The sequence below is a fragment of the Pogoniulus pusillus genome, chromosome 6 (genome assembly GCF_015220805.1).
Source record: "Pogoniulus pusillus isolate bPogPus1 chromosome 6, bPogPus1.pri, whole genome shotgun sequence".
In the NCBI taxonomy this organism is placed as follows: Eukaryota; Metazoa; Chordata; class Aves; order Piciformes; family Lybiidae; genus Pogoniulus; species Pogoniulus pusillus.
Window position 1 is genome coordinate 24,239,924 of NC_087269.1, and position 280,498 is coordinate 24,520,421.

The 280,498-nt window shown below is 53.2% G+C and overlaps 4 protein-coding genes across 9 annotated transcripts; 3 read left to right on the top strand and 1 right to left on the bottom strand.

Moving 5' to 3' along the window:
• Positions 1–20,446: 20,446 nt before the first annotated feature.
• MINPP1 (multiple inositol-polyphosphate phosphatase 1) lies at positions 20,447–50,643 on the bottom strand. Its single transcript, XM_064144993.1, has 5 exons — positions 49,950–50,643; positions 49,460–49,648; positions 49,082–49,179; positions 45,501–45,634; positions 20,447–24,464 (listed from the first exon to the last, which is right to left on the bottom strand). The coding sequence occupies exons 1-5, from the start codon at positions 50,554–50,556 to the stop codon at positions 24,065–24,067; spliced, it is 1,428 nt and encodes a 475-aa protein (XP_064001063.1). The 5' UTR covers positions 50,557–50,643; the 3' UTR covers positions 20,447–24,064.
• Positions 50,644–78,831: 28,188 nt separating this feature from the next.
• SGMS1 (sphingomyelin synthase 1) lies at positions 78,832–213,383 on the top strand. 6 transcript variants are annotated; one of them, XM_064144994.1, is made up of 7 exons: positions 78,832–79,009; positions 113,960–114,076; positions 186,920–187,746; positions 199,642–199,759; positions 205,231–205,384; positions 207,908–208,074; positions 209,747–213,383. In XM_064144994.1, exons 3-7 carry the CDS (start codon positions 187,133–187,135, stop codon positions 209,924–209,926), a joined length of 1,233 nt encoding a protein of 410 aa, XP_064001064.1. In that variant the 5' UTR covers positions 78,832–79,009; positions 113,960–114,076; positions 186,920–187,132; the 3' UTR covers positions 209,927–213,383. The 6 variants fall into 6 exon arrangements, with proteins under 6 accessions (XP_064001064.1, XP_064001065.1, XP_064001068.1 ...); XM_064144995.1 differs by having other exon boundaries at positions 113,963–114,076; XM_064144996.1 differs by lacking the exon at positions 78,832–79,009 and adding an exon at positions 111,054–111,144.
• An 8,596-nt stretch (positions 213,384–221,979) lies between these two features.
• LOC135176416 (acrosin-like) lies at positions 221,980–226,114 on the top strand. Its single transcript, XM_064145568.1, has 5 exons — positions 221,980–222,038; positions 223,197–223,394; positions 223,786–224,072; positions 224,692–224,837; positions 225,599–226,114. The coding sequence occupies exons 1-5, from the start codon at positions 221,980–221,982 to the stop codon at positions 225,932–225,934; spliced, it is 1,026 nt and encodes a 341-aa protein (XP_064001638.1). The 3' UTR covers positions 225,935–226,114.
• Positions 226,115–238,066: 11,952 nt separating this feature from the next.
• Positions 238,067–270,645, top strand: LOC135176507 (putative neutral ceramidase C). The gene is made up of 20 exons (XM_064145646.1): positions 238,067–238,202; positions 240,945–241,024; positions 242,136–242,285; positions 242,795–242,971; positions 244,797–244,924; positions 245,729–245,806; positions 249,197–249,317; positions 251,128–251,253; positions 252,556–252,642; positions 256,945–257,049; positions 257,192–257,273; positions 257,719–257,834; positions 258,677–258,771; positions 260,503–260,542; positions 261,663–261,758; positions 262,488–262,583; positions 266,864–267,013; positions 268,161–268,220; positions 269,766–269,854; positions 270,433–270,645. The coding sequence occupies exons 1-20, from the start codon at positions 238,067–238,069 to the stop codon at positions 270,620–270,622; spliced, it is 2,202 nt and encodes a 733-aa protein (XP_064001716.1). The 3' UTR covers positions 270,623–270,645.
• The last annotated feature ends 9,853 nt before the right edge of the window (positions 270,646–280,498 follow it).

The window sequence follows — 280,498 nt, forward strand, 5'->3', positions numbered from 1 at the left end:
GCAGCAAGTTCTGCATGGGCCAGCAATGTGCCCTTGTGGACAAGAGAGCCAATGGCATCCTGGGGGGGGGGGGGTGGGGGAGGGGGAGGGCATCAGCAAAAGTGTGGCCAGCAGGGCTAGAGAGGTTCTTCTTCTCTGCTCTGCTGAGACCACACCTGGAGTATTGGGTCCAGTTTTGGGCTCCCCAATTGAAGAGGGACAGAGACCTGCTGGAGAGAGTCCAACGGAGAGCCAGAGGATGGCTGGGAAACTTGAGCATCTCCCCTGTGAAGAGAGATTGAGAGCCCTGGAGCTGTTTAGTCTGGACAAGAGAAGGCTGAGAGGGCACCTGATCAATATCTATCAATACCTGAGGGGTGGGTGTCAAGTGGAGAGGGCCAAGCTCTTGTCAGTAGTGCAAAGCAATAAGGACCAATGGATATCAACCTGAACACAGAAGGTTTCACCTCCACATGAGGAGAAACTTCTTTACAGTGAGGGAGACAGAGCCCTGGAGCAGGCTGCTCAGGGGGGTTGTGGAGTCTCCTTCTCTGGAGACTTTCCAAACCCACCTGGATGCCTTCCTGTGTGGACCACCTTGGGTGGTCCTGCTTTGGCAGGGGGGTTGGACTCGATCTCTGGAGGTCCCTTCCAGCCTCTGACATTCTGTGGTTCTGTGAACATTGCTGAACTAGAGGATAGGTGACATCTTGGTGCAGGGAAACCACAGCAGTTCCTTGGGGTGGCCTATGAGCCTGTGATGGAGGAAGAAACGCTCTTTGTTGGGATGCAGTTCTGCACCTGGGGATGCATCACCTGATCCAACTTGTCCTCTGATCCCTACCCATCCAGGGCTGTGAGGACAGCTATGCAAACAGTGCTGCCTCTCCTCTTGGAGAGAAGAATTCTCTTCTAATCTTGCCCAGAAAAGCATTTTAGGCCCAACATGCAGAGCCTGCTTTGGATATGGGAGTTGTGGGCATCTCCTGGTAGCTGCTTATCACACAGGCAACAGCGGCCATGCATGTCCACCACCTGCCAGGGACAGAGAAGGCCTTAGGGGTGGTAGTGGGAGAGAAGCTGGGCAGGAGCCAGCACTGGGCACTGGCAGCCCAGAAGGGCAGTGGCAGCCTGGGCTGCATCCAAAGCAGTGTGGGCAGAGATGGAGAGAGGAGATCCTGCCCCTCTGCTCTGGGCAGACCTCCCCTGCACTGCTGTGTCCAGAAATGGAGCCCTCAACACAGGAAGGACTTGGACCTGATGGAGAGAGTCCAGAGGAGGGCCACAAAAATGATCAGAGGGCTGAAGAACCTCTGCTATGAAGAAGAGCTGAGAGAGTTGACATTTTTCAGCCTGGAGAAGAGTCTACGGAGACCTCAGAGCAGCCTCCCAGTACCTGAAATGGGCTACAGAAGAGCTGGGGAGGGACTTTATACAAGTGCTGGGAGTGACAAGAGGAGGGGCAATGGTTTTAAATTGGAGCAGGGTAGATTTAGGTTGGGCATCAGGAGGAAGTTCTGCACAGTGAGGGTGGTGGAACACTGGAACAGGTTACCAAGGGCGGTGGTGGAATCTCCATCCCTGGAAACCTACACATCTTTTCCCCCCTTGCCATAGAATCACAGAATGGTCTGTGTTGGAAGGTACCTCCAAAGGTTATCCACTCCAACTCCTCTGCAGTCAGCAGGGACATCCTCCACTAGATCTGGCTGCCCAGAGCCCTGTTGAGCCTCGCCTTGAATATCTCCAGGGCTGGGACCCCAACCATCTCCTTAGGCAATATTACTTTCTGTGTGTCTTCAGTAAAGCAAAAGGGTTGTGAATGTGCCCCACAGCCCAAAGCAAGCAAGGAAATGCATTTAGTGCAGGATACTTTCAGAGGAAACCCAATTCCTTCTTCTCCCGAATGAAGAGCAGAAAGGTCAGTGGGAAGGCAGGGAAGTTGTACTGCTATGTAACAGAAAATATCCCAGCATGGAGAGGGTGCAACAGCTCCATGCTTCCCCGAGATACCTATCTCTATCAGTGAGACAGAGAGCAAGGCAACATTATCTTCAGTTGTTGCATCATTCTTCATGTCTTACTTCATCCAAGTTCTCTCCCTTCTAGGAATCAGGTTGGCTGTTCCTATGCTACCTGAGCATTTGAGGCAAGAAGAAACATTTTGTGGATAAAAGATGAAATTTGTTTTGTTTCATTTTTCTCCTGCCCTATTTTCCCAAGCAGGGTGCAGAAAATGGCACCAACTTCTGTAACATTCCCTTGAAATCACAGAACATGAGGGGTTGGAAGGGACCTCCAAAGCTCATCCAGCCCAACCCCCTGCACTCAGCAGGGACATGCTCCACCAGCGCAGGTTGCCCACAGCCCTGTCCTGCCTCACCTGGAATATCTCCAGAGCTGTGGCCTCAACCACCTCCCTGGGCAACCTGTTGCAGTGTTTCAGCAGCCTCCTGGCAAAGAACTTGTTCCTCACATCCAATCCAATCTGCTCTGCTCTAATTTGAAACCATTGCCCCTGGTCTTGTCTATCTGGGACAGGCCTTTGGAAACAGTCCCTCTGCAGTCGTCAGGTAGTGGAAAGCTGCTCCAAGGTCGCTCTGGAGCCTTCTCTTCTCCAGGCTGAACAATCTCAGCTGCCTGAGCCTGTCCTTGTAGCAGCCACCCTGCTTGGTGAGAAGAGGCTTCACAAGTGACTTGGCAGCTGTTGGCCCCTGTTGCACAGCACATTTCAGAGCATGGGTTTATTTGGAAGTTGTTAGCAGAGAGAGTGATTGGCATTGGAATGGGCTGCCCAGGGAAATGGTGGAGTCACTGTCCTTGGAGGTATTCAAAAAAGCCTGGATGAGGCACTTAATGCCATGGTCTGGTTGATTGACTAGGGCTGGGTGCTAGGTTGAACTAGATGAGCTTGGAGGTCTCTTCCAGCCTGGCTGTTTCTATGATTCTATGATTTGTGGGTGCCCTCGCTCTGCTCACAGGATGGGAGACTTTTGTTCCTCTGCTTGCTCTGAAGAACAGGTCAGAGCTGTGCTCTGGCTACCTGCCCTGCTGCATGCAGGGCAGGAATTATCCAGAACTTCCTTGGAAGCCTGTGCAGCCCTGATACCCAAATCTTAGAGAGGCCAAAAGCTGTCTCCAGAGAGAGCATGTCACAGTGGCAGGAGCCATGGTCAGCCAGACCTGTAAGCACAGAGGCCCAGTCAGCAGCTGCTCAGGAGGCACTTGCTGCAGCCCAGTGCAGAACCCTTGGCAGCACCTTCTTCATCCAAAATCCTATCCCATGGGCACTCTGCTCTGGGCCTCCAGTACCCTCACACCAAACAGTGTTGAGGTAGAACTTCTTGTGTTCCAGTTTCAACCCAGTGCTCCTTGTCCTATCCCTAGGAAGCACTGTCAAAGGGCCTAGCCCCTTCGTCCTGACACACACTCCTCAGACATTTATAGACATTGCTCAGATCCCCTCTGGGGCTGCTCTTCTCCAAGCTCAACAGCGCTCAGCCTTCACTCATAGGAGAGATGATCAAGCGCAAGAACCCAGACCCCACCCCAAAGCACCAAGGCTCACATCAACACTCACAAGCAAGGGGTGCCCGCTGGTTCCCTCAGCATGCACCACAACGTGCCTGAGGTCACCACCAACAAAATGCCACTCACAGACCTCCCTGCTCACCTGCAAGGTGCTGGAGAAGGAAATTAAAATGGGCCACAGCCTTTTTAATCCTCAATCCCAGAAGTACTGTGGCCTCTGGGCAAATGCCATGGAAGGAGAGGGGTATCCCTTGCTCTGTTTTCTCACAGGAAAGCTCTTCCAACCATTCCTTGCCAAGGCTGGGGCTAAGCCATGGCCCTCAGCACCACGTCCCTGCCTTTGTGAAACACCTCCAGGGACTGAGACTCAACCACCTCCCTAAGGAGCCTATAGCAGTGTCTAAGAATCCTTTCAGGGAAGAAGTTTCCTCTTATGTCCAACCTAAACCTCCCCTGGTACAACTTGAGGCCACTTCCTCTTGTCCTATCAGTTGTTCCTTGGGAGCAGAACCCAGCCCCCAGCTCACTGCAGCCTCCTCTCAGGGAGCTGCAGAGAGCAATGAGCTCTGCCCTCAGCCTCCTCTTCTCCACACTGCACACCCTCAGCTGCTCCTCCCCAGCCCTCTTCTCCAGACCTTTCCCCAGCTTTGTTGCCGTTGGACTTGCTCCAGCCCTTCAATGTCCTTCTTGAAGTGAGAACCCCAAAACTGAGCCCAACACTCAAGCTGTGTCCTGACCAGTGCTGAAGGGGAGCTCAGTATCCCAAACTTTCTACTATGCACGGTTCAACCCTTGCACTAGGTCCCTTTCCTTGCTTTTCCAGCTGGAAAAACATTGTCCAAAGTAACATCAGAGCCTCCAGAGATGGAGCCCCAAGACCAGCTGCAATGTCACCAGTGACACCATTCTTGCTGCAGCTCCCACCTGCTCCATGTCATGCATTTATTAAAGCAGGAGCAGAGGCTGGAGGAAGCAGGCAGGGTGGCCAGCCCTAAGTGTGGGTGCCATGGCAGCTAAGCTCTCCCACCTGAGAGCACTGCCTCTGCTCCATCTGCTTTCCTAGCCTTGGGAAGCCTGCCAAGTCACCTTCAGCCTTGTTTGGTTTACCAAGTCACAAATGTGCCATTGGCACCACTGTTTCTTCGGAGCTTCTCCAGCTTTTTTCAGGTGGTCCTCTCCTACAAGGTCAGCAAAGCACCTGCACTTTCCAGGCTCCCCCAGGACACAGCCAACACAGCATCACTTTTTGAGTTCACTCAGCACACAAAGAACCAGAGAACTGCTGGGGATGGAAGAGACCTTTGGGATCATCACATCCAACCACTTAACCTAGAGCTCACAATCCCATCACTGCTGCTAAGCTACTGCCCCTGAAACATGGCCCTCAGCACCACACTCAGGTGTCTTAAATACTCCCAGGGATGGGAACTCCACCACCTGCCTGGGCAGCCTGTGCCAGTGCCTGAGAGCCTTTTCTGGGAAGAAATTTTTCCTAATATCCAACCTTAACCTCCCCTGGCACAACTTGCAGACATTTCCTCTTGTCCTCTCACTTATTCCTAGGGAGCAGAACCCAACCCCCAGCTCACTGCAGCCTCCTCTCAGGGAGCTGTAGAGAGCAATGAGCTCTGCCCTCAGCCTCCTCTTCTCCACACTGCACACCCCCAGCTCCCTCAGCTGCTCCTCCCCAGCCCTCTTCTCCAGACCCTTCCCCACCTTTGTTGCCCTTCTCTGCACCTGCTCTAGCCCTTCAATGTCCTTCTTGGAGTGAGGGCCCTAAAACTGACCCCAGGGCTCAAGGTGTGACCTCCCCAGCACTAGGCAGAAAGTAAACGGCCTGCAGACAGCTTTAGAAAGGAGACAACAGGGGAGGTCAAGTGCCCAGCAGCAGGTCACACACAGGCAGCAAAGTCCCAGGACAGGCTGTTATTCCAGTTCATGAAGCACTCCTCAGTCACCAGGGGACTAACAGAACCTGCTCATCAAACTCTGATCACATAAAGACCTCTTCAAATCAAATATCCTACCAGTTTACACACCTAACAGCTTTGGCATTAGCAGAGCTACCAGGAAGATCCCCTGCTGAACTGCCCCAACAAGCAGTCTCAGCTTATCTGCCTCACCTTTCACCCATTGCTCTTCACAAAGAACTTGGAATCCCCTGCCTAAGCCAAGCCCAGATCTGCAGTTCTAAAACCTCTCTGGTGAGGCATGGAACTGAGAATGAAGGACAGGAACAAAGCAGAGGATGTTGGAAGGCACCAGAGATACCAGCTGGTGCCATAGGCAATGAGGGCAGGAAAGAGCATCTTTTCCTCTCCTTGTTCCGTAATTCAAACGTGTGGGATCAGCCTCAGCTTCCAGAAAGTTACTGGAGATAAACAAAAGATCCAGAAGTGACAAGAAGTTAGCTGCAGAGCTCTCCAGCCTTGGCAACACCCACTGCTTGCCAGCCACTGCTGCAACCAGGCAGAAAATAAGTTCAAAACCAGTTTGCCAAGATTTCACAAGAGGAGAAAGCAGCAGAGGCCAGGAACAAGCTGTGCAGCTACCATGGCTCTCTCTGTTTAAACCACCAGAGATTCACGGGATGCCACCTTGGGTTGGAAGGGAACTGAAAGATCACCTGTTTCCAGCCCCCTGCCATGGGCAGGGACACCTCTCACCCGTACAGCTTCCTCAAGGCCTCCTCCAGCCTGGCCTTCAACACCTCCAGGGAGGGAGCAGCCACAGCTTTCCTGGGCAACCTGTGCCAGTGTCTCCCCAACCTCACTCTCAACAGTTTCTTCCTCATCTCCAGTCTCACTCTCCCCTCTCTCAGCTCAAAGCCATTGTCTCTCGCCCTGGCATTCCCAGCCCTTGTCCAAAGTTCCTTCCCAGTTCTCCTGGAGCCTCTTCAAGTACTGGAAGGCTGCTCTAAGGTCTCACTGGTATCTTCTCCAGGCTCCAGCTCTCTGAGCATATTGGTGGCTCTGGACCTTCTCAGCAGCTCCAGGTTCTTATTGTGCTGGGGGGCCCAGAGCTGGAGGCAGTACTGCAGGTGAGGTCTGAGCTGAGCAGAGCAGAGCAGAGCAGAGGGGCAGAATCCCCTCCCTGTGCTGCTGCTCTCCCTGCTCTGGCTGCAGCCAGTGCATGGCTGCTTTTGACACACACTAGATCTCTCATCAGCACAACCTCTTTTCACTGTCTCAAGTGAGTGACAGGTAGGTTTCTTTTCATCACACAATTACTAATGTTCCACATCAAGCTCTCACTTTCCCACACACCCTCTGGTCTTTAACTAACAGTTCTAAAGGAGCCCACTGCAACTGGTGCAGCCCCTGGTGAGGCATCCCCATACAGCTAGCTCACAGGGAGCAGATCCCCAGAATCTCAGGGCAATAGCAATCATGAAAAGCATGCAGTGGCAGAGCTGCTGCTGCCAGTCACCTTTCAGTGCGGGACAAACTTGCCCTGTCCTCTGCCCTAAACACCCAAATCACAGAAACAACAAATGCTGTAGGTTGGAGGGGACCTTTAAAGCTGATCCAGTCCAACCCTCTGCACTCAGCAGGGCCATCCCCAACCAGAGCAGGACCTGCAATGGTGCCAGCCATGGGGCAGCTCCCACCTCTCTGGGCAGCCTGAGCCAGGCACTCCCCACCCTCAGTGTCCAATATTTCTGCCTTCTCTCCACTCTCAATCTCCCTCTTTCAGTCCAAACCATCCCACCTTGTCCTGCCACAGCAGGTCCCTGCTCAAAACTGTCCCTAGCTTTCTGCTGGGCCCCTTGAAGCACTGCAAGGCCTCCGAAAGCTCTGCCTCCTCTGCAGGCTGAACAAGCCCAACTCTGCCAGCCTGGCCTCACAGCAGAGCCCTGCCAGCCCTCCGCCCTACTCCAGAGTAGGCTGATGACTCCAGAGTGCAGCAGAGGGGCAGAATCCCCTCCCTGCCCCTGCTGCCAAAGCTGTGTCTCTAAGCTAAGTCTCTCAACAGAGCTCTCAGATCTCTAAACTGGCAGGGGCCCTGGATTCCTCTTGTTAACTTCTTCATTCTTACCTTTTCCCCCCTTTCAAAGCCTACAATGCCTCACAGACTCCTCTAGAGTCTCGGGTCCCTTCTGCAACCACACTGGGCACCCTCCTGGCATTTGTACACCACAGCTGCAGAGCAGCAATAGGTGAACCAACCAGGAGCAGGCCATTTCAAGTGTGCTCCAGAGAGAACCCCAGAATCCCAGCATGGTGAGGGCTGGAAGGGACCTCTGGAGATTATCCAGCTAAAGCAGGGCATCCACATCAGCTTGCCTAGGAACACAATGGCTGTGGGGGTGTGGAATTTCTGCAGAGAAGGAGGCTCCACAGCCTGCCTGGGCAGTCTTTCACAGCAGAAGTGCTACTGTTCCTCTCAAGATGGCTGAAGCATTGAAGATGCAATGCAGTGATGGTGCAGGTGATGGTGCAGCAAGCAGCATGAGACCTGAAGGGGCTTTTACTTGCCTAAAGGCCACTGCCTCATGCTTAAGTTGGATCTCAGCAAGACAAATATTCTTCTCTCTAGGCTGGAAAGATAAGGATTTGATGGGTGGAGTGTCCAGTGGATAAGGAATGGGTTGGATGCTCATATCCAAAGGGTAGTAGTCAATGGCTCCGTGTTCAGAAGGAGACAGGTGACAAGAGCTGTCCCTCAAGGGTCTGTGCAGATCACCTCTGGAGATGATCCAGCCCAATCTCCCTTCTAAAGCAGGGCACCCACAGCAGCTTACCCAGAAGCACAATGACCAGGGGGGGTTGGAAGCTCTCCAGACAAGGAGACTCCACAACCTCTCTGGGCAGCCTGCTCCAGGCCTCCAGCACCCTCACAACAAACAACTTTCTTCTCCTGCTGACATGGAACCTCCTGGTTTCCACTTTGTGCCCACTGCCTCTTGGCCTGGCCCTGGGCACCATTGGAGTAGATGACCTCTGAGGTTCCTTCCAACCTGAGCCATTCTAGGATAAGATTCTGTGAAGTTTCTCTCAGGTTTGTGATTTCACAATGAAGTGAAGAAGTCTTTTCAGCCTTCTGCTTGAAAAGCCACCCTTTACCAAGCACATCAGTTTCACACTTGAGAAACCTTCTGGGTGCTTTACCCAGCAGCACTGATTTTCTACATCAGAAGCAGCCATGTCTCTGAGAACTCAAGCTGCACACCAGGAATTACCAGAACATGATGCTTCTTCTTTGCCTTTTCCTTCAAGTCACCAAGGAAATGTCCAAGCCCATGCCAGGAGTCCCTTGGCAAAGGGACAGCAAATGATATCTCCTGCCATGAACCTCTAACACCAGCTGAAGCACAGGAACACAGCAGCAACAAGCAAAGAGAACATCTTAGCATTTGCAACACAGTGGAGCTAACCCAACCACCACGCAGCAAAACCATGGTTCACAGATTCACAGATTGCACTGGATTGGAAAGAACCTTCAAAGAGTATCTTGTCCAGCTCCCTGCAGGCAGCAGGGACACCTCTAACCAGAGCAGGCTGCACAGGGACACATCCAGGCTGACCTTGAATATCTCCAGGGATGGCCTCAAGCACAGCCCTGGGCAGACTGTGCCAGTCTCTCCCCACTCTCACTGGACACAACTCCCTTCTGATGTCCAACCTACATCTGCTCTGCTCCACTTCCAAACCATTGCCCCTCATTCTATCCCACAGGCCCTTCTGGAGGTCCCCTTCAGATATTGAAATGCATCTCTAAGTTCTCCCTGGAGCCTTCTCTTCTCCAGGCCGGAACAATCCCAACTCTCCCAGCCTGTCCTCATCCTTCATCCTCCCAAGACACTCCAAAAAGCACCACAAGTACATCTGGACACGACTGTCTGCTCTCTTAGCCCACCCTAGATGGCAGGCAGATGGAACCAGCAGGTCCATGCCTCAGCACAGATCAACCTCCTAAGCAGCGCATAGCCAGGTGGTGGAGGGCCCTGCAGTGCTAAGCTTGAGCAGTGCCTCCTCTCAAGGACCCACTCCCCTCCCTGAAGCCATTCCTAGCTAAAGCAACACAAGGCACTTAACTCCAGCAGCAACTGCAGGCCACCCTCTGCTTGCTGAAAGGAAACTGACTGAAAGCTCAAGAGCTGTTCAGCTCCAGCCAGGCTGCAGCTGAGCACTGCACCTGGAGTTACCCTGCTGCCCCCACCGGTCCCCGCCCCGTTCTCAGGAGGTAAAAGGGGCTGGAGAATGCTGTTTATCTGCTCACCCTCCTTTCTTAGAACAATGACTTTCCTCCCTTCCCTGTCGTTCCACCCAGGTTTCCACAGGCATTGGTGCAGATGTTGTCCCATCTAGGGCAATGAGTAGTGCAGACCACAGTGGACACTTCCATAGTCCTCCCACAAAGACCACTCTATGCTCAGCTTTTATGAAGCTACATTCATTTAACCACTCTACCATGAGGCTTCCCTGACCTGAAGGAAAACCTTTCACATCCCCTCCAGGAACCTTCTTTCTCCCCAAGTCCAACACCCTGGGAATCTGCCCAACAGAACAAGACCTAGGAGTGCTGCTCAACAGCTGGCAGTGTGAGTGCAGGTGGCAAAGAAGGTAAACAAGCACCCTGGCCCGCATCAGCAGTGGGGCACTGGATCAGTGCCGTAGGGCACTCTGAACCCCCTTCCCCACGTTCCCTCTGTGGGAGGTTTGAATGGGAGAAGACAAAGGTGTGAAATTACTACCACCTCCTCACCACCCCTCCGCGGGCTGGAAGAGGCAAAGGTAAAAGGCCTTTTTCTGCCGACGGTAGCTAAGGTCCTGGACCTGTACTCACTGCTGGGAAAGCCTGCACTGGGCTCTGGGATGGTGCAGGCCTGGGTGGGGCCTTTGCTCCCACTGTGTATTGGCACCAGGCACCTTGTCTCGTGAGGATTTGAAACAGAGTGACCAGGACACAGCTGGCTTGCCAGAGGGCAGGGATCCATCCAGAGGGACCTGGACAGGCTGCAGACGTGTGCCCAGGCCAACCTCATGACATTCAACAAGGCCAAGTCCTGCACCTGGATGGGTGCAATCCCAAGCACAACTCCAGGCTGGGTGGGGAATGGCTGAGAGCAGCCCTGAGGAACAGGACCTCGGGGTCTGGGGTGATGAAAAGCTCAACATGAGCCTGCAGTGTGAGTGCAACCCAGACAGCAGCCCTGTGCTGGGCTGCAGCAAGAGCAGTGTGGGCAGCAGGGCAAGGGAGGGGACTCTGCCCCTTTGCTCTGCTCTCCTCAGACCCCACCTGGAGTCCTGTGTGCAGCTCTGGAGTCACCAGCACAAGAAGGACATGGAACTGTTTGAGCCAGTCCAGAGGAGGCCATGAAGATACTCAGAGGGCTGCAGCCGATCTGCTATGAGGACAGGCTGAGAGAGGCTCTGCAGCCTGGAGAGGAGAATGTTTCCAGGAGACCTTGGAGTGGCCTTCCAGGATCTGAAGTGGGCTTGTCAAGGTCTTGTAATGACAGGACAAGGAGGAATGGGTTTAAACTGGCAGAAGGGAGATTTAAAGTGGATATCAGGAAGAAGTTATTTGCAGTGAGGGTGGTGAGACATTGGCACAGGTTGCTCAGTGAGGTTGTGGCTGCTCCCTCCTGGGCAGCGCAGGACAAAGCACACTGCTGGCCTCTGCCAGGGCACAGCAGGAGCTTATGGCAGGGGCAGGCTCGCTGCAGCTCGGAGACAGGGAGCGGGACGCCAGGGGATGCAGGTTCAAGGAGCAGCCAGGGCCAGGTGCTGCAAGCAGATCTCTCCAGTCCAAATGGATCTACGTGGATCCACCTGCGCTTTATCATAGAATCATAGAATGGTTTAGATTGGAAGGGACCTCAAAGCTCATACAGTTCCAACCCCCTGCCATTGGCAGGGACACCTCCCACTAGAACAGGTCACTCAAGGCCTCATGCAACCTGGCAGTACGAGATCTGCCTGGTGGGAGCTGTGTCTGCAGACACTTTGACAGTGGTGGCTTGCATTGCCATCGGATTGATGTCACGTGGCTCACAAATTGGATCACAGGATCACAGATCACCGGCTCACAGGATGTCAGGGGTTAGAAGGGACACAAATCATAGAATCAGACAGGTTGGAAGAGACCTCCAAGCTCATCCAGCCCAACCTAGCACCCAGCCCTGCCCAATCAACCAGACCATGGCACTAAGTGCCCCAGCCAGGCTTTGCTTGAGCACCTCCAGGCACAGCCACTCCACCACCTCCCTGGGCAGCCCATTCCAATGCCAATCACTCTCTCTGACAACAACTTCCTCCTCACATCCAGCCTAGACCTGCCCTGGCACAGCTTAAGGCTGTGTCCCCTTCTTCTGTTGCTGGGTGCCTGGCAGCAGAGCCCAACCCCACCTGGCTACAGCCTCCCTTCAGGGAGCTGCAGACAGCAATGAGCTCTGCCCTGAGCCTCCTCTTCTGCAGGCTGCACACCCCCAGCTCCCTCAGCCTCTCCTCATAGGGTTTGTGTTCCAGGCCCCTCACCACCTTCACTGACCTTCTCTGGACACCTTCCAGCACCTCAACATCTCTCTTGAATTGAGGAGCCCACAACTGGACACAGCACTCAAGGTGTGGCCTGACCAGTGCTGAGTCCAACCCCCCTGCCAGAGTGGGACCATATACTCTGGCTCAGGTCAGAAAGGAACACATCCAGACAGGCCTTGAAAGTCTCCACAGAAGGAGACTTGTAGTTTGCAGAGGCTGCCCTGAAGGAGATGCAGGGACCCTCTCCAAATTCCTACTCTGCCCTCCTGAGTAAATCCAACGGTCTCTCGGCTGCTCCCTAGGGCCCTGGTTGGAATCTAAGTAGAGCAAAGCTATTTTCTGGCTTAGCCATTTCCATTTGCTGTATTGTCTAAGTTGTCAAAAATTCTCCCAGATGCATCTTTGTGGAATTCCTGGCTGAAGTTGAACCTGTAACTAAAATTTAACTAGTTCTGGATATAGTTGTCATAGAATCACAGAATATATCAGGGTTGGAAGGGACCACAAGGATCAGCCAGTTCCAACCCCCCTGCCATGCCCAGAGACACCTTATCCTAGAGCAGGCTGCACACAGCCTCAGCCAGCCTGGCCTGAAACACCTCCAGCCATGGGGCCTCAACCACCTCCCTGGGCAACCCATTCCAGCCTCTCACCACTCTCATGCTCAACAACTTCCTCCTCACCTCCAGGCTGACTCTCCCCACCTCCAGCTTTGCTCCATTCCCTCCAGTCCTGTCACTCCCTGACAGCCCCTCCCCAGCTTTTTTGTAGGCCCCTTCAGACCCTGGAAGGCCACAATGACTCTATTTTTGTAATTCCTGCCTCGTCAAATTAAGTCCCAATCAGCAGAAGCAGCAAAGTGATTGTCCTCCTGTGCTGGTCAGGTTACACCTTCAGTGCTGGGTTCAGCTTTGGGGCCCTGTCTTCAAGAGGGACATTGAGAAGCTGGAGGGTGCCCAGAGAAGGGCAAGAAAGGTGGGGAAGGGTCTGGAGAAGAGGGCTAGGGAGGAGCAGCTGAGAGAGCTGGGGATGTGCGGTGTGGAAAAGAGGAGGCTGAGAGCAGAGCTCATTGCTCTCTACAGCTTGCTGAGAGGAGGATACAATGATCTGGGGGTTGGGCTCTGCTACCTAGGAATAAGTGACAGGACAAGGGGAAATGGCCTCAAGTTATGCCAGGGGAAGTTTAAGTTGGATGTTCACTGAAAGGATTCTCAGGCACTGACACAGGCTGCCCAGGGAGGTGGTTGCCCATAGAGGTGTTTGAAAGAGGCAGAGATGTGGCACTGAGGGCCATGGCTTAGCCCCAGCCTTGATAAGAGCTGGAGAATGGTTGGACTGGATAAGCTGAAAGGGCTTTTCCAGTCCAAGTGATTCCATGATTTCTATCATCCTGCACAGCCACTAGGCTTTCACAGCAAGCCAGATGAGGTCTTGTGCCGGCTGAGAGAATGGCGTCTGACTCACTGGTGGGCACCTGGCAGCAAGCAGAGAACCTGCTCAGACAGACTGAGCTGCTTGGGAAGAGAGAGTTTGCAAAGGCTTGCAGGGAAAGCTTTCACAAGCTTTCAGGAAAGCTCCAGCAGGGAGCTTTCACAAGCATGGAGATGGAGAAAATGCACTTCTGCTACAGAGCCAGGCAGACATACCCAGCTCAGCTGACCTCAGCCCCAGGAGAAGAACAGTAAAGAGGGAACCTTGTCCTGAGGCAGTGGATGATGGATCCCTGAGGAGCTCAGCCGGCAGGGTGAGGGCACAGCCTGCACTCCCTCTGTTCTTTGCCACAGTATGCCTACAAGGGCTGAGGAACAGTCCTGGGTTGCATGAAAGGAGATCTGAATCCCAGAGGGCCACCTGCAAAGCCCAGACACAGCAGCACCTAGTGCACATTTCGTGCTTGAGAGGACTCGAAACACAAGGTCCCAGGCTCTGGGTTGTACCCAGCAGCACTGGATCTCAAGAGCAGCAGGTGTGCAGGGCACTGAAGGAATGGAGAACATCATTAGTGATGCTCCTGAGGTCAATAAATGGGTCAGGAGCAAATCCAGGCACAAGTGCTCTGAGCCACCTTCTGAGAGCATTGTGCAGCAGAAGTGGGGAGTCAGAATACAAAACCAGAAAAAGAAAAGCCCTCAGCCAGCCAAATAAGCATAAAACCTTCCCCTGCATAATGATTAACCTTCCTGAGGGGGCAGGCAGAAGTGCCACTGCCAGCCAGTCCTCTGCAAGCTCTCCTCTGGGCAACAGAGGCCAACTGTGGCCATTCACCTTCAGAAGAACTAAGGGGAAAGAAGAGCAGGTGAGGAGGAGATTAAAAGGAATCGGTGATCAGATCTGGCAAAGCAAAGACTGAGAGGCAGATGGTAGCTCCGAAGGCACTGGGTGGGTCAGTGAGCAGGAGCTGGATGGGACACAAAGTCCAAAGTGAGAGGCTGGAGATCAGAAGACAAAGGCCTTGGAATCCCTCTCTTGGCAGGCATACCAGGAAGCAGCTGTGGAGGGTTTGGGCTGGAAATCAATAGGTGGATGCAGTTGTGAAAGACATCCTGGAGCACACGTCAGAGCCTAGGCTACCTCCTCCCCTGCAGAGCAGGAGCTTGCAGGGCCTCCCAGAGTGCCTGGGCCTGCTGACTGAGAGTCACCCCTGCAGCTGGGGCACACCTCCTCAAAAGCACTGCCAGCCACTGCCAGGGGCTCAGGCTCTGGCAGATCCGAGCACAGACATGCTGCTTGCCGGCGGTAGCCAGAGGAACGCCAGCTTAGTGACAATGCTCTCTGCAGGCATGTGGGAGACAGCACCCAGAGGAGCAACAGCTTGCAACGGCTGCCGGGTGCCAAGCACATTCCACAGGAGCCAGTTCTGCTCTGCAGAGCTGAGCGCTGGATGCCAGAATGCCGCAAGAGCTGGAAAAGGCTTGGGCAAGTGTCAAGTTCTGCATCTGGGGAAGAACAACCCCATGCAGCAGTACAGCTTGGGGGCTGGCCCCTTGGAGAGCAGCTCTGAGGAAAAGCACCTGGGGGATGTGGCAGAGGACAGGATGCCCATGAGGCAGCAGTGTGCCCTCACAGCCAAGAAGGCAAATGGCATTCTGGGGTGCAGCAAGAGGAATGGGGCCAGCAGCTCAGAGGAGGTTCTTCTTGAGCTGGGGCAGCAGCATCTCTCATCTGAGGAGAGGCTGAGCCCTGGGGCTGGTTAGCTTGAAGAGAAGGAGCCTGAGGGGGATCTACTCAGTGCTTGCAAATATCTGAGGGGTGGGTATCAGGAGGATGGGGCCAGGCTCTTGTCAGTGGTGCCCAGGGACAGCACAAGAGGCACTGGGCATAAAGTTGAACACAGAAGTTCCGCATGAGGAGGAACTTCTTGACTGTGAGGGGGCTGGAGGCCTGGAGCAGTCTGCCCAGAGAAGTTGTGGAGTCTCCTTCTCTGGAGACATTCAATGCACACCTGAATGTGTTCCTGTGTGACCTCTAGGTGAACCTACCTTGGAAAGATGTTGGACTGGATGATCTCCAGAGGTTACTTCCAAGTCCTACCATTCTGTGATGCTGTTCAGATGTCACAGGTAGTGATGCCCACACTCAGAAAAGGCAAAGAAATGCAGATATTAACCATGGGAAACCAGATGTGGAGGGGAGTTCACCCTCAAGCTGGAGAAAAGGGATCCACCAGAGTCCTAGAAGAGTCAGTTCTGAGCCAGCACTGTTCCACACATGAGGAATGAGAGAAAAGTCAGTGCTTGCTGGATTTGCATATGAGGAACCAGAGGTGAGGGCAGCAAATACTCTTGACAAACCAGCAGCAGGGCAGGGAGGACACCACAGAGGGCAGGGAGGACACCACAGAGGGCATCTCCACAACTCCTTTCTACCTCCTTGTCTCATTATCCCATGCTTGAAGCCATTCCCTCCTACCCTTCATCTCTTCTGAATGTATTGAAATGAATGGATTTGTCATTAAAAGTGCCCATAATTAAGAGCACAGAATAGCATGGATTCATCCCCAAGTTCTTCCCATGGCACAAATGCTCAGAGCGCAGCCAATAGCCTCTAAAAGCAAGAAGCAGCACATCACACATGCAGGGCAGTGCTGGCTTCTAGACACATCCACAGAACATCCTTTGCTGATGTAACAGGATCATACAGGTTGGAGCTCAACCATTGCCCCAGCACTGTCAGAGCACCACAAAACCATGCCCCTCAGCACCACAGTGGCACCATTTCCAGGGAAGGGGATTCCACCACCTCCCCAGGCAGCCTGTTCCACTGGTGAAGAACCCTTTCAGGGAAGAAAATGCCTACAAGATCAGCAGTCCAACCATTCAGCCAGCATTGCCAAGGCCACCACTAAACCATGTCCCGCAGCACCACCTCTTCATGGTTTCAAAAGCCCTCCAGTGCCAAGGAGAACACTCACAGCTGCTGGTGCTCCGTGAGGCACAGGAGTGGAACGAGCCCTTTGTCACACACATCACCTGAGCTGCTGCAGCACATGGGCTAAGCTCCACCATGTGCAGAGGGAAACCAGCTCTGCTCACAGACTATGAGGAAAAGCTGCGGCTGGTGCTCTATCACAGCTCCTGGAGAGGTGGCAGGATTGCCAACCCAGCAGGTAGAGTAAGAGAGCCCTGCAGAGGGACCCTGCCAGGTGGATAGGTGGACAGAGGCCAATGGGATGAGATTTAACAAGGCCAAGTGCAGGGTTCTACACTTTGGCCACAACCCCAAGCAGCACTACAGGCTGGGGACAGAGTGGCCGAGAGCAGCCAGGCAGAGAGGCAGCTGGGGGTGCTGGTAGAGAGTGGCTGAATATGAGCCAGCAGTGTGCTGTACTCAGCACTGGTCAGGCTACACCTTGAGTGCTGTATCCAGTTATGGACTCCTCAATTCAAGAGAGAGGTTGAGGTACTGGAAGGTGTCCAAAGAAGGGCAGCAAGGGTGGGGAGGGGCCTGGAGCACAGCCCTGTGAGGAGAGGCTGAGGGAGCTGGGGGTGTGCAGCCTGCAGAAGAGGAGGCTCAGGGCAGAGCTCATTGCTGCCTACAATTACCTGAAGGGAGGCTGTAGCCAGGTGGGGTTGGGCTCTGCTGCCAGGCAAGCAGCAACAGAAGGGGACACAGCCTCAAGCTATGCCAGGGCAGGTCTAAGCTGGATGTGAGGAGGAAGCTGTTGGCAAAGAGAGTGATTGGCATTGAAATGGGCTGCCCAGGGAGGTGGTGGAGTCGCTGTGCCTGGAGGTGTTGAAGCCAAGCCTGGCTGGGGCACTTAGTGCCATGGTCTGGTTGATTGGGCAGGGCTGGGTGCTAGGTTGGGCTGGATGAGATTGGAAATCTCTCCCAACCTGGCTGATTCTATGAGCTATTCGAGGTGGCAGGGCCAAAACAAGTGGTAGAAGCTGTACGCTCATGATTGTCCCTCTGTACTCAGCACTATGGAGGCTGCACCTTGAATACTGGGTTCAGATTTGGATTCTTCACTCCAACGGGCTGGAGGGTGTCCAGAGAAGGGCACCAAAGCTGGGGAAAAGTCTGGAGAATGGGGCTGGGGAGAGGCAGCTGAGGGAGCTGGTAGTGTTCAGTGTGAAGAGGAGACTGAGGGGAGACCTCATGGCTCTCTACAGCTGCCTGAGAGGAGGCTGCAGTGAGCTGAGGCTTGGGCTGTTATCCCTAGTAATGCGTGACAGGACAAGTAGAAATGGTCTTGAGCTGTGCCACAGCAAATTCAGATTGGACATTAAGGTGGATTTCTTCACTGAGGTGGTGGTTGAGACCTGGAATGGGCTGCCCAGGTAAGTGGTGGAGTCACTGTCCCTGCAAAGATTTGAGAGCTGTGGAGGTGTGGTACTGAGGAGCATGGCTTAGTAGTGACCTGGCAGTGCTTGGCCCTAATGACCTCAGAGGCATTGTCCAAGGCAGATCATTTTATGATTCATGAATTCTACAGCAGAGCTTTAGCATCCACTACACTACACAGCCAGGCAGGCCTAAAGCTTTGGGGTCAGGCAGCAGCAGAAGAGCTGTACACAAAGCTAAATACAAACCAACTATCCTCAGCTCAAGAGAAGCCTGTAGCCACAAACACCCAGCAATCAGGAGTGTCTGATAGGACCAGAGAGTGGCAGGACTTGGAAGCAACCTCTGAAGATCATCAAGTTAAACTTCCCTGACAAAGCAAGGGCACCCAGGGCAGGTCACACAGGAACACATCTAGATGGGGTTTGGAAGCTCTCCAAAGAAGACTCCACAAGCTCTCTGGGCAGCCTGCTCCAGGCCTCCAGCACCCTCACAACAAACAACTTTCTCCTCCTGCTGACATGGAAACTCCTGGCTTCCACTTTGTGCCCACTGCCCCTTCTCCTGTCCCTGAGCCATCACTGGCAAGAGCCTGGCCTCATCCTTGCTCCCCACCTTTCAGATATTTCTGAACATTAATGATACACCCTCTGGGTCTGCTCTTCTCCAGGCCAAACAGCCCCATGGCTCTCAGCCTTTCCTCAGCACACTTCCCAGTCCCTTTAGCATCCTCATAGCTTCTGTTGGGCACTCTCTAGTCAATCTCTGTCCCTCTTGAACTGAGTAGCCCAGAACAATCCTCCAGAGATGGCCTCATTAGGTCAGAGTAGAGGTGGAAAAGAATCACCCTTGGCCTGCCAGCCAGAGTCTTCTTGAGGCACATATCTGGGGAGTAGTTGCTCTATCCCTAGATGGTCTCTTACATAACAATGTCATCATCATCATCATCATCCCTATGTGTCAATAACAACAATAATAACAGTAATAATAATGCTGCAGCTCTTTCCATCTTAATTGCTCCTCTGAAGACCATTCTTGTTAAATAAAGCTAGGCAGAGCTGTGCTCAAACCTTTGAAGAGAATAGCAGAAAGGTGCTGCTTGCTTAAAGCCCTTTTCAAAGGAACTGGTGAATGCCAAAGCAGAGGCACCCAGGGCAGGTTACACAGGGACACATCCAGACAGGGCTTGAATGTCTCTAGAGGATTTTCTCCTGCTCAGCTGGAAATTCCTGGCTTCCACTTTGTGCCCACTGCCCCTTGGCCTGGCCCTGGGCACCACTGACAACAGCCTGGCCCCAGCCTCTTGCCCCCCACAACTCCTTTAGCTCTTGCTGAGCTTGCTCAGATCCCCTCTAGGTCTGTTCTTCTTCTTGTCCCTGCCCATGGCAGAGGGGTTGGAACTAGATGATCCTTGTGGTCCCTTCCAACCCTGACTGATTCTATGATTCTCCAGGCTATCAGCCTTTGCTGCTCACAGAGCTGCTCCAGGCTCCTCAGCAGCTTCGCAGCCTGCCCTGGACTCTCTCCAGCAGTTCCCCGTCTCACTGGAACTGGGGAGCACAGAACTGACCAAGCTTAATTTTTCTATACAGGTCATCAGAGAACTATTTAAAGAGCTAAAGGCTCCTCAATTCGATGCCTTAAACAACCTTGTCCAGTGGGAAGGGTCCCTCTTCGTGGCAGGGAGTTGGACTCAAATGGTCCTTAGTTCCTTCCAACCTAACCCACTCTAGGCTTTTGATTCCACGGTCTACTGCTAAATACCTACAAGGAATGACAGGCTCAAAAGGTGTTTTCAATCCCTGTCCAAATCAAACTTTCAGTCTCTCAGCAAAAGAATCCAGGTTTTCAGGAATCTAGTGCAGCAGATCCTGGACTGCCCAAAAAAAAAGATATGTGGAACTCCCAGTCCACTGCAAAACACTCAACCTGCAGCTGCAAGACCCTTGTCAGGCAAAAAGCAGGGCTCGTGGAAACATGGAGTAAATTTTCACTCACCTCAAAATATGAAAAGGGCCCTGGAGATCTTGGTGGACAAGCAGCTCATCATGAGTGAACAGTGAGCTGCAAGCAAAGCAAGCCAACAGAATGCTGGGTTGCATCACCAGCAGGGATAGAGGTTATCCCACAGTGCTGGCCAGGCCACACCAAGAGCTCTGCCTGCACTTTTGGTCCCTGCTGTACAGAAGAGATAAGTACAGGCTGAAGAGTGTCCAGAAAAGGGCCAGGAGAATCCTCAGAGGCCTGGAAGCCCTCTGCCAGGATAGGGTAGGCTGAGAGCTGAGGTTATTCAGCATGGAGAAGTCTGAGGGCAGACCTCATCACCATGGACCAGCAGATCAAGGGTAACTACCAGGAGGATGAAGGCTCCCTTTGCACAAGCAGTGCCAGGAAGAAGAAAAGGGGTGCTGGGAACAAGTTTCTGCTGGGGACATTCCCATTGGGCTCCAGAGGGAAATGTTTCCCCATCAGCACAGCTGGACTCTGGAATCCTCTCCCAAGGGAAGCAGTGGAGTGCCCTGCACTGGGCACTTGGGAGGCTCAGCCTGGCAGGGTGCTGGGCCAGCTCCTTCCAGCTGCACTGGCACCTGGAGAGCTGGCAGCAGAGGAGCCTGGGGGGACTTCCCAACCTGGAATTCTGTAAAAAAGGAAGAATCAAAGGCTAATGAAGGCATTTTAGCTTCATCACCACCCCATATGAGGACTGTAAATAACCAGGGACACCAAGAGCAGCAGCATGCCAAGTGTACTTGTAAGCAGGAGAGAGCCATGGTGCCACAGCTGGTGGTGTCACTGCTGGCAGAACACCAGGGATTGAGAGGGTGCAGCTCTATTTCACAGCACTACAAACCCAAACCAAAGTCTCAGAGTCATACAGTTAGCATCACATTGACACAAACTCACTCAGTGGAGAGGCTGCTGCTAAACTCAATTATAGCAGCACTTAATAGAAAGAAAAAAATAATTAGCCATGAAAATTAATTAACCTTGAGCTGCTTAACAAAGCAAACCACACTTTGAAGGTGGGTGAGGCCAGCCCCCCAAGAACACTGTTGCTGGTTTTTAGCAGCAAAAGCTTCCAGCTTGAGAAGGGTTGCAAAAACAGTTCTGGATGGGTGGCTGAGGAGTTCTGTCCAGAACGGAAGGCAAAGCAGGGCTTTTCTTGCAGGACTTCTTCAGGCTGTTCTGAGCTGCAAAGCCATGAGATGTGGCAGCTTGTTCTTCAACCACTGCTCACTGAGCTGAGGGCCAGTTTCATTGGATCCATTTGGATATCTGGATCCATTTCACTTCTCCTCCTTGGCACATAACAAAAATAATTATCTGTTTACTAGAGAAGCCATCTTTCAGTCACCTTTGTCATTGTAAGAACCAGAGCCTGGAACAAGTGCCAGAATATGAGGCAGCGGTGCCCAGGTGGCCAAGGCCACCAGCATCCTGGCCTGGATCAGCAATGGCGTACCCAGCAGGAGCAGGGAGTGTGCCTCCATGATGGGCTCTGGAAAGGCACCAGCTTGAGCCCTGGGCTCAGTTTTGGGCTACTCATTCCAAAAAGATATTGAGGGTCTGGAGCAGGTGCAGAGAACGGCAACAAAGCTGGGAAAGGGTCTGGAGAAGAGGGCTGGGGAGGAGCATCTGAGGGAGCTGGGGGTGTGCAGTGTGGAGGAGGCTGAGGGCAGAGCTCATTGCTCTCTACAGCTCCCTGAGAGGAGGCTGCAGTGAGGCAGGGGTTGGGCTCTGCTCCCTACCAACAAGGGACAGGAGAAGGGGAATGGGGGAGGTTTAGATTGGATGTTAGGAAAGATTTTTTCAGTGAAAGGCTTGTCAAGCCCTGGAATAGGCTGTCCTTAGCTCTAGAGGTGTTCAGAAAATGTGTGGCTGTGGTGCTGAGTGGTGAATGTGGCAGTGCTGGGTGAATGGTTGGACCTGAGCTTGGAGGTCTTTTTCCATTAGGGAGTTCCATGATGCTTCAGTGTAGAAGGAATGTTTTGGTTCCTCCACCTCCTCTGGCACATGATCAGGAAAGCAGTCAAGTGCACCATCCTCCTCCTCCCAAAGGAAGGAGGCCACATTGCCGAACAACCACCATGGCTCAAAGTCAGCCTTGCTGCCCTGGCAAAGCAAAATCCTCCATCTCCAGCAGCCAGGCCTCCATCCCTTCTGTGCACATCAGGAATCATCACAGGATGACTGAATCACAGTGAAAATATTTGTTCAAGTGTGGCTTTTCTCTCTCTTGGATCAGCTGTTTACCAAACAAGCCTTCAGACAAAGCTTCCCTTCTTTGTAGCTCACCCCAAACGTTACAATAATGCTGGCAGTAGGCATCTGTGGTGGTGATGATGATGATCCATTGCCTGTGGGCAACATCACATGGAGGAGGCAGCACGCAAGGATGGCAAAGGCACGTGCTGGGGCTGACAATTATCCTGACCTATATTCCTACCTCAGTTTCAGCAGCCATGCTCCTCCCTGCCTCCTTCGCCAGGAGCAGAGCTGGGATGTTAACATTCAGTACCCACTGAAGTTCGCTGGCACCTCCAGCAACCAGAACCTGCACTAACCAAACTGTGGCTCAATGCAGGGAGAAGTCCTTGGCTCAGTATACAACAGCAAAGCCACCCCAGGTTTGCATTGTTCCCTAGCTCAGAGAGATGTAAACTTGAAGCGACTTCCACATAAAATCTTCAAGCAAAACAAAGGAAGGACAAAGTTTAACTCCTCAGCTCTGAGCCACTTCTTGTCTTCAAGTTCCCAGCTGTGTGGGGGAGCCTGCCAAAGCAGCCACCCCACGGGATGTGAGGGTAGAAATATTTACGGTGCTCCGTGGCAATGCTTCCTCCAACCTTTCACCCTCTCCCAGTGCACACATCAAGCTGCACCTCACTTTACAGGCTGAGCTCTGCAACATTCATTATGGGCTGTGAGCTCACACTTAAAATGCTACCATGAATCCCCACCCTCACCTGCTCTAGAGTGACAAAGCCATTCTTTTCTGGGATATGAAGCCATTTTCACCTGACTTGCTTTGAGTTAGACATTTCTGGATGGTTCTCTTCACTTCTGCTTTTCCTGCCACATCACACAGCTCTACAACACCTCCCCACTTTCAGCAGCCACTCAATTTACTCCAAGTGCAGTTGCTTGTATGCATTCATTTCTTTACCATCATCTCTGGCACTGCAGGTGTTGAAAGCTAGGATGAATGAGGCCTTGAGGAGCCTGGGCTAGTGGGAGATGCCCTACCCATGGCAAGGAGTTGGAACTAGGGGTCTTTAAGGTCCCTTCCAATCCAAACCATTCCATGAATCTCTGAACAAGGTGGCACAAACATAGAAGGCCAAAAGTGACACCATGTTCACTGCCCTAAAACCATCAGAGCTCAAGTCTCAGACAGATTTTTTTCACAGCCCCAAACCTGCCTGGATTTAGGGTTAGCCACAACCTCATTGCAAGTAGGAAGCTGGAGAGATCCCTTCCAGCTGTTAGGGCCTCTCCAGCACCTGGAGAGGACCATGATGTCCATAGCTGTAGCAGAGCCTAGCCTAGGTGCCCTAGCCAAGCCTTTACCAAATAGAACTGATGGTGCCAAGTGACAGGACACACCAGCCTGGTTAAGAGAACCCTTGCTGCATCTCCCAGAGCACTTCAGGACAACAGTGGCTACTTTCCACTCCTTCACACTTTTCTTTACTACTCTTTACAGCTCACTTACCCTGGAGACTACCTTGCTTCATGATGACTTTAAGTCACGGACTCAGATAACGTGCAAGAACACTGCAGCTTCTCCTGCTTTAAAGGCCCAAGGAAGAGCTGTTCCTGTGGTACTGTTCAGGCAGAAGTTGGGCAGCTGTGGAAAATGACTCCCTTCCCTCCTAGAAGCTGGGGAAAAGGAATGAACAAAGCTCACAGTGTTGAAATATTTCATGCTTGCTATTGGAAGAGAGAAGCTAAGCAAAAGAGGCAGCACAAAGGAGGTCCCAGCACCTCTAGCTCTGAGAAAACAGAATCTGCCTCAGCCCTTAAATCCATCAAAGAGGAATGGCCAATGAAAGGACTTCTTTGTACCACAAACACACAGCTAGGCTGCCTCCTGCACTGGGTGGTCGCTGCAAACACCCAGCCAGACTCCTCTCAGATCCCTCTGAGCTAACACAGACAACTTAGCACACCTCCAAGGTCAGAAAGCCAAGACAGCAGCAGCAAATCACCCCAAGTGCTTGTTGGCAGTGTGTCTAACAGAAGTGAGATGGGCTGGCAGAGGCTGGGTGGGTGCCATCCCCTCACAGCTCATCACCAGTGGTCATGTTCATTCTGGGTAGCTCGCACTCCTCTTGGAAGTGGCAGTTTTCCAGGAGGTCCTTGTAATGCTCCTTGAGAGCAGTGTAAGTGGAGATGGTTTCATTGGAATGGTGGAACACCATCAGTTTCTCGTTGAGCAGCATCTGCACTTGGTACTCCTGCTCAGGGGTCTTGACCTGCTCGCAGTGGTAGAGCACGAAGAGCAGGTTGGCAGCATAAGGCACGATGCGGCCACTGCGGAACTTGCGCTGCATCTGCCTCACGTAGTTGTTGGCCTTCAGAGGTTCAGCATCTTTGAAGAAACCCATAAGAGCAAGCAGTGGCTGGAGGGTCTCTGCGTGTCCAACTTGCACAATCAGAGGGGAAGAGATGGGTTTGGAACTGAAAGACAGAAGCAAGGATAGTAGGTTAGCAAGAGCCCTTGCTCCGAGACACACAGTGACCAAGTGTACCACTGCTGGCAGCCAAGGCCTCAAGCAGCACACCTGCAGCTTGCTTCACTCTAGGGAAGAATCTCCCACTTTGGGAATTTCAGTGCATGAGGCTTCCTTTGAAACATCCTAACTTCCTCAGGTTAGTCTCCACTTAAGACGTTGGCTCCGACAGCAACTGCGAGGAACTGCACTAAGTGAGGCTAGCCTGGAGCTGGAGCCCAACATAAGCAGGGCAAACAAGAAAGACTCAGGAATGTGTCTGTGTACATTGCAGGAGCTGTGGGACCGGCAGTCACAGGCCCCCAGCATGGTGGGGTTGGAAGAGACCTCTGCAGATCATCCAGCCCAAGACCACTGCTACTGCAGGGCACCCACAGCAGCTTGCCCAGGAGCACAATGCCCAGGAGCAGTTGGAAGTTCTCCACAACCTCTCTGGGCAGCCTGCTCCAGGCCTCCAGCACCTTCACAACAAACAACTTTCTCTTCCTGCTCACATGGAACCTCCTGGCTTCCACTTTGTGCCCACTACCCTTTGGCCTGGCACTGGGCACCACTGACAAGAGCCTGGCCCCAGCCTCTTGCCCCCCACAGCTCATTTAGCTCTTGCTGAGCATTGCTCAGCTGCCCTCTGGGGCTGCTCTTCTGCAGGCTCTCAGCCCCAGGGCTCCTCACAGAGCTGCTCCAGGCCCCTCAGCAGCTTTGCAGCCTGTCCTGGATTCTCTCCAGCAGTTCTCTCTCTCTCTGCAACTGGGAAGCCTAGAACTGGGCATAGGACCCCATCTGTGTCCTGACTAGAGCAGAGTAAAGGGGGAAGAGACCCTCCCATGCCCCGCTGGCTCCTCTCTTCTCCATGCACCCCAGCACCCCATTGGCCTTCTTTCCACAAGGGCACATTGCTGGCTCATGGTCATCCTCTTGTCCCCCAGCACTCCCAGGTCCTTCTCCATGGAGCTGCTTCCCAGCAGCACTCCCTTCAGCTGTCCTGCTGCAGGAGGTTGTTCCTCCCCAGAGGCAGAATCCTACCCTTGCCCTTTTTGATCTCCATGAGGTTGCCTGTGCCCAGCTCTGCAGCCTGTCCAGGTCTGGCTGGATTGCAGGACAGCCTGAGGGGTGTCAGGCTCTGCTCCCAGTGCTGTGCCAGCAGAGAACTGGGGGAGAGTTCCACTGCCAGGTATGGTGAGATCCATACATTTGTGCTGCATTAAATATCAGAACCATCAGGAACTGGAGAAGAGGGCAGGAGCTGACCAAGCCAGCTGCAAGGCACTGGTAACACCACCCCCCTTGCACCTCAAGGCCTTCATCAGGTATGACCCAGGCCCTTTCTGACTGGGCAGTTTTCAGGATTAATTTTGCTAGATTTGAGAATCCAAAGCTTTTGCCAGCAGCTGTAATAAGGGACAAGTGACAATTCAGGGTCGAGATGAAAATTGGGTCACCTACAAGCTCACTGTCACATGAGGGAACTGCAGCAAGCCCCCACTGCCCTCTGTCCTCACTACAGACGCAAAGCTCTGCTTTAACACAGTTAAACCACGGACTGCTTTGGCTTGGAAGAGACCTTTAGAGAGCATCTGCACTCAGCAGGGACACCTGCAACTAGAGCAGGCTGCTCACAGCTCCAAACAACCTGACTTGCAATGACGCCAGCCATGGGGCAGCTCTCATCTCCCTCTCTGGCCAGCCTGGGCCAGGCTCTCCCTGCCCTCAGTGTCAAACACTTCTCCCGTCTCTCCACTCTCAGCCTCCCTCTTTTGGTTCAAACCATAGCTCTTGTCCTGCCACAGCAGGCCCTGCTCAAAACTCTGTCCCCAGCTTTTGTCTGAGTCTCCTTCAGGCCTGGGAAGGTTGCAATAAAGTCTCCATGCCCCTCAAAGCACTTCCCTCTCTGGTGCAGCACCAGCCTGCAGGGTTTCCAGGAGTGTTCCTTGCCTACCTGAGTGTCCCTGCCCACAGCTGCTTTTAACTGCTAGAACAAGAACTGTCATTCAACAGCCAAACACTGCCCATTATTTCACCCCTCTACTGCAGCTCAGCTGTTTGAAAGATGCCTTGGTGCTTAGGAATGCCTGGCCTGAAGACAGCAATTCAGTGCTTGGGGAAGAGCTGTTACATTCCCTCAGCACACAGCTCAGCACAGCACACCACAGACAAACCATACAATGAAGACCCTTTATGCAACAGCAAGTTAGACATTATCCAACTAACAGTTGGCTGCTGCAGGAGGACACTGCAACCAAGGTGAGAATATGTCTCTTGGTCCCAAAGTTCCATCTCTGGAGCATCTCTCTAAAAGTGGAGCTCAGAAGCTACAGATGGCTTGGTGCAGCATCTGCAAAACCACCCTTAGCTTCCATGAGACAGGAGGTGTTGTTTGACTGCTGCAGCTTCCAGCCAAGTCCACCCACAGAGAAGCCACATCTCCATTGGCCTGAAGAAGAGGTGTTTCTCCTGCTCTAATCTACAGCCTGAAGCAAATGGTTAACTAGGGGGACCTGTATGTGGTTTGGAAGCTTGGTTAAGTAAGGTCAGGCAGAGGCTGGGCTCTGTACCACCAGCCTGAGGTACATCTTGCATGCTTCTGCTGCCCAGTGAATGTCCAGTTCTCTGGACTGTGCTCCTCAGACGTTTACACACACACAAGGACATGCTCTTTGGTGGTTGCACTCAAAGATCTTCGAGGACTCTCCCAACCAAAATAATTCTGTGGTTCTCCCCTCAAGCTTCCTGTCCAGAAGAGACTTTAAACACACAGAGGTTCTGCATCCAGGAGCTCACATCTACTCCCACCTCTGCCTTTACTGCACCAAGACACAGTTGTCTTTTAAGTCCCTTGACCCCTTCTCTTTAATTCCCTGCACATTCAGTTCTCTCCTGATACTCACTTAACCAGTTCCTTGATGTCCTCCTCTTCTACATGTCTTCAAGCAACCAGCCTTAGGTTTGAGAACACATTGCCACCAGTCAACAACCAGCAGCAGCTGCAAACCGCTCATCTTTACAGAGGGTTGTTCCTTAGAGCTGCTGTAACAGATGTGCCTTCAAGGGAAACCCAGACTGGTTTGGGTTGGAAGTGACCTATAAAGCTCATCCAGTCCAATCCCCTGCACTCAGCAGGGACGTCTCCAGCCAGAGCAGGTTGCTCACAGCCCCACACAACCTGACCTGCAATGGTGCTGCCCATGGGGCAGCTCCAACTATGGGCAAACTGGGCCAGGCTCTCCCCACTCTCAGTGTCCAACATTTCCGCCTTCTCTCCACTCAATCTCCTCCTTTCAGTTCAAACCATCTCCCCTTGTCCTGCCACAGCAGGCCCTGCTCAAAACTCTGTCCCCAGCTTCTGCTGGGCCCCTTGAAGCACTGCAAGGCCACCAGAAGCTCTCCCTGGAGCCTTCTCTTCTGTAAGCTAAACAAGCAGAACTCTGACAGCTTGGCCTCACAGCAGAGGACCTTTAGCCCTTCCAGCATTGCTGTGGCCTCCTCTGGCCTTGTTCCATCAGGTCCCTATCTGTGCTGAGGACTCCAGAACTGCAGCAGGGCAGGGGCCGGGGAGATGGAGGCCTGGCTGCTGGAGATGGAGGATTTTGCTTTGCCAGGGCAGCAAGGCTGACTTTGAGCCATGGTGGTTGTTCAGCGATGTGGCCTCCTTCCTTTGGGAGGAGGAGGATGGTGCACTTGACTGCTTTCCTGATCATGTGCCAGAGGAGGTGGAGGAACCAAAACATTCCTTCTACACTGAAGCACCATGGAACTCCCTAATGGAAAAAGACCTCCAAGCTCAGGTCCAACCATTCACCCAGTGCTGCCACTTTCACTACTCAGCACCACAGCCACACATTTTCTGAACACCTCTAGAGATGAGGACACCTCCACTGCCCAGGGCAGCCTATTCCAGGGCTTGACAAGCCTTGCACTGAAAAAATCTTTCCTAACATCCAACCTAAACCTCCCCAGCACAACTCCAAGCCAGTTTCCCTTGTCCTGCCACTTGCTGCATTTGAGCAGAGCCCAACCCCCAGCTCACCACAGCCTCCTCTCAGGGAGCTGTAGAGGGCAATGAGCTCTGCCCTCAGCCTCCTCCACACTGCACACCCCCAGCTCCCTCAGATGCTCCTCCCCAGCCCTCTTCTTCAGACCCTTTCCCAGCTTTGTTGCCCTTCTCTGCCCCTCAATGTCTTTCCTGTAGTGGGGAGCCCAAAACTGACCCCAGGGCTCAAGCTGGGGCCTCACCAGTGCCCATCATAGGGGCACAATCCCTGCCCTGCTCCTGCTGGCCATGCCATTGCTGATCCAGGCCAGGATAATGGTGGCCTTGGCCACCTGGGCACACTGCTGATTCATCATCAGCCAATTAACAACCAACAACCTCAAGTCATTTTTACCAGGCAGTTTCCAGCCACTCTGCCCCAAGTCTGGAGCATTCACGGAATTGTTGCGACCCAAGCACAGGACCTGGCATATGACCTTGCTGATCCTCACCCTGCTGGCCTGAGGCCACTCTCCCTGTTCCCACAGCAGGCAGTCAATAGCCTGGCCTGCACACATAAAGAAGGTTTAAAGAGCATGGAAAGAAATCTGATGAAGACACAGCAAGGTGCTCACTCTCACTGTAACCTGAGATTCTCTTTCACCTGCTTTAGTCCCTTGCTGACAGGGCACTGAGCCATGGCAAGCAAACCAGAGCTCCCCCACTTCCAGCTCTCCCACTATCAGGTTGCTAAAGCAGGATTAAAGCTGTCTGCAGCCCCTCTAGCAGGCTTGCATTCTCAGCAGCACTTGCTATCAGAGCTCTAAGAGGTCCAAAGCACTCCCTGCTCAGTCTCTGGTGTCATGACTCCAGTCCAGATGTCATTTCCTATCACTTAGTAACGATCATAAAAGCCACCATGGAGGCTAAAGCAGCAGAAGCAGCATTTTGAAGGAGGAGGAAATGATGGTAGGCTGCCCCTTGGGAGCATGTGTACAGCACAAAGGTTGCTGCTACTGCCCTGAGTTGCTGATAAAGCCAAGATAGGAGTGTGAAGCACTGGCACCGAGGCCCCAGTAAACCGCAAACAGTAGCAAATCTACAGCAGGAGGCCTAAGGTGTCCAGACTCAATCTCTGGGATCACTTAATGACTGCACCACACAAACTCTGGACAAAGTTCTCACCTCTAGACCCTGCCAACTGCCACTGATGTCTCACTTCTCCTTTTTATTCTGGGAAAGAACAGATTGCACTCAGCTGGAAAGGAACCTCAGTGGGCATCTTGGCCAGCTTCCCTGCAGACAGCAGGGACACCAACTAGAGCAGGCTGCACAGGGACACATCTCAAATGTCTCCAGGGACAAGCACAGCCCTGGGCAGCCTGTGCCAGTCTCTCCCCACCCTAACTGGGCACAATTCCCTCCTGATGTCCAGCCAACATCTGCCCTGCTCTGCTTTCAAACCATTGCCCTCAGCCTATGCCCTTCTGAACAGTCCCTCCCCAGCTCTCTTCAGGTACTGCAAGGCTGCTCTAAGGTCTCACCAGAGTCTTCTCTGGGTCGAATAGCCCAAACTCTCCCAGCCTGTCCCCATAGCAGAGGTCCTCCAGCCCTCTCACCATCTTTATGGCCTCCTCTGGACCTGCTCAATCAGGTCCATGATCTTCTTATGCTGGGAGTCCCATAGCTAGACACAACACTGCAGGTGAGGTCTCAGCAGCACAGAGGGCAGAACCCCTTCTCTCCAGCTCTGGGCACGCTGCTTTGGGTGGCACAGATTCAGGTTTAAACCAGCATCCCAGCATGGTGGAGTTGGAAGGGATCTCTGTAGAGCATCCAGCTCAACGCTCATGCTAAAGCAGGGCACCCACAGCAGCTTGCCCAGGGGCAGTGGGAAGCTCTCCAGAGAAGAAGACTCCACAACCTCTCTGGGCAGCCTGCTCCAGGCCTCCAGCACCTTCACAACAAACAACTTTCTCCTCCTGCTCACATGGAACCTCCTGGATGCCACTTTGTGCCCACTGCCCCTTGGCCTGGCCCCAGCCTCTTGCCGCCCACAGCTCCTTTGGCTCTTCCTGAGCATTGCTCAGCTGCCCTCTGGGGCTGCTCTTCTGCAGGCTCTCAGCCCCAGGGCTCTCAGCTGTTGCTGCTCACAGAGCTGCTCCAGGCCCCTCAGCAGCTTTGCAGCCTGTCCTGGACTCACTCCAGCAGTTCCCTGTCTCTCTGGAACTGGGAAGCCTCGAACTGGACCCAGGACTTCTGCTATGACCTAAGGCAGATAATGTTCTGTTTCTGTTCACCCATCCTCAACAGCTCTTCCCATGCTCACTAACATAGCAGTTTAGATAGGGAAGAAGTGAACCTTGACTCATCTGAAGTTTGTTTCCTAAGCACCAATCTGACTTTCAGCAGGAGATAACCCAAACTCCAGCAGATACTGGGATAAGAAGGAACAAAAAGCAAAGCTTAACTGGCCAACCTTCAAACCTCACATAAAAATCCCTCCAATGACTTCAAAGAAGCTTAGACTTCTGTCCTTGTTCTCCCCACTATGAAGTCCAGGGGATTCCAAGACCTTTATTTTCACCTATGGAAAGACCTCTCCATCTCTCCCATCTGCCCTGTGATTTATACCTGGGACAAAGAGGAACCCTAAATGGTACACAAACAGCAGAGATCGATGAACATAGTGGCAAGGCTCAGAAGGCCTCTTCACAGTCTTGTTGCTCTGAGTGTTGTCATCAGTGGGAAAAACAACAAGACAAAAATCAAACCACCTGATAAAGAACAGCCCTCAAGAGTCAAAATCTCCACCTGGAACAGCATAACATGAGAGTTATGCTACCGCATTTCCAGTCAGTGCCAACACCATGGAGTGCCATCACAGACAGAAGGCAGAACTTCACTGCTCTCCAACAAAGACACACCTCAGCTCAATCAGTGGAGCTTGAAATGCTCATGTGAATCCAGGACTGGTTTGGAGTGGCCCTGAGGAAAGAGACTTAGGAGTGTTGGGTGCTGAGCAGCTCCCCAGGAGCCATCAGTGGCCTCCTACAGCCCAAAGGCAGCCGTGTGCTGGGCTGCAGCCAGAGCAGTGTGGGCAGCAGGGCATGAGAGGGGATTCTGCCCCTCGGCTCTGCTCAGACCTCACCTCCAATCCTGCCTCCAGCTCTGCTGTTCCCAGCACAGGAAGGACACAGAGATGCTGGAGTGAGGTCAGAGGAGGCCACAAAGGTGATTGAAGGGCTGGAGCAGCTCTGCTGTGAGGACAAGCTGAGGGAGTTGGGGGTGTGCAGCATGGAGAGGAGAAGACCCTCAAGGAGACCTTAGAGCTGCCTGACAGTGGCTGAAAGGATCCTGCAGGAAGGCTGCAGAGGGACTTGTCCTGAGGGCATCTAGAGGCAGGGCAAGGGTTTGAAGCTGAGAGAGAGCAGAGTTAGACTGGAGCTGAGGAAGAAGTTCCTCAGGGTGGTGGACTCTGGAATAGGCTATCCAGGGAGGTTGGGGATGCCTCCTGCCTGGAGGTGTTCAAGGCCAGGCTGAATGAGGCCTTGAGCAACCTGGGCTAGCGAGAAGTGTCTCTGCCCATGGCAGGGGGTTGGAGTAATGATCTCTAAGGTCCTTTCCAACCAAAGCCATTCTGTGATTTTATGAACCACCTGAAGAATCAGAGTCGTTTCACGTGGAAAACATCTTTAAGATCCAACCATTCTGTAAGCCCACCAAGGCTGGGGCAAACCCATGGCCCTCAGCACCACAGCTCTGCCACTCTGAGCGCCTCTGGGATGGGGATTCAACTACCTGCCTGGGCAGCCTGTGCCAGGGCTTGAGAACCCTTTTGGGAAGAAGCTTCTTCTAATGTCTAACTCCAACCTCTCTGGCAAGGCTGAGGCTGTTTCCTCTCCTCTTGTCTTTTGCTGTGTGTGAGAAGAGCCTGATCCCCACCTGGCTCCTAGCTCCTGCCACGTGTACAGCCCTTCCTCGCCAGGGTGGATACTGGTGAGATCAGCTGAGGTGGGTGTGAATTTGACCAGGCACTGCTCTGCTTGTTTTTTTATTTAATTCCTTAGATAAAAGGATATGAGTCTATAAAAGCTGCTGGGATATCTCTCCAGAGGAGTCATGAGCAAGCAAGTCTGAGGTAATTAATGGGAGATTAAGCATGCTCGGGGAGGTTGGAAAGGCACAAGCAACACTTGAAAGACCTACTTCTGAGCAAGTGGCAAGACATCCCCAGGGGAGGTTCCCTGCACCGTGCAGGTGTCTGACAAGTTGCACACTGCAGAAATGCAGACACAGGTCTTCATGGAGAGCAGTCTGGCTCCGTTCTCCTGACAACCACCTATTGACCAGCACTGCTCAAATCCCCACTGGGGCTGCTCCTCTCCAGGCTCTCAGCCTTTGCTGCTCACAGAGCTGCTCCGGCCCTTCAGCAGCTTTGCAGCTTCCCCTGGACTCTAACCAGTACCTCCCTGTGTCTTCCACAGGGGAGTCCACAACTGGAGCCAGAACTCCAGATGTTGCCTTCACAGGGCAGAGCAGAAGAATCCATCCTTTTTTTAAGTGCATCCCAGATGCCATTGGCATTCTTGGCCACAAAGGGACACTGTTGGCCCATGGCCAGCTCATTGTTCAGCAGCACTCCTGGGTCCCTTTCCACAGAGCTGCTCTTCAGCAGGCCAGCCCCCAACCTATACTGATACACCCATGCAAAGCCCCATGGAGCCACCCACGTCTCCATGCCCTCCAAGGGGATGAAAATACTCTTGATCTGGCTCTGCAATGGCCACCTCATACCTCATGGGAAGCCCATGTAGAAGACACCTGGCTAATTCACTGCGAATTAGAGGTCTAAGTGTCCCTGTCCTCGTAATCAAACACACTGCTTTACAGCTCCCAGCCAGGGATGAAGGACAGCCTGAACATACTGCTGCACCTGGAGAGCCAAGACTGTGGAAATGCAGGATCCAGAGGCAACCAAGAATAAAGGACTGAAAACTTCTGATTTGAGCAAAATGGAGGTTTTAAAGATGCAACTCTATAATTTCTGCTGCACATTGAAAGGTTTGGCCCTGCTTCTTTTGCTTGCACTGTGAACAAGCAGCTCTGAGCAGCTGATTGGTTTTAGATCATCTGTTGAGTTCCAAGCTGTGACTCAGTGAAAAGGAAGGCTGCAATCAGGGCCAGTAGGAAACGATTGCAGAAACCTCTCCTGAGAGCTGCCCTGCAAAGAGGAAGGCAGAAAGCAGCAGATAGTGAAAGGCACCAACAAATGGACGAATGGGGCTGTGCGCCTCAGAGCTCAGCCTGCTGTAACTACACAGACCACCTTCACTTCACCTTCAACCAGGCTCACAGATTGCACTGCCTTGGAAGGGACCCTCTCAAAGGGCATCTTAGCCAACCCCCCTGCAGGAAGCAGGGACACCTCCAGCCAGAGCAAGGTGCACAGGGACACGTCCAGGCTGACCTTGAATGTCTCCAGCATATCCTTGGGCAGCCTGTGCCAGTCTCCCCCACCCTCACTGGGCACAACTCCCTCCTGATGTCCAACCTACATCTGCCCTGCTCCAGTTTCAGACCACTGCCACTAACCCTGGCACTCCACCCTTGGCAACAGTCCCTCCCCAGCTCTCCTGGAGTCTCCTTTGGGTACTGGAAGGCTGCTCTAATGTCTACTTGGAGTGTTCTCCTCCCCAGCCTCAACAGCCCCAACTCTCCCAGCCTGTCCCTGTAGCAGAGGTTCTCCAGCCCTCTGATCATCTTTGTGGCCTACGCTGGACCCCCTCCATCAGGTCCAGGTCCAAGTCCTTCCTGTGTTGGGGGCTCCATTTCTGGACACAGCAGTGCAGCAGAGGTCTGCCCAGAGCAGAGCAGAGGGGCAGGATCTCCTCTCTCCATCTCTGCCCACGCTGCTTTGGATGCAGCCCGGGCTGCCACTGCCCTTCTGGGCTGCCACTGCCCTTCTGGGCTGCCACTGCCCTTCTGGGCTGCCACTGCCCTTCTGGGCTGCCACTGCCCTTCTGGGCTGCCACTGCCCTTCTGGGCTGCCACTGCCCTTCTGGGCTGCCACTGCCCTTCTGGGCTGCCACTGCCCTTCTGGGCTGCCACTGCCCTTCTGGGCTGCCACTGCCCTTCTGGGCTGCCACTGCCCTTCTGGGCTGCCACTGCCCTTCTGGGCTGCCACTGCCCTTCTGGGCTGCCACTGCCCTTCTGGGCTGCCACTGCCCTTCTGGGCTGCCACTGCCCTTCTGGGCTGCCACTGCCCTTCTGGGCTGCCACTGCCCTTCTGGGCTGCCACTGCCCTTCTGGGCTGCCACTGCCCTTCTGGGCTGCCACTGCCCTTCTGGGCTGCCACTGCCCTTCTGGGCTGCCACTGCCCTTCTGGGCTGCCACTGCCCTTCTGGGCTGCCACTGTCCAGTGCTGGCTCTTGCCCAGCTTCTCCCCCACCAACACCCCCACGGCCTTCTCTGCAGGGCTGCTCTCAATCTCATCACCCCCAGCCTGGATTGATACCAAGGCTTGCCCAGACCTAGGTGCAGGACCTTGCCCTTGGCCTTCCTGCACCTCCTGAGGCTGTCCTCAGCCCAGCTCTGCAGCCTGTCCAGGTCCCTCTGGATGCCATCCCAGCCTTCAGTCTTACCAACCACACCACTCAGCCTGCTGTCACCCACAGAGCTGCTGAGGGTGCCTCAGTCCCCCTGTCTGTGTCACTGCTGAAGGTACTGAAGGACACTGGTCCCAGTACAGACCCTTGTGGGACAGCTCTTGTCACTTGACTGCTACCCTTTTGACGTTAGCATCCAACCCATTCCTTATCCACTGGACACTCCACCATCAAATCCTTATCTCTCCAGCTGAGAGAGAAGGATATTGTGGGGGACTGGGTCAAAAGCTCTGCAGAAGTCCAGATTCAAATTCAAGTTAGTCTTTGTTGGATAGTACAAGCAGCAAGACTCCCCCATGGTCTCACCCAGAAGAGAGTAAGGCAGCCTGGATAATTATTTCAAGCTAAAAGACAGTAGCTGCTCTCCTTGAGTTGTGCCACTACAGCAGCCCATGCAGCCTTCTGAGCAGGGATAGGGCTCCATCAGCTCTGACATTATTCCTAGCACCAGCACCACAAGACTGTGGAATCACTTAGGATTTAAAAGCCCTTCAGGGTGGTAGAGTCCAAATGTTAGCCCAGCACTGTCAAGTGCACCACTAAACCACACAGCTGTGAGGCTGGAAGAGATCTGAGACTGTCAAGTCCAACTGTTAACTTCTAGGCAAAGACCTCTCCCAATTCCACCATTGCGGCTCAGCCACTGAGCCAGGGCCCTCAGCACCACATGACCTGACTTCTAAGCACCTCCAGGGATGGCAACTCCACCACCTGCCTGGGCAGCCTGTTTCAGTTCTTCATAACCCATTCTATGTAGAAATCATAGGATCAACCAGGTTGGAAGAGACCTCCAAGCTCATCCAGTCCAACCTAGCACCCAGCCCTATTCAGTCAACTAGACCATGGCACTAAGTGCCTCAGCCAGACTTTTCTTGAACACCTCCAGGGATGGTGCCTCCATCACCTCCCTGGGCAGCCCATTCCAATGCCAATCACTCTGTCTTTGAAGAACTTCCTCCTAACATCCAGCACAACTCCAGGCCAGTTCCCTTTGTCCTGCCACCCGCTGCATTTGAGCAGAGCCCAACCCCCAGCTCACTGCAGCCTCCTCTCAGGGAGCTGTAGAGAGCAATGAGCTCTGCCCTCAGCCTCCTCCACAATGCACACCTCCAGCTCCCTCAGCTGCTCCTCCCCAGCCCTCTTCTCCAGACCTTTCTCCACCTTTGTTGCCCTTCTCTACACGTGCTCCAGACCCTCAATGTCCTTCTTGGAGTGAGGAGCCCAAAACTGAACCCAGTCTGTGAGATGCAGCCTCACCAGTGCTAAGTACAGGGCTTCTCCAGGGTAGACTAATCAACAGAAGATCTATCTCCAAGGAGAAAGAAAACTGAACTTTAACAAGGCAAGGAAGTTCCAGGATTCTGTGAATCTTCACTGCTCCCCACATGGGTTGGAAGGGACCTCCATCCAGTTCCAACCCCCTGACACAGGCAGGAACATCTCCCACCAGCCCAGTTTGCTCAAGGCCTCATCCAGCCTGGCCTTCAACACCTCCAGGCAGGGAGCAGCCACAGTCTCCCTGGGCAACCTGTGCCAGTGTCTTCTCACCCTCACTCTCAACAATTTCTTCCTCATCTCCACTGTCAATCTGCCTTCCTCAAGCTTCAATCCATTCCCTCTGCTGTCACTGCAAGCCCTTGTAAGGCCAAGACTCACTTCATGAAATAGTTGGACTTTCTCTTCTTAATTCATTTGAGAGTGGGGATGCAAAGAAGCCTAAGCTTACAGAAAATCAGCACTGCCAACACTCCTACAGTGCCAAACCTGGAGCAGAGGAGGTAATTCACATCCCTCTGCTTTGGCTGCTCTTTCTACTTTTGGACTGCCCAGTCTAAGTTTTCCAGAAAGAGAGAAATTGCAGCAAAGGTAAGACTCTGGAAGGAAACTTGTTATTCTGAAGGGAAACTTATCTGTGTCTACAGATAACCTGAAGGGTGACTGCCAGGAGACTGCAGCCAGCATCTTTTCAGTGGTGACCAAGATAGGATGGAAAATGGACATCAATTCACAGGAAATTCCTTCTCACCTTCTTTGATGTGAGGTTGTTTGAGCCCTAGAGCGGGCTGCCCAGAGAGGCTGTGGAGCGTCCTTCTCTGGAGATATTCCAAACCCCCCTGGATGTGTTCCTGTGTAGCCTGCCCTGGGTGCCCCTGCTATGGGAGGGGGGTTGGACTGGATGACATCTGGAGGTCCCTTCCAACCCCTACCATTCTGTGAGCCTGTGAGCCTGTCAGTTGCAAGTCAACATTAAAGATGGCTAAAGTCAGATGACACCCCCTAGAAGGCATTTCACCATCACAGAGGTTCACCTGCAGAGCACTGAACTGCTGCAGAAGCATTCAACCCACTGAGGAGTTGCATAACATCATGAAGTGCAGAACATCTGTTATTACTGAACCAGTCATGGCTCTTTGCTTTCTTGTTTGCACTGGGGCACAGGTGACAACAAAAGCTGGGTAAATCTCTCTATATAGATGAAAAAAACGCCAGTTTCACCTCCACTCTTCAGCTGCCAAGGGACATGGAGCTGCTACAAGACACAAGTAGGGCCAATTTCCACCCATACCGAGGTGCAGAGGCAGACTTCGAGCCTTCAGTGTTCCAAGACTGCCACCTTATGTCATGGGATGGAGCCACACGCTCCTGCCGTACTCTCAGGGCTCATCTCGGACAAAGTCAGCTCACTCAGCTCTGAATTCACATGGATTCTTCCCACACACTCTTACACTCACTGCCTGCTGCCCTCTGGGGTAGCAACACACCGTGAGAGCCCAGAGACCGAATCGATCTTCTGCAGCCAAATCAGAAAGTCACTATGAAGTTATCATGTTAAGGGTTGAGCCGGAAGGGACCTTAAAGATCATCTAGGTCCAGCCTCCTGCCATGAGCAGGGACACCTCCCACCAGCACAGCTTGCAAAAGGCCTGATCCAGCCTGGACTTCAACACCTCCATGCAGGGGACAGTCACAGCCTCCCTGGGCAACCTGTGCCAGTGTCTCCCCACCCTCACTCTCAACAATTTCTTCATCTCCACTCTCAGTCTCCCCTCTCCCAGCTCAAAGCCATTCTCCCTTGTCCTGGCACTTCCAGCCCTCATCCAAAGTCCCTCCCCAGCTCTCCTGTAGCCCCCTGGTACTGGAAGGCTGCTTTAAGGTCTGCCTGGAGCCTTCTCTTCTCCAGCCCCAACTCTCCCAGCCTGTCCCCACAGGGGAGCTTCTCCAGCCCTCTCATCATCTCCACAGCCTCCTCTGGAGCCTCTCCAGCAGCTCCAGGTCCTTCTTGTGCTGGGGGCCCCAGAGCTGTCTGCAGTGCTGCAGCTGGAGTCTGAGCAGAGCAGAGGGGCAGAATCCCCTCCCTGTGCTGCTGCTCTCCCTGCTCTGGCTGCACCCAGCACACAGCTGGCTCTGGGCTGCCAGCCACCAGTGCTGGCTCCTGGGCAGGTGGTCACCAACTGACACCCCCAAGACCTTCTCCTCCAGCCTGCTCTCAGCCACTCCTCATCCAGCCTGCATTGTGCTTGGCATTGCCCTGACCCAGCTACAGCACCTGCACTTGGCCTTATTGACCTTCATGAGGTTGGCTTGGGCTCACCTCTGCAGCCTGTCCAAGCCCCTCTGCATGGATCCTTCCCTCCAGCCTGTCAACCACACCACACAGCCTGGTGTCACCTGAAAAGCAGTGCCCATGTAATTGATAAAGGTGTTAACCAGTACTGGTCCCAGGCCAGACCTCTGAGGGACACCACTTGTCACTGTTCTCTGTTGAGACACTGAGCCATTGATCACAACTCTGAGTGCAGCCTGCCAGCCAATTCCTTATCCAGAAGTGGCCACCCCTCAAGTCCATGCTTTGCCCATCTGGTGACCAGGATGTCACATGGGCCAGTGTCGAATGCTTTGCACAAGTCCTGGTAGATGCCATCAGTTGCTCCTGCCTTATTGACTGATGCTGTAACTCCATCCCCAAGGCCACCAGCTCATAGAATCATAGAATCATAGAATCAACCAGGTTGGAAGAGACCTCCAAGATCATAGAGTCCAACCCATCACCCAGCCCCAGCCAGTCAACTAGACCATGGCACTGAGTGCCTCATCCAGTCCCCTCCTGAAGACCCCCAGGGACGGTGCCTCCACCACCTCCCTGGGCAGCCCATTCCAATGCCAATCACTCTCTCTGTGAAGAACTTCTTCCTAACATCCAGCCTATACCTACCCTGGCACAACTTGAGACTGTGTCCCCTTGTTCTATTGCTGGTCACCTGGGAGAAGAGGCCACCCCCCGCCTGGCTACAATGCCCCTTCAGGTAGTTGTAGCCAGCAATAAGATCACCCCTGAGCCTCCTCTTCTCCAGGCTAAACAGGCCCAGTTCCCTCAACCTCTCCTCATAGGATTTGTGTTCCAGGCCCCTCACCAGCTTTGTTGCCCTTCTCTGGACACGTTCCAGCACCTCAACATCTTTCTTGAATTGAGGGGCCCAGAACTGGACACAGTACTCAAGGTGTGGCCTGACCAGTGCTGAGTACAGGGGAAGAATAACCTCCCTTGTCCTACTGGCCACACTGTTCCTGATGCAGGCCAGGATGCCATTGGCTCTCTTGGCCACCTGGGCACACTGCTGGCTCATCTTCAGCTTACTATCTATCAGTACCCCCAGGTCCCTTTCCTCCTGGCTGCTCTCCAGCCACTCAGTCCCCAGCCTATAGCGCTGCTTGGGGTTGTTGTGGCCAAAGTGCAGAACCCTGCACTTGGCCTTGTTAAATCTCATCCCATTGGCCTCTGCCCACCCATCCAGCCTGGCCAGGTCCCTCTGCAGGGCTCTCCTACCTTCCAACAGATCAACACCTGCTCCTAGCTTGGTGTCATCTGCAAACTTACTGATGCTGGACTCAATGCCCTCGTCCAGATCATCAATAAAGATATTGAACAGGACTGGGCCCAGCACTGATCCTTGGGGAACACCACTTGTGACTGGCTGCCAACTGGATGTGGCACCATTCACCACCACTCTCTGAGCTCTGCCATCCAGCCAGTTCTTGATCCAGCACAGAGTGAATCTGTCCAAACCATGAGCTGCCAGCTTGGCTAGGAGCTTCTTGTGGCAGACAGTGTCAAAGGCTTTGCTGAAGTCCAAGTAGACTACATCCACAGCCTTCCCCACATTCACCAGGCGGGTAACCTGATCATAAAAGGAGATCAGGTTGGTGAGGCAGGACCTGCCCTTCCTAAACCCATGCTGGCTGGGCCTGATCCCTTGGCTATCCTGTAGGTGCTTTGTGATGGCACCCAAGATGACCTGTTCCATGACCTTGCCTGGCACTGAGGTCAGGCTCACAGATCAGTAGTTTTCTGGCTCCTCCTTACAACCCTTCTTGTGTATGGGAATCACATTGGCCAGCTTCCAGTCTTCTGGGACCTCTCCAGTGAGCCAGGACTGCTGATAAATGATGGAGAGTGGCTTGGCCAGCTCAGCTGCCAGCTCTCTCAGCACCCTAGGGTGGATCCCATCCGGTCCCATGGACTTGTGAGGATCCAAGTGACTTAGCAGATCCCTTACTGCTTCCTCATGGATTAGAGGGGGACTGTACTGGTCCCTGACTCCATCCACCACTGCAGGAGTCCAGCTGTCCTGGAGACAACCTGTCCCACTAGTGAAGATTGAGGCAAAGAAGGTGTTAAGCACCTCAGCCTTTTCCTCATCCTTTGTCACTATGTTCCCATCTCTATCTAGTAAGGACTGGAGGTTGTCCTTGGCCCTTCTCTTGCCATTCATATATTTAAAGAAACACTTTTTATTTTCCTTGGCAGCCATGGCCAGCCTGAGCTCCAAGTGGGCTTTTGCCTCTCTAATTTTTCCTCTACAAGACCTAGCAACCTCCTTGAACCTCTCCTGGGACACCTCCCCTCTTTTCCAAAGGTGATACACTCTCTTTTTAATCTTTAATTCCTTCAGCAGCTCCCTGCCCATCCAGCCTGGCTGCCTCCCTCGTCGGCTCATCTTCCGGCTCAGTGGCACTGCCTGCTCCTGTGCCTTCAGGAGTTCTTTCTTGAAGTAGGTCCAACCTTCCTGGACCCCTTTGTTTCTAAGGGCTATTTCCCAAGGAACTTTCTGAATTAGTTCCTTAAATAGGCTGAAGTCTGCCCTTCGGAAGTCCAGTGTGGAGGTTCTGTTGATGCCCCTCCTGGTTTCTCCATGTATTGAAAGCTCTTTAATTTCATGGTCACTGGACCCCAGGCAGCCTCCAACCACCACATCCCCTACCAGCCCCTCTCTATTTGTGAGCAGCAGGTCAAGCAGGGCTGCCCCCCTGGTAGGCTCACGTAACAGCTGGGATAGGAAGTTGTCTTCCACACATTGCAGAAACCTTCTAGACTGCTTCTTCTCTGCAGTGTTTAAGTCCCAGCAGATGTCTGGTAGGTTAAAGTCGCCCACCAGAACAAGGGCAGGTGATCTTGAGGCAGCCTCCAGTTGCTTAAAGAGTAATAAATCAACCTCTTCTTCCTGGTTGGGTGGTCTGTAACAGAATCCAACCAGGATATCAGCCTTGTTGGCCTTCGCCTTAAGTCTCACCCATAATGACTCAACTTGAACATCTTTGATTTCTACCTCCACGACATCCAGAGCATCCCTAATATACAGAGCCATCAGGCAGGACTTGCCCATGTTGAAGCCATGGTGGCTACTATCAATCATGTCTCCTCATGTGGTGCTCTGCTACCCAGAACACAAGGCGAAGCTGGGCACTTGGGGAATGCTGACCTAGCTCTCAAGAGCTCAGTACAGACGGAAATGGCTTTCATGGGGGACTTCTCACACACACAGTGCAGGTAACTTGAGGGCTGAGATGCTGTCACTGCTCATAGTAACCCCCCCAAAAGGAGGCAGAACTGATCTGTCCCAAGGTGAGCCAGGCTGTTCATGAACTTTTGTTCAGCCTGCAGAAGGCCATAAAGCACCTGTGATTTCCTGCACACCTGCACTTCTCCCTGAGCTACTCACTCCCAGCTCTGCCTTTCTTCAGACTCAACACATGCAAGTGGCGATCACAGCAACCTGCTTGCTGGCTGGCAGCACCTTGAGCCCTGCAGCGTAACCACAGCTTGGACTGCACCACTACCAGATCCAGAACTATCACCCAGCCCCACACACACCTTCAACTGCTGTGGCACTCAGAGCTGCAGTGAGGAGCAGAGGAGCATTTTCCATATCTCACATCAAAAGGACAACGAAGAAGCCAGGGGCTGGCAGGATTGCTGCTAGTGACTTTCACTGCAAGGGATGCTGAGGGCCTGGAGCAGTTCTGTGAGCAGCAAAGGCTGAGAGCCTGTAGAAGTGCAGCCCCAGAGGGCAGCTGAGCAATGCTCAGCAAGAGCTAAAGGAGCTGTGGAGGGCAAGAGGCTGGGGCCAGGCTATTGTCAGTGGTGCCCAGGGCCAGGCCAAGGGGCAGTGGGCACAAAGTCAAGAAGTTCCATGTGAGCAGTAGGAGAAAGTTTGTTGTGAGAGTGCTGGAGGCCTGGAGCAGGCCTCCTCTGGAAAGATTCCAAAACCACCTGGAAGTTGTGCTCCTGGGCAAGCTGCTGTGGATGCCTCAGCTTTAGCAGGGGAGTTGGGCTGGGCTATCTGCAGAGGTCCCCTTCCAAAACCACCATGCTGGGATTCTGAGATTCTTCTACCACTGTTAATGCTCATCCTGTATCCTCAGACAGCAGACTCTTAAACAATAAAAACTTCCTTGCTGTCTTCTCTACTCAAATATGGTTATAAACACAGAATGGGTTGGAAGGGACCGAGAGGACACAGCCTCAGGCTGTGCCAGGGGAAATTTAGGCTGGAGGTGAGGAGAAAGTTCTTCACTGAGAGAGTCACTGGACACTGGAATGGGCTGCCCGGGGAGGTGGTGGAGTCGCCGTCCCTGGGGCAGTTCAAGGCAGGATTGGACGTGGCACTTGGTGCCATGGTCTAGCCTTGAGCTCTGTGGTAAAGGGTTGGACTTGATGATCTGTGAGGTCTCTTCCAACCTTGGTGATACTGTGAAATATCATCTAGTTCCAACCCCCTGCAATGGGCAGGGACACCATTGACTATAAAAATTAAGTCCCACCAGTGTCTGGAACACAAGAACATCCACCAAGGCCTTGTTTGGTGGCTGCAGGTCCTTATCAGCTGGTTTCTATCAATTAAGTAACTGCAATATTGATATGAGCTTAGGAACCTACCCTTGATACTGTCTCTTTTACAACCATTTCCACATGTATCTGCTGAGGTATTAACTCATGGGACAGGTCACTGAGTTATGGACACACATAGAGTGACAGAACCATAGAGTGGTAGGAGTTGGAAGGGACTTCTGGATATCAAGTCCAACCCCCCTGCAGACGAGGATCCCCGAGTACAGGTCATACAGGAACACATCCAGGTGGGTTTTCAAAGTCTCCAGACAAGGAGACTCCATAACCTCTCTGGGCAGCCTGCTCCAGGCCTCCAGCACCCTCACAACAAAGAAGTTTCTCCTCATGTTGACTTAGAACTTCCTGAGCTCCAGTTTGCTCCTTGTCCTATTACCAGGCACCACCAGAAAGAGCCTGGCACCTCCATCCTAACACTGGCCCCTCACAGTTACAGACAGTGATCAGATTTCCTCTCGGCCTCCTTCAAGCTCAGCAGCCCCAGGGCTTTCAGCCTTTCCTCATCACAGAGCTGTACCAGTCCCTTCAACATCCTCCTAGTCTTTGTTGCACTCTCTCCAGTAGTTTCCTGTCCCTCCTCAACTGGGGAGCCCAGAACAGTATTTAATGGGTGGCCTCAGCAAGGCAGAGTAGATGAGGAGAAGAACCTTCCTAGATCTGCTGGACACCGGAGGCATCTCAGGACACCATTGGTCTTGGTTACAAGGACACACTGATGTCCCATGGAGAATTTGCTGTCCAGTAAGCCTCTAATGTCTTTCTCCATGCAGCAAAGATGAGGACAGGGTGTCAATCAATTCTCCTATGAATTTCAGCCTAAAGCAGCCCTCAAATCAAACAGATCACCAGCAGGTGCAAGCAAACACAGGTCATTGTGTGCCAAAGCAACCCTCAAGCTCAAATTGAAGGCTTTGTTTTCCCCACACCACATCCCAGTTTCACTGCTGTTTTACTTCTCCCATCACACCAACTCAAGGATCAACAGCACATAGCCACTCAATCACCACTGCTGATACCCGTTCACAGTAACAACACAGACATACCATAGGCAGCTCAGCTCTCTGAAGGGTGTACAGGGGTGGTTAACTCCATGACACTACAGAGGAGGTGCAGAGTCAAGAAATGGTTTTAGTTGGAAATGCCCTTTAAGACCACAGAGTCAAACCAGTCTCTAACTCTGCCAAGGCACTCAGCACCACAACTCTGTCTCTGTGAATTACCTCAGGGATGGAGACTCCACCACTTCCCTAGGCAGCCTATGCCAGTGGCTGAGAAACCTTTCAGGGAAGAAGCAAATCCCTCAGCTTCAAACCATTCCCACTGTCCTGTCTCCAGACACCCTCAGGACAAGTCCCTTTGCAGCCTTCCTGCAGAATCCCTTCAGTCACTGGCAGCAGCTCTAAGGTCCCCCTGGAGCCTTCTCCTCTCCATGCTGCACACCCCCAGCTCGTGCTCACAGCAGAGCTGCTCCAGCCCTTCAGTCACCTTCATGGCCTCCTCTGACCTCACTCCAGCAGCTCTGTGTCCTTCCTGTGCTGGAGACAGGATTGGAGGTGAGGTTTGAGCAGAGCAAAGCCAAGGGACAGAATCTCTTCTCTATTGCCCTGCTGCCCATACTCCTCTGGCTGCAACCTAGCACACAGCTGCCTTTGAGCTGCAGGAGGCCACTGCTAGCTCCTTGCGAGCTGCTCAGCACCCAACACTCCTAAGTCTCTTTCCTCAGGACCACTCCCAACCCACTCTGCACCCAGCCTAGGATTATGGGGATGCCTTCAACCCACAGGCTTCTATTTTCACAGATGATTTTTACCAAGAACATTTCAAAACAGAGCTCATTGTTCTAACTCTTCTCAAACTCCACAGGAAGAGAACACTTTCAGCAGGCAGAGCTGCTGGCTGTCCCTTGAAGGTCTGCATGGAGCAGTTAAATTAAAAGATGGAAATACATTAGGTAGACACAAGAGCATCATCAGAGTTATGTATATATACACACACCCACAGTCTTTCCATTAATACTGCTCTATAGAAGTCCTATTCTCTCCGCTAAAATCCTCCTAGCTCAAACTCTGCTCCTGCTGCCCTCTTTGGAAGTACTCAATTTTTAATTACATTAAATCCACCTCAGAAAACTTGCAGCCAAGGCACAGAAGCCTTTTTACTTACCTTCTGCTCTCTTCCACTGCTTTGTCCAGGTGCTGGAAGATATCTTGGAACAGGATGCAGCTGGAGCGACTGTTGATGTCGTAGCCATATCCTCTCTTCCAGTACTGCTTCAGGTCATTCAAGTACTCCAGCACCTGCAGGCAGACCTCACAAGCATTTGTTACTGCACTCAAGTTCAATAAAACCCCCACAGACCTGGAGCACTCATGGCAAGAAATCAACAAGCCTTGACCCCACAACCTAAATGTCAAGGCTCCAGCTGAAGCTACTTCAGAAGAGAGCCAGAATAAGGAGACACCAGGTGCAGCACAAAGTCCATAACCATTCTCATCACCAGGCCTAGAGACAGCAGCAGGCACATGCAAGAGTCACAGCATGGTGAGCCTGGAAGAGACCTTGGCACATGATCCAGCTCACTTCCTCTGCTAAAGCAGAGGCATCCAGAGCAGCTTGCCCAGGAGCACGATGGCATGAGGGGTTTGGAGACAGAGACTCCACAACCTCTCTGGGCAGCCTGCTCTAGGGCTCCAGCACCTTCACATCAAACAACTTTCTCCTCCTGCTCACATGGAACCTCCTGGATGCCACTTTGTGCCCACTTCTCCTGTCCATGGGCACCACTGACAAGAGCCTGTCCCTAGCCTCTTGCCCCCCACAGCTCCTTTATCTCTTGCTGAGCATTGCTCAAATCCCCTCTGGGGCTGCTCTTCTGCAGGCTCTCAGCCTTTGCTGCTCACAGAGCTGCTCCAGGCTCCTCAGCAGCTTTGCAGCCTGCCCTGGACTCTATCCAGCAGTTCTGGGTCTCTCTTGGTCTGCGGAGCCAGGAAGTGCACCCAGAGCTCCAGATGTGGCCTCACCAGGGCAAGAGCAGAGGGGGAAAAGTATCTCACTTGCCCTGCTGGCCACACTCTTGCTGCACCCTGGCACCCCAACGGCCTTCTTGGCCACCAGGGCACATTGCTGTCTGATGGGGAACTTGTTCCCCAACACTCCCAGGTCTCTCTCCATGGAGCTGCTTCCCAGCAACTGTCCGGCTGCAGGAGGTTGTCCCTCCTCAGGGGCAGGATCCTACCCTTGCCCTTGCTCAACTCCATGAGGTTGCCTGTGCCCAGCTCCTGTCCAGGTCTGACTGGATGGCAGCACACCTTGAGGGGTGTCAGGCACTTCTCCCAGTACTGTGTTAGCAGTGAACTGGGGGAGGGCCCACTCTGTTTCTTTATCCAGGTTGTGGAAAACCATGTGCAGCCCTGGTCCCTGGGACACACCATGAGCTCCAGGCCTCCAACTAGACTCTGTACCAATGAGCATAACCCTCTGAGCTCTGTCCTAACAGCCAGTTCTTAATCTACCAAGACCAATCTGCAGATTCAGCAGCCTTCAGTGGATACTCTCCTGCAAAGCCCCCTCCTGATCATACCAAGCTTCAGCCTTAGTAGTACTCTGCAGCTTGGCTACACAGAGTGTCAAAGCCTCCAGCCTGTCAGGAACCTGACTACTTCAGTTGCTCCCTGGGAGGTATCAAACCAGTCAAAGACTTAGCTAATCAGTCACCTCTCAGATGGAAGCCATCCTCCTCCTTCACTGAGTCTATTTCTGCATACACCTCAGGAAGAACTGCACCCTGGATCTGTGCTGGAGGACACAATGCTCTTCTCTGTTCCTCTCCTCACAATTCCTACCATCAAAATTGGGATTTTACTGCAGCTGAGCCAAGACTTTCACGGATGTACACCACCAAAAGCTCACTTCTCAGTGGCAAAATGGACCTGAGAGTTGGCCACTTTGTATGATGCTTCACCTTCTCAACAATAGCTGCTACTATGCCTCTGTGTATTTCACCTTCTCAAGGCCCCCCAGCAAAGCCTCTCCAACCCATCTTCTTACCTCCTCAAGCAATTCCAGACAATGGAGAAGCTGCCCACCTCACTGCTAAGTGATTCTCTCTCGAAAGGCACAGGGCTCAGCAGAAGTCCCCAGCTCTGCACTCTGACCCTGCTCCTCTTTGAAAGGACAGCATTTACTCCTAACTCCAATCTACTAGCACAAAGTCGCCTCCAATCGCCACGGGGTACTTAATGAACATCAAAAGGTACAACAGGTACTCTGTGAAAGAAGAGGAGCCAACCTCTAATTTATCCAGGTTCTATTAGTCTTATTAACAGGTGTGAGGTTTAGAGATCTGACAGTCCCCCAAACCATACAAGAAGCCCCTTAGGACCTAGAACACCTCATGTGATGTACTCTGGAACCAAGGTGTTTGATTGTATGGTTGTCATAATTCCTGTGAGACCTACTCTGAAGTACTGAGCCCAGCTCTGGAGCCCCCAACATAAGTAAGACATGGAATACTTGAGTATCAGGAAGACAATCAGAGGGCTGAAGAACCTCTTCTTTTGGGACAGGCTCAGAGACCTGGGGGCCAGTCAGCCTGCAGAAGGCTCCAGGAAGAACTAAGAGCAGCTTTCCAGTACCTGAAGTGGTCTACAAGAGAGCTGGGGAGAGACTTCTGAAAAAGGCATGAAGTGACAGGATAAAGGGTGATGGCTTCAAACTGGAAGAAGGTGGATTTAGATTGCACATTAGGGAGAAATTCTTCCCCATGAGGCTGGTGAGACATTGGAACAGGTTGCTCAGCAAAGTTGCGGAGGCTTCAACTCTGGCAGTGTTCAAGGCCAGGTTGGATGACGCCTTGAGTGGGCTGGGCTAGTGGGAATTGTCCCTGTCCATGGCAGTGAACTGGAAGGTCTTTAAGGTCCTTTCCAACCCAAACCAGTCTAGGATTCTGTGATTACCATACACCAAACAAAGCTGTCTATAACATTCCAGGGGAATAAAATGCTTATACTATCTGCTTTAGCAGGTTAGTTGGACTGGATGATATCCAAGGTCCCTTCCAAACCTTGTCATGCTGGGATTCTGGGATATGAATTAAGCACAGCAGGAAAAGAATTTCAAGTCAGGATAACCCACAACTGCACCAGCACTCAAGTCTGGATAAAAAAAGATATTTCAGCCTCATGGCTTGATTAATCCAGAGCTCTCTGGAGACCAAAGGAGGGATCCATTAGACTGAAGAACGTGGGGCAAAAAACAGACTGTGCAAAGAGCTCTACCTGGACACTAAGGAATTACAGAATTTCTTGGATTGGCAAAGCCCTTCAAGCTCATTGAGTCCAATCATTAGTTTCACACTGACAAGTCTTTGACTAACCCAAACCCCTCAGCACAACATCTAATCACTATGAATCGCTATGGTTGGAAAGGACTACCAGGAGCATCCAGTCCAACCTTCATCCCAGCAGCCTTCATCACTAGACCACAGCCTCAAGCGCCATGTCCACCCTCCTTTTAAACACCTCCAGGGATGGCAACTCCACCACCTCCCTGGGCAGCCTGTTCCAGTGCCTGACCACCCACTCAGGAAACAACTTCCTCCCAACAGCCAACCTAAACCTCCCCTGACACAACTTGAGGCCATTTCCTCTTGCCCTATCATTAGTAATTTGGGAGAAGAGACCAGCTCCAGCCTCATCACAACCTCTCCAGAGGCTTTTCAAGTATCTCTCCTACTGAGCACATACCTTGGCATCTTCTTCACTGAAGAGTGAACACCACGGGGAGGTAACATTTTTTATAGCCAACTCATAGGAGCAGGTAAGAAAAGCCACTTGAACAAGATCTGCAACAAACAAAAGGTAAAACCCACCAACTTCCTCTCCACTTGCCTCTAAAAATCAAATGCAATCACACTTTAGCAGGTTACCCAGGAAATAAACTGCCAGCTCAAAGGCTGAGCAGCAAAACTCACACTTCTTGCCCATCGAGATTCGTTTACAGCCTGACACATTCCATCAGAGGCTGTCACCGACTGGCATCAGGCTTTAAAATTACCTCCTCTGCAATGCTGCACCTCATGGCAGCTGCTGTCAATCAGGCACCCGCAGCAGACATCTCGTTACCTGCGTTCAGCTCCTCTACCGGCAAGCACAAAGCGCTCGCCACCTTCTCCAAGACCTTCCTCATCTCCGGCCCCTCTTTGAAGGCATCCACTTGGCACATGGCCGCGTCGTTCTCTTCCACCAAGGCTACGAACTTGGCGCAGTGATCGAAAAACCGCATCAATGAATCATTAACTTCGACCTCCACCTCTGAAAAGCAAACGCGGGGCTCAAGGACAGCCCAGGGAAAGCACCGCCGGCCTCTGGGGTACCGGGCCCCGGCCACCGGGACACCCTCCCGTGAACAGTCACCCCAGCCCGGCGGTGTCCCCGGAGGCGCACAGTCCTCCTCAGCCTAAGGAGAGCGAACGCGGGGCCGGGGTCACGACCTTCCTCTGCCCCGCAGCAGTGTGGACTTCGTGGGGCACTCCAAGCCCCTCAACACCACCCTGAAGTAGAACTAAGGGTCCCTCAGTGTGTGCGTTTACGAGGGGAGGGTGCCCGGGCTCACCGTCGCTGCCGAGGCTGAGGGATGGCCCCAGCCCCTTGCGGAAAGCGGCCCCGCTCTGCAGGCAGCGGTGCTTGGAGCTGCTGGCCAGCTCCAACCGGCGGCGGGCGGCGAAGAGGGCAGGGAAGCGGGCGGCCAAACGGCGGGCCAGCAGCTCCATGTCGCGCCGGCCCTGTGGCGCCAGCCGCCCGTCGAGGCTTTCCTCGTACCACATCTGCCAGGCGGCCAGGTCGGCGGCAGCGGGGCAGGCGGCTTCTGCGGAGGAGGAAGAAGAAGAGGAGGACGACGAAGAGGAGGAGGAGGCGGGACGGCGGCGCAGCAGGCGGGAGTGCAGGTCGCCCAGCCGGCGGATCTGGCCGGCCGTGGGGTAGCGGGTGCCGTGGCGGAGCACGGCGCGGAGCTGCAGCGGCGTGCAGGCAGCGGGCAGGCGCGACGAGGCGGCCGAGGGACCCAGCGACAGCGGGTCGCGTATCAGGTGTGGGTTCACCTCCTCGTAGCGAGACTTAGTGCCGAAGTAGCCGCTCAAGCCTGCGCTGGCCAGCGCCAGCAGCAGCGGCGGGAGGAGAAGGAGGGAGCGGCGCAGCGCAGCGCCCGCCCGGCTCGGCGCCATAGCTGCAAGTGCGCGGCTGCCGCAGGAAGAGGCGGAGCGAAGCGACCTGCTCTCGCCGGCCCCTCGCCTCGGGAGCCGCGCCCAGGCCCGGGCTCCGCCGCCCCCAGCGTTCTTTCTCGGGCTCAGATGGGGCTTCTTATGTGCTAGGTTGTGCCCTTAGTCGTACGTTCGTAGAACGGCCTGGGCTAGAAGGGCCTTCAATGCCCATCCAGTCCCAACCCCCTGCCATGGGCAGGGACGGCTCCCACCAGCCCAGCTTGCTCAAGGCCTCATCCAGCCTGGCCTCCAACACTTCCAGAGAGGGGGCAGCCACAGCCTCCCTGTGCCAGTGTCTCGCCAGCCTCACTGAGACAGAAGAGCCTTAAGCCTGTGTCCAAGGCCCAGGTCTCATTGTTTCCACAGAACACACATTTGGAGCCCAAGCTTCAATGTCCTCAGTATTTACCCACAAGCAGCAGCTTGCTGTCCGTGGAGCTGCAGGCCTGAAGGCTGAATTGGCCGCATGTAAGATCAGCGAGAGGTGGAGGCCACTCTTCAGGGGCTGAGGCTCGACCTTGGCTTTGCAAAAGGCTTTTCTTGGCAGTGCAACGATTCTGCACAGCTGTGCAGGCTCTCCTCTGGTGCAAATCGAGCTGCTACTACTACTGCTTGAATGACCTTTACAATGCCAGTCCTGGCAAGCAGCAGCCAAGGATGAACGTGCTGGGATCATTATTGTTCACCTCAGCATACTGTTCTAGGTATGTTTCTTTCACAGCTGGACTGTATGTGCCAGGATCAACCCCATCATTCTCTATAAGTCTTTCAAATGACAATACAAGAACTGGGGGAGGGGGATGGGGTCTGACACCCCTCAGGCTGTGCTGCCATCCAGTCAGACCTACACAGGCTGAGAGCTAGGTGTAGGCAAACCTCATGAAGCTCAATAAGGACAAGTGCAGCATCCTGCTTGTGCTGCTGGAGCGCAGCTCTGTGCAGAAAGACCTTGGGAATGCTGGTGGGCAGCAAGTTCTGCATGGGCCAGCAATGTGCCCTTGTGGACAAGAGAGCCAATGGCATCCTGGGGGGGGGGATCAAGCAAAAGTGTGGCCAGCAGGGCTAGAGAGGTTCTTCTCCTCTGCTCTGCTGAGACCACACCTGGAGTATTGGGTCCAGTTTTGGGCTCCCCAATTGAAGAGGGACAGAGACCTGCTGGAGAGAGTCCAACAGAGAGCCAGAGGATGACTGGGAAACTTGAGCATCTCCCCTGTGAAGAGAGATTGAGAGCCCTGGAGCTGTTTAGTCTGGACAAGAGAAGGCTGAGAGGGCACCTGATCAATATCTATCAATACCTGAGGGGTGGGTGTCAAGTGGAGAGGGCCAAGCTCTTGTCAGTAGTGCAAAGCAATAAGGACCAATGGATATCAACCTGAACACAGAAGGTTTCACCTCCACATGAGGAGAAACTTCTTTACAGTGAGGGAGACAGAGCCCTGGAGCAGGCTGCTCAGGGGGGTTGTGGAGTCTCCTTCTCTGGAGACTTTCCAAACCCACCTGGATGCCTTCCTGCGTGGACTGCCTTGGGTGGTCCTGCTTTGGCAGGGGGGTTGGACTCGATCTCTGGAGGTCCTTTCCAGCCTCTGACATTCTGTGGTTCTGTGGAATGGAAATCTTCCTCTGTTCAGCTTTCTGTTGGTTTTCTCTCCTGCATGTTGGCAATGGAGGACCCGTGGCAATTTGAGGGTCATTATTTCCCTTTGCCCAGCCATCTGGATGGTAACTTGGAGTAAAAGGGCATGTAAGCTGCCATTCTTAAAGCTCAGCACATTCTCCCCTGCAATAGGAAGTGGAGTTGTTTAGCTTCTGGTAAATGTTGGTCAAAGAAAACACCATGAAAACTGTTCCTGCTTTTGTAGGGCTCAGCCCCCAACATGTACCTTCTCCATACCAGCCAATGCATTGGGTAAACAAAGCAAAGAAGTGGCTTTCAAGAGTGCTTTTGGCTCTTCCCCCCCCCAAGCTGTTGAAATCTCCTTAAAAGTTTAAAAGTACTGTCAGCATTGCTGAGAGGGGAACTGTGGGGTGCTGCTGACCACTCACATCCAAGGGCATTGAGGGGTTTTAATCCACTTGCTGCATTCCCAGAATAAAAGAGCCAAGGAGTCGTGTGCAGCTTTGTAAAAGTCAGATGAGAGTGAGCATGAAGCTTGCAGCTGGGGACACTTCCAAGCAGGAGCAGTGTCCAAAGAGCCACCAGCATTGCTTGTAATCCTGACCTCCTGCTGGCATTGCTGGTGACATGGCAGGACAGCATTGTGGTGACCTGTCCAGAAAAGCTTAGAAAGGCTTAGCAAGGCAAAGGATGAAAAGAGGCATCCTGTGGAAAAGCCTGGTGATGCATCTGCTTATACAACAGCTGGGGCAGAAGCTGAGCAACAACATCCCCATTGCTGAGCAGAGAATCACACAATGCCCTGGGCTAGAAGAGACCTCCAAAGCTCATCCAGTCCAAACCACTGCACTCAGCAGGGACATCCTCCACTAGAGCAGGTTGCCCACAGCCCTGTCCAGCCTCCCCTTGGATATCTCCAGGGCTTGGGCCTCAACCACCTCCCTGGGTAACCCGTTGCAGTGTTCCAGCAGCCTCCTGGTTCTTTACTATGGGTTCTTAGGATTGCATTTCTGATTTAAAATATTTAGTACCAGACTTGGTAGAGTTAGATAATGGTTGGACCCAGTGGTCTTAAATGTCTTCTCCAAACAAAACCACTGTATGATTCTACTTCAGAGTGGCTTTATGCACACCGTGACTGCACACCACTGTTCTTGATGGCACATTGTGTCACTGCCTGTATCACCAAGCCCCTACTCCTGTCTTTAGGCTACACTAAAGGATCTGAAAGATGGGTGAACAATTACAGACTCACAGATTCAGCTTCAAAGATTGCATCAGGTTGGAAGGGACCCTCAAAAGGCATCTCATTCAGACCCCTACAATCAGCAGCAACACCTCCAAGTAGAGCAGGCTGCACAGGGACACACCCAGGCTGATCTTCAATGCCTCCAGGGATGGCCTGAAGCACAGCTCTGGGTGGCCCGTGCCAGTCTCTCCCCACCCTCACTAGGCCTCCTGCTGTCCAACCTACATCTGCCCTGCTCCACTTCCAAACCATTGCCCCTCAGCCTATCCACACAGGCCTTTCTGAACAGTCCCTCCCCAGTCTGCCTGCAGGTCCCCTCCACATACTGAAATGCAACTCTAAGGTCTCCCTGCAGCCTTCTCCTCTCCAGACTGAACAGCCAAAATTCTTTCTGCCTGTCTTCATAGGAGAGGTTCTCCAGCTACCTGATTATCTTGATGGCCTTCTCTAGACCCTCTCCATCAGGTCATAGAATCATAGAATGGTCTGGGTTGGAAGGGACCTTCAAAGCTCATCCAGTCCAACCCCACCCCCTCAGTCACCAGGGACATCCTCAACTAGATCAGGCTGCCCAGAGCCCTGTTGAGCCTCACCTTGAATATCTCCACAGATGGGGCCTCAACCACCTCCCTGGGCAACCTGTTGCAGTGTTCCACCACTCTCATAGCAAACAACCTGCTCCTAACATCCAATCTAAACCTGCTCTTCTCTAGTTTGATTCCATGTCTCACTTTGAATTCTCCACAGGAGCTGCCAAATGGCCCAGAGCAGCCCCAAAAGAACACAAATGGTTGCCCAAGCTGAGATCTGTGGGCACTGGGATTGGCAGAACCCTCAGTGACACTCAGAGCTAGGGGGTGGGGGGGTTAAGTGCAGTGCCAGGTTTGGAATATCTGAGATCAAAAAAAAGCAAAAGAAAGATAAGGAAAGTAATTGGAGCTCCACAACTTAGGCTTGGTGTGGGAAGATCCAAGGAGGAGTTAACCACTTGGACTGGCAACATCCCGGTATTATTTTATTTTTGAGGGCATGGAGTCAGTCATCAGCAAGTTTGCAGATGACACCAAGCTGGGGGCAGATGTGACTGAGTTGGAGGGCAGAAGGGCTCTGCAGCGGGACCTTGACCACCTGGACAGATGGGCAGAGTCCAATGGGATGGGGTTCAATAGCTCCAAGTGCAGGGTGTTGCACTTTGGCCACAACAACCCCATGCAGAGATACAGGCTGAGGTCGGAGTGGCTGGAGAGCAGCCAGACAGAGAGGGATCTGGGGGTGCTGATTGATACCTGCCTGAACATGAGCCAGCAGTGTGCCCAGGTGGCCAAGAGAGCCAGTGACATCCTGGCCTGCATCAGGAATGGTGTGGTCAGCAGGAGCAGGGAGGTCATTCTGCCCCTGTACTCTGCACTGGTTAGACCACACCTTGAGGACTGTGTTCAGTTCTGGGCCCCCCAGTTTAGGAGGGACATTGAGATGCTTGAGCATGTCCAGAGAAGGGCGACAAGGCTGGTGAGAGGCCTTGAGCACAGCCCTACGAGGAGAGGCTGAGGGAGCTGGGATTGTTTAGCCTGGAGAAGAGGAGGCTCAGGGCAGACCTTATTGCTGTCTACAACTACCTGAAGGGTGGTTGTGGCCAGGACGAGGTTGCTCTCTTCTCTCAGGTGCACAGCGCCAGAACAAGAGGGCACAGCCTCAGGCTGCGCCAGGGGAGATTTAGGCTCGAGGTGAGGAGAAAGTTCTTCACTGAGAGAGTCATTGGACACTGGAATGGGCTGCCCGGGGAGGTGGTGGAGTTGCTGTCCCTGGGGCAGTTCAAGGCAAGGTTGGACGTGGCACTTGGTGCCATGGTCTAGCCTTGAGCTCTGTGGTAAAGGGTTGGACTTGATGATCTGTGAGGTCTCTTCCAACCCTGATGATACTGTGATACTGTGATACTTCTGTTGAGGGCTCCATATCTGGACACAGCCCTGCAGGTGAGGTCTCACCATAGCAGAGGGGCAGGATCTCCTCTCTCCATTTCTGGTTGCAACCCAGGCTGCTATTGACCTTCTGGGCTGCAACAGCACTAGTCACAAATCAGGCCCTTGAGGGACACCACTACCTTTTGGGTGCAACCCATCCCACCACGATTCAGCAAACAATCTCCTTGGCGGAGACGTGGATTCTCTGCTGCACTTCATTTTAACCGCTAGCATATTGTGCTAGTTTGAAGCTAGCTAAAATGTTTTAGTGAGAAGAGCTAGATTACAGGCCATGAAAGGGAAACAATGGTGATGTCTACTTCACTCACAGGCTTGCTGAGAGGTATAAGAGCAAGAATCCAAACACAGATAAGGGAGTTGTTGCTCTCTGTCTGGGCTTTGAGCTGCATTTTTTTCTCTCTAACCTAACCTGATTAATCCACCTGCTTCCTAACCCCTCTGGCCAACCCTCCATTCTTCCTTGGGCACAAGGCAACGTCTGGGGTAAGGTAGAGGGGTGGGAGAAGGCGGAAGGGTGGTTGGAGGCCCCTCCTGGGGACTCAGGTTTCTGGGAGGGCTGTTGTGTTTCTGTATTACCTTTTACCTTGTATATTTCTGTATATAACTGTATATACTGTAAATATCTGCTTGTATATTGTGCTAGCTGTAAATATAAGCTTCACTCATATTTCCAGAGCTGGCTGAGTCTAGTCTGGGTGATTTAAAAAGTATGGGGGGACAGAGAACACCCAAACCATCACACACATTAAGCAGCTAAACAAACCATGACTGCATGGAGCTGTGCTGGGAAGGGCTCAGGTTGAACATGAAGAAGACAACGTTGTGTGAAATGTGAGGCTAAAACGAGTTGCTGTTGTTAACCGCTGTCATAAAAAGGGGACTGTCTGCTATAAACCAGTGGCAGTTCAATAAGAGCGAGCCAAAAGTGTTTTGATTCTTTGTCTGGTGCAGTTCTTTTAGATATAAATATTTCGTCAGAAAGAATCCCTTGGAGCTTTGTAGTGACACAGAGAGATGGCCTGAATTTGTAAGTAAGCCTTTCAAGGCCAGTGTGGCTCAGTAATGTGGATTTTAGTTTGAAGAGAGGTCCAGAGGGGAACAAATGCAAATGCTCCATCATCATTTTATGTAATCTTCCTTAGTTTATGCTAGGCATATCTAACAAAAAGCCATTGATAGCATGTCATCCTTCATAACAAGCCCAGCGTGAAACTCCCCACAGTGCAGATTCCAGAAAGCCCTCTCTTGTTTTGAAAACCACTGTGGGGGAAGAGGTTCAACAGGGGCAAGGGAGAAACCTGCACCTGGGCAGGAATAACCCCCTGCAGCAGTACACTTGAGGGACTAACCTGCTGGAAAGAAGCTCCAAGAAGGACCAGGGAGTGCTGGTGGACAAAGAAGCTGCCTGTGAGACAGGAGATGGAGAGAGGGGATCCTGCCCCTCTGCTTTGCACCTGCACTGCTGTGTCCAGCTATGGGATGTCCAACACAGGAAAGACATGGACCTGATGGAGAGGGTCCAGAGGAGACCACAAAAATTATCAGGGAATTGGAGAACCTCTCTTGTGAAAGATGCTGAAGGAGCTGGGATTGTTTGGCCTGCATAAGAGAAGGCTCCAGGGAAACCTAATAGGTACTTTTCAGTACCTGAAGGGGCTCTGCCAGGAGGCTGCAGAGAGACTGTTTGCAAAGGACAGGGGCAGGTTGAGGGGCAGTGGTTTGAAATGAGAACAGAGCAGTTTAAATTGGATGTGAGGAACGAATTCTGAACCATGAGGGTGCTGGAACATTGTAACAGGTTGCTCAGGGAAGTGGTTGAGGCGCCAGCCCTGGCGATATTCCAGGGGGAGGCTCAGCAAGGCTGTGATCACCTGCTCTAGTGGGGGATGTCCCTGCTGAGTGCAGAGGGATTTGGACTGGATGAGCTTTGGAGGTCCCTTCCAACCCAGACCATTCTGTGATTCTGTAACTTGGGAGTGCTAGGGGACAATGTGCTAGTTTGAGCCTAGCTGGAATATTTTGGTGAGAATAATTAGGTTACAGGATGTGAAAAGGAAGCAATGGTGATGTGTACTGCACTCATAGGCTTGCTGAGATGGATAAAAACAAGAACACAAACGTAGATAACAGAGTTGCTCTCTGGCTCTGGCTGCCTCTCTTTTCTCCCTAACCTGCTGTTGGTGTCACTAATCCCTCTGCTTCCTAACCCCCCTGGCCAATTCTCCAAACTCACCTTGCACATTAGGCAAAGTCTGGGATGAGGTAGAGGGGTGGAAGGGAGGTGGAAGGGTGGTTGGTAGCCCCTCCTGGGGACTCAGGTTTCTGGGAGGGCTGCTGTATGTCTGTATTCCCTTTGTCTATTTCTGTCTATTGTAAATACCTGCTTGGATATTGTGCTAAGCTGTGAATATAAAGCTCCATTCCTTAACTTCCAGCCACTGAGTCTAGTCTGGGTGATTTTCTTAAGTGTGTAGGGGCAGGGAACACCCATACCATCACAGACAAAAAGCTCACCATGGGCCAGCAATGTGTCCTCGTGGCCAAGGCCAATGTGCTCCTGTGGTGCACTGAGAGTGTGATCAGTTGGTAGAGGGAGATTCTCCTCTCCCTCCACTCTGCCCTAGTGATAGAATCATAAAATAATGGACAACATGTGTTGCTGATAAGCACATGGTGTCCAGAGCAGGCACAGGGGCTAGGTGGAAACCTGGTGCCCTCTCCTGCCATGGCACTGGGCAGAATGGCAGGGGCAAGGCAGAAACCCAGCACTCTCTTCTGCCACTTATCACCTGCATGTGATGCTGAGGGAGGAATGGAAGCACAACCCAAGAAATGTCTTGTGCAAGTGATAAAGAGACAACTGGCTGGCAGCAGTGATGGCTTGGCTGCACTCCCACCCTCACCCTCTGCAGAGTTCTAGATACTGAGGAATAATCATTGCCCCAGTTAGATATCTCACTGGCAGGGCAGAAGGAGCTGAATGCCAAAGGGTCAGGACAGATGGATTTGCCCCCCTCATGTATGAGTGCAGTCCTAGCTTGGTTCTGCAGGGCCACTCTGCAGCTCAGTGTGGGTGATGGTTTGGGTGTTCCCTGCCCTCCCCCCTTATGAAATCACCCAGACTAGACTCAGCTGAGCTGGAAATTAAAGAATGAAGCTTTATATTTACAGCTTAGCACAAGATACAAGCAGGTATTTACAACAGCTACAGAAATACGCAAGTTAAAAAGTAATACAGACACACAACAGCCCTCCCAGAAACCAGAGTCCCCAGGCAGGACAGCTGCAGGGGGACCTGCTTGGAAGCAGATCCAAGGAGAGGGACCTGGGGGTGCTGGGGGACAGAAAATTCCCCATGAGCCAGCAATGTGCCCTGGTGGCCAAGAAGACCAATGGGGTGCTGGGGTGCAGCAAGAGTGTGGCCAGCAGGGCAAGGGAGATCCTCTTCCCCCTCTGCTCTGCCCTGGTGAGCCACATCTGGAGCTCTGGGTGCACTTCCTGGCTCTGCAGACCAAGAGACAAGGAATGGCTGGAAAGTGTCCAGGGCAGGCTGCAAAGCTGCTGAGGAGCTTGGAGCAGCTCTGTGAGCAGCAAAGGCTGAGAGCCCTTGGGCTGAGAGCCTGCAGAAGAGCAGCCCCAGAGGGCAGCTGAGCAATGCTCAGCAAGAGCTAAAGGAGCTGTGGGGGGCAAGAGGCTGTGGCCAGGCTCTTGTCAGTGGTGCCCAGGGCCAGGCCAAGGGGCAGTGGGCACAAAGTGGCAGCCAGGAGGTTCCATGTGAGCAGGAGGAGAAAGTTGTTTGGTGTGAGGGTGCTGGAGGCTTGGAGAAGAGGGCTGAGGAGGAGTAGCTGAGGGAGCTGGGGGTGTGCAGTGTGGAGAAGAGGAGGCTGAGGGCAGAGCTCCTTGCTCTCTACAGCTCCCTGACAAGAGGCTGCAGTGAGCTGGGGGTTGGGCTCTGCTCCCTAGGCTAAGGTGAGAGAAGGAGAGGAAATGGCCTGAAATTGTGCCAGAGCAGGATTAGGTTGGATCTTAGGAACAATTTCTTTGCTTCAAGAGTGTTCAGGGACTGGAAGAGGCTGCTTAGAGAAGTGGTGGAGTCCCCGTGCCTGCAGGTGTTCATGAAAGGTGTGGCCATGGCACTTGGAGCCATGGTTTAGTGGCCATGTGCCAGTGGAGCACCTGGGTGAAATGACTCTTTGTTCACCAGTATGGTTAGATGGTCATAATCCCCCTTTATTTCCATTTTACAGAGACTTATATGCTTTCTTGCAAGAGGCGTGCACAACTAAGACTGGTGCATGTGGAGGGTACAGGGTTACATGCATGGCATGGATAGGGTAATGTACAATAACATTCTACAGGGGTCAGCCCCCAGGCTGGCCAACCCAGCCCTCCTGGGCTGGCTAACTCTGCCCACATGCAGCTGGCACTCCACCCCCCTGCAGCTGCATGTGGGAGGTGCTGCCCAGCGCCTGGTATCTTATGTCCCAAGATGGACTCAAGGACACTTCCCAGCATGAGTTGCTCATGTTTATCATTTCATGTCCTGTTAGCAAAAATCTCTCCACAGCCATGGTGGAGTTGGGCTGGGTGAGCTTGGAGGGCTCTTCCAACCCAAACAATTCTATCATTCCAATGCAACCTACTTCAGCTTCAAAGCTGGAGCAGGCTGCCCAGGGAGGCTGTCTCCTTCTCTGGAGACATTCAATGCCACCTGGATGTGTTCCTGGGTGGCCTGCCCTGGGTGGCCCTGCTGTGGTAGGGGGGTTGGGCTGGGTGGTCTCTGGAGGTCCCTTCCAACTCCTAACATTCTGTGATTCCTGAGGCTTTACTGGCACTTGGCTGTGGCAGCAGCTGAGTCCCGTTGCCTACGGTCTGAAGAAGAGCTCATTCATTAACTGGAATCCTTTCAAAGTGCCAGGGAAGGTCACCCTTGGTGGCCCTGATGAGGCAGCTCCTCATCTTGCAGGGCCTCAGAGCAGGCTACTTTTAGATGAAAGGATTCCTGGGAGGATTTAGAAACCAACAACTCAAAAGAGGTGTGTCTGGAGTGTGGAAGGAGACATCAGGAGTCAGCAAAATTGCTGCAGCTCTCTGCTATCTGTGGAGATGGACACTGCTTGGACCTGCTCCTGGGCTCTAAAGGGAAGAGGAAAAAGAGAAGGGAAAATTCTTCACTTAGAGGCTGCTGAAGGCCTCTCTGGAGCAGGCTGCCCAGAGAGGTTGTGGAGTCTCTTCCTCTGGAAAGCTTCCAACCCCCTCATGCCATTGTGCTCTTGGGCAGGCTCCGGTGGATGCCCTGCTTTAGCAGGGGGTTGAGCTGGATGATCTCCCAAGGTCCCTCCCAACCCAACCCCACCCCACCATGCTGGGCTTGTGCAAGGAAAGAATCTATTCTGAGCTGCTGTCTAATGGTTATTTATATAGGAAGTGTGTGGGAGAGCCCAGAAATAGCTGAGGGTGGCTGTAGAGCCAGGATGACAGAGCTGGTGCTGGAGTCCTTGACTGAAATCAAAGCAGAGGAAACCTTTAAAACATGTGGCCATGGCCACAAGAAAGATTCCAAGGAGGGCCCTCTTACTCTAAGGAGATGATGCTGAGGCTCAGCTGAGAGGCAGCAATATGGCTGGGAGGCCTTGCAGGAGTGCCTGGCTGGGCATGAAGGCAATAGGAGTGGACATGGACACACCAGCATTCCCAAATCAACGCTCAGGACAGTAAAGAGATTGATGCCCAGGTGTTTGGTCTGAGAAGAGGGAGAGCAAAAAGGAGAGATAACATCATGCCAGGCGCCAGCGCCACACAGCAAGGTCTCTGATCCAAGGTCCCAAGGTGGTTGGTGCCAGCCTGGCCTGGCTCAGGTCCCCTGGGTCCTGCCCTTGGGTGCAGTTTGCTGGGCATGTGCCCTGCCTTGCTTGGAAGGCTTCTGAAAAGGGCCTGGGATGTAGGGGGTCTCAGGGATCAGTTCCTGCTCCTGCTCCAGTGACCTTTCTGCACATACCTGCATCCTTCACCCTGGGCTGAGGCAGGGCAGTAGCCCAGGAAAGGCCCCATCCACCTCCACAGGCTGTGCCTGCCTTCCCTTCTCCCCAGATGGCAAAAGCAGCCCAGTAAGGGCTCTGTCTTAGGTGACAGCTGTGGCAGGTCCTCCAGGTGAGGATGAGCTTATCCCAGACTCAGCACTGAGAATTTTGCCTGGAGATGCCTGGATAATGCCCTCAGTTTGGGAAGTGAGGGAGGAGAGAAGCTGATGCCAAAGATCTCCTTTTGGTAACTTGAAGATTTACAACCAAAATTGAAGAGCAGCTGACTCAAAAGGACTGGAAAGTTAAGGAAACCTGTCAAGAGTTGGGGCTGGGCAGGCCACCAGCCCAGTGCCAGAGGCTCTTCATGAAGCTCTCTGCTGCCCAAAGAGGAGAGAAAGGACAGAAGGGAGAGAGACTGATGAGGTGGGGAGGAACTAACCCAGATGGGGTGGGAAGAAGAACAATGCCATGGGAGAAAGACACAGAGACACAAAGCAACAGGGAACCCAAGCCCTGATGGCACTGATGGCACCATTGGCACCACTGCTGCTGGAGGCAGGCACTGGGCAAGTCCCAGCCTGGGCTCAGCAGCAGATGGGAAGCGGCTTCAGGAGCTGGGTTCAGGAGCACAGGGATGGGGATGGAAGGCAGAAGGGACAGAGTCCTCCTGGGACACAGGCTAGGGCAGGAAAAGCTTGACTCTGGGCATCCCTCAGCTTGCTCCTGATGATGCCATCCATGGGCTGCAATCCCTTGGTGGGCAGTGCAGGGTCACCTGTCCTGGCTGCTTCTCCTGCAGGTGCCACCTCTGCCTTGCTTCCCCCCTTGGTGTGCAGCCCAGCCCCTGGCAGTGACTCTGCCCATCAGCTTCTCCCTGCTAGAAGCAGCCCCTGGCTGTGCCAGGCTGCCCTGAGCTGCAGGAAGTGGCTCAGTGAGCAGAGCCTGGTCTGGGAAGTCACAGCCCTGAGCACAACAAGCTCTGCCCTGGCTCTGCCTCCTGTCATGTAACTGCCTGACTGCTGCCAAGCCTGGGAGAAGCCCAAGCCTTCTTGGTGTTTGCAACCTGCACCCATGTGAAAATATGCAGTGCCCATGGCCCCCACTGAAGAGAGAGCAGTCTGCAGCAAAGCACAATTGTCCTACAGGAGGCTCAGGTCTTTCTACAGCTCAGCTCTCCTTCAGAGGAGCTGATGGCAGAGGCTGTGCAGGAAGAAGCTGGGGAGTGGAGTAGTTCCATCAGATCTCACAGGAGTTTTGTCTTGCAGCACTGGGCAGATGTGTCAGCCCTACCGGCAGCATGGCACAAGGGTTGAAGGCTGAATGGGTTTACCCTGCAAGTTGGACTGGTGGTGTGAAGACCACCAAAGAGGACCCATAACATGTCTGGCCTCTTGCTGCTGAGATCAACTGCCTTGAAGTTCCCTTAGCTCAGATCCAATTCTAGGCTTACTTACAGCCAATGATCAATGACTTCCGTGTCATTGGTCATGCCTACCACCTCTGTGCACTGAATGCATCAGAAATCTTTGCTCTTGCCTGGAAATTAACCAGCTGGACACTAATAAATTCCAACCCCCCTTGAGTCAGCCAAGATGTGGGCTTGATCCTGAAAGCAGCTGTGACACCTAGGGGCTTGGTAGCCAGCAAAGTGAGAGGCTATGCTGGGCTTTGGGATAAGAATGAGAATTATGGAAATGGCACCAGGAGAGGTCATCTTGCACTGCTTTGCTTAGGTGAGACCTCACCTGCAGTATTGTGACCAGCTCTGGAGTGCTCAGCACGGCACAGACAGGGACCTGTTGAAGCAGGGCCAGAGGAGGCCACAGCAATGCTGGCAGGGCTGGCAGGGCTCTGCTGTGAGGCCAGGCTGGCAGAGCTGGGCTTGTTCAGCCTGCAGAGGAGAAGGCTCCAGACAGAGCATCTGGAGGCCTTGCAGTGCTTCAAGGGGCCCAGCAGAAAGCTGGGGACAGAGTTTTGAGCAGAGCCTGCTGGGGCAGGACAAGGGGGGATGGTTCGGACTGAAAGAGAGAGACTGATGGTGGAGAGAAGGCAGAGATTTTGGACACTGAGGGTGGGGAGAGTCTGGCCCAGGCTGCCCAGAGAGGTAGGAGCTGCCCCATGGCTGGCACCATTGCAGGTCAGGTTGTGTGGGGCTGTGAGCAACCTGCACATCAAGAGTGGCTGCCAGGAGGATGGAGACTCCCTTTGCACAAGCAGTGCCAGGGACAAGACAAGGGGTGCTGGGGACAAGTTCCTGCTGGGGACATTCCCATTGAGCTCCAGAGGGAAATGTTTCCCCATCAGTGCAGCTGGACCCTGGAATCATCTCCCAAGGGAAGCAGTGGAGTCCCTTACACTGGGCAGCTGGAAGGCACTAGCACCTTGAAAGGACCCAGGCAGCCCTTCCAACCTGGCATTCAGCCACTTGGACACCATGAAGATGACACTGTCCAGAGTTCAGTGGCCTAGAGCAGGTGACAGCCTCATAGCTGTGCACAGCTTCACTCTGGACAAGTCTTTGAGGGTTTCCAGATGAGAAGACTTGAAGCTCTTGAGGCACCACCATGGTTTTAAACCAGGCACATGGTGGAGAGCAGGTTAGGGAGGGAGCATGCTTTTCTGCTTTGCATCTGAGGCCTGCCACCAGCTGGGAGCGCCAAGGGACCTCCAAAGCAGTGAGCACTGGTGGCACACAAGGAGATGCTGGAGAAGCTGGGCTTGCTCATCTGGAGAGAAAGGAGCATCTCCCCCTGCCCAAAGGGGTCCTGGAGATGCTGGGGCCAGCTCGGCTCTGAGGGGAGCAAGCTGCAGCAGGGGAAGCAACAGCCAGCCCCATAGAATCAGTCAGGAACATCCTTTCCTCTTGTAAGTGCTGAAGCCTATCCCTAGGGATGTGCTGACTCACCGGGACACAGACCCCCCCCTGAACTAGTGCAGTGGTGGCATCAGCTCTGCCAGCAGTGGGCTTGGGCCAGGGATCCCCACTCCAGCATAGCTCCAGCCTGTGACCATGGGAGGCAGAGGTGACCATCTCCAGGGCCTGCTGGCAGGGAAGTTCTCCTGGCAGACAAGTGCAGGCATTACTGAGTGGCCACGGCAGGAGGGAGCAGGGACATCACTGCTGCCACACCTCTGAAGGCCTCAGTCTCCATTTCTTTTCCTCAGGGTCACTTGCACTGCTTTGCCCCAAGGAATCTGCCTCTGCCCAGCCTCTGCCAGCCTGCAAATTCACACTGCAAAGCCACTGCCTCCTGTACCCCAGGACTTGGGGCCCAAGGCAGAACAAACTTGGTCAGGAACAGCAGTCGCATCTGCTCCCCTTCAGAAAGCTGGGAGCTGGGGGGGCTCTCGAGTCACAGCCAAGGCACAGCTGCATGGCTGCCCTGTTCAAGCCCCACCTTGGTGCTGCTGATTGTGCAAAGCAATGTGTTCTTATTCCACCAGCCTGGATCAGCACTGGCGTGGCCAGCAGGAGCAGGACAGGGGTTGTCCTCTTGGGTTGGGGACTGGTGAGGCCATACCTTGAGTGCTGCCTTCAGGTTTGGGCTCCTTACTCCTAGGACATTGAAGGTCTGGAGCAGGTGCAAAAAAGGCCAAAAAAGGTGGGGAAGGGTCAGGAGAAGAGGGCTGAGGAGGAGCAGTTGAGGGAGCTGAGGGTGTGCAGTGTGAGAAGAGAAGGCTGAGGGCAGAGCTCATTGCTCTCTGCAGCTCCCTGAGAGGAGGCTGCAAGGAGCTGGGAGTTGGGCTCTGCTCCCAAGGAACAGTTGGTAAGACGATAGGAAATGCCCTCAAGCTGCAACCAGCAGGACAAGGAAGGTGATTCTGCCCCTCTGCTCTGCTCTGCTCAGACCCCACCTGCAGCACTGCAAACAGCTCTGGGGCCCCCAACACAAGAAGGATCTGGAGCTTATGGAGAGGCTCCAGAGGAGGCTACGGAGATGATGAGAGGGCTGTAGGAGCTCCCCTGTGGGGACAGGCTGGGAGAGTTGGGACTGTTGAGGCTGGGGAAGAGCAGGCTCCAAGCAGACCTTAGAGCAGCCTTCCAGTACCTGAAAGGGCTCCAGGAGATCTGGGGAGGGACTTCTCACAAGGGCTGGGAGTGCCAGGATGAGGGACAATGACTTTGAGCTGGGAGAGGGGAGACTGAGAGTGGAGATGAGGAGGAAATTATTGTTTTGAGTGAGGGTGAGGAGACATTGACATAGGCTGTCCAGGGAGGCTGTGACTGCTCCCTGTCTGGAGGTGTTGAAGGCCAGGCTGGATGAGGCCTTGAGCAAGCTGTGCTGGTGGGAGGTGTCCCTGCCCATGGCAGGGGGGTGGAGCTGGACGGGCTTTGAGGTCCCTTCCAATCCAACCCATTCTGTGAATCTCTGAATGTCTAAGTAGCACCTGTGGAGGCTGAGGTTGAATATCAGAAGAACTTCCCTCAAAGAGTTCTCAGCCACCGGGCCAAGCTGCTGTCCTGGTAGGGCATAAATCCTTCCAGGCAGGTTTAACCTTTGCTCTCCTCCTTCTGTTATGCTGGGGTCCAGGAGTGAGTAGATGAACAAACAATATGGGTTTGTCCCCAGCAAAGCCTTGAGGGCTAGGGGAGGTTAGCACCTTGTGTCAGGTGTCCTGTGCTGTCCTCACTCTGCCTACATGGTCAAAGGAGGCACCAAGCTTTGACTTCACTGGCCAGAACAATGGTGCTAATGCCTATTGGCCAGTTGGATTTCAAAATTGAGTATATAAAGGGGATGATTTAGAAACCATCTTTCTGTAATTAGCCTTCCTGCACTGTGCCTTTGTCTGCAAGGAGCCTCTGCTTGCTCGCAGCTGGTTAACAGGCAGCCAGGTGCTGCAGCTCATACCAGTGGCTTAGCAGCATTTCTTCCCTCTGCCTGAAGTATTTGTATTTTGCCCTGGGATCCTGGGGAGTTTGAAAGTGTCTTTCAATCACAGCCTTTCATACAGCTAGGCAAGCGAATCCCACCCAACCAAACGGCATCCCTTACACTGACACGACTCAGTGGTCTTCACTCGGATCTTCGCACGCAGAATTATGGGCAACTTGCTGCAGTCTCTCAGGTTGCTCTCAAAAACTCTCAACAATTCTTTGCTTGCTTCGCATTAGTCGTGATGGTTTTGATCCCAGTCTAGTCAAGGCAGGAGCCACTTAAATAAAGTGGGGCACACCTCTCCTTACCTCATTCAGAATCTGGGGTTCAAGACCGCCCTGGGTTTCAGCACCAAATTGGTGTAATTGATGGACTCAAAATGAATTAAGAAAAGTTTTATTCAGGTGATAAGAAGCAAGCAAAGAAGCAAGTGTTGGGTGCTGTGGGGAGAAATCTCCACCTGCAAGCACGAGTTTGTTTCTTAGTGCAAAGCTATATACTTCTATATACATGTGCATTAGCTATTCTAAGACAAGCATATATATTGGTTAACTATTCCAAGAAAGGGCAGTCTTATGCTAATTATTTCTTGGAATGGGTGAAAATTCGGGGGTCTCTTCTATCCCTTTGTTGGTTCTTTTGAAGATACAAAGCCCGAGTCATCCTTCTGTATACATCTTTAATATCCCCTTTGTTCTTGTGGTGTAAGTTCAGCATTCCTTGTTACAGTTTTGTTACACAGTTAGCGTTACATGGTCAGCAGGCCTACACAGTCTCAGTTTCTGATTATCTACTAGTTTGTTCTATTACTGATTCTCAACAAGCATCCCTTGTCTTTTCACAGGTTTCTGTGAAGGCTCTTTGTTGTGTAAAGAGAACTCTTCGCAAGTTCCTGCGAAAGCATCTCACAAGTTTCTGGATTCACAGCAGTTAGGCTTTTTCATTGTCCTTTATTTTCTCACTGATAGGAATCTAGTCCCAGTTTATCACACTCAGGGAACAAAACGTGGTGAGTAAGTCTGCTGGAGTGAGTGCCCAGACTCCGTAAGCGTAGTTAGGATTGTTCCTGTTCTCGTCTTGTTATTTTCCAAGTTGTGATTGTTTAAAGTGTTTAATCCTCTGCAATTGCTTCCTGTCGACCGAAAATCCAAAGAACCTCTGGGAATTTTTCTGGCTTTTTAATATTAATTTTAAAATTGATGTTAGTAATTAATAGTCGTAATTCATAAATATTATTAATTTCTGCTACAGCTGCTCAAGGAGGTCATTAAATCCCCATCCCCAGAGGTGTTTCAGAGGTGCAGAGATAGAGGTCCATTGCCCAGTGCTCTTTGGGCTCTGCCATCCAGCCAGTGTGTGTCCCTGCAAATGCCCACCCATCCAAGGCACCAGCAGCCAGTACAGAACAGACACAACCAGGTAGCAGGCAGTGTCCACCTCCTTGGATCTCTTGCCAGCCCTCAACTTGCAGAGGGTGGCAAGGTGCTTCCCATCAGCCCTGCTACTCCCGTGGGCCTCGATGAAAGGGGTGAAAAGCCACAGTGGTGGTGGTGCTTAAATCCTCTTGATCTTGCAGCTGCTGAGAAGAGTCCTGAGGAGCAGGAGCTCATTCCTTGAAAAAGGAGGCAGCACAGGATGTGGGAGCCAAAGGTGATGAAGAAAAAGGGGGTGAGGGACAGGGAAAGCCTGGGAGCTGCCATTCTTAGGAAACTATGTCTCCTTTTTTACCTCCTGAGTAGTAAAGCCAACAGGTGATGGACTTCAGGAGAAGACCACCTCTTTGAGCATGGGGATTCCTCAGGATGCAAGTTAGACAGGTGCTGCTGGCTAAAGGGGCCAGGAGCAGAAATATCTGTGGTAGGAGGCATGGAACCTATGGAACGTGGAAATAGAAGCACAGATCTGCCCCACCTCTAGCCCGAAGGCTACTCATCATCTCCTGCTCATGTCTGCATGGTGGTATTCTGAGCTGCAGCTTGCATTCCTCTGCCATCTGAATGGGAGCCTCAGTCACTCCTTTCATTATCCCATGGGAAATGCCTGTCATGGTGCTACAAGGGTATGAGGGGACAAAGGCTGCCCAGAAAGGTTGTGGAGTCTTCCTCTCTGGAGAGATTCCCAACCCACACAGTCACAGGTTGCACTGGCTTGGAAGGGACCCTCCAAGGGCATCTTGTCCAACCCCCCTGCAGGCAGCAGGGACACCTCCAACCAGAGCAGGGTGCCCAAAGATACATCCAGGCTGATCTTGGATGTCTCCAGGGATGGCCTCAAGCACAGCCCTGAGCAGCCAGTTCTGGTGTTCTCACTGCCTTCACTGTGCCCAGCCTCCTCCCAATGTCCAGCATAACCTGGATGGGCAAGTTGATGTGGGTGCACCTGCTTTAGCAGGGGAGGTGGACTGGATGATCCCCACAGATCCCTTCCAGGCCTCAGGATGCTGGGATTCTGGTACTCTGTGCAATGATAGCTTTCCTGTGTCAGCTCCTGAAGCCCATGGACACTTCCAGTCCCCATGAACTGTGGGGAGCAGTGGCCCTGTCCTGCCAGGACCCTGCACTTGCAGATAGATGTGCTGTGCCCTCCAACTAACCCCACAGGTCCCCTCTTGCTGACTGCTGCCTCGTATCCTTTCTTCCTCTGGCTGCCCTTCAGAGCTCCTTCTCTCCTGGCTCGTCTTTCTCTCCCTCTGTTGGGTGTTTCTCCTTTCATTTCCACCTCTGATGCACTCCCCCCACAACAGCCCAGGCTGTCCTCAGCAGCAGCACTCAGCTATTAACCCAGAATAATTAAACAAATGAGTGCAGGCATTTTTCTTACCATGGAATCATAGAATGGGCTGCACTGGAAGGGACCTCCAAAGCTCATCCAGTACAAGTGATCTGAAACAGGAGGACAATCTCCCATGTCTAATGCAACAGGCACTAGGTAACATCTCTGACCTGAGGAGATGACAGCATCTCACCATTGCCTGAATAATTAGAGAATCAAGAGAATCATTACAGTTGAAAAAGACCTTCAGGTTCATCAAGTCCCATCCTTAGCCCGGCACTGCCAGGCCACTGCTAACCTATGGCCCTCAGCACCACATATCCATGGCTTTGAAATCTCTCCAGGGATGGGGATTCCACGACTGTCCTGGGCAGCCTGGGCCAGGCCTTGACATTTCTGGGGAAGAAATTCTTTCTCATGTCCAACCTAAACCTCCCCTGATACAGCTTGAGGCCTTTTACTCTTGTCTTGTCACTTGAACCTTGGGAGAAATCCCAACCCTCAGCCCACTGCAGCCTCCTCTCAGGGAGCTGCAGAGAGCAATGAGCTCTGCCCTCAGCCTCCTCTTCTCCACGCTGCACACCCCCAGCTCCCTCAGCTGCTCCTCCCCAGCCCTCTTCTCCAGACCCTTCCCTAGCTTCCTTGCCCTTCACTAAACCTGATCCAGCCCCTCCTTGGAGTGAGTGGCTCAAAACTGGGCTCAGTGCTCAAGGTATGGCCTCACCAGTGCCCAGCACAGGGGCACGATTACTGCCCTGCTTCTGCTGGCCACACCATTGCCACCTGGGCACACCCTGGCTCATCTACAGCCAGTTGTTGATCAACACCCCCAAGTTTTTCTCTGCTGAGCAGTTTCCAGCCACTCTGCTCCAAGCCTGGAGCCTTCGTAGTGGTGTTGTGACCCAAGTGCAGGACCTGACACTTGGTTTGTTGAACCTCATCCCATTGGCCTCAGCCCACGGATCCAGCCTGGCCAGGTGCCTCTGCAGACCCTCCCTACCCTGCAGCAGACCGACATTGCCAGCCAATTCAGTGTCATCACACTCCCTGAGGGTGCCTCAATGCCCTTGTGCAGACCACTGCTAAATCTGTTCGGTAGAACTGGCTCTAGAACTGAGCCCTGGGGCACACTAGTTGTGACCTGCCACCATTTGGAGCTAACTGGGCTGGAATCTGCTGCAGCCTTTGGAAAGGAGACTTTGGTCACTTGTGCCACTGGTGTTGCTGTTCACAGCCCTGGTCTGTGTTTTCTTTGGCTGCAAGATTGATTGTCTCCATCCACAGTGGATTTATTCCTCTTCTGCTGTCCTTAACACTGCCAGCAGAGGACAGGGACAAAGTCCTGTTGGTGATGCAGCAGACAAATTTGGAGCAAGGAGGACTACCTGCTGCTCCTGTTTCCGAGGCTGGTAGCACCATTCTGCTCAGTGGTGGGATGATGCTGAATAATGTTAAACGGTGTCATGGAAAAAGCTCACTGAATCGGTGAAGGAGCAGGTGCAGGTGATGGGATGTCATGGGCACCACTGACCTATGGAATGAAACCCCAAACTCGGAGAGCTCTGAAGTAGATATGTTTATTACAGGGCGGGGGGATCGCTCCACCAACCCTGCACGCCCTATGCCGGCACAAGCCATTATTGATGTTACAAAAGCAAACATATTCATGATAAATCGACATTGTCTACCACAGCATCCTTCTGGCTAAACTGAGGCACTGTGGTCTGCATGATCAGGTAGTGAGGTGGATTGGGAACTGGTTGAAGGAAAGAAGCCACAGAGTTGTGGTCAGTGGGATGGAGTCCAGTTGGAGGCCTGTGACTAGTGGAGTCCCACAGGAGTCAGTACTGGGACCAGTTCTGTTCAATGTATTCATCAATGACCTGGATGAGGGCACAGAGTGCACTGTCAGCAAGTTTGCTGATGACAACAAACTGGGTGGAGTGGCTGCCACACCAGAAGGCTGTGCTGCCACTCAGCGAGACTTAGACAGGCTGGAGGGGTGGCCAGGAAGAAACTGAATGAAATTCAACAAGGGCAAGTGTAGAGCCTTGCATATGGGAAAGAACAACCCCAGGGATGAGTATAGGTTGGGAAGGCAGTGAAGGGGAAAAGGATCAGGGGGTCCTGGTGGATGGGAGGTTGAGCATGAGCCAGCAATGTGCTCTGGTGGCCAGGAGGGCAAATGCCATTCTGTGGTGAATTGGAAAGGCTGTGGTTAGTAGGTCGAGAGAGGTTTTCCTGCACACTGCTCTCCCCTGGTGAGGCCACATCTGGAGTATTGTGTCCAGTTCTGGGCCCCCCAGTTCAAGAGGAACATAGAACTGCTTGAGAGCCCAGCACAGATCCACAAAGATGCTGAAGGGAATGGAGCAGCTGTGTGAGGAGGAGAGCCTGAGGGAGCTGGGGCTGTGCTGCTGGGAGAGGAGGAGATCGAGAGGGGACCTCATCAATGGTTATAAAGATGCAAAGGGTGAGTGCCAGGAGGTTGGAGCCAGGTTCTGCTAGGTGATGCCCAGTGACAAGACAAGGGGCAATGGGTGGAAGCTGAGGCATAGGAAGTTCCATGGAAATGTGAGGTGGAATCTTTTCCCTGTCAGGGTGACAGAACCCTAGAACAGGCTGCCCAGGGGGGTTGTGGAGTCTCCCTATCTGGAGATATTCCAAACCTACCTGGATGTGTTCCTGCGTGACCTGGTCCAGATGATCCTACTTTGGTTGGACTGGATGAGCTTTGGAGGTCCTTTCCAGCCCCTGCCATTCTGTGAGTCCATGATAAGAGGTAGAGTTATCACAATTATTTCTTAGAATAACTGTGATTATTAAAACTAGTTCTTGGAGCTCATTAGCAGAGCTGTCCTGCCATTCTCCCTCCTGTTCCACCCTCTCCCTGGTCTTCTGGGATGAAGGCCAGCAGTCTTCCTCACAGTGTACTTTTCACCCTCAGTCACATTTTACAGCTGGCTTCCCTGAATTGCTTCATTAGTTTGTAGATAGGATGCTTTGCCTCCTCCCGCCCTCCCCGCCCCCGCTTATCTCTATCCTTCTCTCTTTAGCCAAAAAAATGGAAACCTGGACTTTTCAAGATTACATATTACAGCTCTCCAACTAACTGCTACAAAGCTTGGTATTTGTGGTTCCAGGTGCATCTGGGCTGTGAGGCCCTCTAAGGGCCCTTTCACCAATATTCTTTGGTTTTATACTTTTCCTTCATCACCACCAGGCAGTGAATGATAGCAGATGATGGCAAGGGATGGGGAAATGGGAACTGCTGTACTCAAAGATGGACCTGTGGTGGCCACGGTAAGGTGAAGAAGCTGCCAAGGGCAGGCCACCAGCTAAGTGCCAAAGGCTCTCCATGAAGCCCTCTGCTGCCCCAAAGGGAGAAAAAGGACAGAAGGGAGAGAGACTGATGGGGTGGGGAAGAAACTAACCCAGCTGGGGTGGGAAGAAGAACAATGCCATGGGAGAAAGACACAGAGACACAAAGCAACAAAGAATGCAACCCCTGATGGCACTGATGGCACCATTGGCACCACTGCTGCTGGGGGCAGGCACTGGGCAAGTCCCAGCCTGGGCTCAGCAGCAGATGGAAAACGGCTTCAGGAGCTGGGTTCTGCAGCTGGATTCAGGAGCACAGGGATGGGGATGGAAGGCAGAAGGGACAGAGTCCTCCTGGGACACAGGCTAGGGCAGAAAAAGCTTGACTCTGGAGATCCCTCAGCTTGCTCCTGATGATGCCATCCATGGGCTGCAATCCCTTGGTGGGCAGTGCAGGGTCACCTGTCCTGGCTGCTCCTCCTGCAGGTGCCACCTCTGCCTTGCTGCCCCCCAAGGTGGGGCCCAGGCTGTGGCAGTGCCCTTGGTGTGCAGCCCAGCTCTTGGCAGTGACTCTGCCCATCAGCTTCTCCCTGCTAGAAGCAGCCCCTGGCTGTGCCAGGCTGCCCTGAGCTGCAGGAAGTGGCTCAGTGAGCAGAGCCTGGGCTGGGAAGCCACAGCTGCCTTGGCCCACAGCAGAACAGAAGATGACCAAACTGTTATTTCAGTTAGTTTAGTACTAGCTGATGAATAAATTATCAGTGTGCTAATACTAAGTGTACTTGACCAAATACATAAATCTTTTCATACTGAATGTTGTTAATTCGTTAATTATTGAGCAATGCCTAACGATTATTAATAGCTGTGATATATTACCATCTTACTGTCCTTGTGGGCATCAGCTTTGATCAGTCAGTTCAGCCCTGGTGCTGAGGGCCATGGGTTAGCCCCATCCTTGGCAGAGCTAGAGACTGGTTGGCCTGGATGCTCTGAAAGGGCTTTTCCAACCAAGATGATTCTGTGATCCCATGAATAAAACACCAGCAGGACCTGGGGCACTCCCACCCACTCCCATATCAGGAGTAGTTCCCTAAGATGATGTTACCCAGTGCCAGAAGACCACCTCAGAGTGTCCTGAACCCTTAGCCCCCGGGCCTGGCTGCAGCCCCTCAGCAGAGACCGTTTTCAGCACATAAGTGGCTCAGCAGGATTAAGCCCTGCCTGGGGACAGCTGTTTGTAAGCCTCGGGCAGGGCCCTTTGTCATCCCCAACAGGGAGGTCAGGCTCCGTGGGAATCAATTTGCATAGTCTTCAGGTTCCCATTATTTGCTGGAAAGTGTTCATATTATGGGAACAACCTCGGGAAAGGGGGAATTGATGACACGAGTGGCCCGAGGGGAAGTGTCAGCAGCTTTAATCCTGTTAGGGTATTAGCAGGACAGGAGGGCACAGTGAGAGCCAGGAAGGAAAATGTGCAACGGGAGCCTCTTTGAGGAACAGCTCTGGATTGAAAGCATCACACAAGGGATACAGACAGAAGGATCAAATTTGGCGGGAGCTGGCAAGACCTCACAGGTTCCACTGCCCCAATGGTGGCCATGGTGAAGCCTGGGACCGCTTCTAGCAGGTGCCCTCCATCTTAGAATCACATTCTTCTCACTAAAATATCCCATCTAGGCTCAAATTAGCACATTTTCCCCCAGCACTCCCGAGTCACAGAATCACAGAATGGTCTGGGCTGGAAGGGACTGCTTTGGAGGGGGATTCTCAGTACCTACGCCTATTTGGCTGAGGTGAGAAATGAATTGGGGTGATATAAAATTTTATATAAAAATACAGATTTATTAAATTCAATATTCTGAACTCTGCCACCCCCAACCACTGTATATTAATATTCAGTTCAGTACACGGTCATGAAAACAATTTAGGATAAAATATGTACAGGGATTTGGTTATTTAACTAGCAAACATTCAAACTATAAACAGAGAGGAGTTTCCCTGCGGCTTAATGCCGCTTGGGATCTTTATGCTATTTGCCCAGCAGAGTGGGCTGAAACTCTTTCTGCTCTATGGCAGAGACAACTTACATTACAGAGGTATCAAAGCTTTTACTCACAAGTGTTATTAATTATTAATCATCCTCTGGGGCTGCGTCACAGCCTGTGCCTAGTGTCCAATTCTCCAGGGTCTCTGCCTGTGGACTCTTTGAGGCTGGAATCTTCCTGGCTTAAGGGGAGATAGATGAATCTTCCCAGTTTCTGGGGAAATATTGGTTGTCTCTAACCTTTTGTTCTCCTGGCGAGGGACGATCTCTGCCTCGGTGCTGCTGACTTCTTCTGGATGCTGTGTCCAGGGACTCTGAGCTGGCAGGATTTCAGGAGCAGGAGAATAACTGTGCTGTCTCTGGCACGGTTCTTCATGGCTTCAGGCCGTGTGTGTGGCTGCTAGGAGTCTGAGCTCCGTAGGTAAAGCAATGCAGGATCCGGTCCTGGTAGCAATATAGCTTGCAAATGTGCACAGCTGGCTGAGGAGGCTATAGGCTCCTTATATACATAAATGTGCAGGCTTAAATGAGCTCTGCATCTAAGATACGCAGGCAGGTAAGCTGCGAATAAATCAAAGCATGGGGTCCGAGCCTCTGAGCATCGGAGCTATGCAATGGCATCCGAGCGTGGGGGTCTGAGCAGCTGAGCGCTGCAGGTGAAGGTCAGAGCTGTGTCTGAGCCTTGCAGGTGAGTCAGAGCAGCAGGGCGCTGCAGTGTGGTCCGAGCTGAGCTGCGGGTAGGGTCAGAGCAGCTGTGGGTAGGGCCAGAGCACGTTGCTCACCTGTGCACCCCTATTTATTGAATGTGGGCCGAGATTAATGGTCACCAGAGTGACCAATCAGGTTGGCAGTAAGCCAAACCTTACCATAATAGGCAGAAGCTACTTGCCTGGACTTTCCCAAATATGGGGATCACATGGATTTGCCCCAGGGAGACACGAACTGGGTGTGTGGGGACTTACACAACTTGTTTACAACTAGGGGTCCTGGCAGAAAAACATGTCCAGGCAAGGCCCTCCATGACAGGGACCTCCAAAGCTCATCCAGTCCAGCCCCCCTGCACTCAGCAGGGACATCCTCCACTACAGCAGGTTGCCCACAGCCCTGTCCAGCCTCACCTAGAGTATCTCCAGGGCTGGTGGGGCCTCAACCACCTTCCTGGGCAACCTGTTGCAATGTTCCAGCATCCTCTTGGTGCAGAACTTGTTCCTCACCTCAAATCTAAATCTGCCCTGCTCTAGTTTGAAGATCTTCACTGTCAGCTTTTCTGTCTTCCAGGAAGCAATGAGGCAAGGAGGGGTAAACAGGCTCAGTTCCCTACTCCTGAACCTTTCCTGGTATAACCATGCTCATGTAAGACAGCCTTGTGAAGCCTTGGCAACAACTGTATTTTAAGCCTGTCAGCTTGGGAAAGACTAAAACCAAGCTAAATCACTCCTCATGTGTGAGAGATCTGAAGCCATGGATGTCTTCAGCCACAGACTAGAAAAACGATTCATAGAATCACAGAACAGTTGGGATTGGAAGGGACCTTAAAGATCATCCAGTTCCGACTCCCTGCCACAGGCAGGGACACCTCCCAGTAGCTCAGGTTGCTCAAGGCCTCATCCGACCTGGCCTGGAACACCTCCAGGGAGGGGACATTGACAGGCTCCCTTGGCAACCTGTGCCAGTGTCTGCCCACAGTCACTGCCCTTCTCAAGCTTCAATCCATTCTTTCCCTACTGTCACTCCCAGCCCCTGTCAAAACTCCCTTCTTGGCTTTCTTGTAGACCCCTTTCAGGTACTGGAAGGCTGCTGTAAGGTCTTTCCAAAACAACTGAATTAAAACACAAGTGGTGGAAAGAAGAGCGAGGAGTGGGGGAAAGAGCCCACCTGGAAGGAGGCAGCAGGGGGGAAGTACTTTGCAAGCTGCACAGGTGATACATGTGGGGTTTGGCTTCTCTGAATACTTGTGTGTTAGCTCAGAGGGCCTGCAAGGTGCTTTCTTGCTCTGCAGGAGAAGACCACGAAGTTCTGGCTCAGATCTTGGAGGACTTTGCTCCTGTTCATCCAACTGGAGGAAATGTCCTCCGCCTGCCTGACTTGGCTCAGCACTGCCAAAGTGTTGGGTGACCCAACACAACAACTCCATGCCTCCCTCAGGGCCAGGAAGGATTCCAGAACACAGCAAGCAAAGAGTGGCAGGTGATGGCAGAACTCAAAGGCTGACTTCCACCTTGGCTCTAAACTTGTGTTTTATTAGGCAGAGACTCCTCTTTTGGAAGGACCTGCAGCCTCTGGTAAGTCTTCACAGAGGATCAGTGTTCCACCAGTCCCTCTGCAGAAGTCACTCTTGATCCAAGCTTTGTCTGCACTTTGCCTGGGGACTGTGTGCAGCCACTCATCTATCAGATTGAGCCCCGAGGCTCTTGGGTTAGGTTGCTACACGCTGAGGTGCCCCAACCAGCACATCCTGCCTCTCACTTGCTGTTCCTGTCACACACTGACACAGCCAGCCTCTCCCATGCCTTTCCCTCCTCCTCCTGCCTAGCAGGGGGGTAGCTGGATGTGGTGAGGCTCCTCTATCTCCATAATTTGCTGGCTAGCAACCAGCTTGGAGAGATAAGGAACGCCAGCAAGCCAGGAAAAGCTTTCACCAGATCTTGCAGGTCTTCCCATGCTGGGGGAAGAGACCCACAGAAACCCAGGCTCTGTGGCCTTGTGGACACCACGATATCCTCCAGCCCCTTTCAGGTAGGAAAAAAAAGGCACCTGTTTTTTGGGGGATGGACAAGGTAGAGTTTATGGAGTGCAAGCACTGAGACATGTGAGGAGTTGGCATTCTTGGAACTAGAGATTAGCCTCTTTCCAGATGGGGAGAAGATGACCCCCAGAGGTCTCTCCCCAGAGAAACTGTGCCGTGCTTTCACTTTAGCGTTTCTGGACAACAACTCACTTCTCACCTCTCCAGAGCTCTTGATCATACCACAAGGAGGGTGAGCAGAAGCCAAACGGTGGGGAACGGTACCAGGAAACTGAAATAAAAGCAGACAGGGGAGTTTGCTCCTACACTGTAGCCTTTGCTCTTGCAGCTCTCAAGGCAGGACACGCTCGTCCTGGCCCTGAAATGCATTTTCCCTGCAGAAAGGGAACAGTTCCCCAATTCAAGCACACTGTAGCTTCAGTACTGAGTCATAGAATCATTTTGGTTGCAAGAGCCCTTCCAGAGCATCCAGTCCAACCATTCTAACCATACCAGGGCAGGGGCTAACCCGTGGCCCTCAACACCACATCTCTGAAGCTTTGAAACACCTCCAGGGATGGGGATTCAACCACCAACCTGGGAAGCTTGGGCCAGTGGTTGAGAACCCTTTCAGGAAACGAGATTCTTCTGATGTCCAGCCTAAACCCTCCCTGGTGCCACTTGAGGCCATTTCCTCTCGTCCTGTCACTTGTTACCTGTGAGAATCTCCTTTCAGGGAGCTGCAGAGAGCAATGAGGGCTCCTCACAGCCTCCTCCACACTAAACACCCTTCAGCTGTTCCTCCCCAGCCCTCTTTTCCCGCCCTGCCCCAGCTTTGTTGTCCTTCTCTGCATCTGCTCCAGCTCCTCAATGGAGTGAGCTCTTGGGAGTTGAGGGGCACCGAGCTGAACCCACTACTCATAGCACCAAATCCAGGCAGACAACCCCTACCCTGCTCCTGCTGGCCACACTATTCTTACATAGAACACCTCGGGTCGGAAGGGACCCTCAAAGCTCATCTTGTCCAAGCTCTCTGCACTCAGCAGGGACACCCCCAAGCAGAGCATGCTGCGTTCTGCCTTGAATGTCTCCAGGGATGGGGCCTCCACCGCCTCTCTGGGCAGGCCGTTTCAAGTGTTTCATCAAGCTCACTGTAACGAATCCCCCCGGGATGTCTCGGTGTCCAGCACACAGCCTCTGAAGGCCGAGCCCGATGCCTGGCTGCCAGGCAGCTTCTGCCCGAACGCCTCACAGCAGCTGCCAGCTACCGCCGGCCGCTAACGGGTCCGCCGGCCGCTAACGGGTCCGCTGGCCACACGCACTCGGGAAGCTTCCAGGCAGCAGGTCTCAGCGCTTCTGGCGGCCGTAAAATACGGAAAGGCGCAGCCGGGCCCTGGCGAGCCGCCGGCAGGACCCCGACCGCCGCCGGCAGGACCCGACCGCCGCTGGCCGCCGCGCACAAGATGGCGGCGCGGGGTGCCACGGCGGTCACGTGAGGAGCGCGGCAGCCCGCCCCGCCCGCCGCCGCCGCCGCACGGACACGGGGCCGCCGCACGGACACGGGGCCGCCGCACGGACACGGGGCCGCCGCACGGACACGGGGCCGCCGCACGGACACGGGGCCGCCGCACGGACACGGGGCCGCCGCACGGACACGGGGCCGCCGCACGGACACGGGGCCGCCGCACGGACACGGGGCCGCCGCACGGACACGGGGCCGCCGCACGGACACGGGGCCGCCGCGAAGGGGAGCCGCCCGGCGCACCAACCCGACTCGCTGCCGCCCGCCGTGGGGCTCCGCACCGCACGGTGAGCAGCCAGTGGCGCTGTTACGGCCGCCGCCACCGCCGCCGCATCGGCGTGGGGTCGGACGGCGGGGGCGGCCTCAAGCCCCAAGGGGTGGAGGCGGTGGCGGCGGCGGCGACGGTGGGACGGGCCGGTGGGTGACGGCGGGGACGGGGCCGCCGCCACCCTGCGGGGTGGGGTTGTGTAGCGGCGGGGCAGAGCTGCGGATCGGGGGGCCCGGGTGTTCAGGTCAGTTGGCTGCCCCTGCAGCCCCGCTGGAGCCGCGGAGGGTGTCCAGGCCCCCAGGGAGGACTCTGCTCCCCTCAACTCGGGCGGCTGCAGACCCCTCAGCCGCGGAGGCCTTAGGGAGCCCTACTTCTCTCAGCTCGGGAGTGTGTGGGACCCTGAGGCCCGGGGGCACGGGGTGAACAGCGGCTGCTTCAGCTCCGAGCAGTTCTGATCCCCCAAGTTGTAGCGCTGCAGTCCCCTCAGCCCGGAGACCCTGGTGGCACTGGTACCCTGAGCTGGGGAGTGCAGACCCCTCAGCCCTGGGATGCTGATGGGCACTGGTACCCTGAGCTGGGGAGTGCAGTCCCCTCAGCCCTGGGATGCTGATGGGCACTGGTACCTTGAGCTGGAGAGTGCAGACCCCTCAGCCCTGGGATGCTGATGGGCACTGGTACCCTGAGCTGGAGAGTGCAGTCCCCTCAGCCCTGGGATGCTGATGGGCACTGGTACCCTGAGCTGGGGAGTGCAGTCCCCTCAGCCCTGGGATGCTGATGGGCACTGGTACCCTGAGCTGGGGAGTGCAGACCCCTCAGCCTTGGGATGCTGATGGGCACTGGTACCTTGAGCTGGGGAGTGCAGTCCCCTCAGCCCTGGGATGCTGATGGGCACTGGTGCCCTGAGCTGGGGAGTGCAGACCCCTGAGCCTCGGGATGCTGATGGGCACTGGTGCCCTGAGCTGGGGAGTGCAGACTCCCTAGCCCTAGGATCTGTTCCACTTAGCTTGAGGTGCTCCCTGCTAAGATCTGTTGCCCTGCTCTGGGAGGGCCTGGTCCCCTCTGCCTCAGAGAGTCTAGGGGGCATATGGTCCCTTAAGCACAGGTAGGATGTGGGGGTGAGCCCAGTGCTCTCAGCCTGGGGCTCTGGTCCCCTTAGCTTGTAGCTGTGCTGAGGCAAGCTGCTTCCTGCTCCAAAAGAAGCCATGGAAACAGGGAGCATCCTGATGACTTTGGGGGGGCATTTGGGCTGCACTGCTTCCCTGGCTCTGAATTTTGCTGGCTGACAGCAACTTGCAGGTCTCAGGGAGCAAGAGGCTGGAAGGCAGGAGGAGGAGAGGCCTCCCTAGCACTGGCACCATTGGTGACCTGGCAGGCTGGTGTGCTCCCTGTTGGCTTGCTGATTGTTGGGCTGCGTTACTTGGCTCTTTCTTTGGGTGCGTGAAGCATGGATCTGTTTTTTTTCCCTCTGTTCCTGCTGGAGGCCCTGTTTTGATCAAGGTTTCTAATTTATTCTGCCTGTGTGAAAACCTCATTAAAGAAGGCCTCTGAGCCTCCAGGCGCTGTAAATGCACGAAGCAAGGGTGTAAAGAGAGAAAAGAGGAGCTCTGCTTAAAAACAGAGGAGCTCTGCCATATTGCCATGGTGCTGATCAAGCTGCCTGATGATGCTGGCAGCCTCTCTTAGCAGAGCTTCACAGGGGATGTCACAGAAGACCCTTGTGTCCCTTTGGCTGGTGATGGCATTGGTGTGTCCTGCTGCAGTAGCAGATTTGGGAGGGATTCCTTCAGACTCTGTCCTGCCACTTTGGCTCCACGTGGTTGGAACTGATTCTTGGTGGCTTTCGTGCCTGTTTGTGAAGGGGAATGATCACAGAATGCCAGACGGAGTCAGCAGAAGCTGTGCTCTTGAGCTTGGAGGATTTGGGCTTGGCTGCCTTTGTTTGAAGAGATGTTGCATTGGAGTCATGAGAGAATCTGAGAATGGCTTGGATTGGAAAGGACCCTAAAGCTCATCTAGCTCCAACCTCCCCTGCCACGAGCAGAGACATCTACTAGTGCACCAGGCTGCTGAAGGCCCCATCCAATCTGACTTTGAACAGTTTCAGGCATGGCTCCATCACAACTCCTCTAGACAGCCTGTTACAGTGCCTCACTGTCCCCATGGGGAAGAATTTCTACTTCATGTCTAACCTCGGTCAAGCTTCTTCCAGTTTGAAGCCATCAACCCTTGTCATGTCACTACCTGCTGTTTTGGTTTGTGCAGTGTATTGGTGGGCATTGGAATTGCTTCAGCTTTGTGCAGGTGTTTAGAGCTTGGAAAGGGAATGCCATCAGGCGTGGTTGTTGGCAGAGAAAAGAGAAAGGCTACTTTTGCAGTCACGATGCCCAAAGACCTTTAGATCCAGACAGATTGCCTTGGTTTGCTACGTTTGGGCCTGTGGAGCAGCATTAATTCAGCTGGGGTGCCTTGCAACTGGGATCTGTGCAACAAACTCTGATTTCCAAATAATTTCTCAGGCTGCTGCGAGTCGTTCGCTGTCAAACTCAGAGCCAGCATGTCTTCACATGTCCCATGAGCTGCTAATGAAAACCTGCAACAGCTCTCAATTTCACCAAGTACCTGGAAGATTTGCAAGGCTTGGAGGTATTCCTGAGGAATATTTGAACATTCAGAGTTAACAATGTCCTTAAGACAGTGGCTTCTTAATAGCACCTTCTGACTGCTTGTTCTCCATGTGGGTTTTTGCTTCTCCCACCACTCAATCAAGCTTGGCCAGGTGCTGCTTTTAGTAAGTTATTGAGCTCTCTTGAGCTGAGTGTGTGCTGGAAGAGCACAGCTGCTGTGGTTCATAGAATCATAGAACGGTTTAGGTTGGAAGGGATCTCAAAGCCCATCCAGCTCCAACCCCCTGCCATGGGCAGGGACACCTCCCACCAGCACAGCTTGCTCAGGGCCTCATCCAGCCTGGCCTTCAACACTTCCAGGGAGGGGACAGCCACAGCCTGCCTGGGCAACCTGTGCCAGTGTCTCCCCACCCTCACTCTCAACAATTTCTTCCTCATCTCCGCTCTCACTCTCCCCTCTCCCAGCTCAAAGCCTTTGTCCCTCATCCTGGCACTTCCAGCCCTTGTCCAGAGTCCCACCTCAGCTCTCCTGGAGCCTCTTCAAGTGCTGGAAGGCTGCTCTAAGGTCTCCCTGGAGCCTTCTCCAGGCTGAGCAGCCCCAACTCTCCCAGCCTGTCCCCACATGGGTGGTTCTCCTGACCTCTGATCATCTTGTTGGCCTCCTCTGGAGCCTCTCCATGAGCTCCATGGCTTCCTGTGCTGGGGGTGATTTAAGCATTCTCCCTCTCATCGGGTTGCTGCACTGCTTAACTGAGGTACTTAATATGGGTGGCCTAAGACTTGCTCAGGTTTAACAGCAATTTGAGTCTGGCCTTGCCGAATGGCTGCAGAATTAAAGGTGTTTTAATTGGGGCAGAAGGACACCTTGGGAAGGAAAAAAATGCTCAGACAAAAATAATCCAGACTCTCTTTCTCTGCTGGGTCATTAAAAATCTGTATAACCTTTTCAGGAGCAGATTGAGGAGGCCTGGCTGTGGCTGCAAATGCAGATTGAGGTAAATGTGCCATGAGGTCCTCCCTCACGATGTGGATCCCAGAGTCCTTGTTGTGTGGGAAGGCTTCTGAAGGCTTTGCAGAGAGCTGAGTCCAGGCTGTTCTGCACAGACTCATCTGTGTGTGGAAACAAGTCATAGAATGGTCTGGGTTGGAAGTGACCTCCAAGGGTCATCCAGTTCAACCCCCTCTGCACTCATCAGAGACATCCTCCACTAGAGCAGGTTGCCCAAAGCTCTGTCCAGCCTCACCTGGAATTTCTCCAGAGCTGGGTCCTCAACCACCTCCCTGGGCAACCTGTTGCAGTGTTTCAGCAGCTTCATGGCAAAGAACTTGTTCCTCACATCCAATCTCAATCTGCTCTGCTCTCATTTCAAACCCTTGTCCCTTGTCCTGTCCCTGCAGGCCTTTGGGAACAGTCCCTCTGCAGCACCCCTGTAGCCTCTTCAGGTACTGGAAGTCTGCTTTCCAGGAGATGGGGTCCTTGAGATCACCTCCAAAACCTGGCTTTTCAGAGGGGTGTTTTAGAACCTGAGGGTCTTGAGCTGCTGTGTGCTGCCAGTGTTGGAGGCTTTTTGCACACAGACAGGGCCAAACAGACCTCCAAAGGCCAAAGTTCATGGAATGCTGAAGTAGGATCACTCATAGAATGCTCTGTGCTGGAGGCTACCTTTAAAGGTCCTCTTTCCCAACATCCCTGCATTCAGCAGGGACATGCCCACCTAGATGAGGCTGCTTATGGCCCCATCAAGCTGGACCTTGGATGACTCCAGAGATGGGGCCTCCACCACCTCCCTGGACAACAGGTTCCAGTGTTCCACCACCCTCATAGTAAAGAGCTTCTTCCTAATACCTCAACTAAATCTGTCCTGCTGTAGTTTCATGCCATTGCCCCTGCTTAGGATGCAGCCCAGGCTGCCACTGCCCTTCTGGGCTGCCAGTGCCCATTGCTGGATCCTGCCCAGATTCTCCCCAACCAGCACTCTCAAGGCCTTCTCCGCAGGGCTGCTCTCAATCTCATCACCCCCAGCCTAATCCCCTAGGCTTGCCCAGACCTAGGTGCAGGACCTTGCCCTTGGCTGTCCTGCACCTCCTGAGGCTGTCCTCAACCCAGCTCTGCAGCCTGTCCAGGTCCCTGTGGATGCCATCCCATCCTTCAGTCTTACCAACCACACCACTCAGCCTGCTGTCACCTGCAGAGCTGCTGAGGGTGCCTCAGTCTCCCTCTTCATGTCATTGCTGAAGATATTGAACAGCACTAGGTCCCAACACAGACCAGTCTACTGTCACCCATCTCCATCTGGACACTGATCTGTTGACCCTCTGTCTGTGATCATCCAACCAATTCCTTGTCCCCTGCACACTGCACCCACCAGATCCATGTCTCTCTGGTTTAGAGAGAAGGCTGTTGTGGGGCCTGTTAGAGGCCTTGCAGAAGCCCAGCCAGATGACACCTGCTGCCTTTCCCTTGTCCTCTGATGCAGTCACTCTCCTGCAGAAAGCCTCCAGGTGGTCAGGCAGGACTTGCCCTTGGTGAGGCCATGCTGGCTGTGCTCCATGGGGCTGAGCAGAGCCTCTGGGCAGATCTGCTCCATGATCTTCTCAGGCACAGAGGTAATGCTGCCAGGTTTGTAGTTCACAGGGGCCTCCTTTCTGACCTTGTTAAAAGTGGCTGTGATATTTCCCTCTTCCCAGCCTCCAGGGCCCTGACTGTCAGGACATCACAATTATCCTGAAGAGTGGCTCTTTGACTCCACTGGCCAGTTCCTTCAGGACTCTGCCCTAATGGTGTCTCGCCAGGTTCCATAGACTTGTGTACGTTGGAAAGACAAGTAGGAAGGAGTGGAAAAAAGACCAGCAACAACATGAGTGTGGCAAACAGGTTGAGGGAAGTTTTCCTCCCTCTCTGCTCTGCCCTGATGAGGCCACATCTGGAGTGCTCTGCCCAGTTCTGGGCTCTCTGGTCCAAGAAGGACAGAGATTTGCTGGAGAAGGCACAGCAAGTGAAGCTTGCTGAGAGGCCTGGAGCAGCTCTGTGAGGATGAAAGGCTAAGAGCCTTAGAGGGGATCTGAGCAATGCTGATCAATACTTCAAGGTTGGGTGTCAGAAGGGTGGCACCAAGCTTTGGTCAGTGGTGCCCAGTGACAGGGCTAGGGATATTTGGCACAAACTGGAACACCAGAAGTAATTTAATGCTGCTGGAGCCCTGGAGTAGGCTGCATAGGGAGGTTGTGGAGTCTCCATCTCTGGAGAAATTCCAAGGCTATGTGTATGTATATCTCTGTTCACCTTCTCTAGGTGAACCTGCCTTGGCAGTGTAGATTCTGGCAGAGTCTGGATGATCTCCAAAGGTCCCTTCCAACCTTACCATTCTGTGTGGTACTGTAAAAGATGAGATTGTAATTCCCTAGCAGCCCCTTCAAACTGCAGCAGTGTGGAAGGAGATCTTGCTGAGCCGGTTTCCTTCTTGACTCTTGTACCATGTGTGGCAGTAGCTGTGTGGTGATAAAATAAGAGCTTCTGCAGCCTTGCTATATCCAGGAAAAGGCCTTGGGGTGTCAGTTGGTGACAAACTGCCTAGGAGCCAGCACTGGTGGCTGGCAGCCCAGAGCCAACTGTGTGCTGGCTGCAGCCAGAGCAGGGAGAGGAGCAGCACAGGGAGGGGATTCTGCTCCTCTGCTCTGCTCAGACCCCACCTGCAGCACTGCAAACAGCTCTGGGGCCCCCAGCACAAGAAGGACCTGGAGCTGCTGGAGAAGCTCCAGAGGAGGCTGTGGAGATGATGAGAGGGCAGGAGAAGCTCCCCTGTGGGGACAGGCTAGGGCTGCTGAGACTGGGGAATGCTCCAAGTAGACCTCAGAGTAGCCATCCAGTACCTGAAGGGGCTGCAGGAGAGCTGGGGAGGGACTTTGGACAAGGGGTGAGAGTGCCAGGATGAGGGAGAATGGTTTTGAGCTGGGAAAGGGGAGACTGAGAGTGGAGATGAGGAAGAAATTGTTTTGAGTGAGGGTGGGGAGACACTGGCACAGGTTGCCCAGGGAGGCTGTGGCTGCCACTTCCCTGAAGGTGTTCAGGAACAGGCTGGATGAGGCCTTGAGCAAGCTGTGCTGGTGGGAGGTGACTCTGCCCATGGCAGGGGGTCGGAGCTGGATGAGCTTTAAGATCTCTTTGAACTTAAAGCATTCTGAGAGTCTGTGAATCCATCTGAGGAGAAGAGCTTTAGCAGCCTTGCTTCAGGAAGGATGCTTAATAGCTGTCATCTCTCCAGGTCCAGCACAACCTACACCCTTATTTTCCTTGACTGACAAAGAGTTTCCTGTCTTGGAGTGTCTTCCATTTTCCCCTGCTGGTCCAATAGTGTATTAGCTGTGTGTGTCTCCAATGACATTACATGTCACTTGCCAGTGTAAGTGCTGAGCTTTGTGCTAATGGCATGGGAATTGTCACCCTTGTCTGGGTTCAGGTGGCAGCTGCAGTGCTTTGGTGGCAGAGGGCAAGTTTGTGTGGAGACAGAGGCAGGCTGAGCACACAGCTCAGTTTCAGTGGGGCTTTGCTGTCTCCTTATTTATTTTGCTGTGCTGACAGCTGGTGAAGTCCAGCACATTGAAAGACTTTGTGCTTGGCATCTCTGCAGAGTCAGTGGTGGCACTGGCTGAACCTTCCAGACTTGTCTAAGTAGAGAATATGAGCAGTTGTCTCAGTCGAACTTGGCCTTCTCCTGCAGCACAGGTGGAGAAAGGGTTAAAGTTTGGACCTCTGTTTTGCTTTCTTTAGCTGGCCAGCTCTGACTTCCAGGTCTGTCTGGAGAGATTCCAAACCTACCTGAACACATCCCTGTGCAGCCTGCTGTGGGTGACCCTGTGTTAGAGGATTTGTTTTATTGTGACCTTCTAGTATATGAAGGGGGCTGCAGTAAAGCTGGGAAGGGACTTTTTATGGTGTCAGGTAGTGATAGGACCAAGGCGAATGGAGCAAAACTAGAAGTAAGTAGATTCAGATTGAATGTTAGGAAGAAGTTCTTCACCATGAGGGTGGTGAGACACTTGAAAAGGTTGCTCAGGGAAGTGGTGGAAGCCTCATCTCTGGAGGTCTTTAAGGTCAGGCTGGATGTGGTTCTGAGCAACCTGACGTAGTGTGACGTGTCTCTGCCATTGGCAGGGGAGTTGGAGCTTGAGGTCAATTCTATGATTCTATGATCTCTAGAGGTCCCTTCCAAGCCCCAGCATGCTGGGACTCTTTTGTTGTCACTTATGGGATGGTTTTTGTGGAGTTTGTTTTCTGTAGAGGACAGTCTACACAAAACCTCTGGTGTTTAACACATCCTCTTATTCTTAACTTCAGCAAACAGGGACAGAACTCTCACCACCTTCAGAAGACCCTGCAGCTTCTGAAGTGGACTGTTAAAGGTATTGTCTTTGACTGGAAAGAGTCACAAAGTCTGTTGCTGAGCATTCCTCGTGGTGGAAATCTGTGCCTTCCTAGACAGCAGAGTGCTTTTAAGGAGGATCTCTTGAAACGCGTCCATAAAATCTCTTGGTGCCATATTTTGACCTCCTGCCACCCAGTTGGCATCTCAGGCTTCTGGCATGAGCTCTCCTTCCACTTTCAACTAAAAATTTACCAGGCATTGAAAAGTTTGACTCTGAAGTGGAGCACTGTGCCAAGTGCCCTGTTTGTACACAGTGGGGATGTTTGCTTGCTAGGAAGGCTTTGGGACGTGCCTAGGAGCAGCTGGGGATTCTGTAGTGGGCTGAAGAACTTCTCCCCTACTATTGAAATTCATCAGACCAGTTCAGACAACTTGGAAGATAAAGCTCTGTTTACTGCAAAGATGAATTTGCAAGCATATATACACAATCAACATGAGGAGGAAATTCTTCTCTATGAGAGTGGTGAGACCCTGGAATGGGTTGCCCAGGGAGGTGGTTGAGGCCCCTGGGAGAGTTTAAGTCCAGGCTGGATGGGGCTCTGGCCAGCCTGATCTAGGGTAGGGTGTCCCTGCCCATGGCAGGGGAGTTGGAACTAGATAATCCTTGTGGTCCCTTCCAATCCTGATTCTATGATTCTAATGTATTTACAAGGACTTACAATTATATATGAGGTAAAAATTATACAGAAATCCAAATTCCCTCCTGGACAAAGGAAACAAGCCCAGCAGGGGCAAACACCACCTTCTCTCTCTCCCTTTCTTTCCCAACCAGCAAAGCTTTCTTGTCTGTTAGTAGAAATATTACATCAGAGAAGTGAAGGGAGCAAACGCTCCGAGGTAAGAGGGACAAATTGCTTATACTTTGGCTTTGTATCAGTTTATATGTTTATACTTTTGGCTTTTAGCAAACCAACAAACGATATAGACTTTAGCATTGCTTTCTTTCTACAACCAGTGATCTAATTTGTCTTACTACAATACTCCAATCAGCCTCCAACCAGTACAATCCACTCCTCTATATCATAGAATCAACCAGGTTGGAAGAGACCTCCAAGATCATCCAGTCCAACCTTTCACCCAGCCCTATCCAGTCAACTAGACCATGGCACTAAGTGCCTCATCCAGGCTTTTCTTGAAGACCCCCAGGGACGGTGCTTCCACCACCTCCCTGGGCAGCCCATTCCAATGGGAAATCACTCTCTCTCTGAAGAACTTCCTCCTAACATCTAGCCTATACCTACCCTGGCACAACTTGAGACTGTGTCCCCTTGTTCTATTGCTGGTTGCCTGGGAGAAGAGGCTACCCCCCATCTGGCTACAACGTCCCTTCAGGTAGTTGTGGACAGTAATAAGATCACCCCTGAGCCTCTTCTTCTCCAGGCTATCGTTCCTTGTTTTGTGTGAAATTATCTGTCCCATCTAAAACAGTATGTACAACAGTGAATAGTAAAGTCCACATTTTCAGTTCATTCCTCCTTCTGGCTATCTCAGATGAAGGTGATTCAAAAGCTTGGAAAACAGGAAACAGTTTCTCTCTTCACAAATGAGATGAAGACAGGGAGTCCCAGATGACTTAGGGTTTGTGCTGGTGTACCCGAGATTCCTCATAGCCTCTTCCTTTGACTGCCATGTTGTACCTGAAACACAAACTCCAAACAGCTTGTATTATACGCTCTGAATTTAAACTCTCTCAGCTAAGGTTATAGTTTTCTGTGGCACTCACTGGATTTCACCATTCTCCTGCTTTATCCAGTAGGCCTGACCAAGCCCTACAGCAGACACCACCCCTCAGACAGGTTTCCCTTCACCCGAAGGAGAAAATACCCAAACAGTTTTCCTAGCAGATTGTTTTCACCTACAGCAGGAACTTTATCACCACCTACTGTTTGGACCAAATCTGTTTGTACCAAGCCTGTCCTGCTCTGTTTAGAGAACCCCGACTATTTACCTACTGGGTTGCTTGTGCTAAATGCTTGCCCCAGTTTCCCAAAGTTCCACCCCCCATGGCTTTTAGAGTGGTTTTCAGCAAACCGCTGTAGTGCTCAGCATTCCCTGCAGCTGGAGCATAGTAGGGCATGTGATAGATCCACTCAATGCCATGCTCTTTGGCCCAGTTCTTCACAAGATTGTTCTTGAAATGAGTGCCATTGTCTGACTCGATTCTCTCTGGAGTTCCATGTCTCCACATGATCTGTCTCTCCAAGCCAACAATGGTGTTACGTGCAGTAGCATGTGGAACTGGATAGGTTTCCAGCCATTCAGTGCTGGCCTCTACCATCGTTAGCACATACTGCTTGCCAGAACGAGATCGAGGTAAAGTGATGTAGTCAATTTGCCAGGCTTCACCATACTTGTACTTTGACCATCTCTCACCACACCATAGAATAGAACCAACCTGTGATGGTTTGGGGGTTACCCCGCCCCCCCACACTTTTGTATTTGCCCCAGCTAACTCAGACGGACCCTGGGAATATAGATGAAGCAATTTATTTACAGCTAGCAGAATTTACAAGCAGCTATTTACAATATATACAGTTATATACAATTATATACAGAAATATACAAAGGATAAACAATACAAAAGCACAACTCCCCTCCCAGAAACCTGAGTCCCCAGGAGGGGCTCTCAAACCACCCCAACACCTCCCCCCGGCCCTCTCAACCTTACCCCAGTTCTCAGGAAGAAAAGAGGTGCAGCCAAGAGGTTAGGGAGCAAGGTTAGTAGGAGCAGGGTTAATGAGATGTGACCAGGTCTAAGGCAAAAGCAAGAGTGAGAAACAAAATGGAGAAAAAGTCTTTCTTCTTCCCAGAGTTCTCAGCGTAACTGTGAGAGAAGTTGACATCAATTGTTTTGATTTCACTGCCTGTTATCTAGTTCTGTTACCAAAACATTCTAGCTTGCTTCAAACTAGCACAATCCACCCCTGTCTACTTCGCTCAGAGTATCGCTGAGAATTATCCAATCTAATTCAAACCAATATTTACACTAAAACAATATATACAAGTTCAGTTCACACTTCAATCAGATGTAGGTGATTCAAAAGCTCAGAACAGGGACTCCCAGGTGATGTTGGGTTCGTGCTCACGTACTGTAGATTCTATTGTAGATTCTCTCAGTGTTGGGCGCCGATGTTACCTAGAACAGAAAACTCCTAACAGCTTGGATTTAAACTCTCTCAGCTAAGGTTAGATTTCTCTGTGGAATACACTGGATTTCACCATTCTCCTGCATTACCCAGTATGTATGACCAGGACCTTCAGCAGATACCACCCCTCGGACAGGTTTCCCTTCGCCCGAAGGAGAAAATACCCAAACAGTTTTCCCTAACAGATTCTTCTCACGTACAACAGGAACTTTATCACCGTCTACTGTTTGGACCAAATCTGATTGTGCAGGTCCTGCTCTGTTTACTGAACCTCTACTATTTACCAACCAGGTAGCTTGTGCTAAATGTTTGTCCCAGTTTTTCAGAGTTCCACCCCCCATGGCTTTTAGGGTGGTTTTCAGCAAACCGTTGTAGCGCTCAATCTTCCCTGAAGCTGGTGCATAGTAGGGTATATGATAGATCCATTCAATACCATGCTCTTTGGCCCAGTTTTTTACAAGATTGTTCTTGAAATGAGTACCATTGTCTGACTCAATTCTCTCTGGAGTTCCATGTCTCCACAAGATTTGTCTCTCCAAACCAACAATGGTGTTACGTGCAGTAGCATGTGGAACTGGATAGGTTTCCAACCATCCAGTGCTGGCTTCTACCATCGTCAGCACATACTGCTTGCCAGAACGAGATCGAGGTAAAGTGATGTAGTCAATCTGCCAGGCTTCACCATACTTGTACTTTGACCATCTATCACCATACCATAAGGGCTTGATTCGCTTAGCCTGCTTAATAGCAGCACAAATGTCACAGTCATAGATGACTTGGGTGATAGCGTCCATGGACAAGTCAATTGACCTATCACGAGCCCATCGGTATGTTCCATCTCTGCCTTGATGTCCAGATGAATCATGGGCCCACCGAGCTAAGAACAGTTCACCTCGGTGTTTCCAATCAAGGTCAATGTCAAGTTCAGAGTTGGTATCAACTTGAGCAATCTTAGCAGCTTGATCTGCCTTCTGATTGTGTTGATGTTCCTCAGTGGCTCTGCTCTTAGGCATGTGTGCGTCTACGTGCCGCACCTTCACTGGAATTTTCTCCAGCCGTGCATCAATGTCCTGCCATAGATCAGCACACCAAATAGGCTTTCCTTTCCTCTGCCAACCATTCTTCTTCCAGTCCTTCAGCCAACCCCATAGAGCATTGGCTACCATCCACGAGTCGGTGTAGAGGTAAAGGATAGGCCAATTCTCACGTTCAGCCACATCAAGAGCGAGTTGAACAGCTTTTACCTCAGCAAACTGACTGGATTCTCCTTCGCCATCTTTCGTTTCGGTAACTCTCCTGGTAGGACTCCAAACTGCTGACTTCCATATTCGCTTGTTCCCAACAAGACGACAGGAACCATCTGTGAACAAAGCATAGTTCTTTTCCTGATCAGAGAGATCACCATAGGGAGGAGCTTCCTCAGCACGAGTTATTTTCTCCTCCGGAGGTTTGGAACAGTCTGTGCCTTCCGGCCAGTTGGTGATCACCTCCACCAGACCAGGTCGGTCAAGATTACCCATTCGTGCTCGTTGGGTTATCAAAGCCATCCATTTAGACCAGGTTGCATCTGTGGCATGATGTGGTGATGAACCTTTGCCCTTGAACATCCAGTTAAGAACTGGCAGTCTAGGAGCTAAAAGCAATTGTGACTCAGTTCCAATCACTTCAGAAGCTGCTTTCACTCCCTCATAGGCTGCTAGAATCTCTTTCTCAGTTGCAGTGTAATTTGTCTCTGAACCTCTGTAACAACGTCCCCAGAAACCAAGAGGACGACCACGTGTCTCATTTGGAGCTCTCTGCCAAAGACTCCAAGTTGGACCATTGTCACTGGCAGCCGTGTACAGAATGTTTTTAATGTCCGGGCCAGATCTCACAGGTCCTAAGCCCACTGCATGGACTACTTCTCGCTTAATTTGATCAAAGGCTGCTTGTTGTTCAGGTCCCCACTCGAAATTGTTTCTCTTACGAGTCACATCATGCAGAGGTTTGACAATCTGACTGAAACCAGGAATGTGTAGTCTCCAAAATCCCACCACACCAAGGAAAGAAAGTGTGTCCTTCTTACTGGTGGGAACTGCCATGGTAGAGACTTTGTTAATCACATCCTGAGGAATGTAACGGCGACCATCCTGCCACCGCACTCCCAGAAACTGAATTTCTCTGGCAGGTCCTTTGACCTTGTCTCTCTTTATGGCAAAACCTGCTTGCAGCAGAATGTCAATGATTTTGTTACCTTTCTCGAAGACTTCCTCAGCAGTTTGGCCCCACACAATGATGTCGTCGATGTACTGGATGTGCTCTGGAGCTTTACCTTTCTCCAGTGCATTGTGGATGACTGAATGACAGATGGTTGAGCTGTGTTTCCACCCCTGAGGCAAACGATTGAACTGGTACTGGATTCCTCTCCAGGTGAATGCAAACTGAGGCCTGCACTCCTTTGCTATAGGAATAGAGAAGAAAGCATTAGCAATGTCTATGGTTGCATACCATTTAGCCTCCTTCGATTCCAGCTCGTACTGGAGTTCCAGCATGTCCGGCACAGCTGCACTCATGGGTGGCGTCACCTCATTGAGGGCACGAAAGTCAACTGTGAGTCTCCAGTCGCCCGTAGGTTTACGCACAGGCCAGATGGGACTGTTGAAAGGTGAATGAGCTTTCTCGATGACAGCCTGACTCTCCAATTGACGAATCAGCTGATGAATGGGCAACAAAGAGTCACGGTTAGTTCTGTACTGTCTGTGATGAACAGTTTGAGTTGCAACTGGCACTTCCAGGTCCTCTATGTCATGATGTCCCACAACTGCAGATTCATCAGAAAGTTCAGGTCTAATAGACAATTTCAATTTATCATCCTCAATCTCTACAGATGCTATACCAAAAGCCCATTTGTGACCCTTAGGATCTTTGAAACAACCTTGTCTCAAAAAGTCAATTCCCAAAATGCAAGGCGCATCAGGACCAGTTACCATAGTATGTGTCTTCCACTCTTTACCAGTTAAACTGATCTCAGCCTGTATCTTAGTTAACTCTTGAGATCCACCAGTGATTCCAAAAATAGAAATGGACTCTGTCCCTTTGCAATTTGATGGCAATAAAGTACACTGAGCACCTGTGTCAACTAAAGCCCTGTATTTCCGAACTCTTGAACTGCCAGGCCACCTAATGAATACATTCCAATAGATTCGGTTCTCTCCACTATCCCTTTCCTCCTCCTGGCTGGAGGCAGGGCACCCCTAATGCTGAACATGGCATGTAGGGTGTACACAATGATTAGTGTTGTTGTGAGAGGAACTGCAACTGTTGGAACAATTGCAGTTGCTCTCGGGAGCTGAAGAAGTGACAGCTACTTTCCTGGCATTGCTGCCTCTGTTTCTGCCACTCTGCAGTTCCCTGACCCTCTTTGAAAGAGCTGAAGTAGGTTTACCATCCCATTTGTTCATGTTCTCACCGTATGTGTCACGCAGAAGTATCCACAGTGACGCACGTGATTGCTGCTGTCTAGGTGGAATTTGTCTCCTCCTAGGCTGGAATTGCCTTGCAGGAGGTGGGCGTCTGTTCCTGACTGCAGAAACATGCACCCATTCAGATGATGCAGGAATGGTATCCTTTACCAGATTGGAAATTGAGGTTGTAAGGTCCTCCTTCAGTTCTTTCATGGTATTCTTAATCTCTGTGGTCATAGTTTGTATGGCAGAGACTAAACCAGAATGTGACAAGCTGTCCTCAATCTGCCTGAGCTGGTCAGTGAATTCACCAACAGTGAAAGATCTTCCATTATCACTCCTTGCTAGGAATTTACTGGCCAAGATGTTAGCATAGGATGAAGGAGCAAGCTTAATAAGCTTCTTCATGAGACCTGTTCCCAAAGGAATATCGTCAGGCTCATGAGTACCATGATCTCCATAAAGCACTTCCTTCACAGCAAACTCCTTCAGAAGCTTAATTCCCTGCTCAACGGTGTTCCACTTCTTGGCAGCCCATGGCAAATCATCTCGGGAAGGATATCTCATAGCCACAGCCAACAGAAGGCGTGTCCACAAGCTAACCCTACCAAGAGGACTTGCTAGGTGTTTGTCCACTCCACTCTCCTTAGTGAGTGGTCCCAGCTGCTTGGCAGACTTGTCTCCTACCTGCAGAGCATTAGCACCAATGCCACGGCATCTCACTAACCAGCTTAAGATTGGCTCACCTGATTCCCTTGTGTATTCCTTCCTAACTTCCCTGACCTCTCTGAGTGGATCCTTGGAACCTTGGATGTCATCTTCCTCCTCCTCTTCCTGTTGTTCTGGTGGTGCCGGGCCTAACACAATCTTCCTCATAGCATTCCTAAACTCATTGGAACCATCCTCTCTCCTGGCAGCTAACCTCACAGCACTCCTCTCACTTGAGTATTGTTGTCTCAGCACATCTACAAGGTCTCGTAGACTAACTGCCTCCTCTTCCTCCTCTTGCTGCTGATCACCAGAGGTCCCCTGTCTTACATCCTCCTGTGAACCACTCTTTGTCTTAGCTTTTGCCTTAGCAGGTGCCAGAAGGGCCTGAGCAGCAACAGACTTGGATGTGTCTGCTGGAGGGTTTGAATCCTTAGGGGTCTGACCTGGAGCATTTGAATTATTGGAGGTCTGACTTGGAGCTTGTGAGTTCAAATCTGCCTTGCTTTTAACAGGAGGATTTTGGTTCTGGTCTGCTGGCTGGGGGTTTGAATTGGCTGAGCTGGTGTCAGTAGGATTTGGACTGACTGGGCTAGCGTTACTAGCACTAGCAGTGTTATTATTTGCCTGTCCTCCTGGGATGCCTGCCAACCCTGACTTGTTTTCATTTTTACTAGGAACATTCTGATTTTGGGTACCTGCCTGTCCTCCTGAGGCTCCTGCTAAACTCTGTGGCTTGTTTTGGTTATCCTTATCATTGTTTACGTTAGTGGCAGGAACACTGGCTGTGTTCCCAGAACCTATAGAGGAGGGTGGAGAGGCTGGCATGGGGGAAGCCGATAACTGTGTTCCCTTGTTTTGCTGTGAAAGAGACTGCTTCTGAGACACAGAATTTTTCCTAGCTCTTACAGAAGCTGGTTTTGAATTTTTCACACATAATGCCAAAATTAATATGAAATTTAAAACTACAAGAGCCAGTATAATGCCCAGCATCCCTGCCATGCTCTGTTTCGAGTAGAAATCCTTGCATGGATTTGGCATTTCAGTTTGGGGCTGGATGACCCTCATGAGAGCAGTAGATAAAGCAGACTCTCGATTGATTGTAACATTATTGACAAAAACTCTTGTAATATCACTAGTAATATTCTCAGTGACACTAAAACCAGCATAACCAAGAATGAAATCACCCCAGCTCCAGAACATGTTTGAAAGCTTAACTTTAGCCTTCTTAAAAACTACATGAAGCAAGAAATAACCAATTTGATCTTTGATCCAGTTGTACACAAAAAACCAGAAAACAGGCCACACAGCAATCCCCACCAAGTACAATAGCTGCTTGATTAGCTTCATCTTAATTCCCAGAGCTAATTTTCCAGTCACTCAAATAACTAGCCCCACGTTGGGAAAGCCAATTGAAAAATGTGATGGTTTGGGGGTTACCCCGCCCCCCCACACTTTTGTATTTGCCCCAGCTAACTCAGACGGACCCTGGGAATATAGATGAAGCAATTTATTTACAGCTAGCAGAATTTACAAGCAGCTATTTACAATATATACAGTTATATACAATTATATACAGAAATATACAAAGGATAAACAATACAAAAGCACAACTCCCCTCCCAGAAACCTGAGTCCCCAGGAGGGGCTCTCAAACCACCCCAACACCTCCCCCCGGCCCTCTCAACCTTACCCCAGTTCTCAGGAAGAAAAGAGGTGCAGCCAAGAGGTTAGGGAGCAAGGTTAGTAGGAGCAGGGTTAATGAGATGTGACCAGGTCTAAGGCAAAAGCAAGAGTGAGAAACAAAATGGAGAAAAAGTCTTTCTTCTTCCCAGAGTTCTCAGCGTAACTGTGAGAGAAGTTGACATCAATTGTTTTGATTTCACTGCCTGTTATCTAGTTCTGTTACCAAAACATTCTAGCTTGCTTCAAACTAGCACACAACCAGGTTGGAGGAGACCTCCAAGCTCATACAGTCCAACCTAGTACTCAGCCCTGTCCAGTCACCCAGACCAGGGCACTAAGTGCCACATCCAGTCTTTTCTTGAACACCTCTAGGCATGGTGACTCCCACCTTCCTGGGCAGCTCATTCCAATGCCAATCGCTCTCTCTGCCAACAACTTCTTCCTAACATCCAGCCTAGGCCTGCCCTGGCACAACTTGAGACTGTGTCCCCTTGTTCTGTTGCTGGGTGCCTGGCAGCGGAGCCCAACCCCACCTGGCTACAGCCTCCCTTCATGTAGTTGTAGACCGCAACGAGGTCTGCCCTGAGCCTTCTGCAGGCTGCACACCCTCAGCTCCCTCAGCCTCTCCTCACAGGGCTCTGTTCCAAGCCTCTCACCAGCCTTGCTGTCCTTCTCTGGAACATTCCAGCACCTCAACATCTCTCTTGAATTGAGGAGCCCAGAAGATAAGGGCTTGATTCACTTAGCCTGCTTAATAGCAGCACAAATGTCACAGTCATAGATGACTTGGGTGATAGCATCCATGGACAAGTCAATTGACCTATCACGAGCCCATCGGTATGTTCCATCTCTGCCTTGATGTCCAGATGAGTCATGGGCCCACCGAGCTAGGAACAGCTCACCTCGGTGTTTCCAGTCAAGGTCAAGATCAGAGTTGGTATCAACTTGAGACATCTTAGCAGCTTGGTCTGCCTGCTGGTTGTGTTGGTGTTCCTCAGTGGCTCTGCTCTTAGGCATGTGTGCGTCTACGTGCCGCACCTTCACTGGAGTTCTCTCCAGCTGTGCATCAATGTCCTGCCATAGATCAGCACACCAAATAGGCTTTCCTTTCCTCTGCCAGCCATGCTTCTTCCAGTCCTTTAGCCAACCCCATAGAGCATTGGCTACCATCCATGAGTCGGTGTAGAGGTAAAGGATAGGCCAATTCTCACGTTCAGCCACATCAAGAGCAAGTTGAACAGCTTTTACCTCAGCGAACTGACTGGATTCTCCTTCTCCATCTCTCGCTTCCGTAACTCTCCTGGTTGGACTCCAGGCTGCTGACTTCCATATTCGCTTGTTCCCAACAAGACGACAGGAACCATCTGTGAACAAAGCATAGTTCTTTTCCTGATCAGAGAGATCACCATAGGGAGGAGCTGCCTCAGCATGAGTTACTCTCTCCTCTGGAAGTTTTGTACAGCCTGTGCTACTTGTTGCTCAGGTCCCCACTCAAAATTTTTTTCTTGCAAAGGTTTAACATTCTGACTGAATGCAGGCATGTGTAGTCTCCAAAAGCCCACTGCACCCAAGAAAGAGATCCTTCTTACTGGTGGGAATTCTCAGGGTAGAGACTTTGTTTATCACATCCTGTGGAAGGTAATGGTGATCATCTTGCCATTGCACTCCCAGAAATTGGATTTCTCTAGCAGATCCTTTTACTTTGTCTTTCTTTATGGCAAAAGCTGCAACAGAGGGATGAAACATCTTCAGCTAAAGCCAACTGTCCTGTCCTTTCCCTCTCAGGTCTCTGCCCCTGCTTTTCTGCAGAGTTCGCTATTGTGACACTATGTGGGTGGATGCTTCCTTGGGTAAAACACTGCCTGGCTGGGCCCAAAAACACTCTAGGAAGGCCCTTACAGAGGGACCTTTCCAGGCTGGATTAGTGGGCTAAGGTCCGCAGGATGAGGTTCAACAAGGCCAGATGCCAAGTGCTGCAGTCACCTATTGTGACCTGAGTCACAACAACTCCACAAAGGCTCCAGGCTTGGGAACAGAGTGGCTGGAAACTGCCTGGTGATAAAGGACCTGGGGGTGTTGGTGGACAGCCAGATGAAGATGAGCCAGCATTGTGTACCCAAGTGGCCAAGAAGGCCACCAGCATCCTGGCCTGGATCAGTAATGGTGTGGCCAGCAGGAGCAGGGCAGGGATTGTGCCCCTGGACTGGGCACTGCTGAGGCCACAGCTTGAGTGCTGGGCTCAGTTTTGGGCCACTCACACTGAGAAGGGCATTGAGAGTCTGGAACAGGTCTAGAGAAGGGCACCAAAGGTGGGGAAGGGTCTGGAGAAGAGGGCTGAGGAGGAACAGGTGAGGAAGCTGGGGGTGTGCAGTGTGGAGAAGAGGAGGCTGAGGGCCTCCCTGAGAGGAGGCTTCAGTGAGCTGGGGGCTGGGCTCTTTTTCCTAGTAATGAGTGACAGGACAAGAGGAAATGGCCACTAGTTGTCGCAGGGGAGGTTTAGGCTGGACATTAGAAGGAACTTCTTCCACTAAAGGGTTGTCAAGGTCTGGCCCAGGCTGCCCGGGGCAGTGGTGGAGTTACCATCCCTGGTCCTCATACCCAGAGCTGGTGGTTTATGGTTGGCTTGTGGCAGGTGGAAGCTTCCCGGCCTGGGCACACAGGTGAGATGTGAGTGCCTTGGAGGTGTGAGCTCTGAGTTCTGGGAGCTTAGATTCCCACAGGAATCCCATGGGGCTGGCTGTGCGGAGGCAGCTTGCTGGCTGGAGCAATGGCAATGGCTTCAAACTAGAGCAGAGCAGATTGAGACTGGATGTGAGGAGCAAGTTCTTTGTCATGAGGCTGCTGGAACACTGCAACAGGTTGCCCAGGGAGGTGGTTGAGGCCCCAGCCCTGGAGATAGTCCAGGTGAGGCTGGACAGGGCTTTGAGCAACCTGCTCTAGTGGAGGATGTCCCTGAAGAGTGAGGGGGGTTTGAACTGGATGAGCTTTGGAGGTCCCTTCCAGCCCAGCCCATTCTCTGATAATTTCTGACTGCCGCAGGACTGACTTCCACCTCCACCCCCTCCTCATCTGTTCACGGGATGATCCCCAGAGCCCTTCTGTGGTGGGATGCTGTAGTTCTGTGTCTCCCCAGCTTGCAGTGTTAAAGGGTGTCCTAAGAGGGTTTGGAGAAGTGCACTGTAGTTTACCTGGCAGTGGGGACCTTAACAAAAGGGCAGTAGCAGCAGAGAGCCTGTGTTGTAGTAACAAACTTTTTTCCAGGCTTGTGCTGTGCAATGCAGGCACCCCCATCCTGTGTGCTGCTAGAGAGCAGCGAACTGCACAGTGCCAGTGCCAACTGTGCCAGCGCTTCACTTCTGCCCAAGGTGCTGCTGCTCTCTGTGACGGGTTCTGGTGACTGTAGGAACACACTGGGAGAGGCAGTTGTGGCTCTGGTGCAGACCAAACTCAGGCAGCTGCTTTGTCAGAGGGTCAGCTAAGCACTTGCTAGAGCAGTGACAGGACCTGTGAAGTGCTCAGATGTGCTCGTTTGAAAGACTCCTAGAGAATGGGTTGGGTTGGAAGGCACCTCAAATGTCATCAAGTTCCATCCCCCTGCCATGGAGCCCAGCTTGCTCAGGACCTCATCCAGCCTGGCCTTCAACACCTCCAGGGAGGGGGCAGCCACAGCCTCCCTGGGCAACCTGTGCCAGTGTCTTCCCCATCCTCAATACAAAGAATTTCTTCCTCCTCTCCAGTCTCAGTCTCCTCTCTCCCAGCTCAAAACCATTGTCCCTCCTGGTACCACAAGCCCTTGTCAAAAGTGTTTCCCGGTAGTTGCCTGAATCAGGATAACTGGGATAGAGCCCAGTGCAGCCTTGCATGCTAGAGGGGTGCGTTCTGGTGCAGCTCTCATCTAGCTGACTAGCCCGTGTTCATCCAGAGCACCTGACCACCAGAAAGAAACCTTTGAATGGTCCTGGCCTGGGCTTGATGGGCTTTGGGGTCTTGTGGTAAGAGCCTGGAATGGGTTGCCCAGGGAGGTGGTTGAGGCCCCATCTCTGGAGGTGTTTAAGGCCAGGCTGGCTGAGGCTGTGTGCAGCCTGCTCTAGGGTAGGGTGTCCCTGGGCATGGCGGGGGGGTTGGAACTGGCTGATCCTTGTGGTCCCTTCCAACCCTGACTGGTTCTAGGATTCTGTATTCTGTGAATTTTAGTGCTGCAATGAGGCACAGGATGGTTTAGGTTGGGAAAGCCCTTGCAGATCATCCTGTCCAACCGTTCTCTGTCTCTGCCAAGGCTGGGTCTAACCCACGGCCCTCATCGCCACGTCTCTGCCTCTCGGAAACATCTGCGGTGATGAGAATTCAGCCCCGCCCCGGGCAGCCTGTGCTGGCGGCTGAAAAGCCCTTTCAGGGAAGATCAGAGGATTTGTTTCCTTTCAAGGACTTCTTAAAACTATTTCCTTTTTGTTGTTGTGTAGAAGAGATGAGCTGCTCTGTGGTCACTTGCGTGAGGTGACTTGCTGTTCACTTTATGGTAACCCACACCTTTCAGGCGTGCCGGACCCTTCTGCTTGAAAACGCAGGCGTGGAGTCAGCCGCTGGGGAAGCAGCTTGCCTGGAGCACAGCGCCGTGGGTTGCCTTCAGTTAAGGATGGGCGTTGCTTTCGTTTCCAACAGCAGGCTGAGGGCAGCAGTGTTCCTCTAGTGGCATAGACGTGTGTTGAAGTTAACTTTGCTAGGAGGAGGAGGCTGTTCCCTTAGCTGGAGCCCTTCCTAGGTCCTTTCAGAGCTGCGCACGAAACTGTTGCCTGCAGTGTGGGCGCTGATCCGCAGTGTCCGTTCAGCAGAGCCACAGGTTTAAGCACAGCATTTCCTGCAGCTCACCTTGGCATGGCTTTGCAAGCATTCCCAAATCATACACAGCATGGTAGATACTGCAAGGGATTCCTGGAGGTCACACAGTCCAAGCCTCTTGCTCAAGCAGGGCACCCACAGCAGCTTGCCCAGGAGCACAATGTCCAGGGAGTGTTGAAAGCTCTCCAGATATGGAGACTCCACAGCCTCTCTGGGCAGCCTGCTCCAAGCCTCCAGCACCCTCACAACAAACGATTTTCTCCTCCTGCTCAGAGGGAACCTCCTGGCTGCCACTTTGTGCCCACTGCCCCTTGGTCTAACCTTGAGCACCACTGACAAGAGCCTGACCCCAACCTCTTGCCCCCCACAGCTCCTTTAGCTCTTGCTGAGCATTGCTCAGCTGCCCCCTGGGGCTGCTCTTCTGCAGGCTCTCAGCCCCAAGGCTCTCAGTCTTTGCTGCTCCCAGAGCTGCTCCAGGCCCCTCTGCAGCCTTGAGGGCTCCCTATGACTCTCTCTAGCAGTCATCTGTCTCTCTGGAACTAGGGGGGCCCAGAACTGGCTCTGATACTCCAGATGTGGCCTCAGGACAGCACAGAGGCAGAGGAAAGCCTCCCTTGCCTTGCTGGTCACACTCTTTTTCATGCACCCCAGCACCCCATTGACCTTATTATCCATGAGGGCACATTGCTGGTTCATTGAGAAATTGCTGTACCCCAGCACCCCCAGATCCTTGTTGGAGCTGCTGGCCAGCAGGCTAACTCCTGACCTCTCCTAGTCCAAATTAAACCCAGCAGTTGTGGTATTTCTTGTTATCAGCGAATGGAGATTAGCAGAATGCTCAGAAATGAAGCTCAAATCATCCACTTTCAAATGGCTCCACAGAACCGTTCTCTCCTGCCTGGCCTTTCTGCTGTTCCTCCATGGTCTTCCCCTCCTCTTTTCCCCTCTCTGAAGGCCCTGTCGTGTCCTGTGAGGTCTCTGCTGCCATCCCCTTCTCCCTGGGCTTACAGACTTCCTTTATCTGCAGGGTTAAAGGGAAGGAAAGAGACACAAGGTCTCTCCGTTGGCATCAGAAAGAGCAGAGACAGCAGCAGGGTGCCAGGGGTGGTCTCCCAGCTGAGTGCTGACCGCAGCACTGAGTGCCAGCCCAGCTCCTGCTGCCCGGGCTCCTGCTCTGGCAGGCTGAGCACACGGTGGAGGTACCGCTGAGTCCTGCCTTGCTGCCAGGGCTCCTGCCCCAGTTTGAGGCTTCTGATAGTTAAGCATCTGACTTTGCTACACCATCTCCACTACATTTTGACTCCACCAACCTATGGTTGCTGTGTGGTTTTTCTGGACTAAAAATGTAGGAGTATCTTTCTAGTAGGTGCCTGCAGTTAATCAAGTGAGAACTGAGGGCTGGTGAAGCAGGGAACAAAGCCTGCCTTGCTAAGGTCAGCACCAGCAACTTGAGTTATGTGCTGCTCTTTATTGTGTTGTGTACAGAGTAGGTTGCCTTTTGTTTCTTCAACGAAGCTGGTTTTGCAGTGTGTGAATCCATCTCTAATCCCACACAGAACTCCTGGATGTGTACCTGGTGTGAGCAGAATCTGCTCCTGCTTTCGGGACTTCAGGTCCCTGTTTTGCAGCTCCCAGCTTCAGCAGGTAAGCCTCTTACAGAAAAGCTTTTAGGTGGTTTCTCAGCCTTCCTCCAGTCCAAGCTGTTTAGCAAACACCCCTGCAAGTGTAGGGCTGTGGAGGACGCAGGAGGAGGCTTTGCATTGCCTTTAACAAACGCCTTGCAGAGGAGGAAGGATCCTCAAGCTTGCTTGTTGCACGTTTGGATTCTCACCAAGCTGTCAGCCAGGAGCCAGAACAAAACGTCACAAGCCCAAAGCATCCCAGTTATGCTCCCACCCAGGTCATACGTGCCACTGGGTTGTGCTTGCTCTCTGCAAGAGGTCAAACCTGTGAGTTTACATCCAGGACTGCAAGCAGCACCAGAGCTGATGGGTGCCGAGGAGGTCTGCTTTGCCCAGTAGATGTGGCAGTGAAACCGGAGTCTTGGAGAAACATCCCCCTGAGGGTAGGGCTGGGGAGCTGCCTCCCTCCCTGTTCCCCTTTCAGCAATTAAGGGGAATTAGCAGCTCCAAGCCTTTGCAAATGGTTTTAGGGACATGGAAGAGATTCCTGCTTCTGACTCTGAGGCATGTCTTATTTTGGGGCCTGTGGTTGGGGGAAGGTGAATCCACACCCATGCATTTGCCAGATCCCAGGCCAGCTGGCTTGCCAAATCTGCTGTGTAAAGGTGAAGTCTGTGGTATTGCTGAGCGAGCTGGGCTTCTTCAGCGTGGAGAAGGCTTCAGGCAGTCCTGAGAGCAGCCTTCCAGTGCCTGAAGGGCTTCCAGGAGAACTGGGAAGAGACTTGACAAGTCCCCTGGGAGAGGGGAGATTGAAAGTGGAGATGAGGAATAAATTGTTTTGAGTGAGGGTGGGGAGATAGTGGTGCAGGTTGCCCAGGGAGGCTGTGGTTGCCCTTTCCCTGGAGGTGTCCAACCTAAACCTCCCCTAGCACAACTTGAGGCTATTTCCTCTTGTCCTGCTCTGGCAAGGGGTTGGACTTGAAGCATGCTGGAGGTCCATTTCAATCTCTTATGTTCTGTGGTTGTATGTGATTGCTAGCAGCTGTTCCTTGGGAGAAGAGACCAATCTCCCCAACACACCTGGCCCCAACCAGGCCTGCTCTCAGCCTCTTTTTCCTCAGGCTAAGCACCCCCACTTCTCTCAGCTGCTCCTCACCCTCATCCCCCAAAGCCAGAAGTCTGTTAAGACCATGTTAATACTGACGAGACTCTGGCATGGCAGTATCTCTGTGCTGAAGGCCTGGCTGTGCCCATCAGACCCGTGACTGCACCTTTCCAACCCCACACCTTTGGTTTATGTAGCCACAATCAGAACTCTTGTGTGCCTTCTCTGTGGAAGAGCATGCTGAAGGGCCTGGAACAGCTGTCTGGTGAGGAAGGGCTAAGAGCCCTGGGGCTGTTGGGCCTGGAGAAGAGCAACCCCAGAGGGCAGCTGAGCAATGCTCAGCAAGAGCTAAAGGAGCTGTGGGGGGCAAGAGGCTGGGGCCAGGCCAAGGGGCAGTGGGCACAAAGTGGCATCCAGGAGGTTCCATGTGAGCAGGAGGAGAAAGTTGTTTGTTGTGAGGGTGCTGGAGGCCTGGAGCAGGCTGCCCAGAGAGGTTGTGCAGTCTCCTCTGGAGGCTTTAAGTTGTGGGCAGCTGACCCTCTTCCAGCACACTGTTAGCAGAGCCTCCTCTTGCTCAGCCTCTGCAGACCCACAAAGTGCATGGTTTGGGAAACTTGGGAGCAGGCTGCACCTCAGCTGGGCTACCAAGCTCCTTTGCAGACCCAGCCAGGGAGTTACATCCTCCCAGAGGGCAAGCGTGCATTGAGTTTCTGTGCTGCCAGCTGCATCAGGCTGCTCTGCAGAGCCTTCCAGCCTCCTCCAGCTGCCCATGGCTACTGGTAGCACCCGAAGAATTAATAACAAAGAACACAAAAGGCAGTTTTGGTGTAGTAGTAGATGTGCTCTCTCAATTCAGCCCTACTCAACCCATGACTTCAAGAGGGTGTGGGAGATATGTGGGGTGTGCTTGGTAAGAAAAAGCCTTGCTATGAAAGTGAGCCCTGGAGCAGGCTGCCCAGAGAGGCTGTAGAGTCTCCTCTGGATGGCTTCCAACCCCCCTGGCCACAGGAAGAGGTGTGCTTGAGAGTGGCCAGTATTCTTCTGTTTCCTTCACTTTGCTTTCCTCCCTGAAGCAGCACTTGCAGCCCAAGCCTGCAGCTCTGCTTCTTTGATGCATGCCTGTGGTGGACATTGGCTGTGACGTGAGAATAAAGCTCCTTCAGTGCAGGGAAGCTTTATCTGCAAGAAAGGAGCAGGAGGACTTTTTTGTCCAGGCATCTAAACACTGTGTGAGCTTGATCAACGATCTGTTCTGTGCTGCATGCTTCCTGCCCTTCTCCTTCTGACCTTTGCATTCTCTCCAGAGATGAATTTTGGCACTATTGTTGACTCAACCTGTAGTTGTGAAAGAGAATCCCAGACTGCCAGGCTGGGAGGTCCCCTCAGGCTCCTCTGCTGCCAGTTCTCCAGGTGCCAGTGCAGCTGGAAGGAGCTGGCCCAGCACTGTGTCAGGCTGAGCCTCCCAACTGCCCAGTGCAGGGGACTCCACTGCTTCCCTTGGGAGATGATTCCGGGGTCCAAGTGTGCTATTGGGGAAACATTTCCCTCTGGAGCCCAATGGGAATGTCCCTAGCAGGAACTTGCCCCCAGCACCCCTTGTCTTGTCCCTGACACTGCTTGTGCAAAGGGAGTCTCCATCCTATTTTATGTGCTGCTGGTCCCTGGTGATGAGGTGTGTCCTCAGCCTGCTGTCCTCAAGGCTGAACAAAACCATCTCTCTTGGCTACTCAGAAGCTCTTTTACAGCTGCACTAACTTTTAAACTCTCATCCTGGAGATTTTCTTGCTGCACCACCACTCAGGAGTCAGCTGTTCCATGCTTGGAACTGGATCTTTAAGATCCCTTCCAATCCAAGCCATTCTGTGACGCCCTGTGCCTTCCTCCTCTCTACCTGATCCAGCTTGTTCAGTCTTGTTTCTCTGTTAAGCAAGAGTCCTGATGTAGTTCACAGGGTCTGGTGGCAGGTTCTTTGTGAGCAGCTTGTGACTGGGGGAAGTCACATGTGAAGGTGACATCAGTGTGGCAATGTAAATCTTGCCACCCTGGCTCCAGAGGTGCTGGCTGTGAGTTGGAGATGTGGCTGGTGGAAGTGAAAGTGCAATAGAAATGTTTTGTTGGTGTCACTAGGTTTGGGGTCACCAGATTTGTCCAGAGAGATTGTAGGTGCCCACTCTCTGGAGGTGTTCAAGGTCAGGTTGGGTGAGGCCTTGAGCCACCTGGGCTAGTGGAGAGGTGTCCCTGCCCATGGCAGGGAGAGGCCATAGGAGCTGGGGGTGTGCAGCCTGCAGAATAGGAGACTCAGGGCAGAGCTCATTGCACTCTACAACTACCTGAAGGGAGGCTGCAGCCAGGTGGGGTTGGGCTCTTCTGCCAGGCAAGCAGCAACAGAACAAGGGCACACAGTCTCAAGCTGTGCCAGGGCAGGTCTAGGCTGGATGTGAGGAGGAAGTTGTTGTCAGAGAGAGTGATTGGCATTGGAATGGGCTGCCCAGGGAGGTGGTGGAGTGGCTGTGCCTGGAGGTGTTGAAGCCAAGGCTGGCTGGGGCACTTAGTGCCATGGTCTGGTTGATTGGGCAGGGCTGGGTGCTAGGTTGGGCTGGCTGAGCTTGGAGGTCTCTTCCAACCTGCTTGATTCTGTGATCTCTAAGGTCTCTTTCAGCCTAAGCCATTCTCTGATTCTATGCCTGAGCCCAGCCTTCCGTCCCCTCCTGCTGCAGATGCTACAGCCTCATGAGCATTGTGCAGAGGAACAAGGTAGCAGAGTGGATGTCCAGCAGGCCTAGAGAGGTTCTCCTTCCTCCTCTACTCTGCTGTGGTGAGACCACACATGGAATATTGTGTCCAGTTCTGAGCGCTCCATTTTGAGTGAATCAGGGATCTGCTGGAGAGAGTCCAATGGAGGCTACGAGGAGGAAGGGACTGGAACATCTCATGAGGAAACATGAGGAAAGGCTGTGAGAGCCCCGGGGCTGTTGAGCCTGGAGAGGAGAAGGCAGAGAGGGCATCTTATCATTGTCCATACATATCTGAGGGGTGGATGTCAGTATGAAGGTGCCAGGTGATGCCCAGTGACAGGACAAGGAACAAGAGGGGGAAGCCAGGAAGTTCCAGCTGGGCAGGAGGAGAAAGTTGTTTGGTGTGAGAGTGTTGGAGGCCTGGAGCAGGCCTCTTCTGTGGGGTCAAAAAGAAGAGTCTGTTCTCAGGCTGCCTGTAACGACTCTTTATAGTGTTGTATTAAGAGCTTTACATGGAGGTGTTCAAGGCCAGGCTGGATGATGCCTTGAACAATCAGAACTAGTGAGAGGTGTCTCTGCCATGGCACAGGGATTGGAACTGGGTAATCTTTAAGGCCCCTTCCAACCCCATCCATTTTGTGATTCCCTGCTTTTATGATACGGGCACTTCCAAGGGCCTTTGCTGCTGGCACTTCAGTGCCTTGCTTACATCTGGAACTGAATGTGCGCAGCTCCAGGGACAGAGCAGGACTCACAAGTTGGTGCCATGTTGTGAGTTTTAGTTGTTGTTTTTCATGGTACCAGTGGTCTTTTTGGTGTGACCTTATTGTTATCCCTCTAGACCAAGCCAGCAGTGGGCACTGACAGCCCAGAAGGCCAATTGCTGCCTGGGCTGCATCCAAAGCAGTGTGGGCAGAGGTGGACAGAGGGGATCCTGCCCCTCTGCTCTGGGCAGATTTCCTTTGAACTGCTGTGACCAAATATGGAGCCCTCAGCACAAGACAGACATGGATCTGCTGGAGAGGCTGTAGAGGAGGCCAACAAGATGATGGGAGGCTGGAGAACCTCCGCTGTGAGGACAGGCTGGAGAAGAGAAGGCTCCTGAGAGACCTCAGAGCAGCCTTCCAGTACCTGAAGGGGCTGCAGGAGATCCGGGGAGGGACTTTGGACAAGGTCTGGGAGCACCAGAATGAGGGATGATGAATAGCTTTGAGCTGGGAGAGGAAAGACTGAGAGTGGAGAGGAGAAAGAAATTGTTGAGAGTGAGGGTGGGGAGACGTTGGCACAGGTTGCCCAGGGAGGCTGTGGCTGTCCCCTCCCTGGAGGTGTTGAAGGCCAGGCTGGATGAGGCCTTGAGCAAGCTGTGCTGGTGGGAGGTGTCCCTGCCCATGGCAGACGATTGGGGCTGGATGATCTCGAAGGTTCCTTCCAGCCCATTCTAAGGTTCTATGGTTTTGCTTTTTGTGTGTGCTTGAGCAAAAGAGGCTCTTCCAGCTTGAGGAAGAACCTTTCTGGCAACATCTGTAGCAGTTGCAGCTCTTTTCTGTGCTGAAATCTGTGCCTTGCTGTCCTGTGTCTCAGAGCTAAGTATTTTCAGACAAACAAAGCACTTGCCAGGGCGTGTGAAGTGCTTACAGACAACCTCTCTGCTCCAAGTGAATTGCAGTCAGTGCTAACAAGGGCTGCTAGCACATCTGGGTGACAGGAGCAGGCTGTAAGAGGCCCTCTCTCAGTGTGAATTTTGGGCAGCAAACTGCAGCCCAAGCCAGGTATTCCCTGAGAGCTTGCTGGCATGCCTAGCAAGGAGAATGTTTGTTTATGGAACAGTTTTCAGCAGCCTTTCTCCCCCACACGGCCTCTGGGTAGCAAGGAGGAGCAGCTAGATGTGTGCTTGAGGAGTGCTGGCTGAACACCAGCCTCAGGAGGTTCCTCTGTTTGAAAATAGCCCTAGAGTGATGGCAGAAGCATGTTGGGAAGTGGATCTGGTAGCTGTGCTCCAGTACTCACCCCAGCGGATGGGAGGTTGAGCATGAGCCTGCAATGTGCTCTGGTGGCCAGGAGAGCCAATGCCATTCTGGGATGGATTAGAAGGGCTGTGGTTAGTAGGTCGAGAGAGGCTCTCCTGCCCCTCTGCTCTGCCCTGCTGAGGCCACATCTGGAGTACTCTGGCCGGTTCTGGGTTCCCCAGTTCAAGAGGGACATAGAACTGCTTGAGAGAGTCCAGCACAGATCCACAAAGATGCTGAAGGGAATGGAACAGCTGTGTGAGGAGGAGAGCCTGAGGGAGCTGGGGCTGTGCTGCTGGGAGAGGAGAAGACCGAGAGGGGACCTCATCAATGGTTATAAAGAAGTGCAGGTGAGTGCCAGGAGACCCTTGGCAGTGACTCTGCCCATCAGCTTCTCCCCGCTAGAAGTGGCCCCTGGCTGTGTCAAGCTGCCCTGAGCTGTAGGCAGTGCCTCAGTGAGCAGAGCCTGAGCTGGGAAGTCACAGCCCTGAGCAGAACCAGGTCTGCCCTGGCTCATAACAGGACACCAGGGAAGGCTGCCTGGGCACATTTTGAGTGCATTTGGCAGGTAAGCAGACAATGTGCTGAGGTTTTTTCTGTGTTTCTTCTCTTCCTGACTCAGGTTCTTGGTGTATTCCATCAAGCAGGTCACTTTAGCTTGCTTGAGAAGCAGTAAACACAAAACTTGTCAGCACCTCTTTCCAGCTGTTCTTTTGAGTACCCCCTGAGCTCCATGCCCAGGAGAGCCCTGGGCACCCCCTGCTACCTCTGGAGTGTGACGCACTCCACAGAGTGTCCTAGGGTCCTCAGAGGAACATCCAGGCAGGGTGCTGCTGTGTGCCCTTGCAACAGGGCAGCGGCTAAGGAGCCTTCAGCCACCAGTTCCAGAGGTAAATCTGAGCTGCTGCTCTTAGCCTTGCTGGGACTGGGAAACACCCAGCAGCTCTGAGCTCTTGTGCCCTGCCTCCTTGCCTTCAGCTCTCCACTCTGCACAGTCTCTATGTAGCAGCATAGAGTGGTTTGGATGGGAAGGGACCTCCAGAGGTTACTTAGTCTAACCACCTGGGGTCAGCAGGGCCATCAGGGCCATCTCATATAGACTGTATTCTCACCCTGAAAGATTGCACTGGATGATCCTTGAGGTCCCTTCCAATCTGCTATTCCATGAATCTATGAATTCTTCACTAGGGCAGATTACCCACAGCCCTGTCCAGCTTCACCTGGAATGTCTCCAAGGATCTCCCTGAGCAACTTGTTGCAGTGTTCCAGCAGCCTCGTGGTAAAGAACTTGTTCCTCACATCCAATCTCAATCTGCTCTGCTGTAGTTGGAAGCCACTGCCCTTGTCCTGTCGCTGCAGGGCTTTGGGAACAGTCCCTCTGCAGCCTTCTTGTAGCCCCCTTCAGGTACTGGAAGGCTGCTCTGAGGTCTGCCTGGAACCTTCTCTTCTCTGGGCTGAGCAGCCCCAGCTCCCTCAGCTTGTCCCTGTAGAAGAGGTTCTCCAGTGCCATGATCACCTTTGTGACCTGCTTATGTCCTTCTTGTGTTGCCTTTGTCCTCCCACTGAGGTTTGGGAGCCTACCCAGCGTCCATCCTGGTCTCCCCTTCTTCCCATGTCATCACCATCAGTGCCCTGCAGGGTCCCTGCTGCAGCTAGTGAGGACTTGTAGCCATTGTTCTCACACTGAAAGCTGAAGCGTGTGAGCTGTGAGAAACACCGACTCTCAGCTCTGGACAGTGAAGGCTGCAGCTGCTTTGCCACAGCAGTTCCTGGGAGAGCAGTGCTGGCTGTTCCCTTGTGCAGATGCTTGCAGAGGTGAACTGTCAGCATCACACTACCCTTTATGCTCTCAAGTACCTTAAAGATCATTGAGTCCAACCATTAACCCAACTCTACCAAGTCCACTGATAAACCCTGTCCCTCAGTGCCACATCTGCAGGCATAGGGACTCCATCACTACCCTAAGCAGCCTCCTTCAGGCCTCGACAACACTCCTGGGGAAGAAATTGCTCCTTCTGTCCAACCTAAGCCTCCCCTGGTGCAACTTGAGGCCTTTTATCCTATCAGTCGATATTATTGAGAAGAGCCCAACCTCCACCTCACTGCAGCCTCCTCTCAGGGAGCTGTGGAGTGCAGTGACATTTCCCCTCAGCCTCCTCCACACTAGACACTCTCAGCTCCCTCAGCGGCTCTTCCCCAACCCTCTTCTCTGGACCTTTCTCCAGCTTTATTGCCCATCTAGAGCTCCACTCCAGCCCCTCAATATCCTTCTGGGAGTGTGCATCCCAAAACAACCCAGCACTGAAGCTGTGACCTCACCAGTGCCCAGTGCAAGTGGCACAGTCACTGCCCTGTTCCTGCTGACCACAGCAGTGCCAATCCAGGCCTTTTATTTTCTGGAAGGTATCTCTTTAAGAAAGCCTTGGGAAATGCCCTGCAGTTCTCAGTGACACTTGGGAAGGACACTAAGCTCTCTCTCGAGGTGAATTGCTTCTGCTGACCTCTCAGTGGCTCACTGCTGTCTCTGTGGCACAAAAAGTGTCCTCACGGTGGCTTCGTGGCTTCAGAGCAGAGGGCGAGCGGCTACAGCTGGCAGGGAACACCTCGGCAGGGCTGGTGGTGCTCAGCAGTTGTTGCTGAGTCATGACTTAGTCATCAAAACTGTTTATGCCGAGCAGCAGTTGGTGCTTCACCACCTCTTGGAGCTGGGGTTGTGGGGAGCCATCCCTCCTGAAAAAGGCACCTCTGGGAGTGTGCAGCTCTCCTTCTAGAGGTGCTTTCAGCAGAGCAAAGGCTGTGGGCACCTCACAAGCAGTGGCAAGTGAGTGAGTGAGTGCAGTGTGGTTGGCAGGGTAGCTGCTGTTAGGAGTGCAGTGTCTCATGGAAATGAGGTCTGTTTCCTGGCTGGAGGTTGCTGCTGGGTACCCAGAGGGAGATTGGTGAACATCATCTCATTACTACAATTGAGCAGGACAGCAGAGCACTTCCCCAGCAGCTCTGCCAGGTAACCAGAGCCATTTGACTGCCAGCTTGTTACAGAAGAACCTTCTGGCTGCTGGGCTGCTGAGTGTTCAGGGTGGGTGTTTAGAGAGGGTGTGCCTGCCTGCACCTTCCGTAAAGCCCTTTGGCAGATTTAATTTGAGGATAAGGCACAAATACAGCAGGAAGCTCCAGGCTGAATTTCTTGGTACCCCAAAACACAGCTAGAAAGGGCTCCAAGAGAGCAAAACTGCTGAGTGGAATCTGTTGGCTTCCCCCAGACACAGATTTGGGGTCAGTTCTACTTCAGCAAACAGAACCTGACAAAGGGACAGAGTGGAGCTTCCCCCAGTTCACTTCTGGCACAGCATGGGAGCAGAGCCTGACACCCCTCAGGATGTGCTGCCATCCAGCCAGATCTGGATAGGCTGCAGAGCTGGGCACAGGCAACCTCATGCTGTTCAGCAAGGGCAAGGGTAGGACCCTGCCCCCAAGGAGGGACAACGTCCTGCAGCAGGACATCTGAGGGAGGGGGGCTGCTGAGAAGGTTTCCTCTGCCTCTGTGCTGTCCTGAGGCCACATCTGGCGTACCAGGGCCAGTTCTGCGCTCCCCGGTTGCAGAGAGACGGAGCTGCTGGAGAGTCCAAGGGAGGCTGCAAAGCTGCTGAGGGGCCTGGAGCAGCAATGTGAGGAGCAAAGGCTGAGAGCCCTGGGGCTGAGAGCCTGCAGAAGAGCAGCCCCAGAGGGCAGCTGAGCAATGCTCAGGAAGAGCCAAAGGAGCTGTGGGCGGCAAGAGGCTGGGGCCAGGCCAAGGGGCAGTGGGCACAAAGTGGCATCCAGGAGGTTCCATGTGACCAGGAGGAGAAAGTTGTTTGTTGTGAGAGTGCAGGAGGCCTGGAGCAGGCTGCCCAGAGAGGTTATGGAGTCTCCATATCTGGAGAGCTTCCAACTGCTCCTGGGCATTGTGCTCCTGGGCAAACTGCTGTGGGTGCCGTCCTTTAAAAGGGAGATTAGGCTGGATGATCTCCAGAGGTGATCTGCACAGGTCCCTTGCAGCTCCACCAAGGTGGGATGCACCACATGTAAACCTGTTCTGTGTTCTTCTGGCTGATAACTGTGTGGGTTCAACTCCCTCCAAAGAAAACATCAAGATTTCTGGCTTTAGTTTTTGCTTCTTCTGGGAGTACATGTCCCAGGAGCTGTTCTGCCTGATAATTCTTTCAGGTACAGGAAAAGGTGCTCCAGTTGGCAACAGAACTGGAAGAGTGGGACACTGAGATTCTCGTTGCATTGAGAGTACACAGTGCCTGGTTGGTGATGGCCCTGGACCAAACATCTCCCAAGAGAGATGTTGAGGTTCTGGAAGATGCCCAGAGAAGGGCAGCAAGGCTGGTGAGAGGCCTAGGGCACAGCCCTGTGAGGAGAGGCTATAGGAGCTGGGGGTGTGCAGCCTGCAGAAGAGGAGACTCAGGGCAGAGCTCATTGCTGTCTACAACTACCTGAAAGGAGGCTGTAGCCAGGTGGGGTTGGGCTCTGCTGCCAGGCACCCAGCAGCAGAACAAGGGGACACAGTCTCAAGCTGTGCCAGGGCAGGTCTAGGCTGGATGTGAGGAGGAAGTTGTTGTCAGAGAGAGTGATTGGCATTGGAATGGGCTGCCCAGGGAGGTGGTGGAGTGGCTGTGCCTGGAGGTGTTGAAGCCAAGGCTGGCTGGGGCACTTAGTGCCATGGTCTGGTTGATTGGGCAGGGCTGGGTGCTAGGTTGGACTGGCTGAGTTTGGAGGTCGCTTCCAACCTGCTTGATTCTATGAAACCAGGTGGTCAGTGGCCCATTTCTGGCAGTTTTCTTTGCCATGCTGGTCTGGATGTTGGAATCTCATCTAAACTGCTTTTGCTCTGTATGGCATGGTGCAAGGTTCATGAAGAAACAGCCTTCAGCAGCATCCAATGAGAGCTGCCTGTTGGCCTTACCTGGCCACAGGGGTCTTCTTTCTTTCTGCACCTTCAGGGAAATACTGGTTTGGAGATGCAGCTGTGTGTGTTAGCATGGACTTTACTGTAGATTCCAGCTCTGCTGAGTCCCCACCTGCAGCTCTGCCTCCAGCTCTGGGCCCCTCAGCACAAAGACATGGAGCTGCTGGAGAGGGTCCAGAAGAGGCCATAAAGATGATCAGAGAGTTGCAGAATTCCCCTTTGGGAGAATTGGAGCTGATCAGGATGGAGAAAAGGCTCCAGGCAGACTTTAGAGCAGCCTTCCAGTGACTGAAGTGGGTCCAGGAGAGCTGGGGAGGGACTCTGAACAAGGGCTGGGAGTGCCAGGACAAGGGAGAATGGCTTTGAGCTGGGAAAGGGGAGACTGAGAGTGGAGATGAGGAAGAAATTGTTTTGAGTGAGGGTGGGGAGACACTGGCACAGGTTGCCCAGGGAGGCTGTGGCTGCTCCCTGCCTGGAGGTGTTGTCAGCCAGGCTGGATGAGGCCTTGAGCAAGCTGTGCTGATGGGAGGTGTCCCTGCCCATGGCAGGGGCCTGGAACAACACGTTCTTTAAGGTCCCATCCATCCTATGACTGCATATTTTCCCAGAAGGCTTCTACGCCTGCTTCTGCAGAAGTACTCCATGGCAGTAATTAATGCTAATTGGTTTTGTGGGTTTTTTTCAGTAGTGACTCTTGACTGGGTGAGGAGTGGCCAGCAGCACGTCTTCTGAGCTCTGATTCCACTCATCCTGAGCTTCTAACCTGATGAGTCAAGGGCTGTGGGCAGCAGAGCAGGTTTGGGTAAGTCCATGAATTTTGCACCCTCAAGCATCTGTGTTTTGGGGTGCTCCTTCAACACTCTTTTAACTCTACCTGCTATGAAATGTACCCTGAAGTGGGACAGGTTCTCCTTTGTGGCCTTGCACAGGCAGATGTCCATTTTGCTTTGAGTTAATCATGGTGTTGGGTGGTGTCAGTGGCAGTGAGCAGCACAGGCAGCACTCAGTGTTCCTCGCCTTGTGTGCTTGTGTTCTCTGACCTGCTGTCCTGCAGCTGTGGGCACTGTTTCTTCCGACAGCTGGGAAAGAAGCTGGCAGGTTTCTTTCAGGGAAGTTTGAATTGCAGAGCTTCGTAGTGATTCTGCTGGCTCCTTCCATTGGCTGTTAGCTCAGGCCCTGCTCCTGCCAGCCTCTCTCCAGGAGAAACTGCTCACAGCCATCTAACTGCAGCGTTCAGTGGGAGAATCTGAGATGGATAGAATCACAGAATGGATTGGGCTGGAAGGGACCTCAAAGCCCATCCAGCTCCAACCCCCTGCCATGGGCAGGGACACCTCCCACCAGCGCAGCTTGCTCAAGGCCTCATCCAGCCTGGCCTTCAACACCTCCAGGGAGGGGACAGCCACAGCCTCCCTGGGCAACCTATGCCAGTGTCTTCCCACCCTCAAAATAATTTCTTCCTCCTCTCCACTCTCAGTCTCCCCTCTCCCAGCTCAAAGTCATTGTCCCTCATCCTGGCACTCCCAGCCCTTGTCCAAAGTCCCTCCCCAGCTCTCCTGCATCCCCTTCAGGTACTGGAAGGCTGCTCTGAGGTCTCTCAGGAGCCTTTCCTTCTCCAGTCTCAACAGCCCCAGCCTGTCCCCACAGGGGAGCTTCTCCAGCTCTTTGAGAGTCATCTTGTTGGCCTCCTCTGGACCCTCTCCAACAGTGTCATCAAGTTTTTTTCCCTGTTCCTAGGGATAGGTGACTAAGAGCAAAGCCTGTGTGGATGGAGGCTGTGTGTGCTCCTCAAATCCCTGCTTAAGAGGAAATCTTTGCTCAGAAGATTCCTTCTTTCTGTTTTGAAAGCAGAACTTCTTTCAGCAGAAGGCAATTGAGACTGGAGTGATGTTTTGGGTGTGCAGCCATGCTGGTGGCTCTAATATCTGCTTTGTGTTCCCACTTCAGGCTTGGACATAGATGAATCACAGAATGCTTCGGGTTGGAAAGGACCTCTCAAACTCCTCCAGTCCAACCCCCTGCACTCAACAGGGACATTCCCAACCAGAGCAGGTTGCTCATAGTCCCAGACAACCTGACCTGCAATGGTGCCAGCCATGGGGCAGCTCTCACCACTCTGGGCAGCCTGGGCCAGGCTCTCCTCACCCTCAGTGTCCAGCATTTCTGCCTTCTCTCCACTCTCAATCTCCCTTTTTCAGTGCAAACTATCCCTCCTTGTCCTGCCACAGCAGGCCCTGCTCAAACTCTGTTCCCAGCTTTCTGCTGGGCCCCTTGAAGCCCTGCAAGCCCTTGTAAGCCCTTCCAACCCCCACCCTTCTGAGCTTCTGTGCTGTTAAGAGAGGAGGACCCTTTTAGCAGACACCAGCTGCTGATGTCACTGTGTTGATTCCTCTTGTGTTTCCCACAGGTCCACCAGGCAGGCCTCATGAATATCACAATAATTTCTTGCCTCAAGTTTGGTTCAGGTTTGACAGGGGTTGAACTTGAACAAGTAGAGAGCAAGAGGTGCAAGGATGCACTGTTCTGTGCTCAGTGAAGAGGATTCAAAGCATAATGTTGTGTGTGGGGCAAAGGGCTCTGCAGCGGGACCTCGACCGCCTGGACAGATGGGCAGAGTCCAATGGGATGGGGTTCAATAGCTCCAAGTGCAGGGTGCTGCACTTTGGCCACAACAACCCCATGCAGAGATACAGGCTGAGGTCGGAGTGGCTGGAGAGCAGCCAGACAGAGAGGGATCTGGGTGTGCTGATTGATACCCTGAACATGAGCCAGCAGTGTGCCCAGGTGGCCAAGAGAGCCAGTGGCATCCTGGCCTGCATCAGGAATGGTGTGGTCAGCAGGAGCAGGGAGGTCATTCTGCCCCTGTACTCTGCACTGGTTAGACCACACCTTGAGGACTGTGTTCAGTTCTGGGCCCCCCAGTTTAGGAGGGACATTGAGATGCTTGAGCGTGTCCAGAGAAGGGCGACGAGGCTGGTGAGAGGCCTTGAGCGCAGCCCTATGAGGAGAGGCTGAGGGAGCTGGGGTTGTTTAGCCTGGAGAAGAGGAGGCTCAGGGGTGACCTTATTGCTGTCTATACCTACCTGAGGGGTGGTTGTGGCCAGGAGGAGGTTGCTCTCTTCTCTCAGGTGGCCAGCACCAGAACAAGAGGACACAGCCTCAGGCTGCGCCAGGGGCGATTTCGGCTCGAGGTGAGGAGAAAGTTCTTCACTGAGAGAGTCATTGGGCACTGGAATGGGCTGCCTGGGGAGGTGGTGGAGTCGCCATCCCTGGGGCTGTTCAAGGCAAGGTTGGATGTGGCACTTGGTGCCATGGTCTAGCCTTGAACTCTGTGGTAAAGGGTTGGACTTGATGATCTGTGAGGTTTCTTCCAACCTTGGTGATACTGTGATACTGTGACATGTGACAGGAACCTGTGTTTCCTGTGTTTTTCATGCATTATTCCCCATGAGGGTGGCAAGGCACTGGGATAGGTTGCCTGGGGAGATTCTGAAGGCTCAAAGGCTGGAATTGTTCAAGGCCGTGTTGGATGGGGCCTTGAGCAGCCTGGTCTTCTAGTACCATGGTCTTCCGGTGCCTGAAGGGACTGCAGGAGCGCTGGGGAGGGACTTTGGACAAGGGCTGTGAGTGCCAGGATGAGGGACAATGGCTTTGAGCTAGAAAAGAGGAGACTGAGAGTGGAGGTGAGAAAGAAATTGTTGAGAGTGAGGGTGGGGAGACACTGGAGACACTGGCACAGGTTGCCCAAGGAGGCTGTGGCTGTCCCCTGCCTAGAGGTGTTGAAGGCCAGGCTGGATGAGGCCTTGAGCAAGCTGTGCTGGTGGGAGGTGTCCTTGCCCATGGCAAGGGTTTGGGGCTGGATGAGCTTTGAGGTCCCTTCCAACCCAACCCATTCTGCCATGCTGTGATTGTCTCAGTTGATGGGAGTGTGTGTTGCAAACCCCTGGGGTCACAAAGCACCTGGATTCCTCTTGCCTGCCCTCCAGAGCTCTGATACCCTGCAGAGTTAAACTTCTGCTGCCTCTTCAATGGTTTGGTATTTTTTGCTCCTTGGCAGAAGGCATTTGTTTTGCACCAAGGCAGAACATCTCTTTCATCAATCGTTGGCTTTGCAGAACCTGAGCCTTAAAGTAACCCAGGGATCCTTTTGTTCCATAGCTGCCTTCATCCTCCAGCATGGGAGTGGATGGAGCTGCTTGCTGAAGTCTCTTGCCATTGAAGCTTGAGTGGCTTCCAGGGAGTACCTCGGCTGCTAGTCTTCTGCAGTTGTGTTTGTGACCCCCGCAGCTCAGAGAACCAAGCACATACGCAGCTGGCCGGACAGGGACGGTGTGACAGTGGCTGTCAGAGCAGACAGCACAGGGGGTTGTCTGCAGCTGGTGCCCAGCCTCCTGTTTAGGCTTGGGAGTGTCAGCCATGCTCAGGGCCACCAGAGCCGCTGCAGGGAGACGAGCCTGGGCGCACCCCCTGCCTTGTGGCAGGGCTTGTGCTGAATCTGCTCGTTCGCAGGCACAGCAGCGAGGGAAAGTCAGCTCCATCCCGGGCTACTGCTCTGCTTGACAAGGTCTTTGGGCCGGCAGATTGCCCAGTGGAATGGGCAGGAGCTGCCTGGAACAGGTGGTAAAAAGACTCCAGCCCACAACAAACCCCTGTGAAGTGCCAAATGGAAGGTGTGACAGCTTTCTGGCTGCTCTACACGTAAAGTCACCTTTGTGGGACTGCAGAGTTGTGGCAGACTGTAAATGTGGAGGTTCTCTCTGTCCTCTGCAGGACATGCATTCATGGTGACTTTGACTTGTTAAGCCATAGCAACACCCACCAGCTGCTACAGCTTTTGCCCTCAGTCCCTGGGACACTGGGCTGCCTTCTCAGCTCCTGCCTGAATCCTCTGCTGACCTCCTGCACAACCTCTGCCAGCTGCACAGAAGCTGTACCCACCAAAACCAGCAGCTGGAGGGAGGGGATTCTGCCCCTCTGCTGGGCTCTGCTGAGACCCCCCCTTCAGTGCTGGGGCCAGCTGTGGAGTCCTCAGCACAGCACAGACAGGGACCTGTTGGAGCAGGGCCAGAGGAGGCTGCAGCAATGCTGGCAGGCTGGCAAGGCTCTGCTGTGAGGCCAGGCTGGCAGAGTTGGGTTTGTTCAGCCTGCAGAGGAGAAGGCTGCAGGGAGCCCAAAAAGGCCAGTGGTGTGCTTGGATACAGGAAGAAGACCATGTTCAGCAGGTCAAGGGAGGTTCTCACTCTTTGCTCTGCTCTAATTGGGTCACATCTGGAATCCTGGGTCTAGTTCTGGGCTCCCCAGTTCAAGAGAAACACGGAACTGCTTTGGAGAGTCCAGGGGGGCTACAGAGATGGGGCTGGCTTCCCAGAGAGGTTGTGGAGTCTCCTTCTCTGGAGAGATTCAAAACCTGCCTGGCTGTGTTCCTGCATGAGCTGCTCCAGGTGACCCTGCTGTGGCAAGGAGGGTTGGACTGGAGGATCTCTGGAGGTGGCTTCCAACCCCTAACATTTCTGATATTCTCTGGAGAACTTCCAACCTCCCCAGCCACTGTGATCCTGGGCAAGGTCCCGCTGCTGGAGCAGTTGGGGCTGGACTGGGTGGTCTGCACTGTGTGTGAACTGGCTGCAGTAATGAAGAATGGGCCCTGCCTCCTGCTGAGTCATTGCTAGTCCAAAGAGGGAATTTTCCTGCTCACTGAATGAGCAGATGATTCTTTGTTTGTCCTGGGGCTGGCTCTGATTCATGGCTTACAGGAACAGGGTTTCCCCTAAGGGCATGCTCACCACTTCTGCTCCGGGAGCAAGCATGCTTCCTGTCGTGCTTTGCCTCCTTTTCATTTGAGCTTCATTTATAGGACTTGGCTGTCGGTGCATCAGATTTCAGCTGGGGTTTGTCGGCTAAGGCCATCCCATCTCCCTTCAAGTGCCTTATCATCTACCCGAGATGCTTGGAGATATGACAGGGCACCTAGGAAACGCTGAAGAAGGGTGCTCCACTTGGGTTCAAGTGCTTGAAGAGGGAAGGCAAACAGGGTTAATGTTTATCTGGGAGACTCTCACTGCTTTGAAGTGCAGCAGGGCTCTTTTGCAACATTTCTCACTTCATCTGAGGGCCAGCAGCTGATGTTGAACTCGGGGCTGCTGTCCCCAATTCTTTCCCTAGCTCTTAAAACTGAATCAACTCTTCTGCTGAAGTGCAGATGTTCTTTTGGGCTGAAGTCATGCTGGAGAGGGTTCCAACCCTTTCCTGAGTTTGGATTCACTGTCTGGCTGCTCCCTAACCTTCTGCTTTCCAGCTCTGCTCTTTGCCTTCAGAAAACCTCTCCTCAGAGGATTCTGAAGCACTTCAGCAATCTGGGTAACATCTTAGTCTGCAGCCCAGGAGGCACGGATCCTGGTAGTGACACTTCCGTGGTCTGTGCTTTGTGGCAAGCTGCAGCTGGTGGCTGGTCACAAGAAGTGTCCTACAAGGCTTAGTGCTGGGGCCAGTACCGTTCAGTGTCCTTACCTGGGTGAGGGGATTGAGGCACCCTAGGTGAGTTTGCAGTTGACACTAAATTAGGTGACAGTCGTGATCTGCTGGAGGGTAGGGAGGCTCTACAGAGGGGCCTGGCCAGGCTGCATCCATGGGCTGAGGTCAGTCAGATGAGGTTTAACAAACCGATGGTTGGGTCCTGCTCTTGGGTCACAACAATCCCCTGACGGCTCCAGGCTTAGGGCAGAGTGACTGGATACTGCCCAGCAGAAAAGGCTCCAGGGGTGATGATTTGCAGCAACTGAAGATGAGCCAGGGTGTGCCCAGGTGGACAAGAAGGACACCAGCATCCTGGCCTGGATCAGCAATGGTGTGGCCAGCAGGAGCAGGGCAGAGAATGTGCCCTGTGCCCAGCACTTGTGAAGCCACCCCTAGGCTCCTGGGTTCAGTTTGGAGTGCAACAGGGTCTGGAGCAGGTCCAGAGAAGGGCAACAAAGCTGGTGAGGTGTCATATGAGGAGCAGCTGAGGGAGGTGGGGGTGTGCAGTGTGGAGAAGAGGAGGCTGTGGGCAGAACTCATTGCTCTCTACAGCTCCTTGAGAGGAGGCTGCAGTGAGGTGGGGTTGGGCTCTTTTCACTAGTTTCAGGTGAGAGAAGGAGAGGAAATAGCCTGAAATTGTGCCTGGGGAGGGTTAGGTTGGAGAGGAGGAATTGGTCAGGGATTGGCAGAGGCTGCCCAGGGAGGTGATGGAGTCCCCATGCCTGGAGGTGCTCAAGAAGCTCTGGATGTGGTGCTCATGATAGTGGTCGTGTGTTCAGTGGTCATAGTAGTTGGGTTATGGTTGGGCTTAATGATCTTGAAGTTCTTTTCCAGCTGTAATGGTTCCATGATTCTCTGGTTATTAGTTCCTTGCTTTTCCCCCAGCCTCAGTTGTTAGGTAGAACACAGCATCACAGCATGGAAGAAACCTCTGGAGAGCATCCGGTCCAACTCCTCTGCCAGAGCAGGGTCACCTAGGGCAGGTCACACAGGAACACATTCAGATGGTTCCTGACAGTTGCTGGAGAAGGAGACTCCTCAGGCTCTCTGGATCCATCCAGCAGGCTGTGTTTCTGGTGGAGTCAGAGCTCTACCAGCTCTACCTTGCTAGCTGGGGCTTGATTTAAAGACAGTTGTAGCCATTCAACCTCAAGGGAGGTTCTTCTCTGCCCCTGGTGAGATCACACCTGCAATATTGTGTCCAGTTCTGAGCTCCCCAGTTCAAGAGAGACAGGGATCTGCTGTAGAGAGTCCAGCGGAGGCTACGAGGATGGTGAAGAGACTGGAACCTCTCTGCTGTGGAGAAAGGCTGAGAGCCCTGGGGCTGTTTAGTCTGGAGAAGAGGCTGGGAGGGGACCTGATCAATGATCTATAAGTATCTGGGGGTGGGTGTCTGGGAGAATGTGCCAGGCTCTTGTCAGTGGTGCCTTGTGACAGACCAAGGGGCAATGGACACAAACTGGAACCCAGGAGGCTCCACCTTACCATGAGGAGAAAGTTGTTTGGTGTGAGGGTGCTGGAGGCCTGGAGCAGGCTGCCCAGAGAGATTGCGGAGTCTTCTTCTCTTGAGATGTTCAAGCTCCACCTGGATGTGTCAGTGTGTGACCTACCCTGAGTTCCCCTGCTTCATCAGGGGGTTGGGCTGGATGATCTCTAGAGGTCTCTTCCAACCCCTGTCACTCTGTGACTCTGTGACTTCAATAACATCCTGTCCAGAGCATGCTGCTACCTTTAGATTACTCCTTGCCCTTTTCTGTGTTGTGGGCTTCATTGCTGCTGTCTCCAGACACTGAGGAATGGCTGAATTCCCCAAGCTTTACTAAGCTCTTACTGAAAGCTGCTGTAACTGGAGCCCTGGGAGCTCCCTGAGCTGTGCACGCCCTGCAAGGTGAGTGGCAGAAAAGATAAGGGCCAAGCTTTGCACAAATGCTGTTTGATGATTAGGGTAAGTTAACTGAGCTTGCAGGGCTGTGCAGACCCATCTGTGTGTGGAAACAAATCATAGAATCACAAAATGATCTGTCTTGGAAGGAACCTCCAAAGCTCATCCAGTACAAATGTTCTGAAACAAGAGGACAATCTCCCATGCGTAATGCAACAGGCACTAGGTAACATCTCTGACCTGAGGAGGTGACAGTGTCCAAAGAGCCACCAGCATTGCTTGTCATCCTGACCTCCTGCTGGCATTGCTGGTGACATGGCAGGACAGCGTTGTGGTGACCTGTCCAGAAAAGCTTAGAAAGGCTTAGCAAGGCAAAGGATGAAAAGAGGCATCCTGTGGAAAAGCCTGGTGATGCATCTGCTTATACAACAGCTGGGGCAGAAGCCGAGCAACAACATCCCCATTGCTGAGCAGAGAATCACACAATGCCCTGTGGGCTAGAAGAGACCTCCAAAGCTCATCCAGTCCAAACCACTGCACTCAGCAGGGACATCCTCCACTAGAGCAGGTTGCCCACAGCCCTGTCCAGCCTTCCCTTGGATATCTCCGGGGCTGGGGCCTCAACCACCTCCCTGGGTAACCTGTTGCAGTGTTCCAGCAGCCTCCTGGCAAAGAATTTTTTTTTTTTTTTTTTTTTTCCCCCTTCTCTTTCCGACTGTCAGTATCACTGTGCACTATGCCTGTCACTCGTGCTACAAAGGGCAGGAGGAGCGTGTGCACACAGACTGACGTGACCTGGGAAAGCACAGGAGTCCAGGCCACTGGATGCAGGGAGTGCTACAGCCTCTCACTTGCTACTGAAGGGGAAGGGGAGAACAATTGCACCAGGTGTGAGCAGGTGAACTTCCTTCTCACCTTGGTGGCGGAATTGAAAGATGAAGTGGCCGAGCTGAAGGACGAAGTGTCCAGGCTCAGGTCAATAAGGGAGAATGAAAGGGAGCTGGATCTGTGGGTGCAGGCTCTGCAGATCCCCCCTGCTAAGGAATCTGCCCCTAGAAACAGTGAGGGATGGGTGCAGATCCCTGTCAGGGGTAGTAAGGGAAATCCTCCCCGGCCCTCTCCTTCTCCTCCTCTGCCCTTGCGCAACAAGTATGAGGCGCTGCATGCAGAGGGTACAGAGGGTGAGAGCAATGAGGAGCCCCCAACTGAGATATTGCCTATGGTGGAGCAGTCACCACCAACTGTGGTGACTAGCTCCACAAAAAACAAGAAAAAGAGAAGAGTTGTAGTTGTCGGGGACTCCATCTTGAGGGGGACAGAGGGACCCATTTGTCGTCCCGACCCGTCTCACAGGGAGGTCTGCTCCCTTCCCGGTGCCCGGGTTAGGGACATCACCAGGAGAATCCCTGACCTAATCCATTCCTCTGATTATTACCCCTTGTTGGTAATACAGGCTGGCAGCGACGAAATTGAAAAGAAGGGGACCAGGGCAATTAAAAAGGAATTTAAAGCCCTGGGGAAATTGATAGATGGGGCGGGAGCGCAGGTGGTGTTCTGCTCAGTTCCCTCTGTGGCAAGGGAGTTCACAGAGAGGAACAGCAGAACCTACGATATCAACAACTGGCTGAAGGGATGGTGCCAGCGGCGGCGTTTTGGGTTCTTTGACCATGGGGGAACTTTTACTGCGCCAGACCTGCTGGCTTGTGATGGGGTGCAGTTATCTAGGAAGGGCAGGAGAGTCCTGGCAATGGAGTTGGCAGGGCTCATTAGGCGGGCTTTAAACTAGGTCTGAAGGGGGTGGGTGAGGGAATTACTCTCTCTGAGAAGGAGAGAGATGGAAGGAAACTAAGGACAATTGAATCGAGAGCCCAGCTGAAGTGTATCTACACCAATGCACGCAGCTTGGGTAACAAACAGGAGGAATTGGAAGTCCTGGTCCACCAGGGGGACTACGATGTAGTTGCCATTTCAGAAACTTGGTGGGATGACAGGCGTGACTGGGCTGTTATACTGGAGGGATATAACCTTTTCAGGAGAGATAGGCAAGGGAGAAGAGGAGGAGGGGTGGCCCTGTATATTAGGGAGTCACTCCATGCCATTGAGCTTGAGGTGAGGGATGAAGGGGTAGAGACCTTGTGGGTTAAAATCAGAGGTAGGACTAATAAATCTGACATCCTGGTTGGAGTCTGTTACAGACCACCCAACCAGGATGAGGGAACAGATGAGATATTTTACAAACAGTTGGAGGCTGTCTCAAGATCTTCAGATCTTGTCCTTGTGGGTGACTTTAACCTGCCAGATATCTGCTGGGAACTTAATTCAGCAGAGAGGAGGCAGTCCAGGAGATTTCTGGAGTGCATGGAGGACAGCTTCATGACCCAACTGTTAAGCGAGCTTACTAGGGGTCAAGCTCAGCTTGACCTGCTGCTCTCCAACAGAGAAGGGCTGGTAGGAGATGTGATAGTGGGAGGCTGCCTGGGGTGTAGTGATCACGAGTTAGTAGAGTTTTCAATATACAGGGAGGTAGGGAGGCACTTCAACAAAACCTACACCTTGGACTTTAGGAGGGCAAACTTCAATTTGCTCAAGGAACTTATTTCCAATGTCCCCTGGGCAGCAGTCCTCGAGAACAAAGGGGTCCAGGATGGTTGGACTTACTTTAAACAGGAGCTCTTGAAGGCACAGGAACTGGCAGTTCCCACGTGCCGAAAGATGAGCCGCAGGGGGAGGCGACCAGCCTGGATGAGCAAAGAGGTCCTGAAGGAAGTGGGGGAGAAAAAGAGAGTGTATCGCCTCTGGAAGGAGGGGAAGGCTTCTCCTGATGTGTTTAAGGAGGTAGCCAGACTATGTAGGAGAAAAATTAGAGAGGCTAAGGCTCAGCTAGAACTTAGGCTGGCCACTTCCGTGAAAGTTAACAAAAAACACTTTTATAAATGTATCAATGCTAAAAGGAAGGGCAAGAAGAGCCTCCACTCCTTACTGGACCAGGAGGGGAACACTATAACTGATGATGAAGCAAAGGCAGAGGTCCTGAATGCCTTCTTCGCCTCAGTTTTCAACAGCAAGGAGGGAGGAGTTCAGGGCAAGTGGCCTCTTGAACTGGGGGATGGGGTTGGGGAGCGATGTGTTCCCCTGGAAATTCATGAAGAATTAGTTCAGGACCTGCTGAGCCATCTGGACACCCACAAGTCCATGGGACCAGATGGGATCCATCCCAGGGTGCTGAGAGAGCTGGCAGCTGAGCTGGCCAAGCCGCTCTCCATCATTTTCCAGCAGTCCTGGCTCACCGGAGAGGTCCCAGGAGACTGGAAAATGGCCAACGTGGTCCCCATCCACAAGAAGGGTCGGATGGAGGAACCTGGGAACTACAGACCTGTCAGCCTGACCTCAGTGCCAGGGAAACTGATGGAGCAGGTTCTCTTGGGGCCAATAACTGCGCACCTGAGGGATGGCAAAGATCTCAGGTCCAGCCAGCATGGGTTTAGGAAGGGCAGATCCTGCCTTTCTAACCTGATCTCCTTCTATGATCAGGTGACCCGCTTGGTGGATGTGGGGAGGCCTGTGGATGTGGTCTATCTGGACTTCAGCAAGGCCTTTGACACTGTCCCCCACAGCAAACTGCTGGCTAAGCTGTCAGCCCATGGCTTGGATGGTAACACTCTGTGCTGGGTTAGGAACTGGCTGGAGGGCCGGATCCAGAGAGTGGTGGTGAATGGTGCCACATCCAGCTGGCGGCTGTCACTAGCAGTGTCCCTCAGGGATCTGTGCTGGGCCCCATCCTCTTTAACATCTTCATAGATGATCTGGATGAGGGCATGGAGTCAGTCATCAGCAAGTTTGCAGATGACACTAAGCTGGGGGCAGATGTGACTGAGTTGGAGGGCAGAAGGGCTCTGCAGTGGGACCTTGACCGCCTGCACAGATGGGCAGAGGCCAATGGGATGGCATTCAATAGCTCCAAGTGCAGGGTGCTGCACTTTGGCCACAACAACCCCATGCAGAGATACAGGCTGGGGTCGGAGTGGCTGGAGAGCAGCCAGACAGAGAGGGATCTGGGGGTACTGATTGATACCCGCCTGAACATGAGCCAGCAGTGTGCCCAGGTGGCCAAGAGAGCCAGTGGCATCCTGGCCTGCATCAGGAATGGTGTGGTCAGCAGGAGCAGGGAGGTCATTCTGCCCCTGTACTCTGCACTGGTCAGACCACACCTCGAGTACTGCGTTCAGTTCTGGACCCCCCAGTTTAGGAAGGACACTGAGATGCTCGAGCATGTCCAGAGAAGGGCAACGAGGCTGGTGAGAGGCCTTGAGCACAAGCCCTACGAGGAGAGGCTGAGGGAGCTGGGATTGTTTAGCCTGGAGAAGAGGAGGCTCAGGGGTGACCTTATTGCTGTCTACAACTACCTGAAGGGTGGTTGTGGCCAGGGGGAGGTTGCTCTCTTCTCTCAGGTGGCCAGCTCCAGAACAAGAGGACACAGCCTCAGGCTGCGCCAGGGGAAATTTCGGCTCGAGGTGAGGAGAAAGTTCTTCACTGAGAGAGTCATTGGGCACTGGAATGGGCTGCCCGGGGGGGTGGTGGAGTCGTCGTCCCTGGGGCAGTTCAAGGCAAGGTTGGATGTGGCACTTGGTGCCATGGTCTAGCCTTGGGCACTGTGGTAAAGGGTTGGACTTGATGATCTGTGAGGTCTCTTCCAACCTTGGTGATACTGTGATACTGTGATACTGTAATTTGTTCCTCACATCCAATCTCAATCTGCTCTGCTCTACTTTGAAACCATTGCCCCTTGTCCTGTTGCTGCAGGCTTTTGCAAACAGTCCCTCTGCAGCCTTCTTGTAGGCCCCTGATGTGCTGGGAATGCTGTCACTGAAGCCCTCTTCAGTTCCACGCAGTTACTTCTGTCTGCTTCACATCTACCAGCATGACCTACTTCATCAAACTCCATCTGCTCTAAAGCTACCAGCCTTGCGTGGACAACATGGAAGGGAAGGCAGTGGCAGACATGAAATGGAGCACTGTGGATGAGGCAGAGATAGACTAACAGGGCTGGGCATGCCAGGCATTGCTAGACTGTGTCCTGAGAAGGGCAGTGATCCTGCCTTGGATCAGTAATGGTGTGGCCAGCAGGACCAGGGCAGGGACTGGGCACTGGTGAGGCCACACCTTGAGTTCTGTTGCAGTTTGTGCAAGCTGGAGTGGAGAAGGTTCCACATCAGCATGAGGAAAAACTGTGTCACTTTGAGGGTGCTGCAGCAATGGAGCAGGCTGCCTCGAGAGGCTGTGGAGTCTCCTTCTCTGGTGACATTCAGCACCTTCCTGGATGTGTTTCTGAGCGACCCTGCCCCTTGGTGGGATTATTAGTGGCACAGGAAGTGTTGGGCCCTGTGGAGTGTGGCAAGGGAGGTGGTGGAGTCACCGTGCCTGGAGCTGTTGAAGCCAAGCCTGGATGGGGCACTTAGTGCCATGGTGTGGTTGATTGGACAGGGCTGGGTGCTAGGTTGGGCTGGATGAGCTTGGAGGTCTCTTCCAACCTGCTTGATTCTATGAACCCATGGCCCTCCCTCAGCACCACATCTCTTTGGATCACCTCCAGGGAAGGGAATTCAACCACCTCCCAAAGCAGCCTGTTCAGAACCCTTTCAGTGCAGAACCTAAACCACCCGTGGTGCAACTTGAGGTTGTTTCCTATTGTCCTAGAGGTGCTTCCCAGGCTGTGCCTGAGTTGCAGAAGGCAAGTGTGCTGTCAGAGGAAAGTGAGGAATGGCGGAAAGCTGCTTCATGCCCAGATAGGGATGTGATTATCTCCTTGCTCTGCTGCTCTGCTTTAAAGAGCCTTGCAGTTTCCAGGCCCTTTTGTGTCTCTGAAAGCTTAGGATTGTTCATGCAGTGCTGGCATGATGCAGAACTGTTTGATTTGTGGTGTTTTTTATTGGTCAGAATTGGGAGGTCCAAGTGCTGGAAGTAGCAGTCAAGCCTAAGCAGTAAATGAGTGAATTTAATTAGTGAAGGTCAGAGAATAATACAAAAAGCTATAGGAAAACAAAACCCCACCCACAAAGCCTCTTTCTCTGTTATTGTATCTTGAAGACTGGCTGCTCCTCCAGCTCCAAAAGGAAGGTTCAGCAAAGGATGATGAAGGTGAAGGAAGGCAAGGAGCAGCTGCTCTATAAATGGAGGTCAGTAAACTTTGACAACTCAATGTGGAGAAGAAACTATGGAGAGCAGCAGAGGAAGTGGGAAGAGAAATATTCTGCAGAGCCTGAGCAGAAGATGGCTGTACCCCAGCCCCTGATGGCTGGGTACCATTGGCATCACTGCTGCTGGGAGCAGACCCTGGGAAAGTCCCAGCCTGAGCTCAGCAGCAGATGGGAAGTGACTTCAGGAGCTGGGTTCTGGAGCTGGATTCAGGAGCACAGGGATGGGGATGGAAGGCAGAAGGGACAGAGTCCTTCTGGGACACCGGCCAGGGCTGAAGAGGCTCAGCTCTGGTGATGTTCAAGCAGCAGCTCCATGCTGTGGCTTATGAGGATACACAAGAAGCTCCTAGCCAAGCTGGCACCTTATGGTTTGGACAGATTCACTCTGTGCTGGATCAAGAACTGGCTGGATGGCAGAACCCAGAGAGTGGTGGTGAATGGTGCCACATCCAGTTGGCAGCTGTCACTAGTGGTGTCCCCCAAGGATCAGTGCTGGGCCCAGTCCTGTTCAATATCTTTATTGATGATCTGGATGAGGGGATTGAGTCCAGCATCAGTGAGCTTGCAGATGACACCAAGCTAGGAGCAGGTGTGGAGCTGTTAGAGGGTAGGAGAGCCCTGCAGAGGGACCTGGCCAGACTGGATGGGTGGACAGAGGCCAATGGGATGAGACTGAACAAGGCCAAGTGCAGGGTTCTGCACTTTGGCCACAACAACCACAAGCAGCACTACAGGCTGGGGACTGAGTGGCTGAGAGCAGCCAGGAGGAAAGGGACCTGGGGGTACTGATAGATAGTAAGCTGAAGATGAGCCAGCAGTGTGCCCAGGTGGCCAAGAGAGCCTATGGCATCCTGGCTTGCATCAGGAACAGTGTGGCCAGTAGGACAAGGGAGGTTATTCTTCCCCTGTACTCAGCACTGGTCAGGCCACACCTTGAGTACTGTGTCCAGTTCTGGGCCCCTCAATTCAAGAGAGATGTTGAGGTGCTGGAAGGTGTCCAGAGAAGGGCGACAAAGCTGGTGAGAGGCCTGGAACACAAACCTTATGAGGAGAGGCTGAGGGAGCTGGGGTTGTTTAGGCTAGAGAAGAGGAGGCTCAGGGATGACCTCGTTGCTGTCTACAACTACCTGAAGGGACATTGTAGCCAGGTGGGGTTGGTCTCTTCTCCCAGACAACCAGCAATAGAACAAGGGGACATAGTTTCAAGTTGTGCCAGGGAAAGTATAGGCTGGATGTTAGGAGGAAGTTCTTCACAGAGAGAGTGATTGGCATTGGAATGGGCTGCCCAGGGAGGTGGTGGAGTTGCCATCTCTGGAGGTATTCAAGAAAAGCCTGGATGAGGCACTTAGTGCCATGGTCTAGTTGACTGGATAGGGCTGGGTGCTAGGTTGGACTGGATGATCTTGGAGGTCTCTTCCAACCTGGTTGATTCTATGATTCTGTGGCTGCTGAAGAAAGCATCTTCTGGCCCAAGGATCAGTTATTAAAGTGAGATTTAGAAGGAGATGCCAGCATCTGTGTTAGAGTCACTGCAGGAACATGAAACAGGGCAGGGAGGCACTAGGACAAGCTACCCAGGGAGACTGTGGATGTCCCCTCACTGGAGGTGTTGAAGGCCAGGCTGGATGAGGCCTTGAGGAAGCTGGGCTGGTGGGAGGCGTCCCTGCCCATGGCAGAGGATTGGAGATGGATTCTCTTTGAGGTCTCTTCCAACCCATTCTGTGGCTCTGTGGCTGCTGTCGATGCTGTGCCCTCCACGGAGCTGTGAGAAGTAGGTCAGATGTGGCACTTCTTGGCTTTCACATTAGTTCATTTTGTTGGTAGTTGCTGGGAAACACACAGTGGCAATTGATGTAGGTGATCAGGAGTTCATGCCTGAGAGCAGATGACAGCAGCAGTTGTTGGGTGATTTGCTATGTGGGCACCAGAGTTTTGCAGCCTGAAGCTATCAGGAGAGTGCTGGCAGCTGGGTAGGTTGGACTGGCAGCTTGCCAAACTGGTGCCTAGGGTGAAGATCAGGCTGTGGTGATGCATTCTCTCGGGGTGGTGGTGGAGTCCCCATCCCTGGAGCTGTTCAAGAAAGGTGTGGCCGTGGCACTTGGGGCCATGGTTTAGTGGCCATGGTGGTTGATGGTTGGACTGTATGGTCTTAGAGGGCCTTTCAACCCAAACAACTCTGTGATGGAAGATAGACAGGTCTCAGTGTTTTCCCTACAGAGGCTCCTTTGCAGCATGACCTCACAAACTGAAACCATGAGTATGCAGCATTGATGCCAGCAGGACAGCTCAGGAGGTGAAGGCTTCTCACATGGTATGTTGCCTGTTACTACACAGAGGTGCTGTGCTTGCTGCTGTGTGAGGAAAGACCACATTTCCCTGGAGATGCTGGTGTTGGGCAGCACATGGGTGGTTCTGGGAGGTGGAGGAGGATAGAGGTGGAGTAATGTCCTTTGAGTCAGAGCTGGTTTGACAGACGAGGAAGAAATTGGCAGCTGTGAAAGAGGCGCTAAAATAAGCCAAGCAGTGAAGCACTCCATGGTTTTTGTGTAGAAAATAATGGCTTGGAACAGGAGATGCTTGAAGATTCATACTGGGCTTAACCAACATATGCCCAGCTGGCCAAAAAGGCCACCAGCTTCCTGGCCTGGATCAGCAGTGATGTGGCCAGCAGGACAGCAAAGTGGTTGTGCCCCTGTACTGGGGAGGCTAGCTACACTATGAATCCTGGGTGCACTTCTGGGCCTTCGCTCCAAGAAGGACCCTGAGGGGCTGGAGCAGGTGCAGAGAAGGACAATAAACTGGGAAGGTGTCTGGAGAAGAGGGCTGGGAAGGAGCAGCTGAGGGAGCTGGGGGTGTGCAGTGTGGAGAAGAGGAGGCTGAAGGCAGAGCTCATTGCTTTCTACAGCTCCCTGAGAGGAGAGTGCAGCAAGGTGGGGGTTGGGCTCTGCTCCCTAGGCTCAGGTGAGGAGAGGAAATGGCCTGAAATTATGCCAGGAGAGAGTTAGGTTGGACACTAGATAGAACTTCCCTGAAAGATTTCTCAACCACTGACACAGGCTGCCCAGGGAGGTGGTTGAATGCCCATCCCTGGAGGTGTTTGAAAGAGGTAGAGCTGTGGTGCTGAGAGCCATGGGTTAGCCCCAGCCTTGGCAGAGTTAGAGACTGGTTGGACTGGGTACTCTGGAGAGTCTCTTTTGAGTGAGAGGGTTCTCTGAGTGAGGTGAAAACCAAAGCCTGGATAAGCACGTGGTGGGCTCAGCTCACAAGCTGCCCGTGCAGTTGTGCAGCAGCTCTTGTCTCTCTTGAGCTCTGAGCACTCCCCTCCGTTGCTGTGAGGTGGCTGCTGCTATGTTTACAAACTTCTGCCCTGCCTAGCTGCCTTTGGCAGGCGTCTGATGGTTCTCTGAGCGTGGCAAGGGCAGGATCTTGGAGCCTGCTGGGGCTAAATTTAGCAGAAGGCACTGCAAGCAGCAGCTGGGCAGTGCTGGGAAGGAAATGTGTATCCGTGGCAGTGGATATATATAGGCAGACAGCTCGGCCTACAGATCAGTATTGTTTGCTGTCCTCCTGGCACCAGAAGCTGGTACCAAATTGGATCAGAAAGCCTAAACCTCAGTAGAATGCAGAGACCTTTGGAGATCTTTGGGGTCTTTTCTGTGCCATCTGCTGAGCCCTTCCCTCACGTGGCAGGCAGGGAACAAAGAGAAGTGACGCATCCTGGGCTCCCATGGTAACTCTGCTTCATCTGGCGCTCCCTTCCTCTGCTGCCAGCTAGAATAACCCCGACTGTGGGACTGGCTTGGCTTTGCTCAGTAGTCGGTGTAGGCTCATCTGCAGCATCTGCAGGCTCGGGCAATATTGAAATGAAACCAAGTAACAGATCAATCACAGCAAGGAACAAGCAAACAGGCCTCACTACAAGCCCTGAGACCCAGAAGCTCCCCACTTTCACTTCCCCAGAGGCAGGAAGCTTTGCTCAGGCCTTTGCTTTCTGTCTACAGTGCTGAGGCTCACGTGAGAAGCCCCTGCAAGCCACAGGGAGACAGTCTGCAAGCAGCTGCTGGGCTGGGGGCTGAAGCCCTCACCCAGGCTAAATCTGCGGGGTTTTCCCAGGCTTTGCTGTTACAAGCTTCTTAGATGGTGCTTGCTGTTGTTCTCCCTATCTTCCCCTGTCCCTGCCAGCTGCCTGTTAACCTCTCATTATTATATGCAATTCCTGGCTGCATCTCAAGTCATCAGACCTGACCTAGCTTCCAAGGGCAGCTGTGGCTTTAGCTGCAGATGTGCTGATAGTCTTTAGAGTTCTCAGTCCTTCTTCAGAAGCAGTTCCACTCACTTCAAGCCATTTTTTACCTTCTACTCCTCAACACCCACAGATGATTTTTTGTATAAACCAGAACCATTTGGGTTGGGAAAGGCCTTCCAGAGCATCCAGTCCAATCCAGCTGGTCTCTGCCAAGGCTGGGGCTAGCCCATGGCCCTCAGCATCACAGCTCTGCCTCTGGGAAACACCTCCAGGGATGCGGGGATTCAGCCACCTCCCTGGGCAGCCTGTGCCAGGTTTTGAGAACCCTTTCGGGGAAGAGGTTTCTTTTAATGTCCAACCTAAATGTTCCTGGCAAACTTGAGGCTATTTCCTTTCATCCTGCCACTTGTTACTAGTTAAAACAGACCAACCCCCATTTCACTCTGGAGCTATAGAGTGCAATGAGCTCTGCCCTCAGCCTCCTGTTCTCCACACTACACACCCCAAGCTCCCTCAGCTGCTCCTCCCCAGCCCTGTTCTCCAGACCCTTCCCCAGCTTCCTTGCCCTTCTCTGGACCTGCTCCATCCCCTCAGTGTCCATCTTGGAGTCAGGGCCCCAAAACTGAACCCAGCACTCAAGCTGTGGTCTCACCTGTGCTGAGCACAGGAGCACAATCCCTGCCTTGCTCCTGCTGGCCACATCATTTCTGATCCAGGCCAGGACGCTGATATCCTTTTTTGCCACCTGGGTACACTGCTGGCTCATCTTCAGCTGTCTCTTGACCAACACCCCCAGGTTTTTCTCTGCTGAGCAGTTTCCAGCCACTCTGTTCCTAAGCCCATAGTCTTCATGGGGCTGTTGTGGCACTTGGCCTTGTTGAACCTCATACCATTGACCTCAGCCTGTGGATCCAGCCTGGCATGTCCCTCTGCAGAGCCTCCCTACCCTCCAGCAGGTGAATGATCTCACTCAATTTGGTGTCCTCTGCAAACTCACTGAGGGTGCTTCCATCTTCTCACCCAGATCACTGATCAAGATGTTAAACAGAACTGGCCCCAGTACTGAGCTCTGGGAGCACCACCAGTGTTCAGATGCCAGTGGAGTTAACTCCATTCCCCACCACTCTTTGGGCTTGACCATCAGCCAGTCTTTTTACTCAGTCAGTAAGCTACCCACCCAAGCCATGAGCAGCCAGATGCTCTGATTTGGTCAGCCTGGAACTCAGGGCTGCAGATGCAGAAGCTGCTCCTCACCTGCACTGAACAGTAGGTATAGTCTTGGTAGTAGTGTGGGAGAGATCTTCAGCTTCTGTCTGCTGTCTCCAAACTCTTCTGGGCTCTTTTGGTAGGTGCCATCAAGCATAACTAGTGCAAATGGTCAGGCCCTGGAACAGGCTGCCCAGGGAGGTAGTGGAGTCCCCATCCCTGGGGGTGTGCAAAACGTGTGGCCATGGCACCTGGGGCCATGGTTTAGTGACTGTGGTGCTGCTGGGTCGGTGGCTGGACTGGATGACCATGGAGGGCTTTTCCAACCCAAACAAGTCCATGATTCCATGAATCCTGCTAAAGCAATCAAAGCCTGGCTAAATTTGCCCCTGCCAGTTTGATTTGTTGCTTTGGGGGTGGGAAGAGCTTTCAGAGACCCAGTTTATTCCTGGGAGGGGAGGGAGGAACCTGGTTTTGTTCTTGTGCAGCTCACATGCTGGAAGAGACTGTGGTCAAGCGTGGTAGGATTTTGCATTTGCTGTTGCCACAGCTACAAGCCAGCTTCTGGCATTTCAGCTTCTTCAGCAGAAGGATGGAGCAGGAGTTCCCAGAGCTAAGGTACTAGCAGCCAGCAGTGACCTGTTCTGGTGCGTCCAACTGGGCTGGGATCAGTTTCTGAGTCAGAGAGGCTGTGACTGTGTGGGGAGGCACAAGAGATTTGGTCTTAAGCAGTTTTCGACTTCCTGGATTCAAGGCAGTTGATCGTCTTCATGATGTTTGCTCTTGGCAAGCTGCTGCCATCAGATGCACAATGTTCTTGCAGGCACCTGTGTGTCTGGAGGCACTGTGACACTTGGGTGGTATCCATGGGCATTGCCACTGCCAGCTGTGCAAGAGCAGGATACCTATGAGCTGCATCTGCTCCAAACAGGTACTGACACCAAGCTGGCTGCTTCTGGGGGCACTTCTGTTCCCTGTGGGGTGAGGGACAGTGGCTGTAGCACTGCAGCAGGACTGCTGCGTGACTGAGCCCAAACAATGGGCTGCCTGTGGCAGTTGAATGTGTGTGTGGGGTGGGCGGGGGGGCAGGAGAAAGCCTTCTTTTGTAGTGGCAGGAAGAACCCAACGCTGCTTGCAGCAGCAGTCAGCAGGACTGATTAAGTCAGGTTTGACTTTCAGCCCACTCTGTTGTGCATAGATGATGATGGTGAGAAAGGCAGAAATTGCTTAGGCAGAAGAAGCACTTGCCCAGGTGTGGGAGCAAGCTGGCCAGGGAGTTGGTGAAGACCCCATCCCTGAAGGAGTTCGAGACACCTGTGGGGGCATGGTTCAGTGGTCATGGTAGTGCTGGGCAGGTGGTTGGACTGGGTGGGCTTAGAGATGTTACCAGCTCAGGGAGTTCTGTGCTTTTGTGATTGTGGCAGCTCCGAGGTGGTGCCTCTGCCAGGGTGCTGCCAGTGGTTTGGTTTTAGGGGTGCAGTGCTCTTCTTTGTGAGTGCATCTCATCAGCCACATCCTTCCCCCCACAACAGGCTGCTACCACAGCCAAGTGAAATGAAGAAGTGGTTGAGCAGAACCTGCTGGGTAGTTGAGCAGACCCTACTAAGGGGCTGCTTCCCCTGGGGAAGGGGCCAGGGCAGTGCCCTCAGCCCTCGCTGCCTGCCCCAGTGGCTGGTGGTGCTCAGCCCTGTGGGCCTTGGTGTCCTGGGGGCTCAGTGGGACTCTGCCACCCTTTGGGAGCTGTTGGTGGTGCCCCCAGGCTGCCTCCCCCTCCTGCCCAGACACGGAGTGGTGCTGTAGAAACAGCTTTTAAAGGGAACAACAACAGGACAGAGAGAAACAGAACTACTTCTGTCTCTGGAGCTCTACCTAATTACTTCTATCTAATTATCACTGTCTACCTCTCTCTAAGTCTCTCCTCTGTGCCTGTTTCCCGCCCCTGTCTATGTCCCAGCACACTCCTGAGGGTCTCACAGCCCTCTTCCAGCCCGGTGCTGGCTGCCAGAGCCCTGCGCTTGCTGGGGCACAGCATCGTGGCTGAGGGTGGAGGTGCCCAGCAGGGGCTGGATGGTGGTGGGACTGTGAGGCTGGCTGGTTGCCCACTGCGGCTGGAAGCAGTAGGGGTGGAAGAGGCAGCCCTGAGGAGCCATCTGCAGCCCTGTGTGGGGGAGAAGAAGCCGTTTTGGGTTGAAGGAGCCTGCAGGGGCCCCCGGCAGGCCAGGCCTGATGGCTGCTGTCCCCCGGGGCTCTGTGCCAGGCGCATGGGGAGCGGGTGGGCAGGCTGCCTGCCGAGGGGTAAGCTGCAGCGTCGGGGAGCTAGGGATGCTCCTCAGGGAGGAGCTGTGCTGCTGGGAGGCCATGCTGGAGAGATGGCCCCAGGGGGTTGGGCAGCTCTGGGCAGTGGTTCCCGGGCAGGGATGCTGGACAGGGCTGGCTGCTGCCCATGTGGAGGGCGCTGGGGCTGGGGAATGCTGAGGATGCCGAAGGTGCCAAAGGTGGCAGAGCAGCCACGGGTGCTGTACCTGCTGGTGGGGCCTGCGGTGCCAGCCACTGCAGGAATGCCCAGGTGGCAGGGCAGAGCTGCTCCTGCCCGAGCAGTGGGCACAGGCTGGCTGCAGCTGCAAGAGAGACAGGAGCTGTGGCCGGGGCTCAGCTCTGCTCTGGCTACCAGGAGCGTTCCCAGCCTGCCGGGGCTGGGCTGGCTTCCTACCTTGGGGGCAGAAGGTTTGGGCGCTGTGGGGGGCCGGGGGGCCCCAGGAGCCGCGCGCTGGGAGCTGCCGTGGTGGCTGTGCTCCGTGCGGCTGGGCTGTGGCAGCAGCTGATAGAGGGGTGCCCGGGGGCACCCACCCCGTGCCACTGTGACACGGGCGCTGCCAGAAAGGCCTGGCCTCGTGGAGCCATGGAGGCGTTGGGGAGCCTGGCGCCAGGGAGTGCTTGTGCCTGCCTAGAGCCTTAGGGCCAGCCCTTAGCCCAGCGCTGCCCGGTCGGCAGTGAGCCCCAGCCCTCAGCACCACACCTCCAGGACTTTCTGAGCCCGGCAGGGATGGAGACTGCGCCACTGCCCGGGGCTGGAGGGGTGTCGGTGCCCGAGTGTGTCCTCACAGAGGTGTCGGTGACAGCCACAGGTGCCAACTGTCTGTCCGTCTGCTGCCACCCAGGGCTGGGCACAGAGAGCACTGCTGGGGCTGGCTGGGGCTCCTGCCTGGGCGCTGGGCACAGGTGGGTTGCCCTGCAGAGACAGGAGCCATGGCTGGGTGTGAGCTCTGCTCTTGTCCCAAGAGTGTTCCCGGGCTGCAGGGGCTGGGCTTGTGTCTGCCTCGGGGGTAGAGGTTTGGTTGGATACCAAAGTGCCAAATCATCTTGGGGAGCCCAGAGGCCGAGCAGCGGAAAGTGCTGTGCTGGCTGTGCCATGGCCCACATCAGGCTCCTGGGTGCTGTGGACTCTCTAGGGTCTAGTTGGGTCCCCATCCCTGGAGTGGTTTCAAGTCCCTGTAGATGTGTTGTAGAGGGGCATGGTTTAGTGGTGACCTGGCAGTGCTGGGTAGGTTGGAGTTGATGATCTTCCATGCATCCCAAATGCTTCTGTGAGCTGTGGAGATCATGTGACAGGAATTCCTGCAGCTGCTCCTCCTTCAGACGCACCAGGCTGTTCCCCACCTGGGCTGGGGAGGGCCTTGCAGCTTGCCATGTTGCTGTGATCAGCTGGAGAAAAAACAACACTTCTGTGTTTCCTCCCTGCAGGAGGTTACAGAAGATGACCTTTGAAGGTCCCTTCCCACCCAATGCATTCTGACTCTGTGATCCATGGGGGCACAGAGGTGGCTCAGGCCATTGCATGTGTATACTGATCCTGGAGCACATCTCCCTCTCCTTCTGCAGAGACCCACAGAACAGTCAGCAGCAATCTGCGATCTATACCCAGTGGGTGTCCAGAGCCAGGCAGCCAAGCTGGTGAAGGGCTGGGAGGGTCCTGTAAGGAGCAGCTGAGCTCTCTGGGTTTGTCTCCTTTGGAGAGAGGAGGCCTTGGGACCACCTCATTGCTCTCTGCAGCTTCCTGAGGAGACTACGTGGAGAAGACTGTGCTGAGCTCTGCCCGCCATCCAGGAACAGGATCAGTGGGAATTGCTCAAAGCGCATGAGGGAGGTTCAGGCTGCAGCTTTTAGTGGAGTACCATGTAGGTGGCAGCTTTGGAAGTACCTCAGACCTCTGTGCTGAAATCTACACACATGGAACATTGTTTCTGGGATGAGGAGGCTGGTCCTTGAAAAAACGGAGGAGCTCTTTGTCAGCCCTTCAGTAGCTCAAGCCAAGAATGTCTGGCCTCTGCCAAGACACAGCCCTCAGCACCACATCTCCTTAGCTTTGAAACACCTCCAGGGACAGGGATTCAAACACCTCCCTGGGCAGCCTGGGGTGGAAAAGCCCTCTAGGAGTATCAAGTCCAACCTATCACCTAACCCTTCTAATTACCTAAACCATGGCACTAAGTGCCTCATGCAGCCTCCTTTTGAATACCTCCAGGGACGGCAACTCCACCACCTCCCTGGGCAGCCCATTCCAATGCCAATCACTCTCTCTGACAACAACTTCCTCCTCACATCCAGCCTAGACCTCCTCTGGCACAGCTTGAGACTGTGTCCCCTTGTTCTGTTGATGCTTGCCTGGCAGCAGAGCCCAACCCCACCTGGCTACAGCCTCCCTTCAGGGAGCTGCAGACAGCAATGAGGTCTGCTCTGAGCCTCCTCTTCTGCAGGCTGCACACCCCCAGCTCCCTCAGCCTCTCCTCACAGGGCTGTGCTCCAGGCCCTTCTCCAGCCTTGCTGCTCTTCTCTGGACACCTTCCAGTAGCTCAACATCTCTCTTAAACTGAGGAGCCCAGAACTGGACACAGCATTCAAGGTGTGGCCTGAGCTGTGCTGAGCACAGGGGCACAAGAACCTCCCTTGTCCTGCTGGCCACACTGCTCCTGAGCCAGCCCAGGATGCCATTGGCTCTGCTGCCCACCTGGGCATACTGCTGGCTGTCTTCAGCTCCTCTCTTCCAGCACCCCCAGCTCCCTCTCTGCCTGGCTGCTCTCAGCCACTCTGTCCCCAGCTTGTAGGGCTGCTTGGGATTGTCGTGGCCAAGGTGCAGAGCCTGGCACTTAGCCTTGTTTAAACTCCTGCCACTGGACTGTACCCATCTGTGCAGCCTGTCCAGGTCCCTCTGCAGAGCCCTTCTGCCCTCTAACAGATCCAGACCTGCTCCTAGCTTGCTGCCATCTGCAAACTCACTGACGGAGGACTCAATGCTCTGGTCCAGATCATCAATAAAGATATTGAACAGCACTAATCTCTGGGGCACACCACTGGTGACAGCTGCCAGCTGGATGTGGCACCACTCTCTGGGCCCAGCCTTCCAGCCGGTTCTTGACCCATTTCAGAGTGAATCTGTCCAAGCCAGGAGCTGCCAACTGTGCCAGGAGCCGGTTGTGGCAGACAGTGTCAAAGGCTTTGCTGCAGTCCAGGCAGACTCCATCCACAGCCTGCCCCACACTCACCAGGCAGGTACCTGATCATAAAAGGAGATCAGGTTGGTGAGGCAGGACCTGCCCTTCCTAAACCCATGCTGGCTGGGCTTGATCCCTTGGCCATCCTGTAGGTGCTGTGTGATGGCACTCAAGATGGCCTGTGGCACTGAGGTCAGGCTGACAGCTCTGTCATTTCCCAGTTTCTCCCTCTGGCCCTTCTTGTGGATGGCATCACATTGGCAGCTTCCAGTCTTAGGGGACCTCACCAGTACTGGAGCCAGGACTGTTGATAAATGATGGAGAGTGGCTTGGCCAATGCATCTGCCAGCTCTCTCAGCACTCTAGGGTGGAGTCCATCTGGTCCCATGGACTTCTGAGAATTCAAGGGGCTCAAAAAGTCCCTAACTAGTTCCTCCTGCGTTACAGGGAGGCTACTCTACTTCCTGACCCTACCTATCAGCTGAGGAGTCAGCTGCCCTGAGGACAACCTGCCTTGCTATTGAAATTTGAGGCAAAACTGGTATTAAGTAGCTCTGCCTCATCTCTAGTCCGCATTCCCCTCCTTGTCCAATACAGAGTGGAGGTGATCCCTGCTCCTCTTTCTGTCATTAACACAGAAACACTTGCTCTTCTCATTCCTAGCAGTGGCCAGGCTAAGTTCTCACTGGGCTTTGGCCTCTCACATTTTCTTCCTACAGGACCTAGCAACATCCTTATTTTTTTTCCTGAGTTGCCTCCTCTCTTTCCAAAGGTGATCTGCCCTCTTTTTGTCCCTTAATCCCTTCAGAAGTCCCTCACCCATCCAGGCAGGTTCCCTTCCCCAGAGGCTCTGCTTTTGGCACAGCCTGTTCTGTGCCTTCAAGATTTCTCTCTTGCAGTAGCTCCAACCTGCCTGCACCCTTTTAATTTTAAGGGCTTATACCCAAGATACCCTTCGAGTTAGTTCTTTGAATAAGCCAATATCCACCCCGAGCCTCCTGTGGTGCAATCCTGGAGCAGTGTTTGTCCTGGAGACTGTGATTTCCCATGGGAATCCATGTCCCTTTCCTAGAGGCTTTCCTGCACAGCCAGGCCCGGTGCTGTGCTGTGATTTGTTGCTTCCAGTACAAGAAGCTCAGCAGTGATTTAAAGCCAAAGAAATGCCTGAGTCTCAGGAGAATTTTGGAAGTAGCACAAAGAGGAGCATGTCCCTGTGTGGATTGTTTTGCTCTCTTGGGTTGTGGTCTTTTTGGCTTCTTTAATTGGTCCTAAAAATGTCCAGAGGTTAAAATTCCAATAGCAACCACTAAGAAATGTTTAGCAGTGAAGTTTCTGCAGGCAATTTTCCTTGAGCACTAGAAGCCCTGGAAAGCTGTGATCCATTGTTGGAGACAGACTGAGCCAGCAGAGCTCCTCAGCACACAGTCACAGAATCCTTGGGGTTTGAAGAAACCTCTAAGTCCAGCTATGACTGAACTACGAAGTAGGGTGCTAAACTGTGTCACAGATTCACAGAGTTGCAGAATGGGTTGGGTTGGAAGACACCCTAAAGATCACTCAGTGCCAACCTCCTGCCATGGGCAGGGACACTTCCCACTAGAACAGTTTGCTCAAGGCCTCATCCAACCTGTCCCTGAGCAACCTGGCAGGAGACAGCCACAGCCTCCCTGGGTAACCTATTGCAAAGCCTCTCTACCTCTGTTCTGAAGAACTTCTTCCTCAGCTCCAGCCTAACCCTGCTCTCCCTCAGCTTTAAACCGTTCCCCCCTTGGCCTGTCTCTAGACACCCTCAGCAAAGGTCCCTCTGCAGCCTTCCTGCAGGATCCCTTCAGGCACTGGCAGCAGCTCTTCAGTCCTCTTGGAGCCTTCTCTCCAGGCTGCACACCCCCAGCTCCCTCAGCCTGTCCTCACAGCAGAGCTGCTCCAGTCCTTGGATCATCTTTGTGGCCTCCTCTGGCCTCACTCCAGCAGCTCTGTGTCCTTCTTCTGCTGAGGACAGCAGAGCTGGAAGCAGGATTGGAGGTGAGGTCTGAGCAGAGCAGAGCAGAGCCAAGGGGCAGAATCCCCTCTGCTGGCCTGCTGCCCACACTCCTTTGGCTGCAGCCCAGGGTGCTGGTGGCCTCTTTGCTTATTGTTCTCCAGAACCACAGAGTCCCCTTTTGTAAAGCTGCTTCCCAGCTGTGCAGTCCCCAGCTTTTGCTGGTTCTTGGGGCCTCTCTTCCTCAGGTGAAGGACTTTGCCTTTCCTTTGTTTGAAAACTGTGAGGTTCCTGTCAGCCCTTTTGCTCTCAAAGTTCATCCAAGTGGCAATGTGACCTGATGTGTTGACTACTCCACTTAGTTTTGTGTCATCATCAAACTCTGCACATCACCCAGGTTATTGATGAAGAGGTTAAACAGCACTGTCCTACAACTGGACTTTGTGCCACTGGTCACAACAACCAGCTTTCAGTCCACCTCCTGCCCACTTGCCTGACTCATAGATTGTCTAAGGATGTTCTAAGACAGTGTTGGAGGTACCAAAGATGAACATCTGCTGCTCTGCCCTTGCCCACCGAGCTGTTTGTTTCCTCACAGGAGGTCAGGCTGATGAGGCCTGCTTTTCCTCCTTCATAAATCCATGCTGCTCTCCCTCGTGTCCTTCTTGGCAGTGGCAGTGGTTTCCAGAATTAGCTGTTCCTTCCTGGGGATGAAGGGAGGTTGACTGACATGGTCCCCAGATCCATTTCCTTGCCCTTCCTGAAGGCAGGAGTGACATTTGCTTTCCTCCAGTCAGGAGCCTTTCCCACTTGCTACAGCTATCTAAGGAACATCCTGTGGCCTCTCAGTCATAACTCTGGGTTGGAGTGACCTGCAAAGCCCCCTGCACTCAGCATGGATATCCTGCACTAGAGCAGGTTGCTCACAGCCCTGTCCAGCCTCATCTGGAATATCTCCAGGGCTGGGGCCTCAACCGCCTCCCTGGGTGACCTGTTGCAGTGTTCCAGCAGCCTCATGGCAAAGAACTTGTTCCTCGCATCCAAATGACACCAGCTAGCTGTCTCAGCACTTGTGGCTCCATCTCATCTCGTCCCATGGCCTGGTACCCATGGCCTGGTACCCAGTTTACTGTTCCCTGCTCTGGTTCTCTTCTACTAAGGGTAAGTATTCCTTGCTCTGGACTTTCCCTGTGGTCTGAGGAGCCTGAGGTTCCTGAGATCAGTGTGTGGTCACCCTTCACATCCCTTGTGTCTTGGGTTCAAATGCAGGTTCCCAGAGACTCTTATAAATTTGGTAGACCCAATGACAATTTATAGAATTTATAGAGTGCCCTCCCCTCTTCCCCCTCCTTTCCCCAAAAGACAGGGAGAGAGATAAAGGTAGGGACACCCAAATAAATCAATCTCACTCGATTTGGAAGTTAAAAAGGAAAAGTTTAACAATAACTTAGAAAAAGGGATTGGAGGTAGGGGAGTTTACAAAGGATAAGGAAGGGAAAACAGCAAAATACAAACAGGGATGGATACAACCCGAGTAGTGTGATGGTGTCTCTGCCTCGTGGCTGCCACGTGTTGTGCTGGTATGCAGTATCAGTGTGTGTGTGATCATGAACGCAGGAAGAGAGAAAGAGCAAGAGGGAGAGACAGGGAGGTCCTGTCTCTTTTATACCACAGGAAGTGGGGGGAGTGGGCTAACCATCACCTGGAGTGTGGCCCACCCCTGAGGAGGGGCCAAGACCCCTAGGGTCAGGTTCAGGGTCACTCCCCCAGGAGTGTTAACCCTATACACCTTGCCAGATGCAACTCTTCCTGGGCTTTGGGTCTCTTACCGCTACCCCAGTGTTCCCAGAGTCCTCAGGGGTCACCACCTTTTCCTGCTGCATTTGATTTGTACTTGGGTTTGCTAGGAGCAGATTATTCCTCCACATAAGCCTCTTTCCACCTCAGCTTGGTTTTCTGCTCACTGGGATGTACAACAGCCTGCAGGAGGTAATCCTTTAATATCAACCATCTCTTCTGGACCTCTCTTCTCTCCCAGGCTTTATCCCATGGGATTCTTGAAGCATGTCTCTGAAGATGCCAGTCTGCTCTCCTGAGGCCCAGGCCTGTCATGCAGCTTTTATCTCTAACTCGTTCCTCTCAGGATCCTGAACTTCACCATCTTGTGCTCAGTGCAGTTAGGGCTGCCCTAGCCTCCACATCCCTGAGCAGTTCTTGTTTATTCATTACTATGAGGTCCAGTAGATCACCCTTCCTTGTTGCCACCTTCATCACCTGTGGTAAGAAACCTGTGACCTGCTGTTCCCTCTCTTCTCCATGCACCCCAGCACCCCTTCTTGGTCACGAGGGTACTTTGCTGGCTCATGGGGAACTTGCTGTCCCCCAGCACTCCCAGGTCCCTCTCCATGGAGCTGCTTCCCAGCAGGTACCCCCTCAGCTGCTCTCCTGCAGGAGGTTGTCCCTCCCCAGGAGAGGGATCCTACCCTTGCCCTTGCTGAACTGCATGATGTTCCCTGTGCCCAGCTCTGCAGCCTGTCCAGGTCTGTCTGGCTGGCAGCCTGAGGCACTGCTCCCAGTGCTGTGCCAGCAGAAAACTGGGGGAGGGTCCACTCTGTCCCTTCACCCAGGTTGCTGATGAAAATGTTGAACAAGACTGGGCCCAGTCCTGACCCCTGTGGAACATCACAGGCCACAGGCCTCCAATTGGACTTTGCACTACTGATCACAACCTTCTGAGTTCTGTCCCTCACTGTCCACTTTCTGATCCACACTTCCGACCTAAGCTTCCTTTTGAAGCTGTTATGGGAGACAACATTCAATGTCTTGCTGCAGCTGAGGCAAACAGCACCCACTGCCAGCACAGCCTTTGCCTTTTCCAAGAGGCAGGGCAGCAGCTGTGTGTCACAGGACAACAGAGTTAGGAGACAAGAATGAAGTGATGGATAGCAGCTTGCTTTATGCACTCACCAAGGACCAGCCAAGCTACTGCACAGCAGCAGTGGCTGGCAAGTCCACCAAGGTAACATGATCCCTCTGCCCAGCTCTGCAGCTCTGGCTGGCTGGCATCACAGCCTGAAGGCTGGCAGCCACTGCTCTCAGTGCTGTGCCATGACGCTGATCTGCACCTTTAGGTTTGAGGACAGCAGCAGCGAGGTTGTCTCCTGAGCTGGGTGCATGCATAGTGTCAGTGCTCAGAGACTGCTTGCCTCACCTCACAGCCATTAGAGAGGAGCTCTGGCTTTAGTGGCACTTCTCAAGAGCTTCCCTGTGTGCTAAGTCTAGCTCTGAAATAAGGGATGGGGATGAAATGTGCACAGAGATGCAGGATGAACAGTCTTTGCTGTGCACCTAGGAGACTTTGCCCAGTAAGCCCCTTTGCTTTTGGGTTAAGTGTAGGTTTGCCAAGCCCTGAGGCTGCATTTGATGTTTTCTGATCCTTGTGTGCTGCAGAAGACAGAAAGTAACACTTGAAGGCTTGAGTTCTTCTGGGGGCAGGGTGTGAAGCCAAGCAGAGTTAAGCTCTGTGTTTTCGCAGCCGTGCCAGTCACAGGCTGCAAAGCAAGTCCAGCCCTCTGCAGAGCTCAAAGGCCCTCTTTGGTGTGGATGGGAAGAAGCTAACTCCTCCATGCTCTAGGCAACCAGAGCGTACAGCACAACGATGTCCCAGTCAGGTCTGCCCTCAGGAGCAGCTCAGACAGGACTTCAAAAGGAAACAGGCAGTTCTTTTGGCTCACGATTCCAAGAGCCCAAGAAGGATGGTTGTGGCCACAGTTAGAGACACATCCCACCCAGCCAGCTGCTGCACAATCAGCTCCAGGTAGCTCTGAGTCTGGAGGATCCACTGGGAACAAATAGCCAAGATGCAAGGGGATATTGAGCAGAGTGATTAAAGGTGCAGAGTTGTGGATCTAAGGGATGTGGTTGAGCACCAGGCTGGGTCGAGTTAGATCCTGGTTGGGCTGGTTGATCTTCAAGGGCTTTTCTAACCAAACCATTCTGTGATTCCCCTCACCTTTGCTGTGATCACTGGAGCAGGTTGCTCTGAGAAGCTGCTGAAACTCCAGTGCTGGAACTGCTCAAAGGCAGTTGAGCTATGTGGTCTAATAGAAGGTGGAAGTTTCTACCTCTGGCAGGGAGGTTGGCACCGGGTGATCTTCAGGGTCCCTTCAAACCAAACCATTCTATGACTAATCATATTGGGACTTGCAGGGTCATGACTGAGTTCAGGTTGATGCTGCAGGGTGAATTTGTGTGCTGCAGCCAGGAGTTTGTGTGCTGCAGGGTGAGTTTTTGTGCTGCAGGCATGAGTTTGTGTGCTGCAGGCATGAGTTTGTGTGCTGCAGCCATGAGCTTGTGTGCTGCAGCCATGAGTTTATGTGGCAGTGGTGGTCTGCTGGAGGGCAGGAAGGTTCCACACAGGGCTCTGGCCATGATGAATGGATGGGATGAGATCACTGAGATGAGGTTCAACAGAGTCAAGGGCTGGATCCAGCACCTGGATTACAACTACCCCAGGAAGGCTGCAGGCTTGGGGCAGAGTGGCTGGAAACTGCCCAGCAGGAAAGCACCTGGGGGTGCTGGTTGGAAGCAGCTGAAGATGAGCCAGCAGTGTGCCCAGGTGGACAAGAAGGACACCAGCAGCCTGGCCTGGATCAGCAACGATGTGGCCAGCAGGAGCAGGGCAGGGATTGTGCCCTGGGCTGGGCACTGGTGAGGCCACAGCTTGAGTGCTCGGGTCAGTTTTGGGGCACTCACTGCAAGAAGGACATTGAGGAGCTGGAGCAAGTCCAGAGAAGGGCAACAAAGGTGGGGAACAGTCTGGAGAACACGGCTGGGGAGGAGCATCTGAGGGAGCTTGGGGTGTGCAGTGTGGAGAAGAGGAGGCTGAGGGCAGAGCTCATTGCTCTCTACAGCTCCCTGAGAGGAGGCTGCAATGAGGTGGGGGTTGGGCTCTGCTCCCTAGGCTCAGGTGAGAGAAGGCCACAAGTTGTGCCTGGGGAGGGTTAGGTTGGAGAGAAGGAGAAATGTCTTTGCTGCAAGAGTGGTCAGAGATTGGCAGAGGCTGCCCAGGGAGGTGATGGAGTCTTCATGCCTGGAGGTGTTCCAGAAAGGTGCGGCCAGGGCACTTGGGGCCATGGTTTAGTGGCCATGGTGGGGTTGGTCTGATGATTGGACTCAATGATCTCAGAGGGCCTTTCCAGCCCAAACACTCCATGATTCTATGATAGTGTTGCTGGTGAGGTGCTGTAAAGTCTGTGGACATGGCCTTGGTCGTTCAGACTAACCACAATAACAGGAAAGGAGTGGAAATAGTCTCTGCTACTTACTTGGAAATCAAACCCCTGTGTGTGCATCCTTCTGAAGTGCCTCATTCCCAAGTTGTTTTAGAGATGGATGCGCCTCATGTGTCTCATGAGACAGTGTTGCTGGATTAATAAAGGAGAAGAAGACTTCAAAGGCTTTGAAAAAGATTTCAAACCTAAAAAATTTATCAACTTGATGATTGCAGTCGATGATCAGTGGCTGACCCCTCCTCAGGCTGTGCTGCCCTGTCAGTGAGACCTGGGCACAGGTGAATTTCAACAAGGCAAACTTCCCCTGCTGTAACTTGAGGCCATTCCCCTTGTCCTGTCACTTATTCCTTGGGAGCAGAGCCCAACCCCCAGCTCACTACAGCTTCCTCTCAGGGAGCTGTTGAGAGCAAAGAGCTCTGCTCTCAGCCTCCTCTTCTCCACACTGCACACCCTCAGCTCCCTCAGCTGCTCCTCCCCAGCCCTCCAGACCCTTCCCCACCTTTGTTGCCCTTCTCTGCACCTGCTCCAGCTCCTCAGTCTGCCTCCTGGAGTGAAGGCTGCTGCTTCCCCCAGTGACTGCTATCCACTTTTCTTGTAGGACAGCTTCTGGGCCTGGAGTACAGAGCCTGCGCTCAGCAGAAGGTGCTTCACTCTTGGTTCTTCTTGCTCTCAGGCATCACAGCAGTCAGTTATCAAAAAAATGTCTAACAACCCTGGACCTGGAAAAGAGGGACTGGGAACAGTTTTGTTGCACTTTGGTACCTGGCAGTTGTTTGCAGCAGCTTTGGCAGAGTTAGAGAATGCTTGGACTTGATGTTCTTGGAGGTCTTTTGCCACCAGAGATTCTAAGTGCTCTAGGATGCTAAGTTCTGTCAAACCCAACCCACGTAGAGGTACTGGGGCAACATCTAAGCACACTTCCTTAATAAACTCTTTGGCCCTGTAGTGACTGATTGCCCAGTGCCATTTCTTCTGCTCCACATTCCTCTGGCCATGCTTTGAACCCAGCTGCAGTGGTGGCCCTGGCTGTGTGGGGATGTGTGTTGCAGTGATGAAGCTCACCTTCAGCAGGGATCACAGACATGGGGCACCAGCAACACATCAGCCTGCAGCCCTGGCACATAGCTTCTTAGCCGCCCTCTTGGGTTATCTTCTTAGTCCCTGGCATGGAGGAAGTGGATCTTTGAAGGCCTGTGTTAATCCTCAGCATGGCATTAATGAGTCAGGAGGTGAGGTGGAGGGATGGCTGTGTCTGAGTCAGGCTGCTTAACCTCTGAGTAGTCACTCTTACAGAGTGGTAGGGGTTGGAAGGGACCTCTGGAGATCCAACCCCCCAGTCATAGGGCAGGTCACACAGCAACACATCCAGGTGGGCCTTGAAAGTCTCCTGAGAAGGAAACTCTACAACCTCTCTGGGCAGCCTGCTCCAGGCCTCCAGCACCCTCAAAGTCAAGAAGTTCCTCCTCATGCTTAGATGAAACTTCCTATGCTTGAATTTATTTCCAGTGCCTCTTGTGCTGTCCCTGGGCACCACTGACAAGAGCTTGGTCCCATCCTCCTGACACCACCCCTCAGATATTTGCAAGCACTGAGCAGATCCCCCTCAGGCTCCTCCTCTCCAAGCAAACCAGCCCCAGGGCTCAGCCCCTCCTCAGATGAGAGATGCTGCAGTGCCCTCAGCAGCTCAGTGGTCCTGTGCTGGACTCTCTCCAGTAGCTCCTTGTCCTTCATGAGCTGGGGAGCCCAGAATTGGACCTGGGACTTCCAGTTTTAGAGGTGAAACAGTGAGCTCGAGGCAGTGAGTAGTCAATAACTGGCTTGTGTTTCATCTTCAGAGGCCTTAAGTGGGGCACGAGAGGTCCTGGGTCTGGGAGAAGACACTCACTGCATGAACAGAAAGTGCAAGCCCTGTGTTTGGGGTCTTTAACTGAGGTGCTGTAGAGACAGTCTGCAAGTCAAGGAGCTGGAGCTGTTTCTGATTTGAATTCAGCATGCAGCCAAGGCCTCAGGATGCAGAGGCTTGGCTCAGTTTGACAGGAAGAAGCTCCCTCCACACCTAGGAGCCCTGTTGTTAATCTCCAGCAGGAAGCATGATCTCCCCTTAACTCTTGCTTTGGCTTTTGGCTGGTCTCATTGCTTCAAGCTGCCGATTTTGCTTGGGCTGGAAAGTGTTGGCTCCTTTCAGGTTTTCAGTTGAGTGAGAAACTCCTTTGAAGAGAAAGAGATAGCATCAGTAAAGCATGGAGTGTGCTGAAGGCTGAAGCACTAGAAGGAGTAAAGGCAAGGGGAGGAAATGGCCAAGAACCTCAGTCTCTGACCCTCCTTGGCATCGAGGTCCACATTGGTGCAATCTCAAACCTCACTGTTTTAACCCAGGGATTGATGGGCAGGTCTGCAGGGAGCTGGCACCAGGTGCTATGGAAATGTGTGTGGTGGGGGTTGGAAGTGACCTCTGGGGATCATCCAGGCATAGAGTCACAGAATCACAGAATGATCCAAGCTGGAAGAGACCTCCATAGGTCATTCAGTCCAACCCCCCTGCACTCAGCAGGGACATCATCCACAGCCCCATCCAGCCTCACCAGCAATATCTCCAGGGCTGGGGCCTCAACCACCTCCCTGGGCAACCTGTTGCAGTGTTCCAGCAGCCTCATGGCCAAGAACTTGTTCCTCACATCCAATCTCAATCAGCTCTGCTTTCTCTGTGAGCCCTTGCCCCTGGTGCCGTCCCTGCAGGCCTTTGGAAACAGTCCCTCTGCAGTCTTCTTGTAGCCCCTTCAGGTGCTGAAAGGCAGCTCTGAGGTCTGCCTGGAGCCTTCTCTTCTGTAGGCTGAACACCCCCAGCTCCCTCAGCCTGTCCTCACAGTGGAGCTTCTCCAGCCCTGTGATCATTTTTGTGTCCTTCTCTGGACCCTCTCCATCAGGTCCAAGTCCTTCCTGTGTTGAGGGCTCCATATCTGGACACAGCAGTGCAGGGGAGGTCTGCCCAGAGCAGAGCAGAGGGGCAGGATCTCCTCTCTCCATCTCTGCCCACGCTGCTTTGGATGCAGCCCAGGCTGCCACTGCCCTTCTGGGCTGCCAGTGCCCAGTGCTGGCGCCTGCCCAGCTTCTCCCCCACTGGCACCCCCAGGTCCTTCTCTGCAGGACTGCTTTCCATCACCTCACCCCCCAACCTGACTTGGCAGTGTGGATTTCTCCAGCCCAAGTGCAGAAGCCCCTGCTAAAGCAGGGCAGCCACAGCAGCTTGCACAGGATCATAGTGGCCAGGACATTTGGAAGCTCTCCAGACGAGACTTCGCAACCTCGCTGGGCAGCCTGCGCCAGGGGCTCTGTCAGAGAGGTTTCTGCTCCTGTTGAGGTGGTACTTTGGTCTGACATCCTTTTTTCTCTGAAAGGAGAAGCCTTTGCCTGCAGCACTGCACAAGCCCAGGCATGGCTGTTTGGGCTGTGTTCATACATCAGAAACTAGTGGTTTGCTCTGGCCAGCCATGCTCAAACCAAGCAAGGAAATGTTCCTCAGAGTGTCTGGATCACTCCTGGGATGGCAGCAGCAGCTGGCATCCATCATTACAGGGTGTGCTTCTGGGTAAGGCAAACTTGATCTTTCAGAAGCCTTAACAAAGACAAACTGAAGTTGGCCTTTTTCTTCACCAGGTTACTTCTGCTGTCCCACGAGGAGTGTCCTGGCCCAAAGCAGACATGAGTGTCATCTACTGAGCTAAGAATCCATTGCCTGTGGGGCATCTTCTGAATAATCCTAGCATGGGATGGGTTGGAAAGGTACTCAAAGACCATCCAGTTTCAACCCCCTGCCATGGGCAAGGACACCTTCCACTAGCCCAGGTTGCTCTGGGCCCCATCCAACCTGGCCTTCAACACCTCCAGGAGGCTCCACAGCTTCTCTGGACAACCTGTTCCACCACCACCCCCATGAGGCAGAATTTCTTTCTAATGTCCAATCTAAATTAAGCTGTTTCCCGCTGAAAGTCATTGTCCCTTGTCCTGTCACTCCCAGCCCTTGTCCTGTCACTCCCAGCCCTTGTCCACAGTCCCTCCCCAGCTCACCTGGAGACCCTTCAAGTACCGGAAAGCCACCAGAAGCTTTCCCTGGAGCCTTCTCCTCTGCAGGCTGAACAAGCCCAGCTCTGCCAGCCTGGCCTCACAGCAGAGCCCTGCCAGCCCTGCCAGCATTGCTGTGGCCTCCTCTGGCCCTGTTCCAATAGGTGCCTGTCTGTGCTGAGCACTCCAGAGCTGACCCCAACACTGCATTGGGGGGTCTCAGCAGAGGTGCAAAATAGCCAGCAGTGTTCAAGCAAGATGTGGGGCAAATGATGAAGGAATGAACTCAGGGCTTGAAGAATCTGTGGTTCCCTGTATCCCCTGACAGTATTTGGTGAGGAAATAAACTGTTAACAGAGACCTTGGGGGTGAAATGTTTTGCTTTAGCTGCAGTGTTCTGAGGAGGTGACTTCTTTGCCCAGGGAATTTTACCATGCCTGGGTAATGAAATTCCTTGGAGGGGAAAAAAGAAGTGGCTGATTGCCCAGGAGTGGCACTTCCTGTAGCTGGACACGGGGTGCAGTCACCTGTGAATGACACCTTGCCATGTGGAAAGTGCCCTTCTGGTGAGGCAGTGAGTTCAGAAAGCCTCTTTGGGTTTGCATTACTGGTGCAAGGCTTCACTCTTCTAACGGCAGATGTGACCACTGTGATATTGGACTCTCTGGTGCTTCAGCTTCTCCTGTATGGCACTGAACTGCAGTGCCACAGTCTGCCACCTGCTCTTTCTTCTCTCTGGAGAAGGTTGAGAGGGGACCTTAGCAATGTCTACAAACGCTGAGAGCCCCGGGGCTGTTTAGTCTGGAGAAGAGAAGGCTGAGAGGGGCCTTGATTAGTGTCTACACTGATACAAGGGTGGCTGTCAGGAGGATGGAGCCAGGATCTTTTCACTGATACCCAGTCACAGGACCAGGGGCAGTGAATGGAAACTCAATTTCAGGAGATTCCATCTCAGAGTGAGGAGAAAATTGTTTGGTATCAGGCTGCTGGAGCCCTGGAACAGACTGCCCAGAGAGATTGTGGAGTCTCTTTCTCTGGAGAGCTTCAAACCCACCTGGATGCATTCCTGTGTGACCTGCCTTAAGTGGTCCTGCTTTGGCAAGGGGGTTGGACTGGATGACCTCTGGAGCCCTAAAGTGCTGTGGTTCCATGATACTCTCACCTCTGGATGTTAGACTCTGCAAAGCAACTCTGGCTTCTGATAGCGGTAAGAAAGCCTCCACTGATCCAAGGGGTGACTGAGGTGTTTAAGGGGAAGCAGGGGAAAGAGGACAATCCCTGGAGCCCAGGGAGGACACATGCAGAGCAAATGGCCATTGCCACTTAGATGAGAACTCCAGAGCTGTAAGCTGCTCGCATGGCTTGAGCAGCACCAGTGGTGTGGAGGCTCACTTCAAGGGCAGCAGAAGGTGCTGTGCCCTGGTGGGCCTTTGGGATGCCATCAGTGCTCCTGCTGTCAGTGCCAGCCAGCACACTGTGTGTGCATCAGCTCTCAGAGCTCTTGCAACGGGGAATCCCAGGACTGTGCAATGGGGTCAGGTGCAGAAGGGGAGTGAACTGGGAGCTGCCAGCCAAAGCAGCAGGAGGTTGCAAAACTGGGCTGGAGGTCAAAGTCTAAACACGTGTCTAGATACGACAGCACTTACTTCTTGGTGGCCTTCTGAAGGACTTACTGAGCAGGCTGGCAGCTGCCTTTCCAGAAGTCCCTGCTCTGCTGACAGGTCATGAGAGCCTTCTCTTTGCAAGGGATTTCAAAGACACCTTCACGTCCCTGCGGCCGTGCTGCAGCCAGCCTCCATGTACAGTTGGAGGAAGGGTTTTTGTTTGAGCAACCCCACTCAACTTCAAAGCAGGTTGGGCTTTTTATAGGGCTAGAGGAGTGTGGTTTCCTCTGGACGTGGCTTTCTGAGTCACACATTAGTGACACAGCATCCCTGCTCTCTGGAAACTTGACTGCTGGAGATGATGAGTACCTCGGTGCTGCTGAACAATCCCTGGGATCGGATACACCTAAAGACTGCACCTGGAAGTTCTGGAAAACTTCTCCTGTGAGGAGAGGCTGGGATAGGTGGCACTGTCAGCCTGCAGAAGAGAGGGCTCCAGGGAGACCTTCTAATGGCTTTCCAGTACCTGCAGGGGCTCCAGGAGGGCTGGGGAGGGACTTTTGCCAAGGGCTGGGACTTCCAGGATGAGGAACAATGGCTTTGAGCTGGGAGAGGGAAGAGTGAGAGTGGAGATGAGGAACAAATTGTTTTGAGTGAGGGTGGGGAGACACTGGCACAGGTTGCCCAGGGAGGCTGTGGATGTCCTCTCCTTGAAGGTGTTGAAGGCCAGGCTGGATGAGGCCTTGAGCAAGCTGTGCTGGTGAGACCACTGCTGCTGGGGGCAGGCACTGGGCAAGTCCCAGCCTGGGCTCAGCAGCAGATGGAAAGTGGCTTCAGGAGCTGGGTTCTGGAGCTGGATTCAGGAGCACAGGTATGGGGATGGAAGGCAGAAGGGACAGAGTCCTCCTGGGACACCGGCCAGGGCAGAAGAGGCTGGACCCTGGGCATCCCTCATCTTGCTCCTGATGATGCCATCCATGGGCTGCAATCCCTTGGTGGGCAGTGCAGGGTCACTTGTCCTGGCTGCTCCTCCTGCAGTTGCCACTTCTGCCTTGCTGCCTCCCAAGGTGGGGTCCAGGCTGTGGCAGTGCCCTTGGTGTGCAGCCAAGCCCTTGGCAGTGACTCTGCCCATCAGCTTCTTCCTGCTAGAAGCAGCTCCTGGCTGTGCCAGGCTGCCCTGAGCTGTAGGCAGTGCCTCAGTGAGCAGAGCCTGGGCTGGGAATTCAGAGCCCTGAGCACAATCAGCTCTGCTCTGGCTCACAGGACAGATGTTTAGACAGATTTAATCTGCCAGATATAGTCTGCCAAGGCAAGGAAGATCTTTCCCCAGCAAGGTTTTGTGGGGATGCCTTCTTGCTGTCCCTATGGTGCTTGAGTTGCCAACAGACATTATCTCTGAAGCTCAGCAGTGTTTCCTTCTCTTAAATGCCAGCAGTGTTCCATGTCCCACATGGGGAAGGAAGCAAACAGGTGAACACTCAGTCTGTGCTCGTCAGGCATTTGTGGTGCTCGTCAGGCATTTGTGGTGGTCGTGGCCATCCTCACAGTGCAGCAAGGTGTGGGAAGGTGGAGGTGGAAGCAGAGCAGCAGCCACTTAACTGAGAGCATCACTCACAGATGTTCAGTCTTATAGAAAGAAAATGATGTCAGCAGTTCAGGCTGTCCTCTCTTTCAGCCCTGAAGCTAAATCTGTCCTGGCTGAGTTCTGGAGGACAGAGCCACCCTTAAGCGCCTACTTTGGAAGAGTTCATCAAGCGAGGCTCTTGTTTGCTCAGGGCTTTGCAGGGTGTTAAGTTGTATCTGTCTGGGCACGTGCAAGATTTGAATGCATAATGGTTAAACTGGTTGGAAAGTTTGCTTTAATTACCTGTAAGACTTGCCAAACTCTCCTGTCTTCCGTCTCCTGGCCCCACCTCACTGGTGGGAAGAGGAGGCTGCTCCCTTACATGCCTTGAGGATGCTGAGCTGCTGTGGGTGTGGGGCTGGCGGGAGAAAACTGCAGGTCTGGGGCCCCAAACGAGAGAGTGTTTCTCAAGTCAGAAGGCATTGGTTGTCAAAAGCCTGTGTGCTCACCTGCTGACTTCTGCTGTCCCGTGATGAGTGTACTGGCCCAAGGCAGACATGGGTGTCATCTACAGAACCCACCTGCAGAGCATCTCCTGAATGATCAGAGAATGGTTTGGGTTGGAAACAATCTTAAAGAGCAGCTAGTTCCAATCCCCTGCCATGGGCATGGACACCTCCCACTAGACCAAGTTGCTCTGGGCCCCATCCAACTTGGTTTTGATCAATTCCAGGCTTGAAAGCTCCACAGCTTCATTGGGCAACCTGTTCCAGTGCCTCACCACCCTCATGGGGAGGAATTTCCTCCTAATGTCTGATCTAAATCCAGCTTCTTCCAATTTGAAGCTCTTGCCCCTCATCCTGTCACTCCATGCCTTTGTCAGAGGTCCCTCTCCAGCTCTCCTGTAGCCCACTTCAGATCCTGGAAGGCTCCAAGGCTACAAAGTTCCCCTGGAGCCTTCTCTGCAGGCTGAACACGCCCAACTCGGCCAGCCTGGCCTCACAGCAGAGCCCTGCCAGCCCTGCCAGCAATGCTGTGCCTCCTCTGGCCTTGCTCCAACAGGTCCCTGTCTGTGTTGTGCTGAGTACTCCAGAGCTGGCTCTAGCACTGCAGGGGGGTCTCAGCAGAGCCCAGCAGAGGGGCAGAATCCTCTCCCTGCCCCTGCTGCCCACACTGCTGGGGACCAGTCCAGGGCAGGCTGGGGCTAGGCTGGCAGCACTTGGTGCTGCCTTGTCTCCAGCTTTGCACCCCCAAGTCCTTCTCCTCAGGGCTGCCCTCCAGCCCATCAGCCCCAGCCTGCACTAATACTGGGGGTTGCCCTGACTTGGTTGCAGGTCTTGTATTTGTCCTTGTTGAACCTCATGCATTTCTCACAGGGCCCCACTTCTGAAGCCTCTCCTAGTCCCTATGGCTGGATCCTGCCCCTCTGGCAAATATCCCTCCCAGAGAGCAGGATGAGGCTAGGCAGATGAATCTGTTGAATGTTTTGATGGTCAGTTACTGTAAGACTTCTGGAGGGAAGTTACAGGGAGCTCACGAGTGGCTCATCTAACACACAGAAGCACAGAATGAACCAGGTTGGAAAAGCCCTCTAGGATCATTGAGTCCAGCCTATCACCTAACCCTTCTAATTAACTAACCCATGGCACCAAGTGCCTCATCCAATCTCCTTTTAAACACCTCCCGGGATGGTGACTCTACTGCCTGCCTGGGCAGCCCATTCCAATGCCAATCATTCTCTCTGGAAACAACTTCCTCCTAACATCCAAGCTCCTCTGGCACAGCTTGATACTGTGTCCCCTTGTTCTCTTGCTGCTTGCCTGGCAGCAGAGCCCAACCCCACCTGGCTACAGCCTCCCTTCAGGTAATTGTAGGCAGCAATGAAGTCTGCCCTGAGCCTCCTCTTCTGCAGGCTGCACACCCCCAGCTCCCTCAGCCTCTCTTCACAGGGCTGTGCCCCAGGCCCCTCCCCAGCCTTGCTGCCCTTCTCTGGACACCTTCCAGCACCAACACTTCCCATCTCCTCATACCGTAAGTAACATGAGCTAGGCTGGTCTTGACTCTACCCTGATGGAGGTGCAGCTACATTGGGAAAATCCTTTCTGAAAGAACTCTGAGAAAGGAAAGCTGATGAGTAGATTACCTGAGCTGAGGTCAAACGGCTCAGCAGTGATCTGCAGCAGGAGGAGAAAGAGTCTTTGTAAATTTCAGTTCTTAAACGATGTCTGTAAGCACCAAGTCAAGGAGAGCAAATATCCTGTGTCCTTCATCAAAGCTTCTCTCTACCCTTCTCACCTGTATTTGGAGGTCACTGATATGCCTATGGACATTTTTGGCTTCAAAGACACATTTATGATCAGCTCCACAGCTTCCATTCAACAACATGTTCAAGGGCAGCTCCTCCACAGCATCCATTCAGCAGTGGTTGTTGTGGAGGAGCTGACCATGAGCATGTAGTTGGCCAGCAGGGCCAGGGAGGTGATTTTCCCTCTTGACTCTGCTCTGCTGAGACCCCACCTGGAGTACTGCATCCAGTTCTGGAGCCCCCATTACAAGAGGGATGTGAAGATGCTGGAGTGTGTCCAGAGAAGGGCCAGGAGGATGCTCAGAGGGCTGGAGCAGCTCTGCTGTGAGCACAGACTGAAAGAGTTGGGGCTGTTTGGTCTGGAGAAGAGAAGGCTCCCAGGTGACCTTCTTGTGGCCTTCCAGGATGTGAAAGGAGATACAACAAAGCTGGGGAGGGACTTTTTAGGCTCTCAGAGAGTGCCAGGACTGGGGGGAATGGAGCAGAGCTGGAGGTGGGGAGAGTGAGGCTGGAGGTGAGGAGGAAGTTGTTGAGCATGAGAGTGGTGAGAGGCTGGAATGGGTTGCCCAGGGAGGTGGTTGAGGCCCCATGGCTGGAGGTGTTTAAGGCCAGGCTGGCTGAGGCTGTGGGCAGCCTGATCATGGCAGGGGAGTGGCACTGGGTGGTCCTTGTGGTCCCTTCCAACCCTGACTGGTTCTGCGGTTCTGTGATTTGCCTGGTGTCTGTCTCGGTGTGTTAGGAAGCAAGGACTGGTGACGCTTGCATCTCTTCAAGAAACTCAGCCCAAGTCCTCCTCACAAAGGCCAAGGGTTCAGTGGAAGGATTTCTGTGCACAGCTTCTGAACACATTTTTCCCACTCTGCATTTCTTTGATGGGGCTCTGAAGGATCCTCACTATTACTGTCAGTAGACTTCTCCTGGGATGGAGTTCAGCAAACCTGAAGCTGCTCTTTGTTAATGCTGCTGTCTTCCCCCCACCCCTGGAGTGGAACCAGGCCACATCGTAGCCCTCTGACTTCACTCCTGGGCAGTACCTGCAGTGAATCACCTGGAGTCCTTGCTCTGGTGTAAGCTGCTGGCAAACCTTCTGTTGGCTCTTGCTCATCCCACCAGCCTGTCCAGCACGTGGCTGCAGCCTGCTTTGTGTTGTGGCTTTGCCCTCAGCTCAAGGAGCTCCCCGCTGGCCCACGCTCACGGCCAGCAGACCTCCGTCACTCCCGCACCTGCTAGCCAGGGGCGCTTCCTGCCTCCCTGTCCTGCTGTCTGCCGCCTCCTCAGCCCCGTGTGCTGCCAGTCCTTGGGGTGTCTGCTGGGATAAAGGCTGATGTGTGCCTCAGAGGCGCCGCTGGGCAGCAGCGGGAGGTGGCCAAAGCTGTCTTTGCTATATTGGGCAGTTTGCTTTCTTCTAGCGGTGTGGAGTTGGGTTTGTTTGGGGGTGTAACTTAACATCCGCTATGTGTGTGTACTGGGAAAGGAATCCTTCCTCCCGGTACTGCCGTGCAGGTTCACGGGGTCATGCCGAGCGTTTACAGAGCTGCTGAGGGGCTGGAGCAGCTCTGTGAGCAGCAAAGGCTGAGAGCCCTGGGGCTTGAGAGCCTGCAGAAGAGCAGCCCCAGAGGGCAGCTGAGCAATGCTCAGCAAGAGCTAAAGGAGCTGTGGGGGGCAAGAGGCTGGGGCCAGGCTCTTGTCAGTGGTGCCCAGGGCCAGGCCAAGGGGCAGTGGGCACAAAGTGGCATCCAGGAGGTTCCACGTGAGCAGGAGGAGAAAGGTGTGAGGGTGCTGGAGGCCTGGCGCAGGCTGCCCAGAGAGGTTGTGCAGTCTTCTGCTGCTGCCGTTATTTGCCGTTAAAACCCGCGCCTGCCGCCGGCTGTTACGGCGGTCGCCGCTCTCCGGCCCGGCTGGCGGCCCCGTCCCTCCTCTTCCTCTCCCTCCGCCTCCTCCTCGGTGACCTCCTCTCTCCCGCCGTGACGCACTCAGCGGGGCGAGCCGTGGTGGCCGGGCGGGCGCGGCGGCGGGTGGCGCCGGTGCCCCCTGCTCACCTCCTTCCTTCCTCCGCAGGCGCTGCGCACCGCGGGCCGCCGGGCGGAGGGCAGAGGAGCGCGGGCGGAGCTCTGCTCGCCGCCGCTGCCGCCGCGGGGAAGTTGAGCCGCAACTTTTACTTTGAAGGAAGTTGGGCTCACGGTGGAGACCACGGCGAGGTCCTCGGCGCTGGCAGCTGCTGTGCTAAGGTGGCGGAGGGACCGCGGAGCGTTCGGGCTTGCGGGGGCCTCGCTGCCGTCTCCCTCGCCTGCTGCTCCGAGTGTCGCGGCTGTTGGTGGCCGACAAGAGAAGTTGGCTGCTGCGACCTACTGCCTGCTTTCCATCAGTGAGTAGCTGCGGCCAGCTCTTCGCTTACGAGGCTGTTGGGCTGCTGATCGCGCTCCGGGGACTGTGTTTGGAAGGGAGCAGGAGGACCTGGGCAGTCGGATCTCAGATGGAGCTTTTGCGGGGAACTTGTTTCCTACCTGTTGGTTTGAGTTGGGTTGGGGTTTTTTTCTGGTTTGGCTTCGTTTGGTTTTTTTTTGGTTCGGTTTGGTCTGGTCTGGTGCTGTTTGGTCTGGTCTGGTTCGGTTTGGTCTGGTCTGGTTCTGTTTGGTCTGGTCTGGTGCTGTTTGGTTTGGTCGTTCCCTCCCTCCCCAGTAGAAGCCAGCCAGGCTGGCAGCAACCCGTGCAGCAGTTACCCACCCGCTGTCATCTCCCCCAGACAGTGTCCAGGCTCTGGCCTCCTCCCCTAAGACAGATTCCTGTGTCAGCTGCCCTGAGGCAGGTTGGAGTCTCCCCCTGGTCCCTAGGTTTGACGGGTTCGTTTCCAGCACACACAGGTACCAGGCAGTGGGAGTTAACGTTTCGTGACAGCAGCACTTGCTTGTACAAAGAGTCAAGCACAAGCCCTTTTGCTGTCTCAGGACACCTCACCCCTCACTGCATCCCCTCGGCACAGCTGCTCTGAACCAAGAAGAGCAAGAATGTGCTCGAGGCTGGGTGTCAGAGTTTTGAGAAGCTGCAGATAGGAGGAGGCAGCAGCTTGCAACTGGCTGCTTGCTCCATGTGTGTCACGGTGTCACCCTCCACCTGAAAACGTGAATGCTTGGGTTGGAGGGGAGGGTGGGGTGTGTGGAGGAGCGCAGTGAGTCACAGGGAGGGCACAGAAATCCTCTCAGCAAGCTTCAGGAAGAGGAGCCTCACTTTGTCCATCAGTGGTGTCTTGGATCTGTCTCTCTGTGGTGCCTGGGCCTATTTGTGTTTGTGACGCTGCCACCTTCTCCTCCTAAACCTCTTTTGCACTGCCTGCGTCCACCTGGAAGCTTTCCACTAGGTTTGGAGTCATTGAGCAGTTCTATACCTGAGTTTTGGGGAAGAAACTGAAAGCCTGCAGCAGCTCATCTCTCTTTCTCTCTGTTTTTATATACATAGCCCCATACATGGTTTTGTGAGACCTCATCTCCCACCCTGCCTCCAGCTCTGCTGTCCCCAGCACAAGTAGGGCACAGAGCTGCTGGAGTTAATCTGGAGGAGGCCACAAAAATGCTCCAAGGGCTGGAGCAGCTCTGCTGTGAGCACAGGCTGAGGGAGCTGGGGGTGTGCAGCATGGAGAAGAGAAGCCTCCAGGGGGACCTTAGAGCTGCTGCCGGTACCTGAAGGCATCCTGCAGGAAAGCTGCAGAGGGACCTTTGCTGAGGGTGTCTAGAGACAGGCCAAGGGAAAATGGTTTGAAGCTGAGGCAGAGAAGGGTTAGACTGGAGCTGAGGAAGAGGCTCTTCAGTAGAAGGGTGGTGAGACTCTGGAACAGGCTGCCCAGGGAGGCTGTTGCTGCCTCCTGCCCAGAGTTGTTCAAGGCCAGGTCAGGTGAGGCTGTGAGCAGCTGAATCTAGCGTGTGCTTCCAAGCCTAGTATGTGCATGTATAGATACTTACTTTGTTTTTAAAGCAAGCTCAGAGGAGCATTAGTTTTCCTTTCCTGTCAAGCAACCCCATGTGTGCTTGGTTGGTGAGGTGCTTTGGTTGTGCAAAGGCAAGAAAGCAGACCATAACAAAACACACTGTTATCAACTCTCTGCTCACAGCTCTCAGGTCAATCATTAACACATGGTCCCAGGGCTTGGACAAGCTCCTCAAAAGGTTTCTCCAGCAGCTGAGAAGTGAGATTTCTTGCAGGTCTTGGTGTGCTGTGTGCAGCTGTCATGCTTGCTGGCCTGGTTAATAATGAGGGAGAGGGCCTCCTTCCCCTGCCCTCAGTGCTTCACAGATTGCAGTGGGGTGGGAGGGACCCTCAAAGGGCATCCTGGCCAACTACCTGCAGGCAGCAGGGACACCTCCAACCAGAACAGGCTGCACAGGGACACATCCAGAATGACCATGACTGTCTCCAGGGATAGCCTCAAGCACAGCCCTGGGCAGCCTGTGCCAGTCTCTCCCCACCCTCCTGATGTCCAACCTACATATGACCTGCTCCACTTCCAAACCATTGCCCTCAGCCTATCCCCCAGGCCCTTCTGAACAGTCCCTCCCCAGCCTTCCCTTTAGGTTTTGAAATGAAGCTTTAAGGTCTCCCTGGAGCAGCCCCAACTCTCCCAGCCTGTCCCCATAGCAGAGTTTTTCCAGCCCTGTGATCATCTTTGTGTCCTTCTCTGGACCCTCTCCATCAGGTCCAAGTCCTTCCTGTGTTGAGGGCTCCATATCTGGACACAGCAGTGCAGGGTAGGTCAGCCCAGAGCAGAGGGGCAGGATCTCCTCTCTCCACCTCTGCCCACACTGCTTTGGATGCAGCCCAGGCTGCCACTGCCCTTCTGGGCTGCCAGTGCCCATTGCTGGCTCCTGCCCAGCTTCTCTCCCACCAGCACCCCCAAGGCCTTCTCTGCAGGGCTGCTCTCAATCTCATCACCCCCAGCCTGGATTGATACCAAGGCTTGCCCAGACTTAGGTGCAGGACCTTGCCCTTGGTCTTTCTGCACCTCCTGAGGCTGTCTTCAGCCCAGCTCTGCAGCCTGTCCAAGCCCCTCTGGATGCCATCCTGAGACAAGAGTTGAAACTAAGGCAGCGGTGGGGTCAGTGGGTGCTTTGCTGTCCTGCTGGAGCAGCTGTAGCTGCATAATGCTTTGATTTCACCTGAGCAAGGAGCTTGTGCTCTGCTTTGGCCTGGGGGGTAGGACCAGAACTTTAGCTCTTCACTGAAGCAACCCAAAGAGCTTTGCAGAAAGTGACCACTGAGCCCTGTGCTGCTCTGCCAGCAGCAGATGATGCTGTCTGGGCTGCTTCTGGTGCTAACAGTGGAGGACAGATGCTGCCTCCTACCAGTGCTTCCTGTTCCTGGTGGGGTTTCTCACTCCTGGCCACAGCAGCAGCTGCTTCCATACCTGTAAATACTGTCACTCATTAATGAAGCTTAATTGTAAATGGGTTTATGGCTGCTGGACTGCTTGGCTCAGCAGCTTGGTTTCCTGGAATTCCAATCAAGGGTCTGAAGCAGATGCAGGGAAGGGTAATGAAGGTGAGGAAGAGTCTGGAGAACAAGGCTGGGAAGGAGCATCTGAGGGAGCTGGGGGTGTGCGGTGTGGAGAAGAGGAGGCTGAGGGCAGAGCTCATTGCTCTCTGCAGCTCCCTGAGAGGAGGCTGCAGCAAGGTGGAGGTTGGGCTCTGCTCCCTACTCTCAGGGGATAGGAGAGGAAATGGCCACAAGTTGTGCCAGGGGAGGGTTAGGTTGGAGATGAGGAAAACTTTCTTTGCTGCAAGAGTGGTCAGGGATTGGCACAGGCTGCCCAGGGAAGTGGTGGAGTCCTCATGCCTGGAGGTGTTCAAGAAGGGAGTGACCCCATGGTCATACTTGGGGTCATAGTTTAGTGGCCATGGCGGGGTTGGTCTGATGGTTGGATTTGATGATCTCAGAGGACTTTTCCAACCCAAACAGTTCTGTGGTTCTATAAAATGCACACCAGGCTTGTTCTGGCCAGCTCCTGTTTATGTGTGTAGGAATAGCGTTTCTCAAAGGCATTTGATAGCTGTGATCTGTGGAGTCCTGCCCGTGTCTGTGGGCAGTTTGGCCTTATGGTGCTGGCAAGGAGCCTGGTTTGGGGCACTAATTTGAAGTGTAGGAAACACAAGGCCTGTGAAAACATTGTGTGGAGAACAGGAAAAGTTCCTCCCTCCTGATGTTTGCAGCCCAGTGCTGGAACAACAGTAGAAGGGCTTAGCTCCAGAAGACTGTAACTTTTTCTGCCTAACCATGGCCTAGGGCATGACTCAAAGCTTCCAGCTAAACCCTTAAGCTGCCTGAAGCAGCATCAGAGTTGTGCCTTGCCCTCCCTATGCTGTGTCTATTGTAGGTGCTGAGCCCTCAGCCCACCTCTCTGAGGCCAAAAGTCTGCCTGGTCCTAGCAGGAGATCTGTACTTATCTTCCTGATGATGCCTGCTTCTAATAAGACCTTTTGGAGCGCAGTCAGAGGTCTGGACTTCAGAGAGCAACCCCACGCCCAAAGCCTGCTTTGTGCTGTTCCACAGCCTGTGCTTTGCATCTGCAGGTCTCCATCCTGCCCATGGAAGCTCAGAGCTGCCTTTGCTGCTCTGGAAAGTGCCCTTTTTGCTTGGCTAACTCTACAGGCTGGCTGCACATTAATCTTCTGAAAGCTGAGCTTTCTAAAGCTGCTTCACCATCAGAAGAGAGAACTCAGGATTGGGTGTGTGCTTCTTTTACACCTAAGACTAGCTGAAGGAGAAGATGTATCCAAACCTTTCCCCAGGAGAGAAGAGTTTGTCAAAGGATGTCTCTGCGCTGGTTCCTGAGGTCAAAGCTGCTGACAGGCCTTTCAAATATCCATCTGAGGTGGATCCTGTAAACTAGCTGCACGTTGTAGCAGGGAGATTGTGGATGCTTCCTCCCTGGAGGTGTTGAAAGCCGAGCTGGATGGGGCCTTGAGCCACCAGCTTTTGGTGGGAGTACAATGAAGTTCCTCCAGGTCTCTGCTCAGCACTGTAGTCAGACACAAGTTAAGGTGCTTGTAGGACATAAAAGAGACAGAATTGCTTGGGTTTAAAGTTATCCAGTCCAGCCCTTCTTTAGCTCTACTAAGACTGGTGCTGAACCATGTCCCTGAAATATCTCTAGGCTTTAGGTTTAGGTGATTGAATTCCCATCCCTGGAGGTGTTACAGAGAGGCAGAGATGTGGTGCTCAGGGGGCATGGGCTAGCCCCAGCCTTGGTATTTGATAATGGTTGGATAGGAGAATCTGAAATGATTGTATGTGAGCCAGGAGAGGGGCAGTCCTCTGGACCAGCCAGGTTACCATGCCTCATGTTTCAGAGCCACCAAGGCCTCAGGGGACAGGGAGAAGGATGCCAACCCCATTCCATCTGGCTACCTTGAGGTGTGGCTTTAGGGTAGTGTTGGAGTGTGTGCTGCTCCTTGCACACTTCCTGACAGCCTATGGATGAATTCTTGCCGTGAAAAGTGGACTGCTGGAGCAGCTGGTTGCCTCCATCTGCTTTCTGCAGTTGTCCACATGGCAGAGAAGAAGGTGGGGGAAGTGCCTCTTGTTAAAAATAGACCTTCAAGGTATGGTTTCAGCATCCATCTGAGCTGCTCTGCCAGCTCTCTGCTGCCCCTGAAAAGGGAAGGACTTGCTCAGGCTGATGTCAGTGGGCAACTAGATGGTTCCACCACTGAGCCCAGCAGAAAGCCAGGAAAAGGAGTATTTCCACCAGGCCACCACCCAAGCACAAGAGAGGAGGGTATGGACAGAAGTTAGGAAGGTCAGGATGAGCAAAGTTGAACTCCTCTGACACAGGAAGCCCAAGTTCAGGTAAACAGAGGCTGGAGCTCTTGGGAGAGACTTGAGTGGCAGGAGAAAGGGAGGCAGCTGAGGAGCCCGGAGAGGATGTGATGTGTGCTGGGTAGTGCTGCTCACAGAGCTTTACCAGCAGCTCCTCACCCTGTTTGTCACTGTTCCTCCTGGCTCTCACCACTCTTGGGATCTTTGGGGCTCTTTTCTCTTGCCCTTCTAACAGAACAGCAAAGGCCATTTAAGAAAATGGGAGTTTTCTTGGCTAAAAAGGTCCTTTCCTGAGAGTTTTCTGAGAATTGGGTTCAGGGTTTTTCTTGGTTTGCCTTTTTTTGAGTTTTTAACTCTTTGCCAGCCTTGAAAATAATGGAAGTGCTGCAGGTGCTCCTTGCCAGCTGAGCTCCTCTTGCTGGAGCACTCCCAGTGACTGCTGGGCCCTGGTCAGTGCCAAATGATGAAGGAATTATCCAGTGGCCTTTCAGATATCCTGGATATTGATCTGAGATGGAGCCTACAAAGCAGCCAGTGCTTGTGCATGCCCGCTCCCTGGAAGTGTTCCAGGCCAGGTTGGATGGGGACTTGAGCAACCTGAGCTGTGATTTGGATGAGAAAGTAGGAAGTAATTCTTCCCCACGAGGGTAGTGAGGTACTGGAACAGGTTGCTCAGAGACAAACACAGAATAACAGAAACACAGAATTCACCAGGTTGGAAAAGACCTCTAAGATCATCAAGTCCAACCTATCACCTGACCCTTCTAATTAACTAAACCATGGCACTAAGTGCCTTTAGAATCACAGAATCAAGCAGGCTGGAAGAGATTTCCAAGCTCATCCAGCCCAATCTAGCACCCAGCCCTGGCCAATCAACCAGACCATGGCACTAAGTGCCCCAGCCAGGCTTGGCTTCAACACCTCCAGGGACAGCAACTCCACCACCTCCCTGGGCAGCCCATTTCAAAGCCTGGAAGTGTTCCAGGCCAGGTTAAATTGGGCCTTGACCAACCTGGGTTAGTGGGAGGTGTCCCTGCCCATGGCAGGGGGTTTGGAACTGGATGGTCTTTCAGGTCCCTTCCGACCCAAACCATCTGTGACTCTGATTCTAGTGACAAGGTGGATTTAGCAGACCACCAAGTAATCAGTTTTGATGTAGCTTCATACAGGAGGACCTAGACAGGCTGCAGAGGTGAGCCTGAGGTCAGCAAGGGCAAGTGCAGCTCCTGCAGCTGGGGGGAGGACAATCCCAAGCACAAATCCAGGCTGGATGCCTGGATCCAGAGCAGTGCCAAGGAGAACTTGGGGTTTCTGGGAAATGAGAAGCTGGACATAGAATCATAGAATGGTTTGGATTGAAAGGGACCTCCAAAGGTCATCCAGTCATCAGGGACACCCTCAAATAGATCAGGTTGCCCAGCAATGTTGATCCAGCAATGTGTGTTGCAGCCCAGACCTTACCATGCCCTGGGCTGATCACCAGCAGCGTGGGCAGCAGGGGCAGGGAGGGGATTCTGCCCCTCTCTTGAGACTCCTCTGCAGTGCTGGGGCAGCTCTGGAGTCCTCAGCACAGCACAAACAGGTACCTGTTGGAGCAGGGCCAGAGAAAGCCACAGCAGGGCTGGCAGGGCTCTGCTGTGAGGCCAGGCTGGCAGAGTTGGGCTTGTTCAGCCTGCAGAGGAGAAGGTTCCAGGGAGACCTTATTGCTGCCTTTGTGGATGTGAAGGGGGCTCCAGGAGAGCTGGAGAAGGACCTCTGACAATGGCATGGAGTGACAGGGTGAGGTAGAATGGCTTCAGCCTGGAAGAAACTGGATTGATGTAGACGTCAGGAAGATGTTGACAGTGAGGGTGGTGAGGCACTGGAACAGGTTGCCCAGAGAAGTTGTGTAGCCTCCAAGCCTGGAATTGTTCAAAGCCAGGTTGGATGAAGCCTTGAGCAATATTGCTTAGTGGGAGGTGTCCTTCTCCGTAGCATTGAGTTGGAACTGGATGGGCTGTAAGACATTCTCTGACTCTGTGACTTGCAGCTCTTCTTGCAGTTTCACAAAACCCAACTGTGGACCTGTTTGCTAGGGACTGGGGCTTTGAGAAACGAAGAAGCCTTTGCAGGGAGGGTGGTCAGTGAGAACAGCTCAGTGGTGTTTTGGTTGCTGAGCTACTGGATTCATAGAATCATAGAATCAACCAGGTTGGAAGAGACCTCCAAGGTCATCCAGTCCAACCTATCACCCAGCCCTAGCCAGTCAACCAGACCATGGCACTAAGTGCCTCATCCAGGCTTTTCTTGAAGACCCCCAGGGACGGTGCCTCCACCACCTCCCTGGGCAGCCCATTCCAATGGGAAATCACTCTCTCTGTGAAGAACTTCCTCCTAACCTCTCCTAACCCAGATCTCTTCTGAAATGATAGAAATCCTCCCCTAGTGACAAGAACACAACTGTCTGGCACAGGGACTGTTGGCAAACATCTTCCGTCTGTGCTGTGCCTGGTGAGGACAAAGTGGGGAAAGATCTCATTCATCTGGCTGCAAGTTCAGGGCCACCTGAAGGTCATTTGGTAAATAAGCATTGTTAAAAAGGTGGTGTTCAGAGATGTGAGAGCACATCCTGAGTGCCACGGTGAAAGGCAGTTTATATCCAGTTGCATTTCACTGCAGAGCTATGGGATATTGTTTGAAAGCTGCCCTGCCTCTTGAGTCAGATCTGAGAGAGAAAAGCTGCTGGTGGTAAACATCAGCATGCATCATGTAAACAGCATGATAGGCCTGGGTGAGGAGTGGCTGAGAGCAGGCTGGAGGAGAAGGCCTTGGGGGTGTCAGTTGGTGACCAACTGCCCAGGAGCCAGCTCTGGTGGTTGGCAGCCCAGAGCCTGCTCTGTGCTCTGGGGCCCCCAGCAGAAGAAGGACCTGGAGCTGCTGGAGAGGGTCCATACGAGGCCATGAAGGTGATCAGAGGGCTGGAGAGGCTCCTCTGTGGCCACAGGCTGGGAGAGTTGGGACTGGAGAAGAGAAGGCTCCAGGCAGACCTTAGAGCAGCCTTCCAGTACCTGAAGGGGCTGCAGGAGAGCCGGGGAGGGACTTTGGACAAGGGCTGGGAGTGCCAGGATGAAGGACAGTGGCTTGGAGCTGGGAGAGGGGAGACTGAGAGTGGAGATGAAGAAGAAATTGTTGAGAGTGAGGGTGGGGAGACACTGGCACAGGTTGCCCAGGGAGGCTGGAGGTGCTGAAGGCCAGGCTGGATGAGGCCTTTTGCAAGCTGTGCTGGTGGGAAGTGTCTCTGCCCATGGCACTTCCAACCCAACCCATTCTGTGAATCATTTGTGCCTGAAATCAACCAAGTGAAGTGAATAGGGAGTTGTCAGTTGCTGGGGCAGGTATTCCATAGGTAGATACTGCTTTTGTCCAGGGTATTTTGCAGAGCAGTGCTCTGTGCTGCCAGTGCTGGGGGCTGTCAGACCTTGTCTTTGTGCTTCAGCAGGGCAACTCACAGCTGCTCTGTGCCTGCAGGCAGGAGGGCCAGTCTGGGTGCCTGGCAGCAGAGCCCAACCCCACCTGGCTACAGCCTCCCTTCAGGCAGCTGCAGACAGCAATGAGCTCTGCCCTGAGCCTCCTCTTCTGCAGGCTGCACACCCCCAGCTCCCTCAGCCTCTCCTCACAGGGCTGTGCTCCAGGCCCCTCCCCAGCCTTGCTGCCCTTCTCTCAACACCTTCCAGCACCTCAGCATCTCTTGAATTGAGGAGCCCAGAACTGGACACTGCACTCAAGGTGTGGCCTGAGCAGTGCTGAGCACAGGGGCAGAAGGACTTCCGTGTTCCTGCTGGCCACACCATTACTGATAGAAGCCAGGATGCCACTGGCCTTTTTGGCCACCTGGACACACTTCTGGCTCATGTTCAATTTGCTGTTGACCACCACCTCCAAGTCCCTCTCTGCCTGGCTGCTCTCAGCCACTCTGTCCCGAGCTTGTAGCACTGCATGGGGTTGTTGTGGCCAAAGTGCAGAACCTGACACTTGGCCTTGTTAAAACTCCTGGCGCTAGTCTGTGCCCATCTGTGCAGCCTGTCCAGGTCCCTCTGCAGAGCCCTCCTGCCCTCTAATAGATCCTCACTTGCTCCCATCTTGCTGTCATCTGCTGACTAACTGATGAAGGACTCAGTCCCCTCACCCAGATCATCAGTGAAGGACTCTGCCCAGCACTGATCCCTGGGGCACCCCACTAGTGCCAGCTGGATGTGGCACCATTCACTGCCACTCTCTGGGCCTGGTCCTCCAGCCAGTTCTTGACCCAGCACAGAGTGCCTCAGTCCAAGCCAAGGGCTGCCAGGTTGGCCAGGAGTTTGCTCTGGAAGACAATGTCAAAGGCCTTGCTGAAGTCCAGGCAGACTACACCCCCAGCCTGCCACACGTCCACCAAGCAGGACCAAACCCCAGTCCATCATCCAGTCCAACTCCCCTGCCAGAGCAGGCTGTTGAGCCTGCAGAAGAGCAGCCCCAGAGGGCAGCTGAGCGATGCTCAGGAAGAGCTAAAGGAGCTGTGGGGGGCAAGAGGCTGGGGCCAGGCTCTTGTCAGTGGTGCCCAGGGCCAGGCCAAGGGGCAGTGGGCACAAAGTGGCATCCAGGAGGTTCCATGTGAGCAGGAGGAGAAAGTTGTTTGTTGTGAGGGTGCTGGAGGCCTGGAGCAGGCTGCCCAGAGAGGTTGTGGAATCTCCTTGTCTGGAGAGCTTCCAAGCCCCCTGGCCACAGCAGAAGCTGCTGTGGGTGCCGTGTTGAAGCAGAGGTCCATCTGCAGCAGGCTGTGTCTCTGGTTCTGTGAGCAGACTGCTTGGTGAGCCAGCTCCTCCTGCAGCCTGCAGCTGCAGGGCTCTGCAGCCAGACTTGAGGCCAGCACAGGTTTGTCTGGGGATCAAATTCAATCAGGCCCCGACCTTGTTTTGCCAGTAATGGGCAATAAAACCTCTCCCAAGCCCCTTTCTTTGCTGCTGCTGTGGTGCCACACAGGGTGAGCTGCATATTTCATCAGCACTTCTGTCACAGAGCTTCTGTCCCCTCGCCCACATGAAATATTTGTGAATGGAGAGGTTTGCAGAGCCCAAGAGGAGATTTCAGAGTGCCCGAGGACAGATGATGCCATACTTGCTTTTTTCAAAGCTAATTTTGTGCCTGGTGATGTTCTCTGCAGTCTCTGCCTGTGTGGCCCCACCCTCACCCCCACAAGAAGCACCCAAACCAAAGGTGACCCCACCACAAGCCCAAACACCTGTGTGGCAGCAGGGGAGAGAGGGAATTCTACTCTGCTCTGGTGAAAAAGAAAGGACCTCATGTTGCACCAGAAGAGATATCTTTGTGGGTGCCATGGACAGAGGCACTGAGTGCAGCCTCAGCAAGTTTGCTGCCCACACCAAGCTGTGTGATGCAGCAGCCAGGCTGGAGGGCAGGGATCCATCCAGAGGGAGCTGCACAGGCTGCAGAGGTGGGCACAAGCCAACCTCCTGAGGGTCAACAAGACCAATTGTAAGGTGCTGCATCTGGGTGGAGGCAATGTCAAGCACAAATGCAGGCTGGGCAGTGAGTGGCTGGAGAGCAGCCCTGAGGAGAGGGACTTGTGGGTGCTGCTGGATGAGAAGCTCAACAGGAGCCAGCAGTGTGCACTTGCAGCCCAGAAAGCCAAGCAGAGCCTGGGCTGCATCAGGAGCAGTGTGGCCAGCAGGGCCAGGGAGGTGATTCTGCCCCTCTGCTGCACTCTGCTGAGACCCCACCTGGAGTACTGCATCCAGAGCCCTTGGGACAATAGGGATGTGGACATGCTGGAGCATGTCCAGAGCAGGGCCAGGAGGATGCTCAGAGGGCTGGAGCAGCTCTGCTGTGAGGACAGACTGAAAGAGTTGGGGCTGTTTGGTCTGGAGAAGAGAAGGCTCCCAGGGGACCTTCTTGTGGCCTTCCAGCATCTGAAGGTGGCTACAAAAAAGCTGGGGAGGGACTTTTTAGGCTCTCAGAAAGTGCCGGGACTGGGGGGAATGGAGCAGAGCTGGAGGTGAGGAGGAAGTTGTTGAGCATGAGAGTGGTGAGAGGCTGGAATGGGTTTCCCAGGGAGGTGGTTGAGGCCAGGCTGGCTGAGGCTGTGGGCAGCCTGATTTAGGGTTCAAGGCCATGGCATGGTTGGCACTGGCTGATTCTTGTGGTCCCTTCCAACCCTGACTGATTCATTGAGATTGGACATGAGGAACAGTTTCTGTCCTGGTACAGTTGTCAAGGCTGGCAGTGCCAGTCAGAGTCATCTTCTTTTGTAGGAACGTCTGCCAGGACATGGCATGTGGTGCTCCCCCATTTCTGTCACAGCTTAGCAGCTCTGCCAGCTCTTGTGTGGGGCAATTTGCTTAAGACAAGGATTAAAAGAAGAGTTGGAGTCAGTGAGTGCCAGCTCCATGCCAAGTGGAAAGCAGTTAGGAGTGGGCTCCCTGCTGGGACCAGTGTTAGTATCTTCTGCCATGATGTGGAGAGTGGGATGGAGGCTCCCCCAGCAGATTTGTGAATGGCACAGCTGAGTGCTGAGTCAACTTGCTGGAGGGATAGGATCCATCCACAGGGATTTGGACAGGCTTCAAAAGTGGGGCCCTGTGAGAACCTCATGAGGTTCAACAAGGCCAAGAGCGACCAAGTCAGAGAACCTCCCAGTATCAGTGCAGGCTGGGGATGAAGGCTGCTGGGGATCAGCTCTGAGAAAGACTTTGGGGAGCAAAGCTGGAGATGAGGCAGCACCGAGCGCTGCCAGCCTAGCCCCAGCCTGCCCTGGGCTGGTGCCCAGCAGTGTGGGCAGCAGGGGCAGGGAGGGGATTCTGCCTCTCTGCTGAGACCCCTCTGCAGTGCTGGGACAGCTCTGGAGTGCTCAGCACAGCACAGACAGGGACCTGCTGGAGCAGGGCCAGAGGAGGCCACAGCAGTGCTGGCAGGGCTGGCAGGGCTCTGTTGTGAGGCCAGGCTGGCAGAGTTGGGCTTGTTCAGCCTGCAGAGGAGAAGGCTCCAGGCAGAGCTTCTGGAGGCCTTGCAGTGCTTCAAGGGGCCCAGCACAGAGCTGGGGACAGAGTTTTGAGCAGGACCTGCTCTGGCAGGACAAGAGGGGATGGTTTGGACTGGAAGAGGGAGATTGAGAGTGGAGAGAGCGGAGAAATGTTGGGCACTGAGAGTGGAGAGAGCCTGGCCCATGGCTGGCACCACTGCAGGTCAGGTTGTTTGGGGCTGTCAGGAGCAGATGGCTGTGAGACGCAGATGGCTGTGAGACAGATGTCTCTTCAGGGGTGTTGGACTGGGTCTGCTTTAAAGGTCCCTTCCAACCCAGACCATTCCTTGATTCTCTAATTTAGGATAACCACAGGCGGTTCTGTTCCTGCTTCGTTGCTATGCTCAGGTTTGAGTGCCTGCACCAGTCAGGACCTTTCTGTGTACCATGCGCAGGGCAGGTGGGTTTCAGCCTGGTGTTCTGTGATGCTTCCAGGAAGGAACTGGTTTGACTTCTGAACCAAAATGCAGCATGGTGCTGATCTTGGGGGGGTGTAAAGGTATTTCTGCAAGGCACATCCTGTTGTCCTGGGGCAACATTCCCATGGCAAGTTGTCAGTCTCCCCACAGTTCTGTGTCCAGCTCTCTGCCTTGATAGTAAGCTGCAGAAGTTGATTTTTCTGAACAGGGGCTCAGAAGTCCCTCCATGTGCAACACCTTGAAGAGGGCAAAGAAAGATACTTGGCTGTAGGGAAAAAGTGGATTTTGAGAGCAGCACGGAGGTGGAGAAGGCTCCTTATAGAGCAACTCAGCAGCCAGCAGTCCCGTGCTGGGTGTGTGATCTTCCTTTGGGGGAAGCTTTTCAGCTTGATGGGCACTCGGACTAGGTGACCTTTAAAGGTCTCTTCAAGCCAGAGCACTCCACAGCTCTGCTGTTGCTGCTTCTGGCTGACTGGAAGGAGTGCTGTGCTGCATGGCTGCTGATCCATGAGCTTCTTCAGCCTCAGCAGCTTCTGCCAACTGTACTCTGCTTCTCCCATTCCAGCCATCAGCAGGTCCATGGCATCTGCTTCTGGAGAGCTATGGCCTCCCCATCACCATTCAGCTAAACTCTGCCTGCTCTTGCTCCCCCTCATCTCCTTCCCTGCAGCTTCCTGAAGGCACAGTATGGTGGGCTTCGGAAGGGGCTTCTGGAGGTTATTGAGTCCAACCACCTGCCCAAGCAGGAACACATCCAGATGGATTTGGAAGGTCTCTAGGCTTTCCAGCCCCACATCCAGCTCCATCCAGTTCCAACTCCCATGACAGGAAGGTTGGAACTGATTGATCTTTAAGGCCCCTTCCAACTCAAACCATTCTATGATTCTAAACCACCCAAAATGAGATGAACTCTTGAAGAGAAACACAGAGTTCGAGGCTGAGTTTGCCTGGTTTTAATTAAAGATCTTTATTCTAGCAAGCAAAGTAGCTTAGAGGCTGCCACAGCCCAAAGCATCTTGTCCTGATGGCAGCAGATTGAGGCTGATCTGTCCAGCCCTTCTTTGGCAGAAGAGGCATGGAACAAGCAGCCATCTGATGAGGTATCTGTGAAGGCATCAAGTGGCATCATTATGTATGCTTGCAGAATGAGATCTGGTGGCTGACTGAGCTCTCATTGGCTTTGCAACACTTCTACAAGCCTTGGGGAGATTGTGGAGATAGAATTCTCTGGGTGTGGGAGGCACTTTGGGAGCTGAAAAGTTGTCTTGATGAAGTATTGTATCTAAATGAGCTTAGTTTCTATGCTGTGAACACAGACCAGCTGCACTCAGCCAGCACCTCAAGATGAGCAAGAATTGCAGGTTACTGCTGGAGCTGGTTTTCTGGGTGCCCTCAAAAGCTACCAGTTCAGTGTGGGAATCTGGCTCATGGTCATCCAGACTTGTTCCTTGGAGGAGAGACTGGAGTCCCTACCTGCAGCAGTCACTATCTGCCTGATACAGTGTCTTTGGTTACAAGCCCAGGAGCTGAGTGGCTAATGGAAGGCTTCAGAAAGGTGTTAGGAGAACATCACAAAATGGTAGGAGTTGGAAGGGACCTCCAGAGGTCATCCAGTGCAACTCCCCTGTCAGAGCAGGAGCACCTAGATTAGATCACGCAGGAACATATCCCTGAACTGAACACAATACTCCAGGTGTGGCCTGACCTCTTCTTTATGCATCCCAGCACACCCTTGGCTTTCTTGCTGGCACCTGAGGAACTTGTCCGCTAGCAGCTTTTCTCCTGCTGGACTCTATCTAGTAGTTCCTTTTCTGTATTAAACTGGGAGCACCAGAACAGAACCCAGTACGGCATATGTGGCTTCACCAGGGCAGAGTAGAGGAGGAGCAGCCTTCCAGTACCTGAAGGGGCTGCAGGAGAGCTGGGGAGGGACTTTGGACAAGGGCTGGGAGTGCCAGGCTGAGAGACAATGGCTTTGAGCTGGGAGAGGGGAGGCTGAGAGTGGAGGTGAGAAAGAAATTGTTGAGAGTGAGGGTGGGGAGACACTGGCACAGGTTGCCCAGGGAGGCTGTGGCTGCCCCCTGCCTGGAGGTGTTCTCAGCCAGACTAGATGAGACCTTGAGCAAGCTGTGCTGGTGGGAGGTATCCCTGCCCATGGCAGGGGGTTGGAGCTGGGTGGTGTTTGAGGTCCCTTCCAGCCCAACCCATTCTAAATTTCTGTGATTCTCTGGTCCAAGCTGAGTTAGAACTGTTTCTTCCAGATCTAGTCCGAAGTGTCTGTGCTGCTGTCTCTTTCAGAGCAGGGCTGAGTGCCTGGGACTGGAGCTAAATTACCGAGAGCAAAGCCAGGAGCTGGTTTGGTTGGCAATTCCTCATGGTGGAGCTGTGTCGTTTGGGTGGGTTTCTGAATGCAGAAAGCAGCAGCCTGCATCCTGCTTGTACCTCTGGAGATATTTAGATTTCAGTTCTTGAGGCTTAGAAGCTTCTTTGATCTGGGCCTGCTGTGCTGGCCTCCAAAAGCTGGGTGTTTTAAATATGGGATTTGCATTTCTGATGAAACATGGAACCCTCATGCTGGGCTGGGGTTCAGAGCAGGTAAACTTCTGCTCTTCTGCTTTGCTTGGAACTCTGGGAGAGGCAGCTTACACCTCTCTGGGCAACCTGGGCCAGGTACCAGGTTTTCCTCACTGTCAGTGTCCAACATTCCTCCCTTCTCCATTCTCAATCTCCCTGTTTCAGTCCAAACCATCCCCCCTTGTCCTGCCACAGCAGGCCCTGCTCAGAACTCTGTCCCCAGCTTGCTGCTGGGCCCCTTGAAGCATTGCAAGGCCTCCAAAAGCTCTGCCCTTTGCCTACTTTTTTTATTCCCTCAACTATTTTCATTCACAGAGTCCTGGAATCACAGAATGGGTTGAGTTGGAAGGGACCTCAAAGCCCATCCAGACCCAACCCTCTGCCATGGGCAGGGACACCTCCCACCAGCACAGCTTGCTCAAGGCCTCATCCAGCCTGGCCTTCAACACCTCCAGGGAGGGGACAGCCACAGCCTCCCTGGGCAACCTGTGCCAGTGTCTCCCCACCCTCACTCTCAACAATTTCTTCCTCATTTTCACTCTCACTCTCCCCTCTCCCAGCTCACAGCCATCGTCCCTCATCCTGGCACTCCCAGCCCTTGTCCAAAGTCCCTCCCCAGCGCTCCTGCAGCATTGTTAGGTACTGAAAGGCTGCTCTAAGGTCTGTCTGGAGCCTTCTCTTCTCCAGTCTCAGCAGCCCCAACTCTCCCAGCCTGTCCCCGTATCAGGGGTTTTCCATGCCTCTGAGCATCTCGCTCCTCTGGACCCTCTCCAGCAGCTCCATGTCCCGGGGTCCCCAGAGCTGGAGGCAGTGCTGCAGGTAGGGAAGCCTTCTGCTGTGCTTGCAGGGTCAGCAGAAGATTAGGCAGGTCTCAGGGGGAAGGGCAGTGCTGTTTGGTGCTCTTCAGTCCAGCAGCTGGCTCAGGGGTAGCTGAGGACACAGAGCTCTATTTCCAGCTCTGCCCTGTGTCTGGCTGACTCGGATCCCGAGGTGCAGTTCAGCGCCGTATTCAGCTGTGCTGAAGACAAGGGCAGTGTGGGCTCCTCCAGACCAGGAGCTTGCTGTGCAGGGACAGAGGGCAGTGCAAGGGGTGGTGGCCACAGGACTTGTTTGTGTGGAGTGAAGAAGGGAGTGCTGCAGAGGCTGGGTTGAGCCCCAGCTTTGCCAAAGAGCTTAAGATCTTCGTGTCCCCTGTGAGGCTGAATCTGGAGTGCTGGGTTCAATTTTGTGCCCCTGGCACTGAGAAGGACATTGAGGGTCTGGAGCAGGGGCAGAGAAGGTCAAGAAAGGTGGGGAAGGGTCTGGAGAAGAGGGCTGGGGAGGAGCATCTGAGGGAGCTGGGAGTGTGCAGTGTGGAGAAGAGGAGGCTGAGGGCAGAGCTCATTGCTCTCTACAGCTCCCTGAGAGGAGGCTGCAGCCAGGTGGGGGTTGGGCTCTGCTCCCTAGGCTCAGGTGAGAGGAGAGGAAATGGCCACAAGTTGTGCCAGGGGAGGGTTAGGTTGGAGAGGAGGAGAAATGTCTTTGCTGCAAGAGTGGTCAGGGATCAGCACAGGCTGCCCAGGGAGGTGATGGAGTCTCCATGCCGGGAGGTGTTCCAGAAAGGTGTGGCCATGGCACTTGGAGCTGTGGTTTAGTGGCCATGGTTGGTGGTTGGGCTGGGTGACCTTGGAGGGCTTGTCCAACCCAAACAATTCTATCTTTTCACACAGGCCTGTAAGGTGGAGGGCTGGAAGTGTCCAAACCCAGTTGCTTTCCAGGATAATGTTCTTAGGAGTTGATAAAATGGTAGCTGGGGTTTTTCCCCTCCCCAGTGCAGGTTCATTCTGGGGTGGTGTTTCTGGCATAGAAGCCCAGGACTCAGAACCTCTGGAGTTGGAGCTATTGAGCTGAGACCCCTGCCTGTGAGTGGGTTTTAGTTTCTTCCTTCCCTCACACGTGAGGGCTGGGGACCTGGCAGTCTGGTTTCCTATTGCAGCCATGCAACCATAAGGGGATGGTCACCCTACTGCTGTTGAAGGTGTTGGGTTACTTTAGGGTTTGGGGATGGTTGCATGCAGCACAGAATCAGAGTGACAGAGTGGTCTGGGTTGGAAGGGACCTCCAAAGCTCATCCAGTCCAACTGCCCCTGTGCTCAGCAGGGACATCTTCCACTAGAGCAGGTTGCCCACAGCCCTGTCCAGCCTCACCTGGAGTATCGCCAGGGTTGGGGCCTCAACCACCTCCCTGGGCAACCTGTTGCAGTGTTCCAGCAGCCTCCTGGTGCAGAACTTGTTCCTAAAATGAGAAGTGTGCTTGGGTTATGGATTTAGAGATTCATAGGATGGGTTGGGTTCCAACCCCTAGCCATGGGCAGGGACACCTCCCACCAGCCCAGCTTGCTCAAGGCCTCATCCAGCCTGGCTTTCAACATCTCCAGGGAGGGGACAGCCACAGCCTCTCTGTGCCAATGTCTGCCCGCCCTTACTCTCAACAATTCCATCTCCAGTCTCAATCTGCCCTCCTCAAGCTTCAGGTTGTTCCTGACAGAGGGAAAAGCATGGAGCTCTTCCTTGCAGGTCCCAGATGGAGCTCTGGTCCTGGGGGCTGTTTCTCCCTGGTTTGAGGAGACTTCTGGTGTTGAAGAAACTGCAACTGAAAGCAGAAGCAGGAGCTGCCCTGCCCACCCCACCCCATCCTTTCCACCCCCGGAGAACTGGAAGCAGGATTTCCGCAGCGTCAAAACAAAAGCCCTGCTTAGCAACAGCTCCTGGCCAGCAGAGTGCTGAGGGGGAAGCCCTGCTGCATCCCAGAACTGCTTTCAAGCCCAGGGAAGAGAAGAGGGAGGAAGAAAGTTGAGTGGAGATGTGTAGGGATGTGGAAAAGCAAAGGGGTGAGGAGGTGTCATCAGGTTTGGAGAGAGGAGCTTCTGTCACCTTGGCTCTGCTCAGACCTCTCCTTCAACCCTGCCTCCAGCTCTGCTGTCCCCAGCACAAGTAGGATGCAGAGCTGCTGGAGTGAGACCAGAGGAGGTGTCTTGGGTTCAAATGCAGGTTCCCAGAGACTCTTATAAATTTAGTAGACCCAATGACAATTTATAGAATTTATAGAGTGCCCTCCCCTCTTCCCCCTCCTTTCCCAAAAGACAGGGAGAGAGATAAAGGTAGGGACACCCAAATAAATCAATCTCACTCGATTTGGAAGTAAAAAAGGAAAAGTTTAACAATAACTTAGAAAAAAGGGATTGGAGGTAGGGGAGTTTACAAAGGATAAGGAAGGGAAAACAGCAAAATACAAACAGGGATGGATACAACCCGAGTAGTGTGATGGTGTCTCTGCCTCGTGGCTGCCACGTGTTGTGCTGGTATGCAGTATCAGTGTGTGTGTGATCATGAACGCAGGTAAAAGAAAGTGAGGAGCAGGAAGTGCTCCTCTTTTATACCACAGGAAGTGGGGGGAGTGGGCTAACCATCACCTGGAGTGTGGCCCACCCCTGAGGAGGGGCCAAGACCCCTAGGGTCAGGTTCAGGGTCACTCCCCCAGGAGTGTTAACCCTATACAGGAGGCCACAAAGATGATCCAAGGGCTGGAGCAGCTCTGCTGTGAGGACAGGCTTAGGGAGCTGGGGGTGTGCAGCCTGGAGAGGAGAGAACTCCAGGGGGCAGGTTTAGGCTGGATGTTAGGAGGAAGTTGTTGGCAGAGAGAGTGATTGGCATTGGAATGGGCTGCCTGGGGAGGTGGTGGAGTGGCCGTACCTGGAGGTGTTGAAGCCAAGCCTGGCTGGGGCACTTAGTGCCATGGTCTGGTTGGTTGGGCAGGGCTGGGTGCTAGGTTGGGCTGGCTGAGCTTGGAGGTCCCTTCCAACCTGCTTGATTCTATGATTTTATGAAGTTCTTCAGTAGGAGGGTGGTAAGACTCTGGCACAGGTTGCCCAGGGAGGCTGTGGATGCCTCCTGCCTGAGGTGTTCAATGTCAGGTTGGATGATTCCTTGAGCAGCTGAGTCTAGTTGAAAATGGAATGCTCTAAGGTCTGCCTGGAGCCTTCTCTCCTCCAGCCTCAACAGCCCCAACTCCCCCAGCCTGTCCCCACAGGGGAGCTTCTCCTGCTCTCTCATCATCTCCATGGCCTCCTCTGGAGCCTCTTCAGCAGCTTCAGGTCCTTCTTCTGCTGTTTGCAGTGCTGCAGGTGGGGTCTGAGCAGGGCAAAGGGGCAGAATCCCCTCCCTGTGCTGCTGCTCTCCCTGCTCTGGCTGCAGCCAGCACACAGCTGGCTCTGGGCTGCCAGCCACCAGTGCTGGTTCCTGGGCAGTTGGTCACCAACTGACACCCCCAAGGCCTTCTCCTCCAGCCTGCTCTCAGCCACTCCTCACCCAGCCTGCATTTGTGCTTGGCAATGCCCTGACCCAGCTGCAGGACCTGCACTTGGCCTTGTTGACCTTCATGAGGTTGGCTTGGGCACACCTCTGCTGCCTATCCAGGTCCCTCTGGGTGGATCCTTCCCTCCTTGTGTCAGACAGAGCACACAGCCAGGTGGTGTTGTTGCAGCTTTCTGTCAGCTGCTGCGGCAGACGTGGTCTGCAGACCAATTCGATGTGAATTATACCACATTCTCTGTCGATTGTTCTGACTCTCATTATATAGTCTTTGAGCATAGAGCACACACCTACACATTATCACAATTAGGCAAGGACAACCCAGTCCTCTGCATAAGCTCCACCTTGTTCTCCTCATTAACAAGATGTCCACTGTCTATCCATTCTGATACAAGGTGGCCAGCAGCTGGTGAGAACCACGGTCAGCATCATCCTTCTCATTCTGTTACCACATGGTGTTACCTGCAAACTTGCCGAGGGTGCCTCTGTCCCACTGTCCACATCACTGACAAAGACACTTAAAGATCTTTGCATCTCTTTGTCTTTACAGTACAGAACCCTCAACTCTGGTGTGCTTTAGGAGACCGACAGTCCTTGGCCTGCCTGTGGAGCAGTCTCTTGCTTGTTTGTCCTGCAGCCTCCTGTAAGGAGCCACTTGTGGTTTGAAAGCAAGGCTGTCTTAGGGAGAGGCATCCAAGTTGCTTGGGAGCTCACACGTGATGCCCAGTACATGACTTGTGGCAGGCAGTGGGCTCTGGGTGCGCACTGGTGTGCTTTGCAAGTACAGGATGTCCAGTTCTGGAGGAGTCAGGCTGGTGGTGGTGGTGACAGACCCATAGAGGAGGTGCCTGTGGCAGTGACTCAGACCCTCCTCCTGGAAGCAGTTTGTTTTGTGCTCTGAAAATGCTGGAGGAGAGCTCCCAGCTTTCATCCAAAGTATTCACCCTCTGTGTAACTTCTGCTCACCCAGGAGGGTTGTGGAATTCACTTGTGGGTTGGTTTTTCAAGTATTGAAGCTTCAGACCTTCCAGCAGTTGATTTTAGAGTCATTAAGGTTGGCTCATAGAAGCGTTAAATATGGAAGTCAAAGAATTGTTAAGGTTGGAAAACAGCTCAAAGATCATCTAAAGACTGCAGAGAGAGAGGGAGGGCATTCTGCTGCCTTGCCCTGCTCTGGGGAGACCTCACCTGCACTGCTGGGCCCAGATGTGGAGCCCTCAACACAGGAAGGACGTGGAGCTGATGGAGAGGGTCCAGAGGAGGCCACAAAAATGATCAGGGAGTTGGAGCAGCTCTGCTGCAAGGTTAGGGTGAGGGAGCTGAGGGTGTGCAACCTGGAGAAGAGAAGGTGCCAGGGAGGCCTTAGAGGAGCCTTCCAGTACCTGAAGGAGGATGAGGGGCAATGGCTTGAAATGAAGGCAAAGCAGACTGAGATTGGATGTGTGGAACAAGTTCTTTGCCATGGGGCTGCTTGAGGCCCCAGCCCTGGAGATATTGCAGGTGAGGCTGGACAGGGCTGTGGGCAACCTGCTCTAATGGAGGATGTCCCTGCTGAGTGCAGGGGGATTGGACTGGTGAGCTTTGGAGGTCCCTTCCAACCCAAACAATTCTGTGATCATGAAGTCCATTCTCTTGCTGCTGTGTCTGTACACATCTCCCTGCAACTCGGCAGCTGTTTTCCAAGACAGAAAAGGCCACTCCTCCATCTTCAACCCCTGCCTGTCCCTAGACTCCTTCTGTTTTTATGCTAGTTTATCACCTCACCTTTCCTAGGATGTTTGGGCAGGTTGATCTGGGCTGCAGCAAACCCAGTGCCTCTGATGGGGCCTGGAAACCTCCCTAACTCCTGGTGAAGAAAGAGCTGGTGGTGCTGCTGGGATGGCTGCACATCTTCCTGGTCTGTGCAGCGACAGCTGTCTGAGCAGCAGAGGTCCTTGCTGAGGGAAGAAAACTACAGACCTGAGGGAGGGAGGATCTGACTTGGAAACACTTAGGTTTCTTCACTCAGCTTTCAAATTGCTTGAGGAGATCTGAGATGGACAAACTGGTTTTGGGGGAGTGGTTCTGTATTGGTTCAGGTGGATGTGGTGTTCATGGAATCAGAGGATGGGTGGGTTGGAAGAGGCGCTAAAGATATCCAGGTTCAAACCCCCTGCCATGGGCAGGAGACACCTCCCACCACTCCAGGTTGCTCAAGGCCTCATCCAACCTGGCCTTCAACACCTCCAGGCCTGGAGGCTCCACAAACTCCCTGGGCAACCTATGCCAGTGCCTCACCACTCTCATAGCAAAGAATTTCTTCCTCATGTCTGACCTAAATCCAGCTTTTGCCTCTTCAAAGCCATCACCTCATCCTGTCACTCCCAGCCCTTGTTAAAAGTCACTCCCCATCTCTCCTGGAGCCCCTTCAGGTACTGGAAGGCTGCTTTAAGGTCTCCCTGAAACCTTCTCTTCTACAGGCTGAAGAGCCTGTCCACACAAGGGAGCTTCTCCAGCCCTCTGCTCACCTCCATGGCCTCCTCTGGAGCCTCTCCATCAGCTCCAGGTCCTTCTTGTGCTGGGGCCACCAGAGCTGGAGGCAGTGCTGCAGGTGGGGTCTGAGCAGAGCAGAGGGGCAGAATCCCCTCCTGTGCTACTGTTCTCTGTGCTCTGGACACAGAGTGAGATAATTCTGCTTGTGAGAAGCTTGAAATTGTTAATAAGAAGTATTTTCCCCTAATCTCTGCCCCCTGAGCCAGGCTGTGAAGTGGAGCTGTGGATGCCAGGTGTTCCCTGACCATCTTAGCTGGTTTTCTGCATTTTAACTCTCAAGGATCACAGCTCCATTGCCTGGATTGTTGGCAGTGATCCTTCTAAGCATTTCTCCTCTGAGTATCAGTTACTCTGCTGTTACAAAAGGTGCTTGGCAGTGATTTACACACTGGTGATGTGATAGCTCCTCGCTGGGATTGCACCTGGCCAAAGCTTGTGCTCCCAGAAACACCATCCCTAAGAACTGAAGCTTTCTGCTCAGTTGCATCTGGCTCTTGGGTGCCTCCTGTGCCATCTCTGCTGGGCTCTGCTGAGACTCCCCTGCAGTGCTGGGGCCAGCTCTGGAGCACAGCACAGACAGGGACCTGTTGGAGCAGGGCCGGAGGAGGCCACAGCAGTGCTGGCAGGGCTGGCAGGGCTCTGCTGTGAGGCCAGGCTGGCAGAGTTGGGCTTGTTCAGCCTGCAGAGGAGAAGGCTCCAGGCAGAGCATCTGGAGGCCTTGCAGTGCTTCAAGAGGCCCAGCAGAGAGCTGGGGACAGAGTTTTGAGCAGGGTCTGGTTGTGACAGGACAAGAGGGGATGGTTTGTACTGAAAGAGAGAGAATGAGAGTGGAGAGAAGGCAGAAATGTTGGGCACTGAAGGTGGGGAGAGCCTGGCCCAGGCTGCCCAGAGAGGTGGGAGCTGCCCCATGGCTGGCACCATTGCAGGTCAGGTTGTGTGGAGCTGTGAGCCACCTGCTCTAGCTGGGGATGTCCCTGCTGAGTGCAGGGGGTTGCACTGGAGGAGCTTGAAAGATCAGTCCAAAGCCTTCCATAATGCCATGGTGCCTGATGGTGAGTTTGAAGCACAAGCAAGGTGCTTGTGGATTTCAGCAGTAGTGCCAGGTCCTGCAGTTCCACTGTGAGCCACACTCATCTGCTGCTTCTCCTAACACTGCCAGGCCAGGCATCGTGGAGTTACAGCAGCACTTGTCCTGGCACTCTTGTGCAAGTCTCAGCTTAGCGCTTGCAGCTGGCAACAAGATTTTTGTGCTCTTGGGTTCTATACAGAGCTCATCCTAGAGCCTCTGTGACAGGAGATCTGTGTGTGATAGCTTTTGACTTGCCATGCCAGGATGAGGGACAGTGGCTTTGAGCTGGGAGAGGGGAAACTGAGAGTGGAGGTGAGGAAAAAATTGTTTAGAGTGAGGAGACACTGGCACAGGTTGCCCAGGGAGGCTGTGGCTGCTCCCTCCCTGGAGGTGTTCTCAGCCAGGCTGGATGAGGCCTTGAGCAAGCTGTGCTGGTGTGAGGTGTCCCTGCCCATAGCAGGGGGCTGGAGATGGATGGTGTTTGAGGCCCCTTCCGACTTAAGCTATTATGGAATAATCTGTAACTTGAAGATGGGCTCCAGCTCCTGCACCGTGCTAAGTGTTGCACTCTGCAGTGTGTCCTTGTGATCCTCAGGCCTTTAGCATGCAGGAGCTTGCAGCAGATTGTCAAAGCAGCTGTGTGAGGAAGATTTGGTTAAAGATCCAATTTCTTCTTTTCTCAGTAGTTTGGGGAACTGTGATGGAGTTCCTGCAGCATTTAAACTGGAAAAGGCCTCCTAGTGCCCCAGCTCATGGTGTACACAGGGTGTTCCAACTGCCCCAGATCCAAGCAGAGGATGGAAAGAAGCACCTGGAGAGGCATCAATGCATCTGTTAAGGGTCATAGAGAAGCGAGGGCCTGCTGCAGAGAGAGGGCCCAGAGGTTGTGAATCACTTTGGCTTGGCCAAGGTTGTGAATGTCTAACCTCAAACACAGTAAGCTGTAGAGAGGGGGCAGGATCCCCTCTCTCCATCTCTGGCTGCTGCTTTGGATGCAGCCCAGGCTACCACTGCCCTTCTGGGCTGCCAGTGCCCATTGCTGGCTCCTGCCCAGCTTCTCCCCCACCAGCACCCCCAAGGCCTTCTCTGCAGGGCTGCTCTCAATCTCCTCATCCCCCAGCCTGGATTGATATCAAGAATCGCCCCAGCCTGGGTGCAGTATCCTGCCCTTGGCCTCTTGAGGTTCACCTGAGCTGCTTCTCTAGGTTTTCCAGGTCCCTCTGGGTGCCATCTTGTCCCTCTGGCATGTCAAACTGCACCACTCAGCTTGGCATCACCTGCAAACTTGCTGAGGATGCCCTGAGTCTTGCTGTCTATGTCACTGATGAAGATACTGAGCAGCACTGTCCCTGAGGGACATCAGTAGTCATCTGTCTCCATCTGGACCCTGAGCTGTTGACCCTCTGGATGTGATCATCCAACCAATTCCTTGTCCCCTGAACACTCCACCTGATACCAAGGCTTGCCCAGACCTAGGTGCAGGACCTTGCCCTTGGCTGTCCTGCACCTCCTGAGGCTGTCCTCAACCCAGCTCTGCAGCCTGTCCAGGTCCCTCTGGATGCCATCCCATCCTTCAGTCTTACCAACCACACCACTCAACCTGCTGTAACCTGCAGAGCTGCTGAGGGTGCCTCAGTCTCCCTCTTCATGTCATTGCTGAAGATATTGAACAGCACTAGGTCCCAACACAGACCAGTCTACTGTCACCCATCTCCATCTGGACACTGATCTGTTGACCCTCTGTCTGTGATCATCCAACCAATTCCTTGTCCCCTGCACACTGCACCCACCAGATCCATGTCTCTCTGGTTTAGAGAGAAGGCTGTTGTGGGGCCTGTTAGAGGCCTTGCAGAAGCCCAGCCAGATGACACCTGCTGCCTTTCCCTTGTCCTCTGATGCAGTCACTCTCCTGCAGAAAGCCTCCAGGTGGTCAGGCAGGACTTGCCCTTGGTGAGGCCATGCTGGCTGTGCTCCATGGGGCTGAGCAGAGCCTCTGGGCAGATCTGCTCCATGATCTTCCCAGGCACAGAGGTAATGCTGCCAGGTTGATACTTTCCAGGCCCTTCTCCATGGAGCTGCCTCCTCAGAAGCAGGACCCTACTCTTTCCCTTTTCAGGTGCCCTGTGATAAAGTGACTGCAGTGAGCACAAGGGAAAGCAGTGTGCTGGAGAGCTGAGCTGCTCTGCTGCAGTCAGAGCTTGGTGGAGTTCTTCTTGTGGTTTCTCATGCATAATTCAGTCTAGGCTTTCTTCCAGGGCCGTGTAACTGAATCCTGATTGAGTTTTCAATAGTGAAGCAGCCCGTGGCTAAAAGCTTCCTCAAGACATACAACAACAGAAAGAAAATCCAGTGGTGTCTTCTCAGCAGCACAGATGTCCATCTGGGGCAGAGCTCATCTCCATCCCTCTTTGCTTCATGGATTTAATGACAAACGAGTGCATGGTGAGCCCAGAAAGTGAGGACTGGCATGGCCAAAGTACTGCCAACCCTTTGTCCAAGGCACCTTCTTTTCATAGAAACAGAGAATTGCTTGTGTTGGAAGAGCCCTCCAAGGTCATCCAGGCCAACTACCAACCCAACACCACCATGGCCATTAAACCACAGCTCCAAGTGCCATGGCCACACCTTTCTGGAACACCTCTAGGCATGGAGACTCCATCACCTCCCTGGGCAGCCTGTGCTGATCCCTGACCACTCTTGCAGAAAAGACATTTCTCCTCCTCTCCAACCTAACCCTCCCCTGGCACAACTTGTGGCCATTTCCTCTCCTTCTCTCACCTGAGCCTTGGGAGCAGAGCCCAACCCCCAGCTCACTGCAGCCTCCTCTCAGGGAGCTGTAGAGAGCAATGAGCTCTGCCCTCAGCCTCCTCTTCGCCACACTGCACACCCCCAGCTCCCTCAGATGCTCCTCCCCAGCCCTCTTCTCCAGACCCTTCCCTAGCTTCCTTACCCTTCTCTGCACTTGGTCCAGCTCCTCAATGTCCTTCTTGCAGTGAGGGCCCCAAAACTGAACCCAGGAGTCTAGGGGTGGCTTCACAAGTGCTGAGTCCATGGGGACAATCCCTGCCCTGTTTCTGCTGGACACACCATTGCTGCTCCAGGCCAGGCTGCTGGTGGCCTTGGCCACCTGGGTACACTGCTGGCTCATCTTCAGCTGCTGTCAGGCAGCACCCCAGGTCCTTTTCCACCAGGCAGGTAGGATTATAGCATCTTTTTGTTGTCAGAAGCCTGCTTTATGCCCTGGAGAACACCTGAAGGCTGCACCTTATGTTTCTTGCTCATTTGAGAGGCTGCAGGTCAAAAATGTGTTTCTGTGCTGTGTAGTTCCATCCTGCATAGCTCTGTCCCTGCTTTCTTCCCCCTCTACTCCCATCCTGACAGCAGTACAGATTGTTTTGGTGTTCCTCAGTGGCAGCTTTGCTCTCTGCACTGAAACATAAACAGCTGGTGTCTTGTAGCAGGCTAAAAATAGTCTTTAAGCTGATAAAGCCAGGAGATGACTCCTGGAAAGCCCAAGTGGGATCCCTTTCTTTAGGTCACTTGGTGTTTGTGGTGCTGCAGGCTGCTAGGGGAGGGATTTGGTCTGTGGGGTGGCAGGCTGCAGATGGCTTCTGTGCTGCCTTCTCCTGTCTGCTCTGAGCAGGGCCATTTTTGGTTTGTTCACTGAACAAACAGCTCAAAGTTGAGAGCTGTAGGCAGGGCCTGCTGCTTTCCTGTCATTTTTATGCCACAGGAGATCTTTCCCAAGCTTTAAAAGCTCTTTTTATTATTAACTGGGTGCAAAAATTTTCTTCTGTAGATCCTTCTGATTTTTCTTCGGAGTTTCAATTGTTTTTTCTACTGGTTCCTTCTGGAGTTGATGGCAGGCACGGGCTGGGAGAGTTGGGGCTGTTCGACCTGGAGAAGAGAAGGCTTCAGGCAGACCTTAGAGTTTCATTGCTGTATCTGCAGGGGAGCTGCAGGCAGGCTGGGGAGGGACTGTTCAGAAGGGCCTGTGGGGATAGGCTGAGTGCAATGGTTTGAAGTGGAGCAGGGCAGATGTAGGTTGGACAGCAGGAAGGAAGGAGTTATGCCCAGTGAGAGTAGGGAGAGACTGGCACAGGCTACCCTGCTTGAGGCCGTCTCTGGAGACATTCAAGATCAGCCTGGATGTGTTCCTGTGCAGCCTGCTCTGGTTGGAGGTGTCCCTGCTGCCTGCAGGGAGTTGGACAAGAAAAGCTTTGAGGGTCCCTTCCAACCCAATACAATCTGTTAAGCTCTGAAATGCTAAATTTTCCCTCAAGAAGGTGCTCATCTTCTGCTGGAGTCCTGCAAGCCTGAGTGCTTTGGTTTCATTTCAGGCTAACCTCTTTGGGTGGTGGTTTTCCTGTTGACCCAGGGAGTATAACCTCACTTCTCTACATCATTTTTGGTGTGTGGCTGACTTGGAGAAAAGCAGCTTTTGTGGTACAGGAGATGTTTTATCCTTGTAGAACCAAATTAAGACTTCCTCTTCAGTGAGTAATGCAACACACTGCATTGAGCTCCCACTCTGTAAGGGGGAGAGAAGGTGGGTAGCAGCAATTCCACAAAACATCTGCTCTGGAGGTCCTCAAATTCATGAGTGTGTTGTAGAAGAGCTGGGATACTGAGTATGGACCAGAGCTGTGTGCTAAGAGAAAAACAGGGCAGGAAGGAGTCCTTTCCACTGCTGCAAAGTGGTGTTTAGGGTACAGGAGTGGTAAAGCTCTTGAGACAGTAGCAGCAAGCATGGAAAGGGCACTGATATGTGTACAAGGCTCAAATCTCAGAACCCCAGCATGGTGGGCTTGGAAGGGACCTCTGAGGATCATCCAGCCCAACCCCCCTGCTAAAGCCGGGCACCCACAGCAGCTTGTCCAGGAGCACAATGGCCAGGGAGGTTGGAAGCTCTCAAAAGAGGGATACTCTACAACCTCTCTGGGCAGCCTGCTCCTGGCCTCCAGCACCCTCACAACAAACAACTTTCTCCTCCTGCTCACATGGAACCTCCTGGCTGCCACTTTGTGCCCACTGCCCCTTGGCCTGGCCCTGGCACCACTGACAAGAGCCTGGCCCCAGCCTCTTGCCCCCCACAGCTCATTTAGCTCTTGCCGAGCATTGCTCAGATGCCCTCTGGGGCTGCTCTTCTGCAGGCTCTCAGCCCCAAGGCTCTCAGCCTTTGCTGCTCACAGAGCTGCTCCAGGCTCCTCAGCAGCTTTGCAGCCTGCCCTGGACTCTCTCCAGCAATTCCCTGTCTCTTCTGAACTGGAGGAGCCATGAACTGGAATTAGGACTCCAGCTGTGTCCTGACTAGGGCAGAGCAGAATGTGAGAGGAATCTCCCCTGAGCTGCTGGCCACCCTCTTCTCGAACTACCCCCTAACAACCAGTCCATCTTTTCCATGCCAGATCCTAGCTCCTCTTTTGTAGTGATTTTCTTTTCAAACATGACTTGCAGCCCTCTGGTGAGGTCTATGCTAATAAATGCTTTGGGCTTTCTGTCCTCTGCAGGTGGAAGAATGCCAACCTGAATATGAACTGAAGCATCTCCTGTGCTGGTCTCAGCGCCCGGATGCTCCTGTCGGGTGGTCAGAGACAAGGATTCGCCAAACCTCTTCCTCAGACAAGATGAAGCCAGGTAGGAGTTCTCCACCACACTGGAGTGGCAGTAACTGCTGCCTAATTTGAAGTCCATGTCCAAGCCCACCCCAGCTGCCTGGCGAGATGAAAGAAGTGGTGCTGTGGTCACCCGAGGAGGTGACCAACTGGCTGACAGAGAACGCTGTGCCGGAGTATTGTGAGCCCTTAAGGAGCTTCACCGGGCGGGACCTGATCAGCCTCACCCAGGAGGACTTCCAGAAGACACCTCTCTGCCGGGTGTCCTCTGACAGTGGGCAGAGGCTCTTGCACATGATCGAGACCCTGAAGGTGGCTCATCACATGGAGGCTCACAAGAATGGCCATGTCAACGGGCATATCCGCGGCAGCAGCGCAAGCCAGAATGGCTGTGGCGGCCAGGCCAAACTCAACGGGATGCCCAATGGCTACAAGAAGGAGATGATCAAGATCCCCATGCCTGAGCCCGAGCGCTCACAGTACCCCATGGAGTGGGGCAAGACTTTGGTGGCTTTTCTTTATGCACTTTGTTGTTTTGTCTTCACCACGGTGACCATCTCAGTTGTCCACGAACGAGTGCCTCCCAAGGAGGTGCAGCCTCCCCTGCCGGACGCCTTCTTTGATCGATTCGATCGGGTGCAGTGGGCTTTTTCCATCTGTGAGATCAACGGCATGATCCTGGTAGGACTCTGGTTTGTTCAGTGGCTCCTCCTCAAATACAAGTAAGTACTGCCTCCTGGATGACTCGGGGCCTGCTTCTGGCACCTTCCAGAGGTCATAGACTGGTTTAGGAACAGATTAAAGGAAGCTCCCAAACTGAAAATGATACTGGGTGTGCTGATGGACAATGGGATGGCCATGAGCCAGCACTCAGAGAGTCACAGAATCATGGTCACAGAGCCATAGAATCATAGTCACAGAATCAGTCACAGAGCCATAGAATCATAGAGCCATAGAATCAGAGTCACAGAGCCATAGAATCATAGTCACAGAATTGGTCACAAAATGATAGAGTCACAGAGCCACAGAATCATAGTCACAGAATCGGTCACAGAATGATAGAGTCACAGAGCCATAGAATCAGAGTCACAGAGCCATAGAATCATAAAGTCACAGAATCAGTCACAGAATCATAGCCACAGAGCCATAGAATCATAGTCACAGAATTGGTCACAGAATCATAGAGTCACAGAGCCATAGAATCAGAGTCACAGAGCCATAGAATCATAGTCACAGAATCATAGTCACAGAGTCACAGAGCCATAGAATCAGAGTCACAGAGCCATAGAATCATAGTCACAGAATCGGTCACAGAATCATAGAGTCACAGAGCCATAGAATCAGAGTCACAGAGACATAGAATCATAGAGTCACAGAGCCACAGAGCCATAGAATCAGAGTCACAGAGCCATAGAATCATAGAGTCACAGAGCCATAGAATCATAGCCACAGAGCCATAGAATCAGAGTCACAGAATCATAGAGCCACAGAGCCATAGAATCATAGAGTCACAGAATCAGTCATAGAATCATAGAGTCACAAAATCAGTCACAGAGCCACAGAGTCACAGGATCACAGAGTCATAGAATGGTCTGTGTTGGAAGGGACTTCCAGAGATCCAGTCTGACCCCTCTGCAGTCAGTTGTGGGTCTAAACCCACAGCCTCTCTAGGCAGTCTTCTTCAGGCCTCCAGCACCCTCACTCCAAACAAGGTTCTCCTCCTGCTCAGGAACTTCCTGGGTTCCAGTTTGTGCCCACTGCCCCTTGAGAAGAGACCAGCACCAACCAAGGACCAATGGGTGTAAGTTGCAGCAAAAGAGGTTCCGCCTCAACACAAGGGGGAATTCCTTTACTGTGAGGGTCACAGAGCACCCCAGAGAGGTTGTGGGGTCTCCTTCTATGGAGACTTTTAAGGCCTGTTTGGATGTATTCTTCTGTGGCCTGCATTAGGTAGTATTGTCCTGCTCTGGCAGGGGGTTTGGACTTGATGATCTCTTTCGGTCTCTTCCAACCCCTAACATCCTCTGAGCCTGTGAACCTCTCCAGAGCCTCCTTTCAGGGAGCTGTAGAGAGCCATGAGGTCTGCCCTCAGCCTCCTCTTCTCCACACCAACCATCCCCAGCTCCTTCAGTTGCTCCTCATCAGATTGACTCTCCAGGCCCTTTCCAGCTTCGTTGCCCTCCTCTACGCTGAATCCAGCACCTCCACATCCCTCTTGTACTGAGTGCCCAGAACCGGGCACAGCACTGGAGGTGTGGCCTCAGCAGTGCTGAGCACAGGGGGACAGTCACCTCCCTGCCCCTGCTGGGCACAGCAGTTCTTATCCCAGCCAGGATACCAGTGGCTTTCTTGGCCAGCTGGGCACACAGCTTGCTTCTACTGAGGTGTATGTCATTTACAACCCCCAGGTCCCTTTCTGCTAGACATCTTTCTAGCCACGCTTCTCCAGGTCTGTAGCATTGCCTGGGGAAGAGCTGCAGATAAAATGGGATACCAAGTAATTGTTGGAAGGATGGGATCTAGTTCCTTGCCTACTCAATGGTAGATAGAGAGTTGAGGGATGTCTGTGAATGCAAGGTCACTGGTGAGCCAGCAGCAATGTTAACCAGAGGCTGAACTGCAGCCAGAGGCTGCCTCTAACCTTTGACCAAATGGTCAAACCTTTGTGGTTTCAGCCTTCTTGAAACCCTTCTCCATTACTGGCTGCCAGCCTGATTTCATCCAGGCTGAGCCTGCTGTGTTCCCAAGGAATGCAGCACAGCAGAGATGGGGCAGATGTGTTAATGGTCACTTATTTTTTCCTTCTGTAGTCCAGGGATTGAATGATGAAGTTGGAGAGGACCTATCAGGTTAACAGGGCAGTATGAGGGATCAGACACCCTGTGATGGAGGAGGTCATTGGAGATTTTGAAGCAGTGAGATGTGGGTTGACTTGATAGAGTATGTTGGTGGATTTCTTGGACTGCAAAAGTCAGTCCAAAATGGAAGAGGGTGTTGGGTGTATCTGTCCAGCAAAGCATGGTGCAGGTTTCCCTTGGACACTGTCATTGCTTTCTTCCTGAAAATGCATTTTACCTTCAGGTAGAGACGAGTTTCAGGCTGACTTTGGGATACAGCATATGTTTTGGTGTGAGGAAGTCACTGAATCATGGAATTGGTTGGGTTGGAAGAGACCTCTAAGATCACCAAGTTCAACCATCACTGGTTGCCCACTAAATCATGTTCCCAAGTGCCGTGGCCACACATTTCTGAGACACCTCCAGGCAAGGGGACTCCACCACCTTCCTGGGCAGCCTGTGCCAATCCCTGACCACTCTTGCAGCAAAGACACTTTTCCTGCTCTCCAACCTAACCCTCCCCTGACACAACTTGTGGCCATTTCCTCTCCTGCTGAGCCTAGGGAGCAGAGCCCAACCCTTACTTCACTGCAGCCTCCTTTGAGGTCAGTGGCAGCTTTCCTTGGTCCCTGCCATCCATGACATTGGGTTGGTTTCTTAGCAGAAGGCAGCAGCAGAGTGGATGTGCAGGTCTTGGCTGGGGCCTCCAGGCAGCTGCAGACGCTATGGGGAGCTTGAGGAGTCCAGGCAAGCTGTTGAGGCAGAATTAGCTTCTCTGGGAAGCATTCCCAGATGCTGTGGGAGAAGCACAGTGCTGGAGCTTGGCCGTGCTTGCCATCTGATACAGCCTGCAGGCTGGTGGGACTGAAAAAGCCACGTGCTCATTGCCCACGTATTGAGAGCTCTGGGTTGATGTCAGAAAAATTATCTTGGCCACTAATAATCTTAGAGGTTGTTCTTGCTAGCTGGCTCCTGATCACATGCACACAAACCCTTTACAAAGGAGCCCTTGGTCATTTTTTCAGTGCGTTAGAGCAGAGAGCACTTTGACGCAGAATTCCCTAAGCTCAAATGTGCTTAGTCCAGCTAAGCCGAGGAGGTTTGTGAGTGATTTTAATTTGAAATTCTGTCCAGAGCTCAGTAAAATGCTGCTGTGTCTTCACACTTTAATCCTCAAGCCCCTGTCTGTCTTTATACCAGATTGTAAAGATAAGCAAGTTAAAGTCTGCTTAGAAAAAACAAGGAGAAGTGGGAGCTGTACTGGATCACCCTTTGGAGAGAAGTCCCTCTAGGAAGCCAAAAGGGAATTACTGCCCCTGTGGCAGAAAGGATCTGTGGAGAGCATACAGTCCAACCTTCCCTGCTAAAGCAGGGCACCCACAGCAGCTTGTCCAGGATCAAATTGTCCATCTGGGTCCAGACAAGAAGGCTCCACAACCTCTTTGGGCAGCCTGCTTCAGGGCTCCAGCACCCTCGCACCTCCTGCTCATGTGGAACCTCCTGGCTTCCACTTTGTGCCCACTGCCCCTTGGCCTGGCCCCAGGCACCACTGACAAGAGCCTGGCCCCAGCCTCTTGACCCCCACAGGTTCTTCAGCTCTTGCTGAGCATTGCTCACAGCCTCTCTGGGGCTACTCTTCTCCAGGCCCAACAGCCTCAGGGCTCTCAGCCTTTGCTGCTCACAGGCCCCTCAGCAGCTTTGCGGCCTCCTCTGGACTCTCTCCAGCAGTTCCCTGTCTCTCCTGCACTGAGGAGCCATGAACTGGAACTAGGATTCCAGATGTGGCCTGACTAGGTGTGATGGTTTTGGTGTTACCCTGCCCCCCCCCCCCCCCCACTTTTGGAAATCACCCAGACTAGACTCAGCCGGCTCTGGAGATATGAATGAAGCTATTTATTTACAGCTAGCACAATATACAAGCAGATATTTACAGTATATACACTTATAGACAGAAATATACAAGGTAAAAAGGTAATACAGAATCACAACTCCCCTCCCAGAAACCTGAGTCCCCAGGAGGGGCTCGCAACCACTCCTTCACCTTCCCCTTACCCCTCTCAACCTTACCCCAGTCCCAAGGAAGAATAGAGGTTCAGCCAGGGGGGTTAGGAAGCAAAGTGGATTAGTCCAAAATGGAGGGTGAGGTTAGAGAGTAAGATGCAGCTCAGCCAGCAGCCCAAGTGAGAGTGATTATCTATGTTTTTGTTTCTTGTTCCTGTACTTCTCAGCAGGCCTATGAGTGAAGTAGACATCACCATTGTTTTCCTGTCTCAGCCTGGAATCTAGTTCTTCTCACCAAAACATTCTAGCTTGCTTCAAACTAGCACAATCCAACCCTGTCTACTTCACTCAGAGTATTGCTAAGAATTATCTGATCTAATCTAGAACAATACTTTCACTAATGAATATTACAAGTTCAGTTCACACTTAATTCTGGCTATCTCAGATGTAGGTTATTCAAAAGCTTAGAACAGTTTGTCTCCTCACAGATGAGACGAGAACGGGGACTCCCAGGTGACATTGGGTTCGTGCTCATGTACTGTAGATTCTCTTGTAGATTCTTTCTGTGTTGGACGCCGATGGTACCTCACAGAAAACAGCTTGGATTATACACTCTGAATTTAAACTCTCTCAGCTAAGGTTAGATTTCTCTGTGGAATACACTGGATTTCACCATTCTCCTGCATTACCCAGTAGGTGTGACCAGGACCTTCAGCAGACACCACTCCTTGGACAGGTTTCCCATCACCCAAAGGAGAAAATATCCAAACAGTTCTCCCTAACAGATTCTTTTGACATACAGCAGGAACTTTTTCACCGTCTACTGTTTGGACCAAATCTGATTGTGCAGGTCCTGCTCTATTTACTGAATCTCTATTATTTACCAACCAGGTAGCTTGTGCTAAATGTTTGTCCCAGTTTTACAGAGTTCCACCCCCCATGGCTTTGAGGGTGGTTTTCAGCAAACCGTTGTAGCGTTCAATCTTCCCTGAAGCTGGTGCATAGTAGGGTATGTGATAGATCCATTCAATACCATGCTCTTTGGCCCAGTTTTTCACAAGATTGTTCTTGAAATGAGTGCCATTGTCTGACTCGATTCTCTCTGGAGTTCCATGTCTCCACATGATCTGTCTCTCCAAGCCAAGAATGGTGTTACGTGCAGTAGCATGTGGAACTGGATAGGTTTCCAGCCATCCGGTGCTGGCCTCTACCATCGTTAGCACATACTGCTTGCCAGAACGAGATCGAGGTAAAGTGATGTAGTCAATCTGCCAGGCTTCACCATACTTGTACTGTGACCATCTCTCACCATACCATAAGGGCTTGATTTGCTTAGCCTGCTTAATAGCAGCACAAATGTCACAGTCGTAGATGACTTGGGTGATAGCGTCCACGGACAAGTCAATTGACCTATCGCGAGCCCATCGGTATGTTCCATCTCTGCCTTGATGTCCAGATGAGTCATGGGCCCACCAAGCTAGGAACAGCTCACCTCGGTGTTTGCAGTCAAGGTCAAGATCAGAGTTGGTATCAACTTGAGACATCTTAGCAGCTTGGTCTGCCTGCTGGTTGTGTTGGTGTTCCTCAGTGGCTCTGCTCTTAGGCATGTGTGCATCTATGTGCTGCACCTTCACTGGAGTTCTCTCCAGCTGTGCATCAATGTCCTGCCATAGATCAGCACACCAAATAGGCTTTCCTTTCCTCTGCCAGCCATGCTTCTTCCAGTCCTTTAGCCAACCCCATAGAGCATTGGCTACCATCCATGAGTCGGTGTAGAGGTAAAGCATAGGCCAGCTCTCACGTTCAGCCACATCCAGAGCAAGTTGGACAGCTTTTACCTCAGTGAACTGACTGGATTCTCCTTCTCCATCTCTCGCTTCGGTAACTCTCCTGGTTGGACTCCAAACTGCTGACTTCCATATTTGCTTGTTCCCAACAAGATGACAGGAACCATCTGTGAACAAAGCATAGTTCTTTTCCTGATCAGAGAGATCACCATAGGGAGGAGCTTCCTCAACATGGGTTATTTTCTCCTCTGGAGGTTTGGTTCAGTCTGTGCCTTCCGGCCAGTTGGTGATCACCTCCACTAGACCAGGTCAATCCAGATTACCCATTCGTGCTCGTTGGGTTATCAAAGCCATCCATTTAGACCAGGTTGCATCTGTGGCATGGTGTGCTGATGAACCTCTGCCTTTGAACATCCAGTTTATAACTGGCAATCTAGGAGCTAAAAGCAATTGTGACTCAGTTCTAATCACTTCAGAAGCTGCTTTCACTCCTTGGTATGCTGTTAGTATCTCTTTCTCTGTTGGGGTGTAATTTGCCTCTGAACCTCTGTAACTACAACCCCAGAAACAAAGTGGATGACCACGTGTCTCATTTGGAGCTCTCTGCCAAAGGCTCCAAGTTGGACCATTGTCACTGGCAGCCGTGTACAGAATGTTCTTAATGTCTGGACCAGATCATACAGGTCCCAAGCCCACTGCATGGACTACTTCTCACTTGATCTGATCAAAGGCTGCTTGCTGTTCAGGTCCCCACTCAAAATTGTTTCTCTTACGAGTCACATCATGCAGAGGTTTGACAATCTGACTGAATCCAGGAATGTGTAGTCTCCAAAATCCCACTGCACCCAAGAGAGATAGAGTGTCCTTCTTATTGGTGGGAACTGCCATGCTGGAGACTTTGTTGATCACATCCTGAGGAATGTAACGGCGACCATCCTGCCACCGCACTCCCAGAAACTAAATTTCTCTGGCAGGTCCTTTGACCTTGTCTCTCTTAATGGCAAAACCTGCTTGCAACAGAATGTCAATGATTTTGTTACCTTTCTCGAAGACTTCCTCAGCAGTTTGGCCCCACACAATGATGTCGTCGATGTACTGGATGTGCTCTGGAGCTTTACCTTTCTCCAGTGCATTGTGGATGACTGAGTGACAGATGGTTGAGCTGTGTTTCCACCCCTGAGGCAAACGGTTGTACTGATACTGGATTCCTCTCCAGGTGAATGCAAACTGAGGCCTGCACTCCTTTGCTATGGGAATAGAGAAGAAAGCATTAGCAATGGCTATGGTAGCATACCATTTAGCCTCCTTTGATTCCAGCTCGTACTGGAGTTCCAGCATGTCCGGCACAGCTGTGCTCATGGGTGGAGTCGCCTTGTTGAGGGCACGAAAATCAACTGTCAGCCTCCAGTCTCCGTTAGGCTTGTGCACAGGCCAGATGGGACTGTTGAAAGGTGAATGAGCTTTCTCGATGACAGCATGACTCTCCAGTTGACAAATCAGCTGATGAATGGGCAACAAAGAGACATGGTTAGTTCTCTACTGCCTGTGGTGCACAGTTTGAGTAGCAACTGGCACTTCCAGATCATCTATGTCATGATGTCCCACAACTGCAGATTCATCTGAAAGTTCAGGTCTAATGGACAATTTCAATTTACCATCCTCAATCTCTACAAATGCTGTTCCAAAAGCCCATTTGTGACCCTTAGGATCTTTGAAACAACCTTGTCTCAAAAACTCAATTCTCAGAGTGCAAGGCGCATCAGGACCAGTTACAATAGTATGTTTCTTCCACTCTTTACCAGTTAAACTGATCTCAGCTTGCAACTTAGTTAACTCTTGAGATCCACCAGTGATTCCAGAAATAGCGATAGACTCTGTCCCTTTGCAGTTTGATGGCAATAAAGCACACTGAGCACCTGTGTCAACTAAAGCCCTGTATTTCTGAACTTTTGAACTGCCAGGCCACCTCATGAGTACATTCCCATAGATTCGGTTCTCTCCACTATCCCTTTCCTCCTCCTGGCTGGAGGCAGGGCACCCCTAATGCTGAACATGGCATGTGGGGTGTACACAATGATTGGTGCTGTTGTGAGAGAAACTGCAATTGTTGGAATAATTGCAGTTGCTCTGGGGAGCTGGAGAAGTGACAGCTACTTTTCTGGCATTGCTGCCTCTGTTTCTGCCACTCTGCAGTTCTCTGACTCTCTTTGAAAGAGCTGAAGTAGGTTGACCATCCCACTTGTTCATGTTCTCACTGTATTGATCACGCAGAATTATCCACAGTGACGCACGTGATTGCTGATGTCCAGGTGGAATTTTTCTCCTTCTGGGCTGGAATTGCCTTGCAGGAGGTGGGCATCTGCTCCTGATGGCAGAAACATGCACCCATTCAGATGGTGCAGGAATGGTATCCTTTACCAGGTTGGAAATGTTTCTGAAATTCTCCTTCAGTTCTTTCATGCTCTCTTTCATCTGTGTGGTCATAGTTTTTATGGCACAGATTATAGCAGAATGTGACAAGCTGTCCTCTATCTGCCTGAGCTGGTCAATGAATTCACCAACAGTGAAAGAACTTCCATTATCACTCCTTGATAGAAACCTGCTAGCCAAGATGTTAGCATAGGTGAAGGAGCAAGCTTAATAAGCTTCTTCATGAGACCTGTTCCAAGAAGAATGTCATCAGGCTCATGTGTGCCATGATCTCCACAGAGCACTTCCTTCACAGTAAACTCCTTCAGAAGCTTAATTCCCTGCTCAATGGTGTTCCACTTCTTGGCTGCCCATGGCAGATCATCTCAGGAAGGATATCTCATAGCCACAGCCAACAGAAGGCGTGTCCATGAGCTAACCTTACCAAGAGGACTTGCTAGGTATTTTTCCACTCCTTGGTGAGTGGTCCTAGCTGCTTGGCAGACTTGTCTCCTACCTGCAGGGCATTTGCACCAGTAGTACAGCATGTCACCAACCATCTTAGGTCTCTTGATTCCCTTGAGTATTCCTTTCTAACTTCCCTGACCTCTCTGAGTGGATCGTTGGAATCCTGGATGTCATCTTTCTCCTCTTCCTCTTGTTGTTCTGGTTGTCCATGGCCTAGAAACAGAACTTTCCTAATAGCACTCTTAAACTCATTGGAACCATCCTCTTTCTTGGCAGCCAACCTCACAGCCCTCCTCTCATCAGAGTACTGGGATATGAGCATGTTCACCAAATCCCAAAGACTATATGTCTCCTCTTCCTCCTCTTGCTCACCAGAGGTCCCCTCTCTTACATCCTCTTTTGAATCGCTCTTTGTCAAATGTTGTGTCTTAGCTTTCACTTTGGCAGGTGCCAAGATGGCCTGTGCTGAGACAGACTTTGATGAGTCTGCTGGTAGGTTTGAATTACTGGGGGTCTGGCCTGAGGCCTGGGAGTTCAGATCTGCCTTAGAGGTAGGGTCTTTTTTGTCTGCTGCCTGGGGATTCAAACTGGCTGAGTTACTGTTACTAGTTGAGGGAACATCTTGAGTTTTATTATTTCCCTGTACTCCTGGGCATCCTGCCATGTTATCATTCTTGATAGGAACATTGGCAGCCTTCCCAGAATCTAGGGGAGGAGGTGTTGTGGTTGTTCCTTGCTGTACCCGAGTTACCTTTGTTTCGATTTACACTGGTACATTGTTTATCTTTCATCTGGGACACAGATTCTTTTTAGTTCTTAAAGGCATCACGCTCGAGTTTCTCACATAATCATGTTAAAATTATTATAAAATCAAAAATTATAAGACCTAAGATCACACACACCAGAAATGCCACAGTCTGATGTGAATAAAATTCTGAACTAGGGTCTGCCATCTCAGTTTTAGGAAGTATTACCCTCATTAAGGCTGTAGATAAAGCAGATTTAATAGTTCCTTTTCCTGTAATGTTACTGGTGAATGCCCATGTAATATTACTGGTAAAAGACTCAATGACATTAAAACCAATATAGCCAAGGATGACATCCTCCCAACACCAAAAAATGGATGTAAGTTTAGCTTTGATCTTCTTCAAAATTAGATTAAACAGTAAATAACCAGTTTGGGCTTTGATCCAATTATAAACAAGAAAACAGAAAACAGGCCACACAATAGCCCCCACTAAGTAAAATAACTTCATTAGTTTCATTCTGATTCCCAGAGTTAATTAACACTCACTCAAAATCAGTTTGTCCCATGTTGGGTGCCAAAATAAAAGGATATGATGGTTTGGGTGTTCCCTGCCCCCCCACACTTTAGAAATCACCCAGACTAGACTCAGACAGCTCTGGGAATATGAATGAAGCTCATATTTACAACTGGCACAATATACAAGCAGCTATTTACAGTATATACAGTTATAGACAGAAATATACAAGGTAAAAGGTAATACAGAAACACAACTCCCCTCCCAGAAACCTGAGTCCCCAGGAGGGGCTCTCAACCACCCCTGCACCTTCCCCCTGCTCCTCTCAACCTTACCCCAGTCCCAAGGAAGAATAAAGGCTTGGCCAGGGGGTTAGGAAGCAAAGTGGATTAGTCCAAAATGGAGGGTGAGGTTAGAGAGTAAGATGCAGTTCAGCCAGCAGCCCAAGCGAGAGTGGTTATCTGTGTTTTTATTTCTTGTTCCTATACATCTCAGCAAGTCTATGAGTGAAGTAGACATCACCATTGTTTTCCTTTCACAGCCTGGAATCTAGTTCTTCTCACCAAAACATTCTAGCTAGCTTCAAACTAGCACAGAATTTACTTGAGCTGTTACTCATCTGGCCCCACAGAGTCAGACTCCTCCAGGAATGCAGCTCTGCACTGCAAGAGCTCTGCCTAAAGCTGTTCCAAACGGACAAGCTGGCCAGTTTGGAGCTTTGCAGGAGGTCCATGGGGTGGTAACCCTGTTCTTAATGAGTGCTCTCTTCAAAAGAGCAGCAAATGAAGAATGCTAGGACTTGAGTCTTGTCTGGGAACTTTTGTATTCCCCAACTGGTCATAATCATGCACTCCAATAAAGACAATGTAGAGTCCTCCATCTGGGGAAGAATAACCCCATGCACCAGTATAGACCAGGGCTCATCCTGCTGGAAAGCAGCCCCATGGAGAAAGACTTTGGAATCAAGGTGGGCAGCAGTGTCCCCTCATGGCTAAGAGGGTCAATGGCATTCTAGGATGCATCAAGGAGGGTGTGCCCAGCAGTCTAGGAAGGTTCTTCTCTCCCTCTACTCTGCCCTGGTAAGACCACACCTGGAATACTGTGTCTAGTTTTGGGGTTCCCAGTTTAAGAGAGACAGGGAACTACTGGAGAGAGTCCAATGGAGAGCTACAAGCGTGTTGAAGGACCTGGAAAATCTCTGCTATGAGTAAAGTCTGAGAGCCCTGGGGCTCCTGAGCCTGGATAAGAACAGCCTGAGAGGGAATCTTATCCCTGGGGTAGTTCAAGGCAAGGTTGGACGTGGCACTTGGTGCCATGGTCTAGCCTTGAGCTCTGTGGTAAAGGGTTGGACTTAATGATCTGTGAGGTCTCTTCCAACCTTGGTGATACTGTGATACTGTGAAATATCTGAGGGGTGGGTGTCAGGATGAAGGTGCCAGGCTCTGTTTGGTGGTGTCCAGTGACAGGACAGAGGGCAGTGGATACAAACCAAAGCACAAAAAGTTTCAACTCAACAGGAGGAGAAAATTGTTTGATGCGAGGGTGCTGGAGGCCTGGAGCAGGCTGCCCAGAGAGGTTTTGGAGTCTCCTCTGGCGGCTTTCAAGACCCATCTGGATGTGTTCCTGTGTGCCTTGCCCTAGGTGATCCTGCTTAGGCAGGATCATTGCTTTCATGTCTCTGGCCTGTGAAGCATGGGAATGTTTGTGGGGTGGCTGAGCCTTCTCAGGTGTTAGCTGATAGTGCCATAAGCAGCCTGAGCAGCTGGAGGGTTATTTGATTTGGTTTTGCATATTTTGATTGCTTTGAATGACCTCTGTGGTTTTCCCCCTCTCTTTTTTCTGATGCTGCCCAGGTCCATAATCAGCAGAAGGTTTTTCTGTATCGTTGGCACGCTGTACCTGTACCGCTGTATCACCATGTATGTCACCACGCTCCCTGTACCCGGCATGCATTTCAAGTGTTCTCCAAAGGTAAGCTTCTCCTGCACACCTTCCCAGCTTCTCATCGCTGGCTAGTCCCCTTCACTCTGCTCTGAAACCAGAACTCTGAGCAGCACTTCCTCCATAACTGCTACTCAGGTGAAAACTTCTCTTCAGCCTGGAGAGGAGAAGACTCCAGCGGTATCTTAGAGCTGCCTGCTAGTGCCTGAAGGGATGCTGCAGGAAGGCTGCAGAGGGACTGTTCATGAGGGGGGAATGGTTTGAAGCTGAGGGAGAGCAGGGTTAGAGTGGAGCTGAGGAATGGACTTTTGACAAAGGTTGCAGTGACAGGGTGAGAGGCATTGGTTTGGAGCTGGAAAGAGGGGAGATTGAGACTGAAGATTAGAGAGAAATTCTATAGAGTGAGGGTGGGGAGACACTGGTACAGATTGCCCAGGGAGCTTGTGGATGCCCCTGCCTGGCAGGTGTTGAAGACCAGGTTGGACAAGGTCTTGGGCAACTAAGTCTAATTGAGAGGCATCCCTGCCAGTGGTGAGGTGGGGAGTGTTGGAGTAGATGATCTCTGAGGTCCTGTCCAAAGGAAGCCATTCTATGATGCTAGCCTTCAGCAGGTGATCAGCTTTGCTCTCAATGAATGTGGATTGCATGGAGCCTTGAGCAGCCTGGGCTAGTGGGAGGGGGTTGGAACTGGATGATCTTTAAGGTGCCTTTCCACCTAACCCATGATTCAGTGAGGGTGTTGGCAGCTGCTTTGGGGCAGTGTTGGCACTCTTCCCAAAACACTGATCCCCATAATTTCTGTTGTGTTTTCATCCACTTGCATAATCATTTTTCTGCCTCCACTAAAGCACTGGAAGCAACCTGTGGAGATGCCACATGTGACTCACTTCTTTCTAAACACTTCAGTATGCCAAATCCATGTATGATAAAGGTTGGTAGGACCCAGTGACCGTGAAGGTCTTTCACAAACAGCTATTCCATTATTATATGATTTGATTCTGAAAATGGCCCAAGGAGACTTTTCTGAGGCTGGTGAAACTCTGCCTCCTTCACAGTCATTTGTCCCTGCATACATTTTGGCAGTTGTGTTAGCACAAGGACTTGCCACCTCCTGCCCAATCTAGCACCAGCTCCTGTTTGTTGTACGAAGGATAAAAATGGGTTTGGGAAAGCCATGGCTGAAACCAAGCGACTGGGACATGGGGTGCTTAAGAAATATTCTTGTAGTCAGCCTTGAATCACAGAATGTTGAAAGGGACCTCTAGAGATCATTGCGTCCAAGCCTGCTACCAGAGCAGGATTACCTAGAGCAGGTCACAGAGGAGCACATCCAAGTGAGTCTTGAAAGTCTCCAAAGAAGGAGACTTCACAGGCTGGGGACAGAGTAGCTGAGGGAAGCCAGGCAGAAAGGAACTTGAGGCTACTGGTAGATTGCCAGCAGTGTGCCCAGGTGGGCAGCAGAGCCAATGGCATCCTGGGCTGGCTCAGGAGCAGTGTGGCCAGCAGGACAAGGGAGGTTCTTCTGCCCCTGTGCTCACCACTGCTCAGGCCACACCTTGAGTGCTGGGTCCAGTTGTGGGCTCTTCAATACAAGAGAGATGTTGAGGTGCTGGAAGGTGTTTGGAGAAGAGCAGCAAGGCTGGGGAGGGGCCTGGAGCACAGCCCTGTGAGGAGAGGCTGAGGGAGCTGGGGGTGTGCAGCCTGCAGAAGAGGAGGCTCAGGGCAGAGCTCATTGCTGTCTGCAGCTCCCTGAAGGGAGGCTGTAGCCAGGTGGGGTTGGGCTCTGCTGCCAGGCACCCAGCAGCAGAACAAGGGGACACAGCCTCAAGCTGTGGCAGGGCAGGTCTAGGCTGGATGTGAGGAGGAAGTTGTCAGAGAGAGTGATTGGCATTGGAATGGGCTGCCCAGGGAGGTGGTGGAGTTGCTGTACCTGGAGGTATCACAGTATCACAATATTATCAGGGTTGGAAGAGACCTCACAGATCATCAAGTCCAACCCTTTACCACAGAGCTCAAGGCTAGACCATGGTCAAGCCTGGCTGGGGCACTTAGTGCCATGGTCTGGTTGATTGGCCAGGGCTGGGTGCTAGGTTGGGCTGGCTGAGCTTGGAGGTCTCTTCCAACCTGCTTGATTCTATGATTCTGTGATCTCAGGGCTGCCTGCCCCAAGGCTCTGTCACACTCACACCAAGCAGGTTTCTCTTTATGTTGAAGTGGAACTTCCTGTGTGCCATCTTGTACCTGTTGCTTCTTGCCCTGTCCTTGAGCACCACTGAAGAGAGACCGAAACCTTCGTCTTCACACCCAACCCATGTATTGATAGACGTAGGATACTCTCTCAGCCTTCTCCAGACTAAAAAGCCCCAGGGCTCTCAGTCTTTCCTCACAGCAGCGATGTTTCAGGCTCCTCAGAAGCTTTGTAGCCTCCATTGGCCTCTCTCCAGCACACCCCTGTCTCTCTTGAACCAAGGAGCCCACAACTGGATTCACTGTTTCAGGCGTTGTCTCATCAGAGCAGAGAGGGGAGGACAACCTCCCTTGACCTGCTGGGCACACCCTTCTTGATGCATCCCAGGATGCCATTGGCCTTCATAGCTACAAGGGCACATTGCTGTGCCATGGATAACTTGAAGGGTTCTTCATGTGCTGGAGCTGTAGATGTGGCAGGAATGCATTGCATCCATCTCAGATCATGTGAAACGTGGTCCTTGCTGCAGCGTGCATCTACCACAATCTGCTCCAGGCTGGGCTGCTGTGGTAGGGAACAAGATGCCTACATGAGCTCTTTCTCCATGGTGGATTGTCTCTGAGACTGGCTGTGCCGAGGCTGGATTTAAGCAGGAGGAAGGAGGTAGTTTAGTGCAGTGTCCCCAGGCACGGGCTAGGTGGCAGGAAGCGAAACGCTGCATGCCCCTGCCGCCAGCACAGTCACCTGTGGCTTTTGGAGGCAGCCAGGTCCCTCCTAAAGGGGAGCAAGCAGGAGAGGAGTCAACGTTGTGTTTGATCAGTCAGCCATTATATCATGGAAACAGCAGGGGCACAAGGCTGAAGTGAGTAAAGCTGCCAGTCATGGAGAGTTACAGCCTTGGCAAGTCCCTCCCTGGCTCAGGTGAAGACAAGCCCATGGTGTGCCCTTCTACTGCCCCAGTCAGCCCAGGGACTTGAAAGCTAGAAATGAAACAAACCAAAGAAGGAGTGGGGTCTCGGAGAGGCTTGCAGGCATCAGAGGTGCTCAGGGAGCCTCACAGGCATCAGAGAGCTCTCAAAGAGGCTTCAGAGGGTGCTCAAAGAGGTTTATAGGCCACAGGGCTCTCAGGAAGGCTCACAGACCTCAGAGGGGTCTTAGGAAGGCTCATAGGCCTCAGAGGGCACTCAGAGATGCTTGTAGGACTCAGAGGGGCCTCTGGGAATCTCTCTATGAGTAGAGGGCAGATTGAGCATGGAGATGAGGAAGAAATTCTTGGGAGTGAGGGTGAGGAGACACTGGCACAGGTTGCCCAGGGAGGCTGTGGCTGCCCCCTCCCTGGAGGTGCTGAAGGCCAGGCTGGATGAGGCCCTGAGCAAGCTGTGCTGATGGGAGGTGCCCATGGCAGGGGATTGGATCTGGATTGTCTTTAAGGTGCCTTTCAACTCAGAGCATTTATGATGAAACAGTAACACCTGCTGGAGTTACAGACAATTGTGAAGCATGGGCTCGGGAAACCTTTTAACGTTTTGTAAGGAGCCATTAGCAGGAAATGGTTAATTGCTGCTTCACTGTTTCAATCTGCCAGAAATTAGTGGTTCCCTCTTGCTTCTTAAAGCAAGACTGAGCTTCAAAATCAAAGGAAAACATACTCAGCCTGAAGGACCTGTTTCCTTCTGGCTGCTAAACTGTTGCCGTGGGTTTTAAAACCTCACTAAATGACGTGAGGATGCAGCTCACCTGTAGTGCTGCTCCTTAGAGCGCAGGTTTCCCCTTCCTGATGGGTCCCAGGAACGCTCCAGATGTCCTGCTTGTGCTCATCCCATGGCATCCACTTCCTTTGTGGGCTTAAGACTGACAGAATCACAGCATGGTAGCAGTTGGAAGGGATCTCTGGGGATCATCCAGTACAAGCCTGCTGCTAAAGCAGGGCACCCACGACAGCTTGCCCAGGATCACAGTTGCCAGGGGAGTTTGGTCACTTTGGTTGCCTTTGGATTGTCATCTGTTAACAGCAGGATGAATTAAGTCAAGCATGATTTATTTTGGAGTGCAGTGCCACTGGAACAGAAGGGAAAGCAGATGTTTAGAGAATGTGAGGGCATTGATGCTGGAGCTGGGAATGGTTTCAATCTCTTGCTGCAGATGCATTGTTGGGACTGTTACAGAATGCGTAGGGTTTTCTGAGAGTCATTGTTCATCCACACTGTGTGGATGTGATGTTCAGAGCTACATATACACATGTACACCCATGCAGCAAATAGGATCTGAACTCAATAGCTCTTGTCAAGGGTCAGGGCTGGAATGGGCACCAGCTGAGTGCCAGAGGCTCTCCAGAGGGAAGAGGAAGGAAGAGAGACTGATGCCTCAAAGCTTTTATTGTCCAACCCCCAGCAGGCAGCAGGGACATCTCCAACCAGAGCAGGCTGCACAGGAACACATCCAGGCTGATCTTGAATGTCTCCAGAGATGACCTCAAGCACAGCCCTGGGTAGCCTGTGCCAGTCTCTCCCTATTCTCACTGGGCACAACTCCTTCCTTCCTGCTGTCCAACCTACATCTGCCCTGCTCCACTTCCAAACCCTCGGCCTATCTCCACAGGCCCTTCTGAACAGTCCCTTCCCAGCCTGACTGCAGGTCACCTTCAGATATTGAAGTGCATCTCTAAGGTCTGCCTGGAGCCTTCTCCAGCCTCAACAGCCTGTCTGAAGGTCCCCTACAGATAGTGAAATGTAGCTCTAAGGTCTCTCTGCAGCCTTCTTTTGTTCAGGCTGAACAACCCCAACACTTCCAGCCTGTCACCATAGCAGAGGTTCTCCAGCCCTCTGATCTCTTTGTGATCTCCACTGGACCTTCTCCATCAGGTCCAAGTCCTTCTGTATTGACGGCTCTGTATCTGGACACAGCAGTGCAGGGGAGGTCTGCCCAGAGCAGAGCAGAGGGGCAGGATCTCCTCTCTCCGTCTCTGCCCACACTGCTTTGGATGCAGCCCAGGCTGCTACTGCTCTTCTGGGCTGCCAGTGCCCATTGCTGGCTCCTGCTCAGCTTCTCTGTGGGGCTGCTTTCAATCTCCTCACCCCCTAGCCTGGCTCCAACCTCCTTTCAGGCAGCTGTGGAGAGCTGTGTGTGCTGAGAGCACAGGCAGGAAGTCAGTCCTTTGGGATGTTGCATTTACAGGGGGAAAAACCTTGTGCCTGAAAGCAAAAAGAGCAACTGAAAGACAAAGTTGCTGGCTAGCAGCAGGTCTTTAAACTGCATCAAGTCAGCTCTGGTGTTTCACTGTGGTGTTTTGTGTTGTGTTTTGCTCTTCCCCCAGCTGTTTGGAGACTGGGAATCTCACCTGCGGAGGATCATGAAGCTGATTGCCGGCGGAGGCTTGTCCATCACAGGATCCCACAACATGTGTGGGGACTACCTGTACAGCGGTCACACTGTCATCTTAACTCTCACTTACTTGTTCATCAAAGAGTGTAAGTCCCTTGCTGCCCTCCAGGCATTCTCAACCCCCTGGAGAGCTCCTTGATGGATGAAGAATTCTTCTGTAGTCAAATAGAAGATTCAGATTTATTTCACTGGATTCAGTTAAATAACAATAATAGAACTTGAGCAACCTGCTCTAGGGAGAGGTGTCTCTGCCCGTGGCAGGGGGTTGGAACTGGATGCTCTTTAAGGTCACTTCCATTCTATGATTTTGTGAACTTCAAAGTTCACAAATAGAAGCATTGGGAGAGTGGACAAATCACTGACACACAGAGGTTCAGAGTTTGGTTTCCAAAACATTAGATTTAGAATATAATTGAAACCTTGATGGCAACCTGTCTGGTGAATGGCATTTCAACAGGAGCCCAACAGCACCACGTCCACGTGGAGACAGGTGACAAGAGCTGTCCCTCAAGGGTCTGTACTGGGACACCTGCTCTTCAATACCCTCAGCAATGACAGAGAAAGGGGGACTGAGGCACCCTCGGCAGCTCTGCAGGTGACAGCAGGCTGAGTAGTGTGGTTGGTAAGGATAGGAGGGCATCCAGAGGGACCTGGACAGGCTGCAGAGCTGGGCTGAGGACAGCCTTAGGAGGTGCAGGAAGGCCAAGGACAAGGTCCTGCACCTAGGTATGGGCAAGCCTTGGTATCAATCCAGGCTGGGGGTGATGAGATTGAGAGCAGCCCTGCAGAGAAGGCCTTGGGGGTGCTGGTGGGAGAGAATCACTGACTCACAGAATGTCAGGGGCTGGAAGGGACCTCGAAAGCTCATCCAGACCACCCCCTTGCAGCATGGGCAGAGATGGACAGAGGGGATCCTGTTCCTCTGCTCTGGGCAGACCTCAGCTGCAGTGCTGTGGCCAGATACAGAGCCTTCAACACAGGAAGGATATTGGCCTGATGGAGAAGGTCCAGAGGAGACTACGAAAATGAATAGGGGCTTGGAGCAGCTCTACTATGAGGACAGGCTGAGGGAGCTGGGGATGCTTGGGTTGGAGAAGAGAAGGCTTCAGGGGAACCTTAGAGCTGCCTGCCAGTGCCTGAAAGTGGCTACAAGGAGGATGGAGAGCGACTGTTACCAAAGTCCTGCCGTGACAGGATGAGGGGCAGTGGTTTGAAATGAGAGCAGAGCAGATTTAGATTGGATGTTAGAAGCAAGTTCTGGACCAGGAGGGCAGTGGAACACTACAACAGTTTGTCCAGGGCTGTGGTTGAGGCCCCATACCTCAAGTCATTCAAGATGAGCCTGGATGTATTCCTGTGCAGCCTGCTCTAATTGGAGGTGCCCTTGCTGCCTGCAGAGGGGGTGGACAAGATGCCCTTTGAGGGTCCCTTCCAACCCAGTGCAGTCTGTGCATGTGTGATTGTCTCCCAGTTCAGGCAGTGGTGCACTGTGCAACAGCCAGGCTATGAAGGACACACGTTATTCAAGGCACAGAGAGCAGGTTGCCATCTGCATAGGGGCAGTAATGAAGTACAATTCATTTGGTTTTCCTGGCCAGGTGAAGTGCTCAGCACTGCTGAGGCCACACCTTGAATGCTGGCTTCAGTTGTGGGGCCCTCAATCCCTGAAGGACATTGAGGGGCTGGAGCTGGTGCAGAGAAGAACAACAAAGGTGGGGAAGGGTCTGGAGAAGAGGGCTGGGGAGGAGCAGCTGAGGGAGCTGGGGGTGTGCAGTGTGGAGAAGAGGAGGCTGAGGGGAGATGTCTCCTACACCTTCCTGAAGGAAGATTGAAGCCAGGTGGAAGTTGGTTTCTTCTCTAAAATAACTAGTGACAGGACAAGAGGAAATGGCCTCAGGTTGCACTGGGGTAGGTTTAGGTTGGACATGAGGATCAATGTCTTCCCCTGAAGGGTTGTCAAGGCCTGCCCCAGGCTGCTCAGGGAGGTGGTGAGTCCTCCCATCCCTGAAGGTATTTGTAAGTTCTGTAGGTGTAGTGCTGAGGAACATGGGTTAGAGGTGACCTGGCAGTGCTGGGTTAACGACTTGCTGATCTGAAAGGTCTCTTCCAACCAAAACAATTGCAAGATCAGAGCTTGGGTCTGCTACTCAATGAGTTCACAGGATATTAAGGATTGGAAGGGCCTCTGGAGATCTTCAAGTCCAACTCTCCTGCCAAAGCAGGACCATAGAGTGTCACACAGTACTCATCTTGATGGGTCTTGAAAGTCTCCAGAGAAGCAGACTCTGCAATCTCTCTGGGGAGCCTGTTCCCGTGCTCTGGGGCCCTTAGAGTAAAGAAGTTCTTCCTCATGTTGAGGTGGAACTTCCTGTGCTTTACATCCTGTGCTTTACTTCCTGTGTAGTTTACATCCATTGCCTTTCCATTTGCTAAGGCTCTGACTGCCCCCAGGTCACACCTGAAGGAAAGGATGCTTCTTTTGTGAGCTCAGCAGGCATCATAGTCCCCTCCACAGGACTGCAGCCCAAGTCCTCTGCTCATGGCAGCAAGGTTCTTGTGTGCTGCTGACCAGCTGCTCTGAAGTAACCCTTGCCTCTGCTTCCTTCCAGATTCCCCACGGCGGCTCTGGTGGTACCACTGGCTTTGCTGGGCACTCAGCATGTTAGGGATGTTCTGCATCCTCCTTGCTCATGACCACTACACTGTGGACGTGGTGGTGGCTTACTACATCACTACAAGACTTTTCTGGTGGTATCACACAATGGCCAACCAGCAAGTGAGTTTGTCCCACTCTTTGCTTCTGTGCTTGCTGGCAGGTGGTGGTGTGTGAGGAGCATCTGCGGGAGTAGGAGTGGACTCAGAGGTGCCTTGTGGAGCATCCCTCTCTTGCCCCCCACACTGGGCTTGCAGGACAGAAAGAGGCATCGTTGGCTGAGTACAACCAGGCTGAGGGGCCTGGAGCAGCTCGGTGAGCAGCAAAGGCTGAGAGCCCTGGGGCTGAGAGCCTGCAGAAGAGCAGCCCCAGAGGGCAGCTGAGCAATGCTCAGCAAGAGCTAAAGGAGCTGTGGGGGACGAGAGGCTGGGGCCAGGCTCCTGTCAGTGGTGTCCAGGGCCAGGCCAAGGGGCAGTGGGCACAAAGTGGCATCCAGGAGGTTCCATGTGAACAGGAGGAGAAAGTTGTTTGGTGTGAGGGTGCTGGAGGCCTGGAGCAGGCTGCCCAGAGAGGTTGTGGAATCTCTTTGTCTGGAGAGCTTCCAACTGCCCCTGGGCATTATGCTCCTGGGCAAGCTGTTGTGGGTGCCCTGCTTTAGCAGGGGGGTTGGACTGTCTGATCCCCAGAGGTCCCTTCCAATGCTGGGATGCTGTGTTTGATATCATTCTGTACCCAGACCTTGTAACTGTTGTCATAAAGCACCAGAGTGACCTCCGCACTTGTGGTTTAGTCTGGGTCTGTGTGAGATCATGGTGCCAAATGGTCTTGCCTCCAGTCTGGCAGCTACTGAAGTCAGGATGATCCTGAGTGCTGAGGAGGACTTGCTTCCCAGGGAGCCCTTTGCTTTCCTTTATGGAAAGACACCTGTTTTGCATAACGTGACTCATGAAGTGGCTCAGGGTTGCTTCCCTAGGGTGCTGAGATGTTGGGAAATTCCAAGCCCTGAGCACACATGTAGGTGCTGCTCTGTCCTTCCTGGTGCTGCTCCGTGTGCAGAGGGCTGTGCCTGATCTTCGGCTTCTCGGTAGAAGCCCACTGAGGGCTGAAGTGGGTTAATTTGCTGTGGGTAGAGGGGTGAGTCGATAAGCCTTCTGCTTGCACTTTGTGCTGGATTGATTTAGTGGTAGTTGGATAACTCCCTGGGTTCTCACCCACTTCCTGTGTCTCAGCTGTGGCTTACTTATGGCTGGAGAACCAAAAGGTTGGGTGAGGGCAGCTTGAGAGTGTGTAGTGGGCAGGGTTTGTTACCTCCTCCAGCTGGGTTGAGCCATGCCTTGCGCATTGCTCTGTAGACACCCACGAGACTCCAGTGTGACTCTTGAGCTGCAGGTAATTTCAGAGGTGCTTCTGGAAACAACTGTGCTTTGGACTGGGTTATTTTTCATTCCCAAAGAAGGAGAAACTGAGATTTTGGGCCATTCGTTCTTCTTCTGTGGGACTGTTGACCAGCAGAGGTCTTGGAAACAAGGGCGAGCTTCACTTGGAAGCATTGTCTGCTGTGCTCAGGGAGCTTGTGGAAAAGTAGCTTGGCTTCTCATGATCCTTGTTCATGCAGACCTGTTTAGGAGGTGTTTCTAGGGTTCTGGAAGCAGCTCCAAGCATGATCCACTGGTTGGACTTTATGATCCTAGGGGTCTTTTCCAAGGTGAAGGATTATGTGGCGTGCTGTGAACGGGTGCTAGTGAGCCGTACGCTGTCTTCTAACCCTCCTCTTGTTCTGCTTCTCTTTGCCTAGGTGCTAAAAGAAGCTTCCCAAACTAACCTCCTGGCAAGGGTCTGGTGGTACAAACCCTTCCAGTACTTTGAAAAGAATGTGCAAGGCATTGTACCTCGCTCCTACCACTGGCCCTTTCCCTGGCCAGTGCTGCAGCGGGGCCGGCAGGTGAAATACAGCCGGCTGGTGACCGCCACGTAACGACGGACAGACGGACAGGCGGGCGGGCGGACGGCACGAGCACAGTGGGGAGGACCTGTCCCAGGCGCTCACAACTCCCTCCCAGAAGATGCCATATGAGAAATCAACTGCTCCCTCAACCCCTTTCTTTTACCACTTCCCCTTGACTCAACCTATTGAGTTACCTGGTGAGCACTGTGATCTTTCTTTTTCTCTCCAAAGGATCTGCGTTGGCCAACAATAAAAGAGAACTGAACTTTTCTGGTGCACTGTTAGGACCTTTCTTGTCGGGAGAGCTGGGATTTGCATTCCCCCATCTGCCACCTTCCTTTCTATCTGATGCGACAGCCTCGACAAAAGCTTTTATACCATATCAGTTCTGGTCTTTCCAGTCAATGTCTGGGAAATAAAGCATCTTATTTTCTTGGGAAAACATAACTTTTCATATCTGTTGCCCCAAAGATTGGGCTGTAAGCCATTTTCTAGCCAATGACTCTTAACGAAGGTTTCTTAACCAAACTAAACCTGCCTTGGGTCAAAAGGAGAAATCTTTCTACCTATCGCGCCAGGCCTGCCGCCAGAGGTGAGAGACACAGGGAGGGTTGGGAGAGCTTTGGCTCTGTAGCAGCTGCCGTGATTGTGTCAAGAAGTGCAAGAGCCACAACAACAGAAAAATACAAGGAAAAGAAAAAAGGGGGGAAAATAAAGAGAAAAAGACAAAAAGAGAGGGAAAAAGAGAGAAGAAAGAGAGAAAAAAGAAGAGGAAAAAAGAGAAGAAAAGAGGAAAAAAATTAAAAAGAGGGAAAAAGAAAAAAGAGATAGGAAAAGAGAGGGAAGAAAGAGAAAAGAGACTGAAAGAGAGGAAAAAAAGAAGAGGAAAAAAGGGAAAAAGAGAAGAAAAAGGAAAAAAGAAGAGGAAAAATGATAAAAAGGAAAGAAAATGAAAAAAGGAAAAAAATGATAAAAAGTGATAAAGAGAAAAAAAAATTTTTAAAAGGAAGAGAAATTTTAAAGTATATTATAAACAAAAGAGAGATTAAAATATTGTAAAGTGATTTTCTAAATATTTCCTAACTTTATTTTTCAAACTGTGTATGAAGACAATTTAAAAATGAAAAGCAGAGGAGATTTTTACTTGCCAGAGGACAGCAAGAGGCAACCTGTAGAGAGGCTGCTTCCAAGGAGGGAGAGGGAGAGCTTTGTCCACGTTCCTAGTGCCTTTCTTGTCTCGAGTGTAGGGTCAGTAGGCAGTCTTCAGTGTTTTTTATTTCAAAAAGAAGTATTCCACCAGAGCAGAATTCTATATATACTGTATAATGACTTTATTTTATTTGGAGGGGATTTGAGGGGGGTTGGGTTTTGCATTTCTAGCTAAATTTAACTGGAAATTTGCTTTAGCGCCTCCGAGCCACCACCTGTAGGGAAAAACAAACAGCCTCAACTCTCCCAGCCTGTCCCTCTCCACAGCAGAGGTGCTCCCAAGCCCTCTGATGGTCTTTGTGGCCAGCAGCTCCATGCCTCATTTTGTGGGGAGGACTCCAGAGCTGGCCACAAACAAAGAAGAAAAACAAATGCAAAGAGCCTTATGAGGACAGGCTGAGAGCCCTGGGGCTGTTCAGTCTGGAGAGAAGGTGGCCAAGAGGGGACCTGATCAACATCTATTAAGTGTCTGAAGGCTGGGGGCCAGGAAGGAAGGGGTAGGGACAGCCTCTGCTCACTTGTGCCCTGGCACAGGACAAGGGCAATGGATGTAAACTACAGCACAGGAAGCTCCACCTCAACATGAGGAAGAACTTCTTGACTGTAAGGATCACAGAGTCCTGGCACAGACTGCCCAGAGAGGTTGTGGAGTCTCTGGAGAATTTCCAACCCAGTCTGGTTGTGTTCATGTGCCACCTGAGCTAGATTCTATGGTCCTGCTCTGGCAGGGGCATGGACTCAATGATCTGTGGAGGTCCTTTCCAACCTCTTAACAGCCTGTGATCCTGTGGCCTGACCTGGCTCACACGTTGTGGGTGAGTCAAGCCCAAAGGCATCGCGTGGGTCATCTGCTGGGTGGCTCTGTTTCCCAAAGCCAAACAGCCATGCTTTTTGTACCAATCTTCCCACTGATCACCGAGTGAATGACCCAACCTTTTTGTTGTCCCCTCCATCCCACCTTGTCGCCAAACAACAGAGAGGAGCTGATTTCCTGAAAAACCTCCCGCAGAAGCTGCCTAGAGGAGGGGTTTTTTAGTTCTACCCCTCCCAACCCTGCTGGGGGAAAGGATTCCATCCTTACACTTGCTCAAGGTGCAGAGCAAGAAAAAGTTTGGGGGTGGGTTTTTTGTTTGTTTAGGGGTTGTTTTGGTTTGGTTAAATAAGAGATAACTAAATAACTCTATATATATATATATACATATATGTCCATTCTGTATTTCCCGTGAAGCAGAGTTCTCTTCTGTAGGGTTTATTTTTTCCCTGTGGTGTACTCACGAGGTGATCTTTGTATTGTAAACCAAGAAGGGCGAAGGAGAAAACAAAAAATAAAAGAGGCTTTTGACAAATGGAAGTTTCCTTCATCTTCTTCATCTTCAGTCTCCATGGAAAACTGGCTCAACTCTTTGGTTTTGCTTCCCAAGCCCTGCCTCTTCTGTCCCATCTCGGTTGCACTCATAGGCCATCCAACTCGGACTGTATGGAAACTCTGTTGGTCTGGAATTTGCTGTTTGGGGCAAAACAGTGCCTTATCTGAACTAAATGCTATGCAAACAGATTCTGGTCATGTGGGAGAGGGTGGGAGAAGCCTTCTTGGGAGCCATCACCAGGGCTTGAAAAATCTACCCCCGGCAAAAACCTGCTGGGATGCGGCACGTTGCAGGGCCTGCCACCCATCAGCCCAGTCTGTGTCTGAAATGCCAAAACAGACCCACCCCAGCCAAAAAGGGACATTTCCCTGAGTTTGGGGCACTGAAAGTGGGAGTTCTTCAGTTTATTTTCTTGTTTTTTGGGGGGAGGGGTGTGGTTTATCTCTTCTTCCCTGCCCTGTTCCACAGCCATGGTCAGTTCTTCCCTGGAGAATGGATGGGGTGCAACACCCATATCCTCCTACCTAACTTGTGCTGCTTTGCCTGGCTATTGCTTGGGATGCTGCCCACGACTGACTCAGTCCTCACCATTTCTCTGCCTCCTTGGCCAGAAGAGCATTTCTTAACACCCCAAACCCCTTTGGCAGCAGGACTTGCAGAGCTGCCTGCGAGATGCAGAGGTCAGCTCTGCCTGCTCAGCCTTCACTCACCTGGTTAGCGTTGCAGCTGGGTGGGCAGCAGTGCTTTCCTAACAAAGGCAGAGCCACCCCAGATGTTGCTCCAGAGAATTCCCGCTCCCAGACGTCAAGGCAGGAGTAGATTTTTCAAGGCCTGGCCTCACGCACATCCGAAGCATTGCCATGAGTAAATGTATGGATAAATGCACATGCTATTAAATGGAATCTGCTGAATCCTGCACTCCAGTGTCTGACTTTACTGCATGCACCTTGCTGCACCTGCTCTGCTTCCCTCCCCGGCAGAGCCCTGCTTTGGGGTAAGCACACTACTTCTGGACAGGAGTCTGGGCCGGGAGAGCATTGAGCTCTGGATGCTGCCCAGTCTGGAGGAGGGGCCCAATGGCATACAAATTGCATTGGGTTGGAAGGGAACCTCAAAGGGCATTGTGGACAATGCCTCTGCACTCAGCAGGGATACCTCCAGTTGGAGCAGGCTGCACAGGGACACTTCAGCATCTCCTGGGATGGCCTCAAGCACAGCCCTGGGTCGCCTATGCCAGTCTCTCCTCACCCTCACTGGGCACAACTCCCTCCTGATGTCCAACCTACATCTGCCCTGCTCCTCTTCCAAACCATTGCTCTCAGCCTATCCGCACAGTCCCTTCTAAACAGTCCCTCCCCAGCCTGCCTGCAGGTCCTCTCAGATACTGAAATGCAGCTCTAAGGTCTGCCTGGAGCCTTCCCCAGACTGAACAGCCCCAAACTCTCCCAGCCTGTCCCCATAGCAGAGCTCTTCCAGCCCCACCAGCATTGTCGTGGCCTCCTCTGGTCCTGCTCCAGCAGGTCCCTATCTGTGCTGAAGCCTCTCTTGTATAGCCAAACTGAAGGCTCCAAGCCTCAACAGCCCAAATGCCTGTCCTGTAGCAGAGGACCTCTGATATCTTTGTGATCTCCTCTGGACCCTCTCCATCAGGTCCAAGTCCTTCCTGTGTTGAGGGCTCCATATCTGGATACAGCAGAGCAGGGGAGGTCTGCCCAGAGCAGAGCAGAGGGGCAGGATCTCCTGTCTCCATCTCTGCCCACACTGCTTTGGATGCAGCCCAGGCTGCCACTGCCCTTCTGGGCTGCCAGTGCCCATTGCTGGCTCCTGCCCAGCTTCTCCCCCACCAGCACCCTCAAGGTCTTCTCTGCAGGGCTGCTCCCATCACCCCCAGCCTGGATTGATACCAAGGGTTGCCTAGACCTAGATGCAGGACCTTGCCCTTGGCCTTCCTGCACCTCCTGAGGCTGTCCTCAGCCCAGCTCTGCAGCCTGTCCAGGTCCCTCTGGATGCCATCCCAGCCTTCAGTCTTACCAACCACACCACTCAGCCTGCTGTCACCTGCAGAGCTGCTGAGGGTGCCTCAGTGTCCTTGTCTGTGTTGCTGCTGAAGGTGTTGAAGAGCACTGGTCCCAGTACAGACCCTTGAGGGACAGCTCTTGTCACCTGTCTCCACGTGGGCGTGGTGCTGTTGGGCTCCTGTTATCACAGGTTTGGTCAGCAGGAGCAGGTCAGGGATTGTGCACTGCTGAGGGTGCCAGGTTCAGCTTTGGGTGCTTCACTCCAAGGAGGACATTTGGGGGTTCATTTTGCAGGTCAGTAGGGTTTGCCATGCTTTATAAATGTGTGCCACTGGCGAGTCACCAAGCGCCCAGTGCCCTTTGCCTTGATCCTGCCATGAGCCTCCTGTTCTTAACACATACACCATGAGTCCATTTCCCATGCTGCCCGTTCTGCCTTGAGTGCCTTTACACTGCATGGAGCTGGCAACTCACCTCCCTAATGAGTGGCAGGCACTGCCCCTGCCCACCTCTCTTGAACCCAGCCAAGGGACTAAAAGGGCTTGCCCCGCACTGGCAAGCAGCTACCTACCTGAGCTTAGCCGAGCCCGAGTCTGTTTGGCTCTAGCCGAGTCTAGCAATAGCCTAGCAATGAGCTGTGACATGGGGGCCAGCCCAAGGGCCAACTCCTCTGCTATACAGCACCTGTGAGGAACAAACTCACTGTAAAGTTTAAGTATGAAAGGTTCATTATAGAGCAAAGGCAAACAGTGCAGAGCATGTAACAAAATGGCTGGAGGCACACAGGTGGTAATGCTTACATAGGGTAAGCACTGGAGAGCCTTGCATTAGCTGGACATGTATTCATTGATAGTCTTTTGCATTTCCTAGGCACTACCCCTAAGTTCCCCTACCCCCCACCCCTTTGTCCTTTCCATCAAAACAACAGCTGCTCCTCTTTACCTAGTGACAGAACTGGGGGGAAAGCTGGAGGTGGGGAGAGTCAGCCTGGAGGTGTGGAGGAAGTTGCTGAGCATGAGAGTGGTGAGAGGCTGGACTGGGTTGCCCAGGGAGGTGGTTGAGGCCCCACGGCTGGAGGTGTTTAAGGCCAGGCTGGCTGAGGCTGTGTGCAGCCTGCTCTAGGATAGGGTGTCCCTGCTCATGGCAGGGTCATTGGAACTGACTGATTCTATGATTCTATTCTACAAGCTGAACTTGGCCCTCTTGTCATCACCCTTTGAACATCCATCAGATCCTCCTGGATCCTCCTGACACTCACTGCAGCACCATTATCTTTGGTCATGGACACCCTTGGCAACTCCTAACACCACCCCTGGTACTCCTAACACAACCCCTAGTACTCCTAACACCACCCCTGGCAATGCCTAACACCACCCCTGGTACTCCTAATACCGCCCCTAGTGCTCCTAACACCACCCCTGGTGTGCTAGTTTGAAGCAGGCTAGAATGTTTTGGTGAGAAAAAGCAGATAATTGGCTGTGAAAAGGAAAACAATGGTGATGTCTCCTTCCCTCAGAGTCTCGCTGAGAGGTATGGGAACAAGAAGGGCAAACACTAGATAACACTTCTCGCCATTTTGTCTTCACTTTTTCGGGCTGGGCTTTGACTGAGCTGCATGTCCTTAACCTTGCCTGCCACTAACCTTGCTCCTTAACCTCTTGGCTGCGCCTCTATTTTTCCTTAGGACTGGGGTAAGGTTGAGAGGGGCAGGGGGAAGGTGCAGGGGTGCTTGAGAGCCCCTCCTGGGGACTCAGGTTTCTGGGAGGGGAGTTGTGTTTCTGTATTACCTTTTACCTTGTATATTTTTGTATATTGCTGTATATATTGTAAATAGCTGCTTGTATATTGTGCTAGCTGTAAATAAATAGCTTCATTTATGTTCCCAGAGCCCATCTGAGTCTAGTCTGGGTATTACTAAAGTGTGGGGGGGCGGGGAACACCTAAACCACCACACCTGGCAACTCCTAACGCCACCCCTGGTACTCCTAACACCGCCCCTGGCTACTCCTAACACCGCCCCTGGCTACTCCTAACACCACCCCTGGTACTCCTAACGCCGCCCCTGGCTACTCCTAACACCACCCCTGGTACTCCTAATGCCGCCCCTGGCTACTCCTAACACCACCCCTGGTACTCCTAATGCTGCCCCTAGTACTCCTAACACCACCCCTGGTACTCCTAATGCCGCCCCTGGCTACTCCTAACATCACCCCTGGTACTCCTAATGCCGCCCCTAGTACTCCTAACACCACCCCTGGCAATGCCTAACATCACCCCTGGTACTCCTAACACCTTATTGTGTGAAAGCCACATCTCCAGACATGACACACTTGATCAGTCTGCTCCAGCCCCTAAACCTGGTCCCTGCTTGGCCCAGGTGGTGAGCGCTCCAAGGCAGAGCCAGGGAGGATTGCCTTGTGCCTGTGGATCTGCTCAGGCAGCCGTGCTCGATCTGAGCTATGCAAGCAGCAAGCCACTGTTGATAGAAAAAAACCAAGGATTGCTTTTAAAGGGCCTTACAGACTGTGGCACCCTCACAGACACATTGTGAGGGTGTCTGTGGCAAACCAACAAAGAACCAAAGTTTGCAGAGATGGTTGCTTATAGTAATAACCTGATAATATGCAGACCTAATGTGATGGTTTGGGTGTTCCCTGCCCCCCCCCCCCCCCCCCACTTTGGAAACCACCCAGGCTCGACTCAGTGGCTCTGGAAATTGAATGCAGCTTTATAGTTTCAGCTTAGCACAAGATATAAGCAGGCATTTACAATAGATACAGAAATATACAAGGACAGACAAGTTAAAAAGGTAATACAGAAACACAACAGTCCTCCCAGAAACCTGAGTCCCCAGGAGGGGCTCCCAACCACCCTTCCACCCTGCTCGCACCCCTCTACCTCACCCTAGGCCTTACACTTCAAGGTAGCTTGGAGGGTTGGCCAGGGGGTTTAGGAAGCAGAGGTTAAGTTAGAGAGAGAGGTTCATCCCAAAGCCCAGAGAGAGACTCCCTTATCTATGTTCGTGTTCTTGTTCTTATCCATCTCAGCAAGCCTATGAGCAGCAGATAGCAGCATTGCTTCCTTTTCACAGCCTGTACTCTAATTCTTCTCACCTAAATATCCCAGCTAGGCTCAAACTAGCACAGCTAAACTATGGCTACTGCAGAAGTGTCTGCGGTTACTTACTGGAGATCTGTGATATGTAATCTTGTAAATGCTCAGGCCTGCAGTGACTAAGGAAAGCAGGAAGGAGAGAGGGGAGAAGCAGAGCTATCCTGACATCAGCGTAAAGAAAGGTCTGCTGAGCAGAGATGGAAAAGCCCCTGTGAGGAAGCCTATGTGGGGTGTTCATGGCAGATAACGACTCCAGACCATCAGGGTGGCCTGGAATTGGGGCGAAGAATGGGAAAATAGCTCTGGTAATGAACTCCAAGAAATCCCTGAAATAACCCTACCTCTTAGTATGAATATGCCTGCTCTTGGGACATAAACTGGGGCTTGTGCCAGTGTCCCAGATTGAGAACTATAGGGTTAAAACATCCTCTGGGGACTACAAGACTGTTATTCAATCCCATCACTCTGCTCTCTATGAACTCAGGGCAAGGCCAGCTCGCTCTCCTCTCCTCCCCCTCCTGCCCTGTGTCCAGTGGGAGCCACTTTATTGGACAAATGTGTAAGGAGCAGGCCTGTTTTGGGGCCTCCAGAGCCTTGTGCTTGGGCCTATGGATGATGGAGGTATTGGAGTGGGGGAGGATCGGTGCACTGGGGAGTACAGATTTAACTTTGGGCTGGGGGAAATTCAAGGGGGTTGGCCATGGCTGCTGTATCTGCTTCTGCAATTTCTTTTCTGTACCTCTCCAAATAGAATTCTGAGTTTTTTTCTCCAATTGGAGAGCTTCGCTTCTGTTGGCTCTTTAAAAGCCAGGACAGCCAGCACAGGCTGTGAGGACTGATGGAGCCATCCTGCCTGCACCCAGACATACCTGCTGCAGAACTCCTCAGTTTGCAGGTCACCATCACCACATGGAAGGCCACTGTGCACCTGGGACTGTATTTTAACTCGTTTCTGCTTCTACATAATACTTTTGGATCACAAATATTGAGCCTGTGACCAGTGAATAGATGAACTTTCCCTTCTGAAGTTTTAATGTTTAAGTGGCAGTTTGTGCTGCAAGACTCTCTCAAGTTGTTTACACTTTCTAAACCCTCGCCTGAAACCACTGAAATCCATCTGCTCCTGCACACCTTATGCAGAGACTGCAGAATCTCTCTGACAGAATCCTGTCTGTTAATTGTAAATAGGCTGGGGAGAAATTTTCTTTGTATATTTAATAAACTATTTAATAATTTTTATATCAACCTCATTACAATTCATAGAATCACAGAATCAAGCAGGTCAGAAGAGACCTCCAAGCTCATCCAGCCCAACCTAGCACCCAGCCCTGGCCAATCAACCAGACCATGGCACTAAGTGCCCCAGCCAGGCTTGGCTTCAACACCTCCAGGCACAGCCACTCCACCACCTCCCTGGGCAGCCCATTCCAATGCCAATCACTCTCTCTGACAACAACTTCCTCCTCACATCCAGCCTAGTCCTGCCCTGGCACAGCCTGAGACTGTGTCTCCTTCTTCTGTTGCTGGGTGCCTGGCAGCAGAGCCCAACCCCACTTGGCTACAGCCTCCCTTCAGGGAGCTGCAGACAGCAATGAGCTCTGCCCTGAGCCTCCTCTTCTGCAGGCTGCACACCCCCAGCTCCCTCAGCCTCTCCTCACAGGGCTGTGCTCCAGGCCTCTCCCCAGCCTTGCTGCCCTTCTCCAAACACCTTCCAGCACCTCAACATCTCTCTTGTACTGTGGAGCCCAGCACTGGACACAGCACTCAAGGTGTGGCCTGAGCAGTGCTGAGCACAGGGGCAGAAGAGCCTCCCTTGTCCTGCTGCCCACACTGCTCCTGAGCCAGCCCAGGATGCCATTGGCTCTGCTGCCCACCTGGGCACACTGCTGCCTCATCTTCAGCTCCTTTCTACCAGCAACCCCAGCTCCCTCTCTGTCTGGATGTTCTCAGACACTCTGTCCCCAGCCTGTAGCACCCAGATTCAACCCCCTCCTTAACAAGGTCTCTTCCAAGCAAAACCATTCCATGGTCCTGCAGCCTTGTGAGAGGAAATGGCCCCATCTCTAGCAAGGTCTAAGAAGCAGGCAGGGTTACCCAGCCTGACTGCAGATAGATTTCAGCCATTCAGCCTGGCAAATGGTTGGATGCAGGAACCGGTAGACACTGAGTCTCTTTGTTCATCTTCTGTCCAATTTTTGCCCAGAAGATGCCAGCAGGGGATAGCTTGGAAAGGATCTGACTGATTCTACATTGCTCTTTTTCAGTCTGCAGGCTGAAGGGGTGGGAAAATTTTCCCAGTAATATGGCAGAGGTCTTCTGCTTTGCCCATGCTGCTTGGCTCCTCCTCAGAACTGTGCTTTCTCCATTCCCTTCCTCACTTCAGAGGCTGCTGCTGTGCTTGTTTGAGTAAAACAGCAACTCAGAGGCCAGCAATGACTCTGACCAATGCTGCTTTGGGTGCACATGGAGGTGGTGTGGTCACCAAGGGGTTTGTTTGCCAATAAGTGTGACCTTGTCAGGTGTTGGAGGAGGGGGAAATGGAGAATGGATTAGTGTCGCGGAAGGGTATTCTACCACCTATGCCAATTGTGGTGGAGGGGAGTGTATAGGGTTAACACTCCAGGGGGAGTAACCCTGAACCTGACCCTAGGGGTCTTGACCCCTCCCCAGGGGTGGGTCTGAACACCACCAAGTGATGGTTAGCCCAGTCCCCCTGCCTGTCCCATAAAAGCAGGGATACTTTCTGTTTCTCTGTCTCTGCTTTGCTCTCTGCCTCACTCTCTGCACCTCTCTGCATTTCCCTGCACACCACGTGGCAGACACCAGGCAGACAAAGCCATCACCATCACACACTCGGGTTGTATTTATACATTTTGTATTTTGCTATTTTCCCTTCCCTATCCTTTGTAAACTTCCCTACCTCAGATACCTCTTCTAAGTTGTTGTTAAACTTTTTCCTTTTAACTTCCAAATCGAGTGAAATTGGTTTATTGGGGTGTGCTTAACCTTCCCTCTCTACTTCTAACTCCTTTCTTTTTGGGAAGGGAGGGAGGAGAGGGAAGGGCACTCTACAAATTGTTATTGGTTCTATCAAATTTATTAGAATCTCTGGGAATTTCAATTAGAAACCAGACAGGAAGAAATTAATTGGTGCAAGATAATATCCTATAAAAATATATAAAATTTATTAACTTCAATATTCTGAACTCTACCCCCCCCAACCGCTGAATTTTAATTTTAAAAGGATCTACATGGTTATGAAAGACATTATAGGAATATACCAAACAGTAACTTGTAAATAACTAGCATGTTCAAACTACAAACAGAGAGAGGAGTTTCCCCACAGCAAATACCGCTTGGGGTCTACGTGCTGCTTGCCCAGCAGGTGGGCTGAAGCTCTTTCTGCTCTACTGCAGGAGACAACAGAAATAACAGAGGCATGAAAGCATTTACTCACAAATTCTGATTAATTATCAATCACCCTCCAGGGCTACGTCACAGCCTATGCAAGTGTTCAATCTTCAGGGGAGTCTTTGCCCATGGACTCTGAGGCTGGAATCCTCCCGGCTTCAAGGGAAATGACAGTCTCTGGCCTTGTTCTCCTGGCAAAGGATGCAATCTCTGCCCTTGTCTCCTGGCTTCTTCTGGACGCTCTGTCCAGGGATTCTCAGGCAGGACCTCAGGTGCAGAAGGAGTAGGATGTAACACTGGCCATGCAGGCTGATCACATGCAGACAAGTGGGGTTTGCTTCTGGTAACTGAGTGGCAGTGGCGTGCACCAGGCAATAATAAGGCAGCAGGCATGCAATAGGGTGCACGGCTGCACGGGAGACTAAGCTCCATAGATAAAGTCAGGCAATACAGGATCTAGTCCTGGTAACTCACCACAGTGGTGTGCAAGTGTGCACAGCTGGCTGGGAGACTGTGGGAGATTCTGTGTCCGTAATAACAGCACAGCAAACAGGCATGGAGGCAGGCATACACAACAGGCAGCGCTGGTGAGTCTAAGCCTAATAATGAGCGAGTGAGCGAGCACTTTGTTTACCTGTGTGCCTCTATTTATCCAATGTGGGCTGAGATTAATGGCCCTTTGGACACCAAAATGGCCAATCAGCCTTTGGCAGTCAGCCAAACATACCATAATAGGCAAAAGCCACAGGCCTGGACCTCCCAAATATGGGGATAGCAGCTGGTAAACGTGAGCTGGGCGCATGGGGGCTTACACAAACATGTTTACACCATCAGGAGCCCTGGGCAGGCTAGACTTTATGGCACCAGGTTTGTTATGCCCCCTTTATGCATTTAATGTGTTTACCTCTGGTTTGGGCAGAAAAACATGTCCAGGCAAGGCATAGGTAAACCTATTTTCGGGCCTATGGGCCTCTCCACGACAATTAGCTTGGAGGAATGGCCAGGAGATGATGGGCTGAAAGTGTAAGTGGCTGCAGAAGGGCTTCCTCTGATGCCTACTGAAGGCCTACACAATCTTGGGGTGCTTTTAGAAATGTGGCTAGCAAGTCAAGGGAATTTCTCCCTCCCCTCTGCTCTGCCCTAGTCAGGACACAGATGGAGTCCTGGGTCCAGTTCTGTGCTCCTCAGTTGCAGAGAGACAGAGAATTGCTGGATAGAGTCCAGGGCAGGCTGCAAGGCTGCTGAGGGGCCTGGAGCAGCTCTGTGAGCAGCAGAGGCTGAGAGCCCTGGGGCTGAGAGCCTGCAGAAGAGCAGCCCCAGAGGGCAGCTGAGCAATGCTCAGCAAGAGCTAAAGGAGCTGTGGGGGGCAAGAGGCTGGGGCCAGGCTTTGTCAGTGGTGCCCAGGGCCAGGCCAAGGAGCAGTGGGCACAAAGTGGCATCCAGGAGGTTCCCTGTGAGCAGGAGGAGAAAGTTTTTTGTTGTGAGGGTGCTGGAGGCGTGGAGCAGGCTGCCCAGAGAGGCTGTGGAGTGTCCTTGTGTGGAGAGCTTCCAACTGCCCCTGGGCACTGTGCTCCTGGGCAAGCAGCTGTGGGTGCCCTGCTTTGGCAGGGGGGTTGGGCTGGATGATCCCCAGAGGGCCCTTCCAACCCCTCCATGCTGAGGTTCTGTGATTCTAGGTTGCCCCTTTGCCCAGCACCCTGCACAGCAGCTCTGTGACATCAGCCAGGGAGCTGTGGCAACGAGAGCCCTGCAGGCTCCTGCTCAGTTGCTGACTCTGGTGGCCAGGAGAGCTCAGTCCTTGCTGTGCCCACGCCCAAAGGCAGCCATGACTTTGCTTCACCTCCTTCTCCTGCTGGGCCTGTGCTGGCCTGCACATGGATCTCAGAGCAACTGTGTGTAAGTGTGCCCTGGCTCCGGCAGGGAGCTTGGGCAGCCCTGACGGGTTTCACTCAGGGCTGTCCCTTGTGCCCACACCGCAGCAGCCCAAACGCCACGGGGCAGCCTCAGCTCCTGGCTACTGGCACGGCTGGTCCGGGTGCCTAAAGCAGAGCCAGGTTTGGGTGCCCTCGGGGCGCCCTGGCTCTGCGGCGCATGCCAGGCAGTGCGGGGAGGGCAGGAGGCTGCCCTGCAGCCTGCCCAGCGGCCAGCAGGACACTCCGGGGCTCTGGGTTCTGGTTTCAGAGGCTGTGGACTCCGGCCCATGGCTACCACATCGAGCAAGTCTCGTGTCGTGGGTGGCACCGATGCCCAGCCAGGGGCCTGGCCGTGGATTGTCAGCATCCAGGATGCCCGTGGAAGGGGCTCTGGGCACATCTGCGGAGGGTCCCTCATCACTCCCGAGTGGGTCCTGACGGCAGCTCACTGCTTCGTCAAGTCCAGGTAGGGAGGAGCCGGGCACGGGCATCTCCCCCAGCCATGGCAGCTGCCCTGCCCACAGCACCCCCACCCCGCAGAGCTGCCGCCCCAGGTCCTTGCCCTGCCCCCGGTGCCCGGGCACTGCCCAGCTCTGCGGCCGATCAGCAACCCCAGAAGCACGGAGCCGCTCCGGCCGCAGGAGACCTTTCCGACCACCGAGCGCGGCCGTGGCCGAGCTCCAGGAGAGGGCTGGGGTCGCGCCAGGGCTTCCCGCAAGGGCCAGGGGGCAGGGCAGGCTCCCCGTGCCCGGGCGGTGCCAGGGCAGCGGCAGCCGCCGCAGCGCCGCGCTCCTCTCGGCCGCGGGCAGCCGCGGGCAGGGCAGCGCCGGGCGCGGGGCCGCCGCCGGCCGCCGCTGAGCGCCCCCCGCCCCCCGCAGGGACGTCAGCGAGTGGCGGGTGGTGGCGGGGGTCACGCAGCTGTCCCGGCACGGCCCCGAGACGCAGCAGCGGCAGGTGCGGCGCCTGGTGCTGCACCGCGACTACAGCAGCGTCACCGAGAGCCACGACGTGGCGCTGGTGCAGCTGGACCGGCCCGTCCGCTGCGGGCCCCGCGTCCAGCTGGCCTGCGTGCCCCCGGCGCCCGCCGCCCTGCCCCGGCTCTCCCACTGCTACGTCAGCGGCTGGGGCTCCACCGACGCCAGGGGTGAGCGCCGGGCACCAGGCGGCAGGCGACGCCGAGCGGGGGGCGGCGGCGGCCTGCGGCGGGGCGGGGGCGCTGCGGAGCGGCGGGGGCGGGTCGGGGCCGCGGGGCTGTGGTCCCCGGGGTGAGCCCCAGCCAGGGCGAGTGCCAGGTCCTGCATCCTGCTCACAGCCGCCCCGCGGGGAGCCGCAGGCCTGGGGCGGTGTGGCAGGAAATCTGCCCGCAGAGAAGGGGCCCGGGGGTGCTGGTCAGCAGGAGCCAGAGGTGCGCCCAGCTGGCCGAGAAAGCTGGTGGCATCCTGGCAGCAGAGGGGCGAGAGGCAGAGCCAGGCTGCGGGGACATGGAGACAGCGCTAGAGGGATGGGCACAGGCCACTGCCCGAAGGCAGGCAGGGGAGAAATCGAGAGTCAGTCAGGCTGGAAAAGGCCTTTAAGAGCATCACGTCCAGCCGTGACCCAGCTGCCGTGACCCCTGGAGCGCCACATCCACGGCTTCTCGAACGCCTCCCGGGATGGCAGCTCCATCAGCGCCTGATGCCGAGCCCTCGGGAAGGGGCTGGGCCCCGCAGGGGAGCGGAGCCGGGCAGGGGCTGCTGGCGCTCAGCTCCTTCCTCTGCTCGCAGCCGCAGGCTCGGCGGATGTGCTGCAGGAGGCCAAGGTGCAGCTCATCGACCCCCAGCTGTGCAACAGCAGCCGCTGGTACGCGGGGGCCATCCACGAGCACAACCTGTGCGCAGGCTACCCGCAGGGCGGCATCGACACCTGCCAGGTAGGAGCTGCCGGGGCCGGCTCGGAGCAGGCAGCCCTGAGCAGCAGCCCCGGCAGCTGAGCGCAGCCTTGCCTGCGGCCTGCTGGCCGAGGAGCTGCCGTCAGGAGAGTGTGGCCAGCAGGTGGAGGGAGGTTCTGCTGCGCCTCTGCCCTGCCCTGCTGGAGGATTGTGTCCGGCTCTGGGCTCCCCAGTTCCAGAGGGACAGGAGAGTGCCCAGAAGAGGCCACAAGGACGCTGAAGGGCCTGGAGCAGCTCTGTGAGCAGCAGAGGCTGAGAGCCCTGGGGCTGAGAGCCTGCAGAAGAGCAGCCCCAGAGGGCAGCTGAGCAATGCTCAGCAAGAGCTAAAGGAGCTGTGGGGGGCAAGAGGCTGGGGCCAGGCTCTTGTCAGTGGTGCCCAGGGCCAGGCCAAGGGGCAGTGGGCACAAAGTGGCATCCAGGAGGTTCCATGTGAGCATGGGGAAAAAGTTGTTTGTTGTGAGGGTGCTGGAGGCGTGGAGCAGGCTGCCCAGAGAGGCTGTGGAGTCTCCTTGTCTGGAGACTTTCAAGCCCCATCTGGATGTCTTCCTGTGTGGCCTGCCTTGGGTGATCCTGCTCTGGTGGGGGTGGGGGGCAGGACTTGATGACCTCTGGAGGTCCCTTCCGACCCCTGCCATTCTGTGATCCTGTGCCACAGCTCTGGCAGGTGCTGTGAGGGACAAGGAGAGGCCACAGTGCTGGCAGAGGCCACCAGCACCACCCTAATCCTCTCTCCTCTGCTGCAGGGTGACAGTGGAGGTCCTCTCTCGTGCCAGGACAGGACAGGACCATACTTCTGGTTGGTGGGAGTGACCAGCTGGGGGAAAGGCTGTGCCAGAGCCAGGCATCCTGGTGTCTACACCTCTACACAGCACTTCTACGACTGGATCCTGGCCCAGATGGGGCTATCCACAGAAGCAACAACTCCACCCCCGCCTCAGACGGCCTCCTTCTCCCCCCCCAGCCAGCCACCCGCGGAGCAGGCCTCGGCCGAGCCCTGTCCCTTCCCACGCAAGAAGCTGCAGGAGTTCTTCAGCCTGCTGCAGGAGCTGCTGCAGAAGCTAAGGGGCAGCGAGGCCTGAGCGTGGGGGATGCCAAGGTGGAGACCAGGCTGCGGTGTGCCGCCACCGACTGGTGCCACCGCCGGTGCCTCTGACCCGCAGGCAGCCTCGGCGCCCACCCCTGTCCTGCCCAGGCTGCCAGGAGCACTCCAGTGGTGGCCTTGACCCAGGTTTTGCAATAAAGTGGCAGTGTCCCACTCACCAGGCTTCACCCCCTCAGCCTCCTGCACCAGGCCAGGACTTCAGCAGTTACCTGCCAGCTGTGGCCACCTGGCACGGCATTGCCCCATCGGCACCCTGCACACCTGGTGCTGAGGCAGCAGAGCATGCCCGGGAGACAAGTTGGCTCTCTGAGGCCTTCTGCTGCCTGCCCTAAGCAGCTGTGGGGCAGCACCTTTGGGTCCATTTTCAGCTCACAAAGCCCCCAGTCCTGGTGCCTCTGCAGGGGACTCTGAGGGCAGCTCTTCCCCTGAGCCTGCCCTGTCCTCCTGGGCACCAGGCTGCACACTCAGCTGGCTGCCTTAGGTCTTTCCTCAGCAGCCAGGGTGGCTGAAGGGAGCTCCTGTGCTTTTTGGGAGCCTGCAGGGTGCTGTCCTTCAAGTCACTGCTCTCTGCCCTCCAGGGACCTCCTGTGATGGTCGAGTCCCCATCCCTGGAGGTGTTCAGGAAGCTTGTGGGCATGGCACTTTGAGCCGTGGTTTAATGGCCATGGTGGTCTCTTAGGCTGATGGTTGGACCTGATGCTCTTAGAGAGCTTTTCCAACCCAAACCATTCTACAGTTCTGTGACCTGGCCTGGCTCTGCAGATGCCATGTGAGTGGCTGCCTTCTGCTGCTCTCCCAGGGCTTCCTTGCACTGCACCAAAGCTTCAGAAGGTGGGCTGGGGAAGCAAGGCTGAGACAGGATTGCCAAAGCCATGGAGAATGGTCTGTGGGGTTGAGGGCAGGTGCACCCTTCCCTCAGGAGAGCTGCAAGTTGCCAGACCCTGGCCACACACAACAATGGCCAGCAGGTGCTCTGGGCTAGAGCAGCCACAGAACCCATGGACATGACTCTGCCAGAAGGTGTTGCTGTGGCTGACATAGTGGCATGTCCTGGTGATCTGTGCAGGAAGGTTGGCATTGCTGCCTGTGCTGGGCTTCTTTGGCTGGCACACCTCTGTTTACCTGTCATGGCTGTGACCACACCGGTTCTTCAGCGACAAACAGGGGCACCCTGCCTGCAGTAGGGATGCTCTCTGGTGAGTGTGCTTTGAGAAGGACCAGGAGGCCTGCACAGCCTCATCCCACAAGAGTGTTCAGTGAGATCTGTTGGGGCTGACCCCGGCTTCCACCTCCCCTGCTGCTTGGAGCCCCCAGTCTGGCTGTACAAGAGAGGCTTCAGCACAGACAGGGACCTGCTGGAGCAGGACCAGAGGAGACCACAGCAATGCTGGTGGGGCTGGAAGAGCTCTTCTCTGGGCACAGGCTGGGAGAGTTTGGGGCTGTTCAGTCTGGAGAGGAGAAGGCTCCAGGCAGACCTTAGAGTGGCATTTCAGTACCTGCAGGGGACCTGCAGGCGGACTGGGTATGGACTGTTCAGAAGGGCCTGTGGGGATAGACTGAGGGGCAATGGTTTGGAAGTGGAGCAGGGCAGATGTAGGTTGGACACCAGGAGGGAGTTGTGTCCAGTGAGGGTGGGGAGAGACTGGCACAGGCTACCCAGGGCTGTGCTTGAGGGCATCCTTGGAGACATTCAGGATCAGCCTGGATGTGTCCCTGTGCTCTGGTTGGAGGTGTCCCTGCTGCCTGTAGGGGGTTGGCCAAGATGCCCTTTGAGGGTTCTGGATTCCAGGCCAGACTGTCCTGGACTCTGATCGACCTGATGGGAGTTGAAGGTGATCCTGGTGACTGCAGGGGACACGTGGACTAGATGACTTTTAAAGATCTCCTCCAATCCAAACCATTCTGTATTTGTATGGTTTTATCTGGTGGGCAGCCTCAGTCTGACTAGGGGCAGGCAGCCAGGGGGATGCTTCTGTTTTGAAGGCAGTAACATTATGTGGAGACAAGGAATTGTATTTGACCTGCTGCTGCTGCTTCAGATGATTGATGGCAAAACCTTTTCCATCTGTGGTGAAGATTTAACCCATTTGCATTTTATCTGTGGACAGATTTGAAGCATATGGTCTGGGAAACTTTTTGTTTTCCCATATCTGAACACCAATGGAGTAAACAGCGGCAAAAATTTACCAGGCCTTGGTTGTCCAGAAAAGCAGAAGGGTTCTTGTTCAGATCCCATCCCAGAAGACTCTTCTGGTCATGTTCAATTGACATACCTTCAGTTCAGCTGTCACTCATGATTTGTGCATGACTCTTGAGTTCAGAAACCAGAAGCATCTCTGCTCTGCCACCTGGCTCCTCTGCCCTTCTTGAGCTGCCTGTGCGCACCCCCAGCCATCTTGTCCAGCAGGAAAGTCACCACTTAGCACCACCAGCTGTGATCCCACTCCTGAGAGCAGCTTCCAGCTGGTGGGATCCCTGGCACTTCCACAACATGGCTTGCTGTCTCTTCACAAGCTGCAAGCACCCAACTACCACATCCTGCAAAGGGGATTTAGTCCAGCACCAGTGAGTTTGCAGATGACAGCAAGCTAGGAGCAGGTGTGGAGCTGTTGGAGGGTAGGAGAGCCCTGCAGAGGGACCTGGACAGACTGCATGGGTGGGCAGAGGCCAAGGAGATGAGATTGAACAAGGCCAAGGGCAGGGTTCTGCACTTTGGCCACAACAACCCCAAGCAGCACTACAGGCTGGGGACAGAGTGGCTGAGAGCAGCCAGGCAGAGAGGGAGCTGGGGGTGCTGGTAGAGAGGAGCTGAAGAGGAGGCAGCAGTGTGCCCAGGTGGGCAGCAGAGCCAATGGCATCCTGGGCTGGCTCAGGAGCAGTGTGGCCAGCAGGACAAGGGAGGTTCTTCTGCCCCTGTGCTCAGCACTGCTCAGGCCACACCTTGAGTGCTGTGTCCAGTTCTGGGCTCCTGAATTGAAGAGAGATGTTGAGGTGCTGGAAGGTGTTTGGAGAAGGGCAGCAAGGCTGGGGAGGGGCCTGGAGCACAGCCCTGTGAGGAGAGGCTGAGGGAGCTGGGGGTGTGCAGCCTGCAGAAGAGGAGGCTCAGGGCAGAGCTCATTGCTGTCTGCAGCTCCCTGAAGGGAGGCTGTAGCCAGGTGGGGTTGGGCTCTGCTGCCAGGCACCCAGCAACAGAACAAGGGGACACAGCCTCAAGCTGTGGCAGGGCAGGTCTAGGCTGGATGTGAGGAGGAAGTTGTTGTCAGAGAGAGTGATTGGCATTAGAATGGGCTGCCCAGGGAGGTGGTGGAGTTGCCATGCCTGGAGGTGTTGAAGCCAAGGCTGGCTGGGGCACTTAGTGCCATGGTCTGGTTGATTGGGCAGGGCTGGGTGCTAGGTTGGGCTGGCTGAGCTTGGAGCTCTCTTCCAACCTGCTTGATTCTATGATTCTGTGATTCCATGATTCTATGATTCTTGGTGTCTGACCTGGAAACTCTCTTCACCCACTCCCAGCTGTTTAACTCATGTTCAAGGAGATGTGGTTGAGGCCCTGCAGGGGTGCCCATCACGGGGGCTCCAGCAGGTTTTTGATGTGCAGCTCTTTATGGGCCTTCTCTTCTGGTTTTCTGTCCCTTTGGCATCACTTTCGTCTCCCTCTTGCTTCCCCGCTGGAGCTTTATGTTTCACCTGTAGCCACAGACAGGAGTTCTGAGCTGAGGTGGTGTATTTAGGGATGTCTCTAGCCATGTTTCCTGATGTGGCTCAAGGCCAAGCTCAGGTAGCTCCTGCCAGCAGGCAAGAGGCACATCCACAGCTGGTGCTCCTGTCAAACCCAGTGGGATGAGCTTCCCCAAGCCTAGGGGGTGGCAGATTTGGCTTTACCAGAACTTCAAGTTTGACAAAATGACTGAAGACATCTGCCTTGCACCCACCTGTGCTGGTAACCTGTCCTCCATGCTCATGCTTTCCAGATAAACACCTGACGAACTTAAATGCAGCTCAGCTCTTGGTGAAACCCCTGAACTGTTGCATGGGTTACTGGAGGCAGAGGATGCTCCAGAAGGAAACCATTGCGTGTCCCAGGTGTTGGACAGCCAACTAGAGAGGTGGAAAGAGACCTTGTGCTGCCCTTTGGTGTTTCTGGGTCAGTCTGTGTGTCAGCCTGGTGATGGGGGTGTACTCCAGCACAGCCACTGTGTCCATGACTTCAGTGAAGCTACCTGCTATTGGAGGTGCAGGCATTTTGACCAGGAGAGATGGGATAGAGCTGCCTGGGCCATCTCCTGGTGTGTTCCTGCCAAAGCCTGAGCAGCTTTTTGCAGACAGCTGTGTGCAGAAACATTATCTCCTGCCAACAGGATCTCCCATCCATGTAAGAAGGCCTTTGGCCATTCTTTATCAAATGTCCAACCTTATATAAGAGACTTCATTATCTCTTCTTCCTCCTCACCCTGTCAATCACCTCGAGTCCTGCAAGCACCATGCCATGTAGGGAGATGATTGATGGTTGCCTCAGCTCCTGCTCAGGAACTGGCTGTGGTGTGAACAAACAGGCTTGAGTCAAGGGTTCCATTTTCCACCTCCCCCTCCCTTCAGAGACCAACAGAAGTAGGCCCATGTGAGTCCTGGTCCCTTCTGGGTGAGGAGCTGGTGGAGTTCTTTACATTGCTGCTGCAGGACTTGTGGGGCAGCAGGGCTTGAGCAAGAGGGAGCACCAGGCTGGAGACCAGGCTGCAGTGTGCCACCACCATTTCCCCGCAGGCCAACGCCTGCTGACCTGAAGGCAGGCTCGGGGGCCTTCCCTGTCCTGCCCCTGCACTGATGCTTAGCAGGTTCTCACAGTAAAATGGACAATTTTCCCAGCAGGCCACGTTCTGGCCATGACTTGGCAAACAGGCTTGAGTCAAGGTGTCCAGCTTTCAAGAGATGAAGTGTGACGTGCCTGACCTAACTGGAGAGCTGCTCACTGCTGTGGGATATCTGCACTGGCTTCCCAGGAAAGGAAAAGCCTTACCCCAGAAGAAGATGAGAGGATGGGTGGAGCCAGTCTCAATGGCTGTAGACATCTGTCCAGGCTCTCTGATTCTGCAGAATGTGGCACAAAATGCCCAGCCCAATACAGACAAATTCCCCAGCTTCATGCCACAGCCGCCTGTCTGATGGTTTCCAGCAGAGGCAACCCAAAATTCAGGCAGCAGATCTGTCGTTGTCCCAGCTCTGAGCATGCAAGGAGGGATGTCAGCTGCTGTCTCTCTTCTGGATTCCTTTCTTGATGAGTTCAATGAGCAGAAGGGCAGTAGGGTTGGTGGGGATCTCCAGGAAGGCATGCTGAAGATGTTCACAGGCTCACAGGATGTCAGGGGTTGGAAGAGACCCAAAGAGCTCATCGAGTCCAACCCCCCTGCCAGAGCAGGACCATGCAATCTAGCTCAGGTCACACATCCAGACTGGCCTTTAAAGGCTCCAGGGAAGGAGACTTCACAACTTCTCTGGGGATCCTGTGCCAGTGCTGTGTGACCCTTGCAGTAAAGAAGTTCCCCCATTCAGTAACCTCACACCTTATCCACCAGAAGCTACTTCACCCCAAACACTAGGCTGGGCTGGCTGGTAGTAAATGAGGCTTTATTTATACTGAGAAGACTTTGTTTGAGCTTTGGGCCACTTATACTGGGATGTCTCCAGTCTATCAACCAAAACTTGGTCCATCGTGGAAAACTGGGAAGTGCCACAGCAGAAGTCAGAGGTGGGGTTTGCTCTTCTGCTTTTGTGAAGACAGTCACAGAATAGCAGCCCCCCAGCACAGCAGGGGTCAGAACATACCTCTGGAGATCAGCCAGTCCATGCCCCTACTAAAGCAGGGCACCCACAGCAGCTTGCCCAGGAGCCTGTATCTCTGCACATGCAGAGATACAGACTGGGGTCAGAGTGGCTGGAGAGCAGCCAGACAGAGAGGGATCTGGGGGTACTGATTGATACCCGCCTGAACATGAGCCAGCAGTGTGCCCAGGTGGCCAAGAGAGCCAGTGGCATCCTGGCCTGCATCAGGAATGGTGTGGTCAGCAGGAGCAGGGAGGTCATTCTGCCCCTGTACTCTGCACTGGTCAGACCACACCTCGAGTACTGCGTTCAGTTCTGGGCCCCCCAGTTTAGGAAGGACATTGAGATGCTCGAGCGTGTCCAGAGAAGGGCGATGAGGCTGGTGAGAGGCCTCGAGCACAAGCCCTATGAGGAGAGGCTGAGGGAGCTGGGATTGTTTAGCCTGGAGAAGAGGAGGCTCAGAGGTGACCTTATTGCTGTCTACAACTACCTGAAGGGTGGTTGTGGCCAGGAGGAGGTTGCTCTCTTCTCTCAGGTGGCCAGCTCCAGAACAAGAGGACACAGCCTCAGGCTGCGCCAGGGGAAATTTCGGCTCGAGGTGAGGAGAAAGTTCTTCACTGAGAGAGTCATTGGGCACTGGAATGGGCTGCCTGGGGGGGTGGTGGAGTCGTCGTCCCTGGGGCAGTTCAAGGCAAGGTTGGATGTGGCACTTGGTGCCATGGTCTAGCCTTGGGCACTGTGGTAAAGGGTTGGACTTAATGATCTGTGAGGTCTCTTCCAACCTTGGTGATACTGTGATACTGTGACAATGCCCAGGGGCAGTTGAAGCTCTTCAGACAAGGAGAGTCCACAGCCTCTCTGGGCAGCCTGCTCCAGGCCTCCAGCACCCTCACAACAAACAACTTTCTCCTCCTGCTCACATGGAACCTCCTGGATGCCACTTTGCGCCCACTACCCCTTGGCCTGGCCCTGGGCACCACGGACAAGAGCCTGGCCCCAGCCTCCTGTCCCCCACAGCTCCTTTAGCTGTTGCTGAGCATTGCTCAGCTGCCCTCTGGGGCTGCTCTTCTGCAGGCTCTCAGCCCCAGGGCTCTCAGCCTTTGCTGCTCACAGAGCTGCTCCAGGCCCCTCAGCAGCTTTGCAGCCTGCCCTGGCCTCTCTCCAGCAGTTCTCTCTCCCTCCTGAACTGGGGAGCCCAGAACTGGACCAGCTGTGGCCTGACTAGAGTAGAGCAGAGGAGAACATTTTGACCTGCTGGTCATATTGGTCATATTGGTCATATTGTTCTTAATGCAGCCCAGGAAGCTATGAGCCTCATCTCAGTCCCAGGCACTGTCCCTGGTCAGCACAGTGCTTGACTGCTCATGGCTTTGTCAGTCGCTTCCAAGGCCACTGCCCAGTGTGAGGCAGCCTTCTGAGGCAGGGTATTCCCAGCAGAGGGGGCCAGGTGTCATAGTCAGCCCAGACAGAAGAGCAGGTTGGTTGTTCGCTTCTGGCAGGGACTAGCAAGCTCCTTCAGTACTGCCAGAAGGAGGTGATGCATCAGCATATTTGTCTTCTCCCCACCAGCCAGTCCAAAAACCACTGAGTCTGAAGGCTGTAGTGAACATGATCTTGAGGGGATGTCTCAGGCTGAGTGTGCTTGGCACTAGCTGGAATGTTAACCTTTGGGTCAGAAGAAAACAACCTCTTGAGGTGTTTGCCACCTGGAACATGAGTGGGAGGCTGTCCCAGCCTTCAATTCCCACCAAAAGACAGAGCTGCTGGGGGAGGCAACAGAAGTTGCTCATCACAGGCTCAGAATGTCAGGGGTTGGAAGGGACCCAAAGAGCTCATTGAGTCCAACCCCCCTGCCACAGCAGGACCACACAATCTAGCACAGGTTACATCTAGACAGGCCTTGAAAGGCTCCAGAGAAGGAGACTCCACAACCTCTCTGGGGAGCCTGTTCCAGTGCTCTGGGACCCTTACAGTAAAGAAGTTCCCTTTGTGTTGAGCTGGAACCTCCTGTGCTGCAGCTTTAATCCATTGCTCCTTGTCTTATCCCAGGGAGCAGTGAGCAGAGCCTGTCCCCCCCTCCTGAACCCCAGCCCTCAGGTAGTTATAAACATTGATTAAATCTCCTCTCGGTCTTCTCCTGGGGTTTTTCATCTTGCCAGAAAGGGCAAGCAGCCATTCTTTGAGGCAGATGATCATAGAATGGCTTAGGTTGGAAAGGACCTTGAAGATCACAGAATATGTGATCTGCTTGGAACAGATCTGGTTGGAAGAGCCCTCCAAGCTGATCCAGTCCAAGCCTCGACCCAGCACTGCAGGCTCAGCAGTAAACCATGTCCCTAAGTTCCAGCTCCACAGGCTGCTTGAGCACCCCCAGGGATGGTGCCTCTAGCACTGCCCTGGGCAGCCTGTGGCAATGTTTCAGAACCCTTTCATCATAGAAATCTTTCCTGAGCTCCAGTCTGAACCTCCCCCGGTGCCGCTTGGAACCATTGCCTCTGGTGCTGTCACTTGCCACCAAGGAGCAGAGACCATGGTCCCCTTGCTCCAACTGCCCTTACTGTAAAGAGTGGTTTGGGGTGGAAGGGACCTTAAATTTCATCCGTGTGCAACCCTCTGCCATGGTCAGGGACATTTTCCTCTGCAGCAGGTTTCTGAAGGCCCCATCGAACCTGGCTTGTGAACACTTCCAGGGTTGGAAACTCTACACCTTCTCTGGGCAACCTGTTCCAGTGGGATGGGTGTGCTGCTGTTTGGGAATAGTAAACTGTCACACCCTTCAGACAGCCCTTCAGTGGCTTTAGCAGTGGAGAGGTGTCCCTGCCTATGGTGGTGAGGTTGGACTAGATGACCTCTGAGGTCCCTTCCAACCTGAGCTGTTCTCTGGCTCTGTGGCCGTATGCACTTATGCACATTGCAGTCTGCCTGGCACTCCAAAGGAGAGCAGCTGGCAAAAGCTGGGCTGTGTTGAAGAGAATTTTGAACAGATAAACCCACAGCAACAAAATGTGTTGGACACTCCAACACAACCCTATGCTCAAGGCCTAGAGACTGACCTTCCATGCAAACTAGGAGTTGTAGAACCATAGATCACAGAATGGGTTGGCTTGGGAGGGACCTCAAAGCCCATCCAGCTCCAACCCCCTGCCATGGGCAGGGACACCTCCCACCAGCTCAGCTTGCTCAAGGCCTCATCCAGCCTGACCTTCAGCACCTCCAGGGAGGGGCCAGCCACAGCCTCCCTGGGCAACCTGTGCCAGTGTCTCTCCACCCTCGTGAGCAGGAATTCTTTCCTCATCTCCATTCTCAATCTCCCCTGCCAGCCCTTGCCCGAAGTCCCTCCCCAGCTCTCCTGAAGCCTCTGCAGGTACTAGAAGGCATCTCTAAGGTTTGCCTGGAGCTTTATCTTCTCCAGGCTGGGCAGCCCCAACTCTGCCAGCCTGTCCCCATAGGTGTGTCATGACCAGATGGGAAGCAGCAGCCATCCCTCAGGCTGGCCAAGCTGTGAGGAAAGGAAGAGGAAGGACAAAAGTCCTTGTTCCCAAGCTCTTTGTGCCCTGGAGCTGGTCACTGTGATCCCGGGAAAGTTCTAGAGAGGTAGGTGCTAGTTGTGACTTGCTTAAGCTCTTTGAGCTCCTTGTACAATGGCAATTATTGATTAATCTCTCCCTATCTTGTGCAGGGCTTTGTTCACAGGGCTGTAACAGCCGTAATAATTGCCTAGCTGAGCTTGTCAGTTTGAAACGGAGCAGGAGCTGGGAGACGTTCCTCTCGCTGCCGGGACACGCCAGGGCTCTCAGGTAAGCTTCGCTGGGAATCCATGGGACTCACACTGCCTTCCTGGAGCATTCCTTTGGCATTTGAATCAGCTGGCAGCAGACAGCATCGAGTTTCCTGGAGGATCCTGCAGGTGTGTTTAATGTTATCTGCTGCAGTGGCTGGACTCAATGATCTTAGAGGTCTATTCCAACTAAAACAATTCCATGAGTCTTTGATTATCTGGAATGCCAGCGCTGGGTGGGGAGGAAGGGAACCCCTAACAGTAGGTTCGTTGCCACTAGAGGGTTGGCTGAGTGGAGTGCACTCGAAAGAAGGATCTGGTCCTCTGGGGCAGAGATGTGGCTCTAGCACACAGAGAAAAATGAGCTCTGCAGTCAGTTTTCTCTCCTAACACATCTAAGGCCACAGAACCTTGTCCAGGTGCTCAGAGGAAGGGCTAAAGGCTTGGCTTTGCTACAAGTGCCCCTTGCTGTGGGTGACCAGAGCACATTCTGTCACCATGCTACAAGTGTCCCTTACTGTGGGTGACCACAGCAGCTTCTGTCACCACAGCTGTCACTGGCAAATTCTCTAGTGGCAGCAATGCTCTGGCATTTGAGCCTTCCATCCAGGGCTCCCATTGGGAAGTGGCTTCCTAGTGATCTTGCTTCTCCTTGCAACATCTCCAAGATGATAAATGCTGGTTTCAGCTGCTGTGTTCTGCATGTTGATGGTTTGCTGGGCTTTTAATACCCAGGGACCAGCCTGCAGCCATGAGCTTTGCCAGCCCCCCTAGAAAACCCACTCTAAGGCAAATGTTACCTCCAGGAGAATCAGAGACTCTTCCCTTACTCCTCATGTATCCATTCTTCTGATTAAGGAACTGGAACATCTGTCTGATGAGGAAGGGCTGAGAGCCCTGGGGCTGTTTAGCCTGGAGAAGAGCAGTCAGTCCCAGAGGGGATCTGAGCAATGTTTATGAATATCTGAAGGGTGGGAGGTAATAAGAAGAGGCCAGGCTCATGTCAGTGGTGCCCAGGGACAGGCCAAGGGGCAGTGGGCACAAAGTGGAAGTCAGGAGATTCCATCTGAGCATATGGAGAAATTGTTTGGTGTGAGGGTGCTGGAGCCTGGAGCAGGCTACCCAGAGAGGCTGTGGAGTCTCCTTCTCTGGAGACTTTCAAGACCCATCTGGATGCATTCCTGTGTGACCTGCCCTGGGTGACCCTCCTTTAGCAGGGAGGTTGGGCTGGATGATCTGTGGAGGTTCCTTCCAACCCTAATATTCTGTGATTCTCTGTTTCCACTTCTGTAACTGTCAGGTCCCACCAGGGCAAATGGCATAACTCTAAACAAGGAACAAGTCCTTTGAGGCAGAGATATTGAATCATGCAATTGTTTGGTTGGAAAAGACCTCTGAGGTCACTGTATCCAGCCCCACCACAGCCACTAAACAATGGCCCCAAGTGCCATGGTTACCCCTTTCTTGAACACCTCCAGGTATGGTGACTCCATCACCTCCCTGGGCAGCCTGTGCCAATCCCTGACCACTCTTGCAGCAAAGATGTTTCTCTTCCTCTCCAACCTAACGTTCTCCCTGGTACAATTTCAAGCCATTTGCTCTCATTCCATCACCTGAGACTAGGGAGAAGAGACCAAACCCTATCTGTGATTGCAATCCAAACAGAGAAACGAGATCTGCAGTGAATTTTCTCTCCTAACACATCTGAGGACACAGAATTATCTCAGAGAGTTAGTTCTACCTTACCCAGATGCTCAGGCAGGACAAAAGCTTGTCTTGGCTACAGGTGCTACAAGTTCCCCTGGGCAAGACTGAATGCCCTGACACACATTTCAAATGCCAGCTGAGGCAGGACAAAGCAGAGGTCCCCAGAGCTTCTATCCCAGATGGAAGCAGCATCTTTCCTCAGAACCGTGTTTTGAATCATTGTTCTTGTTAATCTTTAACCTAAACCAAGCCTCTCTCCAAGGAGGAAGAACACCAAACAAACAGCTCTGGTCCTGCTGAAGAGCAACAGCATCTCTAGATAGGCTTTTATCTTGGAGGCTTGTCTCACACTGATGCCCCCAAATTGACCTTTTGTTGATGTGACAATATTGCTCCCTGATGTGCTGTGAGCAGCAGAGAAGCTGTGAGGCTTCCATCCACAGCATCTCCTTTGGCTGCTTCATGAGCTCTGCACCTGGTGGGAGGTTGTGGGGTCTGCACTTTGGAGATTTGCCCCTAGGTGTCCTGAGCAGTGTGGGGTGGGGAACCTCGGGCAGCTCAGCCTGTCTTATCTGGCCTCGTGACAGGGAGTGATTGCTGCTCCTAGCAGATAGCATTTTGCTGCCTTAAGCAGACTGCAGAATAATCTCCACTTCCCACCCCCATGGCTGCTGCAGCGCACTCTGACACGGGGGCAGGGGGCACCAACCACTGCCAGCTCTCTGAGGGTGTGATGTGCTGCACGGGGTGGGACCTGCCTGTCGTCTGCCTTCCCCATGGGCTCCTTTCTGCTTCCACAGTGCCTCCACCATGTGTAGGAAGAGGTCCAAGTGCTCCTTCTCCAGACTGGAGGTGATCCTCATCAGCTGCCTGACGTTGATGATAGTGGTGACCGTAGTGCTGCTCGTCCTCCACTTTCTCAACCAAGAGCGCCACGGCAAGTTGAGCTGTTTCAGTCCTGCCATGGCAATCCTGCTCTAGTCTGTGTCCAGCACAGCCATTTCAATAAGAGGGATAGAGGTAGAGGCTCACTGGGCCACCACTGAGCCTTCTCAATCTTCTCTGTGCATGGCCCATATTCAAAGCCATGACAAAATGCTCCTCTGCAGCAGGAGTGTGGTGGTGAAACCCAGGGCTATGGCTGCACAGCCTTTGGACTGGTGGATAGGGCTGGGTGCAGGGTTCCAGACACAGATTCCTTCCCTTTCTCTACCACAAAGGAGGTCCTGAGAGCCCTCACTCCTGAAGGGCCTTCACAGCTGTTGCAATCTTGTCACAGCCCACTGACACCTCCAACCCCATCACCAGGCATTGGACAGGTAGGTGTTGGGAGCTGCCCAAAGCCAGCTCTCAGTTCCCTTCCAAGTACCCCTGGAGAGGGAAAATCTCTTGGGGAAAGAAAACGTTATGAAGCTTTAGATGTTTCCATGCAACAGGAGCTGTGAGACAGGAGCAGATTCTCCCCTGCCCTGAGCAGGTCAGCAATGGCACCTCCCAGTTTTGACCTGGATGTAGTTCAACTTTTCTTCATATTTTTAGGCTGTAACACCTAAGAGTTTGCACAAGATGATCAGAGGGCTGGAGAACCTCCCGTACAGGAACAGGCTGAGAGAGCTGGGCTTGTTCAGCCAGGAGAAGGCTCCAGGGAGAACTTAGAGCAGCCTTCCAGTACCTGAAGGGGCTCCAGGAGAGCTGGGGAGGGACTGTTTAGAAGGGCCTGTAGTGACAGGATAAGGTTCATTGGCTCTGGGCTGGAAGTGCCATGAAAATGATCAGGGGATTGGAGCAGCTCTGCTATGGGGACAGGTTGAGAGAGCTGGGGGTGTTCAGCCTGGAGAAGAGAAGGATCCAGGGGGACCCAATAGTGATCATCCAATACCTGAAGGGGCTACAAACAGGCTGCAGACAGACTGTTCCCAAATGCCTGCAGGGACAGGACAAGGGGCAAGGGCTTGAAAGGAGAGCAGAGCAGTTTGAGATTGGATGTGAGAAACTTGCTCTCTGTGATAAGACAAGGAGCAATGGGTGTAAGTTGCAGCAAAAGAGGTTCTGCCTCAACACAAGGGGGAATTTCTTTACTGTAAGGGTCCCAGAGCACTGGAACAGGCTCCCCAGAGAGGTTGTGGAGTCTCCTTCTCTGGAGCCTTTCAAGGCCTGTCTGGATGTAACCTGTGCTAGATTGTGTGGTCCTGCTGTGGCAGGGGGGTTGGGCTCAATGATCTCCAGGAGTCCCTCCCAACCCCTAATATCCTGTGAGCCTGTGAGCCTTCGAGCAAGTTCTTTGCCATGAGGCTGCTGGAACACTGCAACAGGTTGCCCAGGGGGGAGGTTGAGGCCCCATCCCTGGAGAGATTCCAGGTGAGGCTGGACAGGGCTGTGGGTAACCTGATCTGGTGGAGAATGTCCCTGCTGAGTGCAGAGGGGGTTGGATTGGATGAGCTTTGGAGGTCCCTTCCTACCCAGCCTATTCTGTGATTCTGTGATTTTATGAAAGAAAGGAGATTGAGTGTTTAGATGAGGAGGAAATTCTTGAGAGTGAGGAAACACTGGCACAGGTTGCCCAGGGAGCCTGTGGATGTCCCTTCCTTGGATGTGTTCAAGGCCAGGCTAGATGAGGCCTTGAGCAACCTGTGCTGATGGGAGGTGTCCCTGCCCATGGCAGAGGGGTTGGAATTAGAGCATTTTAAGATCCCTTCCAATCCAAACCATTCAATGACTGTAGGGCTCTATGACTCTCTGAATGTGCCCCTCTTTCTTCTCTAGCCCTGTCCCATCAGCTCCTGCCTTGCCATCCCCATTTCCTTACTGCTGCTGTGCTCTTGCACCCTCAGATGTGTTTCAGGCATAGTAGTGGTGGGCTTGGAGAGCTTAACCTTTGAAAGCTGGGCTCAATCTCCTTTGCTGTGCAGCACAACTGTGATGGTTTGGGTGTTTCCCTCCCCCCCACACTTTAGAAATCACCCGGACTAGACTCAGACAGCTCTGGAAATATGAATGAAGCTATTTATTTACAGCTGGCACAATATACAAGCAGATATTTACAGTATATACAGTTATAGACAGAAATATACAAGGTAAAAGGTAATACAGAAACACAACTCCCCTCACAGAAACCTGAGTCCCCAGGAGGGGCTCTCTACCGCCCCTGCACCTTCCCCCTACCCCTCTCAACCTTTCCCCAGTCCCAAGGAAGAATGGAGGTTCAGCCAGGGGGTTAGGGAGCAAAGTGGATTAGTCCTAAATGGAGGGTGAGGTTAGAGAGATGCAGCTCAGCCAGCAGCCCAAGTGAGAGTGGTTATCTGTGTTTTTATTTCTTGTTCCTATACATCTCAGCAAGCCTATGAGTGCAGTAGACATTACCATTGTTTTCCTGTCTCAGCCTGGAATCTAGTTCTTCTCACCAAAACATTCTAGCTTGCTTCAGGCTAGCACAACAGCACAGTCCGGTGACCTCATTCTGTGAGGTCCTTCATGCCTGGTCCACCTGAAGTGCCTCACCAGGGCACCTTGGCAGCCCATTGGAAAGCCAAGCAGACAGGCCCCACTGGCTCCCCTTGTCCACAGGTCTACTGGGGAAGCTGCAGTAGATATCAGAGATGAAGTCTCTTTAGGAGGGCAGGATTGCCTCTCCTGGTCCCAGCTCTCTGTGCTCACCTCTCTGCTAATCCACAACTTGTCCGTCCTGCAGATGCCAGTGAAACCACCCCACACTACTTGCTGGGTGTGGGGCGAGCTGACTGCACAGGACCTGTGGCAGAAATTCCTCTGGTGAGTGGGAAGAGCTGAGCATGGGAGGGGGCAAAATTCAGATTTTCATTATTGCTCACTACTTTTTGCAGGTCTTATGGCTTTGAGGCTCTGCTTGGCCCAGTGATTGTCATCTTCAAACATTAAGTGGAGTTTCTTTGGGTCTTGGAGCAATCTCTAGTATGAGGGAGCTCATGGCAGAGGGATTGGAACAAAGCGACCTTTAAGGTCAAGGCTGAGAGAGCTGGGGCAGGTTAGCTTGGAGAGGAGAAGGCTGAGGGGCATCCAGTACCTGAAGGGGGCTGCAAAGAAGGCTGTAGAGGGACTGTTTCCAAAGGCTTGCAGTGACAGGACAAGGGACAAGGGCTTCAGACTAGAGCAGAGCAGATTGAGATTGGATGTGAGGAACAAGTTCTGCACCAGGAGGGTGCTGTAACACTGCGACAGACTGCCCAGGGAGGTGGTTGAGGCCTCATCCCTGGAGATATTCCAAGTGAGGCTGGACAGGGCTGTGGGTAACCTGCTCCAGGGGAGGATGTCCCTGCTGAGTGCAAGGGGTTGGACTGGATGAGCTTTGGAGGTCCCTTCCAACCTGGGCGATTCTATGATTCTGTGATTTTTGCCTTCTTAATGCTTACAAATATCTAAGAGGTGAGTGTCAGGAAGATGAGGCCAAACTCTTCCCAGTGGTATCCAGTGACAGGCCAAGAGGAACTGGACATAAACATGAGCACAGGAAGTTCCACCTACACATGAGGAGGAACTTCTTTGAGGGTGGCAGAACACTGGAACAGGCTGCCCAGAGAGCTGGTGGAGTCTCCTTCTCTGGAGTCTTTCAGGCTCTGGATGGACGTGTTCCTCTGTGATCTGCTTTACGTGGTCTTGCTTTGGCAGGAGTGTTGGACTTGGTGATCTTCAGAGGTCACTTCCAACCCCTCCCACCTGTGTTCCTGTGATTCTGTCCCTTACTACCCAGCAATAATAAGGCTCTGGCAAGCACAGGGCAAATTAGTTGAGCTCCGAGTGTTCACATGTTGAACAAATCCTGTGACCATCTCATCCTGCTTGGGAGAATAGATGCAAACGAAGACATTGCTGAATATTTTGTCTTGATGGAGCTCCTCCTTTCCAGATGGGCTATGCCAATCCAGAGCAGGTGGGCGGCGGGCTCCTCTCACGCCTCTACAGCCGAGCTTTCATCGTGGCAGACCCTGAGGACTCCAGGCGAGTGGTGTTTGTCAGTGCTGACATAGGCATGGTGTCCCAGAAGCTGAGGCTGGAGGTAGGTGGCTGCAGACTTTGGCTCATTGCTGGTGCAGGCAGTAAGGTGGCAGGCACGGCTAAGTAACAGGCAGCATGGAGCAGCCTGGCGCCTTGGCGGGGACGCCCTTGCCGCATGACTGCACAGACAGGTGGTGTGCCTGCTGCAGAAGAGCCTTTGGTGACTCAGCAAATGAGGCTGGACTTTGGCCATGCTTCTCTGAGTGGGAGCAAATGATTGTGGGAGCATTATCATGGTGCTGTGTAGTGCTGGGCCTCCAGCACCAGGGAGGAGGTGCCGAAGAAGCGGTGGCTCTGTGGGTGCTCTGCACCACACTGCTCCTCACTTCTCCTGCCAAGTCAGCAGCTGTGACCTCCTTGTGACACCAGTGTGGGAACAGTAGGCAGGTAAAGGAGAGCGAGGAGGGAGGTGGATGGTTGGGGTTGTCACAAGGGCTGCTACAAATCTCTGTAGCCTTTGGGCTAGGTGAAAAAGACTTTTTTTTCCTAGGACCTTCTCCTTCCTCTTAGGTCCTCAAGAAGCTGAAGGCCAAGTATGGTGACCTGTACCGGCAGGACAACGTCATCCTCAGTGGCACCCACACGCACTCAGGGCCTGGGGGCTACTTCCAGTACACCCTCTTTTGGATCAGCAGCAAAGGGCTCATCAGGCCATCCCTCAATGCCATCGTGAATGGCATTGTAAAGGTGGGTGCCAGCCACCTTGTTGACTTAAAAGCGCCAAACACAGAGCAGGTGGGAGGAGATACCTAATGGAGCTGTTGCGGTGCTGTTTGTGGTAGGACTCCTGAGTGCTGCAGTCATGAAATGCACTTGAACATGGGCTGTGGTTGGCAGTGACATCACACTGAAAAAAACACAAACAACCCAGAAACCTTCAAGGCTTTATTTAGAATCACTGCAAAATTGTCTTGTTTTTATAGAATGGGTTAGGTTGGAAGGGCCCAGGGACACCTTCCTCTACATTGGGTTGCTCCAGGCCCCATCCAACCTGGCCTTGAACACCTCCAGGCAGGGGACATCCACAGGCTCTCTGGGCAACCTGTGCCAATGTCTCCTTACCCTCACTCTCAAGAATTTCTTCCTAATCTCCACTCTCAATCTCCTTTCCTCAAGTTTAATTTTGTTGGATTTTAGACTATTTAACCAAACCCCAAAAAAATCAGCATGGCTTCAGCAGGGGCAAATCCTGCCTGGCAGACCTGGGGGCCTTCTATGAACAGGTCACAATATTAATAGCTGAGGGGCGAGCTACTGATGGCAGTGACCTGGAGCTGAGCAAGGCCTTTGGCACTGTCCCACACCACATCCTGGAATCCAAGCTGGTGACACATGGGTTTGATGGGTGGAGCACTGATGGATAAAGAACTGGCTTGATAGCCACACCCAAAGAGTGGCTGTCAATGGTTCCATGGCCAAGTGGAGGACAGTGACAAGCAAAGTCCCTCAGGAGTCAGTCCTGGCACCAGTCTTGTTCAACATCTCTGTGGGTGCCATGGACAGAGGCACTGAGTGCAGCCTCAGCAAGTTTGCTGCCCACACCAAGCTGTGTGGTGCAGCAGCCAGGCTGGAGGGCAGGGATCCATCCAGAGGGAGCTGGACAGGCTGCAGAGATGGGCACAAGCCAACCTCAGGAGGGTCAACAAGACCAAGGGCAAGGTGCTGCATCTGGGTGGAGGCAATGCCAAGCACAAATGCAGGCTGGGCAGTGCCTGGCTGGAGAGCAGCCCTGAGGAGAGGGCTGCTGGTGGAGGAGAAGCTGAAGAGGAGCCAGCAGTGTGAACTTGCAGCCCATAAAGCCAAGCAAAGCCTGGGCTGCATCAGGAGAAGTGTGGCCATCAGGGCCAGGGAGGTGATTCTCCCCCTCTGCTGTGCTCTCTGAGACCCCAGCTGGAGTCCTGCATCCAGTTCTGGAGCCCCTGGGACAAGAGGGATGTGGAGATGCTGGAGAGTGTCCAGTGAAGGGCCATGAGGATGCTGAGAGGGCTGGAGCAGCTCTGCTGTGAGGACAGACTGAAAGAGTTGGGGCTGTTGAGTCTGGAGAAGAGGAGGCTCCCAGGTGACCTTCTTGTGGCCTTCCAGGATCTGAAGGTGGCTACAAAAAAGCTGGGGAGGGACTTTATAGAGAGTGCCAGGACTGGGGAGAATGGAGCAGATGCTGGAGGTGGGGAGGAAGTTGTTGAGCATGAGAGTGGTGAGAGGCTGGAATGGGTTGCCCAGGGAGGTGGTTGAGGCCCCATGGCTGGAGGTGTTTAAGGCCAGGCTGTCTGAGGCTGTGTGCAGCCTGCTCTAGGGTAGGGTGTCCCTGGCCATGGCAGGGGGTTGGAACTGGCTGATCCTTGTGGTCCCTTCCAACCCTGACTGATTCTATGAAAACCCAAATAGACTAACAAACCCAAATTCCCAGGGAAGGTTTGGGGAGCAAAAGTAGGAAAGGAGAGAAGCTTTGTGGGTATCTCTCCTATGCCTTACACGTGTGGTCTAATGGTCCCTGTCTGCCTGCTGTTCCCAGAGCATTGACACAGCTCATCAGAATGTGAAGAAAGGCAGAATTTTGATAAATAGAGGCACTGTAGATAACAGCCAAATCAACAGGAGCCCTTTCTCTTACCTTGAGAACCCAGCATCTGAGCGAAGCAGGTAAGAGTTCCTCAAAGCTGGAGAGAAAGAGAGCTCTGGAGAGGAAGCCCTCAGCTGGTACCATGAGCTGGCCTTTTGCAGCTGGTGTATCTGGTTATTTGTGGGATCACAGCATCACAGGATGCCAGGGGTTGAAAATGACCTCCATAGATCATCAAGTCCAATTCCTGCCAGAGCAGGACCATAGAATCGAGATCAGGTTGCACAGGAATGTAACCAGACAGGTCTTAAAAGTCTCCAGAGAAGGAGCCTCCACAACCTCCCTGGGCAGCCTGCTCCAGTGCTCTGTGACCCTTACAGTAAAGAAGTTCTGCCTCATGTTGAGGTGGTTGACAACGTGGTGCCAAGACCATGACAGAATGACTCTGCTGCCTTCCTGGCCCTTGGGTATGTGCATACCCTCCAAACATCAGCTGGAAGCTTGTGGTCAGCCCCTCCAAGCACGTGGGGCACCAGGCAAGGATGCAGACTTAGGCTTTGATTGCAAAAAACATGGAAACAAGGAAAAAAAAGGCTTTAGGAGACCTTGGCATTGGAGTCAGATGGCACTGAATTGCCATCTGGGGTGCAACTGCATCCTGCCATCCTTGGATCTTCTCTCTTCACCTGCTAGCATCTGAGGTCAGCAAGAGCCATAACGCTTCCCTTACCTTCCCAGCTGTCCCTCTGAGGTGTCCTGGTAACACCTGAAAGAAGCCCTTTGTTTGCTTGGGTGGTTGGAGCCTGGTGGAGATGTGAGATGTCTGAGCAATGCAGCCTGTGAGCAGGGCTCTAATACCCTGTCCCTGCCACTTTCTCACCCAGGTATGCATCCAACACGGACAAAGAAATGGTGCTGCTGAAGATGGTAGACGAACAAGGGCAGGACCTAGGCCTTATCAGGTACTGAGTGCTGCAGAAACATGGTTTGTCTCCAGAGCCTCCCAAACCACAGCTCTGTAGCAGCCCTGTCCTGCAGCTGCAGTCCTGTCCTGTGGCAGCAGCTCTGCTGCCCACCACTGCCCCTTGCCTGTGCGGCGTTGCTCCTGGCTGGGTCTCAAGAGGGCAGGGAGCTGAGGGGAGACCTTATGACTCTCTACATCTCCCCGAAGGGTGGTTGGAGTGAGGCAGGGGCTGCTCTCTCCTGTCAAGTAACAAGCAGTAGGATGGAAAGAAATGGCCTCAAGTCATGGTAGAGGGGGTTTAGAATGGGTACTCGGAAAACTGTCTTCACCAAAAGGGTAGTCGAGGCCTGTCCCAGGCTGCCCAGGGCAGTGGTGCAGACACCATCTCTGAGAGGTTTCAAAGCTGTGCAGATGTGGTGCTGAGGGCCATGGTTTGGTGGTGACCTTGCTGGGCTAAGGCTTGGAATCAATCTCAGCCACAACAATTCGACAATTCCACAATTCTGTGAGCAAAGACTAAGGGAGAGTCCAACGGTGCTTAAGCCAGGGCAGGTTCCCTCATCTACTCTGGCACACAAAGGAACACTTGGCCCACCTACAGCTGGCATAGCTCCTGGCACAGCCCAGAGCTATCTGGGGAATGTGACTGCAGCTGCTCCTGCTAGAGCTGACTATCTCTGGGACTCTCACTGTCCTTACACAAGCAGATAGAATCATAGAATCACAGAATCAAGCAGGTTGGAAGAGACCTCCAAGCTCAGCCAGCCCAACCTAGCACCCAGCCCTGCCCAATCAACCAGACCATGGCACTAAGGGCCCCAGCCAGCCTTGGCTTCAACACCTCCAGGCACAGCCACTCCAGCACCTCCCTGGGCAGCCCATTCCAATGCCAATCACTCTCTCTGTGAAGAACTTCCTCCTCACATCCAGCCTAGACCTGCCCTGGCGCAGCTTGAGGCTGTGTCCCCTTGTTCTGTTGCTGGGTGCCTGGCAGCAGAGCCCAACCCCACCTGGCTACAGCCTCCCTTCAGGGAGCTGCAGACAGCAATTAGCTCTGCCCTGATCCTCCTCTTCTGCAGGCTGCACACCCCCAGCTCCCTCAGCCTCTCCTCACAGGGCTGTGCTCCAGGCCCATCCCCAGCCTTGCTGCCCTTCTCCAAACACCTTCCAGCACCTGAACATCTCTCTTGAATTGAGGAGCCCACAACTGGACCCAGCACTCAAGGTGTGGCCTGAGCAGTGCTGGGCACAGGGGGAGAAGAACTTCCCTTGTCCTGCTGGCCACACTGCTCCTGAGCCAGCCCAGGATGCCATTGGCTCTCCTGCCCACCTGGGCACACTGCTGCCTCCTCTTCAGCTCCCCTCTGTCAGCACCCCCAGCTCCCTCTCTGCCTGGCTGCTCTTAGCCACTCTGTCCCCAGCCTGTAGTGCTGCTTGGGGTTGTTGTGGCCCAAGTGTAGAACCCTGCACTTGGCCTTGTTCAATCTCATCCCCTTGGCCTCTGCCCACCCATGCAGCCTGTCCAGGTCCCTCTGCAGGGCTCTCCTACCCTCCAGCAGTTCCACAGCTGCTCCTAGCTTGCTGTCATCTGCAAAGTCACTGATGGAGGACCCAATGCCCTCGTCCAGATCATCAATAAGGATTCTGAAGAGTACTGTGCCCCGCACTGATCCCAGGGGCACACCACTGGTGACAGCTGCCAGCTGGATGTGGCACCATTCACCACCACTCTCTGGGCTCAGCCCTTCAACCAGTTCTTGATCCTGGTGCTGGCATCTCCAGCACCCTTTGAGCTCCCCTTGTCTGTTTAACATTCTGTGTTGCCATGAAGGGCCTGCCATGCCCACAGGCAGTGTTTATGGTGCCTCTCCTAACAATGCAGCAGGGCAGCCTTCAGCTGCTTGAAGTTCAACGATCAAAGCCAGGCAAATGCAGATGCACACAGCAACAAATCCTCAACTCTCTTTGCCTTCTTCAGGATCATATAGACTAGGAATGGGTTGGGTTGGAAAAGACCTAAAAGCTCATCCAGTTCCATCCCCCGGCCATGGGCAGGGACACCTCCCACCAGCACAGCTTGCTCAAGGCCTCATCCAGCCTGACTGAGAACACCTCCAGGCAGGGGGCAGCCACAGCCTCCCTGGGCAACCTGTGCCAGTGTCTCCCCACCCTCACTCAAAACAATTTCTTCCTCATCTTCACTCTCACTCTCTCCTCTCCGATCTCAAAGCCATTGTCCCTTGACCTGGCACTCCCAGCCCTTGTCCAAAGTCCCTCTCCAGCTCTCCTGGAGCCCCTTCAGGTAGAGGAAGGCTGCTCTGAGGTCTGCCTGGAGCCTTCTCTTCTCCAGCCTCAACAGCCCCAACTCTCCCAGCCTGTCCCCACAGGGGAGCTTCTCCAGCCCTCTCATCATCTTGTTGGCCTCCTCTGGAGCCTCTCCATCAGCTCCAGGTTCTTCTTGTGCTGGAGGCCCCAGAGCTGTTTGCAGTGCTGCAGGTGGGGTCTGAGCAGGGCAGAGCAGAGCAAGCAGAACAGAGCAGGGCAGAGGGGCAGAATCCCCTCTCTTCATGTTGCAGAAAGCTGATAGTGCTAAGAGGAAGAGGAGGTTTCTCTTTTTTGTAAGGATGAAAAGTGTTTCCTCTCTTCTTTTTCTTCATTTTTGACTCCTTGTTTCTCTGAGGCAAGAAAATAAAAATCCCTGCAAAATAGAGTTCCCTGGACTCAGGAAAGAGTCTGATCAGTTCTGAAACTGATTTTGGTGGCCCTGATAATTAAGGTACTAAGTTCTTGTGGCTTCAAGAACTGGACCATCATAGCCATAAGCTGAGAGCCCTGGGGCTGAGAGCCTGCAGAAGAGCAGCCCCAGAGGGCAGCTGAGCAATGCTCAGCAAGAGCTAAAGGAGCTGTGGGGGGCAAGAGGCTGGGGCCAGGCTCTTGTCAGTGGTGCCCAGCACCAGGGCCAGGCCAAGGGGCAGAGGGCACAAAGTGGCATCCAGGAGGTTCCATGTGAGCATGGGGAGGAAGTTGTTTGTTGTGAGGGTGCTGGAGGCCTGGAGCAGGCTGCCCAGAGAGGTTGTGGAATCCTTGTGTGGAGAGCTTCCAACCCCACCCTGGGGCATTGTGCTCCTGGGCAAGCTGCTGTGGGTGCCCTGCTTTGGCAGGGGGGTTGGGCTGGATGATCTCCAGAGGTATATTCTGATCTCTGCTGGGATTCTGGGACTGTGTGTCCAGGAAAACAGATGATGGGCAGAACTCTCCCATTGTTAAGCCACCCCGAGGTACCAACAGCCTCTGTTTGTATTGTCCCAAAGAAAATTCGGCTCCTAAGCCAGCAGAGTGCAGAGATTGACCAACAAATGCCTTTTGTGTGTGCTCTGCCTCTCGCCAGCTGGTTTGCAGTGCACCCGGTCAGCATGAACAACAGCAACCACCTGGTGAACAGTGACAACGTGGGCTATGCCTCCTACCTGTTTGAGCAGGAGAAGAACAAGGGGATGCTTCCTGGAGAGGTAGGAATACTGTCCTGGGGCGTGCTGGTGGGCAACAGGGTGCCCATGAGCCGGCAATGTGCCCTCGCGGCTGAGAAGGCCAGTGGCACCAGAGGGGGCATCAAAAGGAGGGCAGCCAGCAGGTTGAGAGAGGTTCTTCTGCCCCTCTGCTCTGTCCTAGTGAGGTCACATCTGGAGCTCAGTTATGGGGGAACAGAGACTTGCTGGAGAAGGCACAGCAAAGGGCTCCAAAGCTGCTGAGGGGCCTGGAGCAGGTCTTTGAGGAGCAAAGGCTGAGAGCCCTGGGGCAGAGAGCCTGCAGAAGAGCAGCCCCAGAGGGCAGCTGAGCAATGCTGATTAATACTTCAAGGGTAGGTGTCAGGAGAGTGAGACCAGGCTCTTGTCAGTGGTGCCCAGTGCCAGGCCAAGGGGCACAAACTGGAACATAGAATCTCTAAAAGAGTGGTCAAACCAAGGAGAGTGTCTGTGAGAGCTAAATGCTGCTGATGCTCAGCTTTGCTTCTAGTGACTCCTGCTTGATGTTGGCTCCTGCACTCAGATCCAATAGCTCCTACCTTCTATATCAGTCATGGCGAAAGCCTGACAGAAAAATGATCATAGAATCATGGAATTGTCAGGGCTGGAAGGGGCCTCAAAGATTATCCAGCTCCAACCCCCCTGCCATGCCCAGGGACACCTCACACTAGATCAGGTTGCTCAGAGCCATAACCAGCCTGACCTTAAACACCTCCAGGGATGAGGCTTCCACCACCTCCCTGGGCAACCTGTTCCAGTCTCTCACCACCCTCATGGGAAGAACTTCTTCCTAACATTCAGTCTCAATCTACCCTCTTCTAGTTTTGCTCCATTCCCCCAGTCCTGTCACTACCTGACATCCTAAAAAGTCCCTCCCCAGCTTTCCTGCAGCCCCCTTCAGATACTGTGAGGCCACAAGAAGGTCTCCTGGGAGCCTTCTCCTCTCCGGACTGCACAGACCCAACTCTCTCAGCCTGCCCCCACAGCAGCTGTCTCCAGCCCTCTGATCATCCTTGTGGCCCTTCTTTGGACACCTTCCAGCACCTCCAGATCCCTCCTGTAATAGGAGTTGCAATGATTCTGAAATGAGCTGCAATGATCCATTAACATCTGATCAGCAACATGAATTGGGTGGATCATGGCCATGGTGATCTTAGCTTGGAGGCTGGACTCAGTGAGCTTAGCACTCCAGGTGAAGTCATTCTGTGACTGTATGAGAAACTGAGGACAACATCTCACAATCATAGACTGCTCTGGGCTGGAAGGGACCTCCAAAGCTCATCCAGTCCAACCCCTTGCACTCAGCAGGGACATCCTCCACTAGAGCAGGTTGCCCACAGCCCTGTCCAGCCTCACCTGGAATATCTCCAGGGATGAGGGCTCAACCACCTCCCTGGGCAGTCTGTTGCAGTGTTCCAGCACCCTCCTGGTGCAGAACTTGTTCCTCACATCCAATCTCAATCTGCTCTGCTCTCATTTCAAACCGTTGCCTGTCACTGCAGGCCTTTGTACCATGGTGGGAAAAGCTGCCACTGTGGTGTATGAGGAAAGGCTGTCTGGACACCAAGGTGGTGTAAAGGGCCCCCTGAAATGCTGGTGTCCTGTTCACCCTTGGTCTTGCTGTCTCTAACCTTTTTTGGACCCTAAATGCTGGTTTCAGTCCTCCCAGTGGCTTCAGAAATGTTTGCTTGCTCCTCAGCAGGTTGCAGTAGCAGCTTTGACTGCAGAGAAAGCTGCAGGTGATGCAAACACTGCAAGGCACCAAAATCCATCTGACCACATCTGCTTTTGGCAGGGCTCCTTTGTTGCTGCCTTTGCATCCTCCAACCTGGGAGATGTGTCACCCAACACCAAAGGCCCCTTCTGTGTCAACACAGGGGAGTCGTGCAACAACCCACAGAGCACCTGTTCCACGGGAGGGGTAAGTATGTCCCAACTGGGCTGTCTCAGCTTCTGCTGAGAAGAAAACTCAAGGTGGGGCAGCAAACAGAGAGCCATGTGGCAAGCTGCTGTGTGTGAGGAGGACATGGAGCCAGAATTCACTTCTTTTTGGAGTGTCCTGGATACCTCTTTCAGGAACTGCCTGTGTCTTGTCCTCACACACCTTGCTTCCTGCTTCTGCAGCTCAAATTCCAGTGAATCTTGTTGCCAAAGTTAGTGTGGCAGCCCAGTGCCCAACTAGGGGGTGACCAGCAAGCATCAGTTAGTTGTCACAGTATCACCTCTGAACTCATCCATGCTGCAGTGCCACACATTCTCCACAGGAACAGTGTTGGCAAAACTCCTGTTTGACATTTTGATTGATGGTCTTGATGAAGACACAGTGTGTCAGCAGTAAGTTCACAGATGGCACCAAGTGAGGTGGCACTGTTGATATGCAACAAGGTAGGGAGGCTGTGCAGAGAGGCTTGGATGGGTTGGGTCCAAGGGCCAATGTCCCTGGGATGAGCTTCAGCAAGGCCAAGTGCCAGGTCCTGCACCTGGCTCACAACAACCCCTTGGGGAGCTACAGGCTTGGGGCAGTGTAGCTGGAAAGCTGCCTGCAGAAAAAGGACCTGGGGGTGCTGATCAGCAGGAGCCAGCAGTGTGCCCAGATGGCCAAGAAAGCCACTGGCATCCTGGCTGGGATCAGAACTGCTGTGGCCAGCAGGGGCAGGGAGGTGATTGTCCCCCTATGCTTGGCATTGCTGAGGCCACGCCTCCAGTACTATGCCCAGTTCTGGGCACTCAGTACAAGAGGGATGTGGAGGTGCTGGAGCCAGTGCAGAGGAGAGCAAGGAAGCTGGAAAGGGCCTGGAGAGTCAGTCTGATGAGGAGCCACTGAAGGAACTGCTTGGTGTGGAGAAGAGGAGGCTGAGGGCAGACCTCATGACTCTCTACAGCTCCGTGAAAGGAGGCTCTGGAGAGGTTGGTGCTGGTCTCTGCTCACAGGTGATTAGAACAAGAGGCAATGGCCTCAAGCTGCAGCAGGGCAGGGTTAGGCTGGGCATCAGGGAAAGGTTCTTCACAGCAAGAGTGGTCAGGCACTGGCACAGGCAGCCCAGGAAGGGGGTGGAGTCAGCATCCCTGGAGGTGTTTAAAGGTCGTTTGGATGTGGTGCCTGGGGCTGTGGTGTAGGGGTGAAGCTGTCAGAGCTGGGCCAATTGTTGGACTCAATCCCAGGGGTCTTTCCCAAGTTGAACACTCCTGTGGCTCTGTGGTCACTAACCAAACCTCTTCACAGGCAACAATGTGCATGGCCAAGGGTCCTGGAGCTGACATGTTTGAAAGCACGAGAATTATTGGGCAAAACATCTACTCGAAGGCAAGAGTAAGTGACAGGATGAGTGTGTGAATGCTTCTGGGTCACCTGAGTGTCCCTGCATCTCTCATTGTGAAGGTTTGTAGATCTCAGGGGCTCTAAAGCCCATGTTTGTGGACTTGACTGAAGAGTTTCCTGCTTAGTCAGCAAGCACAGGCTGATTGAGATAGAACATTGTGATTTCTGACTTGTGATCATCACTGAATGGCTTGGGAGCGACCTTAAAGACCATCCAGGTCTCAGCCTCTGCCATGGGCAGGGACACCTCCCACCAGCACAGATTGCTCAAGGCCTCATCCAGCCTGGCTGAGAACACCTCCAGGCAGGGGGCAGCCACAGCCTCTCTGGCAACCTGTGCCAGTCTCTCTCCCCCCTCACTCAAAACAATTTCTTCCTGAGCTCCACTCTCAGTCTTCCCTCTCCCAGCTCCAAGCCATTGTCCCTCATCCTGGCACTCCCAGCCTTTGTCCAAAGTCCCTCCCCAGCTCTCCTGCAGCCCCTTCAGGTACTGGAAGGCTGCCCTAAGGTCTGCCTGGAGCCTTCTCTCCTCCAGCCTCAACAGCCCCAACTCTCCCAGCCTGTCCCTACAGGGGAGCTTCTCCTGCTCTCTCATCATCTCCATGGCCTCCTCTGGAGCCTCTCCAGCAGCTCCAGGTCTTTCTTGTGCTGGGGGCCCCAGAGCTGTTTGCAGTGCTGCAGGTGGGGTCTGAGCAGAGCAGAGGGGCAGAATCCCTCCCTGTGCTGCTGCTCTCCCTGCTCTGGCTGCAGCCAGCACACAGCTGGCTCTGGGCTGCCAGCCACCAGTGCTGGCTCCTGGGCAGTTGGTCACCAACTGACATGCCCAAGGCCTTCTCCTCCAGCCTGCCCTCAGCCAATCCTCACCCAGCCTGCATTTGTGCTTGGCAATGCTCTGACTCAGCTGCAGGACCTGCACTTGGCCTTGTTGACCTTCATGAGGTTGGCTTGGGCACATCTCTGCTGCCTGTCCAGGTCCCTCTGGATGGATCCCTTTCCTTCCAGCATGGCAACAGCACCACACAGCCTGGTGTTACCTGCAAAGCTGCTCATGTTGCCTCAGTACCACTGTCCATGTCACTGGCAAAGATGTTAAACAGCACTGGTCCCAGCAGAGGACTGGTTTGAGCTGATTCCACTGGTTCCAGTAGATGTTGGTTTGAGCTTTCAATCTCAGTGTTCTTCATCAATACATAATGTAGCTCTCACCCTTTCTAGTCTTCCCCTCCCTTCCATGCACACATCTCAGAGGTGTCTTGATGTAAGGAAAACGGAACAGGCTGTGCAGGGAGGTGGAGTCCCCACTCCTGGAGGTATTCAGGCAATGTGTGGGCATAGCACCTGGGGGCATGGCTTAATGGCCATGATTGTGTTTGGTTGGTAGTTGGACTCAATGATCTTAGAGACCTCTTCCAACCCATACAATTCCATGATTCTATACCACTTGTTGGGCAGCTCTGGCATCACAGTCTCAAACTAAGGCCAATGGATGCTGAAATGTGCCAGCTTGAGCATCCACAGGCAGTACTGATCTTGCCTTGCTTGGCTCTGCAGTTACTCATCCAGTGTCCTCCCCTCCATGGGCGTCATCTGTGTCACAAGGCTCAACATTCCCCTGAATTTAACCCTTCTTTTCTGTGACTTCAAAGAATGTGAGAGCAGTCCCCAAGAGGACATTTTTGGCACCATTTCAGGAAAAGCAGCTTGTAAGAACTGGAAGAGTTCCATCAGAGGAGGAAGAGCAGAGGGCTTGGTGCTGGCAGTAGCCTTTTAATTGCCATTTTCAGATCATAGAATCAGGCAGGTTGGAAGAGACTTCTAAGATCATCCAGCCCAACCTAGCACCCAGCCCTGGCCAGTTAACCAGACCATGGCACTAAGTGCCCCAGCCAGGCTTGGCTTCAACACCTCCAGGCACAACCACTCCACCACCTCCCTGGGCAGCCCATTCCAATGCCAATCACTCTCTCTGCCAACAACTTCCTCCTCACATCCAGCCTAGACCTGCCCTGCCACAGCCTGAGACTGTGTCCCCTTGTTCTGTTGCTGGGTGCCTGGCAGCAGAGTCCAACCCCACCTGGCTACAGCCTCCCTTCAGGTAGTTATAGAGAGCAATGGGATCATCCCTGAGCCTCCTCTTCTGCAGGCTAAGAAGCTTCCCTTGAAGTCTCTCCAGGGTGATCCAGGCTTGTCCCACTCAGTGTGTCCTTGGTGAAGGAAAACATGGCTGTGGTTTGCTAAAGTGCAGACTTGTCCTTCAGAGGCTCTCTCCTCTGTGTCTGTTTCCTGCAATGGTGCTGAATCTGTAGACTTCTGCCAATACGTTCTAGGTGCCAGCTGGAAGCACATGTGCCAGGAAACCATTGCTGAAGAGCTGTATGGCTTAGCTGCCAGCTCTGTGGTGAAGAGATGGTGAAGTCCACAAGTTTCAAAGCAATACATGCAACATGAGGGAATCTTTCCTGTGGAAAGCATTTCTTTTGCTTGGCCTAAGATGAGAGAATGGCCAGAAGGTCACAACTAGGAAAAAAAGCAATGACCACCCTTGTGGAACAGGTGAATGTTTCAGCTGCAAAAAGAGAGGCAGGCACAAAAACGCTGCCCATGGAGTACCCTTGTTACATGAGCCAAGCAGGGCTGCCAGGACTCAGCCTGAGTCAGGGGTTGGACTGATGATCTCTTTGGGTCTCTTCCAACCCCTGACACCCTGTGAGTCTGTGATCCTGTGAGCCTGTGACTCAAGGCATGTGGGATGTAAAGACAAGGTGATGAAAACAAAGGAGATTGGGTCAGTGCTGTTTAATATCTTTAGCAAGGGTCTGAATGAGGAGATTGAAGCACTCTCACTGAGTTTGCTGATGGCACTAAATTGGGTGGCAGTGGTGATCTTCTGGAGGGTAGGAAGGCTCTGTAGAGGGATCTTGACAGGCTGGATCCATAGGACGAGGCCAATGGGATGAGGTCAGTTGCATGAGGTTCAACAAAGCCAAGTTCCAGGTGCTGCACTTGGGTCACAACAACCCCAGGAAGGCTCCAGGCTCGGGGCAGAGTGGATGGAAACTGCCCAGCACCTGGGGGTGCTGGTTGGCAGCAGTTGATGATGAGCCAGAGTGTGCCCAGGTGGCCAAGAAAGCCACCAGTAGCCTGGCCTGGATCAGCAATGGTGTGGCCAGCAGGAGCAGGGCAGAGATTGTGCCCCTGTACTCAGAAATGGTGAAGCCATCCCTAGACTTCTGGGTTCAGTTTGGGATGCCACAGTGTAAGGACATTGAGGATCTGCAGCAGGTCCAGAGAAGGGCAAAATAGCTGATGGGGGGGGTTTGGAGGGTGTCATATGAGGAGCATCTGAGGGAGCTGGGGGTGTGCAGTGTGCAGGAAAGGAGGCTGAGGGCAGAGCTCATTGCTCTCTACAGCTCCCTCACAAGAGGCTGCAGTGAGCTGGGGGTTGGGCTCTGCTCTCTAGGCTCAGGTGAGAGAAGGGGAGAAAATGACCTGAAATTGTGCCAAGGGAGGGTTTGGTTGGATGTGAGGAACAATTTCTTTGCTGCAAGAGTGGTCAGGGATTGGCAGAGGCTGCCCAGAGAGGTGGTGGAGTCCCCATGCCTGGAAATGTTCCAGAAAGGTGTGGCCATGGCACCTGGGACCATGGTTTAGCGGCCATGGTAGTGTTGGGTTAGTGGTTGGACTGGATGGTCTTGGAGGACTCTTACAACCCAAATAGTTTTACAGTTCTCTGCTGTTCAAGAGGGACAGGGATCTGCTGTAGAGAGCAGATGATGAGGGGACTGGAGGGCATGGCTTGTGAGGAGAGGCTAAGAGACTTGGTATTTTTTAGCCTGGAGAAGAGAAGACTGAGAGGGGACTTGATAAATGTTTATAACTATCTGAGGGCTGGCCAGGAGAGGGGGGACAGGCTCTGCTCACTGCTCCCTGGGGTAGGACAAGGAGCAATGGGTGTAAGCTGCAGCAAAAGAGGTTCTGCCTCAATACAAGGGGGAACTTCTTTACTGTAAGTGTCCCAGAGCACTGGAACAGGCTGCCCAGAGAGGTTGTGGAGTCTCCTTCTCTGGAGACTTTCAAGGCCTGTCTGGATGTGTTCCTCTGTGCTCTGTGTTAGATAGGATTGTCCTGCTCTGTCAGGGAGGTTGGGCTCAATGATCTCCTTGGATCCCTTCCACCTCCTGACATCCTCTGAGCCTGTGAGCTTGTGAGCCTGTGATTCATAAAGCTGAATCTCAGAGGAGCTGGATTCCTCATCTCTTCTTCCTCAAGGCTTCCACCTTGTGTGTCCCTTAGGAGCTGTATGAAGAAGCTTCCCAGGAGGTGAAAGGAGCCCTCAGTACAGCTCACCAGTGGGTGAACATGAGCAATGTGGCAGTGGAGCTCAACAGCACCCACATGGTAAGAGGGACACCAGGGCTAAGGAAGGGCTTGCTCCTGTGTGCTGTATCCTCTCAGCAGGACTTGGCACCCGGAGGAGAAGAGGGCTTCAAATATCTTTCTCTTTGTTTGTTTTTTTTTTCTCTCCCCCATTTTGATGAAGGTTCAAACTTGCAAACCAGCATTAGGACACAGCTTTGCTGCAGGGACCATTGATGGAGTGGGAGCTTTCAACTTCACCCAAGGTAGGTGCAGGAGGAGTAGAGGACAACAGGATCCTCCCAGAGTCATTTCAGAGGATGGTGGAACCAGACCAGTCTCCAGAAGAATGGGGGTTTAGGAAGGTGGCATCTTACAGCCTCCTCACTAGGTCAGGTCACTTAGGGTGGTGACCATGCTCTGAAAGGAAGCTGAGTGCTGGATGGGGACTGTGGAGCAGAAAAAGTTGGTTTTGGAGGAGAAGCAGCAGCTGGCTGAGGGCTTTCTCTTTTCAAAACCCTGAAGGCTGCCAAGAGGGAACCTGGAACCCATCAAGGCTAAGTCTTGTTTTTTTCAGACCACCCCAGAAAAGGTCAAAACCTACTCAAAAGTATCCCAAGCTCACATCAGCACAGAGGGGACGATGAATGAGTTTTCTGTCTGGCAGCTGCTGAGAGAACAGCCTTACAAAGATGTCTTTTGTCCTTCAAGGCTCAGTGGAAGGGGACCCATTTTGGGATGGAATTCGGGACATGCTGTTGGGAGAGCCATCCAACGAAACCAGAGCCTGCCACCGACCCAAGCCAATCCTCTTCAGTACTGGAGAGGTAAGGATGTGCTGCTCTGTGCCCTGGCAAGTGCAGGTACAGAGGATGACAGAACCAAAGTGTGGTGGAGGTTGGAAGGGACCTCTAGAGACTACCCAGCCTAACGCCCCTGCTAAAGCAGGGCACCCACAGCAGCTTGCCCAGTGCACAATGTCCCGGGGCAGGGCTTGGGAGCTCTGCAGATAAAGAGAGTCCACAATCTCTCTAGGCAGCCTGCCCCTGGCCTCCAGCATCCTCACAACAAACAACTTTCTCTCCTGCTCACATGAAACCTCCTGGCTTCCACTTTGTGCCCTCTGCCCCTTGGCCTGGCCCTGGGCACCACTGACAAGAGCCTGGCCCCAGCCTCTTGCTCCCCACAGCTCCTTTAGCTCTTGCTGAGCACCACTCAGAGCCCCTCTGGGGCTGCTCTTCTGCAGGCTTGGTAGGCCCAGGGTTCTCAGCCTGCCCGAAGGTCCCTTCCCACTCCCACCATGCAGGGGTTATGTGGTTCTGTGCTTTCTGCCATTCGCTTTTGCTTTCCTGACCAGATGCTCAACCTCACTGATCTTACCACTGTCCTTTCCACAAGCAGGTGAAGGGCTTCAAGGTGCCACCTTGACCTTATTCACCCACTTTGTTTTAAGCTCCTCCTTTGCCAACACCTTCTTGTTGCCTTATCGGTGGTGTTGACACGGTTGCTGTGGTCAGAAAACTCTGTGGGGGTGAAACACCTGCCCATGGGTTTGTCTGCAGGGGAAAACCGGTTTCCTCATTGCTGGTTTTCAGAAGGAGAACTCTACCCCTGGTGGTTTTTTTGCTACAAAAGTCATATCCACTGTGGGTTTGTTTTCCTCCCTCAGATGAGTTGGCCTCACCCATGGCACCCTGACATCGTGGATGTTCAGATAGCTACCATTGGATCCCTGGCCATCGTTGCTGTCCCGGGAGAGTTCACGTAGGTGTCTCTTGGTTTCTTCTCTCCTTGCTCCAGCCAGCCAGTGTGATGGTTTGGGTGTTCCCTGTCCCTCAGCACTTAAGAAAATCACCCAGACTAAACTCAGTGGCTGGAAGTTAAGGAATGGAGTTTTATATTCACAGCTTAGCACAATATCCAAGCAGGTATTTACAATATATACAGCTAAAGACAGAAATAGATGAGTTGAAGGGAATACAGACATACAGCAGCCCTCCCAGAAACCTGAGTCCCCAGGAGGGGCTCCCAACCACCCTTCCACCTCCCTTCCACCCCTCTACCTTATCCCAGAGTTTGCCTGATGTGCAAGGTGAGTTTGGAGAATCGGCCAGGGGGGTTGGAAGCAGAGGGATTAGTGACACCAACAGCAGGTCAGGGAGAGAAGGGAGGCAGCCAGAGGCAGAGAGCAACTCTGTTACCTATGTTTGTGTCCTTGTTTTGATCCATCTCAGCCAGGCTATGAGTACAGCAGACATCACCATTGCTTCCTTTTCACAGCCTAGCATCTAATTCTTCTCACTAAAATATCCCAGCTGGACTCAAACTAGCACAGTGAAGTTTCCTTCAAACCACCTGTGATGCTTCTACATGCACACAGCAAGGGGGCACAGGCTAAAACTTGTCCCCAGTGTATGACAGCTGCATGGACACTACACACAGATGTCCACTGCATGTTCTCTTGGGGACTGTCTCCTTTGGAGGAGACACTGGCACAGGTTGCCCAGGGAGGCTGTGGCTGCCCCCTGCCTGGAGGTGTTCTCAGCCAGGCTGGATGAGGCCTTGAGCAAGCTGTGCTGGTGGGAGGTGTCCCTGCCCATGGCAGGGGGTTGGAGCTGGATGAACTTTGAGGTCCCTTCCAACCCAGCCCATTCTGTGAATCTGGTTCCCTGGGATTTCCTACTTTCTGCTAGGTTCCCTGAGCTCACCATGGGAATTAAGGAGATGCAGAAAGAGCTTCCTTAAGAGTTGTAACTATTCTTTGCAAAGTGCAACTTCAGTGGAACAAAAGGAACTTTCTTAGATGATTTTTTCACACCAGAAAAAAACATCTTGCTGTATTGCACTGAGAGGTGGTGGTGAGTAACTTGGTAGGATAAAGAACCTCATGATGTTCTACAAGGACAAATTTAGGGTCCTGCACCTACATCTGCGTGGGAGGAACTACCCTCTGCACCAGCACAGGTGAGGGGGGGACCTGTTGGAAAACAGAGAAGGACCTGGGAGTGCAGGGGGACAAGATCCCCTTGAGCCAGCAATGTACCCTCATGGCTAAGAATGCCAAAGGTGTGCTCAGGTGCATGATGAAGGAGGTTCCATGTGAGCAGGAGGAGAAAGTTGTTTTTTGTGAGGGTGCTGGAGGCCTGGAGCAGGCTGCCCAGAGAGGTTGTGGAGTCTCCTTGTCTGGAGAGCTTCCAACTGCCCCTGGGCATTGTGCTCCTGGGCAAGCTGCTTTAGCAGGGGGATTGGACTGGCTGATCCCCAGAGGTCCCTTCCAATCCCCCACCATGCTGGAGTTCTGGGTTTTTTCTATCCCACCCTGGCTGTGATGATGTGTGTGGAATGTTCTGAGGTGTTTGGGTTGAGCTCATCACAGGGGAGCTGAGGAGCATCACTGCAAGTACTGTGGGGATTTCTGGTGGTGTGTCCATGCAGCCAGCCCTGCCTCAGCTCCCTGACTGCTGGAGTCTGACATTGTTCCCTTCATGTCCCCAGGACCATGTCTGGACGCAGGCTACGAGAAGCTGTTGAAAGAGTAAGTTGCAGAGGAGGAGGTTTCTCCAAGTTCAGCATATCTGGAACCTCACAGGTTCTTCATGCTTCTGGTTTCCCCTGTTTCTTGGCTCTGGTCATGGGTCTGCTGTCCCACAGGTGGTTCCTTCTCACAATTGCTCCAGGCAGCTTTTGTCTGTGCTGACTGAAGGAGTTTCATCCCCAGAAGAACCAAACAGATCAAGTTTCAACCCATTAGGGCAACACAAGCTCCTCGAGATGGGATACAGGCAATGGTTTGGATGTGGAGCAGGGCAGATGTAGGTTGGACATCAGGAAGGAGTTGTGCCCAGTGAGGGTGGGGAGAGACTGTCACAGGCTGCCCAGGGCTGTGGTTAAGCCCATGCCTGGAGACATGCAAGATGAGCCTGGATGTGTTCCTGTGCAGCCTGCTCTGGTTGGAGGTGTCCCTGCTGCCTGCAGGGGGTTTGGATGAGATGCTCTTTGAGAGTCCCTTTCAACCCAGTGCAGTCTGTGACTCTGTGAAGAAGAATGATGATAGTAATAATCACAGGGCTGGAAGGGACCTCAAGGATCATCCAGCTCCAAGCCCCTTGCCATGGGCAGGGACACTGGGCAGGGACACCTCACACTAAATCAGGTTGCTCAGGGCCACATCCAGCTGGCCTTAAAAACGTCCAGGGATGAGGCTCCTACCACCTCCCTGGGCAACTTGTTCCAGCCTCTCACCATCCTCATGGGGAAGAACTTCTTCCTAACATTCAGTCTCAATCTACCCTCTTCTAGTTTTGCTCCATTCCCCCAGTCCTGTCACTACCTGACATCCTAAAAAGTCCCTCCCCAGCTTTCCTGCAGCCCCCTTCAGATACTGTGAGGCCACAAGAAGGTCTCCTGGGAGCCTTCTCCTCTCCGGACTGCACAGACCCAACTCTCTCAGCCTGGCCCCATAGCAGCTGTCTCCAGCCCTCTGAGCATCCTCCTGGCCTTTCTCTGGACACCTCCCAGCACCTCCAGACCTTTCCTGTAATTATGACTACCAGTAATGACTAATTAATAATAATAGCACCCCCAACAATAACAGCAACTCTTTACATGTGTATGGAGCAGTTTTCAGGAGCTGAGTGATTTGTTCCCTGCCTCAGGAATTTGCTTCCCACGGCAGACCAGGAATGGACATTGTGATCGCAGGTCTCTGCAACGTCTACACCCACTACATCACCACCTATGAAGAGTACCAGGTGAGTAGGCAACATGAAGCACATTTAAGAGGGTTGGGATTTTAGCTCTGTGAAGTGATTTGGGGTTAGGGTCTTTTGCCACAAAAAGCTGAAGAAAGTGCAGCAGGGACCACCAGACACCCTTGTTTATTCTGGCCTCTGAGAGGTAGCCAAGGGCCACTATGGTTTCCTGCCCATAGCTGGAGAGTAGGCATGGATGCTTTTGTGTGGCAATGGCTAGAGGTACTCACTCCTGTGAGGTCATGTCTGGTTTAGTAACCTCCTGGTGACTTGGATGAATAAGAAGTTATCTTCACTATGTGACCAAACTGCCTGAAGAAAAACTTGGAGCTGTAGGGTTGTCAGGTGATGAGGAATTGCAGTGCTGTGGTGCTGTAGGAAAGACCACACTGAACCTTGCAAGATTCACTTTTAAAGTTCCCCAAACCTGTGCTCTGGACTATTGGCTGGACTCCTTGGATTTGGAAGCCCTAGAACAGGAGGTTTGTCCAACTCTAAAAGTTGGAGGGGAGGTGACCTGCCTCATAAACCTTCAGTGTGAAAGAACAGCGGCAAGTGGCAACTGGCCCTCCCTGTTTGGACAAAGAGTGACCTCAAACTGCAGCAAAAATACTTAGGGAAGTTGTGGGGCTGTCTGCCTAGCAGTAAGGGAGAAAATAAACCCTTGAGGTTGATGCTGCTCTTGAAGAGTTCTTTAAACCCTCATTTTCTACCTCTGTCTTTTGCTAGGCTCAGCGGTACGAGGCTGCCTCCACTATTTATGGGCCACACACCCTTGCCGCTTACATCCAGCTCTACAGAGGACTGGCAAGAGCCATTGCCACGGTAATTCAACTCTGCCCTGTCTCACTTCCTGCTCAAAACACTTCAATGTACATTACAGCTGAGGGGGTGACCTGCTGGGAAGCAACTTCAAGGAGAAAGACCCCAGAGTCCAGGCTAATAATGAGTTCTCCACAGGGCAGCAATGTGCACTGGTGGCCAAGAAGGCCAAGGGTAGCCTGGGGTAGCACTGAGCTGAGTGTGGCCAGCAGGTTCTCCTCCCCCTCTGCTCAGCCCTAGGTTAGACCACATGTGGAATACTGTGCCCAGTTCTGTGCTTACCAGTTCAAGAGGAAAAGGGATGTACTGGAGAGAGTCCAACAGAGAGCTCCAAGAATGATGAGGGGACTGGAATATGTGTGAGGAGCAAAGGCTGAGAGCCCTGGGGCTGAGAGCCTGCAGAAGAGCAGCCCCAGAGGGCAGCTGAGCAATGCTCAGCAAGAGCTAAAGGAGCTGTGGGGGGCAAGAGACTGGGGCCAGGCTCTTGTCAGTGGTGCCCAGGACCAGGCCAAGGGGCAGTGGGCACAAAGTGACATCCAGGAGGTTCCATGTGAGCAGGAGGAGAAAGTTGTTTGTTGTGAGGGTGCTGGAGGCCTGGAGCAGGCTGCCCAGAGAGGTTGTGGAGTCTCCTTCTCTGGAGAGCTTCAAAACCCTGTGGAACATGTTCCTGTGTGACTTGTACTAAGAGGTCCTGCTTTGCAGGGCTGTTGGATGAATGACCTCTGGAGGTCCTTTCCAACCCCTAGCATTCTGTCACTCTGTGAAATCTAAGTGGTGATGGCTATATTTGTTACTCAGTGAAGCTGCCTGATTGTTACCCTGTCTTTCCTCATAAGACATCACTTTGAGAAGTCCTCATGTGGAATGAAAATTATCCCTACAATGGAGGTCTCACACCACTTGAGAAATGTGGGGGGTTTCCCACTCCATGTTTAGGAACAAGGTACCCTCAACCACTCACCACGGTTAGGCCAGAGGAGAAGGACAGGGGCAATTTTCTCTACCTGCTGACAAGACTGGTGGGTAGAGACTGCTTCCTCAAGTGGTGGCATGTTCTGGTGGCTGGAATTTGGAACTTCAGCACTAAGCCAGTAGCTGTGCTGCAGGGACTAGTCCTGCATGCAGACACAGACAATAGGATCACAGAACCAGGGAACCACAGTACACCACAGGATCATAGTAGCACAGAACCACAGTATACACAGGATCACAGTACCACAGTACACCACAGGATCATAGCACAGAACCACAGTATACCACAGGATCACAGTACCACAGAACCACAGTATACCACAGGATCACAGTATGCCATAGGATCACAGTATCACAGAACCACAGTTTACCATAGGATCAGAGTACCACAGAACCACAGTGTACCACAGGATCACAGTACCACAGAATCACAGTACCACAGGATCACAGAACCACAGGACCACAGTATACCATAGGATCACAGTACCACAGGACCACAGTATACTACAGGATCACAGTACCACAGGATCACAGAACCACAGAATCACAGTACCACAGGATCACAGAACCACAGAATCACAGTACCACAGGATCACAGAACCACAGGACCACAGTATACCATAGGATCACAGGACCACAGTATACTACAGGATCACAGTACCACAGGATCACAGAACCACAGAATCACAGTACCGCAGGATCACAGTACCACAGGACCACAGTATACCATAGGATCACAGTACCACAGGATCACAGTACCACAGAACCGCAGTATAACACAGGATCACAGTACCACAGAACCACAGTATACTACAGTATCACAGTACCACAGGATCACAGTACCACAGTATCACAATATACCATAGGATCACAGTGCCACAGGATCACAGTACCACAGAACCACAGTATACTACAGGATCACAGTACCACAGAATCACAGTACCACAGGATCACAGAACCACAGAATCACAGTACCACAGGATCACAGTACCACAGGACCACAGTATACCATAGGATCACAGTACCACAGGACCACAGTATACCGTAGGATCACAGTACCACAGGACCACAGTATACTACAGGATCACAGTACCACAGGATCACAGTACCACAGGATCACAGTATACCATAGGATCACAGTACCACAGGACCACAGTATACTACAGGATCACAGTACCACAGGATCACAGTACCACAGGACCACAGTATACCATAGGATCACAGTACCACAGGATCACAGTACCACAGGATCACAGTGTACCACAGGATCACAGTACCACAGGATCACAGTATACCACAGGATCACAGTACCACAGGATCACAGTACCACAGGATCACAGTACCACAGGATCACAGTGTACCACAGGATCACAGTACCACAGAACCACATTATACCACAGGATCACAGTACCACAGAACCACAGTATACTACAGGATCACAGTACCACAGGACCACAGTATACTACAGGATCACAGTATCACAAGATCACAGTACCACAGAACCACAGTATACCACAGGATCATAGTACCACAGGATCACAGTATACCGTAGGATCACAGTACCGCAGGATCACAGTACCACAGAACCACAGTATACCACAGGATCACAGTACCACAGGATCACAGTACCGCAGGATCACAGTACCACAGAACCACAGTATACCACAGGATCACAGAACCACAGAATCACAGTACCACAGGATCACAGGACCACAGGACCACAGTATACCATAGGATCACAGTACCACAGGACCACAGTATACTACAGGATCACAGTACCACAGGATCACAGTAACACAGGATCACAGTATACTACAGGATCACAGTACCACAGGATCACAGTACCACAGGATCACAGTATACCACAGGACCACAGTATACCATAGGATCACAGTACCACAGGACCACAGTATACTACAGGATCACAGTACCACAAGATCACAGTACCATAGAACCACAGTATACCACAGGATCACAGTATACCACAGGACCACAGTATACCATAGGATCACAGTACCACAGGATCACAGTGCCACAGAACCACAGTATACTACAGGATCACAGTACCACAGGATCACAGTACCATAGAACCACAGTATACTACAGGATCACAGAACCACAGAATCACAGTACCACAGGATCACAGGACCACAGGACCACAGTATACCATAGGATCACAGTACCACAGGACCACAGTATACTACAGGATCACAGTACCACAGGATCACAGTAACACAGGATCACAGTATACTACAGGATCACAGTACCACAGGATCACAATATACCACAGGATCACAGTATACCACAGGACCACAGTATACCATAGGATCACAGTACCACAGGACCACAGTATACTACAGGATCACAGTACCACAAGATCACAGTACCATAGAACCACAGTATACCACAGGATCACAGTATACCACAGGACCACAGTATACCATAGGATCACAGTACCACAGGATCACAGTGCCACAGAACCACAGTATACTACAGGATCACAGTACCACAGGATCACAGTACCATAGAACCACAGTATACCACAGGATCACAGTATACCACAGGACCACAGTATACCACAGGACCACAGTATACCATAGGATCACAGTACCACAGGATCACAGTACCACAGAACCACAGCATACCATAGGATCACAGTATACCATAGGATCACAGTACCACAGGATCACAGTATACCATAGAATCACAGTACCACAGGATCACAGACTGGTAGAGTTGGAAGGGACCTCGGGAGATCATCCAGTCCAAACCCCCTGTCAAAGCAGGGTCACCCAGAGCAGGTCACACAGGACCACATCCATGTGGCTCTTGAAACTCTCTGGAGGAGACTCCACTACCTCTCTGGGCAGCTTGCTCCAGGGCCGCAGCACCCTCACACCAAACAACTTTCTCCTAACATTCAGGTGGAACTTGTGCTCCAGTTTGTGTCCATTGCCCCTTGTCCTATCCCTGGACACCAGTGAAGGGCCTGCCCCCTTCTTCTTGTCCCCCACACTTCAGATGTTTATAAACATTGCTCAGATCCCCTCTGGGGCTGCTCTTCTCCAGGCTCAACAGCTCCACATCCTCAGAGCCCTTTACCATCTCTGTAGCATCTCCTGGAATCTTTCCAGTCTATCCCTGTGCCTCTTGAACTGGGGAGCCCAGCAGTGGACACAAAATAAATGTAGATTCTTTGGGGGCTTTTTTTTATGCTCATTTTACTGTCCTAGTCCCTAAAACCTCCGCAGGCAATGGCCTTGGAGGAAGAGCTACAGGTGTGCATAATGAGCTTATCTTCTCTGTCCCAGAACACAGCCCAGGATTTGCCACCTGGTCCAGAGCCACCACTTTTCAACGTGAGCAGCATCACCTTGGTGCCTTCTCTGGGGGTTGATCGTGCGCTGGCCAACAGGACGTTTGGGGATGTGCTGCAAGAAGTGAGAGAGCAGTACCGAGTGGTGAGAGCTGCAAGCATTTGATTCCAACTGCCCCTCATCTGAAAAGTCAATTCTATTTGTTTGTCTAAAGAGCTGTGGTGCTCTCTTTCAGGTGTCTCCACTCATAGCAATAAGGCCTTTGGTCTGAGTGGAGATGTCTGAACAAGAGAATCACAGAATCACAGAATCAGTCAGGGCTGGAAGGGAGCACAAGCATCAGCCAGTTCCAACCCCCCTGTCATGGGCAAGGACACCCTGCCCTAGAGCAGGCTGGCCAGAGCCAGAAGAGACAGAAGGTTTGCTGGCCAGTGTCACTGTGATGAGCATGTCTGGAAGGGGTTCATGAAGAGGAAAACAACAGCCCAGTATTGTTCCTCTCTTGGCAGAACAGGATGGGTGTTGGGTTGGAAGGGAGGCTGTAGCCAAGTGGGGTTGGGCTCTTCTGCCAGGCAACAAGCAACAAAATGAGGAGACGCAGTCTCAAGTTGTGCCCAGGGAGGTGGTGGAGTGGCTGTGCCTGGAGGTGTTGAAGCCAAGCCTGGCTGGGGCACTTAGTGCCATGGTCTGGTGAATTGGCCAGGGCTGGGTGCCAGGTTGGGCTGGATGAGCTTGGAGGTCTCTTCCAACATGTTTAATTTTATGATTCTATGCTATTAAAGCACATCCAGCTCCAACCCCCTGCCATGGGGGGTTGCTTAAGGCCTTATCCAGCCTGGCTGAGAACACTTCCAGGCAGGGGACAGCCACAGCCTCCCTGGGCAACCTGTGCCAGTGTCTCCCCACTCTCACTCAAAACAATTTCTTCCTCATCTTCACCCTCACTCTCCCCTCTCCCAGCTCAAAGCCACTGTTCCTCATCCTGGCACTCCCAGCCCTTGTTCAGAGTCCCTCCCCAGCTCTCCTGCAGCCCCTTCAGGTACTGGAAGGCTGCTCTGAGGTCTGCTGGAGCCTTCTCCAGACTGAGCAGCCCCAACTCTCCCAGCCTGTCCCCATAGAGGAGTTTCTTCAGCCCTCTGAGGATTATCTTTTTCACCTCTAGATCCACTCCAAAACAAAAAACAAAAAAAACACAGGCAAAGCACAAAACCCTCCTATGGCCTCTTGAAAGGATGCTTCACTGTGCAATGTGTGCTCAGTCTCTAAGTGAGTGTGCATTTTGTTCCCACAGAGCGAAGTTGCTGAAGTCACTTTTGTAGGTGCCAACCCGAGGGCTTCTGCAGAGAATGCGGTAAATGAGCCAGTGCTGCTGGGGCTGGGGTGTGGGGTAGGGAGCATTTACAGAACAACAACGTGGTGTAAACTGGAAGGGACCTCTGGGGAGCAGCCAGCCCAAGTCCCCTGCAGAGCAGGGCACCCACAGCAGCTTGCCCAGGAGCACAATGCCCAGGAGCAGTTGGAAGCTCTCCAGACGAGAAAACTCCACAACCTCTCTGGGCAGCCTGCTCCTGGCCTCCAGCACCCTCACAACAAACAACTTTCTCCTCCTGCTCACATGGAACCTCCTGGATGCCACTTTGTGCCCACTGCCCCTTGGCCTGGTCCTGGTCCTGGTCCTGGTCCTGGGCACCACTGACAAGAGCCTGGCCCCAGCATCTTGCCCCCTACAGGTCCTTTAGCTCTTGCTGAGCATTGCTCAGCTGCCCTCTGGGGCTGCTCTTCTGCAGGCTCTCAGCCCCAGGGCTGCTCCAGGCCCCTCAAGCAGCTCTGCAGCCTGCCCTGGCTTCTCTCCAGCAGTTCCCTGGCAGCTGTCACCAGTGGTGTGCCCCAGGGATTAGTGCTGGGCACAGTTGCATTCAATATCTTTATTGATGATCTGGATGAGGGGATTGAGTCCGGCATCAGTGAATCTGCAGATGGCAGCAAGCTAGGAGCAGGTGTGGAGCTGTTGGAGGGTAGGAGAGCCCTACAGAGGGCCAGGCTGGATGGGTGGGCAGAGGCCAATGGGATGAGATTGAACAAGGCCAAGGGCAGGGTTCTACACTTTGGCCACAACAACCCCACGCAGCACTAAAGGCTGAGGAACAAAGTGGCTGAGAGCAGCCATGCAGAGAGGGAGCTGGGGGAGCTGACAGAGAGGAGCTGAAGAGGAGGCAGCAGTGTGCCCAGGTGGGCAGCAGAGCCAATGGCATCCTGGGCTGGCTCAGGAGCAGTGTGGGCAGCAGGACAAGGGAGGTTCTTCTGCCCCTGTGCTCCACACTCTTCAGGCCACACCTTGAGTGCTGTGTCCTGTTGTAGACTCCTCAATACAAGAGAGATGTTGAGGTGCTGGAAGGTGTTTGGAGAAGGGCAGCAAGGCTGGGGAGGGGCCTGGAGCACAGCCCTGTGAGGAGAGGCTGAGGGAGCTGGGGGTGTGCAGCCTGCAGAAGAGGAGGCTCAGGGCAGAGCTCATTGCTGTCTGCAGCTGCCTGAAGGGAGGCTGTAGCCAGGTGGGGTTGGGCTCTGCTGCCAGGCACCCAGCAACAGAAGAAGGGGACACAGCCTCAAGCTGTGGCAGGGCAGGTCTAGGCTGGATGTGAGGAGGAAGTTGTTGTCTGAGAGAGTGATTGGCATTGGAATGGGCTGCCCATGGAGGTGGTGGAGTGGCTGTGGCTGGAGGTGTTGAAGCCAAGGCTGGCTGGGGCACTTAGTGCCATGGTCGGTTGATTGGGCAGGGCTGGGTGCTAGGTTAGGCTGGCTGAGCTTGGAGGTCTCTTCCCACCTGGGTGATTCTATGACTCTAAGTGGCACAGAAGCATGGGGCCATGCCTGTCTCACTCTGTCTTGTTCACTGCAGACTGAACACAACTTCCTGACAGTGGAGAGGCACAACAGCACGTCAGCCACCTGGGACGTGGTGCAGAACGATGCCTCCTGGGACACCAGGTGGGGGCTCGGCCTGGATTTCCCTCTTCCACAGGCTCCACGGTGCAATTCGATTTTACTTCTGCAGATTCAAGTAGAAACTCAAGGGGTCAGGGTACCAATATTGATTTCTCTGTCAGGGCTGAAAGAGTCACTTTGGTTCTGACGTTATCACCGTGGTAATCCTGTTCTTCCTCACCTGATCACAGTGCAGATGTCTCAGGGGTGATACCAATGGTGAGAGAGCAACAGGTAGAAATAAGAAGTGGGTAGATGGGGGGATACCTGATTTAGGGCTGTGAGAGACTGCCCTACCTTGAGGTTCATGCACTCACAGAATGGGCTGGGTTGGAAGGGGCCTCCAAGGCTCATCCAGTCCAACCTCCCCTGCCAGAGCAGGGTCAACTAGAGCAGATCACACAGGAACACATCTAGGCAGGTTCGAGTATCTCCAGAGATGTTCCACACCCGCCCCGGGCAGCCTGTTCCAGGGCTCTGTCACCCTCACAGTGAAGCCCTCCAGGTGGGCTTAGTAAGTTCTTGGGATGTTCAGCCTAGTGGGAATTGTTGCTGACCACAGTTTTTGGTTTGTCTGCCAGGTTTTACTGGACCAAAGGCACCCTGGGTCAGAGCAATGTGACCATCGAGTGGCACATTCCTGGTGGCACAGAACCAGGCCTCTACAGGATAAGATACTTCGGCCACTACAGGAAAAGAGCCTCCATCTTCAACATTGTCACTGTGCCATTTGAAGGCACCTCTTCACCATTTGAAGTCACAGCTCTGTAGGTGGCCTCCCTCATTAAAGGCATTCATACAGTCATAGAATCACAGAATGGTAGGGGTTGGAAGGGACCTCTGCAGATCATCTCATCCAACTCCTCTGCTGGAACAGGATCATTTAGAGCAGGTCACACAGGAACACAGCCAGATGGGTCTTGATGTTCTCTGGAGGGGACTCCACAACCCTTCTGGGTAGCCTGCTCTAGGGCTCCACACCCTCACACCAAACAAGTTTGTCCTCACATTGAGGTAGAACTTGTGCTCCAGTTTGTGTCCATTGCCCCTTGTCCTGTCCCTGGGCACTGGTGAAAAGAGCCTGGCCCCTTCTTCTTGCCCCTCACTCTTCAGGTATGCTCAGATCCCCTCTGGGGCTGCTCCTCTGCAGGCACCACAGCCCCTGGGCTCTCAATCTGCCCTCATCACACAGCCGTTCTAATTCCCTTCAGCATTCCCGTAGCTTCCCCGGGCTCTCTCCAGCAGATCCCTGTCTCTCTTGAACTGGGCAGCCCAGAACTGGACACTCCTCCAGTTTTTCTCTCACCAGAGCAGAGTAAAAGGGGAGGAGACCCTCCCTAGCACTGATGACCACACTTAATCTGCCCCAGGAAGCCATTGGCCTTCTTGTAGGAGGCTGCTGGGAGCTGAGTTCTGCACTAGTTTGGGTGCAGGGGGAGCTGCTGCACCCACCCCAAGTCCCACAAGCTAAGTAAACTCCTCAGCTCCTTGGCCACTTGTGCATTTCTTGCCTTGCTGCAGCAGGTTCCAGCCCAGGAGCAGGAGGCCCTGCCGGCAGGCATCCCCCTGCACGCTGCTGCCTCCTCTTCAGGCAGCTGGTGGGAAATGCCCCACACAGGTTGTGCAGCCGGGAGGGGAGAAGGCTCTGGGGAGACCTTGGAGCAGCCTTCCACTGGCAGCCCAGGCCAGTCCCAGCTGGGGCACTGCAGCGAGCGAGGGGCAGCGGCAGGGCAGCGGCAGGTCCCAGTGAGGCCTGGGCTGGGTCAGGGCTTGGTCTGCCAGGGGCTCATCTGCCAGGGCAGAGCTCCTCACCAGGGCCCTCCAGCAAGCGCAGGGCTCTGGCAGCCAGCACCGGGCTGGAAGAGGGCTGTGAGACCCTCAGGAGTGTGCTGGGACATAGACAGGGGCGGGAAACAGGCACAGAGGAGAGACTTAGAGAGAGGTAGACAGTGATAATTAGATAGAAGTAATTAGGTAGAGCTCCAGAGACAGAAGTAGTTCTGTTTCTCTCTGTCCTGTTGTTGTTCCCTTTAAAAGCTGTTTCTACAGCACCACTCCGTGTCTGGGCGGGAGGGGGAGGCAGCCTGGGGGCACCACCAACAGCTCCCCAGAGGTGGCAGAGTCCCACTGAGCCCCCAGGACACCAAGGCCCACAGGGCTGAGCACCACCAGCCACTGGGGCAGGCAGCGAGGGCTGTGGTAGCAGCCTGTTGTGGGGAGAGGACTTGACTAATGAGATGAACTCACACTTAGGAGCACCTAAGACCAAACCACTGGCAGCACCCTGGCAGAGGCACCAACTCGGAGCTGCCACAATCACACAAGCACAGAACTCCCTGAGCTGGAACCCCCTCTGACCTCACCCACTCCAACCACCTGCCCTGCACACCTGCAGGGATGGGGACTCCACCAACCCCCTGGGCACCATGTTCCTGTATTTCAACCCAACCAGATGTGCTGTGCCAGGCTGGATTGAAGGGCTGAGACCACTGGCATGAGGTTCAACATGGGCAAGTGCCAGGCCCTGAACTTGGGTTTCAACAACTCCATAGAAGCATTTGGGATGCTCATCAGCTCCAACCTACCCATCGCTGCCAGGCCACCACTGAACCATGCCCCTCAGCACCACACCTCACAAGGATCCTCACAAGTCCATGGGACCAGATGGAATCCATCCTAGGGTGCTGAGAGAGCTGGCAGAGGAGCCAGCTCTGGAGTACTGGAGAGGTCCCCTAAGACTGCAAGCTGCCAGTGTGATGCCATCCACAAGAAGGGCCCGAGGGAGGAACGGGGAAATGACAGAGCTGTCGGCCTGACCTCAGGGCCAGGCAAGGGCATGGAACAGGTCATCTTGAGTGCCATCACAAAGCACCTACAGGATGGCCAAGTGTGATGGTTTGGGTGTTCCCTGCTCCCCACACTTCAGAAAACCACCCAGACTAGACTCAGCAGCTCTGGAAATTGAATGCAGCTTTAAAGTTACAGCTTAGCACAAGATACAAGCAGGCATTTACAACAGATACTGAAGTAGACAAGCTGAAAAGTAATACAGACACACAGCAGCCCTCCCAGAAGCTAGGGTTGGAGCTGGATGATCCTTGTGGTCTAGGCTGGACGTGAGGAGGAAGTTGTTGGCAGAGAGAGTGATTGGCATAGGAATGGGCTGCCCAGGGAGGTGGTGGAGTCACTGTCCCTGGAGATGTGGAAGCAAAGCCTGGCTGAGGCACTCAGTGCCATGGTCTGGTTGATTGGGCAGGGCTGGGTGCTAGGTTGGGCTGGCTGAGCTTGGAGGTCTCTTCCAACCTGGCTGATGCTATGAAAATTATTTCTTCCTCTGGAACTTGTAAGGAGCCCAAGTGCTGCATTTCTTTGGAGCTTTGTAAGGGTCAAACTATACTAATAGAGATCCTCATTCTGCTCTAGTCACAGTGGTGAATGCTTTAGAAAACAAAAAAAACCCATGCAGGGGCAGCTGTGGAACCTGCTCTGGCTGCAGATGTCCCTTCTGCCTGCAGCGGCTTGGACTGGATGAGCTTTAAAGGTCCCTTCCCCCCCCCCAGCTGTCTCTGGTTCTCTGGTCCTGTGATGGCTCAACATAACTGATGTAAGTGTAATTGGCATCTCAGACTGGTCTGGGGGGAATGGACTTTCAAGGCTTATCCAGTCCAACCCTTCTACACTCAGCAGGGACATCCTTTACCAAAGCACGTTGCTGAAAGCCCCAAACAGCCTCATCTGCAATGGCTTCAGGGTTGGGGTATCTCCTTCCTCTCTGGGCTACATGGACCTGAGTCTCAGTGACAATCACAGACTCACAGAATGTTAGGGCTTGGAAGTGAGCTGCAGAGATCATCCAGTCCAACCCCCTCTACCAGAGCAGCATCAGCCAAGGCAGGGCACACAGGAACTCATCCAGGTGGGGCTTGAAAATCTCCAGACAAGGGAACTCCACAACCTCTCTGGGCAGCCTGCTCCAGGCCTCCAGCACCCCCACACCAAAGATGTTTCTCCTCAGGTTGAGCTGGAACCTCCTGTATTCCAAATTAATAGAATCACAGAATCAGTCAGGGTTGGAAGGGACCACAAGGATCAGCCAGTTCCAACCCCCCTGCCATGGCCAGGGACACCCTACCCTAGAGCAGGCTGCACACAGCCTCAGACAGCCTGGCCTTAAACACCTCCAGCCATGGGGCCTCAACCACCTCCCTGGGCAACCCATTCCAGCCTCTCACCACTCTCATGCTCAACAACTTCCTCCCCACCTCCAGCATCTGTTCCATTCCCCCCAGTCCTGGCACTCTCTATAAAGTCCCTCCCCAGCTTTTTTGTAGCCACCTTCAGATGCTGGAAGGCCACAAGAAGGTCCCCTGGGAGCCTCCTCTTCTCCTGACCAAACAGCCCCAACTCTTTCAGTCTGTCCTCACAGCAGAGCTGCTCCAGCCCTCTGAGCATCCTCCTGGCCCTTCACTGGACACTCTTCAGCATCTCCACATCCCTCTTGTCCCAGGGGCTCCAGAACTGGATGCAGGACTCCAGGTGGGGTCTCAGCAGAGGGGAGCAGAGGGGGAGAATCACCTCCCTGGCCCTGATGGCCACACTCCTCCTGATGCAGCCCAGGCTCTGCTTGGCTTTCTGGGCTGCAAGTGCACACTGCTGGCTCCTGTTGAGCTTCTCCTCCAGCACCACCCCCAAGTCCCTCTCCTCAGGTCTGCTCTCCAGCCACTCACTGCCCAGCCTGCATTTGTGCTTGGCATTGCCTCCACCCAGATGCAGGACCTTGCCCTTGGTCTTGTTGACCCTCAGGAGCTTGGCTTGTGCCCACCTCTGCAGCCTGTGCAGGTGCCTCTGGATGGATCCCTGCGCTCCAGCCTGGCTGCTGCACCACACAGCTTGGTGTGGGCAGCAAACTTGCTGAGGCTGCACTCAGTGCCTCTGTCCATGGCACCCCCAGAGATGTTGAACAGGACTGGTGCCAGGACTGACCCCTGAGCGACCCCTCTAAAGAGCAGGTTTGGTCCCCAAAATGTTCGCAATGCATGCCCAGAATTCTACATACCCAGGAGGTCTACATAACTGCTGTGCTTTGGCTACTACTGGGCATCCTTCACTGTGCAAAGCTTGGCTCCCTGCACAGCTTTGGCTTTGAGCCCACTAGGCCAGATCCAGTGTTCTCACGCAAGTGCTTCCCATGCTGGCCAGATCTTACTGCAGCTTACTCCTGTAGTAAAGATGTCACTGGTTTGATTTAGCCATTGGACAAGTGCTTGCTGCTGGTGACCAGGCTGTCCCGGAGAGGCTGAGTGCAGAGCAGGAGTTAATCCAGACCATGAAAGGGGCTATGAAATGGAATCCTGTCCATGACACTGGGAGTCACTGCTGATGCACAGGGTAGAACCGAATGAATCAGAGAATGCTTTAGGCTGGGAGGGACCTTCGAATGTCATCAAGTCCAACCCCCTCCACAGCCAGAGCAGGTTGCTCACAGCCCCACACAACCTGACCTGCAATGGTGGCAGACATGGGGCAGCTCCCTCCACTCTGAGCAGCCTGGGCCAGGCTATCCTCACCCTCACTGTCCAACATTTCTCCCCTCTCTCCACTCCCAATCTCCCTCTTCCAGTCCAAACCATCTCCCCTCGTCCTGCCCCAGCAGGCCCTGCTCAAAACTCTGTCCCCAGCTCTCTGCTGGGCCCCTTGAAGCCCTGCAAGGCCTCCAGAAGCTCTGCCTGCAGCCTTCTCCTCTGCAGGCTGAACAAGCCCAACTCTGCCAGCCTGGCCTCACAGCAGAGCCCTGCCAGCCCTGCCAGCACTGCTGTGGCCTCCTGTGGCAGGTGCAGCTGCCCTGGCAGATGAGCCCCTGGCAGACCAAGCCCTGACCCAGCCCAGGCCTCACTGGGACCTGCCACTGCCCTGCCGCTGCCCCTCGCTCGCTGCAGTGCCCCAGCTGGGACTGGCCTGGGCTGCCAGTGGAAGGCTGCTCCAAGGTCTCCCCAGAGCCTTCTCCCCTCCCGGCTGCACAACCTGTGTGGGGCATTTCCCACCAGCTGCCTGAAGAGGAGGCAGCAGCGTGCAGGGGGATGCCTGCCGGCAGGGCCTCCTGCTCCTGGGCTGGAACCTGCTGCAGCAAGGCAAGAAATGCACAAGTGGCCAAGGAGCTGAGGAGTTTACTTAGCTTGTGGGACTTGGGGTGGGTGCAGCAGCTCCCCCTGCACCCAAACTAGTGCAGAACTCAGCTCCCAGCAGCCTCCTACAAGAAGGCCAATGGCTTCCTGGGGCAGATTAAGTGTGGTCATCAGTGCTAGGGAGGGTCTCCTCCCCTTTTACTCTGCTCTGGTGAGAGAAAAACTGGAGGAGTGTCCAGTTCTGGGCTGCCCAGTTCAAGAGAGACAGGGATCTGCTGGAGAGAGCCCGGGGAAGCTACGGGAATGCTGAAGGGAATTAGAACGGCTGTGTGATGAGGGCAGATTGAGAGCCCAGGGGCTGTGGTGCCTGCAGAGGAGCAGCCCCAGAGGGGATCTGAGCATACCTGAAGAGTGAGGGGCAAGAAGAAGGGGCCAGGCTCTTTTCACCAGTGCCCAGGGACAGGACAAGGGGCAATGGACACAAACTGGAGCACAAGTTCTACTTCAATGTGAGGACAAACTTGTTTGGTGTGAGGGTGTGGAGCCCTAGAGCAGGCTACCCAGAAGGGTTGTGGAGTCCCCTCCAGAGAACATCAAGACCCATCTGGCTGTGTTCCTGTGTGACCTGCTCTAAATGATCCTGTTCCAGCAGAGGAGTTGGATGAGATGATCTGCAGAGGTCCCTTCCAACCCCTACCATTCTGTGATTCTATGACTGTATGAATGCCTTTAATGAGGGAGGCCACCTACAGAGCTGTGACTTCAAATGGTGAAGAGGTGCCTTCAAATGGCACAGTGACAATGTTGAAGATGGAGGCTCTTTTCCTGTAGTGGCCGAAGTATCTTATCCTGTAGAGGCCTGGTTCTGTGCCACCAGGAATGTGCCACTCGATGGTCACATTGCTCTGACCCAGGGTGCCTTTGGTCCAGTAAAACCTGGCAGACAAACCAAAAACTGTGGTCAGCAACAATTCCCACTAGGCTGAACATCCCAAGAACTTACTAAGCCCACCTGGAGGGCTTCACTGTGAGGGTGACAGAGCCCTGGAACAGGCTGCCCGGGGCGGGTGTGGAACATCTCTGGAGATACTCGAACCTGCCTAGATGTGTTCCTGTGTGATCTGCTCTAGTTGACCCTGCTCTGGCAGGGGAGGTTGGACTGGATGAGCCTTGGAGGCCCCTTCCAACCCAGCCCATTCTGTGAGTGCATGAACCTCAAGGTAGGGCAGTCTCTCACAGCCCTAAATCAGGTATCCCCCCATCTACCCACTTCTTATTTCTACCTGTTGCTCTCTCACCATTGGTATCACCCCTGAGACATCTGCACTGTGATCAGGTGAGGAAGAACAGGATTACCACGGTGATAACGTCAGAACCAAAGTGACTCTTTCAGCCCTGACAGAGAAATCAATATTGGTACCCTGACCCCTTGAGTTTCTACTTGAATCTGCAGAAGTAAAATCGAATTGCACCGTGGAGCCTGTGGAAGAGGGAAATCCAGGCCGAGCCCCCACCTGGTGTCCCAGGAGGCATCGTTCTGCACCACGTCCCAGGTGGCTGACGTGCTGTTGTGCCTCTCCACTGTCAGGAAGTTGTGTTCAGTCTGCAGTGAACAAGACAGAGTGAGACAGGCATGGCCCCATGCTTCTGTGCCACTTAGAGTCATAGAATCACCCAGGTGGGAAGAGACCTCCAAGCTCAGCCAGCCTAACCTAGCACCCAGCCCTGCCCAATCAACCGACCATGGCACTAAGTGCCCCAGCCAGCCTTGGCTTCAACACCTCCAGCCACAGCCACTCCACCACCTCCATGGGCAGCCCATTCCAATGCCAATCACTCTCTCGGACAACAACTTCCTCCTCACATCCAGCCTAGACCTGCCCTGCCACAGCTTGAGGCTGTGTCCCCTTCTTCTGTTGCTGGGTGCCTGGCAGCAGAGCCCAACCCCACCTGGCTACAGCCTCCCTTCAGGCAGCTGCAGACAGCAATGAGCTCTGCCCTGAGCCTCCTCTTCTGCAGGCTGCACACCCCCAGCTCCCTCAGCCTCTCCTCACAGGGCTGTGCTCCAGGCCCCTCCCCAGCCTTGCTGCCCTTCTCCAAACACCTTCCAGCACCTCAACATCTCTCTTGTATTGAGGAGTCTACAACAGGACACAGCACTCAAGGTGTGGCCTGAAGAGTGTGGAGCACAGGGGCAGAAGAACCTCCCTTGTCCTGCTGCCCACACTGCTCCTGAGCCAGCCCAGGATGCCATTGGCTCTGCTGCCCACCTGGGCACACTGCTGCCTCCTCTTCAGCTCCTCTCTGTCAGCTCCCCCAGCTCCCTCTCTGCATGGCTGCTCTCAGCCACTTTGTTCCTCAGCCTTTAGTGCTGCGTGGGGTTGTTGTGGCCCAAGTGTAGAATCCTGCCCTTGGCCTTGTTCAGTCTCATCCCATTGGCCTCTGCCCACCCATCCAGCCTGGCCCTCTGTAGGGCTCTCCTATCCCCCATGAGCTCCACACCTGCTCCTAGCTTGCTGCCATCTGCAGATTCACTGATGCCGGACTCAATCCCCTCATCCAGATCATCAATAAAGATATTGAATGCAACTGTGCCCAGCACTAATCCCTGGGGCACACCACTGGTGACAGCTGCCAGGGAACTGCTGGAGAGAGGCCAGGGCAGGCTGCAGAGCTGCTGAGGGGCTTGGAGCAGCCCTGGGGCTGAGAGCCTGCAGAAGAGCAGCCCCAGAGGGCAGCTGAGCAATGCTCAGCAAGAGCTAAAGGAGCTGTAGGGGACAAGAGGCTGGGGCCAGGCTCTTGTCAGTGGTGCCCAGGACCAGGCCCAGGCCAAGGGGCAGTAGGCACAAAGTGGGAGCCAGGAGGTTCCATGTGAGCAGGAGGAGAAAGTTGTTTGTTGTGAGGGTGCTGGAGGCCTGGAGCAGGCTGCCCAGAGAGGTTGTGGAGTCTCCTTGTGTGGAGAGCTTCCAACCTCTCCTGGGCATTGTGCTCCTGGGCCAGCTGCTGTGGGTGCCCTGCTCTGCAGGGGGCTTGGGCTGGCTGCTCCCCTTCCAGTTTACACCACGTTGTTGTTCTGTAAATGCGCCCTACCCGCACCCCAGCCCCAGCAGCACTGTCTCATTTACTGCACGTGTGTGATTGAGTGTGTGTGTGATTGGGTTTGTGTGTGCGACTGTGTGTCTGTGTATGTGTGTGTGCATGATCATGTGTGTGTGACTGTGCGTATGTGTGTGCAAGTGTGTGTGTGCAATTGGGTTGTTGTGTATGACTGTGAGTCTGTGTATGTGTGTGTGATTGTGTGTGTGTGTGCGATAGGGTTGGTGTGTATGACTGTGAGTCTGTGTATGTGTGTGTGATTGTGTGTGTGTGTGCGATAGGGTTGGTGTGTATGACTGTGTGTCTGTGTATGTGTGAGCAATTGTGTGTGTGTGACTGTGTATGTGTGTGTGCGCAATTGTGTGTGCAATTGTGTGTGTGTGATTGTGTGTGTGTGCGACTGAGTTGGTGTGTATGACTGTGTGTCTGTGTCTGTGTGTGTGCATGCAATTGTGTGTGTGACTCTGTGTGTGTGATTGTGTGTGTGCCTGATTGGGTTGGTGTGTATGACTGTGTGTCAATGTATGTGTGCATGTGTGTGTGCGCGATTGTGTGTGTGTGACTGTGCGCATGTGTGTGCAATTGTGTGTGTGTGCCCGATTGGGTTGGTGTGTATGACTGTGTGTCAATGTATGTGTGCATGTGTGTGCGCGATTGTGTGTGTGTGTGCGCGATTGTGTGTGTGTGACTGTGTGCATGTGTGTGCAATTGTGTGTGTGTGCCCGATTGGGTTGGTGTGTATGACTGTGTGTCTGTGTATGTGTGTGTGATTGTGTGTGTGTGTGCGACTGGGTTGGTGTGTATGACTGTGTGTGTGTGATTGTGTGTGTGTGTGCGACTGGGTTGGTGTGTATGACTGTGTGTCTGTGTATGTGTGTGTGTGTGCGACTGGGTTGGTGTGTATGACTGTGTGTCTGTGTATGTGTGTGTGATTGTGTGTGTGTGACTGGGTTGGTGTGTATGACTGTGTGTCTGTGTGTGTGTCTGTGTGTGTGCGTGATTGTGTGTGACTGTGTGTCTATGTGTGTGACTGTGTCTGTGCGTGTGTGTGTGTGTCTGTGTGTGTGCGTGATTGTGTGTGACTGTGTGTCTCTGTGTGTGTGCATGATTGTGTGTGACTGTGTGTCTATGTGTGTGACTGTCTGTGCATGTGTGTGCATGATTGTGTGTGACTGTGTGTCTATGTGTGTGACTGTGTCTGTGCGTGTGTGTGTGTGTCTGTGTGTGTGCATGATTGTGTGTGACTGTGTGTCTATGTGTGTGATCCTGTGTCTGTGTGTGTGTGACTGTGTGTCTATGTGTGTGACTGTGAGTCTGTGCGTGTGTGTCTGTGTCTGTGTGTGTGCGTGATTGTGTGTGACTGTGTGTCTCTGTGTGTGATCCTGTGTCTGTGTGTGTGTGACTGTGTGTCTATGTGTGTGACTGTGTC

What these genes read in the sequence shown, in the direction of transcription:
- MINPP1 (XM_064144993.1), bottom strand. Translation starts at nt 50,556, where the DNA reads ATGGCGCCGAGCCGGGCGGGCGCTGCGCTGCGCCGCTCCCTCCTTCTC. An exon ending in GGTAGAGGAGCTGAACGCAG is followed by an intron (nt 49,180 to 49,459) that starts GTAACGAGATGT and finishes TGTTTGTTGCAG; the next exon opens with ATCTTGTTCAAGTGGCTTTT. An exon ending in TCAGTGAAGAAGATGCCAAG is followed by an intron (nt 45,635 to 49,081) that starts GTATGTGCTCAG and finishes GTCTGCCTGCAG; the next exon opens with GTGCTGGAGTACTTGAATGA.
- SGMS1 (XM_064144994.1), top strand. Translation starts at nt 187,133, where the DNA reads ATGAAAGAAGTGGTGCTGTGGTCACCCGAGGAGGTGACCAACTGGCTG. An exon ending in TGGCTCCTCCTCAAATACAA is followed by an intron (nt 187,747 to 199,641) that starts GTAAGTACTGCC and finishes GATGCTGCCCAG; the next exon opens with GTCCATAATCAGCAGAAGGT. An exon ending in ATTTCAAGTGTTCTCCAAAG is followed by an intron (nt 199,760 to 205,230) that starts GTAAGCTTCTCC and finishes CTCTTCCCCCAG; the next exon opens with CTGTTTGGAGACTGGGAATC.
- LOC135176416 (XM_064145568.1), top strand. Translation starts at nt 221,980, where the DNA reads ATGGGCCTCTCCACGACAATTAGCTTGGAGGAATGGCCAGGAGATGAT. An exon ending in GGGCTCCACCGACGCCAGGG is followed by an intron (nt 224,073 to 224,691) that starts GTGAGCGCCGGG and finishes CTCTGCTCGCAG; the next exon opens with CCGCAGGCTCGGCGGATGTG. An exon ending in GCGGCATCGACACCTGCCAG is followed by an intron (nt 224,838 to 225,598) that starts GTAGGAGCTGCC and finishes CCTCTGCTGCAG; the next exon opens with GGTGACAGTGGAGGTCCTCT.
- LOC135176507 (XM_064145646.1), top strand. Translation starts at nt 238,067, where the DNA reads ATGTGTAGGAAGAGGTCCAAGTGCTCCTTCTCCAGACTGGAGGTGATC. An exon ending in TCGTGAATGGCATTGTAAAG is followed by an intron (nt 242,972 to 244,796) that starts GTGGGTGCCAGC and finishes TGCTGTTCCCAG; the next exon opens with AGCATTGACACAGCTCATCA. An exon ending in ACATCTACTCGAAGGCAAGA is followed by an intron (nt 252,643 to 256,944) that starts GTAAGTGACAGG and finishes TGTGTCCCTTAG; the next exon opens with GAGCTGTATGAAGAAGCTTC.